Here is a 283,673-nt window from a genome sequence, read left to right on the forward strand (position 1 = left end):
ATCACACCTGCTCAGTGCTCTCTCTCTCTCTCTCTCTCTCTCTCTCTCTCTTTCTCAAATGATTTCATTTTATCTTTGGATTTATAATTCTTTTTCTTAAGGTAGATCTTGGAGCTTTAACTTTCAACCCATTTTCTAAAGTTAGGTTTTCCTTAAGCGGTGCTTTAGCTGCGTCTCATAGGTTTGATGTACACTGGTTTGTTTTTGTTTTTAACCAGTGTTAACTTGAAAATATTTCCATTGTGGGGGCTGGAGAGATGGCTCAGTGCCTGAGTTCAATTCCTAGCACCCACATGGTGGCTCACAACTGTAGTCCCATGGGATCCAGTGCTCTCTTCTTGTGTGCAGATGAACATGCAGATGAAACACCCATATACATAAAATACATGGTAAATCTTCTTAAATTTTTCCATTGTGATGTATTATTTATTGCCTCATTATAAATGTGGTGTTTCATTTCTAAGCATTTGTAGACTTTAATTAGTTTTTCTGTAATTTAGCTTTAGTTTAATTCAGAGAATAATCACTGTATGATTTAAACTCTGACATTTGCTGACACTTGCGTTAATTTCAGATGTTCTATTTTGATAAGTGTGTGTGTGTGTGTGTGTGTGTGTGTGTGTGTGTGTAGAATGTGTGTTTTATTTCGGGTTCAGTTAATCAGGTTAAGTTAGCAAATTCTGCTGCTGGAATTGTACAGTTGGATCCAAAGATGAAGGAGAAGTACAGTGTCTAGTAGATGCTGCCGACTTTCTTGGAAATCCAAATGGAAAAAGAGAGCTCTGACTCACTACCACACTGTTCACAATAATGTTTGCGATACATCATAGGCCTAGATATGAATCCTAAAAATAACTAAGCTTCTGAAAGAAATCGATAAGAGAGGCTGAGTGTGGTCACGGCACCTGTGATCCAGCACTCACTCCAGAGGCAACTTGTACGCTGGTACAGAGTTCCAGACCAGCCCCTCTCCTCCTTCCCTCTCCCTCCCTCCCTCCCTCTTCTTCTCTCCAAGGAAAATACCCTAATGAGAGATAACCAACTACAAAAATTATATATTGGACTTGATATAAATAACTCCAGCTCATTAGAAGCAAAGCCAGACTAGAGTGGGAGAGGGTGTTTTGCAGCATCTTCAACCAAACACAAATCCAAGTCTCCACCACACTCCAAAGGCTTCTATTAAGCCAAGAATCCAGAATCTATTTTTAAAGATTTGCTTATTTTTAATTTTGTTTTGTGTATGAATGTTTGCCTGCACGTATGTCTGTGCACCACATGCGTGCCTGCCGCCCTCGGAGGTCAGAAGAGGGCATGGGATCCCCTACAACTGGAAGAATCCAGAATCCATAAGGAACCTCTACAAGGCACTAAGGAAAAAGATAAGTCAGCCAATTCTAAAATGGAACTCGGTGCGCCCCAGTGGGTTGGTGTCAGGGCTGGATGTTCTTCGCGCTGCCTGTCGGGACAGCTCCAGCCTGGCTGCGTTCCCGGGCGCATCCCGAGAACTTGTGTTGGCCTTCCTTAAGCCGGGGAGGCGTTGGGCAGAGCTGGGCTGCGGCTCCACCCCCGGGGGTTGCCGTTTCCTTAGAAGGCGAAGCCCTAGGCTTGGCCGCTCGCCTGCGGGGAGTCCGCGCGGTACGCCTCCCGCAGCCCTCGAGACCAGGACTTCTGCGAGCGCGGGAAGACCCGCGGAGCCTGTGCTTCGGCTCGGGCGTGGACGGGGCGGGCGCCGGGGCGGGGCGCGCGCTCGCGGGTTTGAATGGAAGGGTCTCGACCGGCGGAGACAGCGGCAAGCGGGTCCTGAAACCAGAACTCCACAGCCGCCCCGCGCGCCATGCGGCCGGAGAGGTGAGTCGGGCGGGCGTGGCATCTGTCCCCTGGATGTAGCACCATGGGAACGGCGACACCGGGGACAAACACCCGCCCTGCGAGGTGCGCAGGTGCGTGGCTTCAGAGCCCAGGGATTGCCGCGCCGTTTGGAGCTTTCCTTGGGAGTTGATTTCCCGCCCGGGAGGAGCCCCCGGGGTCCTTTTTGTCGCCTGGTCGCAGCAGGCTGTTCTGCATCCTCCGTCGCCCCCAAACTGGTCCAAACAAGCCTGGGCACTGTGACCACAGAACCTATCGCCATTTTTCCCGCGGTGCTTCCAACCCTTGACCACTGCTGGGAACTGCGTGATTTAATTTAGAACCTAAAAGAACGTGACACTGTATTTTTTAAAGGCTTGGGGTGCAAAACGAGAGGCTATCCGAAACCGGCCCTTTTTGAGGGCGGTGCCCAGCCGACCTCCTCTGTGAGCTTTGGATCGGCGCTGGACCGGGGCGCACGCGGTGGGGACCGCTGTGCCTCGCGCCGCGCCTCCAGGTCTCCCCGCCTGGCGGGCGATCCTTCCCCACTTGGCTGGAGGCCGTCCGGCTGTGCTTTGTCTGTCGTAGGTGTGGTTCCGCTCGCCTGCGCTTCGGCCATGGAGGTGCTGCGGCGCTCTTCTGTCTTTGCTGCGGAGATCATGGACGCCTTTGATCGCTCGCCCACAGACAAGGAGCTGGTGGCCCAGGCCAAGGCGCTAGGCCGGGAGTACGTGCACGCGCGGCTTTTGCGCGCCGGCCTCTCCTGGAGCGCACCAGAGCGTGCTTCGCCTGCCCCTGGAGGACGCCTAGCGGAGGTGTGCACCGTGCTGCTGCGCTTGGGTGAGTGTGGGTCACCGGCAGCTACGATCCCAGTCCCCCCCCCCCCAGCTGGTTGATGGGCCTGTCCGCTGTGTTTCGGGGTGTGGGGTACAGCTGTTCTGCACCGACATTCCCTTCTCCAGACATGTTCAGCCCCTCTTTGGTTGCGCCTCACCCTCCCTCTGGGGTAAAGAGGAGGCGTGCGTGGGAGCCCAAATCTGTCTGGAATGGTGAGGGTGCAGGATAGGCCACCCAGGTTGGTGCTCCTCTGTTCTCTCCCAGGCTTGCCTGCTTTGCTGGCTCCTTTGCCAGGTCCCCCACCCCTAACGCCCCATGCCTGTTTAGCCCAGATCACAGACATTCTTGTCATAAACTACGGAAAGCTCTGGAAGCGTAATATTTTAGCAGCTAAACTTTATTGTGACCCTTGTACTCTGCTGGACTAAAAAATCCTTTGTGGGACCACGTGTCCCAATGTTTGTTTTGGAAAACAGGCCTTTCAGTTATTGGCTGAGATCAGACACCCCCTGCTGTTTCCCTTGATGGGAAGCCCCCCTCCCCCCCCCCCTGGGCCTTCTTGAAGGACATCTGGGACACTGTTTTGTGGGTCACACATAGCTCAGTGGCTCTCCTTAGCTCCTCTAAGGCCTGGACGCGTGAGGGGGAAGGATAGGCAAACGCTGATACTGGACAGTTCACCTCACCACAGCCAGACTGGGGTCTGGGGCTGTCCTGGGGCCGTGCAAGGGAATGGGGTGTGTGTGTGTGTGTGTGTGTGTGTGTGTGTGTGTGTGTGTGTGTGTGAATAGCAGAGATCAAACAAATAGGTGTGTGGGTGTGAGGGTGTGCTCTCTCCTGGTTGGAGGGGGCCCTGTAAGACCCGGCTTCCTGGGAGACGAGGTACGCACACATGCTATTTTAGATAGGTCCTGCATCTTTGTGCTGTGATAGCCGCAAGGAACACGGGCTGTGTAGACCTGGCAGGCCCAAGAGTGAGAGAGGCAGAGTCCCTCGGGCCGAGTTGGACTCCCAGGAGGGCTGTGCGGGGATGGAGGGGAGCTATCTCTAGGTGTGTGCAAAGGGTGAGTGAAGCTTAGGCTAGGTAAACTCATCGGAGAAGGAGACCAGTGCCTGTCGCTGGAGAAAAGACATGTTGGCCTCCTGAGAGCCCCTAGGGCACTGGAGTGGCAGGAAGTCTTGCCTTGGGGCTGACCCACTCAAACTCTGTCTTCTCAGTCCTTATGGCTGTGGCAGGTCCTCGGAGGCTTGACCACCGGCCTGTGGAAAGCAGCAGGTGCAAAGCCTTGTGCTCAGCAGTAGCCCTCTGAGGACTCAGTAATGTTAAGGCGTTTTTCCATCACGCAGTCCTGTTCCTACACTCGGGGGCTCAGACCCTTCTAGACAACTAAGGCGATTCCCAGAGGGGGAGTACTTGAATCCCAGTACTTTCTTGTTCGGGTTATATTTGGGGCTGTCATGAGTACTCAGGGTGAATTTTTCTAAGTAAGCTCAGTTATAGCTCCCTGACCCCCCAGCATGACCCCGGCCACAAACAGGAAGCAGCCCAGCTTGTATCCCTGAGCAGTCTCCTGGGGTCAGTCTCCAGAGGGCCCCCGGGGTTTTATCCTTGGCAACATCCAGGCCAGCCTTGGGAATTTCCATACCATCTCTTCATCCCCGGGCCCCTCCTGATTCTACCCGGTGGTTCCAGATCTTAATTAATTAGATAGAGCACAGCTGGCCTCAGGGATGACGTGGGCGCCCCTTATAGCTGGGACAGGACAGGCGGCAGCAGCATTTCCCTATTTGCTTTGGCTGGGGAAGTGGCTGGGCCGGGGACACCCAATCAGAGGCTGTGTGGGATTCCCGGCATCATCTTCCCCTCCTGTTGGTGCACGAGGCTGCCAAGGGCACCGCTGCCCAGGGGGCCAGGTGGGACTGGCAGGCATCCTCCTTGGCCCAGCCGTGGCTGGGCTGATGCACTACCATATAAAAACACACCCATTTGGCACCAGGAGCCCCTGTTGGCATGTGGGTGGTACCATTGTCCCAGGGCCTTGGTTCAGCCTAAGTCAGTTCACTGAGCCATTACCAACGATGCTGGTGCCTGGGCCACGAAGGCAGCGGCGGGGGACTACATAGCTGTGGTCTTCCAGCCAAGCCCCTCGCCATGCTGGGTCGTGCCTTCCTGCATGGTCCCTCCTCCTGCTCGGCCCATCCACTTGCTCATCGGCCTGTCTGCCCTGCACTGAGTCACTGAGCAGGCACTACCCATGCACCCCTGCAGTATTCCTGCCCCACTGGCCCAGCCAGCTTGCCTTAGGGGGCTGGAGGTTCCACAGCCTCCCGAGCCTCTTTGATCATGGGGCCAAGGTTGGGAGAGTCAAATGAAGTAAGAGAAGGTGAGGGGGTGGGGGTGGGGTCAAACAGGTTAAGTGGGGAATCGGGGCGGTGAAGGGGAAGGTGTTAGCTTGGAGGTCAAGTGAGGTCAGGTGGATCCAGTGCAGGATTGAGTCTTGGTCAGTGCTATGGTGTGAGAGGACCCGACCCACTGTGCCCATACAGGGGATGAACTGGAGCAGATTCGGCCCAGTGTATACCGAAATGTGGCCCGGCAGCTGCACATCTCTCTTCAGTCTGAGCCCGTGGTGACTGACGCCTTCCTTGTTGTGGCTGGCCACATCTTCTCGGCAGGTAGGTCTGGCCCGTTTTCTCAAGGCATCTCTGGGAGGGGGCTCAACATTTGTGGATCAGGCGGGCTTACAGGGATAGAAAATTCTTGGGGTCTTCTGACACAGCTCTGTGGGTTCCAAGTCACTGCCATCATACAAGCCTCTTGGCACTTTGGACTGTTCTGAACTGTGTGGCAGCCCAGCCCGGCCAAGAGCTGGTTCGCTGGTTCAGAAAGCAGTGCATGGTGCTGCCAGCCTTTTTTTTTTTTTTAATTAAATTTTGGTGTTTTAAGACAGGGTTTCTTTGTGTAGACCTTGCTGTCCTGGAACTCTGTAGACCAGGCTGGCCTCGAACTCAGAGATCCTCCTGCCTCTGCCTCCTGAGTGCTGGGATTAAAGGTGTGCACCACCACACTCAGCTGTTTTTTATTATGTTTTTATTTGGGGTGTGCGCGTGCACATGCGTCTGCGCATGCTCATGCACTGAACCACGGCACGCATGTCGCGGTCAGGGGACAACTTTTGGGAGTTGGCTCTCTTTAATAATGATATCGAATTCAAGTCTCAGGCCTGGCTCTAGGTGCCTTGACCTTCTGAGCCACCCCACTGGGTATACAACTGCTGTGGCTGCAGGAATACCCTGAAACCTGAGGGCCTAGTTGGGTGGTGTTGGGAGTTTTGTTGGTGGGCCTTTTAATAGAGGTAGGAGTTACATATGTAATAAGTTATTATGACGGAATTGAGGTGACAGCAGAATTTAATAATATAAGTGATTGGGTGGTTTATGAAAGTGATGTGATTGGACTAATGGGAGAAGGGAGTGCAGGCGTAACAGCGGTGTAGAGTTGTGCTGCTTGGTTAATGGGAGTGGCTGGGTGATCCTTGTTTGTGTGTATCTTTACTATTATCGAGGTTACTCAATAATTACTGCTGCTGGCCATTCTGAGGGCTGTTGACACAGGCCTGCCACTTGACACTGGTCCAGCATTGGCTGGGGCGGTGACTCTCTGCAGGACCGCAGCAGCATATCCTGGGCTTTGGTGACCATGGTCTTTGAATTTCCACAGCTGGATCCACATGGGACATTTCAAAAAAAAAAAAAAAAGCATCCCTAAACGTCTACGAGTGTGCCTGGTTGTGGGGAACTTTAGGAGATTAGGGACACACTTATCTGGGGCTCTCCCAGGGCCTTCCATCTCTGCTCCAGAAGTGAGTGTTAGGCAAGGCTTAACTCCTCTTAGCTCCTGCTGCCGCCTCCCTCTTTGCCTCAGGTTCCATTATTGCTGCTTGCCTTTTATACACTGCCCCAGGTTTGCAGGGGGCTGCAAAACACATCTCCCCAAATCCTCCTGTTCGAGGCTCTTTCCTTAGAACCCTGCTTGCTAGACACCTTGTTGTCCACATGTGTCACTCAGGCCAGATCCATGTGGTCTTTGCCTAGGAGTGGGGAGGCCCTGGCCAGCTTCAGGAGCATCAGATGACAGATGGGGTCAGCCAGTGTGGCTTCTGTACTGAAAAATGCAGGGCCAGGGGAATGGGCTGTGGGAAGTGAGTGAGTGGGTGGGTGGTGGAGTGGGAGAGGCAGAGAAGGGCTGTGGAATGGGGGTAGGAGAAGCTGTATTAGGAGTTAATGTGCAAGCTCCAGTCCCTTCCTTGAGGGTAACCTGCAGGCAGCTGGTGGGAGCCAGAAGCCAGCAGCCAGACGTTTTGGGTGGAGGACCACCCTTGACCTCTCTGGAGCTTTGCAGCTGACGCCAGCCATGGGTGGCCGCCAGGGTGTCTGTCTCCAAGCTGTCAAGCAGGCTGGTTTACGAGCCAGGGATGGCTGGATTTATAAGGAACTCCGCTGCTGAGGCTGCAGATCTAGTCTGCTGATGGGTTCAGTGAAGCCAGGAGAGGCTGGGCCTCCCTTAGGGGTAGGTGTGAGCCGGAGAAAGGGACTGGGGTCCTGGGTGGTCGTGAGTGTGAACTGGGGAGAGGTCAGAGTAACCTTACCCCCCTGTCCACCATCCCTGCCGGGTGCAAGCCCACCCTGAGCATGGAGGCAGACTAGAGAGGCACTGGTTCTAGGAGACCCTCTGGGGGAGACAGAGCCCTTCCCAGCTGACGCCAGCCATGGGTGGCCGCTTGAGTGTCTGTCTCCAGGCTGGGGGGTGGGGAGGAGGTGGGGGAAGAGAGGCCATGGGAATGCAGGGTGGCCACGTCTCACTGGAGGCCAGAAAGTCCCAGCTGACTTGACAAACACGCATATGAGATGATGAGCATCGACAGTCATCGCTGTGTGTGTCAGAAAGGCTTCATACTTACTAGGATGCCAGACAAGCACAGTGTTGATGAGGATGTGGAGAACTCAGCCTTTACCCACAGCTGGTGGGACACATGTGAAGTATGACCCACAGCCTGGCAGGTCCTCAAATGGTGAAGCATGGTGTTTCCATATGACTCACCAAATCTACGACTAGATGTATACCTAACAGAAATAAAACCCATGCCTACAGAGAAGCTTGCCAGTGTGTGTTCCCAGCAGCATTATTTACACAGCCCAAAGTAGCGACTATCCATTCTCCCATTAATTGACAAGTGGATGTGGAATATTGGTCAGCCATGAAGAGGAGTGCAGTTCAGATGAACCTTAAATGTGCCAGCCAGAAATTTCATCTGTGAGAAATGTGCAGAATTGTTAACTATAACAAAGCAGATGCGAAGTTGCCAGGGGGTTATGGGGAATCGGGGTATGATGGCCAGTGGCTATGGGGAAGCAGGGCCTGGCGGCCAGTGACTATGGGGTTTCTCCTGGAGGGACAAGATGTTCTGGAATTATAGGGGCTGGAGAGATGGTTCAGTAGTTAAGAGCACTTCTCCGGAGGAACCTAGTTCAATTCCCAGCAACCACAGGGCAGCTTACAGCCAGCTATAACTCTAGGCTATCTGAGCCCTCTTCTGGTCTCCTTGGGCATAGCATGTATGTGGTGCACAGACTTTACATTCAGACAAACAAAAAACAAAACAAAACAAAAATGAATCAGTCTGGGTGTGGTGGTGTATGCCTTTAATCCTAGCTCTCTGGAGGCAGAGGCAGGTGAATCTCTGAGTTTGAGGCCAGCCTGGTCTATAGCAAAAGTTCCAGGATAGCCAGAGGTATATAATAGAGAGACCTTGTCTCAAAAATCAAATAACCCCCCTGCCAAAAAAAATTAAATAAATGTTCCAGAATTAGATTGTGAATATATCAGAGCCCAAGGGAAGCAGGAGCTCCCAAGATGTGCCCCGACACATCTTCTCCAGCCACTTCTGCTGGGAATGTCATCACCCCACGGAGTACACTGTTTTTGTTTGATTGTTTGTTTGTTTTAATTTTTCAAGACAGGGGTTGCTCTGTGTAACCTTGGCCATCCTGGAACTTGCTTTGTAGGCCAGGCTGGCCTCAAACTCACAGAGATCCACCTGCCTCTGCCTCCCAAGTGCTGGGATTAAAGGCGTGCACCACCACCTGGTGGAGCACACTGTTTAACAGGACATTAAGGTCCTCAGTTCTTGTGACAGACTGGGGCACTCTGCGGGTGACACGTTAATTCTCCATCACATCAAGGGCACAGCTCACAGCAGAGCACCCTGTGATAATGTGACTGGCACCAAGGCGCTCAGCAGGCCGAGCACTAGGGCTGTGTCCGGCCGGTGACATGGGTGTCACTGATGCCAGAGTGGAGCTCAGCTGGGCTTTCAGACTCGGGTTTAGTCTGGAAGAGACAGCAAGTCACTCTTATGGGGGAGTTAGAAGCAGATGTGTGGCACTGGCTGATTTCAGGGGGTTGGGTTTTTTCCTCTCTCTCTCTCCCATTCCTTTTTCTTGAGGAAACATCTGTGTACTGTACATTTAGCAACATTAAATGTCAGATTTGGTGGCATTTAGCACATTCAGAATGCTGTTTGTCCTAATCTTGAGGACAGACTATCAGCAGTCACACTCTGTCCCTCGCCCCCAGACCCCTGTGAATCATTTTTTTTTTTGACTCTGTGGGTATGCCTGTTCTGTGTTTTCTATAGGTGGACTGGCACAGTATTTGTGCCCTTTTGTGTCTGGTTCCTTTCCCTTGCTGTGCGGGGGCAGTCATCAGAACCTCACTTTTGCTATTGGCTGTATAATAGTGCCATTGCAGGACCCCAGTAGTTCGCTAACGAGCATTTAGTTTTTCCTTTTTGGCTATTGTGAGTGGTACCGTGGTGAGCATCTGTGTGCTGACGCATGCATTGATAAGAGGTTATTCTGAGTGCTGTGTGAAAGTGGGTTGAGGGGAATTTCACAGTCTATACAGGCTACTCTTAGGTTAGCGTCTCACAGGGCCTGTGGCTAAGCTGTGTGTGCTTTTGGGTCTCGTCAAATGCTCTCCAACTGCCTTCCCCAGCAAAGCTGAGAACAGCAGTTACCTGAACCCTTACCTCGTCTTTCCCAGTGTGTGTATGTGTGCACAAGCATGTGGGTGCAGATGCTTGTGTGTGTAGGTCAGAGGTTAATGATGAGTATTTTCTTTAGTAGTTATCCTTTCAATTATTTTTTGAGACAGTCTCTCACTGAACTTGGAGGTCATAATGACTAGGCTGGCCGGCCAGTAAGCCTTAAGGATCCTCCTGTCTGCATCATCCCGGCCTCATCTCTTTGATGCCAGCACTGGGGTTACAGGCGCATGCCAGCATGCCTGTTTTTTTTTTTTTTTTGTTTTTTTTTTGTTTTGTTTTTTTTGTTTTTCGAGACAGGGTTTCTCTGTGTAGCTTTGCGCCTTTCCTGGAACTCACTTGGTAGCCCAGGCTGGCCTCGAACTCACAGAGATCCGCCTGGCTCTGCCTCCCGAGTGCTGGGATTAAAGGCGTGCGCCACCACCGCCCGGCTTTTTTTTTTTTTTTTTTTTTTTTTTGGTTGCATGCCTGGTTTTTTATACAGGTGCATAGCAAACACTTTACTGTCTCCTCAGCCCCTGAAGCTTTTTAACATAGTAGGACCACAACTACATCTTGTTCTAATGTATCCTCTTATGCTGTTAACAAGGGGAAATAGATTTTATTTCTTTAAATGCTTAATGTGTTATTTGTACTTTTTTGCCCCCCCCCCCACCTCCAATCTCAAGATCATCTGGCCTCAGCTTTCTGATACTGAGATTACAGTACAGGCCACGCTACCACACCTACCCCCGCTTTCTCAAAGATTTATTTGAATTTATTAACTCATTTATTTAGTTTGGTTTTTTTGAGACAGGGTTTCTCTGTGTAGTGCTGGCTGTCCTGGAACTCGCTCTGTAGATCGGCCTGCCTCTGCCTTCTGACTGCTGGAATTAAAGGCACACACACCATGCCCAGCTGATTTATTTTATTTTTGATATTTTAATAGCATTTAAAAATATTTATACTGCTAATTATATAATTATTTTAATATTTATAAATATTTTATATTTTAATGTTTAAATGTAAGTGATATATTTAAAATGTTTTTTCATTATGTGTATGTGTTTGTTCCTGTGTGTGGATATGTGCATGTGTGTTCAGGTCTGACTTGGAGGTCAGAGGCTTCCTCTCCCTGGAGATGGAGTCACAGGCAGTCGTGAGCCGCTTACTGTGGGTCCTGGGAACTGAACTTGGTTCTCTGGAAGAGCAATATGAGCTCTTTAACTACTGAGCCATATCTCCAGCTCTGCCTTTGGAGATAACTGTATGCAGCTGGGGACGACCTGGACTGAACTCGTTTCTGATCCTCCTGCCTCTGCCCCAAAGATGCTGCGGTCATGCCAGGACTTCCTGTATTTTTTCCATTTTCATGTGTGTACACACGTTTTGCATGTCTGTGGGCACATCTGCGTGCACATCCATATGGAGACTCAAGGTTGCCGCTGGGCATTATCCTCAGTAGTCTAATTTACTGAGGCAGGATTTCTCAGTCATATCCAGCGCTTGCTGATAGGGCGAGTCTTGCTAACCAGCTTGCTCTGGTCTTCCAAGGCCAGAACTGGGGAGGGTGGGCTGGCCCACCCACCCAGCATTTATATGTGTTATGGGGATCTGAACTCTGGGTCTCAGGCTTGCATAGCAAATACTTCAACTACTGGGCCATCTCCCCAGCCCTTGAATTCCTTTATGTTAAGGTGCTGCATGTAATCCCCCACGTGTTGCTCATCTATCTTACTTCAAAGTTTTAGTTGTGCCTCCCGGCAGGTCAGTGATCTAGGGAAGTCTTCCTGTGGGCTGTGGCTTTTTTATAAAGCAAGTATGGGGTAGGCTCTGATCTCCTGCCCTGGTATCAAGGTTCAGAGTAGCAGACAAAACAGAGTTGGACACACCCTTGAAGTTGCCCGCTGTTTTCCTCACCCAGTTCTGAGTCAGTGCAGCCTCACTGTGCTGAGTTGCACAGCTTTCCTGTGGACACCTTTCTCAGATGTGGGTAAGGCTGGTTTCATCCTAGGCTCCGGCAGGTATGCCCCAGAGGCTAGGAACCTCCATCTACTTGAGAACAGGCTAAGAGAGAAAATCTGACTTACTGGGGATGATGGTCAAGCCGCACCAGTACACCCGACCAAGTGGCCTGTGGTGGTGGTGGCCTGCAGGGAGAGTCCTGGCTCCATAGCCATTACTCGTCACCGGCTGATGGCGGGCAGGAAAGTAGCTTGGAGCAGCTCAGCTTTTCATGGTACCCTATGGGCTGGACACCAGTTTGGGTCTGATCAGCAACTATCTCCCTACAGGCATCACATGGGGCAAGGTAGTGTCCCTGTACTCGGTGGCTGCGGGGCTAGCAGTGGACTGTGTTCGGCAGGCTCAGCCTGCCATGGTTCATGCCCTGGTCGACTGCCTGGGGGAATTTGTGCGCAAGACCTTGGCGACCTGGCTTCGGAGGCGTGGCGGATGGGTGAGCCTTAGCATCAGCAGGGATGTGGGGTGGGGTGGCGGGAGGGGCGTGGTGTGGTAAGCACTGGAGTGTTAGTGGCAGGAACAGAAGGGTGGAGTGAGATGGAAGGTGGGGGCTGCGGGGAAGGGCTTCAGGACTCGGGGTTGCTCTGAGACGTAGGCAGGGGCTCTTCTGTGCCTGCACTAACAGGATCCCAGACCCAGAACTCTTGTCTCCCTGCTGCTCCCAGGAGGTGCCTGGCAGAAAGAGGCCAACAGTCTCTCAGAGACAGAACTCAGGTCCCCCTCACAGGGAGATTTCAGTACTGCCCTAAGCATTTCACTTTCCTCTTGGGAGCTCCACTTTTCTCCATTCTCAAGAAGCAAGACCTAGAAGGGTGGATGTCAGGACAGACCCTCCTAGTCTCCATGCCCGACTGCCTACATGGTTGACCAAACCAAAGACGCTTTTGAGAACTGGGCATGGAGGATGGGCTCCATCCAGAAGCCCGGTTTCACCAATAAAATGGGTAGGCAAGGACGCCTGATTCGAGACCTTCCCCCAACTCTTAGGTGTCCTGCTCAAGCTTTGGTCCAGATGGGCTACGGCCTCCTTTCTCAAACAGCTTTGTGATTTGATAAGACATTTTTCCAGAGCCAGGTACTAGGAACCTGGGGTTGACTGGCTTTGCTAACTGTCCCTTTTTCCTCCCAGACTGATGTCCTCAAGTGTGTGGTCAGCACAGACCCTGGCTTCCGCTCCCACTGGCTGGTGGCCACACTCTGCAGTTTGGGCCGCTTCCTGAAGGCTGCATTTTTCCTGCTGTTGCCAGAGAGATGAGCTGCCCACCAGGGCAGGGGCCACTCCTAGAGCCCCTGGGCCCAACCCAAGGGGCCCACAGCCTGCAAAGCACCTCCCTCACTCAGATTGGGAGCATCCAGTCCCTGGGGCCCTGTCCCAACCCCATTCCTTTGTGGACCCTGGCCTCCGGGAGGGTTGAGTGTAGAAGGCTGTCTCAGAGTCTGGAGCTGGCTTTAGTGTCTGCTGGAGCTCTTCTCTGGGAACTCCTACCAGAAAGCCAGGGTCAGTGCCCAGCCCTGGAGAAAGGGGCCGGGGAACACTTTCACTTGGTGTCCCAGGCCCGACCCCAGGAAGGGGACTTCCCAGGACACGAGCTGGCCTCAGTCCGTGTGGGAAGCGGGTCCTGTACATCTGACTCTGGCTAATGCAGGAGGAGCCAGGGATGCTTACTGTCCCTAAAGGCAGAGCAGAAGGCTCCTGTGCTGCTGCTTAGGCTATGGCTAGATGAAGAAGGTGTCCCTAACTCACAAGGGGTCCTCTGTGGCAGGGGCCAGGGGTGTAGGGATCCAGGCTAGTTCACCTGACCAATGAACAAGAGATCCTGTGATGAGGTGGTCTGCACAAGTTGGACCCCAATAAAGTTCTGCCCAGCAGAGTGTGAGACCCTAGTCTGATTTCTTTGCATCTGTCCTCATGGGACCGCTAAACATGGCCTGCTGGGACCTCCAAGAACTCAAGACTCGGGAAGCCCATGGTGTACCCAAAGTCTAACCTCCTCCTCTAACTGCTGTGTCCTGAGCGGCTTTGGACTTGACCTAACTAGAGGCTGTGAGGGAATGAAGAAGAAACACAGTCACACACAGAGAAAAGCTGGGAATGGGTAGGCTGTGCACACTCTGATGGAGCTGCGACAGCCCGGAACCTCAGCGTATTTATTATGCACAGCCCAGGGGAAGGGTTAGCTAGTCTTGGTAGGAGGTGTCTGGAGGTGCGGTCTTAAGCTGGAACATCCAGGAGGGGGAGGCTGCAGTTGCTAGTTTTTGTACACGCTGTCAATCATTCATAAACGCTCATACTTGCACATACTTTCAACATTCAGTCAGACCAAAGGAAGGTTTTCCCTTTCCATGGGTCTGAGCCCTTGACATGGCTCAGTGCCTCACGGCTGTGTCAAACAATACACATTCACTCAGGACTTCATCTTCTCCGCACATTCCCTTGGCTCCCCACATCCAGCCTTTCCTTGATGCTAGTTATCTAAATCAGGCCATGGGCGTGTTTTGGATCCCCCGCCAGACCTGTAGTGCTGGAGGTATGTGCTGGCTGAACATGCCCTGTCCCATGTCTCCTTGGGCCCATCCTTTGACTTGACCTAGCCTAGCAACCTGCCTCCCTGCCAGGCTCTGTGTGTTGGGGTGAGCTGTGTGTCAGGCCGAGGAAGGTCCTGTAGAAAGAAGCCCTGTAGCCACATGGGGTTCACATCCCCCTGGTGGGCAAAGAGGCAATAAACGATTGCTGTAGGTGAGTCACTGTAGGATGATGTTCTGTGGCCCACTTTAGTAATGGTTAGGGGTATGACAGGTTGGTCTGATGGTACAGGAGGGGAGGGTTCTGATGTTGGTTCTCCAGCCAAGGTTTAGAAGCGCTAATGCCTGCCTGACAGTAGAGAGCTCCGTGCTAGTCCAGAGTGGGACGTGGCAATAGAGATACTCAAAATACAGGGAAGGCCAGGTTCTGGTGACCTGGGCACACTCCAAGTGCAGTTCCATGCAAATAGTGGGGTACTCCTAATTATGCTGGACAAAATGGGGTAAAGAAAAGGATGAACACAGAGGCTTGAATTTCTCAGCTCTAGCATCCCACAGAAGCCTTCAAAGTTCTATCTGCTCTAATAGAGACTATCTTCTTCAGCCAGAGTGGAGGTTGCTGAGCATCCAGCCCAGTTTCTCCTCACCAGTGGCTGGATCATGGTATAGGTTGAACTGGTCTCACAGGGGTCTCCTGTTAAAGGGACAGCAGGAGATGAAGTTGTGTGGAAGGCCTTGAGGAAGCTGGGGACATTGGGTCTAATGAGTGGTCCTAGACAACAGAATCAGCTTCCCACGGCAGCAGGTTTCTTTTTCCCTCTGGGGACAGCAAGGTACACCAGCAGGAGATGACCACCCAGCATTTCTGAGGCATGGTGAGGGCCTGCCTCCTCGGGGTCCTCGGGACCACCACTGTGCTGTCTATGGACCTGTTAGCTGGACACTAGTCGAGACAAGTAGGCCTCAAGAGGGGAGAGACAGGACAGGGACAGGTGTATTGTCTAAAGAAACCTTACATTATTTGTGCAAAGTGAGGGGAAATGTGTAGAAATGGCTGTCAAGGGTGGAAGGAATGAATAGGATCAGGCTGAGCTATTGACAAGACTCACCAAACAGATGCTTTCAGTGTTAGAGCTGGGGGTGGGACAGGAACCGGAACTGTGGTTGGCTGGATGGTGAAGCCTACATAGGCCTGGTGGCCACTGTGAATTAGCTGGAGATTTTTAATTTTTTTGTCGTCGTTGTGTTTTTGAGACAAGAGTCTCTATTTCGACCTGGCTATCCTGGAGCTCAATATGTAGACTAGGCTAGCTTCAAACTCACAGCGATCCTCCTGCCTCAGCTTCCTGAGTGCCGGGATTAAAAAAGTGCACCACTCCACCCAGGTTAGCTAGGGACATAATGGAGAAGAGACCAAAAGGCCTGGAGAGTGTGAGGGTTAGCAGAGTTGTCTGGAGCACCCTGCTACCCACGCCCTTGCCAGACCACCCCACTACTGAGTCGGCTCCAGCACTCCAAGTCTTTAGGCTCCGGATGCATGTCTGCCTCCAGGCCAATCTCACCGGAGTGCAGGAGCCCCAGGAAGGACCCACTGCTTCCTGGGCAGGGCTATTCCCCAAGGCTCATTGACTCCTGCTCGGGCTTTAGGGCAGGGCTGGAAGGATACCCGGCCTCTCAGCCTTGGTTTTTCCGAGATCTACAATAAGGTTGGGACTGAGAACTGAAGTCTTCTAGCTGCCTGGCTTCCTGATGAGGCAAGAATTCCAGGGACCCCCAAGGTTTCAGCGTCAGAGGTCCTTCAGCCCCCCCATAGCTGTCCTCGCCTCATACTTGCCTGCCACCCACCTCTAGGCTCTGCTGCTCTCTTGGCTCTCATTCCTTCCTCTAAATTCCTACCTGCGTACCCCATGCTCCCAGCCCCCAGGAGGGTATCCTGGAGGCCTCCGGGTGGCCGCGTGAAGTCTGGCTTAGGGTGGAACCCTTGTATGTGACCATTGCGCAGTACTGCCTTGGCATTTGCTGCCTGGGGGAGAGCAGGTGGAAGGAAGTGGGGAGGGAAGAAAAGGGAAGAAAAAGCCATGTTGATGTGTGGGTGGTTTGCCTTTCCAGCCTTATGTCCTTGGACCAAATCCCTTGGTTTATTTCCAACACAAGAAAGTAAATGTTCAACACTAAGAACTCAGAAAAGCACGGGCTTCAAGTGGCTTGGAGATCAGTGTGCACATTTAGTTAAGAGGACACAATGGGGGTATGACACATCCCGACAGCAGAAAGATGAAAGTTGGAGACGGAAATGGAACAAGAGCTGTGAAAACCTATATGAGGCCAGCTCTAAAAACACCTTAAAGGCACAAGACAGAGCGGAGCGGACATAAAGGCCGGCGGAGAACCAGCTGACTGGCCAGCCCTCCAGGTGGGCACTCATAAACCAGATGTATTCCTTATAAAACAGGATGCTTCCTATCTTAATCAAAACAAGTTAATTATAGAATTCATGAAAGGGGGGCACACAAGAGCGGGGGAGCCAGCATGTGTCCCAGGAACCACTCCCACCCCCAGTGAAGGGAAATGGGAGAGACCTACTTGCCACACTCAACCTTGAGGCTCTAGCACAATCGGAAGCTGAAGGCCAGGGATGTGAATAACCCAGGGTCAGACTTCAATGTCTAGAAAGTTCAGTCTGATGGAAAAGTGTCTCCTCATGCCCGGAGAGCAACTTTGGCAGATCTGCATTGTGACCCCTGCACCAAGACCAAGGCGGCGGCCAGTAGAACAAAGGGCAGTGTGAAATGCGGGCAATACTAGAAAACGAAAAATTCTGTGCCTTCCTCTATAACTGAAGAATGAACAAAATTTTCCTACATCTGACTATAAACCTAAGACAAAATGCACACGGAACGTTCTCCAATGTGCTGGTACTGAGTGCCACTGGGTGGGAGGAACAGGGTGTGGTGGGTGTGGGCTTTCCCTGTGATCAAAGTTGGGTAAGTAGAGATGATGGCTGAACAGCAGGATTGCACTAAATTACACTGAGTTGGATGCTCTGTGGTGATTAAAATGTTCCGTTTTGTGTTGCACGTATTTTACCTGAATAAAAAAAAATTGTAATTTAAAAGCAAGGGGATTAGGATTAATATCCCTAATTCAAAGTTCGTAAACTCTGTGTCAAGAAAAAAACAAAATACAAGAGAAATACAAATCCAAACTACTCAACTTCGCACCTATCACTGGTCCAAAGCCACGTTCAATACCATTCCCTATTGTTCTTGGGGGTGGGCACCTTGCCCACGCACTAGGGTGTGGAACCCCGTGGTGGAAGGGCCACGTCTGAACAAGCCAGGTATCAGCCCTTTGAGTAGCAATCTCACTTCTAGAAATCAATCAGAAGAAACAAACTGGAAAAATTCCAAAATGACAGAAAAGTCTTCATACGCTACTATTTAATGAGCAAACGATTAAACGATCCTAATGCTGGCATTAGGGAGCGATGGTAGACGTACCCTATTCTAGACTTCTGACAACTAAACCACTCCAGTGATTTACATGAGCAAAATGAACTTCAGAGAACCACCAAATCCTAGAAACAAAACAACTGAACTTATATACCAAATTGGTGTCGTGGCACAGTCCGAAATTAATATAATATTTAAACTTTGTCTTTAATAGACTAGCAAAAATCAAAGTTGAATCAGCAGTCTTGTCATTAAAATTATTATAATTACATATATCCTATACAATTAAGTAACATTTTAATTTAAATTTTCAGCTTAGGAGAAACAGAATCAAAGAATATAAATTTTAAAAAATTATAATCTTAAACTTGAATTGGAAACTGGCCCTCTAGCTGCTTCCTCCCCGAGATCACCCCAGGCTCCTCTGCTGTCTCCTCCCCTGGGGAGAGCTGGAAAGATGGAGTGCTGTGACCTTGTTGCTGTCAGCTGAGTCCCCCCCCCCCCCTCCCCACCTCTTGCAGCTGCTGGCCTGCCCCTCTACCTTCCAGAGGTCCTTGAATTACAGTTGAAGTTTATCAGTGCCTTCCGGCTTTCCACCTCCCCAACCCCATCCTGCCCCACCCCCAAAGCCTGCAATGAGAGAGCCTCGCTTGTTCTTTGAATCTCAGGGAATTGACGGAATTTAAGGGTACCAGCACAATGGTGTAATTTTCCTAATCTTTGAAGCCCAGGGAACCCAGGGCTCTTTCCCTTCAGGAACCACGCCCCCACCCCCCCCACGCCCCCCACTGTACTGTGACAGCTCTCCTCACTGAAGCTTTTCCTCAGACTTGAAGGCTTGCTTTCCCCTCTGGCTGGGATGCTGTAGCTCTATCGGAGCTCATGTGAAGGTCATTTTTATTCATGTGCATGTGTGGATGCCCGAAAGGGCCAGAAGAGGGTGTCAGAACCCCTGGAGCTGGAGTCACAGGAGGTTGTAAGATGCTGGACGTGGCAGGAGCTGTGAATGCCCCATCTACAGAGCCGCCTCTCCGGCCACACAGTTTGGGTTCGTGTGCAAGGCCAAAGGACAACCAGCAAATACTCTTCAACTACAGAGCCATCTCTCCAGCCTCTCCATCTTGTATTTTGAGACACAGTTTCTTATTGGCCTGGAGCTTGCCAATTAGGGTAGGTCCAGATCTGCCTGTCTCGGTTGCTCGAGCGCTAGGATGACAGGCATTTCTACACCACAGCACACAATTTGTGTGTGTGTGTGTGTGTGTGTGTGTGTGTGTGTGAGTGTAGGCCAGAGGTTGATGCTGGGTGTCTTTGTTAACTGCTCCCTACCTTTCTCATTTTTGAGACAGAGTCTCTCTCTGTGGCTCCGGCTGTCCTGGAACTCCCTATGTAGAGCAGTCTGGCTTTGAACTCGGAAACCCACCTGCCTCTGCAGCAGGAGCTGGTATTAAAGGCAAGCACCACCATCCCAGATCCCACCTTATTTTTAAAACGTATTTATTATTTCTTTGTGTGTACACCTGTGGGGGCCAGGAGAGGGTGTTGAATCTCCTGGAGCTGGAGCTGCAGGCAATTGTGAGCTGCCCCCTGTGGGTGCTGGGATCTGAACTTGGGTCCTCTGGAACAGCAGCAAACTGCTTTTAGGCTCTGAGCCATCTAGTCCTCCACCTTACTGTTTTCCTCCACCTTGTTTTTTGAGACAAGATCTCTCACTGAATCTGAAGCATGTCCATTGGGCTGGACTGAATGGCCTGGCAGGCTCCAGTGATCTGTCTGTCTGGGATTATGGGCTATTGCTAAAACTCCTTCACATGGGAGACACAGGCAATCCCCTCTCCGAAGGTCCCCCAAGCAAACGTAGGCATGATTCTGCCAAAATTTACTCTGGTAAACCAATGAGTTTATTGGGCTTTCTTACGGAGCGTAGGTGAGCAGTTACTTTCAGGGTGTGGGTACTCCCGTACCCCAATAGACTGCACCGGGAAAGCCTTTACCCAGCAGGGGAGGGCTTTCCCACAGCACAAAGATAAAGGCCCACACCTCTGGTCTCCCCCAGCCTGTATACTCTAGCCCCTTCAGAGGTCATGTGCAACTAAGGAACAGCTGTATATAACAGGTGGTAGGGAATGGGTGGATACTCAGGTGAGGGTCTCCCCACCCTCCTCAACAAGCCCAGCTGGAATGCCCTTCTGCAAGCGGGCAGAGCTCGACTGCCTCAGGATGGCAGCTGTTTGGCTCAGAGGACAGTCACAGCACAGGAATATGCTGCCACACACATCTGTCGCATGGGTGCTGGGGAATGAATTCCAGTGCTGTTTATGTGGCAAGAGCATTATCGATGGAGCGAGCCAGCACCTCCCCAGTCCCTCATCTGTATTTTCAAATGTGCATGCCACAAGCTGATGTAGTCAGGAGAGCAGGGTTTTTACTCAGCAATCTTACCACTGTGACAGGATAGGTGGCATGATGCTAAGATAATTTTGCTCAAGGTTTCAGGTGTCAGTCCATCATGGCCAGAAGGGTTTGGTGAATCGACTCCCACCACAGTGGCCAGGAAGAGAGCAAAGGGGACACTGGGAAGAGCCAGGGCAAGACACAGGCCCCAAGGACACACCCTAACCTATTTTCCCCAGCTAGGCTCCACCGCCCACCTTTCACCACTTCCTAATGATGCCACCATATCATGATCCACCAAGTGACTAACCCCTTGATTAGGTCAGAGTCCTTCTGATCTAACAGTGTCTGCAGACTCTCTCAGACACACCCAGGGGTGTGCTTCTCTAATCCCTTAGGTGCTTTTCAACGCAGTCAAGCTAACATTTACCTGCCACGAGGAGGCCATGGACTGCAATGTCGCTTCACATGCTGTCTCGGAAAATGAGAGAAATGGAGTGGCTCAGTCGGTGAAGCGCTTGCCTAGTGTGCGTGAGGCTCTGGGTTTGATCTTCAGCTTCGTGACACACACTTGTAACACAAGCACTTGGGAGGCAGAGGCAGCAGGTCAGGAGTTCAAAGTCATTCTTGGCTACAGAAGTCAGCTTAGGCTACATGAGACCTTGTTTCCAAAACAAAAACCTCCTGGCTCTTGTGCATGGACAGACCCGGAAGTTGAGTAGCCCACATGAGGAGCCTGTGTATGTCTAGGCTTTCGTCTCTATTTTCCCCCACCAGAAAGCTCCAGGGCTCTAGAACCTGAGCAGACTTGGGTTTGAGGCAGGCAGCCCTAGCAGATTCCCGGATCAAAGACTCCTTGGGCCTCTAGGGGATAACTTGATGTCTGCCAAAGCAAAAACTGCACTTGACTGAAACTGCATGGAACTCACAAATAAACATTGGTGGCAGCAGGGTAAGGGCAGGTGGGTGGTGGGTGGGGTGAGGAATGCTATCTCCTGGGTGTCCACAGACACCGCGGGGTACCCTTACCCCAAAGCACAAACCCAAGGAGAAAGCGCTAAGTGCCAGCTTCATGGCCGGGGGGGCCCAGGGGCCAATTCAGCCAGCTCTGGAGGGAGCTTCTGAGCAATTCACAGCCATGACAACCAGAAGGAACAGAACAGGACAGAGGCTGCCGAGCTCACTGTGGAGAGTCCTGGATTCCACCTCCAGTACTTGGGGGGAAAGAAAGGAAAGGAAATCTTTGCGGAGGAGGGTTAGGGCTAGAGGGCATCGTAAGCACTATAGTCTTTGCCTAGCCGTGCAAAAAGCAGAAACAAAACCTGTAAAAAGTAGGTGAGGAGGGGAGGAAAGGAAAGAGGGGACATGTGATCCTTTCTCAGTATCTTAAAGACTGGAAAACAACTATCAGCAGCAGATAAAAAATGTACAGTCTACACAGTGATAATATTCAAAATCCTCAGCCATAAAAATAAAGGCCTTTTATTTGGTTTTCTGTGCCATTACAAGATCACCGGGACAACAGTTCTGTGTCAGCAGAGCCTGCGGCCACACCATGTCTGCTGTGTAGGATGTCTACTAAACTGGGGGGCTAGATGTAGGAGCCAGGCCCCTCCCCAGGCTCCGGGAGCTGCTCCAGGTTATGGGGTCACCTTCTTGTAGGTAACATGAAGATGCTGAGTCATTGGCTGCGTAGTGGTTGCCATAGAGACCGTCTGTTCAAGTTTGCCTTCAGAATTCAGTCTGAATTTTCGAGTAATCTGATGGAGAACAAAACAAAGCACTTAAGTTTACACCTTCAGAGTATCATCAAGAGCCGGGTGTGGCGGCGCATGCCTATCATCACAGCACTCAGCAGGCTGGGACAAGAGAACTAGCTCAAATTCTAGGTCAACGCGGCTATACGAGTTCCAAGCTAGCCTCGGTTTTGTTTTGGAAAAACAGAAACAAACACTGACCAAACACGGGAGTGTCCATTCACCTGTGTCCGTCACTGGTCACAGGTCTGTAAGCAGGAAAATACCCCCACCAAGGTTGAACCACCTTGGGACATACCAGCCACTTCTCCCAAGCAACAGGTAGACACAGGGTTGGTATGAGTTCGGCTTTCCAGAAGTGGCCTATTGTTTAGTCTGTTAATATTTGATGATGTTCTGCTGGCTATAATCTCCACTTCCATCTGAGCCTTAAACCATAACAAATGTGTTCTTGCGGGAGTTGGGGCCAGCACTAGGGACCACTGGTCTATTATATCATATGGCTCTTCCCACAAGAAGATGAAGAGATCCTAAGTCACGTCCTGAATCATAGCCCTCCTGTGTGGAATGCTTGTGGACACAGTGTGACCATAGGATAAATGAATGTCTAATCAACTCTCTAAGGGCCTAACACTTCAGAGTGCCAGGACCACGGGCTGCCTCTGCCACGCCCATTACTTGGACTCTCAACCCTTTTGCTGAGAAAAAGATAAAAATGTCAGTCACTACAAGTTTAGTTAGAGGGGCTGAAAAGATGGCCCAGTGGTTAAAAGCACTTATTGCTCTATCAGAGGACCAGACGTGTACACAGACACACACAAATAAATTTAAAAACAGAAAAACCAATCAAAAGTCTCTTTAGGGACTGAAGATGGAGTTCAATCGGTAGAGTGCTTGCTTTTATGCATGAAGCCCTGGGTTAGATCCCCAGCTTAAATAAACTGGATGTGGTGCTGCACACCTGTAATCCCCGTACCTGGGAGGTAGAGGTAGGAGTAACATGAGTTCAAGGCCAGTCTGGGACGCTTGAGACCCTGTCACAAAAAACCAGTTCTTTCAGGGTACCAGGAAGCACCATGGAAACAAGGAGGGAAGAGGCGGAGGTGGCACCCCACTTCCACGACTCCTGTTGGCCCAGGAAGGGCTCGAGGGCTTTCTTGGATTTGGAGCCTGTCTAGTTGAAAACATCACCTGGCTCCCCTGGCTCCCAGCCCAGCGCTGCACAAGAGCTGGGGGCAAGACCAAGCAGAAACAGACCGGGGGTCCAGCTCAAGAACTGCTCTGTGGTGAGGGGACCTTAAGCAAAGTCTCAACTTGTCTCTTTGTTTTTGTTTTCCCGAGACAGGGTCTCTCTCTCTAGCCCTGGCTGTCCTAGAACTTGCTCTGTAGACCAGGCTGGCCTCAAAATTCAGAGATCCACCTGCCTCTGCTGGGATTAAAGGCATGCACCACCACCACTTGGCCTAGAATTGAATCTTAAAAAACAAATACAAACACCTAAATAGACAATAATTGTAGGTGGAGTTTTCCTGTTCCACAGTCACTCTCAAATAAATACACTGAGGCTTATATTAATGATAAATGCTCAGCCAATAGCTCAGGCTTATTACTAACCAGCTATTACTTTTTTTTTTTTTTTTTTTTGGTTTTTCGAGACAGGGTTTCTCTGTGTAGCTTTGCGCCTTTCCTGGGACTCACTTGGTAGTCCAGGCTGGCCTCGAACTCACAGAGATCCGCCTGGCTCTGCCTCCCGAGTGCTGGGATTAAAGGCGTGCGCCACCACCGCCCGGCTCCAGCTATTACATTTTAAGTTAACCCATATTCCTTATTTACTCTCTGCCACATGGCAGTACCTTTACTAACATGGCATGTTCATCTCCTGTTCCCTCTGCGTCTGGCTGGCAACTGCTCTGACTCCGCCCTTCCTCATCCCATCACTCTCAGTTTGGCTTTCCCACCTAACTTCATCCTGTTCAGCTATTGGCCAGTCAACTTGTTTATTAAACCAATCATAGCGACATATATTCACACAGTGTACAGAAGTATTATTCTACAGCAAATAACAAAATCTATTAAGCCCAAATAATCAAGACATTATGATACCAGTTTGGAACCAATGTGAGGTCCACAGATTACTTTGAACTGAGAGAGAAAAAGGATGGTCAGGAGGCAAAGCTGGTACTGGGAGTAGCAGGGTGGGTATCTTTTCAGTAGGGGACAGGGTAGGTGGATGTCACCTGGGAGAGAAGATTATGACCCACTGCACACATAGTTCAGCCTCCATGGATCAATGACCCAAAGGAAAGACTTCATTTAAACTGTAAAACTTACAGAAAAATAGTTCACAGTTTTCTTGATTAGTACATAAAAACTATTCAATAAAGCATTCTAAGAATAGAACCTATGGCAGGATTTGGTGGCATAGTCCTGTAATTTTAGCTCTTCTAAGTTGGAAGCAGGAAGCCTTACATATGTCAGGTTATGTGAGACTGTCTCAAAAACAAACAAGCAAACAAACAAACAAAACAAAACTATCCCGACCAAATAAAAGGTAAAATACAAACTGAAAAGCTATTTGTGGCCCACAGCACTCATCACTCACAAAATGTATCTATCTAAATCATAAAAGGTATATATCCAAATTACAGAAAGAACTTCATGGCGTAAAAGAAGGCTCAGGAGGAATGGTCCATCTGTACAACTTCCCGAGGCTGCCCCCCTCTACTGGCAGGCCGAGGGACGCAGGCTAGAATACTGCTCCAGAGGGCGACCACTTGAGTACCTTCCAGGAGGCTGTCACACCAGGCCTCCGAACTCTTGTCAGTGTGGGCGGGCCTGGACCACTGTCTACAGCCACTCAAGCAGGACTGGATTTTCTTTTGGGACTACCTGGACCACCAGCCAGCAAATAATAACGTGAGACTTATTAACTATGAAAGCTTGGCCTAAGCTTCGGTTTTTCCCCAACTAGCTCTTATAACTTCAACTAACCTGTTTCTATTCATCTATGTTCTGCCACGTGGCTTGGTTACCTCTCCTCTGCACTGTATTCCAACTTCTTCAGTTTCTTGATGGCAGCTTCCATGTGCCTAAGATTCCTCCTCCCAGTTCCTCTGTCTGTCTGGAAGTCCTGCCTTTCCTCGCCTGCCTAGCGACTGGCGTCAGCTTTTTATTACAGCAATCACAGCAACCCATCTTTACACAGTGTGATTAAGTATCTCAATTAAGTTCAGCCTGCACAGTCCGACAAGAGCTGTCAGAGGTACCGTTGGTTGGGCCTGGGGAACAGCAGTAACTTTTGGGCTCCGTGGTGGTAGTGGTGGCGGGAGAGGTCTGCAGATGGGGGTAACGGAGCCAGCTTGTCAAAATGGTGAGTCCTAAGGTATTAGCGGGACAGATGTTAAACAATCCACCTTGTTCCTTACCCTACAAAGCTCTGGAAAGGAGTTCTGAGGGTTCTGAAAGTAGCTTCAAAAGCAGCCTCAGAAGACGAAGGTATGCTTAAAATGTGCATTAGGCAGATCAAAATTATTTCAAATAGCCCCAAGTTAGCAATACCCTGCGGTTCATCAATGATGAATGGATAAATAAGACTGAATCATCAGCTGAGCATAATGCCCTAGGCCTTTAATCCCAGCACTTGGGAGGCAGAGGCAGAGGCAGGTAGATCTCTGAGTTTGAGGGCAGCCTTGTCTACAAAGTGAGTTCAGGACAGCCAAGGCTACACAGAGAAACCTTGTCTTTTTTTTTTTTTTTTAAAGATTATTTATTACGTATATAACATTCTGCCTCCATGTATGCCTGCAGGCCAGAAGAGGGCACCAGATCTCATTATAGATGGCTGTGAGCCATCATGTGGTTGCTGGGAATTGAACTCAGGACCTCTGCAAGAACAGCCAGTGTTCTTAACCTCTGAGCCATCTCTCCAGCCCGAGAAACCCTGTCTTTAAAAAAAAAAAGAAAAGATTGAATTATCAATAGAAGGAACATTACTCGGCCATAGAGATCCCCAGGTCAGCCAGCTTCCCTGGCCACTCACCAATCACCCTTCCCACCATGTTGCTCTGGGACTGCTTTCTGTCTCTAGAGATCCAACCAGAACTTCAGCCAGTGCAGACGCTGCTCCCTGAAACCCAAGTGGCCCCAAGACTCAAAACCGAGCATCATTCAGCTGATCCACAACTTGACAGCAAACAAAGACCCAAACACACACCCAACAAAGGTGTGACCAGACAGATACCCACACCAAGAAACACCATGAGTGTACCCCAGATGCTTAGATCACATGCCCCAAACACAAACATTAACAACCAAGACAACATGCCTCCTCCAGAAACCAGCTCCCTACTGTAGTATCTCCCGAGAAAAGCAATATAGCTGAAGCACAAGACAGGACTTCAAACAGCACCCATGAATATATTCAAGGACCTTAAAAAGGATATGAATAGGGGCTGGAGAGATGGCTCAGCGTCTCAGAGCACTGGCTGCTCTTCCAGAGGACCTGGGTTCAACTCCCAGCATTCACATGGCGGTTCACACCTGTCTGTAACTCCAGTTCCAGGGGATCTGACACTCTCACACAGACACACATGCAGGTAAAACACCAATGGTCATAAAATAAAAATAAATAAATAAATGATATGAATAAATGTCTCAACAAAGACCAGAAAAACACATGCAACTAGTTGAATGAATAAAAACAATTCAAGACATGAAAATAGAATTTAACAAAGAAATAGAATCACTAAAGAAAAGCCAAACTGAAATAAAACTCATGATTAAAAACTTAAGAAGTCAAACAAAAAGCTGAGATAAAAGCCTCACCAACAGATCAAACCAAGTAGGAGACAGAATTCCACATCTGGAAGACAAGGGAAAAGAAACGGATAGCTCAGTCAAAGAAAACGTTAGATCTAAAAAACCCAGGCCCAAAACATGCAGAAAATCTGGGACACCATGAACAGACCAAACCTATAAATAACAGGTACAGATTCATCATTTTGCTTCCACCAATAAACAAACCTCACCATCAATGACAGATAGCACCTCAGAGTAAAGGGATGGAAAAAGGAAATCCAAGCAAATAGAACTAAGGCATAAGCAGGTATGTACCTATTTTAGTAACTGACAAAACAGATTTCAAACCAAAACTAATCAGAAGAGATAGGGAAGGTCACTACATATTCATTACGGGAAAATCCACCAAGAGGATGTTACAGTGCTAACCATCTCTACACCAAACACAAGGACAGAAGTTCATAAAAGAAGCACTACTACAACTAAAATTGACCCTCACACAGTGATACTGATGTCAAAATCCTACACTCACTCACCAATAGAGCGGTCACCCAGACAAAAACTAAAGAAGTACTGGAGCTAAGTAACATCATAAATCAAATGGATCTTATAGACAGTTAGAGGACATCTCACCTCAAACACTGAAGAATATACTTCCTTATCAGCAGTCCATAGAACTTTCTTTAAAATTAATCACATATTAGGACACAAAGCAAGTTTTAACAAATATAGTAAAACTGAAATACCATTCTGCATCCTATCTGACCACTGTGGATTAACTGGGTGTCAACAACAACCGAAGTTCAGACAGTACACAAACTTCACGAAGCTCAACAACTCACTACCAAATGAAAACTGGGTCAAGACAAATTCAACATTTTTTAGATTGAGTGAAAATGAAAATACAACATACCAAAATGAAGGCAGTTGTAAGAGGAAAGTTCATAGCATTAAGTACCTATATCAAAAAATTGGAGAGATCTTATATTAATAACTTAACACACTTGAAAGCTCTAGAAAAACAAGAAGAAATAACACTCAGACAGATTCGATGGGAAGAAATAAACTCATGGTTGAAATTAATGAAATAGAAACGAATGATAACAAAGGTCAATGACGAGTTGGTTCTTTGGAAAAAAAAAATATCAGTGAGATCAACGAACCTTTAGCTAAACCAACCAAAAGAAAAGGAGAGGACCCAAATCAATAAAATTAGAAATGAAAAGGGAGACACTGTAGACATCGAAGAAATGCAGGGAATCATATGGACAAACTTAAAAAAAAATCTGTATCCCATCAAATTGGGAAACCTCAAAGGAATGGAAATTTTTTTTGACACAAATGACCTACCAAAGATAAATCAAGATGACTGTAACCCATAGTGCAATAGAAGAGTAATTAAAAATCTCTCGAGTAAAAACAGCTCAGAGCCTGATGGATTCAGATCCTCAAAGAACTGACACCAACACACCTCAGACGGTTCTACCAAGTGGGGCATTTCCGAAGTGTAACATTACTACTGTTGCAGGATATGTGATCACACTGTGAAGCCGAGAGTGTGTTACTTACTGCAAAAACCTGCCTCTAGCTGTGGTGTGGCCCAGCCCTAGCACACACCCTTCATCTTAGAGCTTTCTGTTTATTGTAAATAGTATTAAACAAAATAGACCATAGGTCAAGAGGTAGGAGCAAGCAACAGTTGACAGGAAGTAGCCATAGAGAGTAAGAGGGAGTCAGGGAGAGGATAGAAAGGCACACAGGAAGTAGTAGTTTGGCGTCCCTTTTGGTTTGGAATGGTGGAAGAGAAGCTCTCTAGGACACTGGAGAAGGAGGAAGGTCATCTGGCTGCTTTCTCTGCCTCCCTGGGCTAGCAGGTTTTCACCCCAGCATCTGGCTCCCAAGTCTTTATTGGCAAAATAAAAGGCCAGAGACTTAGCTAAAACATTTGTCTCCCGATGTGGAGGCGGCTGAGTTGGTGGTGGTGGGATGTGAAGGCTCCCCCAGTTTGAGGCTGCGGCTGAGGAGACACAGTCAGCAGCTGGGGTAGGATTACCTGTAGCTGCTATGCCGCAGATATAAAAACAACACATTGCTATTGCAATTTCAAAACCACACAAAGACTGAACAACAACATAAATCCGTAAGAAAAAATGGCATGGTGGAACAGATATGCTGATCAATGGAACGGAAATGAAGAAAAGACCCACACATAACTCACATACCTACAGAAACCTTTTTTTTTTTTTTTTTTTTTTTTTTGACTTTCTGAGACAAGGTCTCATGATGTAGCTCTGGCTATCCTTAACTGTGTAGATCAGGCTGGCCTTGAACTCACAGAAACTCTGCCACCATGCCCAGCCTGATTTCTGACAAAGAAACAAAAAACATCCACTAGAGAAAAGACAGCATGTTTAACAACAAACCATGCTAGTCAAACTGGTAACTACAGCTAGAAGAATGAAAACAGAGTCACATCTCCTTCCCTGCACAACTCTAAATGGATTAAAGATCTCAACACAAGACCAGCACCTTCAATCTGATAGAAGAGAAAGTAGGGAATCTGCCTTAACTCATTGGCACAGGAAGGAACTTTCTGAACAGGATTCTAACAGCACAGCCATTATTTTATTATGGGACCTCATGAAGCTAAACTCTTCCGTATAGCAAAGGACATCAAGGAAACAAATAACTAGCCAGGCTGTGGTGGCACACACCTTTAATCCCAGCACTTGGGAGGCAGAGGCAAGTAGATCTCTGAGTTCAAGGCCAGCCTGGTCTACGGAGAGTGCCAGGGCTACACAGAGAAACCATGTCTCAAAAAACCAAGTGAATAAGCAGGTGGAAAGAAACAGACCATATGATCATATGAGCACGGTCTAAGAGATACACTGCACCTTATAAACCACATGAGGACTACAAGTCACTCAGCAGGCAAATGTCAGAATATACTGAATCACACAGAAAGGCAAATATGACAGATTAAAGGTCTAATGGAGAAAAGCAAAGCCACAAAAGCACAAGAAAATTAGGTATTATTATTATTATCATCATCATCATCATCATCATCATCATCATCATCATCACTATTTTGGAGTAGAAAACAAATTCCTAAGCAGGAATCTGAGTCCAGATGTGATAAAGGAAATACCTGGGACAGATGGTATTATAAATGAAGGCACTGACTGGGGCCATACTAGCCACAAAGGGAACAGACAACAGATAACAGCCACAGCATGTAAAAAAACCTCCTATAAGTCAATAACAGAATCACAACTTACAGAAAAACCAGCATAAATGGACTATACAAGGTAATATATATTCACCAATTAGACTGAAAACAAGAATGGGACTGAGCAGGAACCAGTGACTGTCAGGCAATGCGACTAGTTTCACTGTTAAACAATTTACCAGGATCTCCCATTCAAAATGTACCTACCCCTCTGGCTCAGTAATTTAGGAGAAATGTGTCCAGTAGATTTGGATCTATTTACAAAAGTGTAAAGCACACATAAAAGGATGTTTGTGATGGAAAACAACAAACCTGAAAGGTGCAGGGCCCAGCCATCACAGTGGCGATCACTTACACCACGGGAGGGGGTGGGATTGGAAACGCTAAGAGCTGGAGACAGCAGCATGGAACCCCTAAGTCTGTCAGATGGCGTGGTACCACTGCCAAGTGCAAATACTCTGGGAACATCCGAGAGGGAGGCTGGGCTCACCTGCTCCACATGGGGCTCCTTGGCAAAGGAGATCCTGGAGATGGAATGGGATGAGATACACAGCTCGTGCCCGTTCACTTCACCCTCCTCCACCTCCACAACACCTGCAAGGGAGGGGCAGTTAGTGTCGTTCCGAGCCACTCCCACCTTCAGAGCACTGTGGACAGTCGGGGAACCTGAACTTGGCTACCCTGCAGGTACAGCGTTTCTTCCTTCTCTGAAGTTACTCTTGCGATACCAAGGAAATGACTCACAATTCTCTCTCTCTCTATATATATCTGTCTCTGTGTTTGTGTATGTATTTACTTGTGGGGGGTCAGAGGTTGACTCTGAGTGTTTTCCTCTGTGGCTTTCTTTCTTACTTTTTTTGGAGTAGAAAGCCCCAGAGATCTGTCTGTCTCTGCACTCTCAATGCCGGGGTTACAGATGTGTAGCACTGTTACGTGGGTCCTGGGGATGTGGACTCAGGTCCTCATGCTTACAGTAAGCACTTTGCCCACCACGCTATCTCCCCAGCTCCCGTACTTGTTTTTCAGAAGGGGGTCTCATTATGTTGTTTAGGCTCGTCTGGAATTCACAGGGTAAAGATCCTCCTGCCTCACCCCTCTAAGTGACGGGGAGTATAAGGGCAAATGCTCAATTGAGGGTCCCCCTCTGCAGAGGTGCCTGAGCCCCAGCCCTACTACCTGCATTACTCAATCAGTAGGCAGAGTCCCACCCTCAGGTACAGTACTACCCTAGGCTGAAGAAGGAACCATAGATGACAGCCCTCTGGCTTTTGCGTACTTCCATGCCTCACTGTGCCCAGCGCTAGTATCATTCCAAGTTAGTTAATCCTGAACAGGAGTGAGACTGGACATGGTCAAAGGTACACAGGCTGTTGAGTGATTTCTGAGACATCAGATTGCCAGACTTCCAGACAAAGACCATGAGGCCAGTTGGCCTGTTCTTGCCAGGATCTATCCTTTGGGCATGTATTGTGTTAGCACAGGCAAAATACCACAACTAAGATTGTGCCAGGAGGAAGGCTCAAGTCTATGGAGAACTGTATCTTCATTGTCCCTACAATACATGACCATGAGCAGAAACATTTCAAAGTCACTGAGACAACTGCTGTCACACTGGCCAGCACCATACCTGTGTTCTGGGCACTGACAAAGGCCACCTTGTTGGTGTCGGGCTTGAGGCGGATGAAGCCACACTCTCTGTGCATTGGCTTGTGTGTGTCTGGGTGGAACGAGTTGAACCTGGATGGGAAACACAGAGGTAAAGCAGACAGCAGGCCCCCAAAGGGCAGTCCCACAGAGTATGCCGCGGCAAGGTTTCTCCTCTGGGCGTCACATGATCATCCCATGCCACCTTGGAGATCACCTCAGCCTCATAGTCATGGCAATGGAAGAAGCAAAACACAGTGACAGCTAGGCCTATGGGAACAGCGAAGGAGCTTTCTGTTTCTTAGACAGGGTCTCAATGGATAGCCCTGGCTGGCCTGTAACTCACAGCCTGTCTGTCTCCTAAGCACTGGGATTAAAGACATGTGTCACCACACCCAGCTAATAGTTTTAACACTCCTAGCAGAAGGGGAGATTCTAATCATTCTCTTCTGCCTCACCTCTAGCCGTAAGTGACTTTGGGAACTGCTGAGTATCCTGAGTAACTAAAAAGGGGGCCCCGTGAGGTCATCATCTCCATGAGATGGGACTTTGCAGCTACGTGAGGGTCACCTAGAGTTTTGTAGGAATTACAATGGGAAGGCTCATGTAGTTAGCATTCTCCATGCTAGTCTCTAATTTAGCAGGGAAATTAGACAAAAGAGGACGAATTCAAAGTTGCTGCCTCACCACTTCTTGCTGCTGGGAAGGGGGCAAAAGAGAAGAGTGCAGATTAGACCTGTGTTAAAGAGTCCCTCCTGGGATCAAACACCCTGAGTCCCCTGAAGAGTCAGACAGTGAAGAGGGAAAACACAGGTAAAAACGACAGAAGTTACCGCTCAGGTCCAACTTCTGACACACGGGAAGGAAAGTCTATGACTCAGCATGCAGACCAGGTGTATAGAAAAATCAAGAGTCAGAGGAATCCTCTGCCTTGGAACAGCTTGAGTTGGGAGGGACGTGCAAGAAGGAAGTGAAACGGGGCTGGAGAGAAAGCTCAGAGGTCTTCCAGAGGTCCTGAGTTCAAGTCCCAGTAACCACATGGTGGCTCACAACCTTCTATAATGAGATCTGCTGCCCTCTTCTGGAGTGCAGGCATACATGCAGGAAGAACACTGTATACATAATAAATAAATAAATCTGTTTAAAAAAAAAAAAGGAAGTGAAAGAACTCACAGCCTGGCTTGGCTTTTCAGCCTCTGGAACGATTAGTCTGTGTGCTGTGGAAGGAGAGTAACTGAGTAATGACCCATCCCTTCCTGGAACAAAGGCTGACAACCTGGTGGACTGGCTCATATATGCCATTAGGGACACTCGGTTATCAACATCGAGGTCCCCACGAATCAGGGTCTGAAAGAGAGGAGGGGCAGAAGCCACCGAGGAAAGGTAGAGAGAGGTGAGGCATGGTGCTCAGTTCACTCAGCAGGAAGGGACTGTTTTCTCTACTTAAATAAGAAGGTGACTCAGCAGAGACCCTGGGAATGGGAATGGAGCTGTAGCTGCTTAGCTGAGCCCCTTGCTGGGTGTGACCTTTACAAGGCAGAAGAGGTTTTGCTGAATCTGGGTGACTTAAAATGACATGTAATTGGGCCCTTAAAGTACTTCAGCAATCAAGAGGAAATGGAAAGATAAAGCAGATAAGAGAGTTTGTCCAGGTCACTGGAAGGCAAACATGACAAGATCTGTGTCAAACTGAAATTCCTAAGGGGGAAAATGGCAGAAAGACAGATGCTAATTCCAGTGAGCGTCACAAAAAACACAAAGTGATAAAACAGTACAGATGAAAACTAGGAAGCTTGTGGATGGTTTCCACCTCTGGCCCAAGTAAGCTGTGTGCATTTTTCCCTGCAGGAAATCGTGTTAGGGGTGGAAACTATTCACCTGGGCTGGAATTTTCATAGCAGCTTATGGAGGGACAGGCAATGGCAGTGATTACTTTCACAGAACCCGGAGTCTGGCTGGCAGACCCAGGGAGCCAACTCACATGGCAGGCGATGGAACAGTCCTGCTCCCCGTGGGCTCTTGCCTGTGCTCAACACTTGAGCTAGCCCACCAGGAGAGGATAAACGCTGATCAGCACCATGGCAACAGTGCCCAAGGATAAAGAGGCAAAATAGTTCATAGAGAATAACTAGGCCATAGAAAACTACATTAAGTAGTCCCTTCTATCCATGCCATTGTAGCCCGTGTGCTTGTTTGAGGACACAATTGAGACAAGTGATGGAACTGTTCTCATGGACCTCACTAACTTCTTTCTTTAGTATCCTCTTAACTGCTGACCCGAGATCAACTAAAACGTGCTTGGAATGGATGGTGGTGGCCTGAGAAGACCTGCCCACCCTCTATAAAAGGGCTTTCATTACAAAGGTGGTATAATGCTAACATGAGTGTCTTACAGATTTTGAGAAGCATCTGAAAAACAGTAAAACCAGCAGTAAAGAGTCTAAAGAGGGTGTCCTGCATGGAAGGGGAAAACATGCCAAAAGCTACGAGGTGTCAACTAAAACTTCCAGTGCCGGGGTGGGTTACTTCCCTAAAAGCTGTTTGTTGGGCAGGGTCCCCAAATCATAAAGACTACTGCCACTGCTGCTGGTTACATGTCAGAACCAGATGGTCGGGTCTTCCTGATGACGCACTACAGGCTTTGGTGCGGAACATGGAGAAGTCAAGCTGGAACCCAGCTGGAAGCTCCTGTGCTAGCTGGCTTTGCTGCTGGGGAAGAGCTGCCATGACCAATCCTACTGGCCTGCAGACCCCGAGAGCTGCACTATCGCAGGGCCAGGCGGGCTGTGCCCAGTGGCATGATAGCAGCAGTGACTATTCTGAGTGCAGCCAGCAACCTTCCAACTGGATTTCAGGCTTGCCCCACAGAAGAGGACTCACATCTGGTCATGTAAGTCAGGACAAAAACTTGTGGCTGGGAAGGCCACAGTCTGTGTGTGTGTGTGTGTGTGTGTGTGTGTGTGTGTGTGTGTCATTTTGTTGAATGGATGTGTATACCTATCAAATGACCTTCTAAACATTTGTGTTTATGCCCACAGTTTATTAATACTACTGGCCTTGGTTGTAGAGAGAAGACTTCTTACAATGGGTGGTGGTAAGGTGCAAAGATTCATAACTGGTTAAACTGCTGAGAATAATGCCTGGTAAGTGACATAGCAATGAAATGCTTTAAAAAGGAAAAATAAGGCTCACACACATGTCACCTGCCCAAGGCTAAAGGAATGTTGTAGAAGAGGGAATGAAAACAATGTAAGAGCCAGAGGCTAGGGTTTGATGTGCTGTGCTCTTCTCTCAGGCATTCCACAGTCCTCCTACTGCCATCCTGGAAAGGAGATTTCCTTGTCCCCGAAGCCATGGCAATATGGTGATGCTAGATCTGGGGTAATGGAGTAACAAAGGACCTTCAGCTGGGGTTCCACATTAATCCCTCCTGTCCACCCGACAGTTGTAAGTGACCTGGGAGACGCTAGAGTATATAGAAGTAGAAAGTTAACTAAAAGGGAACTCTGACGCAGCTTCTATGAGGCTGCTAAGCATGATGGGGTGTACTCTGTGGTAATGTGTGGGGACCACCTATGCTCCTATAAGTAACCTCTCACCCTTGCTCTATAAATATGCCCAACAAACTCATTGGGTCCCCACGTGAGACCCTGGTAGAACCCTTTGTTGTTGACGCCCTATCTGGGGTGAACAGTTCATGTTTCCCCAGGAAAAGGTCAGGCAGCAATGCAAAAAACCCTGGGGAAGAAACACGAGCTACGGTCTGAGGGACACAAGCTAATCTGCTCAGAAGTGGTTCCTCCAGACTCCATCCTCAGACTACCCACCGCCTCCATCACCACCCTTCCATTTCCGGCTCATTCTTCCTAGCTGACCAACTCTTAAAGACAGGAAATCGTGTGTGTGTGTGTGTGTGTGTGTGTGTGTGTGTGTGTGTGTGCGTGCGCGTGCGCGTGCGCGCGCGTGTGTGTGTGTGTGTGTGTGTGTGTGTGTGTGTGTGTGTGAATGTGTGTGCATGTGTGTCTGGGGTTGAACCCAGGACCTGAAACATGTACTTCCTAATAATGTGGAGTATCAGGCCTTTTCGGCTTGTACGTTTCAGTTTTCAGTCCTAGGTGCCACTGTAAACACTGTAGATAATTACAGCAGAATCCTACCTTATCAGCACTTTTCTCTTGGAACTTTTTTTTTTCCATTTCTTATTTTTTGAGACAGGGACTCATTGTGTATCCATGGCTCCCTGGAACTTACTATGTTGAACAGGATGACCTTGAACTTAAAGAGATCTGCCAGCCGCTGCCTCCACAATGCTAGGGTTAAATAGAATACTTATTTCTGTGTAAGAGTCCAACTACTCTTTATGGTAGAAATGGAACAGGAATTGAATTAGGGTTTCTAGTTAACCTTTATACAGATTCATACCGAACACAGAGCACATGTCTATAATCCCAGCACTCAGGAGGCAAAAGCAAGAGGCCAGCATGGTCTACACCATCATACCCTGACATGAAAGGGCTGGGCTCTGAACGTGGTACGGTGTAGAGACCCTGCGCTTGCACAAGGCCTAGTGGGGGAGAAGGAGAGAGAAAGGAGAGAGAAAGGAGGAAGGAAGGAAAGATGGAGGAAAGGAAGGAAGGAAGGGAGGAAGGAAGGAAGGGAGGGAGGGAGGAGTAAGTGAGGGAGGGAAGGGAGAAGGAAGGAGTGAGCCTGATTTATACTATCTGGGTCATTTATTTGCCTGTTTTTCAACAGTGCTGGAACTGAACCTCACACACGCTGGGCAAGTCCTTCTACCACTGAGCTATATCCTCGGCTCTCTTTTGAAATTTTATTGTTATCTTTTATTTTATGTGTATAGGTGTTTTACCTGCATGTATGTCTGCGTACCACATACATGCCTGGAGTCTTGCAAGGCCAGAAGAGGGCACTGGATCCCCTCAAACTGTAGTTACAGATGGTTGCTAGACACCTTGTAGGTGCTAGAAATCAAACCCAGGCCCTAGGTCCTCTAGAAAAACAGGGCTCTTAACTGCTGAACCATCTCTCCAGTCCACACCTAGCTCTCTTTACTTTTTTAATTTTGAGACAATCTTGCTACACATCCTTTGAACTTGTGATCCTCCTGCCTCTGTCTCCCAAGTGCTGGGAACACTCTAGGCATTATTTTACTTGGCTGTTCTAGACAATTTTGAGATTTATTTATTTTTTTAAAGATTATTTAATTTTTCCTCATGTGTATATGTGTGTGTAGGTACCTGTGGGTGCCTGACGTTGGAGATCCCCAGGAGCAGGAGTTATAGGTAGTTTAATTTTAAGCTGCTTGACATGAGTTCTAAGAATTGGACTTGAGTCTTTTGGAAGAGACTGGCAAGCCATCTCTCCAGCCTAAGGTTTATTTTTCATTTTATGTGTACAGGTGTTTGCCTGCATGGATGTCTGATTACCAGACATGTGCAGTGCACATGAGGCCAGAAAAGAGAAATAAACAGCTGCTAGCTGTCATGTGGGGGCCAGGAACTGACCCTCTGAGATGGACTGAACTCGGGTCATCAGGCCTGGAGGCTCAAGTCCTCACCACTGACATAGAACTGTGCAGTGGAGACTGACGCAGGAATGGAGTTCTGCTTTTTTATTTTATGTACTTATTTTCTTATGTGAGGCGCTGGGGAGTAAATCCAGGGCCTGCATATATGACAAAATCACTCCACCATTTAGATATGTCCCTACCCTATTTAAACTTGCTAAACACGTATGACTTTTGTAATTACATTTCAGTTACCCTTAAAAGCAACACTATTTCCTACTGAGAACCATAAACTTCCTTGAACACCTCACCTAGCACAGGGCGAAAGTAAAGAAAGCCACGTGCTCTCATTCAGTGACAGTGGAGTGACTGACTTCCACACGGGTCAGACTGACACTAGAGATTTAATTAAGCACATACCCATAGTTTTTCTGCTTGGATTAACAAACTTATAAACTTGTCGTCTGCCTAACATCTTAAAGAATATCGTGGAGCAAGAAAGTACCATTTTTACCAACCCTGTGCCTCAGCTGCCAGGCCTGGGAAAGAGAGCTTTTCTGAAGCAAATCTACAGTTGCTTTTGCGTCTTCCTGCCTGGCTTGTGTTTGATCTGTCTGGAGTTAGCTGAAGACCTAGGCAGGCCATGAGCCAGGTGGGGACTTACGAGAAGTTGAGCATAGGCTGGCCCACATGGGAGATGTGCACCTCCTCCAGGTATTGGAAGGGCTGCAGTGTCGGGAAGGTACCAACTCCCGGCGGGTCGGATAGCCAGGTACCCAGCATCCAGGACAGCGGCTCCACCACTGGGTTCATCTTGGGAGGCTCTGAAAATGAGAGGATGGAACAGTAAATGACTTGCTTCCTCCAGTGGTCTGCCAGGCTTTGGATGGAGACCCACATGCCACTGGAACGTACTTCGGTCAGAACAGCCACACAACCCTCCAATGCCCTGTGGAACCTCTGTAGTGCCCAGCATCTGGGTCGTGAGGGAATGAAAAAAAGAAAGCCAGAGTACCCTCGTCCAGCCCCTGGCGTCCTGGGATTGGAATGTAGTAGGTGGGCTACAGAATCAGCTGTGAAAAGCAGAGGGGCTGGGGGGGGGGGGGAGGTTGGAACTGGAGGCTGGCAACCTCCAGAAAATTTTACTCTTCCTTTGTTCAACTGTGCCTTCTTCATATCTACAGGGCTCAACTGTCTCCTAAGTGTGAAGGTGGCAAAGTCTGAGGAGCTGGAAGCAGGGATGAGGTAGATGTGAGGACAGGGGCTAAGTGCTGCTCAGCAGGTGCTGTCTGTGGTTAAGTCACGTGACCCTAAGATGTACTCTGCAGGAGGTTGTGTAGGGCCTGACAAAGACCCCCAGACCGATTCCCACACATGGCCAGGATACTTCTGGGACCTTTCTAGGACTTAAGTCTGAGTGCTGAATCTAGAGTTTGGAAAGCAACTCAAAGGAAGACAGAACTGGAGATGGACAAGCTCATCAGTCTACCAGGTGGGATTCTTCATCTACCAACTGACATATAGTCCCACTTCCGGAAATCAACAACTGACAACATGTTCCAAGACAGCCTTGGGGATGACTTGAGTTTCGAGATCACACAGCTCTGAACTGATAGAGTTGGGAAGACTATCCAGAAAGGGGAAGACCCTTAAAGGAAGAGAAGATGACTTATAGTTGTCTTCTACCATATGGGTGCCAGGAATCGAACTCAACTCAACAGACTTGGCAGCAAGTGTCTTTGCCCACTGCGCCAACTAGACAGTCCTTTAAAATGTCTTTATTGCGTTGGAGAAATGGCCTAGCTCTTAAAAGCACTTACGCTCTGGTGGAGGCCCAGAGCTCAATTCCTAGCACCACATGGCCATCCAAAATTCCATTTCTGGGAGATCTAATACTGTCTTCTGACCTCCTCGGGCAGCAAGAACATGCTTGGTGCACACACATACATGCAGTAAAACATTGTCACATAAAATAATATGTATAAATGCCACACAAACCTTTAATTTATTACTTTTATTTCCATATATCTGTGTGTCTATGGGAGTGTGGCAGGTCAAATTCTGGACCTCTTCGCTGGATCACAGGCAGGCCAAGCTCCCATCTACTCCCTACATTTAGGGTGCTGAGTTAGCCTCCACATCTCAGTTGAAGCCTCTACCCCAAGGGGCAGGGGTAAGTTGAAAAACACTCCAGGGAAGCTTTGTAACCTCAAGCTGTTCTGATACAGGGCATAGAGAACATAACACACAGGTGCCTTGCTCTGAGGGGGCCCTTTGCAGAAGTCAGATGAGCCTGGCAGCATCCAAACTACAGGGGACTGTGCATGGAGAAGCGTAGCTGGGTATGTGGCTGGCTTGAAGCCAGTCCTTAGGCCTTGGAGTGTCTCTGTGGGAAGCCATGATGGACATGTGACATCTTGTACACTGTGCTGAGGAAATACCAGTTCTCCTTACAGCTCTTCTCACAAACCTACTAGAAAGCACACATGAAAGCAAGTCCTGTCAGCTTATTGCCTATAAGTGCGCTTGTGTCTCTCATGCATGATTAGCATGTCTATGCTGTGAATATGTACGTGCTCCTATGAATATGTATGTGCCGTGAGCGCCTGTGCCCACAGTCAGCCGCCGTCTTTTCTCCATTCTCTTCCCCTTTATTTTGCTCCCCATTGAAAGCCTTGGTAGGATAGAGATGATCTGTGCTGCCCCCTAGGGTGGGAGGCTGGCAACAACAGGCAAAGCAGTCTCCTGCTAGAGCATATTCAAGACAGGCGAGGCTGTGTAGTAACCCACGGAAACACCTTGGCTTCCTCAGGAAGGGCTCACGTACCCTCTCAGGAGGCAGAGCTGCACTAATGTTCATGACCCACACCTGGTTCTAGTCACATGCTCCAGCTCCAGACCCAGATGCCCCTTCCCAGAACCAACTACGCCCGTTCCTATTCCCAGTGTCCTCTGCTGCCCCTCACCTCTGCCTGGCATTGCCTTTATTTTAGATTCCCCTGCTGTGGAATAATCCTCCTGTACACTGTAAATCATGCTGTGACTGGTTTAATAAAGAAGCTGGCTGGCCAATAGCTAGATGGGATGAAGTTAGGTGAGAAAACCAGACTAAGGACACTGGCAAGAAGGGTGGAGTCACAGGAGTTGTCAGCAAGACACGGAGGAAACAAGAGGTGCAAGATGAAAGAGAGGTAATGTCACGTGGCAGAATGTAGATTACTATAAATGGGTTAAGTTGTAAGAACTAGTTAGCAGTGAGCCTGAGCTATCAGCTGAGCATTTATAATTAGTGTTGAGTCTCCATGTCGGTTATTTTGGAACTGGTGGGTGGGAAAGTCCAACTATAGTCCCTGTTAGGAGTCACTCAGCTCCTCCCTCCTGGAGTTCTTCTGTCTCAGTCATTACTGGGTGACATGTTACTACAGCAGAAACAAGCTCAGACCCCCTTCACCCTGCTTCCAAGGGAGGATGGTCCTCAAATGTCAGGTGAGAGACACAGACCAGGAGAGGGAGGACAGGGAAAGACAGAAGAAAAAGGTAAGGCAGGAGAGAGCTGATCCTGCTGTTTCTTCCCTCCAATCTGTCTGGGATGCATAAAGTAAGTCAGCACCATCACTGCCTCTTCCAGGGACTAAAATAATTTAAAAGGGGAGGGTGCTCACTGCCAAGCAAGACAATCTGAGTTGGATCCCTAGAACCCACATAGTAGAAGGAAAGAACCAACTCCCCTAAGTGGGTGCTAGATCTGAACTCAGGTCCTCTGGAAGAGCAGTAAGCACTTCTAACCACTGAGCCATCTCCTCAGCCCCTTTGGGACAGGTCATACTATATGACTCAGGCTGACCACAGGTCCTTCTGTTCAGCTTCCAGAGTGCCCGAATCACAGGGATGAGCTACCAAGCCCGGCTACTATACTCTTAAAATCCTGAGTAAGGTGTTGCTTCTGTAAGACCATAAATTTACTCCATAAATCTAAAAGACCAAACGGCGAGATGAGTAAGTCTATTTCAGGGAAGCTGAAAGATGAAGCAAAACCACAGAGCAGTCTAGTTAGGAAATGTTCTTCATAATATTGGGCATTGAGCTCTTGGTCCCTGGTTGGTGGTGGTGCTGTTTGGGGAGGTTTAGGAGGTGTGGCCTTGCTGGAAGAAGTCTGTCACTGGGAGGCTTTGAGAGCTAAAACTAAGGCCACTTCCAGTATGCTCTGCTTTGTGCTTCTGGCTGAGGATGTGAACTCTCAGCTTCCTGCTCTGGCCACTGTGCCTGCCACCCTCTGCCATGAAAGACTGCTATCCCTCTGGAACCATAAGCCCAAATAAACTCTCTCTTCCATAAGCTGCTGTAGTCGTGGTGTTTTGTCACAGCAATGGGAAAATAACCAACATACCCAATCAGCAGCCAAAGTAGTGTAACAGTGGAGACATGGAAGCACAGGCAAATGGAGCAGAGCTCCTTCAAGGGAGACACGCTAGGGTTTCCCAGCACAGATGTGGGCAGAACGCTAGCCCCAACGAACAAGCAAAGTCCAAACTATGAGACACAATGACGTAGATAAAAAAAAATTAACTTTTTAAAAAAGGTGATAATGGAGCAGGATCCAACAACAGCTCTACCCCCAGTCACAGGTCCTACAGAAATTAAGAATCCACCAAAGTCAGACCTAACTATCTGCAGCAGCATTATTTACCATAGCCAAAAGTAGAACTCACATCCAATGCCTGCTGAGTGAGACGCGACACAGCATGTCCAGACAATGAACACTATTCAGTCATAAAAACAACTAGTTACCAACTGTACAACACAGGTAAGCCTGGGTGACAGCGGCAGCCTCAAGAGCAGGTTTTACCTGGTTCCACTCTTGTGAAATGTCCAGGGCTCCCACTACAGAGAGAAAGCAAGTCAGTGTTTCTCCATGGCAGAAGGTACAGGGCCAAGTGACAAGACCACAAGGAGAGAACATGGGTGGTAAGTTTCTTGTAGCTGGCCTTAGCTTCCAGTACCCATGCTTGCTGCAGACCTGAGGTGGCCAACTCCGTGGCACTAGAGATGTGGCTGCTCCAGACACATCCACAGGCTTCCCAAAACCCACTCCAGAAAAGTAATTTCAGTATTCCACAACTTTAAAACTACTGGCCACTTAGTGAAATGAGAGTGTTTTGGATAATGACATCAAAATAATTATTAAAATTAGTTATACTAGTTAAAGTGGTTATTAAGAAGTTTAAGTGCCAGGCGGTGGTGGCACAAGCCTGTAATTCCAGCACTTGGGAGGCAGAGGCAGGTAGATGTCTGTGAGTTTAAGACCAGCCTGGTCTACACAGTGAGTTCCAGGACAGCCAGGACTACACAGAGAAACCCTGTCTTGAAAAATAGAAAACAAAACCAAAACAAACCAGTTTAAGTTAGGGGCTGGAGAGATGGCTCAGTGGAGACCTGAATGACCTCACAGCCCAGAACAACTGCTGTCCTGCTGGGACACAGCTCCACTGTCGCAATATTGCTAACTTTAGCATGCCAGTAAATTCAGAAATATTGATTTTGAAGAAAAACAACTCACTTTCTAAAGACTTGTAAATGTAAACAACCGGTGAGTGACATGAGTCACATACTCTCATCCTGGCTGCCTGGCCCACTAGTTAGTCACAGCGTTGTTGGGTGTGCTGTCCTACAGCCTCCAAGGTTTCAAGGGCTGGGAGCTTTAGCTGCTCCATCTATGTATACTACTGTGCTCTCTCCCCTACTCCTCCCTCCTTTATCCTTGCCTCTTCTGGATAGGGACTGAAGAGCCCCTGGCTATTCTGGACCAATCAATCTACATAGCCCTCAGCTACACCTCGGAAGAGAGTTCATGCTGTTCAGAGTCATCAAGGGAACAGGTTCCCAAAGCAACACTGCTACAGGAACTACCCCACTGAGGAAGTATTCAGTTACTAGCTCAACAAAAGCAAGGGGAACCAGACAACAGATCCTGACATGAAATACCTGTGAGAGCTAAGAGGCACAGTAAAGCACCCATTAACCCAGGGCAGGAAATGTGCTTCTGCGAAGCTTGGCCAGGCTGAACCAAGCCCTCGGAGCTAGGTTTTCATGTAGAAGCCGGGGTGGCTCCTTGAGTGTCTGCTTACCCTCTCCAGATACTGCGTGGAGGAGCTGGAGAGATGGTTCAGTAGTTAAGAGCCTATTTTGACTGTTCTCCCAGAGGACCTAGGTTTGATTCCAGCACCTACATGGTAGTTCAGAACTGTCTGTAATTCTAGTCCCAGGGGATCTGATGCTCTTTTCTGGGCTCTGCAGGCACTGCATGCATGTGCTGTACACAAATACACATAGGCAAAACACTCATACCACATAAAAGAAAAAGAAAAACCAGGTGGAAACACTTATGGCAACATTCTGATTAAGTGGGAAAAAAGAAGGTTATCACAAAGGGACAGACAGGAAGAGGGCGGCTGTGGAGAAGCTGGACATTTGGAACGTCCTGAGCTATTAAGGAAGAAAAAGGAACAGGGATGCTGTGGGAGTCTTAGGAGCTGAATGGCTAAGACTAGGCAGTCTTAGCGGAGAGCAAGGCTGGCAGGGCACACTGCTTGGCCTTTGGGCCTGCGGGTCTGAGGGAGGGCTTGGATATGACTGCTGGCCTGGGGCGCAAGTGTGGGTTCAGTATGTCCTTTTCAAGGACACTGCAGTTTGTTCCTTCTGGGCTAAGGGGTCAGCATGGCCAGGTAAGGCAGAGGTCTTGTCTCATAGGAGCTCTGGAGGTCTGGACAGGCCATGATTAGAGAGGGATGAGGCAAATCAGCAAACTGCAAATCCAGGGCTGGCAGAACAGAATTATCAGAACCAGAGGTGGGAAAGGCATTGGGTACCACAAGGTAAGAAAGGGGAGGTGTCCCGAGAGGGTGGGGAGGACACAAGCAAAGGAAGGGGATGGGAAGGAGGGCAGAGTAAAGATGTGTAGGTCACAAGGGTCTCAGGCTGGCTAGAATCACCAGAGCGGCCTGTTCAGCAGACAGGCACCTTGGCATGGTTTGTGCGTCTACCTGAAAAGAAGGCAGGAGAGACTGCTTAGTGCTACAGCTTGCTGCCTTGCCCAAGGTCTGGCTAAAGCCCATTAAGCAGTGCCTGTCAATCAATGTGCCATGGAAAAAGGCACCTCAGGCTATTGCAGCCACTTTATAAACAGGAGTTCAGCAAGTCCTTCTGGAGGAAGAACTGTACCACCAATCCTGTGGCATGAAGGTTCATGAGTTGGTCTGTGACACTTGGCAAGTGAAAGGAAACACTGGATGAGGAGATTCTCTGACGATGAGTGGGAAATAAGTGACTGAAAATGAATGGCATACCATCTTATCTACACACCAGGATGCTCAGAGTGCCAAGGTGCATGACCCACGAGTTCGGTGTAGAAGAGACTGAAAAGTGGCATGTCACCACTGAGCCCTGGTCCTTTCAGCTCGCTGTCCTTAAAGAATGCCAATTTGGACAAGGGACAGCAGGTGGGCACTAAACAACCAAGGCTTCCATCCTGGCAATAAACTTGGACTACCCTGGATGGGCTGGCTCGCTCTCTCTGCTCCTCCACTACCCAGACCCTGCCTGGAAACTGCTGCCAGCCCTGGGCACTCTCCTTGCTTCACCGAAGTGTGGGGCGGGGGTGAAGACACTCAAACCATTCTATAACCCACACATCCAGTTCCAGAGCCCACATGTGTTGAAAGCCAACAAACTAGGGCCTCCAGAACTTTGTGTTTTACTGTATGTAAATTCAACTTCACTAGGAAAATAGAAACAAAACAAAAAGTCTAAGGATCCAGTCTATTTGTAGCTTTCAATCTCTTTTAAAAAAAAAACTAGACTAGCTTTTCTATGAACTTTCTTTTGATTTAATTTTTCTTTTACTAAAATCTTAAGCTACAAAAATAAAAACTTAAATTTTCTACAATAAGTGGCCTAAACATTGAAAGCAGGCTTACCCATCCCTAAGTTTTCTGAACTCCGACACACTCCGTCAAGGTTCCTCAAGGTTATTTTCTGCCAATTGACGGGAAATGTGTGCACCTGGCTGTTATGGCATTGCAGGAAATGAATGCCAATCCAAAGAGAGCACTCTGGGAATTGTAGTCTTCTATAAAAGACCGAGTCTCGGAAGAATGTGGAAGACAAAGAAAGCCTGGGAGATGGCAGAATTTTAGAGCTAAGGGAGCTCTGGAAAGTGTGCTGCATCTTGAGTCAGGATCAGGCCAGAGAGTTAGCTGGCCCATCCAGAGTAAGGAGTAAGGACCCCACCTCTGTTGTTCCCACTGGCTGGAGCTGAGGGAACCAACTCACTAATCGGAAAACATAGGAGGCAGGCACAGAACAGACGCGGTTTCTTCAGGAACATCTGCCAGGAGCTTAGCTTAGACATACTTTTCTGTCTTCAAGAATGCTGTTCTGCAGCCGGGCAGTGGTGGTGCACGCCTTTAATCCCAGCACTCGGGAGGCAGAGGCAAGGTGGATCTCTGTGAGTTTGAGGCCAGCCTGGGCTACAGAGTGAGTTCCAGGAAAGGCGCTAAGCTACACAGAGAAACCCTGTCTCAAAAAAACCAAAAAAAAAAGAAAAAAAGAAAAAGAAAAAAAAAAGAATGCTGTTCTGCTTAGCTTAGCTTTAAACATGGGGGTTTTCAGTCTAGCAAATGGGCCCTGGGGCCTGGTCACAGGACATGGTTAGATATACTTGCTGGGACCTGGGGACAAAATCCTTCATGGTTCTTACACTTACATCCCTGCTTTGTTAGCAATAAGTGTTTCCTGGTGTGGTGGCAAGCAGAGAAGATGACACTAATCATACGGTACTGCAAAGTTACAAAGGATCCAAACAACAAACAACCCAGCAGAGGCCCGCTCAGTGCACTGAACTGGGTGAAGAGAAGCATTCCAGCAGGAGGCGCAGGGTCTGGGTCCCACTAGCAGCAGGACAACAGCAAGGTCCAGTTGATCTCAACAGAACAGGGCACACACAGAAACAGGAAAACCGGAGAGGAGGAATGGGAAATAGAATACTGCTAGAGAACGCAACAAAACATATAAAATGGGCGCTAATATTATTCTCTGCAAAGAATATGTTTAATTATCTAGTTATTCCTCTGATATTCCTATTAGAATGAGAGACTCTGATAAATGGTTAAGTTTTCTGCTTTTGTTTTTTGTCAACCTGACACAAGCTAACGTTATCTGGGAAGAGGAACCTCAGGTGAGAAAATGCCATCAGAACGCCTGCAGGTAACTCTGTAGGGTATTCTGAAATAAACTCCTTTCTCTCCAAGTGGCTTTGGCCATGGTGCTTTATCACAGAAGTAGAAACCTAAGACAGCTAGTAAGCTATTAAAGTTAGTAGCTTGCTCACATATTAGCAATAACCAAATTTAACAATGATAACTTCTAGTCTCAACTCTAGAAGTAAATGGCTGTAGTATGGTGGTCTATCCCTGTCATCCCAACACTTGGAAGATAAAGGCAAGAAGACCGCCAGAGTCCAGTCTGAGCTACACCAGGAGCACCAGGACAGCCAGGATTACATTTCTATGTAGAAATGAGAGAGGGGAGGTGGGAGGTAGGCATGGTGGTGCATGCCTTTAGTCCCTGCACTCAGCAGGCAGGGGCAGGGGGGTGTCTGTGAGTTCAAGACCAGCCTGGTTTATGTATTGAGTTCCAGGATAGTCAGGGCTATGTAGAGAGACCATGTTTCAAAAACAAAACAAAACAAAAAAACGAAAAACCCACAAAACAAACAACAACAACCAAACTGAGAGACAGGGAGGGAGGGAGGGAGAGGGAGAGGGAGAGGGGAGAGAGAGGGAGAGGGAGAGGGAGAGGGAGAGGGAGAGGGAGAGGGAGAGGGAGAGGGAGAGGGAGAGGGAGAGGGAGGGGGGGGGAGAGAGAGAGAGAGAGAGAGAGAGAGAGAGAGGGGTAGAGGAGATGGAGAAATAGCGATCCTATCTCCATCTTACAAGAAATCAGGAACCAAGTCCACTGACAGTTCCCTAATATAGAATTACAGCCCAGATCAGTGTTCCTGGGTACAAACTACAGGGGAGCTAGGTGGTGGTGGAGCATGTCTTTAGTCTCAGCATTGGGAGGCAGAGGAGGAGCATCTCTGAGTTCGAAGCCAGCCTGGTCCACAGAGCGAGTTTTAGGATGGTCAGCTGTCTCAAAAACCCAGATAAATACAGAGAAAAGGAAACTAGAGGCGTTAACAGGTTAGCAGGAACTTCAACTGACCTGCATGATGTGGAAGGTAGAGAGAGGGGCAGGCCTGAACCTGCTAGGGGCTACAGTCCTGAGTCCCTAACCCATATTTTCAAGGAAGCCTACCTGTCTCCAGGAAAACCACTAAGTTCACACTATGAAAGGCAAGGGAAAATAAAAAATCACTTCATGTCTCTGATAGGGTGGCCATTATAAAAAGATTCCAGAGCTTTCTCCCCAAAGAGAGTTACAATGCAGACAGACTTTCTGGGCACTTTACCTAGGGAAGGACATTCCTTTCATGCTCCCAGGCCTTCCATCTCACCCAAGAGGTGTTGTAAAAAAGGTAAGAAATAGTCGCAAAGGTCATGACTCAGAAACACGGGTCACTAAGTCTGACGTCAACCTGTAATTACAGGTGGCTTCTCTCTCCACACCTCCTTCCCACCCACAGTGCTCACAGCAGAAAGAGTGTCGGGAGCAGTGGAGTGCTGGAGGTTTTGGAGAAACTAAAGACAAAGACAGGCATGTATGAGAACCTCCAGCCAGTGCAGAAATTAAGCACTGTCCATCTGTTAGGCACCCCAAGATGGTAAGTCATGCCTATCACTTCAGTTCCTGCCCTCTGAAACACTACACCACCTCTCAGAGGTAAGCAGATATTTCGGAGGACATTACTCAGCCATGTTCCTGCCCCAGCCCTGCTGACCAGGTCAAAACTCAAGAGTCACAATGCTGCCCTTCCAACGGTACGAATTAGAGTTCCTTTCACCCCATACCACGAGAGAAAGGGGCTACTTCCTTCTGGGAGCCCCCTTCACACTCAACACGTGACGTAGGGATGTGACAGCTTGTACAGGTGAGTCCACATACTGTAAGGACTCAGACCCCTTTCCCTCATTCCTTGTCCAGCCCCGGCCTTCTCCACAGGCTGAGTGGGAGGCAGCAAGCCCTGCGGCTGCCATATTTACACCTGCTATTCCCCTTCCTGACAGACTCCTTCAGGTAGCCAGGTCTCACTTCTCCAGCACAGCGAGTTGTTCCCCTTTCTCTAACAGCTCACTTGTGGCCCTACCAACTAGATGGGGTTAGCTATGGTGTGAAAGTACATTTTATCTGAGGACTGCAAGGCCATCTCTTCACTCGGGGATGGTTAGGAGTCGGTGTGGTGAAGCTGGGGCTCACCCCACCCCATGGGAAGAGGTCCAATACACTAAGGGGGCTTTCAGGGCAAACTGCCCCTCCAGGAGGAGTTAGGGTAGTCTGTGTCCTCTGGCTCCTCTGACCCACTTCCAGAACGTCATTTCAAAAACCAGCTAAGTTTGACCCTCAGACTCTCAGAAAGGAAAAACAAAACAAAACTAACCTTTCCTTCCTCTGTAACCAAATCTGGCCTTTAAATTCCCCCCAGACCAAGCCGGCTGTCCACTAATGGCACTGTAACTGTACTCTTCAACTGGGTCTCTTCTGCCATAGTGTAGGACGCAAGACTCTTTTTTTTTTTGGTTTTTCAAGACAGGGTTTCTTTGTGTAGCTTTTGCACCTTTTCTGGAACTCGCTTTGTAGCCCAGGCTGGCCTCGAACTCACAGAGATCCGCCTGCCTCTGCCTCCCGAGTGCTGGGATTAAAGGCAAGTGCCACCACTGCCTGGCGACTCAAGACTCTTTATATCCAAGCCTTCATGGCCTTGTTATAGGACCCTCAGATCTGAGAGGGATGTCATATGTGTCTCACCAGACAATTATTATTATTAATTTTTTTTTTTTTTTCCGAGACAGGGTTTCTCTGTGTAGCTTTGTGCCATTCCTGGAACTCACTTGGTAGCCCAGGCTGGCCTCGAACTCACAGAGATCCACCTGGCTCTGCCTCCCGAGTGCTGGGATTAAAGGCGTGCGCCACCACCGCCCGGCTTGACAATTATTATTATTGAGACAGGGTTTCTCTGTGTAACAGCCCTGGCTGTCCTTGAACTCATTTTGTAGAACAGGCTGGCCTCAAACTCAACAGAGATCCTCTGCCTCTCCAGTGCAGAGATTAATGGGCCACCACCCCCTGCTCACCAGTTTCTTTTACGTTAGCCCCTGCTCAATCTCTGGCTTATCAAACGGCAGCCACCCTTTGCCTTAATAACTCTGCTCCAGGACTCCAGGAAGCCCATGAGGTTTTTTACCATGAAAAGCCAAGAAAAAAAAATCCCACGTCTGATAGTGTGTCTGTCTCCCACTTATCTCTCTTCCTTCTTCCTTCTCTACCTCAGCAGAGCTCCCTCTGAACTCATAACCTGGATGACTATCTCACCAAATATTTTCTACCAACACCAATGAGCTCATTTCTTTAACCTTAGTCTATGTAACAAGCTTGACCCCTGACCTTTCTGGCGTCATATGGCCCCTCTCACTGTTTAAGTTAACCTGTGTCCCTGAGATTCTGCTAAGGGTACACTCTGACTAAATGCAGTCTCTCCTCCCTGCCCTTTCACCCCCACTCCCCCATTCCCCTTTTTTGGAAATAGGGTCTCATGCAGCCCAGGCTGACCTTGAACTCACTATGTGGATAACCTTGGACTTGTGATCCTCCTGCCTCCACTTCACAAGTGCTGGCACTACAGACCACGTGCCACCAGGACCTGACCCATTTATTCAGAGCTGGACACGGAACCCAGGCCTTTTGCATTCTAGACAAACTCCTCACTGGGCCACATCTGCAGCCTGTTCTGAGTTGCTCAGTGTCACAGCGCTTTCCTGTGACTGCCTTCCTGGTCCCACTCTTGCCTGAGTCTATCCCTTGGCGTTATTGTTTATTCTCCTTTAGATACATGTTATGTGATGTGTTTATAAGACAAAGTCCCCACAAAAGGACTGACTGCAAGCTGTCCTGTGAACAGAAAGAATACATATAAATTTAGTCCTAACTCCTTTTAATTTGTAAGGTGTTAAAAAAAACAAAACAAAACCAGGGCTGGAGAATTGATAAAATAGTTAAGAGCACTTGTTGCTCTTGTAGAGGACCCAGGTTTGGTTTCCAGCATCCACATGGTGTTTCACAACCATTAGTAACCCTAACCCCAGGGTATCCAACCCCCTCTTCTGACCTCTCAGAGTGGTAACCCCCTTTTCTGACTTCTGAGTCTGGTGAACATACATACATATAGGCAAAACCCATACACATGAAACAACTAAACCTAAAAAAAAGTTTTTAATCTAAAAAGTAGTTATTTTAAGTTTGTAAGAATAAAGGGTTAATTTAGCACTATAAAAACAATGCCAAGCCCGGCAGTGGTAGCACACACCTTTAATCCTGGCATGCAGGTGGATCTCAAGGAGGCAGATCTCTGTGAGTTCAAGGCCAGCCTGATCTACAGAACAAGTGTCAGGACAGCCAGGGCTGTTACAAAGAGAAACCCTGTCTCGAAAGAAAACCAAAGCAAACAAACAAGCCACCAGATAACTTTGGTTAGATATTAAAAATTTTAGCTAGTAACAGTTGTTTGTTTACTACTACCTTCTAGCAAGACCTTTTTCTGTAAAAACAAAAAGTAGCCCGTGTCCAGGCTTTTATTACTGCCAAAGAAGAGCCTACGTTCTGTCAGGGATTTTATAAACAAAAGTATGACAGAAAGAAACAAGGGTGGGAAAGAGATAGAAAAGGTTGGATGCTCAGAAACACCTTTCTGATAAAAAAGTTCATAGTTTTGAATAAAAAAAGATTTTGTGGGGCCATTGAGATGGTTCCGTGAGGCGAGGTGCTTGCTGCCAAGTCTGATGACCTGAGTTCAATCCCTGGGACCCACATGGTAAAAAAAGAGAACTGAATCCTACAAGTTGTCCTTAGAGCTCCACATGTGTGCTGTTGTGCATGTATGTGCATGCACACACAAGTACACAATTTAAAAATAAATGTAACAAAACAACTTTTAAAAGGGAGGACTTGTGATGTTTTATACAAACAATTAGCACCTCACTAGTGTCAGGAAGACAAGTGGTGGTGTAAGATTTCCTACCAACAAGACAACTCTCCTTTTACCTATTCAAATATGACCCCACACAAACAACCCTGGAGACTTCTCTAAAAGTAGCCATTTCCCTCAGGGAGCTATTCTTTGTTACAACAAAACAAAACAAAAAAACAAAAAAACAAAAAACAAAAAACAAAAAACCCCTACTTTTATCCCCATTCCTTGGGCTCATCATCTCTAGCACAACACCTAACATCACGAAACATTGAAACATTGAAACGAAACAAGGACTTCGGCAATGGGCCAGTAGGTAAAAGTGCCTGTTACCAAGCCTGACAACCGAGCTTGATCCCTGGGACCAAGGGTAAGCTGTCCTCTGACTTACTTCCACATGTGTGTGACATGCTACGTGTACACACACACAACATAAAAATAATTAAAATGCTTCTAATTCTGAAGCCAGTGAAATCGCTCTTCAGAGGCAAGAAAGAAAGAACTCTTTTTCAAGTAAAAATTGAGGAAATGTATTCCAAATAGACCTTAGGTCAGAAACTCAAATCCAAATTTAAAAAAAAAAAAAAAAAAAAAGAATCAAGAGTAATGGATGCAAGATAAAGTCTCTCTTCTCTTTTTGCCACACTTAGGGTCGAATCCTAATTAGGGCTCTGATTTTCTTAACCTTTTTTTTTCTTCTTCTTTTTTGAGATAAGGTCTTACTATGTAGTTCATATCGACTTTGAACTTGTATCTTTTTGTCTCATACTCCAGAGGCTCAGGCAGAAAGTCAAGCTCAAGGTTAATGTGACTGCATAGGAAAAGCAAGGAAAAGAGATATGTCATGCTAACGCTTAGAAGCTAAATGAGCTTCTTAAAAGGTGGTGATGGAGGAAGCCTTTAATCCTAGAGCTTAGGAGGCAGAGGCGCGGATCTCTGAGTTTGAGGCCAGCCTGGTCTACAGTGTAAGTTCTAGGACAGCCTGGTCTACAGAGGCATCAAGACTAAACTACCAGGCACAAGAGGGTATTCCATAAAAATAAGTCTCAACTGTCACAGAAGTGAAGGGACCAGACTTTGAGGTGAGTCCTTAACAGCAGAGCACTGAAATCAGGAGACAAACATGACAGGAATGTTGGAGAAGCCGACAGCAGTGACCTCTGCCAGAAACGGGCAGACCTAACAGGGGAAATAAACGTCAGTGATGCAGGGCCATAACTGACATCTTAAGACTGCTCTATCCAACAATGAACTGTATGTTATTCTCAAATTCACATAGAACAGTAGCCAAAAAAGGTAACCTCCTGGACCGTGAAACAACGGACATAAATATCAGCAAGGCTAGAGGTGGGTGCCCAGCCTCACTGGCCTGCTCAGCACCCACCTTCTTAGGACCTCCCATATTTGCCAGCCCAGCTCTGCGAACGTCTTCCAGGCCTCAGTACAGAGGCAGGGGTGATCAGATCATTGGTTGTTGGTGATTAACTCAGTCTCTGGCCCCGCCCTCACTTCCACCCCTCCAATCCCAGGTTGGTCCTGTGGTGACCTGCCTTGCCTGTCAAGGACAGACCACATTAGCACAAACTCAGGTGTGTCTGGCAGGCCTCAACAGAAGATGCTGCTCTCACCCCTAACACGCAGTCCACAGGAGCCCGTGCCAGGGTGTTCCTTACTGTATCGCAATGACACGTATGGGTGGGGGGAAGCCAGGAGCTTTCTCGCTAAGCTCAGGACCAACACAAAGATGCTGATATGGCCATTGCTTTTTAGCATCGTCCTGGAAGTCCCAGCTAGTGCGAGAGAAGAAAAGGAAATACACAGAGTAAGAAGGAGAAATAGAAACACAGACTGAGAAGCAAAAATGAAAGTGTCCTTGCCCATCAATTATCTGACTGTAGAAACTCAGGGAAGCTAGAAAAAACTTCTGGGAATAATGTGCAATCACATTATAGCAAGGATTTAGGACACAGTGTTACATACAAAAATTATTCACTTTCCTATGTGCTACCAATAAACAACTGGAATTTTATAGTTAAACCTAAAATAAAATTCACATTTGCATTAAAAAGGGAATATTAGGTATAATATTCTAATGAATTATTTATGCACACATTTTAAACATTTACTTATTTAGTGTCATATGTGCGTATGTCCGTGGGCACCTGTGTGCCACAGTGTGCAACTGGAAATCAGGGACTACTTATGGAAGTAGTGTGCAACTGGAAATCAGGGACTACTTATGGAAGTCTGTTTTCTCCTTTCCACCTCGTGGGGTCTAGGGATGAAACTCAAGTCATCAGCCTTGGCAGTAAGTACCTTCAGCCTTGGCAACAAGTACCTTTACCTGCCCAGCCATCTTAACTTTCATAAAATATGCATAGGTTTTGAGGGAAAATACCAAACTAGGTAAATAATAGCATAGAACCTAAATAATGAAGAGATATTATGGAGAACCATATGGTTAGTATGTCAGTTCTTCCCAACTTGATTTACAGATGCAGCCCTGGGCCTTGCAGAGTGCCACCAGATACTCTGGAGACAGTGACAGAATGGTCGTAAAGAACACGTGGGGAGGGTCAAGGGCATCTGAAATAGTTAACACCACACTAAAAGCAAAGCTAGCAAAGCATTCCACTTCCGGGTCTTACTACAATGCTACAGCAGTGATTATCTTGGACCACAGACCCAATGTAAAAATACAAAGCTGTAAAACTCCTGGAGGATAGAGAACATCTAGGTAACCTTGATTCAGCTAAGAGCTTTTACAAGTCATAACAAAAGCATGACCCACATAAGAAGAAATTGTTAAGAAAGAATGAGCAGGGCCCTGGCAGCCCACTCAGTTCAGATAAGGAAGAGCTCCTTTCTCAGGGAAAAATAGAAAATAACACAAACAGAAAGCTAAAATGAAACTAAATAAAAGCCAAAGTTGAGAACTTGTCCTTTTCATGGGGTATTCTAAATTCCCAGGCTGGCCTCAAACTCCAGGCAGCCCTCCAGCATTGCCTGGCCTCCTCCCACTATGCGGCACTTGGAGTCCTACCTTTGATGAGCCCTTTTAGATTGACAAAATCAGTACTTAACAGGCATGCAGTAGTACAGATCTTACCCTGATCTCCAAAGAACGGAGAAAACCGTCCCCGGCAAACACCTACCACAGTAATGGTCTGCAGGCAAGGAACCCTGCCAAGCTAGAAGGGTGGGATTTCTAGTCCACCATCTCATACACACTTCTGAGACAAAATGAAGGATGGGTGATAAGGAACATTTACCCTGTTTTCCGCAGGTCTGGATTTGTATAATAAACTCTCTTTAATCCCTGTTTCAGGGTGGGAAGGGGGTAGTGTTGAGCAGCAGAACATTCAGATTTCAAAAACAGACTGACTTCATTCAAACTGAAGCCTTGGGCTGGAGCTGGCCCAGTGGTTAAGAACACTGGCTGTCTTTCAGAAGACAGTTTAGCTCCTGGCACCACAATGGTGGCTCACAACTGTTTGTAACTCCAGTTCCAGAGATCCAATGCCCTCTTCTGGCCCTGGTGGGCACTAGGCATGCACAGACATACATGCAGGCAAAACACCATACATATAAAATAAAATGAATAAAAAATAAAACTGAAAACTTCCATGGCTGGGGACATTGCTGGGGGTAGCATGTGCGTGGCATACGCAAAGCCACTGGCACCTCAACCAACCAACCAAGAGACAAACTTCCGCTCTGCCAAAACCCATTGTTAAGAGAACAGACAGATCAGATCGGGAGAAACTGTATTTTTGCGAAATACCAACTCATGCAAGACATATCTGAACTACACAAAGAGCTTATACAGCTCAACAAAAGGGAGAGAACAACTTAATTACAGATGGGCCTGAGAGCTGGAGATTTATCAATCAGTAAAATGCTTGTCTTGAAAGGGAGAGCCACAGTTTGACTGCTAGAACCCACACTAAAAAAAAAAAAAAAGCAGTGTGTGGTGGCACAATTGTAATCCCAGTGGTCAGTTAGCCTAGCTTACTCTGTGTGTGTGTGTGTGTGTGTGTGTGTGTGTGTGTGTGTGTGTGCGTGCGCGCGCGCGCGCGCGCGCATGAGCGCACGGTGAGACATGGAGACAAGAAGCCCTTCAGTCAGCTGGCCTGGAGTATGCAGAATGGAAGAAACAAGAGAAACCCTGCCTTGAAAACTAGGTAGATGGAGAACTGACTCCTAAAAATTGTCTTCTGATTTCCACCCATGCACTGTGGTATGCCAACACACACACACACACACACACACACACACACACACACACACACACACACTCTCTCTCTCTCCCCCTCTCTCTCTAATAATAAAATGTAGAAAACCCGAACACTAATAACTGGAAGTAAGATGAGCAGTGGCAGTCAGGAGGGACAAGAAAACGTTACCCTAACAGGCTCCTGAAAACTACAGACATTTTCTGGGAACCAACTTGAAGTCAGGGTCTGAGAGGCTGGAGGATAAGCATCCTGTTCCAGGAGAATCTGCCATACTTTTGGAGGGCAGTCTGATCCAGCCTCAAGCCCACAGGCCCAGATGCTCCATTTGGCGTGAACTGTTCATGAGTAAAGGGCCTGGCTAAAAAAAACTATTGAACAAACTTATCAACAGCCCTCTTCACTTCAACCTAAGAAGGGACCAAGGCAATCAATCCTTCTCCAGAGAAGGAACCCATCTGAGCAGAGACTAGTCGAGCAAGAAACCAACAGCAAGTGTGCTGGCAGGCCGGGGACAGGGTGGGGGTCCTCTTTCACTTCCTGCCCAGAACCTCAGCCCGGGGACAGGGTGGGGGTCCTCTCCCCAGAACTTCCTGCTTTCCCGCAGACTCCCAGGCCTAGGAATAGAGACCCGGCCAGAGACTGCCTGACCCCTGTTCACCATCCCACTTCCAGGCTGCTGGGCTCTAAGTCTCACACCTCCCCAGGGCCTTCCTTGCAGGGGCCTCCCCACTGAAAAACAGGCCTCTCCCTAGGGTCATGGCCCTTTAGGCTACTGTCTACTTACTACTCTCCCCTCGAGGCTAACTGGTTTTTAAAAAAGCAACTGTCCCTGACCTTGTCAACGTTCACATCTCCTACACTACCCTGACCGGGCTCCACCCCCACAACCCCAGTGAGCCTGAAGACAAACAAGCACCTTTTCCACAGAGCCCAGAGACCCTTTCCCTCTTAACCCCTTCTGGAAATGGAGCCAGCTCAGACCCTCCCTCACCCAGTCCTTCACACACTCTCATCTCACACCTCAGTTTTAGGCTGGGTCCTGTTTGGAGCCCTGTGCCGGTACCTGAAAGCATCATAAGCCCAATTCCCCTCAGCAGCCTGTCCCAGGCCTTGGCTCCTGGGGGTGAGGAGGAGGGACCATCCTCCCCGACACTGCTTTCCTCCTCAGGCCCCTGCCAGTACCTCTGCCTGCTACTTCCTCTGTCTCCAGGCAGCTCTTGGCATCATCCCTACACAGCCGAGGGCAATCCCTACCTCACTGAGTAATGCTGCCTAAGACCAGACCAGCCCTTTCCAACACACAAGACAGAATGAGAAACAACAGAATTCCACATTTGAGAACCTGAGCTTTTAGGTCCAAGAACACACAAGAGTGACGAGATCCCCAGCAGGACCAACAGGCCACGTTCTAGACGCTCTAGGCCAAAAGAACTCTTACTACTCTGGAAGAGGGGCAAGTCGTGGCTAAAGCAACCAGAGTAGAACTGGTGTAAGAGGCAAGTACAGTGTCATTCCTTCAAATCAGACTAAAGAGCTGTGTTTAAACTCAAGGGAAAACAAAAACAAACCCTGTCAATCAAACTGGCCCTCTCTCAAAACTGCACTACAACATGAACTTAAAATAAATTACCAGATACTCGGCCTGATGGCGCACACTTTTAATCCCAGTACTCAGGAGGGCGGCAGGTGGATCTCTGTGAACTGGAGGCCAGACAACCTCTCTGTAACAAGTTCTAGACCAGGCAGTGAGAACCTTCTCAAAAACAAACAAAAAGGGCTAAAGATATGGATAGGTGACCAGGAGTACTTGCTTTTCTGGAGGACGCTGGTTCAAATCCCAGCACCCATGTCTGCATAGCTCACAACTGCATGCATCTAACTTCAGGGAACCCACTGTCCTCTTCTGGCCCCTGCTAATAAATTAAAAAACAAAACAAAAAACCAAAAACCTAAAACACAAAATCCTCTAAACCACTAGATAGTTCCAAAAAGGACAAACTTGGATACATAGACAGTGGTGAATAACGTAACCAGCAGAATATTAATTTTAACACTAAATATTTAATGGTTACTTGGAGAGGTAAAAATACAAGCGTACAAACCAAAACCCTACACTATCTGACCTGGGGAGGCTAATACATGGTAATTGATCAGCTCTATACAGTCACAGAAAGATGAATGCTACACATAAATGCATTCATATATGATACGATATTATATTATATTAATTTTGAGATGGGGTCTCATGTAACCCAGCATGGTCTTGAAATCTTGACTTCCTTGTCTTCCGTCCCGTCCTAAAGGCATGTGTGCTCCCACACCCAGTGTTACGTCTTTTTTTTAGACACTAACAGACTGGGCACGGTGGCTCATGCTTGCAATGCCAACACTATGGCCAAAGCAGGAGGACGGATGGGTTAAGGCTGCCGGGTTACACGGTTGTACTCCAAGCTAGCTAGAGCTGCGGTGTGAGACCATCTCCAAACCAAACATCAACAACAATAAAGGGAAAGGCTACCAATTAAAAAATAACATTTCCAACTTACTGATAATGAAAATCCTAAGTAGATCAAAGTACTTTATAAAACAACTCTTAAAGCCAATTAAAATTTATTTATAAAATAAAGTGACATGACAAGACAAGACTGAAATTAAGGGGATAGAAGTAATACGTGGGTGGGTGGGGTGGCCCACATCTATCTATACTCCCAGCACTTGGGAGGACAAGGCAGGAGGATCAGTAGTTCAAGGCTAGACTTAGCTACACTGTAAGAGAAGAGAAAGGAAGGGAGGAGGAGGAAGCCTTGGACTAGAAGCAATGATGTTAAATCTTGAGACTCCAACTACTCAGAGAACTGGAGGTTGAGGCAGAACAGAAAGTTGGAATGAAGCCTGAGAAACAAAGTGAGAAAAAAAAAAAAAAAAGAGGTCTTTCTATGAGAGAAAGGTTTTCTGTGCTTGTGATCATCAGGAAGACATACACATCTAACAAGGTTTGGAATCTAAAGCAACAGCTGACAGATACAGGCAAGTGTAGTGGTTCAGGTATGTAGTCAATCTTGGAAGTGGAGGCTGAAGGATAGCCTTACGTTCAAGGCCAGCCTGGGCTACATAGTGAGACCCTATTTCAAAAGACTAACCACAACCAGTAACTCGACAGATGCACAGGAAGACACAGGCACTCTGGAATGGCAGTAGGTGTTCAAGAGCGCCTCACCTTTCTAGAAGTCAGCTGACTTCGGACCTTCCCGAAGTCAGGCAAGAGCTCTTACTCACACCAGGCCCAAGGTCTCAGTCTCAGCCCCAAAGAGAACAATGGAACCAGCCAGAGGAGAGGACACTTTCTTCTGAACCCAAGTCAAAAGTAAAGACACTTGCTGACAAGTGTGACAACCTCAGTTTAAACACTGTGCCAGCCACAATGAAATCTCGACATTTTTCAAAAGCAGGCTTAAAGACAACATAGCATTAAATCTCATTATAAAACTGAAAATAACTCCAAAAAATATCTCCCCTCTACCAACCTATCTATACTTCAGGACCATCGCCAACATTTAAATAGCTCTAGGAGATGACAAAGTATTGGTGACGAATGAGTACAATGTAAAGCAAATCCAGAATGGGCCCACAGGTAGAAAAGACTCACAGCCTCAACCTCAGCTTCAGGTTAGGAAATTTTGTAGAAGCCAGACTAAGTAAAACCAAAACAAAGAGAAAGAAACAATATAATAATAACAAGGGAAACAATGTAGATAGAACCAGGGCTAATTGTTCAGAAAGGTCTGGGCTAGTGGTTACAGCAAAAGGGTACCAAAAGCAACATTCTGGGTGAGAATTTACAAAAGCAGTACACCCAGATCAGCTTGGGACTGGGGCTGCTCTTCCTAGCATGCACCTCAACTCTCACAGGCTTCGCTATCTCCAGAGGTTCAAAGCCCTGGAAGTTTTGCTCCAGCAGACAGGGCCATCATACCTGTACTGGCAAATGCTGATACAGACAAAGTGAATGGGTCAGAAAAGTTTTCCATATGCACTGAACACTATCCACACTGTCCTCACTCTGTAAGGAATACCTACAAATCAAAATACATTTTTTTTTTCTTTTTGGAGTCCCATTATACATCCCTGGCTGACATGGACCTATGTGGACCAGGCTGGCCTTGAACTCACAGATCCACTTGCCTCTACCTCCTGGGTTCTGGGGATTAAAGGTATGTGCCACCATGCCCAGCCTAGAAATCAATTTCTAAAAGTAAAATAAAGGGCCAGCTGAGACGGCTGAGGAAGTAAGGTACTTGCTGCCAAGTCTGATGACCTGAGTTCAATTCCTGGGACCATGTGGTAGGAGAAATCATGCCCCAAAATTGTCCTCAGATCTGCGTATGTGTGCCATAACACTCTCCTGACCCCCATATACACACAAAATAAATGCAATTTTAACAATTAAATTAAAAAAATAGTAAAACAGTGGGAGAACCAAAAACATAGCCAATTAATATTTAAAACTTACACACCAATTTTTAAAAATACCAACAAAGAATAAAATTTGGGAGGTATGTAAAAAGTTTTGTTTTGTTTTTTTTTTTTTGAACTCAGATAAATGGTAATCCTCCTGTCTCAGCCCCCCAAGTGCTTGAAGGACAGGCATGATAAACAGTTGGTTTATCTAGCATTTAATCTTTATAGAAGAGGGCCACCAAGATTGCTCAGCCAGTAAAGGCGCTTGCTGCCCGGCTGCCCCGGGTTCCATCTCTAGGACTACCACGGGAGAAGAGGAGAGCTGACTCCTGAAGGCTCTCTCTGACCTTCACTCACATCCCACGAGGTAGCTCAGGCTGGATTTCAAAACTCAGTCTTTAGCATTCAGTCCTGGGATTACAAGCATGAGAGACCACACTCAGCTTTCCTAAACACTTGAAAAGAGTTAGTTTAGCCAGAAGGTGGTGGAGCACTTTAATCCACCACTCCGGTGACAGAGGCAAGTGGATCTGTGAGTTCAAGGCCAGCCTGGTCTACACAGTGAGATGTGAATGAAGGTCAGAATAGAAGACAGCCAGAGCAAGATAGTGAGACCCTGATTCAAACCCTAGCCCAGCTCAAAAAAAAAGTATGTGTACATTTTATTTTCCTTAAGATCCTTCCCCCTTCAATGAAAAGCCTTTGAGCCAAGCATCTGAGACCTTGCCTGCTGATTTAATTTTTTATTTTTGTTTTGAGACAGGGCTTCTCTATGTCAGTGGCTATCAACCTGTGGGTCGTGACCCCTTTGGGGGTTGAAGGATTCTTTCACAGAGGCTGCCTAAAACCATCAGAAAACAGATATATGCAGGGCAGTAGTGGTAGACACCTTTAATCCCAGAGCTTGGGAGGCAAAGGCAGGTGGATCTCTGAGTTCAAGGCCAACCTGGTCTACAGAGAGAGAGTTCCAGGAGAGCCATGGCTACACAATGAAACCCTGTCTCAAAACACCAAGGAAGAGAAAAAGAAAAAAAGAATAGACAGATATTTACATTTTGATTCATAACAGTAGCAAAATGACAGTTATGAAGCAGCAATGGAAATAACTTCATGGTTGGGGTCACTACCTGAAGAACTAACTGTATTAAAGGGTCACAGCGTTAGTGGTTAACAACCACTGCTCCATGTAGTCCTGGCTAGCCCGGAGCTAACTACATAGAGCAGGCTGGTCTCGAACTCACAGATCCACCTACCCCAGCCTCCTGGGTACTGGGACTAAATAAAGGTGTGTGCCACCATGCCTGGCTACTTACAATGCTAAATCTTCATGTGCACAGGCCTCTCCTGTGACTAGGTCTCCTATATACCCTGGGCTCCCTGGCCAATGAGCACTCTCATGAGATCACAAGGGACGTGTAGCCCACAGAGACCCAGCACACAGCAGGAAAACCCTTGGGAGTCAGAGTACAGAAGGCAGGGGAGCACACCGGCTAAGTACTGACCGTGGCTGGGGGGCAGCAGGCCACTTAGGTAGGGGAGGTAGGGGAGACTGGCTCTCCTCAGCTCATCCAGCTTCTCCTGCAGCTTGCGAACCTGGCTGTCGGAGCGGCTGACCCTCTGTCGAAGGCTCTTGAGCTCTCCGTTCTTCTTCTCTACCTGCTCCCGCAGACAGCACACCTGGCTCTTGTTCTGCCGAGCCGAAAAGCAGTAGGAGTGCAGGGAGTCGATGAGCTTGCAGGCCCCCGAGGCCGACAGGATGACCTCGTTGATGGACATGGGATTGGCATCACTGTGCTCACTCTGCACAGCTTCTGCAGCTGGCTTTGGGGTTACATCAGTCGGAGGGGCGGAGGGGCTCTGGGAAGCCTTCTGAGGGGTTGCTGTAAGTGAGGAACTTGGGGGACTCTGGGCCACACTGTTCCCACTGCACCTTGGCTCCATATCTCTCTTCGGCCTCTTTCGGTCAATGGGCTCACGGGGTACAGATGGCCTCTCTCGAGTGTGCTTGGAGGAGAAACTATAAGAATGAAGTGAGCCAATGAACTTGCAAGCTCCAGACCCTGGGGGTGTGAAGTCGTCCATGGAGATGCCGCTCTTGTCTGCCCCGCCTGCGTCATCGGAGGAAGAGGCCTTCTGGTGGTCAGCCTCTGTAGCAGACACTTCTGCTTCTTCCCGGCTGCTGGCCAGTGGGGCGGCCAGTCCAGCTCCTGGAGTTCTTTCCAGGGACTGCCCCTGCTCCTGACTCACAGCACCTGGGGGGGCCTTGGGGCTTGCATCACTCTGTGAAGAAGCTCGCTTCAACTTTCGGGACTCAGGCTTGGCCATGGAGGTATCACTTGAGGGCAGTGAGGACGCAATGGTTCCTTTCCCTGTTGCTGCGCTTGTGTGGCCCCTCATGGTCCCTGTGGTCTTCCTCCTAGCATGGCCATGGCCTCCAGCCCCCCTCTTCTTCTCCGACAGGTGGAAAATAGAGGGAACAGCTGTGGGCTTCAGCAAGCGATGCTGGTCCTCCAGTCTCTTGGAGAAACTGTCTTTGGTAAAATGCTCACTACAGAGGAATGAATACTTAGTGGGGGTCCAATTATCCCTCTGAACGGCTTTTAACCACTGGATCAGTCGTTTGGAATCCTTTAGGGGGAACCTGCAGGACAAATAACAAAGTACTTAGAATTCCTGAGATGCCTTTCCCTAAAACTATCATCGATAAAAGCAAATCAAGTAGTTTTGCAAGCATCCAAACCCGTACCGACATCATCCACTTAAAAACTCAAGGATTTCAGGACCATCTTGCAGGTCATTACTGATCTTTCAGCTTTCACCCTCAATATCTGACTCCACGACTAATTAGGATCACACTTCAAGAAAGCCCTACTGTATATCTTTTAGGACCCTGAGTTTATAGGGTAGAGAGGAATGAAGGATACTCCTCCTAGGTGTGGCAAATCACCCTGGGCACAGAGGATGCTCAGAGACAGCAGGAAATAGCTTTCACAAGTGTAGTGCCACTGACCAAATCATCCAGTACCCAAAAAGCAGGGTAAAGAATGCTAAAACCCTAATGAGAAGCCAGGCGACAGAGCTGGGAACAAGAAACCAGGAAATATCTCGGAGGCCCAGCTAAACAACCACAGCTGAGGCTCAAGTAGCTGAGGGTATAGGGACCAGCTTCAGCATAAAGCCCCAAAGCTCCAGCCAGGCCTAATGGTGCAAGTCAGTGATCTTGGTAACTCTCAAGTAAGAGGATCACAAGTTCAACATGTGCCTGGGCTACACTAAGCTAAGTTCAAGGCCTACCTGGGTAACTTAGTGTCTCTTAAAAAAAAAAAAAAAAAAAAAAAACAAGAGCCAGGTGCTGTAGTGTCTACCTATAATTCCAGTACCCAGGAAGTGAGATGGATGAGAGACGTCAGTGTCATCTTTAGCTACATGGGGCCAGCCTCAGCTGAAATTTTGTCTCGAAAAAAAGAAAAAAGAAAGGAAAAGGAGCTGGGAGTATAGCTGGGAGTATAGCACTTGGGAGGCAGAGGCAGGTGGATCTCTGAGAGTTCAAGGCCAGCCTGGTCTACATAGTGAGTCCCAGAATAGCCAGGGCTATGTAGAAAGACCATCTCAAAAAAAGAGCAACAAGTTGTTAGTGGTAGTTCATGCCTATAATCCTATAAACAAGCACTTGGGAAGCAGAGGCAGGAGGATGGACACAAGTCCGAGGCCGGCATAGACTATAACAGAGAGTTGTAGGCCAACAAAGCTATATTCAATGAGACCTTGTCTCAAAACACCAAGAACAAACAACAGAAATCAAAACACCCCCAAAATAAAAATGGTAAGTTTATGTTGTATATTATGTAATAACAGGAAAATTTAAAAAAAAAATAGATGCTTAACAACATACTTAGTAATGTCTTCCCTCATCTAATGAAGCTATTTAAGGATCACTTACGAAGACAGGATCTGTAGGGTTGTTGGCCACGATCACCGGCCCGGAGCTCCACCTGAGGTCTTCCAGCCCTCAGGAGGCAGCTGTGGAGCAAGACTAGCCCTAACAGGATGACCTGGACATTCTAAGCAACGTGACCTTCTAACCTTATTTCTCAATGTTTTGTGAGCTTGATTCCTAAGAGTTTCCCCGCCCCCAATTCGGGCACTGTCTACCCCCATACCAGGTTAGAACATCGGAAATGCAAGCTGCAGTCCTTGCAACTCTGCCACATTTTTGAAAATCGTTAACAAAACTTCTGGGACATGTTTTAACCGAAATTGTTAAGGCTGTTTAACATTACTAGGTTTTGTTTTGAACCAGACCGCAAAGACCCAAGACTTATTGTAACCCTGTGAACTTTCAACAGGCACGTGCCATGCCCATCTTCAAATTTTAACACCAAGTACTAAGAGGTGGCACGATGTGCAAAGTGGCTTCCAAGGCAGAGCCCCTTCGCTCGCAGTTCACTCCTGTTGAAAATCACAGGAGAGGATCAACTGAAATCGGGGGGGGGGGGGGGGGGGAGTCTTGAAAGCCTTAGGAAGGCGCGGCCCGCCCCGGGGCCACCCGAGAACCGTCCCGAAAGCCCTTCCACGGTCCTCCCGCCAGCCTCAGCTGGAATGCAGGATGAGGGAGGTGTTCAGGGCCAGTGTCCTGGCCGCAGGACCCCCGTAGGAGAGCGAGGAGGGCTATGGATGCAGGAAGTAGAGCTGCGTGCGCCGGGCCGCACTCCTGCCACACACCTCCAGACGGGCTGCCCCGCCGAGGCAAGAGCGGAGAACTGCTCGAAACCTAAGAGCAGGATTAACCTGAGAAAGCGTCCTTGCAGGATGCTCCAGAAACTGGCAGCGCCAGCCCAAATCAGTGCGTCGCGGGTTAGTTGGAGGTGGCGGCGGCGGGGGCCTCCGTCCGCTTTACCCGAGGCATGGCCGCGCTGGTCCCCAAAGCCGGCGGTCCGGGCCAAGGTCACAAAGCTCCACGACCCGTCCACCTCCCTCAGTTAAGCTCGACTAGCCGGCCCCCGACTCCCGGTCCCCCGAACCCAGTCCACCGCGCGGCCTCAGTTTCCCCGCGGGCCCCGCCGGGGCGGGGGCGTGGCGGACCCGGAGGCGGGCCGCGTACCTGTGGAAGGAGACAGCGCGCTTCTCGCCTTTGCCCTGCCTGTTGGAGCAGTTCACCGCCGCGCAGCAGATCACCATTGCGGGCCTCGGTCGTGGGCGCCGCCAGGCTCCGGTCCTTGCCGCCCGCCCGCTGGTCCGACCCGCCCCGAGGGAGCGCGGCGACACAGCTCGGGACGTGGGCCGCGGCCGAGCCGTACGGCAAGATGGCTGCGCGCTGCCGCCCGCACCACGCTGCGCCCGGGCGGCCGGACCACGGCGCGAGCGTCGCGGCCGCAGCGGGCGGCGAGTCCGTACCGAGACATGCGCGGGGAGCGGTCTGTACGGAAAGATGGCTGCGCCGGACGGGCGCCGCTCGGGCCGGCTCAAGGGTGCTCCGAAGTGGCGGCGCGGGGCGGGGCGATTGGGTCCGGTCAGGAACCACATGCGTCGGGGCCCCGCCCACCCCTCCCCCCGCGTTCCCACCGCCGTACGGCGAGATGGCGACGCCCGCGCTTCCGCTGCGCCGCGCTTGGCTCCCGCGGCTTCCCGTCGCGGTGTCGCGCAGTCGTCCGTCGGAGCGACACTACGGTCAGTCGGCGACCGGACAGGGAAGATGGACGCAGGTGAGGAGGGCGGGCGCCTACCCTGTCGCGGGCGGGCTCCTGAGGCCGCCCGGTGGGGCGGAGGCCGGTGTGTTTAGCAGGGCGGGCCGCGCCTCCCCGCAGCGCTCCGCACCCGGTTCGCGGGGTCACCCGTCAACGCCGCGGCCTCCGGCGCCTCGGAGGCCCTTGGGGAGCGCCCCAGCCTGTGGGCTCCCGGCTCTGGGCGGGAGGGCTGCAAGCCTGAGGGACGATCAGGACGCGGGCACATTGGTGCCCGGGGCGGACCCGTACGCCGCGGAGCTAGGCCATAGCCTGCCCTAGTGAAGAAGCCGAGCTCTTTAACTTCTGTCAAGTTGGTGGCTGATGTCCCAGCATCCACGAGATGCACATCTTTTGTCTTTAAAGTTCAACAGCCTGTGTAGGTGACCCACGCTTCTGTTGCTGCGGCTGGAGACAGTGATTCAGTCGCATCATACTTTGACTTCTGATACTGGCTTAAGTGTGGGTGTTGTTTGTGAACTGGCTCTTGCTTCCGAAGCTCCAGAGAGAGAGTGCAGGTCTTTGTTTTTCCTGGCAAGCTGTCTTGGAGATGTAAATCTACCAACTACATCGTTTGCTAATAGACCTAAAAATACCCCCCCCCCAAAGATTCTCTTTCATCCCCCTCCCCCCAGCAGCATTAGCGTTTTCATTTTTTTTTTTAATTAATTTTTTAAAGAACAGCTTTGCCTTCAAAAATCCACTCCTTTGTGAAGGAATCCTGCCACCTGGTTTTAAGTGTCTTGAATGGCATTGCTCTTGTTTTTCTTCTACTAACAACTACACCATACATGAAGTTGGCTCTTGGGAGTGATGCTTCCACATTTCAGTAGTTTGCGGCATCTGTCTCTTCAGTATTTTAAAAGGCTGGAGGAAGCAGGGACCTTGACTTCCCAAGAAACATGAACCAGGTGTAAAAAAAAAAAAAAATATATATATATATATATATATATATATATATATATATATATATATATATATATATATATATATTATATATTTCCACAATGCTTGCTGGAGGTATGGAGTGAATAACACGTAAAATTATTTAATTAACCCTCCCCCTTTTTTTAAAAAGACAATGCCTCACCGTGTAGTCTTGGAACTGATAGATATGTAGACCATGCTGGCCTCAAACTCACAGAAATCTGCCTGCTTGTGCCTCCCCAGTGCTGGGATTAAAGACCAGGACCACCTCAACTCCACTTTCTTTTCAGATATTTTCTAGATACCTAAAGCTCTTAATATGAAATGTTTAAATTAAGATGGAACACGCAATTTAATAGTCAGTTGTATTACCTTTAATGTGTAAAACGGTCCAGATTAAGTATATAACTGTGTAGTCGCATATGTGATGTTTTTCTGTCGGCTTATTGGCTGCACATGAATCTACCGTTACATTGATTATTGTCTGTGGCCTCACAGCCCCTCAGCGCCCCACTGCGCACTCAGGTGGGACCTGGCTCTGCTGCAGCTGGGATAGTTAGGTTTCAATTAAGTCTCTTTCATTCTATTTATCAATACAACTCAGGAGTCAAAGGCTAGGGTAACACCTGCCAGCTCAGAGAGGCTAGGGAGCAGCTAGCTGACCTTGCTTTTTGTCCTGATACCCTGCTACAGACCCTCTCCCAGAACCAAGAGGAAGCTCAAACTCCAGTCTCCTGTGTGGCTTCTCTATCCAAATTGCTGGCTTCTCTATGGCTAATTCTGGTCAGCTAGTCACTGGTTCTACCCTCTGATTCAAGGTATAACTTTATTGGGCAGCCTCAGGAGTGTTAGAGTGCTATCAAAGTATCTCTCAACATATGGGACCTCAAGTGGGTATTGAATGCTGCCAGGAGATCAAACTCGAAAAGACATTTGTGTTTGAAGGCCTGTGTTAGTACTGATAAAAATATACAGTTTTTTTTTTTTTTTAAGGGTATGATGGGGCAGTTTTTCTCCTGATGTAACGCTGGATGGCCTTTTATAGTCTACCCTGTGATCCCTAGGGTCCTTGAAAATTCTGCCTTTCTCCACCATTGTAATATAGCAGTATGGCTTATGGTTGTTCCTGTAATTGTGTCTGTCTGTCTCTCTCTCTCTCTCTCTCTCTCTCTCTCTCTCTCTCTCTCTCTCTCTCTCTCTTTCAGCAGGGTCTCTCTACAAAACCCTAGCTGTCCTAGAATTCACAATGTAGACCAGGCTGGCCTTGAACTCACAGATCTGCCTGCCTCTGCCTTCTGAGTGCTGAGATTAAAGGTGTTCTACCTTACTTGTTCTTTCTATAAACTAATTTGTAAATTCCTTGAGTGTCAGGGACTAGAAAAATGGACCCAAAAAAATGCTATCTTGAGGTAGCTGACATTCTCTACAGGAGACCAGGAGTATGTAGAATTGGGTGGTGCTCATGAGAGAGTGATGTGGGCCAAATTATAGGGGATTGGAATTGTAGCAGGATGACCAAGAAAAATCTCACTTTGAAAGTATATTTTTAATTTTTTGAGATTATAGTTCATTATTTTCCCCTCTAAATCCTCTACTCCCTCTAAACCATCTTACATTTATCTACCTCTTGCTCTCTGAAAGTAGATTTTTTTTATTTTTTGAAACAGGGTTTCTCTGTGTAACAGTCCTAGCTGTTCTGGAACTCACTTTGTAGACCAGGCTGGTCTGGAACTCACAGAGATCTGCCTGCCCCTGCCTTCCAAGTGCAGGGATTAAAGGCGTACACCACCACCGCCCAGCCTGTTGTTGTTTTTTGAGACAGGGTTTCTCTGTGTAACAGCCCTGCCGTCCTGGAACTCACTTTGTAGACCAGGCTGGCCTCAGACTCAGATCTGCCTGCCTCTGTATCACTACTGCCCACCTGGTTATAGTTCTTTTTCTAGGGTTGGGGCTCCATGAGATTTCCCCCTTTGTAGCAAGCTTATTTGTTGGCTGCCAGCTCACAAATAGTGACATGGAGACTTAACTATGAAAGCTTTGCCTTTAGCTTAGGCTTATCTCAGCTAGCTCTTTTTTTTTTTCAGAGACAAGGTTTCTCTGTGTAGTTTTGATGCCTGTCCTGGATCTCTCTGTGTAGCCTAGGCTGGCCTTGAACTCACAGAGATCCGCCTGGCTCTGCCTCCCAGTGCTGGGATTAAAGGTGTGCACCACCACCGCCCAGTTCACCTAGCTCTTATAACTTAAATTAACCCATTTGTATTGCTCTAGTTTTGTCACGTGGCATTACCTCTCTTCCATCTCACACCTCCTGTTTCCTCTCCATGTCTGCTGATGACTCTGCCTCTCTTCTTCCCAGAGAGCTATTGGACGTCCCCCTTATTACACCAGTCACAGCACAGCAGTACATCTTCATACGGTGTCCAAATATCCCACCACATTTCCCTTTTCTTTCTTTTGTCTAAATAGGGAAGATTTTAACACAGTTAAATTATATACAATTAAAACAATTATCAGGTAAGAATTACATTCACAATGTCCAGTCCATTTGCATTTGGCAAATTCAGAGAAACTATTATCTATCTATCTTGGTGAGCCCAAAGTTGTGTACCTATACCTAATTCACTTTTTCTTTCTTTTTTTTTTGGTTTTTCAGGACAGGGTTTCTCTGTGTAGTTTTGCGCCTTTCCTAGAACTCGCTTTGGAGACCAGCCTGGCCTCGAACTCACTTTGTAGACCAGGCTGGCCTTGAACTCACAGAGATCCGCCTGGCTCTGCCTCCCGAGTGCTGAGATTAAAGGCATTAATTCACTTTCTATCCTAACTTGTATTACCAACCCAAAATTATCTTTTAGACCTCAAAACATTTTCTTAGACAATTTAAGCTTTTATGTCTCTCAACCTTTACACCTCTTTTGTGTTTCTTTTCTGAATGTAGTAACAAGGAAAACTGTAACTATAACTATCTAATCTTCAACCTCATCAGAGACCCAAGAAGGATATAATATTTATTACCTGAGTAAACAGGAAATGTGGAACAAACAACTTCCAAAACTATAGAAATGACAGAAACAGTTGACTGCCTGAACAGTCACCCAAGTTTCCTCTGCATCATTGGGGCATCTGCCTTTGACCTTTAGTCCTAGACTATCTGAAAACTTTTCTGTGAAGCAGGAATTTGAAGGACTGCCCCACCTTGTCTTGGCAAAGTTTGGCAGTTACTTTCTTTTGTGTCCTACATGTCCAGTTTGGACAGCACACTGTCAGCAGTCGAGACAAGGACAGTTTCTTGTCCAGTGGCTAACTTTGCCACAAGGAAAGCAATCTCCAGATGGAGGTTCTTTGATGCCCATCATCCTTTTTTGAAGGAAATTGGTGCTGCCAGGAGCAGACATGTCTCACTGTTGTTAAAAGACATGTTATTAAAATATTTTAAATGCTGTGTTCTCTGTAGGTCTCGGAAGTGTTTTAAGACCACTTGCCTATCTAAAATATATCTCTGTTTGACCTTGAAAACATACCTAACATGGCCACATTTGAATGTTATAGATGACTAACTGCTAACCTACATTTTTTTTAATGATCTTAAACAGTTTGTAATAATAACTTTTAAGGACTAGAACTTTACATTACACTTTATAATGAACTGCATAGGTACAATACCTTAAACAAGAGTAGAAACATATATACAGTATGTTAAAATAAAAATAACCTTAAATCTATCAATATATAAAAATATCTTCAGAGTAGAAACATATATACAGTATAACAAAAATACCTAAACAAGAGTGGAATGAATATATATATATATATATATATATATATATATATATATATATATATAGTAACAAAAATAACCTTAAATTTGTATCAATATACAAAAATCCATACCAATGTAAAATATTTAAGACTAGTAGTTGCTTTTTAGTTTAAAAGTAAATTTGATAATCTACCTATTTTTCTATCATTCCTATACCCCTTCTATTGGTGTCATCCTTGTTTAGGTCTTGTTTAGGTGGCTATGCTAATTAGACTCTATGAGTAGCTTCTGACATTTCTAAGAGATGTACTCTTACAGCAAACTTCCTGTTCTTTTGACTCTTAGAGTCTTTTGGCCCCCTCTTTCCCTACAATCCCTGAGCCTTAATTGCAGGATCATCTCAGCCAGCAGCCTTGAAGCTGTTCTGAATGCAGAACTCAGAGGAAACTGCAATAGAGGTGCTCTGAAATGGATCATCTGGGCCATCCATTCCCATCAGAGATTTTTCAGAAGGTCTTCCTTGATCAAACCTTATTTTTCTTAATTCAGAATGAATCCATAGCCTCTTATTTCCTGTCTGTCAGATATAGTAGGCCCATGGGCCAAAGATGGATGCCCCAACGTTAAGAGGAACTTTGGATGACTGTCCAGGCAGTGAAATGTCCCTGTCATTAGGTAACATTTTGCCCTTCTTGGGTCTTTAATGGAGTTGAAGACTAGATAGTCACAGTTATAGTTTTTCTCAGTTATGATAAAGGATAAATTAGATACAAAACTTTAGACTCACCAAGATAAGATAGATAATTATATTTTCTCTAATTTTGCCAGATGCAAATGGATTGGATATTGTTACTATAATTCTTACTTAATAACTTTTTGTTGTATGTAGTTTTACTATATTAAGGTTAAAACTTTCCTTTTTGTTAGACAAAAAGGGGGAAATGTTGTAGGATAATTCTTTTCTACATTATGAGTATGTATTACTTTCATTGGTTAATAAAAGGTTGATAGGCCAGTAGTTGGGCAGGAAGTTGGGTGGGAAAGCCAAACTGAGAATGATGGGAAGAAGGAGGGCGGAGTCAGGGGACACACCAACCAATCACCCAGGAAGCAAGACATATAGAGGGCAGGTATAGCCATGAGCCACATGGCAATATATAGATTAATAGAAATGGGTTAATTTAAATGTAAGAGTTAGCTAGTAACAAGCCTAAGCTATCATCCGAGCATTTATAGTTCATATTTAGCCTCTGAGTTGGTTATTTGGGACTGGGCACTTGGGACAGGAACTGTCTGTTTACAGTAAGGTCCCTGTTAGATGTCCAAGTAGTGTTAATGGGCCTTTGGTTACATAGGCTGGGAGCCCTATACTGAAGATGTACAGAAAGCTGTTATTGGATGAAATTGCCCAGGGTCTGCATGTAAATAGAAAATAAGAGAAGCCAGGGAGGGAGCCCAAGTCTGCTGGTATAGGAGGTGGAAGGCCCAAGTGATTTGGATGGTCTCTCTACCTATTTCCCAGAATTATGTAAACAAACATGTGTCACAAAGTGTCCTGGCACAGGTGTGTGGGTTGATGTGGGTCTGTGGAAAGAAGACTCAGAGGCACCTTAAAGATGAATTTAGCCTTTTGCGACTGCAGGGGGATCCAATCTTAAGGACTGAAACCTTTTCCCTTTGTCCAGGGCATTTTTATTTTTCTCTATATTTACAGTGTAGCCAGTTGATTTCCACGTTCAAAACAACCTGAAAGAAGCTCCCAATAATACAATGCCAAGTGCAAATTCCTTGATCCCTCATGTACCACAGTTTCCCAGGTTTCCTGAACCAAGTTTTGCATAGGCCTTTGTATCCTCGAGAGACTCTGAGACAAGATTCATATAGGGCAACAAGAGGAACAAAAAGTGTCTGCTAAACAAAAGATGAATTAGGGTTAGGTGCTACTCTCCGGCGCCCAGGCCAGGTAGCCCGGGGGAATGCAACCACAAACATGCTCTTGGTTCAAAGAAGTACTGGTGACCACGGGAGTGGATCGGTTGGTGTAGTGCTTGTTTAACAAGCATGAGGATCTGAGCTTTGGTCCTTAGCATCTACATAAAAGTGAAGTGCAGCAGTCTCTACACACGTGTATGCAGCCCCTCATACACCGCCACACACACACCGGAATAACTGACTGGTTGTGGTGGAGCATGCCTTTAATTGCAGCATTCAGGAGGCAGACGTAAGTAGAGCTCTGAGTTTGAGGGCAGCTTGTTCTACATAGTGAGTTCTGGGCCAGCTGTAGCTGTATAGTGAGGCTGTCTCTCGCCTTTAATCCCAGCACTCGGGAGGCAGAGCCAGGCGGATCTCTGTGAGTTCGAGGCCAGCCTGGGCTACCAAGTGAGTTCCAGGAAAGGCGCAAAGCTACACAGAGAAACCCTGTCTCAAAAAAACAAAAAAAATAAAAAAATAGAAAAAATAAAAAAATAAAAAAGAATAAAATAAAATCTAAAGAGCTGTTGAGAGGCAGCACCTAAGCAGCCATGCTGTCTGTTTCTTACAAACAGAACCAGCACCTAATGCTTGTGTCTCTAGTGCTGCACATGGTTGGTAGTCAGTGAAACAGAATTGGGATTATTTTTGTTTTGTTTTTTCGAGACAGGGTTTCTCTGTGTAGCTTTTGGAGCCTGTCCTGGATCACTCTATAGACCAGGCTGGTCTCGAACTCACAGAGATCCACTTGCCTCTGCGTCCTGACTGCTGGGATTAAAGACATGCGCCACTGCCCGGCCAGAATTGGGATTGTTGAATTGCCTATCTCTCTACTACAGACTGAGCATACCTAATCCAAATTCAATATCCAAAATAATAACTGCCAGCCTGATGGAAAAACTCCTTACCTGAGCTGGTATCAAAACATAGTCACACACTGGGGATGTAGCTCAGTGGTAGAGTACCTTCCTAGCATTCTCAATGCCTTGTTATCCCCAAAACCACATTATTATTATTATTATTATTATTATTATTATTATTATTATTATTTTATTTTTTTTAAGGAAGCAGGCAGGGGCTGTAGCTTAGCTGGTAGAGTATTTGGCTACCAGTCACAAAGCCCTCGGTTAACCCCTAGCATTTAGTGAAACCATGCATGGTGTCCTATACCTGTGATTCAGATACTTCCCTGGAGGTGAAGACAGGTGGATCAGAAGTTTAAGGTCATCCTTGACTACATAGGGAGTTCTAGACCAACCTCAAACGCATGAAACCCTTTCTACAAACAAATGAAAGACTTGAAATTCCCAGACTCTTTCTGCCAGGTGTGGTAGTGTGTGCCTGTAATCCCAGTATTCAAGAGCTGAGGCAGGAAGAGTATAAATTGAAGGCCAGCCTGGGGGTCCTACTGAGACCCTGGTGTGAAATACTATTTTAAGATGTGTTAGATTGTTTATGCTGTGGAACATTTATTTATTTAATGATGCAAAGGTGTGTTGCATTCTTTTGTGTTGCGTTTGTTTAACTCTGTGAAGCTGTGTTACTGTGCCTGTCTAAAACACCTGATTGGTCTAATAAAGAAATGAACTGTCAATAGTGAGGCAGGAGAAAGGATAGGCAGGGCTGGCAGGCAAAGAGAATAAATAGGAGGAGAAATCTGGGAGCAAGAGACATCAAGGATCCAGAAAAGAAGGGGCCAGCCACCCAGCTACACAGCCAGCTACAGAGTAAGAGTGAAAGTAAGATATACAGAAGTAAGAAAAGGAAAAGCCCAGAGGTAAAAGGTAGACAGGATAATTTAAGAAAAGCTGGCTAGAAACAAGCCAAGCTAAGGCCAAGCATTCATAATTAATAATAAGCCTCCATGTGTGATTTATTTGGGAAGTGGGTGGTCAGGCTCCCCAAAAGAGTAAAGAGTTAAAAAAACAACCAATAAGACCCTATTTTAAAAACTGGATATGGTGACTTATACCTATAATTTCTCATCTGAAGAGGTTGAGACAAAAGGATTTATGATAGTTTGAGGCCAGCCTGGGTTAGTTACATAGTTCCAGGTTAGTCTGAGTTACAGTGTGAGACCTTGTCTCAGCAAAAACAAAACCAACAGCATATCTAGTGCCTAAGCATGTGATCCTAGCTACTTAGGGGGCTAAGGCAGGAGGATCACAAGTTCAAGGCTAGCTTGGCCTATGGAGTCAGTTTAAGACTAGCCTGAGCTAACCATTTTTCAAAATAAAGAGTAAAATAAGAGGGATAGAGATGCAGTTCTATGGTAGAATGTCTGCCTAGCATGTGTGAGTCCCCAGCACTGTAAAAACAAACAGGAAAAAATAATTAGATTTTTAAAACCACCATCACATTAAAAGAATTTTATGAAATTACTTTTGGGGAGCTGGAGAGGTAGCTTAGCGGATAAAAGAACTTGATGCTCTGTGAGGGGGTCTGGAGTTCAGTTTCCAGCACCCAGCCTCTGTAAGCTTACAGCTTTCTGTAACTTTAGCTCCAGATCTGATGCACACTTCTGGCCTCCACAGGCATTGACACATGTACATGCATGTAGACATACACACACATTTTTAAAAATTGGCTTCAGGCTGTGTGAAAACCTAAATAAGTTTAATATTTTAATTTGGGTCATAGTGCTTTTTCTAATGAGATTCTTTTTTTTTTTTTTTTTTTTTTTTTTTTTTTTTTTTTTTTTTTTTTTAAGTTTTCCAAAACAGGGATTCTCTATAGCTTTAGCTGTCCTGGCACTTGCTCTGTAGACCAGGCTGGACTTGAACTCAGAGATTCTCCTGCTTCTGCCTCTCGAGTGCTGGGATTAAAGGCATATGCCACCACCCAGCTCTAATGAGACCTTAATTCTGTATATGCAAATGCTCCCAAAATTTAAAATGCTTCTGTCCCAGTTATTAGATGGTAACTTTGGACTTCTAATCCTTCTGCTTCCACCTCCCAAGTGTTCAGATTACAGACTAGGATTGTAAATGGTTCACCAACAAGCCCAGTTTGTGTGGTGCTGGAGAGCAAACCAAGGGCTTCTTGTAAACTGTGGAAGCATTCTACTAATTGAGCTATGTCCCCAGCCTGAGCAGTGGGTTTTGATGTAGACATTCTGTCTAGGATATATTAAAGCAGAGTTTCCTAGCTTTCTAAGAGCTAAATTTTTTTACTTTCTTCTACATGCAAACTATTATTTTAATCATAAGAATTTTTCAAAGGAAAGAAAGAACCCTTCTGAGGAATTTATACTATAAAGTGTAATCTTATTGGTTAAAAAAAAAATCACAAACTTTTGAGATAGGAACTTGTATATCTCAAGCTGGCCTCAAACTCAGATGATCCTCCTTCTCAGACTCCCAAGTGCTGAGCTATCATTCTTAGCTTCAAAATATAACAATGAGATTATTGTGGGACTTTCTTTGGACCTCCAGTTCCCAAACAATGACATGGAAACTTCTTATTAATTATGAAAGCTTGGCCTTAGCTAAGGGCTTGTTCCCAACTAGCTCTTATAACTTAAATTAACTCATTTATATTAATCCATGTTCTGCCATGTGGCTTGTTACCTCTCCTCCGTACTGTACATACAATTCCCTCCGAGTCTTGCTGGCTTAATCCACACACATCAGATTCTCCCTGAGTTCCTCTTTCTCCCTGGAAGTCCCGCCTATTCTCTCCTGCCTAGCTATTGGCCATTAAGTGCTTTATTAAACTGATCAGAAGGTGCACTAGGCAGAAGCACATCTTCAGTGTACAAAGGATTATTCCACAACATGAGATATATTGGAGTAGTCTCTAAGAGAGATCTACTGGCTTTATGTTTTTGTGATTCTCGCTGCTTGAATGACAGTGTAATTTGTGCTTCAGTAAAAAGGTTAGTTCCATTCATTGAGCACAAATCTCTTTTTTTTCTGGCTGTCACATAATAAATCATAGTACTTTTTCTAACTAAACTGTCCTATTATTAAAACACTTTACATTTTCTCTTTCAGTTGTGACCACAGAAGTCCCAAGAAGAGGGTGGGAAAGTCAGATACTAGTGTGCTTGAACAAATGGAAGGGCTCTTTCATAGGGCGGAGGATTCTTGAACACCTTACTTCCCCTGCTTGTTGTCTACTGACAAATTTAACTTACTGCTTGGGGTTTGGAAACTGTTTTCTCTCTGCCTGGGGGGGGGGGGCAGGCATTCATAATGCTTTGTAAGTGACATGATTTGGGGTATAAAGACATTGTAACAAGGGCAGTGCAGTTGAACTGAAGAACCTCTGTGGAGAAGTGTAGAGGCCAGTTGGTGTCCAGAGGGCAGAGTCTTTGTGCAGGTGGACACAGGTTAGTGGATGTGAGCTTAGGTTGTGCACTTGTCTGGGTTCTCATCCCCTTGGACAGAGCTAGTGGTGCCCATTTCTTGGGTGGGGTGATAGGAACTGAGAGAGAAGTGTATTGTGTGCTGTATGACTCCACATATGGGCTCTACCTCCAAAAGCAAGCCTCAGTCAGTTGTAATTAGAGCCTGAGTTTGAACACCTCCTTTTTTCACTTCATATACATCCAGAAGGTCAGGAATTTCTCTTTCCCGTCACTTTTCCCTCGATGATGATTTGTGAATTGCATCTCAGTTGTGTGTGTGTGTTCGCGCGTGTGTGTGTGTGTGTGTGTGTGTGTGTGTGTTTCAGTGGGCACTGTGGGTATGCCTGTGTGAGGTGGGGTATCCTGGGAATGGTGGCATGTGTTTTCCTCCTGTCTTCCAGACCAGTGGGATGCCTGTAACAACAAAAGGATGAGAGCCTTGATGTACCCTTCTAGTTGGAACCATTGAGGCCATGGAGCCTTAGGTGCTGATTTTCTAAGGTGATTTTCTAAGTCACCTGTGCTGGCCCTTGTAACATAGCTGCTTTCTGCTCTAAATGCAGTTACAAGACTCTGTGTGTGTGTGTGTGTGCATGTAAGTGTGCGTGTGAGTGTGTGTGAGTGTGTGTGTGCATGTGAGTGTGTGCGTGCGTGAGTGTGTGTGTGTGCATGTGAGTGTGTGCGTGCGTGTGCGTGCTTTCTTTTTTAGACAGTCTTACTGTGTGTGCCTGGCTGTCCTGGAACTCACAGATATCCACCTGTCTCTGCCTCCAGAGTGTTGAGATTAAAGCCATGTGCCACCACACCAGGACTACATGTCTTTCTTGAGGAAAGTTTGTTGGGTTAGAATCTGTTTTGGCAAAGACACAGATTTGATTTGAGTCTCCTGTACATTGTTACACTCCCATTTAGGAACAGAATGGATTTCTTTCCACAGTCAAAGTATTTCATCATTTCAAGGACTGGAGAAGGCTGGTCCTGTGAAAGTGTGCTTATGGCACTCCCGGTTGGTTCAGAGCTCTAGAATCCTTACTCCCCAGCCCAATGAGGAAAGTCCAACTGTTCCCACTTCACCAGTGAGAAAACAGAGACATAGAAAGGATTCTGATTTACGGGGATCACATGCTGGCTTTTGGTGGCCTCAGACCCCTGGTTCCACAGCTGGGCTCTTGACGACTACACAGGAATGAATGCCTTTGAGACTATGACAGACAGTAAACACTGTTCTGACTTGTGGAGGAGGCAGTACGGTGGGAAGAATGGGAGATTGGCACAGATGGCAGTCTGCAGCGAGGCCTGGGGAAAGGGGACACTCACCTGGTGGAGTGTGGGCTTCTGTTGGAGGGCTGGGCACTCCCTCCACAGACCGTTGGCATTACTCTTGCTTCTTGGCTGCTGTGAAGCTGGTGGGAGCTGTGACTGCCTCTTTGTAGTTTTGTTCCCTTCTGGTTTCTTCACCGCCAGCCTGGCTCTTGGTTTGTCAGGTTGCACAACCCATAATTTTCATAGTTACGCTAGTAGACTTGGGATACATTTGAACTTAATAGAGCCCCACTCACTGCTCTCACTTTGAAGCTGGCTTCCCTACCTGTAAAGGTTGCTAATAAACCTAAGAAATTTGCCTACTCTGCATTTTGCTGCTTGAGACATTAGGGACACGTGGTTTTTGGCTTCTTGAAAATACGAATGTTAATTTATCACAAGTTAGCCTTTAGCAACATGTACTGAAGTAACCATATGTAAAAGTGGGAGAAATTAAGTTGGTCTTAGGATCACCAAACAGTTTGTTGACATTGTCTTGAAAGTAGACAGCTAAAATACAGAAGAGCGGAGTTCCAGGACAAGGCCCACTGGCCCTGGCCCCTGCCCTGCTCAGAAATCCTCAACAGTGCTCTGTTGCTGAGGACTTGTCACTTTGGCTTGTATTTCTGGGGGCCACATTCCAGTATTTCCCAGCCTGTGACTGTACCCAGTGAAGCCCTCTGGGCATAGTAAAATGTGTGTGCTTTCATCTCTGTGTTCTGCATCCTTATCCTTTATATTGATGACAGCAGCTGATGGTGATGCCCTTCTGTCTGCCTGCCAGCACCTCATGGGAAATCTTTCATGAAGGCTTCATTGTTGTGTGGTGAAACAGCCCTGTTATTACCCCATTTTTATGGATGAGTGGTTGTTTATACTCAGAAGTTATATAAGTGGCCCAGGAACATATAGCTTATGAGTGCCCTCGCTAGATTTAGACCCTGGCTACCAGGGCTCAGAGATAATGCCCACCTTTGCCATGTTCTGTCCCCAGCAGAGAAGCTGAATACATGGGCATCCATGTCCACAGTGTATAGCAGGTGGTTAGGAGTGTCCTAGAGGGCACCTTCTTCTCGGGGATATAGCTCGGTTGGTGGAGTGATTGCCTAGAATGCATGAAGCCAGCATGAAGTTCAGTTCCCAGCACCATATCAGCTGGGCTGGTGATGCATGCCTGTAGTCCCAGCACTCAAGAGGTAGAGGCAGAAGGATCAGGAGTTTAAGGTCATTCTTGGCTACATTTCAAGTTCAAGGACTAGGATACATGAGACCCTGTCCTAAAAGATAAACCTGGATGCACACCTTTGATTTCAGCACTTGGGGAGCAGACACAGGTGGATCTCTGTGAGTGTTGTGGCCAGCCTGGTCTACATATCAAGTTCCAGGACAGTCAGAGCTATGAAGAGAGATGTCTCCAAAAAGAAAAAATAAAGAATGTTTTAAGTCTCACATAACCAAGAGCTTACTTTCTTCTTTCCTCCCTCCCTCCCTCCCTCCCTCCCTCCCTCCCTCCCTCCCTCCCTCCCTCCCTCCCTCCCTTGAGGGGGAATCTTTTTCCTAAAGTTTATCCCCACCATGTCAGCTGTCAGACGTTGACTTGGTGACTTAGATTCCGGAGAGCTTACCTGACTCCCCTTCCCAGGCTTCCCAGAGCAACTGTTCCACAGGCTGTCTGTCATGCTAGTATATCTGTTCATGTGGCTGCTAGGGAAGTGCAGAAATGATCTCAGTATGAAATCTGACAAATGTGTTTCTCTGGTTTCCACAGCCACCTTGACATATGATACTCTCCGGTTTGCCGAATTTGAAGATTTCCCCGAGACCTCAGAGCCTGTTTGGATTCTGGGCAGAAAATACAGCATTTTCACAGGTATTGTCCACTTGGCTCCGATGGCTTCTGCAGAAATCTTGAGCTGGTAATTGTGTGCTGACCCTCGCTTTCCTTGTCTTCCTCTTTGAAATGACTAGAAAAGGACGAAATCTTGTCTGATGTGGCATCCAGACTCTGGTTTACATACAGGAGGAACTTTCCAGCCATTGGTGAGTACCCTACTTTTTTTTTTTTTTCAAATCTTTAATCTTTCAAATGTTTTCATTCATTTGTTTTTAACCTCTGTGTCTGTCTGTGTCTTTGTGTATGGGAGTACAGACACATGTATGGAGGTCAAAGGACAACCTACAGTTTTGGTCCTTGCCTTCCACCTTGTTTGAGACAAGGTCTCTTGTTATTCCTCACTGTGTATGTCAATCTAGCTGGTCATTTCCAGGGGACTCCCCTGTCTCTGCTGCCCATCTTCCTGAGGAGCTCTGGGGTTCAGAAGTGTGCTGCTGCATTGAACTTTATGCAGGTTCTAGTCCTTGCATTGGCATGGCAAGCTCTTGACTCACTGAACTATCTCTCCAGCTTGAGTATCCCGCTTTTCTACAACCTTTGATGAAATACATATGCTTTTTCTCTCCTTGTCAGACAGCTGTCACTGGGAATGTAGTCAAGATAAAGGGTCATGACAATAATTTTGTTGTTGTTGTTGTTGGATTGCTTTTGACACTGGCTCTGTGATGGTTAGTTTAGTTTGTGTTTTTTGTTTATTTTGTTTTGTTTTTTTGTTTGCTTGTTTTGTTTTTGTTTTGAGACAGGGTTTCTTTGTGTAGCCCTGGCTGTCTTGGAACTGCTCTGAAGACCAGACTGGCCTTCAACTCACAAAGATCTACCTGCCTCTGCCTCTCAAGTGCTGGGATTAAAGGCATGCACTACTAGTGCCAGGCATTTTTTTTTTTTTTTTTTTTTTTCTAAACTTGACACAAGTTGGGATCTTCTGGGAAAAGGGAACCTCAATTGAGAAAATGTCTCCATCAAATTGGCCTGTAAGTATGAGCATTTTCTTGATTAATGGTTGATATAGGACGGTCCAGCCCACTGTGACTGGTACCACCCCTGAACAGTCTGTAGTTGGCATTTTCTTTGGGCTGCCAACCAGCTCCCAAATAAAGACAGAGACTTATTATTAATTATGAATGCTCAGTCTTAGCATAGGCTTGTCCCACTCGCTCTTTTAACTTAGTTTAACCTGTTTCTGTTCATCCACGTTTTGACTCAGGGCTTTTTACCTTTCTTTCATTCTGTATGTCCTACTTTACTGCTTCCTCTGTGTCTGTCTGGCCCCTGGTGTCTCCCCTTCATCTCTTTTTCTTTTTCTCTTGAGTCTAAATTCTCCTCCTACTTACTCTCTCTGCCCAGAAGTCCTGCCTATACCTCCTCCCTCGCTATTGGCCATTCAGCTTTTTATTAGACTAATCAGGTGCCTTAGGCAGGCAAGGTAAAATAGCAATACATCGTTACATAATTAAACAAATGCAGCACATCTTTCATAGTTAAACTAATATTGCACAACAGTAGTCCTGGGTTGTGTTTTAAAAAACAAAACAAAACAAGCTGAGGCTGGGCAGTAAAGGCACATACCTTTAATCCCAGCATTCAGGAGGCAGAGGCAGGTGGATCTCTGTGAGTTTGAGGCCAGCCTGGTCTACAGAGTGAGATCCAGGACAGCTAGGATTGTTGCACAGAGAAACCCTGTCTCAAAAAATGAAAAAAAGAAGTTGCCTTGGTCATGGTGTTTGATCACGACAGTAGAACACTAAGACACAAATCCATATTGAGAGTCTCTTCCCAGGTATCTTAGTGATTTTTCGATTGCCGTGACAAAACACCATTACTAAGGTAACTTAGAAAAGAATGTGGGGACCCAAACATCTTTGCACCCACAAAGCACTAGGGAAATCAGTAGTGTTAAACACACAGGGGCATCTCCTCAATGGAGGAAATAACATACCTGCATTCCCCGTGGAAAGTTAGGAGTGTTGTTTCTGTGGAGCCAGACCTCACCCCAGTCCCAGAATGTTTATCCCAGGCTCTCCCTCCCTAGACCTTTATCTTTAGCTCCCAGTCAATAGACTCCAACCTTAGGGGAGATGTCACACGTACTTTATGGCCTGCTGACCTCTATATGTCTAGGTCAGACACCACACCAGATCCCAAGTTTTCAAGTTATAGAACCCATCTTCACGGTCACACGTACTTTGCAAAGGTCTTTTTATTTAGTCACTCCTTAAGCTTTATTGTGCACCTGGAATTGGATGATGGTTGCTTAGAAACTTTTCCCCAAATGGTGCTGTGTTTAAATATGCTGGCAATAAACTGCCTGGCACGAGACTGGTGAAGTTTGATCCAGTCTGACTAAGACAGACTGAACTGAGTTTTCATTCTCACCTCTTTGCAGTTTGGTTCATTTCCCTGCCTGCCATGATGCTTGCAGGGACTCCCATAAAAGAAAGGATCTGATTTAGGGCCCATGGTTGCAGATATTGAGTCTATGACCATCATGGCAGAGAGCATCGTGGCAGGCAGGCATAGCACTGGAGCTGAGGGCTCATATCTGAGTTTAAATGTAGGAGACAGAAAGAGCTAACTGGGAATGGCATGGGCTTTTGAAATATCAAAGCCTGCCCACAGTGATGAGCCTCTTCCAAAAGGCTGCACTCCTAATCCTTCCCAAACAGTTTCATCAACTGGGGATCAAGTATTCAAACATATAAGCCTGTGGGGGCCATTCACTCAAACTACCATACCAGGTGATTGCAGATTGTGTCAAGTTGACAATTAAAACTAACAATTAGCTGGACAGTGGTGGCACATGCCTATAATCCCAGCACTTGGGAGGCAGAAGCAGGAGGATCCTTGAGTTCGAGGCCAGCCTGGTCTACAGAGTGAGTTCCAGGACAGGCTCCAAAGCTACAGAGAAACCCTGTCTCAAAAAACAACAACAACAACAACAAAAAGCAATTAAAGCAGCTCATCAGGATCCTAAGAACCAAGTGTGGCCTGCATATCCCTTGTGCCTTGTAGAGATGACTTGTGGGATGAGAGTGGTGACAGGGATAGAAATGGGGGGAAACCCACCCACTGACCTGAGTTCCTTGTTCCCAGTTCACATCACATCTCTGACTCTTACTGCTACATAGGCTGTTCCTCTTCCTCATCATGGTTGCACAGTGGCATTCCCCTGAATACCTGCTGAGAGCATTCTCCCCATTCCTGTCATGTTAAAAGTGATTCTACAGTTCTTGTCAGTCTTCCAAGCCCTAGTGAATGAACATTACGGGAGAGGCTCAAAACACAGGCTTGAAAGATGTAGAATTGCCATTACCGTTACTACTGACGGCCATGGCCCTGACTGTCAGCAAAACTGAGCATCATGTAGCTTTAGCATTTCTGCCTTTCTGGTAGTAGGAAATGATTCTCCTACTTGAACTCTGTATCTTCCAGACTAGTCATGCGGACTCTTGTTTGCGGGCCAGGTATTCTTATCACTGCACGACTGATTGTCCGCATTTTGCCCATCTTGGGGGGATTGTCAGGACGTTCTACTGTTGTGGAATATTTATTTAACTATGTAAAGATGTGTTAACATTTGTTTATGCTGCATTTGTTTAATGATGTAAAGATGTGTTGCTTTGCCTGTCTAAGGCACCTGATTGGTCTAATAAAAAGCTGAATGGTCTATAGCTAGGCAGTAGAGGGATAGGAGGGACTGGTGGACAGAGAGAATAAGTAGGAGGAGAGAACAACAGAGAGGAGAAAGAACCAGGGGGAAAGAGAAGATGATGCCCGGGGCCAGCCAGCACACCGCTACCAGCCAGCCAGACACAGAGTAGGATACACAGAATGAAAGAAAGGTAAAAAGCCCTGAAGCAAAACACTGATGAAGAGAAACAGGTTAAAAAAAGTTGCTGGGTGCCGGGCAGTGGTGGCGGCGGCGCACGCCTGTAATCCCAGTACTCGGGAGGCAGAGGCAGGTAGATCTCTGTGAGTTCGAGGCCAGCCTGGTCTACAAAGTGAGTTCCAGGACAGGCTCCAAAAGCTACAGAGAAACCCTGTCTCGAAAAACCAAAAAAAAAAAAAAGGAGTTGCTGGGCATTTGTGGTGCACGCCTTTAATCCCAGCACTCAGGAGGCAGAGGCAGGCGGATCTCTGTGAGTTTGAGGTCAGGACAGTCTCCAAAGCTACACAAAGAAACCCTGTCTCAAAAAACCAAAAAAGAAGAAGTTATAAGAGCTAATGAGACAAGCCTAAGCTAAGGCTGAGCATTCATAACTAATAAGGAGTCTCTGTGTCATGATTTGGGAGCTGGTTGGTGGCCGGAAGAAAAGCTGCTACATTCTACTCCCCAGCAGATATGGATCTTGCATTTCTGAGTACTCAGAGTTATGCTTTGAGATGTAGCAGATGTGTGAGGGGTCAGCGCCTGTAGTATGTGGCTGTCCAAATGACTCCTGTTGCTGGATTCTTGGTCTCTGTTGGACCCTCTGATTGTGACTGCTTCTTGTTCTGTCTTCCACACAGGGGGAACTGGTCCTACCTCAGACACAGGCTGGGGCTGCATGCTTCGGTGTGGACAGATGATCTTTGCTCAGGCCCTGGTATGCCGGCACTTAGGTCGAGGTGAGTCCAGGTGCTTAAATGGGGTCTGTGCAGTAAGGGATGTTTAAAGCACATCACAGAAGCTGGGCATAGTGGTTGGTGCACACCCTGGGGAGGCAGAAGCAAGTGGATTTCTATGAGTTGGAAGCCAGCCTGGTCTACATAAGAGGGTTCCAGGCCAACCAAGGCTACAAAGCAACCTTGTCTCACAAAAAGCAAAAAACAAAACAAAAAAAGCTTATCATAGGCAAAACACAGATTTATGGTGCTTGTCTAGCATGCTCAAGGCCCTAGGTTCAACCTCCAGTACCAACAAATGGTGTGTGCGTGTTTCTTCCCAGGGAAAACCATTGGTCCATACTCAGTGCTCATGCCATGGAAAGCCCATTCAAGAGTTGTCTTGCTCTCTGTAGGAAGCTTGCAGTGCTCAACACATTTTCAGCCCTCTTCTTATTTAATATTTTAATCCAGGAGCTCACTGTGTTGCCCAGGCAGGCCTGGAACTTGCAGTTCTCTTCTGTCTTAGTTGGGGTTTCTATTGCTGTGATAGAACACCATGACCAAAAGCAACTTGGGGAGGAAAGGATTTCTTTCCTCTTAGAACTGTCAGGTCATGCTCTGTCTCTTAAGAGAAGTCAGGGCAGTAATGCAAGGCATGAACCTAAAGGCAGGACAGAAGCAGAAGCCATGGAGGAGTGCTGCCTTCTTATGGCTTGTTATTATGCTTCTTACTGTTCTTTGTGGCTTGCTCAACCTGCTTTCTTAGACAATACAGGACTACCTGTCCAGAATTGGCATCACTCAGCTCTCCCACAGCAATCATTAATCAAGAAAATGCTCAAAAGATTTGCCTATAGGCCACTTTGTCTAGGCATTTTCTCAATTAAGAGTCCCTCTTTCCAAATGACTCTAGCCTGTGTCCAGTTGACATAAAACTAACCATGCATCTTGCTTTAGCCTCCCAAGGAGCTGGGATTATAGGCCTGAACCACCAGGCCTGTAATTTATATAACTATAAATGGTCATTTTTTTAGAAAGTATCTTTAAAGTACTGAAACAGTTTTCTGTTTTCAGCCTAGATTTGTTTTGATAAGATAATGTATGCATATTTGAGATCCTGGAGAATTTGACTTTTAACTTTAAAAAGGTTCAAAAAATAAAAGTTTTGTATACCATCTGGATATTGAGCACTGTGTAAAAGGAAGGCTTGTTACGTGTGTAGTGGTCAAACTGACATTCTGTGTTTTGTTTCTAATAGACTGGAGATGGACTCAACGGGAGAGACAGCCTGGCAGCTACTTCAGTGTCCTCAATGCTTTCCTCGACAGGAAGGACAGCTACTACTCCATCCACCAGATAGGTGGGGGTTAAGTGTGTCCTAGGCATGGCTCTTTACAGAAGACAGACTCCTTGGGACTCCCTTGGGAGCTTTCCAAATCGTGCAGAGTTGGAGAATGAGGCTCTAGATCACTCTCTAGCCTCTGACCCCTGTGAGCTGCTGTCAGCATTCCAGCACTCACTCAGACCCAAGCCTACCCTGCCCCTACCCCTGTATAGCCTTCAGTGACTGATTCCAGGCAGTCTGTGGGAGTTAGGATCCTCCTGAAGGTTTGCTTTCCTTAGGAGAGTAGATGTCCTGTCTAGACCTTTCTATGAAGTCATTCATTGATGTACCTAAAGTGAGGCCTGGTGTGTGTGTGTGGTGTGTGTAGACCTTTCTATGAAGCGTTTACTGATGTACCAAAAGTAAGGTGCTCTAGAACGGATGTGTTTGCTAACATGGGTCTGTTTCCTGCAGCGCAAATGGGAGTTGGCGAAGGCAAGTCTATAGGCCAGTGGTACGGGCCGAACACTGTTGCCCAGGTCCTCAAGTACGTAATGAGCCCAGCCCTTCTGCTTCTTGGGGTCAGCATGAGTTCTCCTTGGCATTTACCCACTCCTTGAGTACTTATTGCCACAGGAAATAAGGTATTCCGATTCTTTGCTTATAGACCCAGGGGAGTCCTCTGGGTGACTGTGCCTATTGTTCTGTGAATGGGATTCATGTTTAGGTCAGAGCCCTAGCATGGCCCTGTCCTCTGTCTTGGTGTACAGATCCATCTGGAACCATGGCAGTTCTGGTACTCTATCTGCAGGTGCTGTAGCCCTCTACCTCTGTGGATTTGTCAGAGATAAGCCTCTACATGTTGTTCCGAATCTGTTGGAGTTTGTTTCTCATAACTCCCTGCCTGTTCTTTCCTTCCCTTTCTGTGGCCCCAGAGTCTGGAGCTCATCAGCCTTACTTGTTCTGAGGGGCATTGGCTCCAAAATTTCCACTGAAATGGGTCTTTCTGCTGTTTTCAGGGATGTGCCACATGTCAGTGTATGACCCCTCAGTGGTTTTGTTTTGGAGATTATTTTTGTATGTATGGGTATTTTGCCTGCACGTATGTCTGTGCACATCATACATGCAAGGCTAGTAGGGGGCTGGAAGAGGTTGCTAGACCCCTGGAACTGGAGTTACAAATGGTTGTTAGATGCTGTGTGGGTGCTGGGAACTGAACACTGGATCCTCTGCAAGATCCACTGAGCCATCTCTGTGTTGCCCACACTCCCTCCCTGCCCTGTTTTTTGGCCTGATTCACTTTCCCTGTGGCTTACTATTCCAGTGCCTCTGGGAGGCTCTGGACCAGTGTCCAGGACTCACTCATGTAGGGCCCTTGTGCTGTTGGACTGAAAGCCAGTATCTCTCAGCTCTTTCTCTAGCTATAGTTTCTCCTGGCAGTTCCCTTGACACCCTATCCAGTGTCGGCAATGGCCATCTCCTACATGCTGCACCTGGACACTTCTTTTTTCCTGTATCCGATGCCCAGCCATCCCAGGCTGTGGCTGGCTGTGGCTCCTTGACTTGGCTTCTTTGTGGCATGCACACCCACTCCATCCCCTCTAGTGTCCTTTTCTAAGTCCTGCCTTGCCTTAGTGATTTTCTGTTGCCAAGACAGAACACTATGACCAAGGCAACTTATAAAAAATGAAACAACAACAACAACAACAAACCGTTTAATTTTGGGGGCTCACAGTTCCACAGGGCTAGAGTCCATGGCCATCACGGCAAGGAGCATGGCAACAGGCAGGCAGGCAGGCAGGCAGGCATGGCACTGGGCAGTAGCCAAGTGCTTACATCTGATGCGCCAGCACGAGACAGAGCAAGAGCTAATTGGGAATGACACCAGCTTTTGACTTCTCAAAGCCTATCCCAGTGACACACCTCTAACAAGGCCAGCCCTCCTAAACCTTTCCAAACAGTTCCACCAACTGGGGACTAAGCATTCGAATATATGAGGGGAGTGAGGGAGACAGTCCTAATTCCAGTTACCACACACCTCTTTGGCTTGGGATGTAATTTTCAGGGCCACCACATTACTGCTACCTTTCACTGCAGCTCTAACCAGCCTGACCAGTTCACCGTCAGTGCTTTGGTTATATCTGTTGCCTCACTTTTTCTCTATCTTCACTGGCAAACAGCAGCCCCTTAGTGTTACTATGTACATCTTTCTGGAATGTATGGCAAGTCAGGCTGCTTATCTCTGCTTACTATTCCTGTCCCTGGCCTCCTCTGCTTTTGTTGCTAGATGGCTTGTCCTCACCTGTGGCTATCTCTCTGTCCTACACACTGGGATAGGGTTACATCTTTGAACTCTGTTGCGTTTCTACCTGGAGGCTCATGAGGAATCTTAACTTCCAAAGTTAGAGCATTCTGCCAGCACTTGGCTGCATCAACCTCCCTTTCCCACAGGAGACTCTAGTAGGGTTTCTTCAACTGCCTAGGCCAAAATATGGACTGATGCTAGACTTCTCTGGCTCTTAGTTGAGCATGCTAACCTGTAGTAAGTGCTCATCCTTCCCTTTCCTACCCTGGTCCACATCTTGTCTCATGCATGCTTCATTGTTAATCCTCTTTCTCTCATCCTAGACTTTTTCAAATAATAACCAAAGTCGTTTCCATAAAATGCAACAGCCCTCTCTGAGGCTCTAGCTGGCCTCGCGTCTTAGCTGCTTGCCACATCATGACCCACCCTGTCCCCCTGAGCTTGCTCTGCCCTGACACACCCTTGGATGGCACATCTGTTACTCATACACTCCTACTTTAGGACCTTTGTGTAACTTATGGCCCCAGCCTTGTAGCCCCTTCCTCCCAGAGACCTCCCTAGCCTGCTTCCCTACCTCTGCTGACCATGGTCTACACAGTTTGCGCCTGCCCTAGCAACCTCTTCCCAGTCCCTGCTTTTGGGTTCTCTGTAGCATACACTGCCTGCCCTGCTTGCTTGCTTGCTTCCTTGCCCGGCCTCCCTTTAAAGACACGTCAGCACAGTAGAGTGCTGCTTTGACTCTCCTGGGTCTGTATCCTTACTGCTGTGGCAGGGCCTGATGAGCAGTGAGGAAGTACTGGCTCTACTGAGCCCCTTCCAAGTTTCCAGTTCCAGGGAGGGGCTATGTGTGGTTTCTCTAGTGCACTGGTTCACAACCTGGGTGTCACAACCCCTTTGGGGTCAAATGATCCTTTCATAGGGGTCTCATATCAGATATCCTGCATTTCAAATATTTACATTATGATTCATAAGAGAAGCAAAATTACAGTTATGAAGTAGCAATGAAAATAATTTTATGGTTGGGGTCATATAACACAAGGAACTATATTAAAGGGTCACAGCTTTAGGAAGGTTGAAAACCACTGCCCTAGTTAGTGCCTTCCAGGCATTGGCCTCTCATTGTGTTCCTAGACAAGGACCTTGCAGCTCAGGTCCTTGGTAATTGTCCCCATGGATAAAACATCCCTTCTTGCTTTCTGTTTCTCACTGATTAATGGGCCTTCTGTGTCATCCCCATTGCACCCAGTTTACATCCTGTTTCTGCAAAGTATGGTTGCAGTCTGCTCTTCTTTCAGAGCCATAAATCTGCCGCCATGCTTCTTCCCACTGGTGGTCACAGTGGTGCTGCTCATTAGATTTCTGGGGCTGTCAGTTCAGAGTGTGAGGTGCTGGAAGAGAATCTGCTCAACAGTGAGCTGGCCCTGCCTCCACGCAGGGGATCCCTGAGCTGCTGTGCCATGTAGGGCTCCTGTCCGTACTGAATTCTGGCAAAGGGCGGCTGGCATTTCCCCAGTGAGCACCACTCGGCTTTCTTCCTGTTTGAGTTATTGGACGAATCCTTGACTTCATCTTTGAAACCGCCTCATGGTTGTCACTGCGGTGTCCAGTGCTCGTGCTGTAGAAGGCTCATGGGAGAACTCTCTTGCTTTCTGTAGGAAGCTTGCTGTATTCGACACGTGGAGTTCCCTGGCTGTTCACATAGCAATGGACAACACTGTGGTGATGGAGGAAATCAGTAAGTGGCTCAGGGTTTGGGTCCCCCAGAGGGAGCCTCAACTAGAGAGTTGGAGTCTCAGCAGCACTGGCACTTCCCAACAGGTGGAAGCCTGGGGGAACATCTGTCCACCCCATTCTCTTACTGTGGTGTCTACTAGGCTAAGGGAGAGAAAGGCATTCTCTTCAGCATCAGGTTAGTTATTTGTGTGTGTGCTACAGATAACATGTTAAAGCTGAGTATAATGGTACAGGCCACATACAGATGGTTCCACATACAGTGCAAGAGAATCATTTCAGTTCATGAATTAAAGGCCAGGACAGCCTTGACATAAAGAAAAAACAATCTGTTAATGTATGCTTTTCACTGAATCAATGCACCACAGTGAAGGGCTTTTCAGCTGCCCCATCTCCAGCAAAGGACCTTAAGAAGGAGGTGCATGGTTCTAGAACGAAGGCCTGCCAGCAGCCTGAGGGAAACCAGACACCCAAACTGATTTCTTTTTTTTTTTTTTTTTTTTTTTTTTTTTTGGGTTTTTCGAGACAGGGTTTCTCTGTGTAGCTTTGCGCCTTTCCTGGAACTCATTTGGTAGCCCAGGCTGGCCTCGAACTCACAGAGATCCACCTGGCTCTGCCTCCCGAGTGCTGGGATTAAAGGCGTGCGCCACCACCGCCCAGCCCAAACTGATTTCTAAGGGGAAAGTGGTACATGCCTGTAATCCTAGTGCTTGGAAGATGGAGGTAGGAAGATCAGGAGTTCAAGGCCAGCCTGGGCTACATAAGACCCTAAATCAAAAACAAAAGTAGCTGGGTGTGGTAGAGTATACCTTTAATCCTAGTACTTTGGAGGTAGAGGTAGGTGGGTTACCATGAATTCAAGGCCAACCTGATCTACATAGTTCCAGGCTAGCCTAGGCTACTTAATAAGACACTCTCTCAAAAAAACAAACAAGCAAAGGGCCTATGGCTATAACTCAGTGGTGGATTTCCTAGGCTCCGTTCCTAGTATTGCTATACATTCATAGGACAGAAAACCACCAAAACCTTGTGTAGTGTCAAAACATTTTCCCCTGGTGTTTAAAACATGGTAGTACCTGGGGGGGGGGGTGCACCTGGGAGGCTGAGGCAGGTGGATCTCTGAGTTCAAGGCTAGGATGATACACAGAGCCAGTTCCAGGACAGCCAGCCCCACACAGAGAAACCCTGTCCTGAAAAACCAAAAAAAAAAAGGGGGGGCAGGGGGAAGAAAAATGAAACAAAATAATAGTACTAATAATAATAATAAGTAGAAAAAGGAAAGAAAACATAATAGCTTTAAAAAATGTTTTTTTTCTTTTTTAAGGGGCTGGAGAGGTGACTCAGCAGTTACCCTTCCAGAGGTTGCCCTTCCAGAGGAATAGGGTTCAATTCCCAGCACCTACATGGCAGCTCACAGCTGACAGTAACTCCAGTTACAGGGTATCCGACAAAATTAAATAAGTTATTTTAAAAAAAATTAAAAATTTATTCATTAAAGACTTGATACTGTAGAAATTTATGGAACTGTTCTTAAAGATTTTTGTATAGCTGGGCGGTGGTGGCGCACGCCTTTAATCCCAGCACTCGGGAGGCAGAGCCAGGCGGATCTCTGTGAGTTCGAGGCCAGCCTGGGCTACCAAGTGAGTTCCCGGAAAAGGCGCAAAACTACACAGAGAAACCCTGTCTCGAAAAACCAAAAACAAAAAAAAAAAAAAAAAAAGATTTTTGTATGTTCGTGCATGCGCAGAAGTTTTTGGAGGCCCGAAAAGGTCACTGGATCTGTAGATGGAGTTACAGTGGTTGTGAACAGTCAGATGTGGATGCTAGGGAATGAACTCAGATCAGCAAGTGCTCTTCTTAACAACTGAACCATGTCTGCAGCCCCCATAGTAACTTTTAAATAAAAAAAAAGTTTGTGTGTGTATGTGTGCCCCCGTGCAGATGCATGTATGTTATAGTGTGCATTTGCCATGTGAAGGTCAGAGGACAGTTTTTGGACGTTGGTTCTCTCCTTTGCCCGTGGCCTCTGGGGCTCTGGTCCTTGGGTTGCATGGCAAGTACTTTTTACCTGTTGCGCCATCTCCCCCCACCCCCCCAAACTGGTACATATGGCACTGTGGGAACCGTGCTGAGGCCTTGCCCTGAGGATGTGGATCAGAGCTGGAGAGGAGCCCGAGTCTGCATCTCTTAGAGCTCCTGGTGGGTGCTGAGGCTGCTTGCCTGTGACCGGGATCTGATCAGAAGGGATGTGCTCATCACATGACAAAACATCTGACTCTGGATTTAGGAAAAGCTACATCAGAACACGGTGAAAGAAGGACAGAGCTCGGCTAGAGGCTGGAGCCCCTGAGCATGGTGTAGTGTGGTAGGGTAGATAACAGTTCTCAGTTGCTTTGGGCTTTTGAGGGCTTCAGTGAAGGCAGGAAGCATGAGATGGCACTTCACCAAATCTGATGACCTGAGTTTCATTCCTATGACTCAGCATGGTGGAAAGCAAACCAGTTCTTCAATTTGGCCTCTGATCTTTACACATGTGCTGTTGCACACATGTTCACATGCAGACAGATAAATATAAATGTAGTTAAAACTTTTTAAAAGAAGCAAGCTGCCTTTTATCCTACTACTGAAGGTTGTCCATCGTAGCCCGGTTCCTAGAAATGGCAGCAGAGCAAAGGTAAGGGCACAGTGTAGTAGCAGCAGGTTCTTCTTCTGACTTCTTGAACTGCTTGTGAATGGAACAGTTAGGGAAGAAGTGACGTCCTTCACAAAGACTGCCAAAGCCTCCTTCATCCTGAGAGCTGGCCTATAGCAATCCCCACCCCCACACACCCACACACCCAGTCCTTCCATCTACTCAGCCAGCCTTTAGTGTTGATGGATTTATTTGGTTGTGGTGAGGGTTTTTGAGATGGCCTTATGCTATAGCTCAGGTTGTTCTTGAACTTGGAGCAATCCCTCTGCCTCAGTCCCCCTAGTGCTGGAATTACAGCTGTGAGATACTATACCTGCAATGTTGATGGGTTTGGACTAGGCCTTCATAATTGTACCAGGAAGTAGCAAGTCCCCAGATACAAGGAGAAAGTGTAGATTAGAAAAGATGTGTCAGCATTGAGGAAAGAAACTTAAACACCACTGCAAGAGCAGCTGACAGAGGAGGGGAGGGGAGGAGAGGGGAGGGGAGGGGAGAACCAAGACAGGTGAACTAAAGCTGCCAGGTGGCAGTTAGCTGAACAGAAGTGGCTTCAAGTCGGATGTTTGCAGTGAGAAGTTCCAAAGGAGTGAGAGAAAGAGCCTCTCACTTAGTCAGAGTTGCCTTTTTGTTTTTTTGTTTTTTTGTTTTTTAGGATTCATTATTTTTCTCACTCTCTTTGTGGGGGTGGGGTGCCCACAGAGAGCCAGGAAAAGGAGTTGTGGGCCACCCAATGTGGGTGCTGGTAACCAAACTTCAGTCTTTGAAAGAGCTCCAAACACTCCTAAGAGCTGAACCATTTCTTCAGCTCTTAGAGTTGAGTTCTTAGAGAGTTGTTTATTTTGTTTTTGTTGTTTTAAAATTTTGTTTTGCTGGGCGGTGGTGGCACATGCCTTTAATCCCAGCACTAGAGGCAGAGAATAGGTGCATCTCTGAGGCCAACCTGGTCTACAGAGCTAGTTCCAGGACAGCCTAGTCTACACAGAGAAACCCTGTTTTGAAAAAAATAATTAATGGATAAATAAATTCTACAGGTGGCTCTGGTAAACAGTAATGTGCTTAGAACTTAGAAAAGTTAAATAGTGGTCTCGGGGGTAGTCTACTGCCAAGGCTGACAACCTGAGTGTAGTCCCCGGAACCTGACTCCTGCCTTTGTCTGCTGACCCCACACATGAGCTTTGGCATGTGTGTGAGCACACATATTTACATGTACACACATCATCGGAAGTAATAACTTAAAAGCTGGCTGTGATGGCTCATGCCTTTAATCCCAGCACTTCAGCTGTGGGGCAGGCAGTTCCCTGTGAATTCAAGGCCAGTCTAGAGTTCCAGGCCAGCCAGGGCTACATAGTGAGACCCTGTATTAAAAAATATTAATAGCTGGGCGGTGGTGGTGCACACCTTTAATCCCAGCACTCAGGAGGTAGAGGCAGGCAGGTCTCTGTGAGTTTGAGAACAGCCTAGTCTGCAGAGCTAGTTCCAGAACAGGCTCCAAAAGTGCACAGAGAAACCCTGTCTCAAAAAAAAAAAAAAAAAAAAAAAAAAAAGTAATGATGATGATGATGAGGGGGCTCTGAGATGGCTTGGTGGTAAAAGAGCACTTGTTACTCTTGCAGAAGACCCAGGCTCATTTCCCGGCACCTTTCGTGGTTAACAACAATCTGTAACTCCATCTCCTCCAACACTCTCTTCTGATCTCCACGGGCATCAAACACGAATGTGGCACACATATACATAGGCAAAGCAGACATAAAGTAAACTGAATAAAAATTGTAAAAAAAGAAGACATCTTAAACAAGTCAAATAGCTAAAAGCGCAACACTAAATCTTCTCTACCCTGGCCGTTTCCTAGGAAGTTCAATCTTGAAGAACAGTGAATCACTGACACTTTTAGTCTCTTTAAAGTTTGTGTGTGTGTGTGTGAATTTATGATACCATGTGTGGGCAGGGGATCTCTTGGAACTGGTGTTTTTGTGAGCCTCCTTATGGATGCTGGGAAATCAAACCTGGGTCCTCTGCAGAAGCAGTAAATGCCCTTAACCACCCATCACATCATCTCAGACACCCTCTGTATTTTGATCTCTGATGGCATTAAAATTTTAAAGAATCTTGTTCAGTTAGTGGCCCACAAATGGGATTGTCTGTTTCCTCAGGGTTGTGGTTGAGTTAAATATTTTAACAAAGGCAAACATTTGGACAACCACCACCACCAGGTAGCACTCAGTGACCTCTCGGACCCATAGTGTTGGTGTGTTGTGATGCCACACACACCTGGAGAGGGTGATGTGTTTGTCTCAATGATGCCATTCCTTGAAATTAATGAAGATGATTTTTTTTTTAGAACTACTTTTTTAACATAAAAACAGGTTATAATTCAAAAGTCCAGAGTTATATGGAACTAGAAAATATTTTCTCTGTAGAAAATAGTAAAAATGATAACGTTTCCCAACAAGCCCTTTTAAGCCAAATAATAGCTGAATTATACATATAAATATTCATTAGATTCTTGAATACAGAAGAAACCTATCTTGTTCAGAGAGCTATGTTTTACTTAAGTTGTGTAAGTGAGATTCCTATTCAGAAGATGATTCTTAATATATGTTGATGTTCTTTGAGGCATTTTTTTTAATATGTGACTGAGCATAGTGATTTTCCTAAATTGTCCCTCTTTACATGTTTATTGACAGGCATTCTTGATAAGTATTTAATTCTCTTTTCCATTTTTAAATTTGAAAGACTCTGTCAATGTCTGGGGGTTCATGGATTCTTTTTACCTAGTGTGCTGCCTTTTTGATCCCATATTACCTTACATCTGGCCTGTAGCACCTCTTCAGGCTGGCTGTGTCTTGACTGGGCAGAAGCCCAACATGTTTTGTTACTGGGCATACCTTTTTTTTTTCTAGCTTTAGGGAAATGCTCTCAGCCCCTCCTGTGGGGTCATTCCCACAATGGGACTGCAGAATGTTGTGGGGTGTGTTCCACAATACTGGACTTGTCGGACCACCAGACCCTAATTAATAATTTATTGGAGGCTAGTCCAGTGCGTTTAGACAGGAGACATAGTGAAGGATGGAGAAGAGCTGTTTGTGGATGCTCTTCTTGCTGAGGAGGAGTCTGAGAGGGCTGGGTCTGCCCAGGCTGGAGAGACTACATGGCTGCTGCTGCTTTAATTGTTTTTAAGGTGCATGTGGGACCAGTGAGGTGGCTCAGTGGGTAAAGGCACTTGCCACACCAGCCTGGCAAACTGAGCCTGATCCCTTGAGACCATGTAAAGATGGAAGGGGGAACCAGCTCCACAGTGTGGTCCCCTGACCTCCACATGCACTGTGGGGCATATTTCTCTCCCACATTGTACGTACTTTGTTTGTTTGTTTGTTTGTTTGTTTGAGATATACAACAGGCTGGTCTTGAACTCACAGAGATCCCTCTGCCTCTGCCAAGTGCTAGGATTAAAACTATGCACCACTATGCTTGGTTTAATAATAATTAGAAATTTAAAAAAAATAAAGTGCAGGCTGAGGAGATGGTTCAACAGTTAAGAGCACTAGGCTACTCTCAGGACCCAGGTTCAGTTCCCAGCCCCCTCACAACCATCTCTAACTCCAGTACCGGGAGATCCAACACCCTCTTCTGTCCTTGAGGGCACTGCTTGCACATCATGCACAGACATACAGACAAAACAACCATATACATATTTTAAAAAATCTTTGTAGAAAATGTTTCCTTTTTTTTTTTTTTTAATGTGTATAAGTATTTTGCCTGTATGTGTGTATACTACATGCATTTCTAGTATGAGGGTAGGTCAGAAGAAGGCATTAGAACCCCTATGACTGGAATTAGGAGTGGTAGAAAATGTTTCTTTGGGAACATTTGTTCTCCAAGTTATTTATATTTAAGTCACTTGGGATTTTTGTTTTGTTGTGTTTGTTTTAAATTATTGTGTGTATATGAGTATCTTGCTTTCATGTATGTCTCTGCACTACTTGGGTGCCTTGTGCCTGCAGAGGTCATAAGAGGGTGTCACATCGCTAGAACTGGGGTTACAGACATTTGGGAGTTGCCATGTGCATGCTGGGAATCAAACTTGTGTCCTCTGAAAGCGTATTCATGTACTCTTAACCACTGAGCCATCTCTCCAGCCCCTAACTAAGTACTTGGCTTTCAAAACACTCTTTCTCCTTGAGGAGAACTTCTGTCTACCTCTGCTTAGCTCATGAAAAACACATCTTCCCTTCCAGGAAGGTTGTGCAGGGCCAGCCTTCCCTGTGCAGGGGCTGCTGCACTTCCTACAGATTCAGAGCGGCACTGTAATGGGTTCCCTGCTGGAGCTGAAGTCACCAACAGGCCATCGGCCTGGAGACCCCTAGTGCTTCTCATCCCTCTCCGCCTGGGACTTACAGACATCAATGAGGCCTATGTGGAGACGCTGAAGGTGAGTCTTCAGAGCAGCTCTTAACCTGGGCCCCGTGCTCCCAATTTTTCATCTATTTCAAAGTGTGGTCAACTAGCTGTACCTCTAGGAGAGAGGGGGTGAAGGCCTTAATCTTATAAGTGATGGTGAGAATTGAAATGTCTAGGGTGGTTTTTTTTCTCTGTGTAGCTTTTGGAGCCTGTCCTGGAACTCACTTTGTAGACCAGGCTGGCCTAGAATTCACAGAGATTCACCTGCCTCTGCCCCCTGAATGCTGGGATTAAAGGCGTGCAGTCTAGAGTTTTATAAAGGATCTTCAAGACCAGTCAGCCTGTTGCTGAGGCTAGCATCAGGGTCTTCTGTCTACCAGGTCTCTGCTGTGCCCCTCCTGGGTATCCTTTGAACCTCTACTTCTGACTGGATCAACGGTTCTCAACTCATGGGTCATAACCCCTTTCTGGGGGTTGAACAACCCTTTCTCACAGGGGTCCTATATCAAATATCCTGCATATCAGATATTTACATTATGATTTGTAACAGCAAAATTACAGTTATGAAGTAGCAATGAAATAATTTATGGTTGGGGGTCACAGCATGAGGAACTGTACTAAAGGGTCACAGCATCAGGGAGGTTGAGAACCACTGGTCTGGAGGGTGGGTAGGCCCATGAGGATGGGGACTGCAGACAGATTTGCTGAGAATCCATCCACCTACTTCTTTGATTTTCCCCACCCCTGTCAGAAGAACAAGAGGCAAAACCTCTTGAATTAGTTACCTCAGATTTTAAAGGAAGGAGTCACACTTGAGAGCAGGCAATACTTTTTGTTAAAATGTTTTACTTTTAATCACCGCTCAGTGTAAAACCAAGTATAAAATCTCTCCCTTATCTTGGTCTTACTTGACTTCCTGGCCACTCCCTCTGTCACTTGGGCTTCCCCTCACTGATTTCCCATTTTTCTCTGACCTGCCTCTTGTGGTCATCTCTTGTCCCATTGGGTCAGACTGATGTCTGGCCAGGCTATCTCTCCAGTGTGCTTGCTCACATTTCCCACGGAACACCTGCAGGTTAGTCTGCACCATGTTCCCCAATCCCATCACCTATCCAGGGTTTACCCAGGTAGAACCAGGAGCCTGTGGTGTGCTTGTGTACCGCCTGTACCAGAAGCTCTTTGGGTATGTCTTCCTATTGTTCTTGTGTCATTCAGGTGGGCTTCTGGAGGCCATGGCCTACCTGTGGTTATAGATGGTGAAACACATTCTCCTGACTGTGTACTGTGCTAGTGTGTGGGACTGTGTGGGAGCATGCTCTTGCATGCTCTTGTAAGGCCAGTGTGCTCAGTGGCCTTCCCTCTTCTCTCCTGCAGCACTGTTTCATGATGCCCCAGTCCCTGGGTGTTATCGGAGGGAAGCCCAACAGTGCCCACTACTTTATTGGCTACGTTGGTGAGTCTGATTTGCATGCTGTGGGTTCATAGGGATGATCTGTCTCCCTGAAGGAGTGGGTTTTTTCTGTGGAGTTGTGTTGTTAATTCACTTGCCTCTCCCTCGCTCACTGTGGTGGCATGCACCCCACTCCCCCTGACGTTTTGATTTCTACCTACCTTCTGTCTGCTGGCTCTGATATGGTGGGTCTGGATGTTGCTCTGGCCGGCTCCCTCCCTCTTGCCCAGCTCTAGCCAGCTGCGTCTGACTTCTTCATCATCTTGCCCAGGTGAGGAACTCATTTATCTGGACCCCCATACTACACAGCCTGCAGTGGAGCTGACTGACAGCTGCTTTATCCCAGATGAGAGCTTCCACTGCCAACACCCTCCCTGCAGGATGGGCATTGGAGAGCTTGACCCGTCCATTGCCGTGGTATGTTCCAGCCATGCAAACTCCTAGGCATTTGTGGAGACAGTCTGTACCATTTCTGCAGTGGAATATAAAGGAAAATGTCTACATCTTAATAGTTTTTCCAGCATTTTGGAGTGTTAGCGTTATATAATTAAGCATTCTCTTATCCTCCCCAGAGACTGTCTGCCTCCTGAGTGGCATTCACAACCATAATGTGTATGAGTGTTGCCTGTGATTGAGTGTATGTACCAAGTGTGAGGGTGTGTGTTTTTCCTAGTCTATAAAATACAAATGACAGCTTGTTAGAGTCACCTGTCTGTACCTCTTTTCCTCTTAGTTTTTTTCATCATCAAATTGTTGTTTGTTTATTTAAAGTATCTTGGAGACAATTCCCTTGAACGAGCTTCTCTGTCTCCCTTTTTGATGATATAGTAGGGATTTCTGATAATTTATATAAACCTGCCCACTCAAAATGTGTTTGGGAGAAAGAGGATGCAAAACCAAAAATGTCAAAACAATGCCATACTCGGGGAAATCACTGCCTAGTTAGGCTGCACATCATATTTTTTGTTGGCAAAGAGTGTGCCATATCTAGTACCAAAATGTAACAGTCACACAGACACAGCACCCAGGATACACTCTGTCATGTGTGCCCCTCCCAAGTTCTGTGGAGAGTAGACTGAGGCCCCCCTGGTAAATTCCTCAGCTAACTTGAGTGTGTGCACATTACAGTGAATGCATCTCAGCAGCTCAGTGATTGGAACTTGATGTTCTACCACCACCTAGACAGCCAGCCTTATAGAAGATGCTAGACACATGGGGCTAGCAGTGCAGGGAGCACCAAGGTTGAGCCTCACTCCTAGCTTTTGAGAGCCGAGATCAAAGGGACCACACGGAATTACTCTCCCTTGCACCATGGGATAGATCTTCCATCATTGAGCAGACTGTCTGTATGTGTGAACCAAAGCACGTGCGAAGCAGACAGCCTGGCATGTACTGGTAGGTGCATGCCAGGGTCTCTGAAGACTGGAGATCACAGCTTCATGCTCATATATATGTTGTCACTACTCTCACAATCGTTTTCATTTTAGGGATTTTTCTGTAAGACTGAGGAAGACTTTAACGATTGGTGTCAGCAAGTCAAAAAGGTCTGTAGCTGCCCCTCTCCAGAGCCAAGATGAAACTTCTGGGGACCCAGGCAATGAGGTGGCTGGGGTAAAGGGAGCCTCTTTGCATGGCCTAGCTAGGAACCTGTGTACTGGTTGCATGGGGAGTTTTGTTCCTGCCTCACACATGTGGGCAGGCTGAACGGGGCAGGGTGCCTCATATTGCTGGTTCTCTTGGCTATGTCTAGGCCATAATTGGCCGTCTTTTACCTACCTAAGTTCTGCACATTAACTTTATAGTAGGGTTCTGGCCTACTCACCTACCTGCCTCATGTTGTTATGGGATGGCAATAAATTGTGTGCCAAAGGCTGCCCCTGTGCCAGTTGCTTCCTGCTGTCTTCCCTGTGCCTTCTGTGATCATGGATGCCTGATGGGGTGACAGACCATTCCCAGTGGGCAGGCCTGTGCTGTGCTGACCACTGGTCTGTGCTGTAACCTTTAGTATGGATACCACTTCCATTTTCTTATCTGTGAAATTAGACCTCTGCAGGCTGGAGGCTGTCGTGACTGTCGAGGTGCATCTAACAGCTGTGTCTCACTGACAGCTATCCCTGCTTGGCGGTGCCCTGCCCATGTTTGAGCTGGTGGAACAGCAGCCTTCCCATCTGGCCTGCCAGGATGTCCTGAACCTGTCCCTAGGTGAGTGCTGAGGCTGTGGGGCCAAGTCTGGGTGGGCTAGTCCCCTGTCCCTACCTCTTAGTTCATACAGTCTGTGCTGCCGCAAGCCCTCAGGTCTTGGTCATTTTCCTTTTAACCATTAATGTTTATATGAGTCCCAGGTGCAAATAGTTGATAGGGCACTGTAGAGCACTCCACGCCTCAAACCCTGAGCTTGGCAGCAGCACAGTATGTCCATGTTCTGCGAGACATGTTCCCACCGGTTCCTTGGGCACTGTAGTGACAGGGCACAACAGGTTTTGCGATGATGAAGTCCAGTCTAACGGCCACTGTGGGTGAGCAGTCGTGGCTCCTTGACCTATGGCTAGTGTGCCTGTGGGGGGCATAGCCCAGGTCCTATGGCTCAGCACAGTAGAGTTCAAGGACTGGTCTTGGGAGACAGTGGATGGAAGCCTGGCCAGACCTGCTCATTCCTCAGCTGGTGCAAGGACTGGGTGCCCTCACCCTCCTGGGCTGCTGCCAGCCCCTATCACTTGTCTGCTGGCAGGAGTCAGATTCTGTTCTCTTCTCTCTGGCGGAGTTCCCATCCCTCTTTAGGGCCTTGTCACTTGCCCATGGGTCTGGACCCCTTTATACCTGTTAAGACTCTCCAGTCAGGAAGGGGCTTTCAGGGCCTAGCAGGCCTCTTCTAGTCTGTCCCCCTCTCCTAACATCTTCCCAACCAACCCACACCCATACCAGCTCCTGAGAGATGCCTAATGTTTTTCTTGTTCTTTCCAGATTCTTCGGATGTAGAGAGGCTGGAGAGGTTCTTTGACTCTGAAGATGAAGACTTTGAAATCTTATCCCTCTGAAGATCCTGGGGTTTGGGGATGGCCTCCATGGCCCTCGTTGGGGTGCTTTGAGAACCCAGACCTGCCTTGGGCACTCAGTGTCACCGCATTCCATCCACCCAGCCCACCCCTGCCGAGTGCTGTGCGCCTGTGCCACCTCTGTCCAGAGGGCCTGCTCTGCTCATGGACCAAGGACTGCGGGGCCTGGAGGCCTTACTGCTTGGAGTCAGACTGCCTAACCCCAAACACGCGAAGGGCCTGTCCACATGAGAAGTCGCCCGTCAGAAGGCCTAGTCAGGAAGAGCAGCAGGTCAGGAGCTTCCAGAGATCTCCACTTGACACTGCCAGCCCTGGTCAGCACATTAGCTTTGGTTCTGCTTTCTCCTGGGCACCTGGGTCTGTGGTTTATTTGGAATTAAAGCCCTGTTTGAAGTTGTTTAACAAAGACATGAGTTTCTAGGGCACTTCCCAGGTCAGTCTTAGAAGACCTGCAGGTTGACGTGTACAGAGTCTCAGCCACGTCATGGCCTCATACTGCTGGGCAGGGTGAGCTTTTGGGCTGTCTCCTCTGCCCAGTGTGATTTATCAAGGGCTACCTCAGTGGGAGAACATATGGAAAGATTACAGCAAGATTGCTACTTGCTTTGGAGAGAAAGTATTCTGGTGGGGCATTTTGAAAACCCAAAGATAACAGTGTACATGGGCCCAGTGTGGACACCTGAGCCATGGGGCAGCTGACAAGCTCCTAGGGCGTCAGGAGCCATGGTCCGGAGGCTCCCCATCAGGACCCCACTAGGGAAGAGATTTGTCTCCTATAAGGGGTTGACGCATTTCAAGACACACCGCCTGCTGCTGTTAGCTTGCCACCCAGCTTCCCTCTGGGAGGAAAGGGAGGGGAGCAGAGCTGCTCTTAGCTTGTGACACTGTGCCCGCTGGTGGTAGGGGACACATTGCTACTTGAGCCTTCTTCCGTGTTCTTGCCCTTCTCAGAAACCCTCCTGGGTCACAGAGAATTGTAGATGGTTTGGGGCCAAAGAGGTTAAGGAGCTCTGGCTTTTAGTGCACAGTGGACATTTAAACAGAGCAGGTAGCTCCAGGCACTAGCAGGCGAAGTGTCCAGCCCCTCCTTGGCACTCACTTTCATACCTGCCACCTTCTCACTCTGGCTTTCTGGGCCTTCAAGCTTTGATGCTCTAGGTCTGCTGTCTTAGAGAGCGGCCTCTCCTCCCCCTAGACTATATAAACAGGGTATGGCGGCCTGAGATGGCCCTTGTAGGAGCTTTTGCTAAAAGCCCTTCCACAGGACCCTGTAAATGGGTGAGGCTGGAGCTGCTCCTTGATGGCATATGCCAGATATGGCAGCTTTAAGTAGCCCACAGAGTAACAAGGGATACCCCTACCTACCAAGTGTTGATGACATAATTTATTTCCTCTTACTCTTTCTCCTGTATCGTGTCCCTTAGCCCCATTCCTCTGGGGCTCCACTTCCTGAATCCAGTAGCCATGTGCTGCTGTGGCCCGAGGTCTTGCTGCACCTCCTGCTGATGGTACTAAAGGTGGATGTGTGGAGCACTACAACCTGAGAAAAGCCTCCTGAGGTGGCTCATTCTTACTAGTACAGTTTGCAGTCCTTAACGATAAATAATAAGTTTCAGTAGAAACCAAGTGTGTGTGTGTGCTGATTTTTCCTTTAGTTATGGTTGGCTGCTTTTAGTGTTGACAGGTAAAGATTTCCCCGCGTTGAACAAGTGAATCTTGCCCGCCTCAGGCCTAGCTGTTAGCCAATGTCTGTTTTCCCTTTTATTGAATAGACATGTGGCCCTAAAAGGAAGAAGTGCAAGGAGAACATGATCTAAAAATGAGCAGGAGGCTGGAGGAATGACTCAACAGTTGTGAGCTCTGACTGTTCTTCCGGAGAGTTCAGTTCCCAGCACCTACCCCGTACAGTTCACAACTGTCTCTGACCCCAGCTCCAGATGACTTAACAGCCCTGACCTCTATGGACACATACACACAGAAATAGTGAAAATCTCGTTTAAGCCAGGCAGTGGTGGCTAGTACTGGGAGGGGCAGAGGCAAGGAGATCTCTGTGAGTTTGAGGTACGCCTGGTCTACAGAGTGAGTTTCAGGACAGCTAGAGCTGTTACATAGAGAACCCTGTCTCAAAAAAACAAACAAAAAAGTTTACTTAAAAAATGAAAGTGGTAAAAAGCACCCACTTAGAAGGCTTGCCTCAGGTTCTCACTAGACAGGGTCAGGCTATACCTGACCTTGGCCTGGGGGACTAGTAGGGATACAACCAGGGTACAAGTAGGAGACTGAGGATCATCTCATCCTGCCTGGTGAAATCTCAGTGGGACAATCCTGGATGAAGACTACCTGCTCTTGAGTCCAAATAAAGGAAAATTGCTGACCCAAATACAATGGCCCAAGGCAAGGCTTATCTTTCAGATTTGCTGTTGGCTTCCTATGACTGCTATGACTACATAGCACATGACCCACTGCTGGAACTTGTTACAGTTCTAGAGTGCAGAAATGCAGATTATGCTGTCAGTAGGGCTAACTTTCCAGCATCCAAAGGCTTCTGTATTCCTGCAAAGGCTCTGCATCTCCTGACCTTGGGCTGCTTGTTAAGGGGCCGATGATGGGGGCTGGAGAAATTGCTCAGTTAAGAGCACTGGCTGCTCTTCCAGAGGTCCTGAGTTCAGTTCCCAGCAACCACATGGTGGCTCACAGCCATCTATAATAAGATCTAGTGCCCTCTTCTGACCTGCAGGCAGGACACTACATATATAATAAATAAATCTTTAAAAAAAATAAAGAGGCCAATGATGACCTACCTGGCTAATCCTCTACCTTTATTTTCTTTTTGAGAGTGTCTCATTGTGTAGCCCTGGCTAGTCTGGAACTCAGAGATCCACCTGCCTCTGCCTCCTGAGTGCTGGGATTAAAAGTGTGCATTACCACACCAGGGTAGTACTCAGCATCAAGGTACCGTCCCATGCCATCTGCCTAGCCTGTATCCTTTTGATCCTGAGGAGGGTGCTTCACCTCACCTGCAACATACTCTACGAATATAGGATGTATTCTACCAGGAAATGTCAAATCATCCTGTTTTGGAGGGGATAGTGTGAGAAGCTTCAGCAGCACAAAGAAAAAACAACAAAGTTATTATCAGTGAGTCTAGAATGTTAAGCAGCATTGTGCCTCTTGATAAGCCTGGAGGCCTGAGAACACAGACTCAGAGCATGGGGCCTGGTAACACTGATCAAACCCACAGTGGAAATCCCATGAATAGTAGGCAGACCCATCTCTACAAATTCTTAGGGAAAGCCAGTGAGGTACATTTTCAGGTAGATTTTTATTAGTTTCTGTAAAAAATACGACTCCCAACTAACTGATGCTTTTTGTGACCTCAGTGAAACTGCCGAAAGTTACCACTAACGTTCAGTATGGAAATAACACCTTTAGGATCAAGGAATAGGCAAGGGAGATATTGCACAACTTGTCCATACCGCCAAAATCTCGGGTTATGAGTGGAAGCTTGTAGGTTTCTTCTGCCAAGGAATAGCTCCTGCTGAACAGTGTTGAGTGTGAGCTTCCCACCAGTCTCCTGAGGACCAGAGATTGGTATCTGCAGTAGACGCTCTGGGTTATTTCCACAGCTCCTCCAGTGGTCTCTGTGCAGCGCTGCGGATGGCGTCCTCAGAGAGGACACGGATTTCTTCATGGACATCCTCAATGCTTTTGGAAGCATCAACCACCTGTCGTCACAGGGAGACAGCAGAAAGGATCATTACACCACCTTTCCTCTATTCCCAGTGCATGTGGTGACCTCAGGGACCCTCCACCCACAGCTTTCTTTGAACCTGGTGTTCTTAGCACACAGCAGCCTGCATACCCACCACATCCCAGGCACAGGGGATGCAGGATGCATTAGCTGCCTGCCCATCTTGCTCCTAAGCAGGCTAAGCAACTATCCTCCAGTTGACTAGTAAAAACAGGCTCCATGCCGGGCACAGTGACCCACCCTTTATAGTTCCAGCACTCAGGTGGCAGAGGCAGATGGATCTCTGAATTCAAGGCCAGCCTGGACTACATAGTTCCAGGATGGCCAGGGCTACGTAGAGAAACCCTGTCTCAAAAAAAAAAAAACAAAAAAAAAAAAAACAAAAAAAAAAACCAAAAAACAACAAAACAGTTCCACCTTTCTTGAGGGCACTCCCAGGGTGTTTGGAAGATACACAGCAGGCCCCCATCAGCCTGGTTTGCTTCCTGTCCTCTTGGGAGATGAAAGCTGTCCTAATACAGCTGCTCTGTTCCTTGCAGGACAGGCAGATTAGGTGCAAACCAGGACAGAGAGTCAATAAATGTCAGCATCTCCAAGTCCCACCATCTAGAGGGGGTCTGGACAGGACCCTTGCTTCTGTAAGTCTGGCTAAGACCTTTGGCAGCAAATGTTTGAAAAGCTTCCAGGAGTGTAGAAGGTTATGGAAGGAATCCAACTATTTCACAAGGTATGACTATATGCAGGAAAACTCCACAGGGGGTCGCCTCCTAGAAGGTAGCCCAACAGCCCTACTGCAGCCACAGGACCCTGGCCCAGACTATTCAAGGTGGCGCTCTGGGCTGACAAGTAAAAAGGCATTATGTTCTAATGTAACAAGACGATGCAGAAACTTTGGACATGTAACAAACAAAGGGCAAGTAATGCAAGGGAAACGGCGCCTTAGTAAAAACTGGCCTGTCATGTCTGGCACTACTTAAGTGCCAGGCTTGAAGTCTGGGAACCTCAGGCAACAGTCTAACACTGGCCTGTGCGGGCAATGCCAGGCCCACCAGGACTATTCTAGAGTAGATGATGTGCGGAGGCAACTAGTCTGCAGGAAAGAAGGTGCAGTTAGGATCAGAGTTGGCTTCCATGCAAGGAACAAGATGGAAATTCAAGCTATTTCCTGAGACCAGTGTTGAAACCGAGTAGAGGAAAAAGGACCAGAGGGAAGCCTAGAATGGACAATTCCTGTGCCCCAGGAGATGGCCATGCATAGGCCTACAGGGCTCCAAAGAAATGGGCAGAGGGAAGTCCCAGGTTGTAGCTGTAGAGCAGGTGCCTATAGTATGACTGAGAGCCAACAGGAAGAAGTCACAGCATGAGCTAAAAGGAAAAGTAAGATACATCTCACCATGCAACTGGCCAACTCCACCTTGTGACAGTACTACCTAAGTATAATCCAATTATAGACAGTACACTGCAGAGCCATTCCTATGAGAAAGACCAGAGAATAAAGTGTGATGTAGCTTGCAAGACTATGTGCTGAATGGCCAGGTTACATAGCTAAAGGCTTGTACAGGGTAAGGTGCAGATATTTGCTGGGGTTCATCTTTGAGTCTAGTGGATACAGAGTATCTCATTCTTCATGAGGACTGTTTGTCTCAAACTCATCTGGTCCACCAGACAAAGCAGGAGTCTTAGGGTTTTGTAAAACAGATATGATTAGAATCTGCTGGCACGGGGCTGGACGGATGCTCAGTGGTAGGTGAGACCCTCGGTTCTGTAGCTAGTACCACTACTATCACCAAAAAGGCTGCTGGCAGAGAACCAGAATAGCTTCCCTGAGGTTTCACAGGTGGGCAGCCAAAACACTACACCAGCTGTGCTGATGTCAGCAGAGGGTAGGCTATCACACAGCTCCTCAGTGGCTGGCTGTAGCCAGGACTCACCTTCCAGTTCAGGTTTTTATCCTTCATGAGCTGCTGGAAACACAGCAGAACCTGCTCCTGGAAAGTCCCAGTCTCATAGCGCTCGAGACCAAACTCCCCCCGTGCGGCAGCGTCCAGCAGGTGTAACTGGAGGAACAGGACGAGGTCAGGTTTGGGAAGGCCCACGTCTGGCTGTTTGCACCAATCCAGGGAAAAATTCTGCCAACAGTTAGAGAAAGAGAACTGAGTGGGGTGTAATCTTTTGCTTCAAAGTGGGGTTGGGGGACCTGCTGTAAGTAAGAGTTAGCAGGATGGTATCACAGCTCTGTGCTCTGCCGTCTACTATGAACTTCATTACATCCCGGACCGTGTCTCGGAATAAGGCGTGGCATATGTAGATATCCTGGTGGTATAGTCAACCCAGAAAGGCTGAGGTGGGAAGTAGCTCATCCCAGAGACAGGAAGAGCAGAGCTCTGTGCTGTAAGCTTTCATCTGTATTCCTCCCGATAAACACCGAAGGAAACAAGCAATCCTGGAAGCCCACTGTATGCTTGCCTGCCTACTGGATCTCATGTACATATTCTCACGCATCTCATCAACTTGCTAAAAATGTCCTTTCCGGAAGAAAAGTAGGGCTACAGAGGCCATCCTATCGCCCCTAAACACTATAAGCTCAAGAAGTAACCCCAAAGACCCTCCCAACAGGGCCATAGCGTGCCAATCATCTGTCCTGGCTTCCTTATACAAACGAAATACTTCATTGGGGAAGGACTCTAACATATGTAAAAGAAACAACAGAATTTAAAAGGTTACTGTCGCTTGGCAATCTGTCATCCTCAAGGGCTATTATATGAAGACATTATCAGGCACCATCTGCTTCCTGAGAGGACCCAGCACTTTTAGAAGTTTACAGAAGGGCCGGGCGGTGGTGGCGCACGCCTTTAATCCCAGCACTCGGGAGGCAGAGCCAGGCGGATCTCTGTGAGTTCGAGGCCAGCCTGGTCTACCAAGTGAGTTCCAGGAGAGGCACAAAGCTACACAGAGAAACCCTGTCTCGAAAAACCAAAAAAAAAAAAAAAAAAAAAAGAAGTTTACAGAAGAACAAGGTAAAAGCACAAAGCCAGGCGTGGTGACAGCACTTGCAAAGGGGCAGCAAGAAGACAGTTCAAGTTCCTTCTCGACTACAGAGTTCCAAATCAAGCTGAGCTACAGAAGACCTGGTCTCAAAATCAAAACAAAACAAATGCAATTCCAGTACTTCGGAGCTAGAAGCAGGAGTTCGGTGTTATTACTGGCTATATAGTGGGTTCAAGGCCAGCCAAAAACTGTCTCAAAAAAACAAAACAGTAAGGTTTGGGGGGGGGGGGAGGATGCTGGGCTGTGGTGGCACCATTAGTCCCAGCACACAGGAGGCAGAAGCAGGGAGGTCTGAGTTCAAGGTCAACCTGGTCTACAGAGTGAGTTCCAGGACAGTCAGGGCTACACTGAGAAACTGTCTGAAAAACACAAAACAACAGCAGCAACAAAAAATAACAAAGATTTGGGGGAGCTGGGCGGGCACATGCTTTACCAGTTACACTCTCCTACATGGAGAGATTGCTTAGCTGCTAAGAGCACTTTCTGCTCTTCTAAAGGACCCACGTTCCCAGCATCCACGTGGTGGCTAACAATTCCCCGTAACTCCAGTCTCAGGGGATCTGACACCCTCTTCTGGCCTCTGTGGATGCAAGTGTATAGATGCAGGCAAAATGCTCATACGCATAAAGGAAAATGAATGCATCTTTTAAACAAAACAAAACGCAGAGTTACACCCTCAGCACTCAGAATATTTTAAACGAAATGCCAGAAAGAGATGTGGGAACTTACACATCAAAAGACTTAAAGGACTGGAAATACAGCTTAGTGGTAGAGCAATGGCTACCACGTGTGAGGAGGCCCTGGGTCCAAATTCCCAGCCGGAAAAAAAAACTCCAAAAAACCCACTTCGGCCAGTGAGATGGTTCAGCTTGTAAAGGCCTGCCCTTCCCACACAGCCTGATACCTGAGTTAAATCCCCAAAATTCAGTGTAACAAGAGAACCAGTTCTCCAAAGTGGGCCTCTGACCTCTACATGTTTGCCATGGCACACATGCCCTGGCCTCCATCCTTACAAACAAAAACAACAAATAAAAATAAGAGAGATGTAAGAGGCGCATGAAGCATCGACCTTAGTCAGATTCTGGTTTAATAAAAATACAAGGCAATCAGCCAGCTCTTGAGAGCTGGGAACCATGAACACTGCATGTCTAGTGGCCGAGATCTGTGTTTAGGCGAGACTGTCCTTACAATGTAACTGTCTTGGGCTAGGAGTGGTGCCTCTCTCCTGGAATCTCAGCACTCAGAAGGCTGAGACCGGAGGATTACAAGTCTGAGGCCATCACGATCTACCTAGTGAGTTCCTCTCAGTCTGGGCTACAAGAGACCCTGTCTCAAAAATAACAATCCCAGGTGCTGGAGAGATGCTCAGGAGTTAAGGCACTGCTCTTCCGGAGGACATGGGTTCAATTCCCAGCAACCACATGACAGCTCACAATGGTTTGTAATGCCAGTTCCAGGGGATCCAACACCCTCTTCTGGTCTCCATGAGCACCAGACATACATACAGATAAAATACCCATATAGATAAAATTAAAAAACCCAATCCTAGAGATAGGGAGGCAGAGACAGGCAGATAGGTGGATCTCTGTGAGTCTGAAGTCAGCCAGGTCTACATAGTGAATTCCAGACCTGCCCTGGCTACACAGTGAAACCCTGTCTCAAATGAACAATCCTCCCCTTCATACCCCCCCCCCCCACACACACACACGGTTACATCTTAGATGTATACCAAAACATTTATTAAGAACTGACAAAGCCGGGCTGGAGAGATGGCTCAGCGGTTAAGAGCACTGGCTGCTCTTCCAGAGGTCCTGAGTTCAATTCCCAGCAACCACATGGTGGCTCACCACCATCTGTAATGAGATTTGGTGTCCTCTTCTGGTGTGCATGAAGACAGGTCACTCATATACATAAAATAAATAAATATTTAAAAAAAAAAAAAAAAAAAAAAAGAACTGACAAACCGTCTGATAACAGAGCAGAGGATTTGAGTGTCCCTGAAGCTGATGGTACTATGGGAGGTTTTCTGTTGCCAAATAGCTGAGGTTTAAAAACTAAAAAGCACTGTCAGATGTGGTGGGGCAGGCCTTTAATCTAGCACTTGAGGCAGAGGCAGATGGCTGGCTGATTCATGGTGAGTCTGGTCGACACAGTGAGTTCCAGGCCAGCAAAGGCTACATAGTGAGACCTTGTCTGAAACAAACATAAATGGCAGGATTTTTTTTTAGAAATAAAGAAAAAAGGGCAGTGCAGCTACCACCATTACACATAGGAAGCGGTGGGGAGAGAGTAGAGGGGCCAGAGGAGGCGGCCCCAGTGTCCCAGCCATTCTCCATCTGGTCACAAAGCGAGGCAGTGCATGAGAGTCTCACACGATACTGTCTGTGAAAAACAACCTGCCAAGTGCATTTATTGATCAAAAAAAAAAAAAAAAAATCTCAATCTCGAGAAGGTTAAAGGGATGCCAGAGTCATCAGATTCCTCAGAGTAACTTGAACACATACTCACTGTGGTCGGTGACACTGAAAATGAAGACAAGCAGATCAGGGCCCACACCTGGCAACCCGAAACAGACCCACACACTACTCACCTCCTTGGCGCTAGTGAAGGCAACCCCGGAAAAGGCGTATCTGTCCAAGACAAGGGTCACGCCCTGGTTCAACTTGGCCTTAATTAGTGGCCTGAAAAACAGAATGCACTTGAGGGCTGGAACAGGTTTCCCAAACTACCCCAACTTGGAAATCCCATACAATTAAATTACAGCGCGGGGATTTATAAACTTATTTACAAAGCTGTACATCTTCTCTCTAGGTGATGCCAGTGGTCACTTCCACCCTGCCCTGCTGAGGAAAAGGAGAACCAGCAAAGAGCAAAGGTTGGCGGAGGGCACGGGGAGCCAGAAGGTGAGGCTGATACTTGTGCCCAAGTCTGAACTACAAGTGTAAGAGGAGACAAAATATCAAGGATGTTTTCCACCAAACGCCACAGGCTCACCATGATTGCCAGTGTGCCAAACCTTAGACGTGTGAAGAGGAAGAGGGCTTAGCATGAGCGAAAAAAGGCGTCACTGAAGACACGAAGGCAAAGTCAAGATTCATCCCACTTAGCACACCTCACAGGAGGCATTCAGGTTTTTGGGGTTTTTTTTTTGGGGGGGGGGGCGGAGAAGGCTGAAATAGGTCTCACTATGTAGCCCAGGCTGTTCTACAATCTGTTATGCAGCCTCGGCTGACCTCCAGCTCTTGATCTTTAGGGCATGATGGCACAAACCTGGAATCCCAACGCCTGTGAGACTAAAGCAGAGAACCCCAAGTTCCAAGCCAAACTAAACTATGTATACAGCAGGACCTTTAAGAGTTTTTGTTTAAGATTTGTTTGTTTTATGTGTGAGTGCTCTATCTGCATGTATGACTTTATGCCTGAGAGGGTATCAGATCCCACTAAAGATGGTTGTGAGCCACCCTGTAGTTGTGCTTGGAATTAAACTCAGGACCTCTGGAAAGAGCAGCCAGTGCTCTTAACCACTGGCTATCTCTCCAGCCCCAGAGTTTTTAATGTATGGAGCTAGAGTCAGTAATGTGAACATATAAAAGAAAAAAAGAAAAAAAATAAAAGAAAAAAAATAATTGAGCCGAGTAGTAGTGACACATGCCTTTAATCTCAGCATTTGGGAGGCAGAGGCAGGTGGATCTCTGTTTGAGGCCAGCGTGATTTACAAAGAGTATTCCAGGACAGCCAGGGCTACACAAAGAACCCCTGTCTTGAAAAACAAAACAAAACAAAAAGGAAAAGAAAATCTAAACCCACCAGATCTTATACCCTTCACAAATTAACATAGATAGACCCTAGACCTAAATATAAAACAGAAAACTTTAAAAAAAGAGAGAAGGGGGGCTGGAGAGATGGCTCAGAGGTTAAGAGCACTGACTGCTCTTCCAGAGGTCCTGAGTTCAATTCCCAGCAACCACATGGTGGCTCACAACCATCTGTAATGAGATCTGGTGCCCTCTTCTGGCCTGCAGGGATAACACTGTATATATAATAAATAAATACATCTTTTTAAAAAAAAAGAATAAAAAAAAAAAGAGAGAAGGGTGGCCTGGAGAGATGGTTCAGAGGTTAAGAGCACTGGCTGCTCTTCCAGAGAACCTGAGTTCAATTCCAAGCACCCACATGGTGGCACAACCATTTATGAGACCTGGTGCCCTCTTCTGGCCTGCAGGCAAACATGCAGGCAGAACACTGTATACATAATAAATAAATCTTTCTTAAAAAAAAAAAAGAGGGAGAGAAGCCAGGAGGTTATGGTGCACACCTTTAATCCCAGCACTTGGGAGGCAGAGGCAGGCGGATCTCTGTGAATTCGAGGCCAGCCTGGTCTACAGAGCAAGTTCTTGGACAGCCAGGGCTAGAGAAACCCTGTCTTGAAAAATCAAGAGAGAAAGCCTGGTTGCCCTTGGGTCGGACAACACCAGTGACCAAATCCATGCAAGGCCCGATATGCTAACCTCGTAAAATTAAGCTGTGCTGTGCAAGAGACTATTAAACAATACAATACAAGCCCCAGAATGGAAGAGAGAATGCATGAAAGGCATTTCTGACAAATGACTGACATGCTAAGGATGGGCCATTAAAGTGCAACCAAGAAAACAGCAGCCCTTAGGGGGCTGAGGTGGAAACGTCCTGGGCTGCAGAGCGAACCACTACCCCCAAAAGAAAAGAAAAAAGTTGGGGCCTGGGGAGATGACTCTGTGGATGAACTGTTTGCCGTGTAACCATGAGGACTTGAGTCCGGTCCAGAACCCCAAATTAGTGAGCTCAAGGTTCAGGAAGAAAACTTGTCTCAGGGGGGCGAGCGTGAGGACAAGTTCTGGGCTACAAGGCAAGTTCCAGGATAATAGGGCTGTTATACAGAGGAACTCTGTCTTGAAAAACCTTTTTAAAAAAAAAGGAAATCTTGTCTCAGGGCTGGAGAGAAGATGGCTCAGCAGTTAAACACTTGTTGCTCCTGCAGAGGATCCGGGTTTGGTTCCAGCATCCATATGGCAGCTCACAACTGCCTCTAACTCTAGATATAGGGATCTGGCCTCCGTGGGCTGCGGGCATGCATGAGGGGCACAAGCATCCATGTAGGCGTTTATACCACCCAAAAATGCACACATGTAAACCCGCACACGTGTTCACACACGTGTCTGCATGTGACAAGTGGGGAGCAGAGAGTCAGTATTTACACTTGTTCCCAGCGGTTTGCAGAAAAAAGCAGGTGCACTGCGTGATCCTCCAGTTCTGTTTTCTTTTCTAAGTAGGAATTCAGAAGCCTGCCGATTTCTGTGGATCTTTCTAGAAAGAGAAAATGACAAAGACTCCTTAAGTCAGGCTTTTCACCCAAATTATACTACAGTTTGCACTGAAGTTTTCGACTTGTACTCATATCTAGTTCTAAAACTTTATTAAACCTCCAGGCAGGTTTGGACCATCTGTGGAGAAGTCAGAGGAGTTTCCCTGAGAGAACACATTAATGTGCAGAGACCATGTAAAGTCTTGAATTCAAAAGTCCTCGTAAGACTTTTGACTGGTTGGCTTGAGTTATAACTTAAAAGTGGCGGGAAAGAGTCACACCCTACAACAGAGCACACATGGGAGATTTATTGAGGGCAGGGGAGGGAAGGGGGCAGAGACAGGGGAGGAGAGCGAAGGAAGAGAAAGAGAAAAAGACAGGAGGTGGGCAAGGCCCTCCTTTTACAAGGAAACTTAGCAAATGCACACACGGGGTGCACTGAGTGGCTGTAGCTGAAGATATATCCCGTCAGGACCTAAGGGCAGGCCAGTGCAGATGCCTAAATGCTAACAGCTTGAAGATTCAAATATCCAACAAAGCAGTTTTCCAATTCCCTACCTACTTAATTTGTAGGGTTAGGGTTGGTGGTCTAGTGCACAGGGGTGAAGCCCACAGGTTAACCTCATGTTCCTTTTTTCTTTTTCTTTTCTTTCTTTTTTTTTTTTTTTTTTTTTTTTGGTTTTTCGAGACAGAGTTTCTCTGTGTAGCTTTGTGCCTTTCCTGGATAATGTTCCTTTTCAAGAGCAATCTACCTTGTGTTTTTGGAGAGGGTCTTCACTGGGACCTGCCGTTCAATTTTGGCTAGACTGGCTGGCCAGCAGGCCTCAGGAACAAGGAACGAGCCTGTCTCCACCTCTCCAGCGCTGGGATTATAATCAACTATGCTGGCTTTTTACATGGAAGACTGAACTCTGTGTGCACTTTACCAACTAAGCCATCTCCACCAGCCCAGGGGTGGCACTGCCCACAGTGAGTTGGGCCCCTCCCACATCAATAGTCAATCAAGAAAAATGTCTCACAGGCTTACCTGCAGGCCAATCTGGTGGGGGCCATTTTCTCAATTGAGAGTCCCTCTTCCCAAATGACACTAGCTTGTGTCAAGGTGACATAAAACTAGCCAGCACACCCATGCACAGTAATAAACAAGTGTTCTACTAACGTTTTTAAAAAATACAAAAACAGATGCTCCCAAGAGTGAGAGAACTCTCAAGGCCCGCCCACTCTCCCGCCTGCGCACCGGGGAAACGCAGCATCTCGGCTTGGTGGCCCGAGTCGCACAGTGCGGTCACCAGCCTGAGGCCCTGCGTGGTCTTGCCAGCACGGTCCACGCCCTCCAGCACGATGAGCGCCCCCCGCCGCGACGCCATCGCCACCGCCAGGCCCGCACAGCTCCCGCCAAACTGTCAGGTTCCCGCCAATGTTAGATGCTGCAGGAGGCGGGAGCGCGCAGGTCCTCTGGCTGCACCGCCTCTTCCGGCTGGAAGCTGAATTCTGTAGCCTGCAGGGAACCGGTTCCGGACGTTGCGTAGCCCGTGGCCGGGTTCCCAGCCGCCTGGTGACCTCCCACTCGCGGAACTTCCGTTTGCAGCGCCCTGCGAGGGCCAGTCTTACGGAGTGGGATTGTGCACGCTCCGGTCACGTGGAAATCCTACAACAGTAACGGAATCAAATTTTCATGCCCCTGAGCGCGCAACTGCAGGGTTCTAAAAGTTTCTTATCACAAGGAAAGAGCCGTCTTATGTTTCCCGCTCTGAAACGAGTAAAGATACGAGCATCGGACTCCCCAGAGGTGCTGAGGCATCATCAACGCGCTCACGAATGTTTGTTGTCGTTTTAGTGTTACTGGGATTGTGTCAAAAACCCGAAGTTGGTGAAAGGAAATTGATTTATTTGCAGCGCTGGCCCGAACAGAAAAATTCCCACTTTTTTTGCTTTGCCCCTAGTAGTGTTTTTATAGAAAAGATTAAAGCCAGGAGGGATATATGTGCAGGAGGCAGGCAAAATTTCTGTGAGTTTGAGTCCAGCTTGATCTACATAGCAAGTTCCAGGACAGGCAAGGCTGCATTGTGAGGCCCAGTCGCAAATAAAACAAAACAATGGCATTCTAGAGGCTGAGGCAGAAGGGTTCCGAGTTAAAGGCTAGCCTGGACTACGTTTCAATAAGACTGATCAAGGAAGTACTCAGTTGGTAGAGTACTTACCTAGCATGAATGAAGCCCTGGATTCCACACCCAGCACGAATAAACTGGATATAATGAGTGATATATCTCATAATCCCGGGCACTTGGGAGGTAGGGGCAGGATCAGAAATTCAAGGTCTGTGCAAACATCTGAACTGACACCTAGTCAAAGAAGGTACTCAGGATGACAGATATGTAAACATGCTCAACATAAACATTATTAGGAATCATGAATTTAAAAGAAGATAATTTCGCACCTCTTCTAGAGTAGCCAAAACCTATAATTCTGACCATAGAACATGCTGGTAAGGATGTGGAGCAAAGGAAACTCCAGTGCTGATGAGAAAGCAAAAACAATGTGTGGCCGCTTTGGGAGACAGCTTGGCTGTTTCTCAGGAAACTACTCTTCTCTTACTATATGGCCAATAGTTACTCAAATGAGTTGGAAACTATGTCTACAGAAAATCCTGCACACAAATGGTTGTATCACTTCTATCCACACTTACCTAAATAGAGAAGCAACTAGGATGTTCTCCAGCAGATAAGCTAATAATTGTACAGTGGAATGCTTCTCAAATAAAAAAGGAATGAGCTATCAAGTCATAATAGGACATGGGAGAACCCAAAGTGCATAATGGTAAATGAAGCCAGCCTGAAAGGATCGTAAACCCATGGCACTCTTGGAAAAAAGCAAAGCTACAGAGATTCTAAAATGTTAATTGGTTACAAGAGTATGTGGGAGTTGTCCCATACTGTAGTAGACCAGAGGAATTTAAGGCAGTGAAATATTCTTCAGGATGCTGTAAGGGGAATACTTAATATGTATTTGCCAGAAATATTAGACCCCACCAAGAGTGAACTTTATCGTAAACTATGGATTTTAGTTAATAATGTATCAATATTGTTTCATTAACTATAACAAAGTTACCATAGGAATGCAAAAATGTCTACAACTGAGGAAATGGTTAGAGAGCCCTCTGAGGAATATATGCTCAATTTTTCAGGACACCCAAGACTACTTTAAAAAGGGTTACTAGTGTTTAAAATGAGCTCCAGAACAGAGACATTTAAACAAAAAAGCGGGTACGGTGATGTCCTGTTTATTCTCTCATTAGGCATTAAATGTGTCCAGGAACAGCACCTTCTTCAAAGTGAAGACCATTGGTTTAGTATTTGGAGAGAGTGGGAAACATTTTAAATTTCTGTATAGTTTGAATTTTTTTATAGAATAAATGCTTCTAACATTTGAACAATCCAATTAAAAAATGGGCTAAAGAGCTAAACAGAGATTTCTCAAAAGAAGAATCTCAAATAGCTGAAAGACATTTAAGGAAATGCTCATATCCCAGGCACTTGGGAGGTAGAGGCAGGATCAGAAATTCAAGGTCTTTTTTTTTTTTTAAAGGTTTACTTATTTATTTATTATGTATACAGTGTCCTGTTTACATGTATGCCTGCAGGCCAGAAGAGGGCGCCAGATCTCATTACAGATGGTTGTGAGCCACCATGTGGGTGCTGGGAATTGAACTCAGGTCCTTTGGAAGAGCAGCCAGTGCTCTTAACCTCTGAGCCATCTTGCCAGCCCGAAATTCAAGGTCTTAGTCATCAGAGACATGCAAATCAAAAGGAATCTGAGCCGAGCGGTGGTGGCGCACGCCTTTAATCCCAGCACTCGGGAGGCAGAGGCAGGCGGATCTTTGTGAGTTCGAGGCCAGCCTGGTCTCCAAAGCGAGTTCCAGGAAAGGCGCAAAGCTACACAGAGAAACCCTGTCTCGAAAAACCAAAAAAAAAAAAAAAAAGGAATCTGAGATACCATCTTATACTTGTCAGAATGGCTATGATCAAAAACACTGATGACAGTCTATCAGTCTATGTTGGAGAGGATGCAGAGCAAAGGGAACACTCCTCCACTGCTGGTGGGAGTGCAAACTTGTACAACCACTGTGGAAATCAGTATGGTGGTTTCTCAGAATTGGGAATCAATCTACCTCAAGACCCAGCCATACCACTCTTGGACATATACCCAAGGAATGCTCAATCATACCACAAAGATACATGCTCAACTATGTTCATAGCAGCATTATTCGTAATAGCCAGAACCTGGAAACAACCTAGATGCCCATCAACTGAAGAGTGGATTAAGAAAATGTGGTACATATACACAATGGAGTACTACTCAGCAGAGAAAAACAATGACATCATGAAATTTGCAGGCAAATGGATGGAACTAGAAAATATCATCCTGAGTGAGGTAACCCAAACCCAGAAGGACAAACATGGTATGTACTCACTCATAAGTGGATACTAGATATAAAGCAAAGAACAATCAGACTGCAACCCACAGAACCAAGGAGACTACCTAGCAGGGGGGAACCTAGGATGAATGTGGCTTATAATAAGTTTTGGTTTTGCCCAATCACTGGGCAAGCCTCAATGAAACATTTCACTATTAGGATAAGAATTTGTACTGTATCAAGCTGATAATAAAAAAAAATAAAAATAAAAAAAACAACAAAATAAATTTCTGTATAGTTTGAATTTTTTATAGAATAAATGCTTCTAAGGTTGGGAATATAATCACTTGGTAGAATGCTTACCAATGTTCGAGCCCAGACACCAAGTAAACTGGGCATGGTGGCACACCCCTGTAATATTAGTACTTGGAAGGTGGAGGCTGGGGGGGATCAGCTCAAGGTCATCTTCAGTCACATATGCAGATTGAGGGCAACCTGGGCTACATGTCCCCAAAAACTGCATTTTAAGTAATGAGGACTGTGGGCCAGGCAATGTGGTGGCACATGCCCTTAGTTCCAGCACTGGGGAGGCAGAGGCAACTAATCTCTGAGTTCAAGATCAGTTTAGTCTACTTAGCAAGCTTGAGGATAGCCAGAGCTACATAATAGGGAGACCCTGTCTCAGAAAACCCAAATGAAGAAAATAATAATAATAAAAACCCCTGCCAGGCGGTGGTGACACACACTTTTGAGCCTAGCACTCGGGAGGCAGAGCCAGGAGGATCTCTGTGAGTTTGAGGCCAGCCTGGTGTACAGAGTGAGATCCAGGAGAGCCACCAAAACTACACAGAGAAACTTTGTCTCGAAAGATCAAACCAAACCAAACCAAGCCAAACCAAAACCCAAAAAACCTGCTTTTGGGGGGCTGAAGAGATGGCTCAGAGTTTAAAAGCATTTGCTGCTCTTGGTTCAGTTCTTAGTACCCACATGGTGGCTCACAACTCTAGTTTCAGGGAATCTGATGCCCTTTTCAGGCTTTCCTGGGCACCAGGCTGGTATGTGATGCACATTTATGCGAGTATGAAAAACCCTCATACACGTTAAAAAAAAAAAATCTAAAAATGATACAACCAATCATCTCAGGGGTGGAAGATGTGAGGGGTTGTTCTGGCACTGTTTCTGTAGCCCAAGCTGTTTCTTGGTCCTGGAGCTTTTAGGACCGGAACCCCTTACTTCTGGCCTGTGTGAAGTGACAGAGTAGAAGCAGGATTGGCACATGGCACCTAAAATTTTGCCCATGGTAAGGTGACCTGCTGACGTCCCACGCAGCCTAAGTCAGAAGCTCATTTTTTAGTAAAAGGGGGACCTGTAGGGTCCTGGCCCCCGTTTTGGGTAACTGTTGCCTTGCTTGCTGACCTTGACCTTGATATCCTCCCTATGCTAATTCCCTGCCAGGTTCCACCCTCCTGAATGCTTAAGGGAAGTTCCTTATATGTGTATCCTGCATAATGGGTGTTAACAGCTTAGATGCAAGATTGTAAAACATCGTAGCAAACCTGCCCTCTGGGGTTCTCCCATTGTGCTGTAAGCCTGTATTTAAGACTTCTCCCCTCCTTCAATAAACGACATTCGGCATTAAAAAAACAATTTTGCCCATGAAACTTTGCTGGAGATATTTTCCTAATCTTAGTAGGTTCAGTGTAGCAGAGAGATCTGTGGTAACTGGGCTGCGTGTCCATGATAACACTGAATAAGGTTCAGACACAGAGGAAACACAATTCAATCCCACTGTTGTGCCCTGATCTCCAGGACCCCCGAAAGACCACTATGGAGGCTGAACCCCAAAAGTAAAAGCAAAGACCCTTTATTTCAGGCTCAGGATTGGCTAACACTTGAGGGTGTAGGTGGGTGCTGTGCTAGGAATGTTTGGAATGTCAGTTATTCCCCCTTAGATGCAGGCCCTCCCTGGGTGGGGTCAGCTCATGGTCTTTCCTGGATCCTGGAGTTGCCTGCCAGCAAGCCTGTCACAGAAGCTGTGTCTGCATCTCCAGGCCTGTCATGGCGGCTGTGTGGTCAAGCCACCCTGGGTCCCGCACATCCACCATCTGACATATTTAAGTAGCACAACTACACTTTTGTTTGTTTTTAGAGTCAGGGTTTCTCTGTGTAGCTGTGGTTGTCCTGGTGTTATGCCCAGATCGCAAGGACCCCCCCCCCCCCAAAGACCACCAGGGAGACCGAATCCCGCATGTAAAAGCAAAGAGCCTTTATTTCAAGTTCCAGAGCTTGGTCCCTCTGTCTGTCCCACATAGCGGTGAAAACAGAGAACCCTGAGCTCAGGTGGGGCAGAGTTTTTATGATAGCAGAGGTTGGGCTGAGGGGATTTCCAGGGTCCGGGACCCTGATTGGCTGACAGTTGTTTAGGGGTATCTGTAAAACAAAACTAGGTGTGTGCTAGACTCAAGGACATCTGGCCACCTTATCTAATGGTTGGAATGTTTGGGATGTCAGGTACTTCCTCACCCCTGGGTAGATCCCTGGGTGGTGTTAGCTTAAGGCTTTTCCTGGATCTGGGTGTTGCCTGCCAGTAAGCCTGTCCCAGAAGCTGTGTCTAGGCCCCTAAACCTGTCATGGCTGCTGTGTGGTCAAGCTATTTTTGGGCCCCTTCACGCTGGAACTCACCCTGTAGACCAGATTAGCTTCAAACTCAGAAATCTGCCCGCCTCTGCTGTGCTAGGATTAAGGCAGGAGCCACCACTAACCCGCTAACTTCCCCCCACCTTTTTTTTGAGGATGTCTCCCTAGTCTGGGTGGGCATGAAACTGGCTACATAGGGCAGGCCTTGAACTCATGGAGATACTTGCTTCTCCCTCTGAGTGTTGGGTTTAAAGGCACGTGCCACCACGCCCAGCTTTTCCAGGTTTTTTTTTTTTTTTTTTGCAGGCATCTAGATGTGCATGGCTTCATCAAGTGCGGGTCAAGACACGCAGGTCCGGTGTGGGCACGCCCCTTCGAGAGACTAGATAGCTACAAAGAGGATCAGTGTTAACCAAGGCCTGTGTGTGTGTGTGTGTGTGTGTGTGTGTGTGTGTGTGTGCGCGCGCGTGTGCGTGCGTGTTGGGGGGTGAGGAGGAAGAGGTCTCCTTCCTGGACGACCACACTGCCAGCTTCCAGAAACCACAGGCAGCTCGTGCCGGCTCTGGGCTCGGCCAGCCCCCAGGTCTGAACAAGGCCGGCACAGTGGCCGAGAGGCAGGCGCGGGCTGGAAGGTGAAGCGGGGAGCCAGCGCACGTGCAGCGGGGTCCCCCAGTCCAGCGCTCCCGACAGGGCACCGCCGAAGGCTTGCAACTCGGCGGGAGCAGCAGAAGCAGCTTCCGCCTTGCAAACCACGATCGGACTCCATCGCCCACCCGGCGTCCCTCAGGGAAAGCCCCACAGCGCCGCCTGGCGACCCGCAGCGGGCCGGAAGCATGGGGGTGGGCCCCGACGTGCCCCGCCCCTCCGCCGGCCAATCGGCGCGCGCGGCTCATGAATAGTGAGCGCGCGGCGCCGCCCCGCCCCGAGTCCGCGGCACCGCCCGCTCGCGCAGACCCCGAGCGTGGCCGCAGCGAAGATGGCGACTGCCATGTACTTGGAGCACTATCTGGACAGTAAGCACCCTGGCCGAGCCGCCGCCCTCGCGGGTCTGCGCCGCCGCCGCCCCTGGCCCGCCGCGACCCGTGCGGGGCCCCGGGGTGCGGTCGCGGACGGGGACTGGTCTTGGGGATAGTGGGGGCTCACGGCCGGCCTGGGGCGGGGCCGTGGATGGAGGGCGTGGGGCGCGGCGCGGGGTCCCGCCGCCTCCGCCGCGCCAATTCCAGGTGCGTCACGGAGGGGCGGGGCCGGCGGCTCAGCCCGCCCTCTCCGCTTCGGCCACACCCCCGACGCTGACCACGCCCCGGTCCCCTCCCCTCCAGTTCAGTCCTGCTTGGGGGAGGTCCGCCCCTTCCTAACCTGCTGCTTGTGTTTGCGTTTGGAATCGTAGTAGGGAGCTCTAGGCTAGTGGGGTGCGCTCTTTTCGCGGGAACTCATGCTGCCACAAGCCAGTCCGCCAAGGGAGGATGACCTGAATAACGGATTGATCTTTGACGTCCCAGGCATGTCTTCCTCCGTTTATTTGTAGAAGTTGAGATTGACTCCCGGTGGGAATGAAGAGGGGGATTGCTTTTCACTCTTTTTTTTTTTTTTTAATTATTTATTTATACTTTATGTGCGAATGCTCTACATGTATACCTGTACACTAGAAGAAGGTGCCAGATTCCTATTATTGATGGTTGTGAGCCACCATGTGGTTGCTGGGAATTGAACGCAGGACCTCTGGAAGATCAGCCAGTGCTCTTAACCTCTGAGCCATTTCTTCAGCCCTATTTTCTACTCTTTTTTTGGAGACAGGGTTTCTCTGTGTAGCTTTGCGCCTTTCCTGGAACTCACTTGGTAGTCCAGGCTGGCCTCGAACTCACAGAGATCCGCCTGCCTCTGCCTCCCGAGTGCTGGGATTAAAGGCCACCACCGCCGGGCTATTTTTTATTTTGTTCTTTTAGTTTTGCTGGATCTTTAGACATATTTCTGTAGAGACTATGTAACAAAGCAGCAATTTTGTTTGTTTGTTTTGTTTTCGTTTTTTCAAGACAGGATTTCCCTGAGTAGTTTTTGGTGCCTGTCCTGGATCTCGCTCTGTAGACCAGGCTGGCCTCGAACTCACAGAGATTCCCTGCCTCTGCCTCCCAAGTACTCCTAACAGCCGAGCCCTCTCTCCTTCCCTGGAGGCAGATTTTTGTCTACCGAGAAGTACATACTTTCATGTTTCTTTCAGGCATTGAGAACCTTCCCTGTGAACTTCAAAGGAACTTCCAGCTGATGCGAGAGCTTGACCAGAGAACAGAAGGTGGGTATAGCCTGAGCTGGGTTTTGACCATTGGTCAGAGAGAGAGTGTTAAAGGACGTGGGGTATCAGAGAGTCTGAAGGGACCTTGTATAGCACAGGGTTTGCATCGTACAGTGTCTTGGAGGGAGTGCTGGTACTTTGTTTTTTTGAGACAGGGTTTCTCTGTGTAGCCCTGACCGTCCTGGAACTCACTCTGTAGACCAGACTGGGCTTAAACTCACAGAGCTGCCTGCCTCTGCTTCCCAAGTGCTGGGATTAAAGATGGGTGCCACCGTCACCCGCATTTGTTTGTTTGTTGAGATAAGGTCTTGCTCTATAGCCTTGGCTGGACTGTAACTGGCTGTGTAGACCAGCCAATCCCAGACTCATAGAGATCCATCTCCTCTGCCTCCTGAATGCTGGGATTAAAGGTGTGTACCACCACGCCCATCTCAGATACTTATTTGTTTATTAATTTTGAGACAGCATCTTGTTCTGTGGCCTAGGGGAGTGTAGGGGTAGGGGAGAGTGCTGGTACTTTGAACTCAGCTGTAGTTTCTTATTCTTTTTTACTCTGTGTGTGTACGTATGTGATATGTGTGTATACATGTGTGGGGATATACACTTACCATGGCGTATGTGTAGGGGTCAGAGGACAGGACAGCCTTGGGGTTCAGACCTCACCTTCCACCTCCTTTGAGACAAGGTCTCTTTTCTTGTTCACTGCTGCATGTACCAGGCTAGTTGGAATTTTCCAGTCTCTGGCGCCCATCTCCCAGTAAGTGCGCTGGAATTACAGATGCACATGCTACCACACTTGGCTTTTAAGTGGGTTGTGGGGGATTTACCCACTAATAGGTAGCCATTTCCCTAGCTTATTTCCTGGCTCCCTACACGGATTCTTGCCATAGCTTTTCAACTATTGTCCTTTTCAGTTAGAATATCTGTTGCTTTTCTCCTTTAGAAATTTTCCTGTCTGCACTGTTTATAAGTTGAGTATTCCTTATTCAAAGTGCTTTCGGCCAGCAGCATTTTGGATTTTTATGTTTTTCAGTTTTGGAGTGTTTACACCTATAATGAACTATCTTGGGTGGAGGTGCAACTCAGGTCTTAAACAAAAGATTTGTGTGTGGAAGGCGATTTTATATGCCATTGCTATTGATTTTGTGTGTGAAATCGTTTGTTCTGAACTGCATGCTAACGGCTGTCACCTGAAGTCCCACTTCTCGGTTAGAGCAGAGTTGTGTGTGTGTCTCTGCCGTCGGTGTTAATGGAAGCATGCAGGGTGTTTCTACATGTTTTGCTCTGTTGTTCACTGTCAGCATCATTGGATTCAACCATAGGGTTGTGAGTCACTAGTTATTCCCTACGCTCTAGGTGGTATGTACGGATGGAGCATAGACCTTGCTTACTAGCCATTCTGTGGGTTGGATGTTTACATTGTGTCTTGCTTTTGGCTGCTGTGTGTGTTTTCCTATGTGTATTCTGGTACCTGTGTGCTTCTCCTCTGGGTATGTGACAAAGTTGTACACCAGGAGCTAGGCAAGATGACCACAAAGTTTACTGTTTAGGAGAGTCAGAGGGCAGTTTGACTTCTTGCTGGACAGTACTTGTGCTGGGTCTGTCCTGGGTAAGTTGCCGTACTAGAAAGTGCACGCTGACATGGCCAGCGAAGCTCCTGCCAGCATCCTGGATGCACGGCACTCTACCTCCTGCTTCCACTTCTGCTCTGTCCCGTTAGATAAGAAAGCAGAGATCGACATCCTGGCTGCAGAATACATTTCCACGGTGAAGACTCTGTCTTCAGAGCAGCGTGTGGCGCACCTGCAGAAGATCCAGAGCGCCTACAGCAAGTGCAAGGAGTACAGTGATGACAAGGTGCAGCTGGCCATGCAGACCTACGAGATGGTGAGCGAAGGGCTCAGCGTGCAGGCTCCCGCCCCTGCCTTCCATGCCACAGAAGGAAAAAGGTGTATGGAAACGTGTATCCAGGGTGGGGGTTTGGAGCACCCAGAGAGAAGACACATTGATGGTCTTCATCTGGGCCTGCTCCTACGATTTTGTTTTTTTGGGGTCCTGTTTTTCTTGCTTGTTGGTGAAATCATTTTTTGTTTGTGTTTTCTTGGGGTGCTGGGGAGATCTAATCCAGGGCCTTGTGCATTCCAGGCAAATGCTGAGCCACTGAGCTGCATCCAGCCTTTGTTTTTCTATGAAGTCACATTTTCAAGTGTCCTTTTACAGGTGGATAAACACATCCGAAGGCTTGATGCTGACCTGGCGCGCTTTGAGGCTGACCTGAAGGACAGAATGGACGGAAGTGACTTTGAAAGCACTGGATCACGAAGCTTGAAAAGCAAGTTGACCGATGTTCTGTCTATTAATGATTGCAGTTTTAAAGGCTTTGATCTAAATGTGTTAGGCACATGATGGTAAATGAATCTGGGTGACTCTTGCTCCACTTTGGTCTGTGCTGTGATAATAATGGGGGTCTTTGTCCTTCAGAAGGTCGGAGTCAGAAAGAAAAGAGAAGCTCTCGGGGCCGAGGCAGGAGGACATCAGAAGAGGACACTCCAAAGAAAAAGAAGCATAAAAGCGGGTAAGAGGTTTTCTGCCCCCTTTTCCCAATGGAACACCATCTTTCGAGCAACAGGGAGGATGTGCCTGGGGGAATCCCTCAGTACCAGTACCCCGGTACTTCACACATGCTGAGCCAGTCCAGGCACACAATGGTCCTTGGACAGTCTCTTCATATCCTGGGCTGTCAGAGTGACCAGGGGGGCTGCAGAGTCCGAGCGCCTATGTGCAGGAGGCCAGACCCCTCCTCCGAAGTCATGTGTGTACTACCCTTGGTGTCAGGAGAACGCTGCATACTTACTGACAGTGCTGTGCTGAAGCCACTTTTTCAGTAACTGAACTTACTGTTGATGGTTTTATACACTGCTGTGTGTTTCATACATACTTGCCGTTAAACTATGTGACTGCATTTACACACGTCATTTATCTTGAAATCCTTCAAGATAGTCTCCCACTGTTTCTTCCCGCAGAGGCATTGTGCTGTTTCACTGAAGGGGTGTTTGGACTAAAGGGAAAACGGTGAAGTCAGGTGACCCTGAGTGCTGGGGAAGGCTGGGGAAGCTGGTTCTCCTTGACAAAAGGGGGGAGGCAGGAAGCTCGGATCATTGAACCTCTTGGTGCATGGACACTTGAGCTATCACTAAGCTATACCCCAGTCCTCCCAGTGTGGTCATGGCTTTTATTTTATTTTATTTTTTTTGGTGTTTTGGAATAAGGCTCACTATATGGCCCAGGCTGCCCTTGAACTAATGACCTTCCTTCCTCAGCCCTCCTAAGCACTGGAGTGCAGGCGAGTGCTGTCATGGCTGGTTTATGCCACCAATGGGATCAGCCCCAAGGCTCTGTGCATTCTAGGAAGGTACTCTGCCAACTGAAGTAGGTCCCAGCCCATCTTTACCTCTTTTTCTTTGGTCGTTGTCCTTTAACTTTTTGACTACAGGGGCTTGCTAATTTTGGCTCGTGGGGTGGCAGCAGGATGTCTCAGCCCCTTCCTTCCCCGAAACCCAGAGGCCGGCCTTCTGGGTTTGCACAGACAGTTTGGATGACTACAGTGCCTCGCTAATTTGCACAGCCATGAGAGCGTGATTTCACATGAGTCTGTGGCATTCCTGAACTTCTTGCTCGTAGACTCTGGACTGGGGCTTCTTGAACTTGTCTACTTGTGACACACAGAAATATAAAACACACAGAAAAAATTGGTATATAAGAGAGCTGATAATACATCATACAGAAATTTATTTTAAAACAGTTCTTTGACATACATAAAATATATACATATATAATATATATTAATGTTTTTGTTTCTACATAAAGAATTGTCTTTGCTTGATATTTGGTACAATGAGGATATAGAACATCCTCATTGCTTCTCAGAGTTTCTTGCGGGCTGCAGGAATATATCGTAGAGATTCAGCTGTGTATTAAGCTGAATTTTGACCGGCCAAGGGTCTCTCAAAAGGCAAAGCCATTTATTTGAATATTTGGTGTTACCCAGCCTTTAATATTTCAGCTGTCTTCTGCTATAAAATCCGTGCGTGCCCAGACCAATTGGTAAACAGTTCAGCTCCCCAGACCTGCTGAACCTACTAAGTTACTAACTGCCCTGCTGAGCTTAGGAGACAAGCTGGTGGGCGAAGCCTAGCTTTGTTTCCTGTGCTAATGAAGCTCAGACCATCCCCTGGCCTTGAGGAGGCCTAGTGGTTCTCCAGAGCACTTTGAGAACAAAAGAGGTTTTTGCCTATCAGTTTGAGAGATAAAACAACATTCCTGAGGAGGCAGGGAACCACGTGCCCAGGGGAAGAAAAGGTAGGTATTTTCTGTAGAAGGGGAGAACAGGATGGAGAAGAGAAAAGAGAATGGAAGAACTAGATGGGTAAGAAATTGAGAGGAACAAACTGAGATGGGGAAGAACTAGATTGAAGGGCTAGAAGAGAGAACTAGAGGAATGAGATGGAAGATGAGGAAGAGTCAGATGGGGAAGTCCTAGCTGGGTAAGAACAAGATGAAAAGGACCTAGATGAGGCAGAGTTAAGACAAGAGAATTAAGATAGAACTTAGAGGGAGCAGTAGATAAATATAGAGAGAAATCAGCCAAGAAAGGAGCTAGGCATGAGGACAGAACTGAAGCTGGGTATAAAGGATGTTATGCCAGAGGAATTAAAGCAAGTGGACTATAGAGCTTGGTGTGCTGAGATTCTATTTCCCGAAAATAGTCCTCGCTGTTAGTAGTTCTCTCTCTTGAGCCCCTGGGATGTATAATATTAAGGCTGGTCCCGCTAATATTATACAAGAAGAGTTGATTGACATTTTGATGACTAGGGTTCGGTTATTGAATATTCTGAAACCTTATACTGTTGTCAGATTTTCTGAGACACCCCCACCCCCCATTCAGTAGTTTAGGGTTCGTGACCCACAGTTTAAGAAGCTGCGGTCTAAACAGTGCTGCTAAGTAGAATTCCGTTGTGGTCTTAGGGATTGTCTCATGTGCAGTGAGGCTGAATCTGTGTGGATCTGACTTCCACCAGTGGGCCATGCTGTCTGTGCAGCTATGGTTACAGGTGTCTGTCTGCTCACTGTGGGAGAGGATCGGACTGTAGATTAGCAACTTGTGTCGATATCACAGATGGTAGTTGTCAGTTCTGGAGCACCCATTTGAATTGATTCCCTTTTAAAAAATACAAATTTGAAGCCGGGCAGTGGTGGCGTACACCTTTAATCCCAGCACTCGGGAGGCAGAGGCATGCGGATCTTTGTGAGTTTGAGGCCAGCCTGGTCTACAGAGCGAGATCTAGGAAAGGTGCAAAGCTATACAGAGAAACCCTGTCTTGAACCCCCCCCCCAAAAATACAAATTTGACTCCTTTTTTGGAAAATGATCCATATTTCTATCCATTTACTCATAATCTCATAATTCTTTTAACTTTTTTTTTTTTTTTTTTTTTAATGAGATAAGGTCTTACTCTTTGGCCAAAAAGCAGTGGACCAGCCAGGCAGTGATGGCACATGCTTTTAATCCCAGCACTTGGGAGCCAGAGACAGGTAGATCTCTGTGAGTTCGAGGCCAGCCTGGTCTACAGTGCGAGTTCCAGGATAGCTCCAAAGCGACACAGAGAAACCCTGTCTCAAAAAAAAAAAAAAAAAAAAAAAAAAAAAAACCCCACCAGCAATGTACCCTGAATTCTAGCCTCCCAAGTGCTGAGTATTAACTTACTTATGATAGCTATTTAAAGTTCTTTTCTGTCAACCATAACATCTTGAAAGACTGTATCTGTTCTGTAAGTCAGCTTTATACTGCCCACTGCTTCTGGCTTGAGGAGAGACTGGCTGTGGAAACAAACCCTGGTCTCACAGACTCTAGAGCTGAGGGACTTGTCACTCTGCCTGTTGACATATGGCTCATTTTGTTCTCATATTCAGCACATAGCCTGGGTGTACGTGGCTACCACATGTAAGTCCTAAAGTGTTATGTTGATAGCTAGGCCACCCTTCCTGCCAAATCTAGCAGATGGACAGCACCTCTCCTGCTACAAATCACCCAGCTCTATCACTCCAGGGTCTTGCTGCCTATAGGGTTTTTGAGCTTTGCATGTCTGACTCATGGGATGGCAGCATGATGTCTGCTCCTTCCTTCTCCAAAACCCAGAGGCCGTGCTTTGGGGTTTGCACAGACGTTCTTGCTGGTGTCTTCTTCACTGAGTGTTTCACATAGTGTCCTCAGCATGAGGAGCCCAGTACAGGGATCTCGATGTGGGGGAAGCCAGCACCCACTGGCTGGAGCATCCCCCTAAGGCCTCAGGTGTGAGACAGGCATTGTAACTGCTCCTAAAAACTCACAGATGGGCAGGCTGTTCAGTTTCTCCCCTGACGGGAGCCATCATGTTATATCTGATGTTTAAGAGATAGTCACTGCTATCTGACCTGCGTGCTGGGCTCGCTGCAGTGGTGGTTGGGTGGTGGCAGTGGGTGGTGGTGGTGGCAGTGGGGCAGTGGCAGTGGTAGCGCACCTGTTCTGTGTTGGTGCGTTTCCTCTCTGGCTCCTGAATGGCAGTGCAGCCACGGTCCTGATTTGCACATGTTCAGACGGGAGAGACTGCTGGAAGAAGGGGTGTGCTCAGGCCTTGACATCTGGTGCACAGATCGACTTCCACGGAATGGGCATCCAGAGATAGCCCAAGGCCCTGAAATTCTGGGCTTGCTGTTTCAGGATGGGCACTTGGTGTGGCTTCAGGACCTGAAGCTTACACAGACGCCTGCCTGTTTCTGTCTGGAGTTCTGCACAGTTTTTGTCCCTAGCCTGTGGGTTTTCTTCATGACCTAGATGAGATGGACTAAATGTTTCAGTTATAGCTTGGTGGTAACCATCATTTTCCATAGGGGACTTGGAGCAGTGCTCTGTCAGGTTCCTGTGGCTCAGTGGCCACTTGACCAGAGGATGGATATCAAGGAGAGATACTTTTCTAAAACTGCCAGACCCCATCTCTTTCTCATGTAAGGTCCTATAAGCTAAGGTCGATGTTCAGCTCCTTGGCTGCCCCAGGGCCTGGTTTTCTGGCATGCCAAGGCATGCCTGTAGGACTGAAGGGGTCAGTTTCTTCTGCAGTCCTTATCCTAAAGTTTGGGTAAGCAGCTAAGTCCCTTCCGGATTACCTGGATTGTTAGGGAAGCCCATGGGCAGTCATGTCTGGAGGGAGCTTCCCTGGACACATCTGGGGAGGGGAGCTTTCCTAGCCAAAGGCCAGAGCAAGTCAACATGCCCGGGGACAGAGACTGCCTGTGGGGTACTGCTCACTAGGTGCTCTTCTCGACCTCTTCTACTCTCCCCTGTGTTTTGTTTCCTATTTCAGAGATAAGGTCCTAGTTTTATAGTTCAGGTTGTAAAGGCTTTGAATTCAGGATCCTCCTGCCTCAGCTTTCTAGGTGCTGCATTAAAGATGGGTGTCCCCATGCCTGACTGACTGAACCTGGGGATTCTGAGCTACAGGTCACATGAGAGCTGAATGGCTGGCTGTGGCTTCCTATGAGAGCTGAATGGTTGAGCTTCCTATGGGAAAGTTCCATATAGTCTCAGAGGGGACTGCATGGTGTCCATTGACAGTAGGCCACACAGAGACCATGGAGGCCAAGATGCCAGGCACAGTTTCCTACTTGAACCTCTTGGGAATTGCTTGAAAGCAGTATTGTAGAGCACTTGGACTTACATGTTTGTGTGACATTTCTGTGAAAGCATGGCTTACCTGCTAAGGAGAGGCCCCAGTTCCAGAGCCTCCAAGGTGCTGGACTAGAATGTAGTTTACACACCGACCTGTATATACAGCAACTGTAATGGCCTGGGGAAACACTTAGGAATTCAGAGGCTAGGAGCCCAGGCTTCTTCTGCAGACATAGCCCTCCTGGGAACTGGCCATATTTATTTATCACTCTATATTCCTAGTTTAGGGGTGGGTAGGGATAGTGGTGTTACAGGTTGTAACACCAATCATAATTGGTCCCGGAGCCAGATATCGGGGTAAATGCTGAAAGATCAGTAAAGGAGCCAGCTACTAGAGAGACTCTTTTTTTTATTTTTTAAGATAGGGTTCCTCGGCATGGCCTTGGCTGTCCTGGAATTAGCTCTGTAGACCAGGCTGGCCTTGAACTCATAGAGATCTGCCTGCCTTTGCTGGGGTGAAGGGTGTGTGCCACCACCGCCCAGTTAGAGATACTTCTTACCTCCAGGACTTCTCCACCCAGCCATGTTATTTCCTGTTTCCACCCCCCTAGTACTGGTATTAAAGGCATGAGATCCCAAGTGCTGGGATTAAAGGTGTGTGCCACCACTGCCTGGCTGTTTTTCTTTTCCACTAGATCAGTCTTGTGCAGCCCAGGGTGGCCTTAAACTCCTGATATTCCTGCTTCCTCCCAAGTGCTGGGATTAAAAGTGTGTGCTACCACTGCCTGGCCTCTATGGTTACCTAGTGGCTAGCTCTGCCCTCTGATCTTCAGGCAAACTTTGTTAAAGCACAAACAAAAGATCACAGCAGGTATAGGGATTATACTATCTAGATTGCCCTATAGTTGACATGATTATTTGAAAAATATAGGTAAAGAGTAAGTTCAATGTCCTGCTCTACAGTGAAGGGTGGGGCTGGGCTTTGTAGGCAGCAGTTTGTAGGGGGAGGCTGAAGGGGTAGGATTCTTGCTAGGTTGCTGTTCAGAGACCTAGAGGCGGTTTTGGATATTAGGAAGTGAGCAGGATAGTGTGTACCAGGCTGGCTCTTGCTAGCCTGGTGGGCAGATGGGTAAGGTTACTCGGTTGATACCTGGAACCCAAAGGAGGCTAAGAGGGGCTGCTAGTATATGGTTTGGGGTGAGGGTTCTGGGTAGTTGTAGAGGATACACTGTCTCTTCTCAAGGGAGGAGTGTGAGAGTCTGTGGGAGCCCAGCTCCAACCTGCTCCCACCTATCGAAGGGTTCCTGGGTGGAGGAGAGAGGAGTGAGGAAATATTAGGTAGAAAGATAGACCTAGATGACAAGGAGAAAGACAGAGACCCAGGATAGCTTCAGGAGGGCCCTGGGTCAATACCTAGCTGCCCAGAGCTTTATTCAAAAGGGCTTTTTATAATATGCCAAGGGGAGAGGCAAAAGACCTCCCCCTTGCAAGATCAAAGCACACTATACAGCCAAGTGTAGACCCTTCCAAATACTTGGTAACCACACCCCTGGCCAAATCATCCCATTATGCAGCCCTGCTGGGTAAAGCAAGCTCAGATTCTCTGACGCTGAGTAAGATCTCACTAGATAGCCTCTGTGGGCCTCCATAGAGCAGAGGATATCCATTGGTTATGGCAGAACTGGTGAGTGCCTCAACCATTAGGTCAGCCTTGGGTGAGACACAGATAGACTCTTCTCAGATGTTAGCTATCTGCTGGCAGGGGGGTCATGTTCTTGTCCCTACCAGGAGGTGGCAGCCAACACAGAAGGGAGGCCCAGAGAAAGCAGCAGCTTTATCTTGTTGGAGTGGATATTTGTCCCCAGTAGACAGCAATGGCTGGTGTTGGATTTAGTTGCTGGTGAGTGCTATTAGCAGTCTCACAGCCCGCTGCCTGCCTCTGGGGCCTCTGCTGGTATGAGGGTAGCGTGATTTCTGTTTGCCATCTGCTGCTGCCCCTAGGTTTATGGCTGGTAATAGTCCAAGGGAATCTTCTTCACCTGATAATTAGCACACCATATCATTCTCACTATAAATTCTTAGGAGAGATTTGGCTGGAAGGTTTTGAGGTTATCCTTGAGAATGTATTTCTGTGACAGGTATTAGGACTGTTCCCAGGTTCCGTTGACAAGAAATCAGAAGCAAGTTTATGAGTGATCCATCATTAGTTCTGAGTCATTGTGGATTCTTTCCTTGGAACCTCAGGCATCTCTGGTTCCGGTGTAGAGGAGCCCTGGGCCATTGGTGGAAAGGCTGCAATCTGCCCTCCTGCGTCTCCCGCCTTCCTCCTGTTGCCCTGATCAGCGGATCCTTTCTCTCCCCTCAGGTCTGAGTTTACTGACAGCATCCTGTCTGTGCACCCCTCTGATGTGCTGGACATGCCTGTGGATCCGAATGAGCCTACATACTGCCTGTGCCACCAGGTGTCCTACGGAGAGATGATCGGCTGTGACAATCCAGATGTGAGTGGATCTTAAAGGGTGCATGTCCCCAGGACAAACTGTGTAGAGATGGGTGGGGTTAGCCTTTCTGTGTCTAACATACCGAGTGCACGGGTGTGATGTGGGACAAACCGTGTAGAGACGGGTGGGGTTAGCCTTTCTGTGTCTAACATACCGAATGCACAGGTGTGACGTGGGACAAACCGTGTAGAGACGGGTGGGGTTAGCCTTTCTGTGTCTAACATACCGAATGCACAGGTGTGACGTGGGACAAACCGTGTAGAGACGGGTGGGGTTAGCCTTTCTGTGTCTAACATACGAGTGACGTGGGACAAACCGTGTAGAGACGGGTGGGGTTAGCCTTTCTGTGTCTAACATACCGAATGCACAGGTGTGACGTGGGACAAACCATGTAGAGATGGGTGGGGTTAGCCTTTCTGTGTCTAACATACCGAATGCACGGGTGTGACGTGGACTTTCCCCTTGCTTTGCAGTGCCCAATTGAGTGGTTTCACTTTGCCTGCGTGGATCTCACCACAAAGCCCAAAGGAAAGTGGTTAGTATGGGGGTGACTGCAGTCTTGGGCAAGCCTGTCTGTCTGGTGCTCTGGGTCCTGGTGTGTGTTTCCATATTTCTGCAGCGTTGGTCCTGGCTGGGGAGGGGGGTGGTGGCAGTGGTACACTTACAGAGGGAGATCTGCTGCTCAGCTTACCTGGGTGTATATAGTATTCACACTCCCGCCCTTTGAGGAAGGGCTCCCTGCCTCCACCCCAGTGTGCATCCAGTGTGTCAGGACAGTGCCGTGCCCTGAACTGTGTCCCCTTTGTCGTCTGGCTCCATGTTGGGTAGACGGTATTTTAAGTGAGGACAGAAGAGCAGGTTATTGTCTTCAGGGGAAAATGGGAATTATGAAGAACACGAGAAGTAGCTGTAGAATCTGTGTGCTCCCTTCCAGGGGGCTCCATCTAACAGAGCATAGGAGGCTTGTGTATTCTTGTTTCCATCCTACCTCTGGTAATACCTACTGTGCATGGCTCCTTACCTCATGTTATAAGAACCATATGGCAGGTGCCTTTGGCTGTGCCTGTGCCTTGTGGGAGTGGGCTGGGCTGCCCGGCAGTGGGCGTGTGAGAGCGGGTATGTGGCTGCCCCGGCAGTGGGCGTGTGAGAGCGGGTATGTGGCTGCCCCGGCAGTGGGCGTGTGAGAGCAGGTATGTGGCTGCCCCGGCAGTGACTGTGAGAGCGGGTATGTGGCTGCCCCGGCAGTGACTGTGAGAGTGGGTGTGTGGCTAGGCTGTGATGGATGGCGTGTACTCTGCTGAGGAAAGGGAAAAAAGCAGGCTCACGTGAGACCGTGGAATCTGACTTCCAGTTCAAGTTGGACGTGGCGTTGTTTGCAGGATTCCCAGGTGGGGAGGTCTGGCAGCTCTGGCCAAGCTGTTGTGGTGTTACATCAACCTTAGAGAGTACAAGCCTGGCAGCTGCCCGATGTGCTAGGCTCAAAGCCAGACAGAAGAACTAGGGCGTGGGGTTCCACTGTGTGTCTTCCTGTAGGTTACCAGAATGGGCTTCCTCAAAGGGACGCACAGCTTCTGACTGACCTGGTCACTGTGGCACACACAGGTTGGCGCTCAGAGAGAAAGTGACGTCAGATGTAACGTGTCAGAGAGCTGTCTGCCACATGGAAACCTCACTAGAATGTCCCTTTGGGTCATGAGTGGTTGCTCTGTTCTTGAGTGTCCATGAACATTGCCTGAGGCTCTGATATGTGCTTGACCCACAGCACTGGGACCTGTGTGACCCATACAGGCTCCAGCGCCCAGTGCAGTGTGGTGTCCACAGGCTTCTCAGGCCCATGTCTGCATGTAGGATCTTCAGCATGTCCAGTCTGCCAGCCAGCCTTTGGTGCCACCTCCATAGTGGGCACCTCATATTACGACCAGCCTTATCAACCTGATCACCAGGCTGTGCTGATACATATTGGTCCACTTCAGATGTGCACAAGTTAGCGTTTCAGACACCAGCTTTCCTCATGAAAGACTTGCCACTCTCACCTGGTGTAGCTGTCCTCTGGCACTGTCTTACCAGAGTCCAGCTACCCTGGGGGATGTAGAAAGTATATCCTTGGGTGTCCTGTGTGCCAGGAGAAACGATGCCGAAGGTTGATTCCCTGTGTCTTTCTCGTGACAGGTTCTGTCCACGATGTGTACAGGAAAAGAGGAAGAAGAAGTAACGGAGAGGCTGTGCCAGACTGCAGAGCAAGCTAATATATTTCTTCACTCATGTTGCAATATTATCTTTCATTTTAAAACTACCTTATTTCAACTGATATTTAATAATTCAGTGGCCAGTTATGATTTTGGATGTTTCCCAAACTAAGAGGCCACTGCACCGTTTGCACAGAACAGTCTCGCAGGGACTTGCCACAGTGACTTCACATGCAGGCTCCCCACTCCAGCCTCCCAGCACTGAGAATTTCGGAAACATTGCCTGTGGTGAGTGTCAGTCTGGGCTGTAGGCAAAGTGCTGCGTGGTGCAGGGTGGACACATTTTAACCTGGTGTCCTGCGCCGTTTGGGGACTAGAGGGTCAGCCTTGAGGGTCTATGTTTTCCTGGATTGTCTTGCGGCACACTGGAAGCACAGCTGTGGCTCTGTGAGCAAAGTATTGTCAGGCGCTGTCCCATGCTGTGCTCTGACCCTGACCGAAGACCAGGGACTCCTGGCCAACATACCTCTGATGTGTCTGGAAGGGACTGGGGCTCTTCCCTGGTGGAAGCGCCCTGTGTTTCATCGTGCACCACCTCTTCAGTGGGAACCTCCAGCCCTCCCTGGAGAGCAAGCTTCCATTAGCCTCGGACTGTCAGTTTTCACAACCAGCACCGCCCATCTGTGGATAAACAGCCAGGCTGAGCTTCCACCTCTCTGGGAATTCCTAACTTTTTTTTTTTTTTTTAACTGTGAAGATGAAATTATTGTAATAGCATGAAGGTCATGGGTCTGTGTGTCTATGAAGTGAGTCTGTCTACTGTGAGCTAATTTTAGAACTCTGCTATGTTGCATCCCACTAGACCAGCAGCTTACATTCAAGGGGACTACAATTATGTGACATGATTTGTGAATTTGTATGCCCAATAGCAGTTCTGGAATGAAGGTAGGGAACTAGAGTGTACTCTTCGTTTAACCAGTGTCCACAAAACCAGTGTTGAACTGTCCTTTGGAAATAGTTGGGGGTGGGGGGTGTATACACAGGGCCTGTGGAGACGCATCTGGGGTGGCTCCTTACGTGTGACGGGATCCTGAGAGCTTCCTTTGACTGAGAATTCCTCTGGCATGTTTGCCAGTGTCTCACTCAGGCTCTGAGAGGTCAGAGCCAGTCCCTGGCCTCACTCCAGAAAAAGACCCACAAGACAGAGCTGGGTTATGCAGTTTCCCGTGTAAGGAGAGGCCGGCTTTTTATCTGACGACAGGTGCATTGTTTTAAGATGGTCATGTCTAAATAGAGAGATTTCCCCTCCCACTTTATCCCGGGAGTGGAAACAAGGCAAGAAGGAGCTGTATCTGCCCCACATCATACCAGCACGGTCGTGTTCTACTGGACAGGGCGTCCCGCACAGCCTGTCCCAGCCAGAGAGGGAGACAGGAATGGTTTGTGTTTGTGCTACTGAGAAGTTGGTCCATGTGGACCCTTCCTAGGCAGCAGGTGCCATGCCAGGCAGGTGGCAGCAGCTGCTAGGCAACTGTCCAAGCTTGTCTCCAGGCTATGAAGAGCTTTGGAAATTTGGTTCCTGTGGCTTGAAGGGCTAGTTTTCTTCTTGGGGACCCCCTCTCAATCTCAGATTAGATAGACATTTTCATTTCTTTTTGTTGTTGTTTTTTGGTTTTGATTTTATTATTATTTTTTTCTTTGTTTTGTTTTATTTTTGTTTTGTTTTTGATTTTTCCAGACAGGGTTTCTCTGTGTAACCCTGGCTGTCCTGGAACTAGTTCTGTAGACCAGGCTGGCCTTGAACTCAGAGATTCGCCTGTCTCTGCCTCCGGAGTGCTCAGATTAAAGAGATGCATGTAACGCCACCACAGGTTAGACATTTCCATTTCTTAACTTAGACTTTTGTTGTACTAAAGGTTGTGAGGATAAGTTACAGAAAATTTTTTTCCTTTTCTCTTTTTATTTTAAAGACTGGGTATTATGTATCCTAGGCTAGCTTTGAACTCACAATGTAGCTGAAGATAACTGATCTTTTGATCTTCCTTCCTACACCTCCCAAATGCTAAGGTTACAGGTGTTCACCAAAAGGTCTGGTTTTGCAGTGTTAGGGACCAAACCCAGAACTTTTTTTTTTTTTTGAGACGGGGTTTCTCTGTGTAGTTCTGGGCTGTCCTGGAACTAGTTCTGTAGACCAGGCTGGCCTCGAACTCACAGAGATCTGCCTGCCTCTGCCTCTCCAGTGCTGGGATTAAAGGCGTGCGCCACCACAGTCCAAAGGTGTGCACTATACCCAGCTCCAACTCAGAGCTTTGCATGCTAGGCAAGCGTCCTGCAAATTGAGTTCCATCCCCAGCCCCTTTTTCTTCACTCTTATATCTTTTTTATTTCTTTCTTTCTTCAGTCCTAGGGGTCAGGCCTCGTAATCCTTTAATTTTATTTATTTATTTATTTATTTGGAGGCGGGGCCTAATTATGTAGCCCAGATTGGCTTTGAACTAGTAATCATCTTGCCTTAGCCATGAAATGTTGGGATTATGGGTGGGTGCCCCCTGTAATGTCTGGCCCTCTTATCTTTTCTGGAAGACAAGAAGTTTAAATTAGATCTTGTCTTGGAAGCTGATTTAATACCTGAGATTCAGCCTGAGGCAGAGGAGTGTTTCCTGGTGGAGGCACTAGAGGCTACTTAAACTCCATCTTCGGGCTTCCTGAGGTCATGCTGGCTTCTCCTGACTTCCACCTGGGGCCATCCTGTGTACTGGCTTTGGACTTTTACTTATTTTGCAAATTTCTATGATTATCTGCTTTTTTTTTTTTTTTTAAATTTACTCTTGACAGTTATAATAATGTCACCAAAATAAGATTCATATAGCTTGGAAGCAACAGAATTCATGGTTTGGGGATTTAACTCTGTGGTGGAATAACTTGCCTACCATGTGTGAAGCTCAGTGTGGTGTTGGTTGTATGGTGGTGAGCAAAGCTGCCTTCCAAAAATGATGGTCTAGGTTTGATCCCTGACAATGAAACAGAAAAAAGAAGCAGGAAGCAAAATCCTTTGGGTCACTGTCGGTACAGTGGAGTGTTTGTTCCATTGTTACTATCTGAGCAAGGAGGATATTCAAAGAAAAGTGTAACTCCAGCTCTGGCTAGGGTGCTGCAGAAACACAGAAGCATGCTGCTGCACCGCTGAGCACCATCCCAGCAGCCCCAGCTGTCTCCATCCTTGGACCAGACATTCTTTCATGCCTGCCCGTCTAGGCCTGGCGCTTGAGCTATCCCTGCCTCTTAGACAGTGGGTAGGGTGACCCCCACAGGTCACTTTGGCAGCCAAGGCTGGGTCTTCCTTCTGTCATTCCCCTTCCTTATAAGAACGTAAGTGTTTTGCTAAGAGGAGAGGAATCATCTTCCTTATTTTCTGTGCATATTATCAGTAGTTTGAATTTCTCCAGTTTCTTATAGAAGAAGCATGATGAATTAATAAACTGAGCCCCAAGATCTGTGAACATGCTAGTGGTGTGATGGTCCGAGCAGTACTGACCGTTCGCCTGTCCAGCGGGTGAGGTCGGTAAGAGTCAGGCCACCGGCTGTGTCTTCCGCTCCACAGTGAAGAGCCGTGTGGTGTGAGGGCTTGTGGATGGCTGGGGAAGTGGCCGCCTGTTTGCTCCTGTGTACACACACAGCATCTTGTCTTCTGCCCCTCACCTGTCCCCAGAAGGCCTTGGCAGGGATGCTTCAAGCAATAACACTGTCCAGAGATCAACTCCTCCATGTGATACAATGCCAGGGTTGGCCCTGTTATGAGGCTGGGAGGTTAGGTCTTCAGGGTTTGAGATCAAACAGTGAGGGACATTTATTTGAGGCTTTTGAAACCCTGTTTTCTATGAGCAGAGGTTGGTCTTCACTGCCTCTGCCGAGGAGCTTCAAAGCAGGGGAGGCCTAAGGAGCGTCTTTTCCCTCAGAATGTGCTGTGGTGTTCGTTCACCACACTCCATCCATCAGGATGATGCAGCTTTAACATGAATGTCACATTTTATTTTCAAGGAATTATTACCTATGTCCCCTTTGTAAAGGAGAGATACTATTGTAAATCTTTTTATTAAATAATGTAAAGATGTATATCTGTATTTTTGGATCATGGATTATGGATATATTGTTTAATAAATAAAAGTATTTTTGGGAAGAAACATTTGAAAGGTTCTTGGAAATCGTTTTGAAAACAGGCATGTAGCCTCCCTGTGCTGTGCCAGAAGTGAGTGTGTCTCACGTTCATTTACTCAGTCAAGGTTGCCACTGAAGGGCTGTGGACCTAGGATGCTGAACTTGGCTTTGGTTGGGCCCTCAGGGAGGTCAGTGGCCAGGGCTGGGTTTCCACACTTGCGTGGAAGACGTGTGCATGAATGGGAATGCTAGAGTCTGCTCTATAAGGTCTCACTGAGGGCCGGGGCTGTCTCCGTCTCTGTAGAACACCTGCCCGATGTGTGCTGCACCTCCCCTGGAGCGGGAACCTAGACCTGGGGAGTTCTTGGGGTTGTCGGCATCCATTTGAGAACTGCCCTAGTCTGGTGGGGCAGTTTCTACACACACACACAAAAAGACCCCAGACTGGGTGCTTAACAAAACTTACTCCCCACAGTTCTGGAGATTGAAATCAGGGTTGATATCTGCTGAGGGCAGCTGCCTTCCCACTACACTTACATGGCGAGGTGAATGGGGCTAGGTAGGAAGGGAGTTCTAGCATCGCTTCTAATTTCTTACTTATTTTTGAGACAGGGTCTCACTATGTAGCTCTGGCTGTACTGGAAATCCGTGGACCAGGCTGGGCTTGAACTCACAAGAGATCCACCTGCCTCTACCTCCCAAGTGCTGGGATTACTGCACTGCCAGGTATGGTGGCACATGCCCATAATCCCAGCACTTAGGAGTTCAGGCAGGCTGATCTCTCTGAGCTTGAGGTAGCCTGGTCTATATAGCTAATTCCAACCTGGCCTACATAGTGACATACAGGACCTTGAGCATACTAGGCTAGCGCTCTACCCACTAAACTACATTCTCAGTCCATAGTGTTGCTATATAACAAGTCCTGCAGGTCTCAACCATAAGTCCCTCTTAGCCTTAATTACATGCATGTAGGCGCTGTTCCCAGTCACATTAAGGATTAGGGCTTCCACATAGGACTCGGCTAATATATACATTACTGAGTTGACTTAGACATTCCCTTGGACAATGCTGAGTTTCTAGACACTGGTCAGCACGAGGACCAGCCTTTCACCCATCATGGGAAACATTTTGTCAGAGGCTGTGGTTTTGGGGGAAAGGCCCTGTGGCAACATGTTTTATGGTCCGTGTATACTCCATGGTATATCTGCAGTCACTTCCCAGCGTGACTGTTAACGGTTAAGGGAAAGTCCACTTCTTTGGGTGGTGAATAGGTGAGTGACTGACTGTCGATTTATATTTTGACTTTTCGCTGATTTTATTTGTTTGTTTGTTTTTTAAGACAGGGTTTCTCTGTGTAGCCTTGGCTGTCCTGGAACTCACTCTGTAGACCAGGCTGGGCTAGAATTTCACAGAGATCCGCCTGCCTCTGCCTCCTGAGTGCTAGGTGTGCACCACCTGACATATTTTCTTTCTTGAGAGAGTTTCTCTGTGTAGCTTTGGAGCCTGTCCTGGATCTCACTCTGTAGACCAGGCTGGGCTTGAACTCACAGAGATCAGCCTGGCTCTGCCTCCCAAGTGCCACCGCCCGGCCCTGACACATTTTCTTAAAGATGTATTTATTTTTATTTTACATATTTTTATTTTGCATGTATGAGTGTTATGCCTACATGTATGTCCACGTATGCTGGGACATCTGCGTGGAGTCGGATTCTGATCAAAGCAGAACAGTCTCCACAGGAGCTCACTGCCGGAGCACTGGGAGGGTGGAGTCAGGGCGGAAGGGCGGGGTCGGGGAGGGAGGGCCGACACACATGCGCAGTCGCTCGCTCCACCCCCTCTGGTCGAGGCCTACGGTGGTGCCGGGGGTGGGGGGGTGGGGACCTGGGTGCGGGAGAGGACGCATTTTTTTTAGCAGTCGGTCGGACGTTAGGGTGCGTAGTGGGCCGGCTGCAGTTCCAGGGCGGTGGGCGTTGGTGTCCGGGTCTATGCAGCCCGGGGCTGTGACCTGTCAAGTGATTGCACAGGTCGGGAGCGAGCCGGGAGTGCCGGCGGTGCGAGCCCACGTGCAGCGTTTCCACCCCCAACACTCCCAGGCCGTGGTGGCTGGAAGTGCAAATAGCTTGTCCTCCGGGACGTCACAGCACATGACGCATGCGCTTGCTCCGCGCATGCTGAGGTGTGTTTTTTCCGTCTCAGGTAAGGCGGAAGCGGCGGCCAAGTAGAACCTTCAGTTGGAAGGTGGCAGCTTGTGTGTGGATAGCGACCAGTGTGAGCGGCCTTACCCTAGCCGGTATGCACTGTTGCAGTTCATTTCCCTTCCCTCCAGGACATTTTTGTTCATTACCCGGGCTTTTTAAAACTTGTGGCAAAGTAGACGTAGAATGTGAAATGTGCCTTTCAACTCGTTTGGGTTCACGGTTCCGTGATACCTTCCCTTTCGGTGCCTTAAAACCTAGTTTTGTTTTAAAGGGGAAGGGCCTGGAAAAGCGGTCGCTGTTTGCAAACATTAAAATACAACGCCCGAGAGAGAATGCACCACCACCAAGTATACTACTCAGTGAATTCACTGGACAGTTATACTGGGCCAGTCGTTCAGAATCGAACCCTTCTACGTATCTCATCCTCTGTGTCCTGCAGCTTGATACTCCTTACCCCCATCTTTCTAGGGCGAAACCACCCTCTTCCTCTGCCTTAGTGGCTCTCAACCTTCCTCATGCTGCGACCCTTTAATACAGTTCCTCATGCTGTGGTGACCCCCAACCATAAAGTTATTTCGTTGCTACTTCATAACCGTAATTTTGCTACTGTTACGAATTGTAGTGTAAATACTGATATGCAGGATATCTGATACGCGACCCCAAAGAGGTCGTGACCTGCATGTTGAGAACTGCTTCTCTAGGCAATGTGTGTGTGACTTCAGATGTGGCACGGAGGCCATTGTGGGGCTTCCCCATTACTTCATTGCTCAGGAGTCGCAAGTTCAATTTATTTACTTGTTTGTTCGTTTGTTTATTAAGGCAGGAGCGATGGTGCTCCATTTGGTGCCCAGATGTTCTGCAAGGCTCTTCTGGGCGTCTCCAGGATGGAGGAGGACGTACACTCAGGGAGCCTCAGTGGGGCTGAAGTGGCTGGGTTGCCCTCGGGATACATACAGACCCTTGGCTTGCAGAGGGTACTCCTCGGTCCCTGGCAGCCCTGAGGTGATGCTAACCCCTGAGCGATACCCTGTGCAACGGCTGCCATTTTCTACTGTGTCTGAGGAGGACCTGGCTGCCTTTGAACGCATCATACCCGGCAGAGTTATCACAGATCCAGAGCAACTGGAAGCATGCAATGTGGACTGGCTGCGGGCCCTCCGGGGTGAGTCAGGACCTGGGCAGTGGGGAAAAAGATCGAAGGGCAGAGACCAGGAAGACAGTGTGGGTGGGGGAGTAGAGTTCACTGTGAGTATGCCTTCAACGCCTTGGAAGACACTGCCGAGGTCTTCAGAGAGTCAGATGGGCAGATTGAGAAGCGAAGCCGTCCGTGGCTGGAGTGAGGGCTTGAAACACTACTGCCTTCATCTGCACAGCTTCTCAGGCAGTTTTCACCAAAGGCATCCCTCTCAGTTCCAGAGGCCCAGGGTCCAAAATCAAGTGTGTTCTCTGCAGCCTCTGGGGGAGGGCCCTTCTGTCTCTCTGAGCTTCTGGTGACCCCAGGTGTTCCTGGGAGCATCCCTCTGGCTTCTCCTTCTGTTGCCTCAATCCTTTGTCCTCTTCTGTCTGTTTTTTAAAAAAGATTTATTAGCTGGGCAGTGGTGGCTCACACCTTTTTTTTTTTTAAGATTTTTATTTACTTATTATGTATACAGTGTTCTACCTGCATGCTGGAAGAGGGCGCCAGATCACATTACAGATGAGCCATCATGTGGTTGCTGGGAATTGAACTCAGGACTGCTCTTAACCACTGAGATATCTCTCCAGCCCGGCTCACACCTTTAATCCCAGCATAGAGGCAGAGGCAGGTGGATCTTGGAGTTCAAGGCCAGCCTGGTCTACAGAGTGAGTTCTGGGAGAGCCAGGGCTACACAGAGAAACGCTGTCCAGGTGTGGGTTCTGGGAACCAAATTCTAGTCTTCTGTACTGTTCTTAACTCCTCAGCCATCTCCAGCACTCAACGTTAGATCTTAATTATCCTGTCAAGAGCCTATTTCTGTATTGGCCTGGAGAGATGGCTCAGCAGTTAAGAGCACTGGCTGCTCTTGAGAGGACCGGGGTTCAATTTTCAGCACCCACATGGCAGCTTACAACGGTCTGTAACTCCAGTTGCAGAGGATCTGACACCTTCACACAGTCATACCGGCAGGCAAAACACCAACACACATGAAATAAAAATAAATACATTAAAAAAATTTTTTTAAAAGAGCTTGTTTCTCTATCAAGCCATTCGTATAGGGTTTAGGTTAAGAGTCCATCTTTGTGGGGATCCATGTGTCTCTATAGAGAGGGTGCTTGAATGGTGATCTTGCTGTTACCTGTTGCACAGTTGGTGCTATGAGCCTCCTCCTCCTGCACCTGTTTCCAGTGCTCAGTAGCCCAGGCCGAGCAGTAACTACATCTCATTTTCTCTTCTGAAGTGATTTTCATCCGACTTGAAAACACATCACGATATTCTTGCTCTAAAGAGAAGTACTCGGCAACCATATACAGAAAATAATGCATTTGACAGGAAATGGGGACACTTGGGTGCCAGGCATCCTGGCCCAATACTGCATGGATGGTCCTTTGCTGGAAAGACCTGATAAAAAGTGAGACATCACAGGTTCCAGGGGTTTGGAAAGAATTGTCTCTAGGTCTGTTGATGGGATAAAGAGGAACAACAGTACAGCTGTGTGGACATTGGAACCCTGGATCTCTGTTTCCTGGGTGGAAAGGAGCACAGGAGAGCCAGTCCTCTGGGAAAACGGAGTTTGGGTTTGTACAGATAGATGCAGCCATTGGGCTGAGTGACAGGCCAATCTGGAGTCCAGCGTTGGGGCCACTGGGTCCCAAGACTGTTAGTGGAGAAGAAGAGCCAGCTGAGGAGACTGAGAAACGAAGGGACAGCAGGGAGCCACAGGAGTGTGGTGCCGAGCCGGTGTGGAAAGGCTCAGTGAGGGGGCACAGATTGCTACGTGTGATTACTGATTGAGGTAGATGCCATCAGTGAACTTGACTCAGAGCTGTGGGCCCCATCAGGGACCTTGGTGGAAGACAAAAGCTGGAGCTGACATCAGGCTGGAGGCAGGAGGCAGTTCTCTTGGGTGTTTGCTGGAATGGTCACTATCATCCAGGGGTTGGGGAAGTGAGGGCATTTTATAGGAGCCCAGGCCGGAGGAGGTTTGTTTTCCTTTTTCTGTTGTAAGATGAGAGCATTTTAGCTGGTTTATAGAGCTGATGGGGATGATGGGGGAAGGTGGGTCGAAAGGCAGGAGAAGAAAGGCAGTGTGCAGCAGGGAGCAGGAGTGGTGAACCGTTCACGAGTGAGCTGCACTGGTGTGGGACTCCGTGTGGCAAGCGGGTTACCTGCCATGGATGGAGGAAGTGTCGTTGTTAGTGGGTGTAGAGGCAAGGTAAATAGAAGTGTGGAGGGGAGTTGGCAGCCATGGACATGCGTAAACTATGGACATGACTGTGTTTCTTCTTTATTAAAATAGGCAGCAAGTCAGATTTCGATCTGTTGAAGGGTTCTTAGGGGCGGGGGAGAGAGGAATGAGGAAGTATTAGATAGAAATAGACCTAGCCAATGAGAAAGACAGAGACACAGGATAGCTTCGGGAGGGCCCTGGGTCAATATCCAGCCACCTCGAGGTTTATTCTGATGGATTTTTTTATACATTGCCAAGGGGAGAGGCAAAAGACCTCCCCCTTTCAAGATCAAAGCACAACGTACAGCCAAGGGTAGACCCTTCAAAACACCTGGTAACCACACCTGTGGCCAAGTCATCCCATTATGCAGCCCTGTTGGGTAAAGCAAGCTCAGATTCTCTGATCTTGAGTAAGGTCTTACTAGGGAGCCTCTGTGGGCCACCATAGATTTGTTCCCAGTATGAGTGGATACTAAAGTCCTAATGAGCTCATCACCAGGAAAATGCTAGGGAGCAACAGGAGCATTGGGCAGCCAGGCTTGAGATGGGTGAGTGGTGAGATGGAATGGTCCTTTGGCGATGTCCTAGTTAGGGTTTCTATTGCTGCCATGAAACACCATGACCTAAGAAACTTGGGGAGGAAAGAGTTTGTTTGGCTTACACTTCCATATCACTGATCATCGTTGAAGGAAGTCAGGACAGGAACTCAACACAGGGCAGGAAACAAGGCAGGAGCTGATGCAGAGGCCATATAGAGGTGCTGCTTACTGGCTTACTTCCATGGCATGGCTCAGCCTGTTTTCTTATAGAACCCAGGGCCACCAGCCCAGGAATGGTACCACCCACCATGGGCTAGGCCTTCCCCCATCAATCACTAATTAAGAAAATGCCTTATAGCTAGATCTTATTATGGAGGCATTTTCTCAATTGAGGTTCCCTTCTTTCAAATGACTCTAGCTTGTGTCAAGTTAACATAAACTAGCAATTAGCCAGGACAGGTGGATTATCAGGGAGAGGACCTGGAGAGACTAGGGCAAGGAGGATACCTACACACTCTTTTTTTCTTTTCTTTTCTTCTTTATTTTTTCTTTTTTGAGACAAGTGTTTTTCTGTGTAGCCCTGGCTGAACTGGAACTCACTCTGTAGACCAGGGTGGCCTTGAACTCAGAGATCTACCTGCCTCTGCCTCCCGAGTGCTGGGATCAGAGGTCTGCATCACCTTCGCCTGTCAAAGGGAAGGATTGTGCCTGAGCCACATCCCTCCATGTGCTCTGACGAGTCTTATTCTTGTCACAGGCTGTAGTAAAGTGTTGCTGAGGCCCCAGACCTCCGAGGAAGTGTCCCGGATCCTCAGGTAAGAGGAAATATCCTGCATTCTTAGGTGAGGAGATGTCTTCAGTCAGTGCTTTACGACACCGTGGGCCACATTCATACCTGTCCAGTAGAAGATCCCTGTAGTTTGCTTTTTTTGGGGTTCACTGGGTGCTTATGGGCAAGGGAATCCCTTTCCCCAGATCCCTATCTGCAAGAGTACCGGCTGGAGGATGCCTCACAGGCACAGCCCAAGGGCTGGTGGGCCAGGCTCGGAACTCAGCCTACAGCAGTGGGATTAGAGGGGGCAAGGGTGGTAGAGGTACAGATGGTTTCACTGACTCTTACAAGCCATGAGAGGGCTCTGAAGGTGTTAGAATTAGGCCACATAGACCTCCTCCCCATGCCCCAGAGACCATGTCAGCCTCCTTTTCTCTGTCTACAACTTGGGGTGGGCTGTCCCTTAAATTCTTCACAGGGTATTGGGGGAAGAGGCCTGTAGCAGGAAGGCCCAGAAAGGAGATCAGGTTTGGGAGACAGGTGTCAGCTCGGTAGCCCGTCCTTTGGCGATGGGATGGCTGTATGGGCAAGGGGATGCTGGCTGGCTTGATGTATATACTGTGTGTGTCCCAGGCACTGCCATAAGAGGAACTTGGCTGTGAACCCACAGGGGGGGAACACTGGCATGGTGGGGGGCAGTGTCCCCGTCTTCGATGAAGTCATCCTGTCCACTGCCCTCATGAATCAGGTCATCAGCTTTCATGATGTATCTGGTAAGCTTGTGTGTCTGTGTGCCCCGAACTCCTCTGACCTTCCTAGTGCCTGATGAGGTTGTCTTTCCTCCTTAGGCTGGGACTGTGCTTAGGCTAGCAAATGTGTTGATCCGTGTGTGTGGTGTGTGTGTGTGTGTGGTGTGTGTGGTGTGTGTGGTGTGTGTGGTGTGTGTGGTGTGTGTGGTGTGTGTGTGGTGTATATGGTCTGTGTGTGTGTGTGTGTGTGTGTGGTGTTTATGGTGTGTGTGTGGTGTGTGTGTGGTGGGGGTGGGGGAGATGTGTGTGTGGTGTGTGTGTGTATGTGTGTGTGTGTGGTGCGTGATGTGTGTGTGGTGTGTATGTGTGTGTGTGTGGTGTGTGTGTGTGGTGTGTATGTGTGTGGTGTGCATGTGTGTATGTGGTGTGTGTGTGTATGTGTGTGTGTGTGTGGTGTGTATGGTGTGTGTGTGTGTGTGTGTGTAGTGCGTGATGTGTGTGTGGTGTGTGTGTGTGTGTGGTGTGTGTGTGTGGTGTGTGTATGTGTGGTGTATGTGTGGTGGGTATGTGTGTGGTGTGCATGTGTGTATGTGGTGTGTGTGTGTGAGGTCCTGGCTGGGACAGAACTGGCAGCTGCATCAGGGCCATCTTCTGTGTGCTGTAAGTCACTAGGTGGCTCACACTTGTGGACATGTCACACAAGTCCTATTTGTGACCAGACTTTGCCATGGCTGCTGGTGGTGGACAGGTGTGGCTGAGCAGTGATGTCTGTAAAGGGGCTTCATAGCCTTCTCCCACACTGAGGCTGGATTGTTGTTGGCCCCTGACAGCAGTGGTTTTCACCACCAAAAGTATTTAACAATGTAACTAGGGAGTCCAATGCTCCCCCAAGCTGAGGCCGCTGCTTGGTAACTATCTTTTCTTCCGCTCACTCCCCTTAGTTTTTGGCCTTTCTAATTTTTCTTGTTTGATATTGTAATTACAAAGGACCAAGTATTTTTTTTTTCCTGATTAGCAAGAAGACATCCATTCTCCTTGACTTCCGAGAACACTCCTTCTGGAAAGTTCTTACCTACAGAGGAATGTGGGGTTTCTCAGCAGTGAGCCTTTTCATACCCCTAGAAATGCAGACGTTGTTGGTAACTCAGTTGCTCTTTGTAGGAATTCTGGTCTGCCAGGCAGGCTGTGTGCTGGAGGAGCTGAGTCACTATGTGCAGGAGCGAGACTTCATCATGCCACTGGACTTGGGAGCGAAGGGCAGCTGCCACATTGGGGGCAACGTGGCAACCAATGCTGGGGGTCTGCGCTTTCTGCGATATGGCTCGCTTCGAGGGACTGTCCTGGGCCTGGAAGTGGTGAGCTGGGTTCAGACAGGGTGCAAGCCTGCCCTGGGCATGCCCTAGCTTCTGTCCGAGGCTGTTGTCTTGGCAGTGGTACAGGACATGGGGCTATGTTGGTGAGTGTGTATCTGTTCCAGGTTAGGGACCCTGCTGTAATGGTTACTGGCTCTAGGTGCCTCAGGGACATGTGGAGTCCAAATAAGGAGCCACCAGGGGACACTTCACTCAGGCAGCGACACTCTACTTGTGCCAGACTTCCAGGAATTGGAGAATGAGGAAGGTTAGCTAAGGCCAGCTTGGTATGGAAGTCACACCCCTGCCAGCTTAGCTCCCGGAGCCTTGAGGCTCCCTCCCTGAATCCTTGCTGTATTAGTTACTTTTTGTTGGGCTGGAATAAAGTAACTGACAACTAATGTAAGGGAGAGGGGTTTTGTTTTGACTCTCTTTGAGAGGATACAGTCGTATCACGGCCGGGAAAGGATGGCGGCAGGAACGTGAGGGAGTTTGTTACATTGTGTCAGGAAGCACAAAGCGATGAATTCTGGTGCTCTGCCCGTTTTAACCAAGCTGGGGGTGGTTGTTGCTGTCCCCATTCAAGGTGAGCTTTTCCACCTTAGTTAAATATTTCCGGAAACACCCACATAGACACCCACAGGTCCAGTGCTCCATGGTAATTTAAATTTAAAAATTGATCAACCTGTGTGTGTGTGTGGGGGGGGTGTGGGTGAGAGAGAGAGAGAGAGAGAGAGAGAGAGAGAGAGAGAGAGAGAGAGAGAGAGAGAGACCGAGACCTTGAATGTCTTCTATCCCTCTTCACCTTGTTTTCTGAGATAAAGTCTCTTAATGAACTTGGAGCTGGGATTATAGGCACAAATAAATGGTCATATGAGTCCAGCTCTCTCATTTGTTTGTTTGTTTATTGAGTCAGGATTTCTCTGTGTCGCCTTGGCTGGCCTGGAACTCACTTTGTAGACCAGGCTGACCTCGAACTCACAGAGATCCACCTGCTTCAGCCTCCTGAGTACTGGGATTAAAAACATGTGCCGCCATGCCTGGCTCTCCATATTTATTGTATATGTGCATGTGTGTCCATACCATGGCACATATGTGGAGGCCAGCTTGTGAGTTGCTTCTCTCTCTCTTTTTTTCTTTCTCTCTCTCTCTCTCTCTCTCTCTCTCTCTCTCTCTAATGCCGAATGCTGTTTATTGAAGGAGGGAGGAGGTCTTAAATACAGGCTTACAGCACAATGGGAGAACCCTGGAGGGCAGAAGTTCGCTACCGATGTTTTACAATCTTGCATCTAAGCTGTTAACGCCCATTATGCAGGATACACAGACAAGGAATTTCCCTTAAGCATTCTGGAGGGTGGAACCGGGAGGGAATTAGCATAGGGAGGATATCAAGGTCAAGGTAAGCAAGCAAGGCAACAGTTACCCAAAACAGGGGCCAGGGCCTACAGGTCCCCCTTTTACTAAAAAATGAGCTTCTGACTTAGGTTGCGTGCAACGTCAGCAGGTCACCTTACCCTTCATGGAGACACCTGCCCAGGCCACACAGGCGCTCTGTCTTAGGTTGGTGAGTGCTCCCAGGTATTACCCGTCTCTGAATACTCATTATCATACAGGCTCGATTGGGTGTGAGCTGCAGAGTTAACTGCTGCCAAAGATCTCAAAGTGGCGCTGGGCTTGCAATCTGTGTGTTCGACACAGAAAAGACCAACAGAAGTCCTAACCCACCCATATCCAGTAGGCTAAAGGGAACTGAGTCATTCCCTTCCTTAACGAGCCTTACTGCAAATTGGAGTCCTTGTAAGATGGTATCCCAAAAGCAAATGGAACTTGAGTTTATAAATTTATAATTTTCAAAGCCAATCGAAATGTATATAACTATTGTATTAAATTTATCATGCCCAATAGAATGAAACATTAACTAACTGTGGTAGCTACTTTTGCTGCCAGGGTCTCCACTGTGCTAGCTGTAGTAAGTGATTATGAAATGGTAATCCCAGAAACAGTAGCAGCGGTGGCTGCCTCTACTATAACAGCAACAATGGCAGCAACAATGTCAAATTCTCTACTAGAGTGTGTGGGCATCCACTGGCATGGATACAACTCCAGGAACACGTGGCTCTCTCTTTCTACCGTGTAGATTATGGGGATGGAACTGGGTTGCCAGGCTTAGTGGCAGGTGCCCTTACCCCCAACCCATCTCACAGGCTCTAGACCCAGCTTTTTACATGGGTGCTGAAAATTGGAACTCAGGTTCTCTGCTCGTGCAGCATTTTTACCCACCAAGTGATCCCCCCAGCTCCCGATTTTCTGTTGGTAAAGTGGACAATGAAGACTAACTTCCTTACCCACCTACTGGTGGGCCCTAAGGGCAGAGCTTCTGTCTTATTTACCCAGGTGTCGGGGCAACTATAAAACCATGCTTTCTCCAGTTAGTTCCAGTGTCCCAGTTGCTGTTTTCTGATTGGTTGCCGGCTACTACTACTACTGTTTTTCTGTACTTACTGTCGTGAAAGTTCAGTAAGCCTCTGGCTTGAAGTACTAGCCACCAAGTCTCAGGTAGAGCTGTACTATGGGAACCAGCAATGGATGTCTCTGTGACCTAGGGCCTCAGATGTGGGGGAACCTTCAGGCAGGGCTGTTCTCGGCTCTTCAGTCCTCCCAGCTGTGCTCCTCCTGTCTCCAGCTGTGCTCCTCCTATCTCCAGCTGTGCTCCTATCATTTCCAGCTGTGCTCCTCCTCCTGTCTCCAGCTGTGCTCCTCTTATCATCTCCAGCTGTACTCCTATCTCCAGCTGTGCTCCTCTTATCATCTCCAGCTGTGCTCCTCCTATCATCTCTAGCTGTGTTCCTCCTGTCGTCTCCAGCTGTGCTCCTCCTATCATCTCCAGCTGTGCTCCTCCTGTCTCCAGCTGTGCTCCTATCATCTCCAGCTGTGCTCCTTCTATCATCTCCAGCTGTGCTCCTCCTACTGTCTCCAGCTGTGCTCCTTCTATCATCTCCAGCTGTGCTCCTCCTACTGTCTCCAGCTGTGCTCCTCCTCCTATCTCCAACTATGCTCCTCCTCTTATCCCCAGCTGTGCTCCTCCTCCTATCTCCAGCTGTGCTTCTCCTATCTCCAGCTGTGCTCCTCCTATCTCCAGCTGTGCTCCTCCTCCTATCTCCAGCTGTGCTCCTCCTCCTATCTCCAGCTGTGCTCCTCCTATCTCCAGCTGTGCTCCTCCTATCCCCAGCTGTGCTCCTCCTATCTCCAGCTGTGCTCCTATCATCTCCAGCTGTACTCCTCCTCCTATCTCCAGCTGTGCTCTTATCTCCAGCTGTGCTCCTCCTATCTCCAGCTGTGCTTCTCCTCCTATCTCCAGCTGTGCTCCTCCTTCCCCTTTCCTGGGCTTCCTGCCTCTGAGGTGTGTTCCCCGCCCCCAGCTCTGGAGGTTTCTTGCCTCTCCCAGATGTGTTCCCTCCCTTTGCAGCCATGCTCCTGGCCCTCCTCATCTCTGTTCCCTAGCCGCGCCCCTCACTGGACCAGCTCTGCTTCCCCCTCTCCCTCCAGCTGTGATCCCTGCCCTCCGCAGATGTGTCCCCTGTGTATTCTTGACTTTCTTGGCTGACGATGAGGTTGGGAGCGTGTTGCTCTAACTGGGGAGAAAAGTCATCCCTTCAGTCTGATTAATCCACCGCAAGTTCTGTTCCTCCCCAGCCTTCATCCTGAAGTAAATGGGGGTGGGGTGGGTGGAGTGGCCGAGGGTTTATGGCTGGCTGCTTTTTTTTGGGGGGGGGCGGGTTGGAGTTGGGTCAGCGTCTCCAGAGAAGGGAAGGGTGGCTGATGCAGGAAGGCCTCTTTCTTCTTGCCAGGTGCTTGCTGATGGGACCATCCTGAACTGCCTGACCTCCCTGAGGAAGGACAACACGGGCTATGACCTGAAGCAGCTGTTCATTGGGTCAGAGGGCACCTTGGGAATCATCACTGCTGTGTCCATCTTGTGCCCACCCAGGCCTAAGGCTGTGAATGTGGCTTTCCTCGGTAGGTCCCCTCATCCTGCTTCTGAGCCCACCAGCGGAGAGTGGGCAGCCGCTCTGGACACGGTGGTGTGAACTTGGAATGAGAGGCGCCCGTTGCCCCTTGCCTCTCGGCTTCCTGTCTGGAGATCTGGGTCCTGGCCCTCCAGTTGTCCAGAGTGTAGCCTGAAACAGAAGTGATGACAACGTGTTTCTTGTCAGAACACACTTCACTCTAACAAAATGGAAGCTCTTTTCTTCTTTGTCCCACCATGCTTGGATTTAAGAAGTGTGTCATGTGATTCTGAGAGAAACGGGTATAGTGGAAATTGCTGTGGGGCCATTGGTCTCTCTCCCCCTCGCTGTAGCTCACCACAGTTGGCTATAGCATCTCCATACAAAGGGCTCTCACACCATTGGACTTCCTTTTCCCAGCTTCTGTCTAGGGCCTGCCTCTGCTGAGGGTGGTTCGTGTTTTTCTCCTTTACCCCTTTCGGATTTTTTTTTTTTTTTTGGTTTTTCGAGACAGGGTTTCTCTGTGTAGCTTTGCGCCTTTCCGGGGACTCACTTGGTAGCCGAGGCTGGCCTCGAACTCACAGAGATCTGCCTGGCTCTGCCTCCCGGTGCTGGGATTAAAGGCATGCGCCACCACAACCGGGGCCCTTTCGGATTGTTATCTAGCTTCTGTCTGCAGCTGACTCATTCAACTAAGCTGGAGTTCTGGAGGGCGATAGGCATGCTTGACTCACCAAATCCTGCCAGAGGAGGCTCTAGGTCTTTCTTGCGGTCTTTTCCCAGTTGTTTGTTCTTATTATGTCCTTTATCTATTTATTTAATTTGTGTGGATGTGTGTGCATATTCATGTGTGTGGGGCACACATTTCTGTGCATGCTTGTAGAGTCCAGAGGCCAACCTTGGGTGTTGTTCCACCTCTTTTTTTTTGAGACAAGATTTTTCATTGTCCTGATAATCACTGATTAGACTAAGCAGGCCGGCCAATGAGCCCCAGAGATCCATCTGTTTTCATTTGCTCAGTGCAGGAATTCCGTGTGTACGCCACCACGCCTGGCTTTTTTCTTTATTCCCTCCCTCCTCCCCCTTCCCTCCCTCCCTCCCTCCTCCCCCCTCCCCTCTCTCCCTTCCTCCCTCCTTCCCTCCCTCTCCCTTCCCCCCTCTTTCTCTCTCCCCCTTCTTCCTTCCTTCCTTCCTTCCTTCCTTCCTTCCTTCCTTCCTTTCTTTCTTTCTTTCTTTCTTTCTTTCTTTCTTTCACTTGTATGGTGTTTTAACTGCATGTATGTTGTTATGCCACCATGTGTGTTCAGTGCCAATGGAGGCCAGAAGAAGGAGTCAGATTTTCTGGAACTAGAGTTACAGATGCTTGTGAGCTACCGTGTGGGTGCTGGGAACCGAACCCAGGTCCTTTGGAAGAGCATCCAGTGCTCTTAACCTCTGAGCCATCTCTCTAGCCCCATGCTTGACTTTTCATGTGGGTGCTGAGGATGAGACTCAGGTCCTTCTGTTTGGACAGCCAGCACATTACCGAAGACTGGGTCATTTCCCCAGTGCCCAGGTAGTCTATCTTTTTAAAGTCTCTGTGACAACATTGTTGATGGGCCATTTCTTTAACTCTTCATCTGTCTGCTGCACCAGACATTTCTGTCTCTTGTTCTCTATAAATGCATCCAAGAGCATTTCTTGGATGCGGAGGACCTGGTTCCTCATAGCGTCTTGTCTGTGTGTTCTGAGCTACCATGGGTTGTAAGCACAGCCTTGTTTCTCAATTGTTTGGTTCCTAGAAGCCTAGGGTGAAGGTGGTTTCCTCTTGCAGGGTTTGTGTTGCTTTTGCTAGGTGGTCCTGGATCTTCTAAAGTACAGGAATTTCATCCCCTACTACATGGGTTCTGGACCATCTACCTGTGGATACAGTCCCTTGGTTCCTTTCTGCTTCCATACTTGGGGGCAGCTCCCCCGGGGCTGTGCTGTGGCCCCCCCAGCCCTGCAGAGATCTCAGGTGTCCATAGATGAGTGTTTGATGAACTTCCGAGACCAGCTTAGGCCTTCTTGCTGATGGGTGAGTGAAATGACCCACCTCTGATGGCTCTTGGCTCTGGACCCATGTTTACAGACTTTACCAGGATGTGCCTCTCTGATTCCTTTTGCCATTGTGAGTGCTCTGTGGCAGTTCTTAGGCATACTTTCAGATCTTGAGACCTTGAAGTGAACTTGTGGGCTGAACTGTGGAGTGTTCTCTAGAGCACCACACCCTTCATAGTCACTCCATTTGTCCACTTGTTGTGAGTTGGGTTGATGCTGCTGCTGAGAAGGGGGTGACCTGGCCAGGCGGTGGGTGAGGCCCCGGGTCCCGCTGTCCTTCCTTCTGTAGTGCCTGATGCACTGTGTCCTGTTGCAGGTTGCCCTGGGTTTGCTGAGGTTCTGCAGACGTTCAGCGCCTGCAAGGGGATGCTGGGTGAGATCCTGTCTGCATTTGAGTTCATGGATTCTGAATGCATGCAGTTGGTTGGACAGCACCTCCACCTGACCAACCCAGTACAAGGTACCGACCCCTGTGCAGTTGGGCAGTGCTGCCCTGCCGCTTTGACACCGTGGGGCATTTGGGGCAGTGGAATGTCCCAGGCGGGCAGGTGGGCAAGGAGCACTGTGTGGCCATGGTTCATTGTGCATAGGAAAGCTTTGCTGTCGTTAGCACTTGTATTCAGTCTGTAGAAGGATGAACTCGTTTTATCGTTCTGGAAGAAGCCTTAATGTTGTGTTTAAGGGGACAGTGCCCCTGAGTAAGTTAGTAATACACATTGAATTTTAAACAGCAAGTTCTTGTGGTGGAAATTATGGCCTTTAGCATGTAGTAGCCATGTCTAAGGCTATCATCTACCAACAGCTGGCCTTTCCCTGGGGTTCTGGAGTTTTATAAGTGTTACGATGGGATATTTGATCGCACTGTGAAACTCTGAGACTGTGTTAATAAAATTAACCTTGGATCAGTGGGTGGAGCCAGTGACTAGCTGACCAGAATTAGCCCTAGAGAGTATGGAGAACCCAGGAAGATGGATAGAGAGGCACAGGAAGGAACAGGGAGGGACTTATAGGCTCGTGGGCCTTTTTGATTTGGGATAGGTGGAGAGACACTCTCTTACTGGGTCTCCAGCCAATTAGGAAGGTTAGCTGGTGCTTCTTGCCATCTCTAATCTAGCAGGTTTTCACCCCAGCATCTGACTCCCGAGTCTTTATTGGTAAATAGAAGAACTTAGATAAAAACAACATGTAAGAGTAGACAAGCCAGTTCTTAGAGCCGACAGTTGCCTTGCTGTGCCGGCCCTGTCCCACCTCAGGCTCTTGGGAGGTACCCAGCTGGACCCAGCCATGAGGCGAGAATGATCAGGGTGGGGCGTCACGCAGAGGGTCACCTTCGGTCTGTTTTCTCTTCCAGCAGAAAACTTACATTTAAACCATGTGAAATTTAGCCTGCCCGAGTGCTTCCTGTCCATAGGCCACCTTTAGCATCTGGGAAGAGTTGTCTTTGCCACGTGACCTAGAGTGAAGTGGTTCTAACTCTGAACCTGGCAGGTGGGACCAAGGCTTACATTGCATCTCCTGCTCCCTTGCAGAGAGTCCATTCTATGTCCTTGTTGAGACGTCGGGCTCTAGTGCAGGACATGATGCTGAGAAGCTGACCAACGTCCTGGAGAAGGTGCTGAACTCTGGCCTGGTGAGCGACGGCACTATGGCCACCGACCAGAGGAAAGTCCAGGTGATGTAACACTGCTTTCCACCTTCCCTCCCTCCTAGTCACATAGCCAGGACCTTAGCTGTCCAGCAGCAATGTAATGGTGTAGTCAAGCTACAACTGGGTTCCAGGTATAGACAGAAAACCTCTTTGTAGTGAAAAATGTATTCCTGCTATCTAGATCATTGTCACTAACATAGCAAAATATCCCCACACATCTTCCCACCTACAGCCTGCAGGGTGAGTCGATCTACGTCACTGACTGTGTGCTGGCTGTAAGTTGGCTACAGCTCCTCACAGACTTGTCTAGAGTGTGGAGAGGCAGGAAGAACTGAAAGGGCCGTGGAAAGCAAGCCTGAAGGCCCAACAAGTCCTGGGGAATAGGGTGCCTAAGGAACAGGCCTTATGTAGGAGTAATTTTCCTGTCTCAACTGCTGGTTCCAAAATAAATGCACTGAGACTTAATATTAATATAAATGCTTGGCCAATAGCCCAGGCTTATTACTAACTCTTACTTTTTTTTTGATTTTTCAAGACAGGGTTTCTCTGTGAAATAGCCTTGGCTGTCCTGGATCTCGCTGTGTAAACCAGGCTGGCCTCGAACTCACAGAGATCTGCCTGCCTCTGCCTCCCAAGTGCTGGGATTTAAAGGCGTGTGCCACCACCACCCAGCTACTAACTCCTACATTTTAAATTAACCCATATTCCTTATTTATGCCCTGCCACCCAGCAGTACCTTTATTAGCATGGCATGTTCATCTCCTGATCCCTCTGTATCTGCTGGGAACTCCAGACTCTGCCCTTCTTCATCCCACCATTCTGTTTGGCTTTCCTGTCTAACTTTATCCTGTTCAGCTATTGGGCAGTCACCTTGTTTATTAAACCAGTCACAGCGACATATATTCACACAGTGTAAAGGAATATCCCACAGCAGCCTCACTATATTGTCAGGAAGCCATTTGGTCTCCTGGAGTGGGGACAAAGGAAGAGGAGGCATATCTGTTTGGGAGCTGCTCATCACCTAAACTGGGAGTTTTATTTTCCTGGTGTCTGGCTCTGGTCCTGCTGTCTGCAGTATGGTGAGTTGCCAGCAGAGGGCAGAGAGGCTGCAGGGAGCAGCCAGCGTTGGTCCTTGAAGAGAGAAAAAAGGAAGGCACCTAGGGAGTGTGACACCCCCCCCCCCCCAGTCCTTGAGCTTTGACCTCTAGGTTCAGCCTGTTATATATTCTATTGTATTTTTAAAGCTTCTTCTTTATAGTTATGCTTGTTTTGTTAGTTGGTTGGCTTTTAGATTTTGTTGTTGTTGTTGAGAAAGATTCTCATAGCTTCAGCTGGCCTTGAACTTGCTGTATAACTGAGGGTATCCTTGAACTTCTGATCCTCCATCCTCTACTCCACAAGTGCTTAGATGTGCTCTCCCATGCCTAGTTTAGGTGGTTCTGGTGACCCACCCTAAGGCTTCTTGTTGCTAGGTAAGAACCCTACGAGCTGAGCTACATACTAGCCCCACCATCCATGTTTCTTGAAGTGTAAGTGATTGCAGTACTTCATATCAAAGGTGTTGGGGGGTGGGGCTGTGGCAACCCTTGTGACCAATTTGATTCCATGAGGCCGCCTTTCTGCCACAGATTGATTTTTGGGCTGCTGGTGATGAAAATGGTACTTTCCACCCGATTTCGGCCTTAACTTCCTCCTTTATCCTGATGTGGTACTTTTATGTTCCTGATGGCAGAGCTGCTCACTCTTGAGTCCTCAAGGTTCCCATGTCCCCATCATGTCTCTGCTGGTCCCCTCCGGGGTTTCCTAGGAAAGGTCTGGGAGAGCCTGGGGTATCTCAGCATCCTGCTGTATACTGAACTGGTGTTGGACTTGGATTTGAGTTTAGAACGACCCTTTTCTGGAGTCTGATCCTTGAATGTCTTTATCTGGTGCAAGGATGGTTTTGAAGATGTTTCTGCTGATTTCTCATGTTGAATGAGGCCCTGGGGAGTCCTGAGTTGCCCTGCTCTCTGGTCCTTGTTTTTTTTCCTCCAGAAGCCCTGAGTTGTCTTTTTAAATTTATTATTGTGTGCGTGTGCATGTGTGTGTGCATGTGTGTACTCATGTTATGGCATGTGTATAGAGGTCAGGGGACAACTTTGTAGATTCATTTTTCTTCTTTCACCACGTGGATTCTGGGTATTGAACTCAGGTTGCCAAGCTTACACAGCAAATGCCTTTACCTGCTGAGCCATCTCTCTGGCCCTTTTTCCTTTTTAAAAAGTTATTATTGTGTGTGGGGGAGGTGGGGGGGTAATATGCTTCAGCAAACGTGTTGAGGTCAGGACAACTTTTGGGAGTTGGTTCTCTTCTCTTACCTTAGATTCTAAGGACTGAATGAGGCCATCAGACTTGCCACAGCAAATGCTTTAACCCACGGAGCTGGCCCAGCGGTGGGTTTCCTGACATGTCCTAAGAAGGTGGGCCCTGTGTGGATCCAGAGACATCCGGAGTGTCATGGTTTTGAGGAGGCTGTCACATGACTTTCCCAGGAAGACATAGACATGCATTTACTCCAGATAGGAGCCTAAAGGAAGAGTCAAGTCTAGCTGGCGACATAAAGGAATTTGTTAGGGTTATTTAGCGGCGCATGTCTGACTTGTGGGAAGCAAATGCCTCAGAAAGTCTGAACCTCTTGCCTAACTAAGCTTCTGCCTGCACAAGTCGAGTTCTGCCTAGTGTTGAAGGGTCAGGTGGCCATTAGCTCAGATAACCTTAGGACCAAAGAAGAGTCTGGGAAAGTTAAGATGATTCACGCCTTTGCTTTTCAAGATTTATTCTTTTGTATTTTACATGTAGGAGTGTTTCGCCTGCTTGTGTGTATGTGCACTGCACACCTTGTACCTGTAGAGGGTGCCAGATCTCCTGGAACCTACAGACAGTTGTGAGCCGCCCCCATGTGGGTGGTTGAAAAGAACCTGGGTCCTCCACGGGAGCACCAAGTGCTCTGAACCAGCACCAAGTGCTCTGAACCAGCACCAAGTGCTCTGAACCAGCGCCAAGTGCTCTGAACCAGCACTAAGTGCTCTGAACCAGCACCAAGTGCTCTGAACCACTGACTCATCTCTCCAGCCTCTGTCCTTGCTCTTATGAAAGATTGTATCGTTCTTCGTTGTGACATTGTTAGACATACAAACTGTGTCTGACGCATATCTCTTCCCTGCCACCAACCTCAGTACTTCCTTCCTTCTTCCCATGGGCCCCCTTGCTTGTCCCAAAGAGCTTCTCTTCTGCTTTCATGCCACATGCATATACAAGTGTGCATCCAGTTAAATACAGATGCTACATGTGAGAGAAACTGGCCTTTTAAAGGGCAGCCTGTTTACTGCAGCCTGGCACATAATAGCTAAATCATGGCTGTGGTAGGAGGGCTGATCTCACACTACAGAGGCCTCTGACTCCTTATACAGACTGTTCCAGTCCTCACCCTGCTGGAGGCTCACACCACATACCAGGCTCTGTGTATCCCTTAAGTCTCCCAACACATGTGGGATGTCTCTGTGACTTGTGAGAACTAGGTATTCCACTGGTTGGACTTCAGCAGTGACCTGGTGGCTGTGCCCAGCAAAGTTCACACCAGTGCAGTGACTGCCCAGTCAGCCCTGCCTTGAGCGGAGCCCTGGAGGGAGGCAGTTCACACCAGTGCAGAGACTGCCCAGTCAGCTCTGCCTTGAGCAGAGCCCTGGAGGGAGGCAGTTCACACCAGTGCAGAGACTGCCCAGTCAGCCCTGCCTTGAGCAGAGCCCTGGAGGGAGACAGTTCACACCAGTGCAGAGACTGCCCAGTCAGCTCTGCCTTGAGCGGAGCCCTGGAGGGAGGCAGCACAGGTGAGGGTAATAGCTGATGAGATGGGAAGGTAGGAAGATATCCCCCGGGGGCCATTTGTGGGAGAGGAGCAGAGTTAGGGCACAGGGACAGGCTAGGGACACCAGGCCTGGTGGCTGTCAGGACAAGCAGGAGGCACCACAGTACAGTGTCTACCATGTTCCTCCCAGAGCTGGATGTGCCTGTGGTGGGGATTGACGAGTAGGTCATATGGCAATCAGTGCAGAGTGACCTAGATGGCTGTAAAAGTTGAGAAAAACAAAGCAAAACAAACCAACCCATCAAACAAAGAGCTGGGCGGTGGTGGTGCACACGCCTTTAATCCCAGCACTTGGGAGGCAGAGGCCAGCGGATTTCTGAGTTTGAGATCCATCTGGTCTACAGAGCGAGTTTTAAGACACAGAAAGAAACCCCGTCTCTAAAAATCACCCCCCACACACACACACAGAGGCAAAAAAAAATTGAGAGAATTGGGGAGATTTGGGTTTTGACTGTAGCCTGAAGGGTGGTGAGGGGCTCTGGTTTATTGTTAGTCAGGGTTAAACGTGGCATGAGGTGACAGAGAGAGAAGGAGGGGCCATGGAGACAACTCAGTCAGCAGATGACTCCCCGTGCAGGTGTGATGACCGGAGTTTGATCTCTGGAACTCCTGTCAAAAGCTGGGCATGGTGGGATGTGCTTCTAATCAGAGTACCGGGGAGGTGGAGATTAGCCAATCCCGGTGGCTTATTGGCTAGCTAGCCTAGCCTGTTCCTTGAGTTCCAGGCTGTTCAGAGACCCCTGAGGAACATTTGAGGATGCTATCTGAGGAACAGTACTCAAGGTTATCCTCACACCTTCACATGTAGTATGTGTAAACACACACACACACACACACACACACACACACACACACACACACCCAGCATGTGGTAGGGGAAGTCCCTGTCTTTTAGATGTTTTACTTGGTATGTTCCCTGAAATGATGGGGTCTCTGCAGGGACTGGCACAGGGGTGGAGGTCCTGGTGTGACAGGGTGGTGGGCGGTGGCTGACTCTGCAGAGGGCAGATAGGTCTCTGTCCTTGTGGGCTTCAGTGTACGAAAGCCACGCAATGATGGAACAGTTCTGAACGAACAGCTTGCCCCAGGCTCCCTTCTGCTCTGCTTTGGTTTCCCCATTCTAGCTTCCACTAGTCCCTCCAAGAGCCCAGGCCTTTGCACGCCCAGGCCTTTGCACACCCAGCCCCTCTGCCTACATCTGTGAAGACCTGGATTGAAGCCACACCTTTTCAGTGACCCTGGCCCCGGAGCCCTGATGAGGTGTGCTCTGTTTCCTTTCATGGTCCTAGATGCTGTGGGCTCTTCGGGAGAGGATCACAGAGGCACTCAGTCATGACGGCTACGTGTTCAAGTATGACATATCCCTCCCCGTGGAGCGGCTCTATGACCTCGTGATCGACCTCCGCACCCGCCTCGGCACTCGTGCCAAGCATGTGGTGGGATACGGGCACTTGGGTGAGCAGTGTGGTCCTGGCCCTGTTAGCTGCACAGTCACACCATGGTGAACTGAGTTAAACATATTACACATAGTCTCACAGCCACTAAAATACGTTGCTGTCGCATTCAGGAAGGAGCTGAATGCTTGCCCTTGAATCAGTTCCACCAAGAACAAGCCCAAGTTTGAATTCTCTACCTCTCTTGTGTCTCGTCTGTGGTCTGTCTGTGGTGTGTTTACCTATGCCTGCCTGATGTCTGACTGTGAATTTGACTATGTTCCTATTGCTGTCTCTGTCTCTGTCTGTCTGTCTCTAACAAAGAACTTTATGTTTACTGAGCAGCCCAGTAAAGGTCACACGGGGAATGAATGAGGGATAATTTACAACAATCTTTAACAGAATTTCCCAATCGATTACGTTATTTACTCCAGCCTCCCCCAACTGGCCCCAGAGTACCCAGTCAAACAAACAGCATTGTGAACGTACACTATCAAGTTCTCTCCACGTTGCCTCCAACATTTATGCCAGAGATTTGTTATCTAGGGCTGTTTCTCAGCCTGTTGGCTGTTTTCAGCAAATGATTGCCATCACGTACATATATACAGATAACGTGTTACCCTCTGAGTCAGGGGCATGGAAGAGTAGTTTAAGATTATACCTATGCATTAGTTTAGGTTGTAAAAGCTGATTACATGGGGAAAGTCCAAGTCACCTAAGGCTGGTTGTTACATTGTTTTCTTAGGGGCAGGTTGGTTACACAAACAGGCTGAGTACTTGGCAGGGTATCAGGTCAATTGTGCCGTCTTATATTCACTCGGCTGTGAGACCCAGCAAAAGTTCCAGTTTCTTAGAATGTAAGAGAGATTTTTCTTAAACCAGTGTCACTCCAGTGACCTCCATAGCTGACTTGTCAGCTAGCTGAGTTCCGTGTTTGGTCCCAGCAAAGGGCGCAAGTCCTGGGTTGAGAAGATGCCATTGCTTTCTTTCTCTCTCTCTTTTCTTTGTTTTTGTTTTTGGTTCTTGAGACAAGGTATCACTCCGCAGCCCTGTCTGGCTTGGACTTCACTCTGTAGACCAACCAGGCTGGCCTCAAACTCACGGAGATCCACCTGTCTCTGCCTCCCGAGTGCTGGGATTGAGATGTGCACCTCCACACTCTGCATTTGTTTCTCTTATTCCAAGTGTTGTTTGAAAAGTCCTCTGCTGTGCAGCGGAGTGGTTCTCACCAGCCTGTCTCTTTAGTCCGAAGTCAGTTTGCCGTCATTTTGGGGAGGGTGGGAAAGTGATGCTTTAGGTCATGGTGTGGATTGACAGGAATGACTTGTTTATCCCTCCCAGTCTCTGACATCTTCAGTTTGTGGGAAATGTGCTGGGATTGGGGGGGGGGGGCGGGGGGAGCGGTGTGCCTGCGGACTTCCTGCTGCTTCCCACCTGGCTCTGAGCAGGGGCTCACTTGCCCCAAGTACTGTAAAATGGGGCTCAGCAGCTCCGATTCATAGTCACGGAGGGTTGACAGAATGGGCAAGGGTTGTGGCTCAGAACCAGGACGGGCAGGGTGCTGTCCCCTGGCCAGGGGGACAGTACATCTCGGGGGATGGGGGGTATTAGAAGTATGAGCTGACCTTTGGGGCAGCTTTCGGGGCCTGCCCAGCCTAACTGTTCCCGCGTTCCCCAGGGGATGGCAACCTTCACCTGAACGTGACGGCAGAGGCCTTCAGCCAGGAGCTGCTTGCCGCCCTGGAGCCCTATGTGTACGCCTGGACCGCGGAGCAGCGGGGCAGTGTCAGTGCCGAGCACGGCCTAGGCTTCAAGAAGAAGAACGTACTCGGCTACAGCAAGCCACCTGTGGCTGTGAAGCTTATGCAGCAGCTCAAGGCCCTGCTGGACCCCAAAGGCATCCTGAACCCCTATAAGACTCTGCCTGCTCAGGCCTAACTGGAGCTCTTCAACTTGTTGCTACAAGACCATGGGACCTTGGGCATGCAGGGTTGGGGGGGTCGTGAGGCCTCCCCTCTGATGACACCTGCAACAGACCAGGTTACTTACTGTCTCTCATTGGCTAGCCGGGAGCCAACTCTGAGGACCCTCTGGGCTGGGCTGCCTTTCTGTGGGGTGAGCAGAGCAGACAGAATTGTCTGACTCTTCTCTGGTCTCTTACCAGCTCACTGTGGACAGACTAAGTGGGGGGGGGGGTGGGGGGGTGGGCAGTTTTCCCACTCCCGAACAGGCCAAGTCTCAGCTGCTCCGTGGCGGCCGGTGGAGACCCACCCTGTTGCAACTCTGGGAAGAGTGCCATGTGATCTTGTTACCGGATGGATCTCTGTGTGGTGTGTGTCCTGGGAGGGCTACCGCAGAGTGGTCCAGCCCCAAACCAGTTACCACGATGACCCAGAGCACCACAACTTATTCACATGGGGCTGAGTGGAATCTGCTGCCACACCAAGCAGGTCTTGGATTGGTAACAGACCAGGACAGATCATCTTCCTTGCTTTTTTTTTTCTCTCCCTTTTTTTTTTGTTTTTTGTTTATTTGTTTGTTTAGCCCTGGCTGTCCTGAAACTTACTCTGTAGACCAGACTGACCTTTAACTCACAGACATCCCCCTGCCTGTGCCTCTGTCTCCTGAGTGCTATGAGGAAAGGCAAGTGCCACCACACCCAGCTTATGTTGTTCCTGAAGGCCTGTCTGGTTGGTAAGCAGGTGTGGTGGGCTGTGATTGTCTGCAGAGTTGACCTTTCTGGCTGTGGGACTGTTCCCAGACTCGAGTGAGAGAGGCAAGTTTCAGTCACGGGCATACCGTGTGGTCTACACACCGTCCTCTAGGACTCAGCCAGTCTTGTGACCTAGAGTCCAGGCTGCCTGGGAAGTTGAACACACCCATCTTCTTTTTTGCTGTTGTCAGATTCCAGAAAAGATTTAAATTATACCCTGCTGCTGCTGCTGCTAGAAAGTTCTTCACATAAAGTTCATTGTAAACTTCTGGCTCATCACATCCCTCCTATTTGGTGCTTCCTGCGTTCCCAGTATGTCTTCACATGGGAATTAGGAAGTAAATGTGGCAGTAGTAGGTCTTTGAAGAGGGAGAGGCTGTAGCCACCCTGCCCACTAGCATGGTCCAAATAGGTAGAGCGAATGTGGAGTCCCAAAGCAGGGGTATGTCAAGCCCTTCCGGTTAATGCCAACCTTACTCTTGCTCCCGCTGGGCATTTGTTTCTGGAGCTCCCAGGGTTAGGGGGTGGGCAAAGGGGCTGTGGTTTTCTCCTCTTGAATAGCTAGGGGATGCCCCCTTTGATTCATCCGTCCCTGGGGAAGAGTCACTTCTTAGAGATCCACTCACTATAGCTTTTCTTTTGCGCCTGAAGCTAGCACGTTTTGAAGTTAGTGGCATCTTAAGATCAGGGAATACAGCATGACCGGGATAGCAGTGTGTAGCTGGAAGACAAGCTATCCAGATTTGTGTTAGCGCTAACCACTAGAAGAAGGGAGCAGCGAATTCTACCTTTGTAGGAAAACTAGGTAGAAATAGCTGGAAAAGTGAAGTTGCTTCTGAGTCTGCAGACTGACCCAGACTACAGTCACGGAGGACAGGGAACATCCTGCACCTACCATGGACGCATAGGAGGCACACCCCAACCCATCATGGTTTGCTGGCCTGGTGTCCTTGGTCAGGTGCATGTCAGCGAGATTCCTGGAGAAACCTCAGGCCTCTGACCCAGCCATCCCCCTAATACCTGCAGTCTCACGCCTCAACACAGGTAAACGATAAACTTATCGTCAGAAGATGACAATCCCCCTGTGGCAGAGAGCTGGGTGTGGCGATGCTTGCTTGTAAATCCAGCATTCAGGGGGCAGAGGCAGGCTGATCTCTGAATTGGAGAGTTCCAAGCCAGCCAGGGCTCCATAGGGAGATCCTGACTTAAAAAGCAAGAACGGATGACCCCAGAGGCGGACTACTCCCATTCCACTGCACACAGGACGTCTCCAGTGTGCAAACTGGGAGGGGCAATTGTGTTTGGATTAGAAGTTTAGGATTCCACCACCAGACATCTAAAGTGTTGGAATATGAGACCTCGTTACCTAAGCAGGACGGTGGGAGGAGCACAGCCCGGGCCAGCAGCTGCTCAGAGAGCATGGCCCGGCAGTCTCAGCCCTAGGAAAGATGGCTGGGGCACGTGTAGATGTAACCAACCGTCTTATTAAATAAGAAACACAGAGCTGATTCAGAGAAGAAAGCCAAGAGGTCAGAACTAAGAGCCTTACCCTTCCTGCTTCAGCTATCCTGCTTCAGCCAAGAGAGCTCTCCGAAAAAGAGACCTACTTCCTGTGTGTATGTCTTTAAATAGTCTAGATGTTCTGCCTTCTCATTGGTTGTAAACTAAACACGTGACTGCCTTGTCATTGCCTGTATGTACCGCCCTCCAGGTCCTTAAAGGCGTGCGCCACCACCGCCACGCACTTGCTATGGCTCTATAACTCTGACCCCCAGGCAACTTTATTTATTAACATACAATTAAAATCACATTTCAGTACAAGTAAAATACCACCACAGGCACGGGCAGGCCCTGCCCAGGACTACAAGGGGCTATGTGGTCCTCCAGTGCAGTGTGCTTCACAGAAGTAGAAGGACAGCGGCCACATGAAGATGGTCAGGATCCAGGGCCTTGTTTGGCTGTGGGCGTGGAGCCCTCACCGGACGGGGTTGTGCTCACTGGGCCCAGCACACCTATCCAGTGCTGGTCTCCCTGAACCAGCCCCTGCCCCTGGACATGCGGGATGCCGAAGACCTGCTCTTGTTTTGGGTATTGTGGTTACAAGCTCCCATTGCTGACCATCTAGAATCGCAATGCCTGGGATGGTAGGTGACCCATAGGCGTTAGAAGAGAACCCATTGCCCTAGCGGGTCAGTGGGAGCACAGAGAGCAAGTGTAACTGGAATAGGCTATGGCTCTGGAGTCACAAACCTGTGCCCTGGTGGGGTCGTTCCTGGTGGAGTATGTCACCTCTCAGCCTGGTGTCATTTTTCTCTTCAAAACCTGCAAGCAGCCTGAGGTAACTATTTTTCCTCAGCATGGCCTTTTATCACTGGTTAGGGCCAGGGTCTGCCCCTGGAAAGTGCGTTTTGACATTTCTGCACATTCCCGCCTCAGGTCTAAGGACAGACTGGACCATGTCCTGCAAAGACTCAGAGCTTAAAGAGGCATAGGGTGGCTATGGCCTTACACTCATGGACACCTTTCTGCCGCCTCTAGAGCCAATGTCCTGAGGAGAGCACAGTGAGGAAAATGAGGCAGAGAAGCAGACAAACTGGATCTCAACAGGCTGCTTTATCAGGACAGTGAGGGGCCCCAACCTTTCCATGGGATGAAAGCTGAGTGTGCTTAGAGGGGGTGGGACTCACAAACACAGGGGAGGGGGGGAGGGAGGGGAGGGAGAAAGAGAAAGAGGCTGGAAATGGAGTGCTTTGTTTTTGATACCTGGGCATATTGTTTCTGCAGGTGGAGTGGAACTGCACACACACACACACACACACACACACACACACACACACATACACACGCACATGCACAGGCTGGAAATGGGGTGCTTTGTTTTTGATACCTAGGCATATTGTTTCTGCAGGTGGAGTGGAATTGTCAGGCTGGGGCTATATCTTTATGGCTAGGGGCTAATGCCCAGAACAACAGGCCTCAATTCCTCATGGCCAGAGGCTATTATCCAACAAGTACAAGACTATCTGTAAGGTTCCTAAGATAGCACTTATCAGGCAGGGTAGTAGATCAGGAGGGACTCCAAGACTTGGCTGACGCTTGGAGGATGCCTGAATGTGACCTGTCCTGGGTGGCCTGTTCTGCCCTGGAGCATATGGGCCACCCCTCGGTTGGGCTCCCTGGATCCTGTTTTGCTCTTAGCTACAGGACTGCAGTAGCCTTTCCCTATTGACCCTCATCCAGTAGGTATATAACCAGGTGTTCTTGGGACAGTGGCCTTGGGAGTTAGATTTTCTCTTTATCTATAGAATGTGTGACTGCCAGACAGATACCTCCTTAGTTTACAGACAGTGTAGTTGCCAGAGCTACAGTTTTGGTTATGTGGCCCTGGGGTCTTTTGGGAAGGTGGGGTACAGAGTGGCATGACACATTTAAGGTAACACATGGAATGTGTAACATCCATTTAGCTTGGGTGGGAAGATTTGCCTCTGACTCAAGTGGAAACCCAGCAGCAGCCAGATGGATCCTCCTATTGGTTCTCACTGAAGCCTGGACTGGAGTCCTTCCTACTTCAGGTCCCACTGACCTGGCCCATGGCTGCCATTGCCTTCTGTTTGGCAGGTAGTCTCTTTGTCCTCCAACCCTGGCCTGGGATCTGTAACCCAGACGTCAAGAACTGAGCCTTTGTTCTCTGGTCACTTCTGCCTGAGGCAGGGCTGGACTCGATGCCAGCCGGTCAGACAGCAACAACTGGAGAGGAAAGCTAGTAAGCTTGACCAGCCTTGGGTGGCACTCTTTCCCAGCGGTGGGTCTGGCTTAGAGGGGCCCCTTCCCGCCGGGCACAGACTTTGTGCCTAGCACATTAGCACAGCTGGACTGTGAGAAGGCAGAACCCTGGATAGATGAAACTATCCCCATACAATGCATCTGATGAGCCAGCATGGCCAGTTGGGAACTCCTGTGTCTTCTGGGTAGAGTCATGCTCCACTAGGCACACTAGTTTTGGGTGCTCTAAACTGCCATATTCCTGAGCCTTTCAGACCTTAGGGAGGGCCTAGAGGGCACAGACTCTGTCTCAGGCAGGCTCTAGATAGAGCCCCTTGGTCACAGGAGACTGCCCCTTCTGTGTGGCTGTCCACCCTCTCCAGATCCTCATTCTGAAGGAGCCTGTGTCTAGGGGCCACTGGTCCACACTATATCACAAAGTCCTGTCTATTCTCAGTGGCATGAAGGCAGATGGTTTCGTCTCCCTGCTCAGGCCCTGTAAGTCACTGAGAACCCAGGGTACTGGGACTCAAGCCTGGAAGAAGGGTGCTAATTTGGGGACCTGACTCCATGTGTCCTGGGCAACTTGCTGCCTTCTGGGCCACTGTCTGCCATTGTGGAGCAGCTAAAGTACCTGAGATGTTTTAGAGGCCCATGAAATCCGCTCTGGTCCATTATGTCTCTGGTTGAACCTGTGTAGCCCGGGCAGGAGGATCTGTGCGGACCTCTCATAAGGTGGAGCAACCCTTACCATTTGCAGAGTGGAATGTGGGGGAGGTGAGGTGCAGGGCAGAGAACAGCCTGGTAGAGCCAGTACCACTTATCTGTAGATTCACTCACTGTTAGCTTGGAGAGCTAATTGGCAGACTCCTGCACTTCAAGCTCTCGGATGTGTGCTGGCATTAGAGAATTATGCTTAGCACTTCCCCAGTGGGGAGGGTTTTTTTTTTAGTATAAAAAAATATTTATTTGTAACAAAGGAGTTTATGTACAGTGTTGAAAATCTACAACTCTTGTTAATTTCACATTTGCACTTCTTTTTAAACAAACGTTTATAATCATAACTTTATAAAGATATAGATATGTAAATATAACATTGAGTTCAGTGGTCCTTCAGCATTTTCCACTTAAATGTTTTTTTAACATAAAAACAGGTTATAATTCCTGAGTTATTTGAAACTGGAAAATATTTTCTCTGTAGAAAATAGTAAAAAAATGATAACATTTCCCAATAAGCCTTTTTAAGCCACATATTAGCTGAATTATACATATAAATATTGATTAGATTCTGGGATACAGAAGAGACCTATCTTCATCTGTTCAGAGAGCTATGTTTTACTTAAGTTGTGTAAGTGAGATTCCTATTCATCTTCTCCTTACTGCTTGATTTATGGCAGACATTTTTCTATAGGCTAATCCATAATCTAAAAAGATTTTAGCCTCCCCTCCTGAAAGCACAGCCAGCATTTTCTTTCATCAGCTTGATACGGTACAAATTCTTATCCTAATAGTGAAATGTTTCACTAAAGCTTGCCCAGTGATTGGGCAAAACCAAAACTTATTTTTAGCCGCAGTCATCCTAGGGTCCTCCTTGCTAGGTAGCCTCCCTGGATCTATGGGTTGCAGTCTGATTGTCCTTTGCTTTACATCTAGTATTCACTTGTGAGTGAGTACATACCATGTTTGTCCTTCTGGGTTTGGGTTACCTCACTCAGGATGATATTTTCTAGTTCCATCCATTTGCCTGCAAATTTCATGATGCCATTGTTTTTCTCTGCTGAATAGTACTCCATTGTGTATATGTACCACATTTTCTTTCTTTTTTTTTTGTTTGATTTATTTATTTATTTATTATGTATACAGTGTTATGTCTGCAGGCCAGAAGAGGGCACCAGATCTCATTACGAATGGTCGTGAGCCACCATGTGGTTGCTGGGAATTGAACTCAGGACCTCTGGAAGAGCAGTCAGTGCTCTTAACCTCTGAGCCATCTCTCCAGCCCCTGTACCACATTTTCTTAATCCATTCTTCAGTTGATGGGCTGTCACGGACTGGCCCATCGGGGGTACCACGACCGTAGGGGGACCAGAGCTTGAGTAGTCAGGAAGACAAGGATTCGGCGAATGACAGACTCAGAAGTGGTTTGAATCTGCTGTAATTTTACTTCTGCAAATCAGTAGTTTATATACAGAAAAGAAAACTATCAAGTCATACAAGGAACAACAAGAGCTTGGCAACAATTCAATTACATCATCTTTAAAAAACAGCAAGCACACAATTATTAATCGGTGCTAGACATATCCCTTCACCCATAAGAACTTTATGACCCAAAGAGCAGTCTGTGTTTTTTAAACTTAGTACAGTCCCTAGACTTGTGTAGGCTTCTTGCAGCTGTGTCCTTCATCTTTATCTCAGCCATTCACTAGTTTATTATGCATTTTTACTTTTTGGTTCTCATGACCCACTTAGCCAATTTGGATGCTGCAGATCCTCCCTAAGTCTTTCTTTAGTTTTTTTTTTCACGTATCTGTTTTAATATAAAACCTTTTTACCTGTTGGAATATGGACTCTTGTACTTTTACTCCTGTAAGGGGAAGGGGTTCTGCTGTACTCCTTAAGTTTCCCATGCTGAACATCCTCAACAGAGGGGCCGATTATCTGCCTCCTATGAGATAACGTTTTCTGCCATAAATCACTTTAGTTGGGATTCCTAAAGGATTTCTAGTGGGTGAGTGTTCATTCCCCAGAAGTGCCTGAACTATTATACTTTCTATTATCTAGCAGCTTGAGGTCTTTAAGGAATAGCTCATTCTGCTATATCTAAATAAGGTCCATGTCCAGCTTCCCCTTTCCTCCATAGTTCACAACCCAAGCATTCATTAATTTTGGCTGTGTTTTATAGATTAATTAGAACATTATCAGAAAAGCAGTTATACAGAACCCATAGCCCAGAGAGCTCATGATCTGTGAAGCACGTCTCCTTCAAGAAGGAGGCATAACACGGGCACTCTGCCAGGGACCTCCAGGGAGCTTAGTCCTGTGGGACACGTATCTCCCGTCTGCTATTATTGACATAATTGTTTATGTCACACGGACGACCCTGGAGTTGGTGTGGCAATGGGCATCTAGGTTGTTTCCAGGTTCTGGCTATTATGAATAATGCTGCTATGAACATAGTTGTGTATGTATCTTTGTGGTATGATTGAGCATTCCTTGGGTATATGCCCAAGAGTGGTATGGCTGGTTCTTGAAGTAGATCGATTTCCAATTTTCTGAGAAACCGCCATACTGATTTCCACAGTGGTTGTACAAGTTTACACTCCCACCAACAGTGGATGAGTGTTCCCCTTGCTCCGCATCCTCTCCAACATAGACTGTCATCAGTGTTTTTGATCATAGCAATTCTGACAGGTGTAAGATGGTGTCTCAGAGTTATTTTGATTTGCATTTCTCTGATGACTAAGAATGTTGAGCATTTCTTTAAATGTCTTTCAGCCATTTGAGATTCTTCTTTTGAGAATTCTTTGTTTAGCTCTGTAGCCCATTTTTTTTTTTTTTTTTTTTTGGTTTTTCGAGACAGGGTTTCTCTGTGTAGCTTTTGCGCCTTTCCTGGAACTCACTTGGTAGCCCAGGCTGGCCTCGAACTCACAGAGATCCGCCTGGCTCTGCCTCCCGAGTGCTGGGATTAAAGGCGTGCGCCACCACCGCCCGGCTAGCCCATTTTTTAATTAGATGGTTCAGTATTTTGATGTCTAGTTTCTTGAGTTCTTTATATACTTTGGAGATCAATCCTCTGTCAGATGTATGGTTGGTGAAGATCTTTTCCCATTCTGTAGGCTGTCTTTTTGTCTTATTGACCATGTCCTTTGCCCTACAAAAGCCTCTCAGTTTTAGGAGGTCCCTTTTATTAATTGTTGCTCTCAATGTCTGTGCTATTGGTGTTATATTTAGGGAGTGGTCTCCTGTGCCAATGTGTTCAAGAGTACTTCCTACTTTCTGTTCTATCAAGTTCAGTGTAACTGGATTTATGTTGAGGTTTTTGTTTTTGTTTTTTTTTTTTTTTGGTTTTTCGTTCGAGACAGGGTTTCTCTGTGTAGTTTTGTGCCTTTCCTGGAACTCACTTGGTAGCCCAGGCTGGCCTCGAACTCACAGAGATCCGCCTGGCTCTGCCTCCTGAGTGCTGGGATTAAAGGCATGCGCCACCACCGCCCGGCAGGTTGAGGTCTTTGATCTACTTGGACTTGAGTTTTGTGCATGGTGACAGATATGGATCTATTTGCAATCTTCTACATGTTGACATCCAGTTATGCCAGCACCACTTGTTGAGGATACTTTCTTTTTTCCATTGTACAGTTTTGGCTTCTTTGTCAAAAATCAGATGTACATATGTGTGTGGATTAATGTCAGGGTCTTCAGTTCGATTCCGTTGGTCCATATGTCAGTTTTTATGCCAGTACCAAGCTTTTCTTTCTTTTTTTTTTTATTACTATAGCTCTATAGTAGAGTTTGAGGTCAGGGATGGTGATGCCTCCAGAGGTTGCTTTATTGTACAGGATTCTTTTAGCTATCCTGGATTTTTTGTTTTCCATATGAAGTTGAGTATTTTTCTTTCCAAGTCTGTGAAGAATTGTGTTGGGATTTTGATGGAGATTGCATTAAATCTGTAGATTGCTTTTGGTAAGATTGCCATTTTTACTATATTAATCCTACCTATCCAAGAGCATGGGAGATCTATCCATTTTCTGATGTCTTCTTTAATTTTTTTCTTCAGAGATTTGAAGTTCTTATCATACAGGTCCTTCACTTGTTTAGTTAGTGTTACCCCAAGGTATTTTATATTATTTGTGGCTATTGTAAAGAGTGATGTTTCTCTGATTTCTTTCTCAGCCCTTTTATCATTCGTATATAGGAGGGCTACTGATTTTTTTGAGTTGATCTTGTATCCTGCCACTTTACTGAAGGAGTTTATCAGCTGTAGGAGTTCCCTGGTAGAATTTTTGGGGTCACTTATGTATACTATCATGTCTTCTGCAAATAATGAAAGTTTGACTTCTTCCTTTCCAATTTCTATCCCTTTGATCTCCTTTTGTTGTCTTATTGCTCTAGCTAGAACTTCAAGTACTATATTGAATAAATATGGGGAGAGTGGACAGCCTTGTCTTGTTCCTGATTTTAGTGGAATCGCTTTGAGTTTCTCTCCATTTAATTTGATTGTGGCTGTTGGCTGGCTGTAAATTGCCTTTATTATGTTTATGTATGTTCCTTGTATTCCTGATTTCTCCAAGACCTTTATCATGAATGGGTGTTGGATTTTGTCAAAGGCTTTTTCAGCATCTAATGAGATAATCATGTGTTTTTTTTCTTTCAGTTTGTTTATATGGTGTATTACATTGACAGATTTTCATATGTTGAACCATCCTTGCATCCCTGGGATGAAGCCTACTTGGTCATGGTGGATAATTTTTTTGATGTGTTCTTGGATTTGGTTTGCTAATATTTAGTTGAATATTTTTGCACCAATGTTCATGAGGGATATTGGTCTGTAATTCTCTTTCTTCGTTGCATCTTTGTGTGGTTTGGGTATCAGGGTAACTGTAGCCTCATAAAAAGAGTTTGGTAATGTTCCTTCGGGGAAGGTTTTTAAAGGACTGTGGTGATGGCTCCACCTGTTTTTTTTTTTTTTTTTTAGGAACCACCTAAGTTTTAGTATTTAATAATTAGGAGATAAAACTGGGAGGGGATGGGGATACACTAACATTATTAACTAACTGTATAAACTGATAATAATGCATTCTTTGCCAAAACATATGTACTTTCAAGTCCCTGTTTGGGTGCTACCGTTGCTGGGGTAGTGGTAGCACAGGCCGTTCACCCCAGCACTCGGGAGGCAGAGACAGACAGATCTCTGAGTTCGAGGCCAGCCTGGTCTACAGAGGGAGAGAGTTCTAGGACAGCTAGGGCTATATAGAGAAATCCTGTCTCTGAAAAAAATCCAATAAATAACTGCTATAGTTAGCTACAATAAGTACGTAACTACTATGTGCACCAAGTAGTTAAATGAATGAAGCCATTTGGTTTTCTCTTGGCTTGGAAAAATGATGTTCTGGGTTTTAGTGTAAATCAACTGCAGCTTCACTTCTTTGTGGCAAGTATCTTGTTTCTGCCCTCAAATTCTACCCCAGCCTGTGTCATGAAGACAGTGATGTTTTTCTCCAGATTGTCAATATGACTACTTATTTAATATCCATTCTAGTTGGGAATGGTCTGAAATTCATCTTGCTTCTGCTGCAAGTATGTCTCCACCACCAAGGCGATGTTCTGCGTGGTCTTGGGATCCATCTTAGCCAGCTCACTTGTTGCCCTCATTGGTGGTGACATCTCTTCCTTACCTATTGTCTTTGCCAGTGTTCTGTTGCTATGAAGAGATACCATGACCATAGAAACTCTTTTAAAGAAAAGTATTAATTGGGGCTGGCTTATAATTTCAGAGGTTTAGTCCATTACTGTTATAGTGGAAAGCATGGCAGTATGCAGGCAGACATGGTGCTGAAGAGGTAGCTGAGAGTTCTACATCAGATCAGCAGGCAGCAGGAAGAGAGAGTGACACTGGACCTGGCTTGAACATTTGAAACTCCAAAGCCCACCCCCATGACATACTTCCTCCAACAAGGTCACACCTCCTAATCTCTGTCTAGTAGCACTACTCCGTAATGATGAAGCATTCAGATATATGAGCCTCCACCACACCTATAATTCAGTTTCTCAGCCAAGATGCCCCTGGCCACTGTTTCTTGAGACAACACAATTTTGGGGTCCTCTAGCTGTTATTAACAATTGGATATACTGGTATGGGATGACTCATGTATGATGAACCAGTATAAACGATACTTTCTGAGAGCCAACCTGGGTCTACTTAAGGGCCTTAGCAACAGCAGCTGAGACATGATCTGGAGATGACCTGGACCAATGAGAAGCAGCCATATCACACAAGCAGCTGCATATTCATCAGCCCTTTCCCCAGGGTGGGTGGAGGGTATATAAGGCTTGCTTCTTCCTGAATAAACTGAGCTTGTTGTTTCCACATTCTCCCGGAGTATGTGTCATTGACTCTGCACCTACTTGGCCCCCTCCCCCCAAAGGGAACAATAGCACAGGACCCTGCCACACACTGGTGAGCTGAGAAGGAGCTGCTATGCAATGGACAAGACCCTCAGTGGAAAAGGCTAACAACTGCCTCCATTACAGTCTCTGATCTCTATGAATCTACTCAAGCATATGAGGCAGTTGGAATGAGAATGTACTCATGAGCTCATATATTTGAATGCCTGGTCCTCAGTTGATAGAACTGTTTGGTAAAGATGAGAAGTTGTGGCCTTGTTGGAGGAGGTGTGCCACTCAGGGTAGACTTTGAAGTTCAAAAGCCAATACCAAGCCCAGTCTCTTCCTTTCTCCCTCCCTCCCTCTCTTCCTCCCTCCCTCCTTACCTTCCTTCCCTCCTTCACTCTCCTTTCTCTGCCTCCATCTTGTGAATCAGATGTAATCTCACTGCCCCAGCACAGTGTCTAGTTGCCTATGGCCATGCTCCCCACCATGATGAACATGGACCAACCCTCTGAAAGTATAAGCAAGCCCCCAATTAACTGCTTCCTTTTTAAAAAAAATGATTTATTTATTTATTATGTATACAGAAGAGGGTACCATCTCATTACAGATGGTTGTGAGCCACCATATGGGTGCTGGGAATTGAACTCAGGACCTCTGGAAGAGCAGTCGGTGCTCTTAACCTCTGAGCCATCTCTCCAGCCCAACTGCTTTCTTTTATAAGTTGCCTTCATCATGTTGTCTATTCACAGCAATGGAACAGTAACGAAGACAGCATCTCCAGTGCTTATATCTTTCTTGCCCTCTGGGTGGTAAGAGGTCCCAAGATATTGTCCTCTGAGCACCCATCCTACCCTGGCCTACAGTAATCCCTGCATGTCACCGGCCAAAGCAAGGAGGCAAGGTGTCCAGTGTTCTGATGTCTAAAGGCACATAAGGAGGGCAGTGTTCAAGGCTTTCTCAAGGTTAAGAACCAGAGCTAGCTGTGAAGGATGCGGTCAGAGCCACTACCATGGATTGCTGTGTCTCTGTGGGACAGCTCTCACCATCCTATCAGTTTGTATAGGATGTTGTCTTGACGGACTTACCTCTTTTTTTTTTCAATTTTTTTTTTTTTTTCTGAGACAGGGTTTTTCTGTGTATCCCTTGGCCTGGAACTCACTCTGTAGACCAGGCTGGCCTTGAACTCACAGAAACCTGCCTGCCTCTGACTTCTGAGTGCTGGGATCAAAGGCATGTTAAAGGCATGTGTCACCACTACCTGGCTTGGACTTACCTTTTAAGTGTTAAATATGTTAAGCATTTCTCAGAATTTTAATTAATTAAGTTAGTAAGTAATTCTGATATATGGTCTTACTATATATGTAACCCTGACTGACCTGGAACTGACAGAGATCTACCTGCCTCTGTGCTCCACCCCTGTTTTTTGTTTTTTTTTTTTCTCTCTATGTAGTCTTGGCTGATCTCAAACTTTATATGAGGACTAGGCTGGCCTTGAACTCACATAGATCAGCCTGTCTCTGTCTCCTAAATGCTGGGATTAAAGGCCACCATACAGGAACTGCCTCTGCCTCTTGAGTGCTGGGATCAAAAGTTCTTTTTTTTTAAACTATATTTTCTTAGAAAAGAAATTTTCATGCAACAAAATCTATAAATAAATGTTTTTATTTCATACATCACTGTCCTCTTTCAAAGGTTCCTTTTTACCCCAAGATTAAAAAAAAAGTTTTTTTTCTCCCCTCAGTATAAAGAGAGCTTTGAAGAAGAAAATATTTCTGGCATTTGATTACCCATCTGCAGAACTATTGGCCCATTCCCAAATATCTACTACTCACAAAAATTAGGGAACATGTGTCTAGACACCCTCATAGGTCCATCGTCCCTGGGTCAGCTCCCTCTAAGACCACTCTGGGAGGACTAACATGGAAGGTGGGGAGGAAGGAGAAAATGTGAGCCTGAACAAGAAAATCCTCCTGGGTCAGACATCCCAGCTGTCAGGGCCCCACCTAGTGATACAGGAGGAGGAGGCCTAGTGAGCTTAGGGGAAGTCTGGTTCCTCGTTAGAATATAGCACTTAAGCCAGGTCACTGGGGGTGGGGTTGGGGGGTAGAGGGTGGGGCATGGGGCTTTACACCTGAGCCAGTAGGTGAGCTTGTTAGGGATTTAAGTTCAGTTTTCACTGAAGCTGTGCCCTTCCTGGCATGCTGAGAGCGGGCTGTCTCATACACAAGGCAGTCGGAACTCTAGACTGCTGCTTCCCTGCTCGTTTCTGTTGGAGGCTCTGAGCCAGGATGCTGTTTGTCCTGGGAGGCACACAAAGGTAAGATGGTATCGCTGTGGGTGGTCAGCATAGGGGGGTAACTTGCTTTCTTTCTAGAGTAGTTCAAGAAGCTGACAAAATATATTGATGGCTTTTTTGCCTTTAAAAGGAACTTGGCTTGGGTTTGGGGAAATCAGTGCTGAGACTTCCTTGAAATCAATCTTTTTAGATTTTGTTTCAACCTTTTAATTTCCCGTCAAGTTGTGGTTGAAGCAAGCACTCAGCCATAGAATTATACCCAGGCCCTGTTTCCCTTGGCACAGGAGAGCATTTTGTAGTTTGGGAAGCCCATGCATGAGAAAGCTGTACCCCAAGCACAGAGGTATTGAACTTACCTGGATTGCTTGAGCTGAAGATTTTGGTGGGGAGGCACTGGGGTCAGGGACTTACTGGTTTGCTTCAGTGACTTCTGTCCTGTCCCATGGCTGGGCCCCTGTTTTGTAAGAATGTCTCGACTGTGAGCCTCTGACAGTGTTACCCTAGTTCACAGTCGTAGGGAGAAGGTTGTTCTCTGCTCTGAATCTTGTAACCCTCCTTTACATGGATATTGCAGGCATATTGTAAAGAAGAGGTTTCCTAGTTACTGTGGGGTGCAGCATAAACCTCTGCAATATCAGGGTAACGTTTAGCTTAGGGGCATTCCAGGTACCTGTTGCCTCCTGGGACCCTAGTCTGATGGTGGAAGGCCTTGAAAACCTGTGCTCCTAGAGGGTTGAGTCCAGGGGAAGTCTCCTTCAGGGACAGAGCTGCCCAGGGTGGCCTGTGTGACCTTGTGAATGGTATGTATCTCCATGGGGGGTTGATTTGACCATGGAGTCTGTGTGTCCTTGTGGTCAGCTGTCACTCAAGACCGGCAATTGGATCCCAGTCTGGGGGCTGTCTTTGCAGAGGAGTGGGTAAAGTAAGGGAGATTGGCTACAATTTGCCACGTTGGGCCACGTGAGGGTGGGATGAGAAGTGAGGCTGAGTGTGGTGGCAGATGCCCGTTGGGTGACTAACTTCTCCTGGGGAGACACAATATACATGTTTACTCATTCTAGATATGGAGCCTACGCCAGACCAAAGTATGGACACCACCAAAGTTCAACTTGGTGAACCAATGAGTTTTATAGGGGTTACAGGAATTTATTACAGGAATATGGGTGAGAGTTTACTTATAGGAGCAGAAATGACCCAAAGACAACTCTATCACCAAAGCCCACCCCAGCATGGGTGGCAGCTCACAATGCTGGGGACCTGGAGCACACTGCACAGCCTGAAGGCAGCTCAACAGTTTGGAGCGTGTCCTTTCCAGGAATCATAGAAAAGCTTGGCTTGTGATTCACACAGCCCCTGGAGTTCAATGGCTAGTTCCCAAGTAGATTTTCTATGGTTTTGTTTGTGGAGGTCACCTGACATATTGTAGACCTGTGTCTGTAGAAGCTGGCTGGCTGAGAGCTAAATGACCTCTCCTCCAGGGCACAGCCAGGTCTGGGAGGCAGGGGAGACATGGAGAGGGTGTATGGGACCCATTGTGATCGGAGCGACAATCCTTGGCGTTCCCATGTCATTTGTGGAGCAACCACCCATTGCAAGAATTACAGGAAGAGGATTTCAGAGACTGTTAACTACTGTCCACAGATCTATCTGCCTACCTTTTAGAAGATGTTCGTGTGTGGCACATGCAACTCACTCGTCCAGGGATGCCCATCCTTCTGGGTCACTGTCCAGTGTGACACATGCTCTGGGTCTCCAGGTTGTCCTAGGTTGTCTACCTCCTATACTGGTGGGTATAGGTCAGGTTATCCATTGACTAGTATGGCAGGGTCCCCTGGGGCTGACAGTTCGTCTTTGATAGATTGAAGGTAGAGTAGAGGTGTCACAGTTGGGAAAAGCATAGGTCTGGGCATCTGGAAAGGTGTGTGGTGCACACATTTATCATCCTCATGCAGAGGAACTGGGCTAGGTTCTGGGTCTTGGACTATGGCCTTCTAGCCCCCAGCTCAGGCATGGAGGGTGTGTGGAAGGTTGTGGGCTGTGCTGAAGCAGGGACAGGTGGTGGACTTGGTGCCCTCTTCAGCTTGTGATTTGGGAGCCCCGGGCCTTGTGCTGTCCCCGTAAAGGCTCATTCCTGGCAAACCGTAAGACAGATGGTTAGAGGGTGCTGCAGTTTTATGAATCTGAGAGGAGGCCAGCACTGCCACATGTTCAAGGAAGAATTTCTGAGTGGAAGAACAAAGCAGTGGCAGGGAAGAGTAGAAGGTGAGCTCTTATCTGGCTGTGCTCCTCACTGTCCTTATCAGGTGGAGGTCACACTCTAACCACGTAAGGCTGTAAACTGTCAGACCCCATGCAGCCACCTTTCCAGGGAGTGCTAAGCACAATGACACAGGAAGCTGTTGACTTGAGGTGGTGCCTAGGTTGGTCTTGGGCAGACTCATTCCCTCTAACTCAGTGAGGAGTCTTCGGTGGAGACTCCACAACCTCACTGCTGCTTCCTGCTCGTCACCTGCTTCTGTGTCAACACTGCTCATCCGGGAGAGAGAGGACCCTGAAGCTGAGGCTCTCTGGCCATGTTGGTCCTCTGCAGCTGTGATGTCTGTTCAGTTCCTGCATCCCGTCGAGGCACCGAGGCACCTCCTCAGGGGAGCTCCCGAGCTCTTTGTCTGTACAGACTTCCTGGGAGTGTTGGGTGACACTGGGACATGGCTGACACACAGAGGTGACACGTCCCATCCTGGCTAGGGTAGAACTTGAAATGTCACAGTGAGGTGGCGGTGGGTAGTGGCGCCACACTGGGGTCCTAAGGGGGTTTTTGTGCTGTTTGGTACAGATACAGTAGATAATGTCATTATGGGATGCACACATCTGTCATAGCTTGTGTCTTTGGGAGCCACACTGTGGGTGTGGAAGACAGGAGACACATATGACTGGAAGACGCTCAGTTAATGGCTGTAGTCTCTTAGTTAGACGTGTAGGTGTAGCCTCAAGAGGGTTTCTGCTGTATATGGAGCCCCAGCTGTATGTATGCAGAAGGCCTGGAAGATCTGGATGATTTTCTAATACTCTACTGCAGGGGTGTCCTGGGCCAGAGTGGGTGTGCCTCATGTGGTGGCTCTGTGTCTTGGGTAGACACAGCCTATGAATTAGGACCCAGCAGAGGTCTGCCCTCCGGGCAGCTCTGGCACTAGCATTTCACTGTGGCTTGGCTTGAAGCAGAGCCAGGGGCAGAGCCGCAGCTAATCCTCTGAAATGCTTCTGCTTCCGCTTCAGCAGGTGGATTGCCAGCCCGCTCCCTCCCCGTCCCAAGATGTCCACTTGCCAGTCAGCTGCCTGATGTAGACCCTCCCACACGGGGAGGCCTAAGCAAGAGCAGTCCTTTTGGTGCTTTGGAAGCTAGAGACTGTGAGAGGAAGTGTGTGTGTGTGTGTGTGTGTGTGTGTGTGTGTGTGTGTGTGTGTGTGTTCCTGGGGAAGGATCTCTCCTGGGCTTGAAGACAGCAACTCTTTGTGTGTGTGTGTGTGTGTGTGTGTGTGTGTGTGTGTGTGTGTGTGTGTTTTCCTGGGGAAGGATCTCTCCTGGGCTTGAAGACAGCAACTCTCTTTGTCCTCACAGGATAGGGTTCGGTGAGGAGAGAGGAAGCAAACTCTGTACCTGTCTTATCAGGACACTAATTCCAATCTTCCCATTAGTGTTGGTAATAGTGTTCTTAACTATTACTTTCCAATGCCCATCTCAAACTGCTTTTCTATTGGGGCTGGGGCCTTAGCATGGGGCTCAGTCCATGCACCTACCCTACAACCTCCCCTTTGCAGCTCAGGGGCTGGGGAGGGCCTGTAAGCCCCCAGCTGTAGGTGCTCCAGGTTCTAACATGAACAGGCCTGTGTACCCTGCTCCGGGCTTGCAGGTTGTTACAGGGCTCCTGGTTGAGCCGTGGGTGGGGCTGTGTATCCAGTTGGCACTAAGCTGGTACTGCCCACAGGTTCTTCCAGGTGCTACTCTTGTTGCTGTTGCTGGTTGTGTTCCTGATGCTTGGCTTCCTGCATGTGGACTTCAGACTGCTCACACCGTAAGTCCTGCGCAGGTGCCGCATGCACTGGGATGCGGCTCTCGTCCCCCTGTGACCCCAAGAGCAGTGCCGAGACCCCACCCTGCCTAAGAGCACCAGCACTCACTTCCCCACTGAGTGTCAGTGCCCTCTCTGGGAGAAAGTGGTGAGCTATGCTTGTCCTGGGCCTGTCTCCTGTGATGACAAGCCCACTGGGAAAGCTTCTGAGGAAGCTCTGGGGAGCAGGCCTGGCCTGGCCAGCCTGGACTGGGAAGAGGACTGAGCAGGGTTGGGTTTGTAGGAGGAGCCTTGGGAAGGCTACCTTCTGGCCTACAGAAATGGCCTGGCTTCTAGCCACCACCCTGGCTTCTGGGTGGTGAAGTCAGGATTCAATTCCTTTGTCACTAGGCCCCAAAGCACGCTTTCTGCTGCCTGCCAGGACTACATCATCCAGAGAGTTTACATCTATGTCCACTTGTACAACCAATTGCCTCCCAGGCCAAGGATTCCCCAGGGTTCTGGGAGGGTCTTATTTTCCTGTCCTTCATGCATCCTCTGGTTGGATCTGTATGACGGGGAGGAGTAAATTGTCCTCTGAAAAAACACACTGTCCCGAGGTCCACTGGATCCTGCCTTGTCAATCTTATTGGCCTACATTAACACAAAAAGGTGCAGCCTGGAGAGATGGCTCAAAGAGCACTGACTGCTCTTCCAGAGGACCAGGGTTCAAATCCCAGCACCCACATAGCAGCTCACAGCTGTTTGTAACTCAAGTGCCAGTGGATCTGACTTCTCCACACAGACGTACATGCAAACCAAACACCATTGCACATTAAAAAGAAAGAAAGAAGGAAGAAAAGAAAGAAAGAAAGAAAAAAAGAAAGAAAGAAAGAAAAGATGCCCTGTGACCCAGGCCATCTGAGTGCATCCCAGCATTTGTTAGGCCGGCTGACCTTGTCTGAGGTCACTGGGCCACTGCCACACCTGGGAGACAGAGAGCAGGTTTTGGGGGCTAGGGGAATGCTTGGGGTCTGGGGTTGAGTCTATGGCTTACATGAGAACAGAAAGTGCAGCTGTTGACATCTTGCTGCAAGGGGAAAATCATACCTGTCACAGAAAATCCTCCTGGATCGCAGGATTGCCGAGTGGTGGAGCTGGTGTGGGGACACAGCACCGGCAGATAGTGAGAGGAGATGGTAGAGGGACCCCAGGTTGAGGGGTGCTACTTGGGGGATGCTGTTGGGGGTGTGTGGCCCCTTTATTGATGGCGACCTGCACTGTCTCTCCTAGTCTGCTCAGGGACGAGGCCCAGGAACCACCAGTCACCAACATCATGTTCCTCAAGACGCATAAGACAGCCAGCAGTACAATACTCAATCTCCTCTACCGCTTTTCAGAATCTCACAACCTGTCTGTAGCGCTGCCCAAGGGCTCTAGCTTCCATCTGGGTTACCCCTGGCTTTTTGTGACTCGGTATGTGGAGGGCATGGAGCAGGACGGCCACCTGAATCATCACTTCAACATCATGTGCAACCACCTGAGGTTCAACTTTCCTGAGGTGTGAAAGATGGAGGTGGGGAAATGGGTGGTCGTTTGTAAATATGGTGCTTACAGGGGTGCCGTGGGGTGGGGTGGGGTGGGGTGGGGTGGGGTGTAGAGTCAGTGGAGGAGTGGTTTGAAGTTGTAGTGTTGGAGAGGCCTGCCTGTAGACCCTGCCAGGCCGCTCTCTTCAAGTCACCAGGGTGTAAGACGAATTGCTAAATGGTTTTATTAATAAAAAACCTGGAGCCAGATATTAGGGTGAGAACTGAGAGATCAGAGGACTAGAACAAGCCACAGCCAACCTCACCTTACCAACTCCTCGGCCTCCACAGAGAGCTACTTCCTGTATACTCAGGCCTATACACCTTTCTGTGTCCTGCCATCTTACTTCCTCTCTCTGCCCAGCTTCATCACTTCCTCTTTCTGCCAACCTCTATCACTTCCTGTCTGTATAAACCTCCAGACCTCTGTAGTTAACTAGTGCTGGGCTTAAAGGCGTGTGCCACCAGCCTGGCTTTGTACTCAGTGTGGCCTTGAACTCACAGAGATTTGGATGAATCTCTGCCTCCTGAATGCTAGAATTAAAGGTGTGTGCTACAACTGCCTAACCTCTATGTTTAATATAGTGGCTGGCTTTTTCCTTGATCCCCAGATAAGCTTTATTGGGGTGCACAAATAAAATATCACATTTTCCCTTTTTTGTCTAAAATAAAAAAGTTATAACTAATATAAGAAAAACTATATACAATAAGTACTATAACTATATACAATATATACAGGCAATAAATACATCAACAATGTCTAGTCCATTTGCATTTGACAAATTCAGAGAAAATATTCCATTATCAATTCTATCTTTGTGAATCCAAAGGGTTGTATCTGATTTACCTTCTATCCTTATTTGCTTTACCAAAACTATCTTTTGATGTCTTTCAAACTTATACACTTTACACCTCTTTAGTGAGTTTCTTTTCTGAAATTGTTAACAAGGAAAACTATAACTATCTAATCTTCAACTCCTTCAAAGACCTGAGAAGGAATAATATTCCCTAGTTAAACAGGAAGTGCAAACAAGTGACTTCCAAAAAAATGTGAGTTATGACAGAAACAGCCAGCTGCCTGGACAGTCACCCGAGGTTTCTCTGCAATGTTGGGGCACCCATCTTTGGCTCAGAGGCTTAGCATATCTGACAGACTCATCTGTGAAGCAGGATTTTCTAAAGAGCCTTCCTACCTTGGCAAGGACTGGCAGTCCTTTCTTTTGTGTCCTGCTTGTCTATTTTGGACAGCATACTGTCAGCAGTCCATGTGAGGGCACTTTCTTGCCCAGTGGCTAACTTTTGCCACAAAGAAAGTAAACTCCATATGGAATTTCTTCAATGCCCACCATCTTCTCTAAAGTAGATTGGTGCTACCATGAGCAGACATATCTCATAGTCATGAAAAAACAAGAAAAAAAACTATGTTATTAAAACATCTTAAATGCCATATTCTGTTGATCTCTGAAGTGTTTGAAGATAACCTGTCTATCTAAAATATATCTCTACTTGACCTTGAAAACATACCTAATATGACTACAAGTTTGGTTGTAATGACTACTAACTTTCATTTCTTTATATCCTAATTAGTTGGTAATAATAACTTTCAAGGACTAGCTATTTGCACTACATTGTTAAATGAACTGTATAAGTACAATACCTTGAACAAGATTAGAAGTATATGTACAGTATTTTCTAACAAAATCAATCTCAAATTTGTATCAGTATACAAAATTTGTATACAATATACAAAAAGCCAATTCAATGTAAAATATTTAAAACTAGTAGTTGCTTTCTAAAAGTAGATTCAATAATCTACCTTTTTTATCTTATCACATCATATTCTCTCTTTTTTCTTTTCAGAATATACCCTTTATTCTATCATTTATGTGTCCTTTTTTTCAGACTAGATTCAATAATCTACCTCTTATCTATATCCTCTTTTTTTTTTTTTTCAGACGAGAACCTTGAATCTAATTTCCTTTGTTTAACTTTTTTCCTGACTGTTAACACCAAAGGCCTGTAATTGCTCTTGGCATGAGACTCGTAGCCCCAATGTCTTCTTGAAGGCATCCCAACCCTCTCTCACATCCCGGCGTTTCTGGTTCTGGAAGAACATACTGAGCCTTTGTTGCCCCGGAACCTTTGCGCTCGCTCCTGTGGTGTCCCACAGGTGGGAGGTGGGGGCTCTGTGGGCAGCTGCATAGTCCATCTAACACGGGACTCTCAATGTCCCACCTGCTCCTTCTCCAAATAGGTGCAGAAAGTCATGCCCAATGACACTTTCTACTTTTCCATCCTACGGAACCCCGTTTCCCAGCTGGAGTCTGCCTTCATCTACTACAAGGACTATGCGCCTGCCTTCCAGAGAGTCAAGAGCCTGGACCAATTCCTGGCAGATCCGTGGAGGTACTACAATGTCAGCGAGGGCCTGAGCAATGTCTATGCGAGAAACAACATGTGGTTTGACTTCGGCTTCGACAACAACGCGAGGGCTGAAGGGGACTATGTCCGCACGTGCCTCGCAGAAGCGGAGCGCCGGTTCCACCTGGTGCTCATTGCGGACCACTTTGATGAGTCCATGGTGCTGCTGCGCAGGCAGCTGGGCTGGCAGCTGGATGACGTGGTATCCTTCAAGCTGAATGCGCGCAGCCAGCGTACCGTCTCGCGCTTGACGCAGGAGAGCCAGGAGCGTGCCAAGCACTGGTGTGAGCTGGACTGGCAGCTCTACCAGCACTTCAACCGCACATTTTGGGCCCATCTGCACGCCGAGGTGAGCCCGCGCCAGCTCAGGGAAGAGCTGGAGCAGCTGCGGGCGAGGCGTCGTGAGCTCACCAACCTGTGTCTTCAGGACCCCGAGCCCAAGAACAAGACACAGATAAAAGACCGGAATCTGCGCCCCTACCAGTCTGGAAATGCTGAAATTCTGGGCTACAGCCTTAGGCATGATCTGGACAACACTACACTGCGCATCTGTCAGAGGATGGTGATGCCAGAGCTCCAGTACATGGCCCACTTGTACTCGCTACAGTTTCCCAACGAGCCTCCCAAGAACATCCCATTCCAGAAATAGTAGAGGTTCAGCTAAGTGACCCTTTCTCCCCAGGCTTCCCTGTGAGCCCTGGACTTTGCCAACCTACCTTTCCAAAGTGAAAAACAGAGTGAAACCTGTGTATAGAGACCCACCCACCCCCAGCTCTGGGAGGAGGGCCCTACACTTGAGACAACAGGCACCGCTGGACCATAGCTGAACCCACCCGTTGTAGAGACATGTCTTGGACAGGCGAGAATGCTAGGACCGACCCTTTAATTATCTGTCCACAAGGAGTCACTCTAAACAGCCCATCAGGTGACCACCAGCCTTGGAGAGCACAGGGACTTAGGCAGGTGGGCCTGGCCATCCATGAAGAGACTCAGAACAGCTCCCAGGGGTTTTCCAGCCTCATGGATTCAGCACTGGTCCCAGAGGAGCCATGCCCGTACAGGGTACACAGTTCCAAGTGGGGCCCAGGGGAGATGGGGTGAATAGGCAGCCTCCCATCTTTGGCTTTATGAAGTACGGTGTAGACTGAGAGTTTGGAAAGTTGCTGGTTGGACTGAACACGGCTGGGTCCACTTTATAGCTTCCCAGGGAACAATCCTGAGGGAGAAAGTGCCTGATTTGACAAAAGTGCTCAGAAGGTCTCAGATCTCTTTAGTTGCCTTGGAAACCATGTTGTATATAGTCTTTGGGATTTTTTTTTTTTTTTTTTTGTGCCTCTCTTTTCCATTCATGGGAAGATACTGAGCCCCCAGCCCCCAGTTCTGGCAGGACGAGGAACTTGGTTACTTGGGAATCTTAACATCAGGTAGCCTGGGAAAAGCAAGGTGTCTGGGGTCTGGAAAAGTTACCGCTGTCACATACATACTCAGCCCAGAGCCTCAGTGTGAGCCACGTCTGTTGAGCATGAGTGGAGGCTTTTCCTCTGTGTCAGAACCCCCAGCTGTGCGCAAGAGGGCCCATGCTCCTCTGGACAGCAATTTCATACGGGCACTTTAGGAAAAGTAATTGTCAGTGAGTTTAGAGATGGTACAATGAATGAGCTTATCAACCCAAAAAGAAGAGTGTGAATTGAAGAACAGCTTTCCCAAAATGAACAGAGCTAGTCAAGAATGCCAGACGTGATGGCACAGGCCTTTAATCCCAGCACTGGGGAGGCAGAGGCAAGCAGATCTCTGAGTTCAAGGCCAGCCTGTTCTACATAGTGAGTGCCAGGACATGCAGGGCTACAAAACAAGATCCTGTCTCAAAATAAAACAAAACAGAAAACCACAGACAAACAAAAATACCCTACCAAACAAACAAAACCAAAAGCAAACCTCTGAATTTAGATGAAATTACTCTTAATAACTTGGCTCTGGAAGAGTAGGAAGTGCTCTTCTTTGCCTCTGAGCCATCCCTCTGGCTCCTCAATTAGAGCTTTCCATTATTAGTGGACTTCATTCTTTTTCTTTTTGTCAGTTGTGGAGATTGATTCCAGGACCTCAAGTGAGCTGGGTAAGTGCTCTAACACTGAGCCATGTCCGTAACCCTGAAACCTTAAGTTCTAGGAATTACTCAGAAAGAAAGCAACATTCAGTTGTTTCTTTCTTTCATATAGAAAGAAACAGTTGAATGTATATATGACATATATGTATATGTGACAATTGAATATATGTACGTGTGTGAGCAATTCATGTAAATGTTTTGTTTATTGAAACACATGCTTTCTCTCAGGAAAAAAAATGTTCTTTATGTAGAATAGGATATATTTGTTGGTAGACACACACATACACATACAGTACTTAGAATATAAGAAGCCAAGAGTACTTGAATTACAGTCAGCAATGGATCATTTTAATGTACTTAGGAATGACTCATGAGTTTCTACGACTTAATAAAAATTTCATAAACATGGATCCCATTTCATTCATACATTATTTTTTACAACCATACCTAGATTACACATGAAAATAAAGTTACTAGACAAGCAAAATAATAATTTATTTCTTATTAAAGACCCTACCCAAGGTCTAATCATTGTTCTAATATACAAGACGCAATAATGGGCACCCCCTGCACTTTATTCTATATTCCATTCGCACAAAAACACAGTTCTCACCTCAAGGGGATAAGAAATAGTTTATTTTGGAGCCAAAATGTGAGTGATCGTGGCCCAGGACACCAATTTAGATTACCTTGAATCCCTGCTCCTACGTAACAGTTTGATCAAATTTTCACAGTAGCGTAACAAAGAAAGTCATAAATGAAGGCACTTTAAAAGTACATCAGTGGGAGTACTAGGAAGACAGGTTCCAGAAAAGCGAGGTAATCCCTGCTCTAGCCTCAGATGATGTCAGATGACATTCTGAGCCTTTGTAGTGAGGAAGCCAGGGGTCTGTTTTAGCACATCCCTACAGGTTTTACCTCTTAGTCACGAGGATGTTAGATCAGATACAGAGGTGGGCAAGAAGTGGATAATTGGCCTGCCTGTGCTGGCCAGTTTTATGTCAGCTTGACACAAGCTAGAGTCATCTGAGAGGAGAGAACCTCAACTGAGAAAATGACTCCATAAGATCAGGGTGTAGGGAAGCCTGTAGGGCATTTTCTTAATTAGTGATTGATGAGGGAGGGCCCAGTCCATGGGGGGTGGTGCCATCCCTGGTCTGGAGGCCCTGGATTCTATATAAAGCAGGCTGAGCAAGTCACGGGGAGCAAGTCAGTAAGCAGCACTCCTCCATGGCCTCTGCATCAGCTCCTGGTCCAGCTTCTCATCCCGTTTGAGTTCTTGCCTTGGCTTCCCTGAATGGACTGCAATTCAAGATGTGCAAGCCAGATAAACCATTTCCTCCCCAGCTCTTTTTGGGTCACAGTGTTTCATCACAGCAGCAGCAACCCTAATTATTACAGGGGATGAAGATAGCTCAGGATAAGTTGCAGCATCCCAACCTCTCCGCAACAGATTCTAACCAGTTAATCGGACTTGGATACGGTTCTCTCCAGAAACTCGTTTACAAGTCCCTCTCTTTGCCAACCATCACATTTTGCATGTCTAGGGGCCACATAGCTTTGATGTCTCCCACCCCTAGGATCTGACGTAGAGGAAGCTGAGTGGTAGACAGGAGGGCAGGCGTCAGGAGAGAGGAATAGCAGGGAAAGCCACTAAGCAAGAACTGGAGTATAGCATTAGAACCTACTAGTTATTTTGACCCAGTTCTGGTTTTAAAAAAACATCTATTTGTCTGGCCTAATGTGTGAAATATAATAAGAATAACATAACAAAAGTTAAAATAATCAGGAACACTGCCTGGCTTAATGGAGTGAAGGTAGCAGATAAGGGAAATAGGCATTTTAAACAACCAAAATTTACATATTTTAAAACTAGATTAATGAGAGACTTTGAAGACCTCTGTGACAACCCCAAACCCGCCCCAAAAATCCAGAGAAGAAGTTACTGAAGAGAGTCCTTTAAAAACTGTGATAAAGATGCTGAGGGGTGGCCCTTCACAGTTGGTGGCTTCCGGCAGACAGTGGGGAAGGACCCCGTTTTCTTTAAGGGCTTGGACCCTGGGAGTTTGACCATGCTCCAGTGACTATATGAGCAATACAAATTGGACTCGGTGTTTTGGTTTTTTTTGGGGGGGCGGTGCTCAAGGGTGGTAAGATGTACCCGGCAGAAAGGGAATCAGGTGAGATCAGGTGCGTTGTATGAAATTCCCAAATTATTAATAAAAATATTATGTTTGGAAAAAACTCTAGATTGAGTATGTGTTTCCTCCTGTATTTACAATTATTTATACTCTACAAACCATTTATATTTAGAGTATTAAAAAATGCCCCGCCTGCAGGGCTTCAACGGGTTCTCGACCACCCTAAGGACGGAATGATAGGGACAGGAGATACAAGGAAACACACCAAGTCTGGATTCTGATCAAGGTGCAACTTTATTTTTCTCCAAGAGGGTTTATATAGTTTCTGCAGGGTGGGGGGAGCAAGAAGCTGTCATCTGCATAAGGTGGGGCAAGCTAAGGATATTTGCATAGGATGTTTACAGGGTGAAAGTGTCAAGGGCTCTGCCTCAATGTCCTGTTGCTAGGCAACCTGACTGTAAGATGATCTAGTTCCCTGTCTTATGGGGGGTCTGTATTTTTCCACTAACTAGAGATTCTATCCTTGTCCCTGACATCTCCCCCTTTTTAGTAATAAATCTAAGGGCCAACATAAACCAGGTTCGAATGGTCTAAAAGGAGGACTCTGAAAGAGGCTTTGCATGGAGGATTACAGAGGCCCTATCCCTCTAAAGGTTGTGAAAAAAGGTCCGAGAGGGAATGTCTCTCCAGACTCAAGCACCACAGGCGTCCCCATAGTGCAGGAATCAATGGACCGTGCAGTTTTTTGAGGGAGCGGAAATGGGTAAGCGCAAGGCTGTTACTGCACAACCGCTATGCAACAGGGCATATAATCCAGGCTCTCGGGATTTTGGGGTACCATGGTCCCCAGCCTGTGCAGTCCCAGCTGCACTCCAATCATGCCTTGAGCGAGCCTTTTTCCCACACACAGGTGCAGCCTCCCCCGAGTGAAGGGGTCTGTGTGGGGCATCTCTCATCAGGGGAAATTTCAACCCTGGAGTCCTGCATATCAAAGCAGTGGTAATGAACCTGGATCTGCCTGGCTGGCAGGTCTGTTATTTGGCTTCGGATGAACGGAGTGAGCCAGGAAAGTGCCCATGGCCCAAAGGCAAGGACCAGGAGCAGGCCTACAACAGGTCCTAGGAGGGAGGGAAAGAGGGTTGTTAGCTAAAGGAAGTTGGAAAAACAATTCTAGAACCACCCAAGCTCTTATTCTCCTTTTCTCTCTCTCTCTCTTTTTTTTTTTTTCTAGTCCTTTTCTAACCTTCCATACTGTCCCTGACTATCTTGGTGTGGTCTGTAAAGAAGCAACATTCCTCTTTGAGCCCAGTACAAAGACCACCCTGTTGTAGAAAGAGGAGATCCAGGCCTCTCCTGTTCTATAAAACTACCTCAGCTAGGGAGGAAAGGGATGACTGGAGGGCTGAAATTCCCTGTTCAAATTGAGCAATATCCTCGTCTATGGACAGTCAAAGCTCAGATTAATGTTGGTTGGACAGGACCAGAGAGGCAATTCCTGTGCCTGTTCCCGTTGCTCCAACCCCCAGAAGGACTGCTAAGGTGATAGCAGTAACAGGCTCCCGTCAAGGCAGTCGTCTCAGTGCGGCTTCTCTTCCTAGAGATCTAGGAATTGATCTGAGGAATAAAAGGTTAGTCTAGGTGGAAGGGACCTAAGTGCCCTGAGTGGCATCTCTGGTGCTACCCTGTTTGTTGTGCTACCTGCCAGCCATAGGCTGTGTCAAGCTGGCTCAACACGGCTATGACCACCCTGTGACACCAAGGCCAGCAGGTCCGACAAGTCTTTCTGACACCTTGGATGAAAATTCAGCACTGCTCTTGGAAACATGACCCCTGCTGTCAGACTGGATTTGTGACAAGCAGTGTCACAGCCCAGAACATGATTGACTATGGGACTTGTATACTGTGTGAAAGGTCTCAAACACAATTTGCTGTAAAGTTCCCACTGTCCCCCCCCCCCCACAGGAACTCTGAGCAGAGTGATAACAGAGCTAAAGGGCTGGTGGGGGTTGCTGTGGGTGAGGACAATAGCCTGGAGGGCTTGCTGGAGGGACAGCATTTGAAACAGAAGAAGTTTCCTCAGGAGAGGGGCTATCTGTCCTGGGCAGATCAGGTATATTTACAGCTCTAACCAGGCATTCTGCATCTGGGAGCAGAGTGTATCCTGTCAAGAATGCAGGCCGAACCTCGTCCCCAAATAAGGACCAGGTCGGGGCCCTTCCAACGCCCCATGAGGGGATCTCGCCACATGGCTAGTGGCCGGGTGGCATCTGGAGAAGGGTGCCAGTGCCTGTCAGCGGCAGAGTGCCCTGCAGCATCTAAGGTGAGACTAATTAAAGGATTATTAGACTGCCCGATTCCTTTTAAATCGGTGAAGGATGGAACCAGTGGCCAAGCAGATGGCCAGTGAGACTGTGAAATGACTGTGGTGTTTGTCCCTGTATCCAAGATACCCTGAAACTTCTTTCCCTCTATAGTAAGGGTGAGAGTAGGGCGATCCTGAGTAACAGGCTGGACCCAGTAGGCATCTGAGGAGCCCAATCCAGCTGACCCCCGAGGGGTGTTTGTAATTGAGGGATTATCACAGACAGAGGAGGGTAGAGGAACTAGCTGTGCCAGGCGCGTACCTTGAGGAATCGTGACCATGCCGTTTACAGCAGAGGCCAGAATCTTAATTTCACCTGTGAAATCACTATCTATTATGCCAGGGTAGACCTGGACCCCTCGGAGGGCCGCAGAAGCACGGCCAAGGACAAGCGCACAAACATTAGGAGGTAGGGGCCCTGTTACCCCTGTAGGGATGACCTGAGCCCCTTCAAGGGAGTTTAATACTGTTTCGGTGGCGGCACACAAGTCCAATCCGGCACTGCCTGGAGTTGCTCTCCGGAGGGAGGAGAATGGAAATGGGGCGGGAGAATTTGTTGAGGCTGGGGAGTTAGGGGGTGAGCGGACCTCAAGGCCCCAGGGTGCATTCTTGGAGGCATTGGGGCCAGGGGCTGGCCCCTTTGGAAGTTTCCCGGCACCCTCGGAGGAAGGGGCTGACCGAGATAATTGACTTTTGACCTGCATTCTGTAGCCCAATGACGGCCCTTGTTGCAGCGAGGGCAGAGAGTGGAAGGCAGGGGCCTCATAGAGGCGGCCTCCTGAGCCGGCTGGGCTAAGGGCGGGAGGCTGTGACCTTTCTGGGGACATTCCCTAGCGAAATGTCCGGGTTGTTTACAGAAGTAACAGGTGTGGGATCCAGGCTGTTGTGAAGCCCTGAGGGCAGCACCTATAGCTAATCCCATGGCATGGGCGGCGCCAACACCTGAACAGAGTCTCATACATTCAGAGAGGTCCGCTCTGTTTTTATGAGGGCAGAGGACTTCCTGGCAGGCAGGGTTTGCATTTTCAAAGGCCAAGTGTTTAACAAAGGTGCTTTCATGTTCGTTCGGCCCAAAAAGTCTCTCAGCTGCATCATTTAAGCGAGAGACAAAATCGCTAAAAGGCTCATCAGGGCCCTGACGAATCTTTGCTAATGAGGTGGTAGCCGAGCCCTTTTGGGGCAGGCGTTTCCAGGCCCGGACCCCCGCATTTTGAATCTGGGCCAGGAGGCCAGGAGGGAATTTTGCCTGTGCTGCATTTGTATCGTAAGGGGGGTTGCCAAGGAGTTTCTTTAATGTCCAAGTTTTTGAGGACGGCTGTTCAGTATTTTTTTGAGCAACTTCCCGACAATTTTCTGTAAATTCTGTTTTCCAGAGGACAAAGTCACCCCCAGAAAGAGCCGCACGGGCAAGAAAATACCAGTCATTAGGGGTCAACCAATGTTCGCTCTGGTTTTCCACCAAGGCTAATGTAAAAGGAGCCGTAGGACCATACTGAGCACAGGCAGATTTCAGCTTTTCAACTAGGCGGAAATTTAATTTGTGATAAGTCTGACCTGGCGGGGGGTCCTCTGGTGATGGCTCTTCCTCCTCCTCCTCCTCCCCCTCAGTTTGATCTTCCAAACCCCCTGAGGGGCCGCTCTGGGCGGCCGCCTCGGATGAGTCGCCAGAGGTCTGGCTCCTGGTAACAGGAAATGCCAGGACAGGCTGAGGCTTACTCTTTGATTTACTAGATTTTTGAGATGGTTTTAGCGGACCGGGAGCCACCACTTCAAGGGCAAGATCTTTAAGTTCTTTGTCAAGAGTTTTCAATTCCCTTAAAAGCTCAACATGTTCCCTGCGAGCCTGGAGGGCCCGTCTCAGTGAGCCGAGATCTGGGACAGGGGGAGCCAACTCATCAAGAATAGGCCCGCAAAAATGGGAAGACGGAGAAATATAGGGAGGGGGCATTGCGGAAGGGGGAACTGCCGGAGATTTTTGAGGTGGTATAAAAGGGCCCAAGGACTCCTGTGTTAAGGGGAGATTTTTGCAGGGGGGCCAGTCTGGATTATGGTAGCGGGCCGCCCCTTTCTCTAGGGAAGCCTCCTCGGTGGGGTCTAGAGGGGAGTTAGAGGTCAAATTATTAACAGAGGCATGAGGATGGGCAAAAGCAGACTCCTGGGGATTCCTAGGTTTAAAAGTTGTGAGCATCCCCTCTTCCATAGAGCGCAGGTCGTGAACCGAGGGACAGACTGAAGGCGGACCAGAAAGCGCTCGGGGGGCCTTAGGGCAGGTAGAGGGGGAGCGAAAGGCTTCTTTGAAGATTTTTTCTCCTATATTAATAAGCTCTTGTATGTCAGGGGAATATGTATAGACCCTAAAAATGTCATAAATAAGCTTCCAATAAGAAAATGTGGTGACGGGAACCTTCTCTAGTCCAAAAGTCCTGTAGTAATCATCTAAACAATCCCCGAGACGTGCCCAACTTTTTTCATCTATGGTTCCTTCTTGGGGGAACCAAGGACATGTGTCTATAATATAATCAAAAAAGGCTTTAAGATCTTTTTTCTTTACCCTAGTTCCTCGTATCTTGAGGGCCTCTTTTAGGCCAGAAATAAATAAATCCTGTGACGATGTTGCCTGTCCCATGGCTCGTCACTTTCTTACCTGCGTCGTCTCCACCCTCCTCCGGGATCGCGTCCTGAACCGGGCGATTTCAGGGGGATCCAACAACTTCACCAAGGCCTTGGTCTTCCTCCGGGAGACGACGTTCCGAATCCTCAAGAGGTGGTTTCATCCACGTTGGGCGCCAGTTTGCCCCGCCTGCAGGGCTTCAACGGGTTCTTGACCACCCTAAGGACGGAATGATAGGGACAGGAGATACAAGGAAACACACCAAGTCTGGATTCTGATCAAGGTGCAACTTTATTTTTCTCCAAGAGGGTTTATATAGTTTCTGCAGGGTGGGGGGAGCAAGAAGCTGTCATCTGCATAAGGTGGGGCAAGCTAAGGATATTTGCATAGGATGTTTACAGGGTGAAAGTGTCAAGGGCTCTGCCTCAATGTCCTGTTGCTAGGCAACCTGACTGTAAGATGATCTAGTTCCCTGTCTTATGGGGGGTCTGTATTTTTCCACTAACTAGAGATTCTATCCTTGTCCCTGACAAAAAAATACCTTTTAATTTTAGTTTTTCTTTTGACTGGTTTGATCTAGTTATAACTTCATTGAAGTGGCTTCCTCTAATTCTTTTTTCCTTTCTTTTCTTTTTTCTTTTTTTTTTTTTTAAGAGGAGGGCACTGTCTCACTGTGTATCCCTGGCTGGCCTAGAACTCACTGTGTGGACCAGACTGGCCTCAAACTCACCTAGATCCACATGTCTCTGCCTTCCAGGTGCTGAGGAAAAGGTGTGTGCCGCCACACCTGGCTTAAACTTAAATTCTTAAGAAAGATTAATCTTTAGTATCTAAGTTATCAAAATTCTTATTTGTGGACTGACTTGATAAGACTTTATTTTAAAACTTAGTATTGTACAAGGTTTCAATTTGGGAAAGTAAGTGAAAAAAAAGTCACAGAAGAAATTAGAGAATATAGTGTTCTTTTAAAAAAATTCTAGCAAGATTGTCTTTTCCTGTGCACTTTTGTTATTACTAAGAACAGTGATAGAAAAAGAGATCAGCCCTGCTATAAATCAGAATTTTATAGGCCTTGTAGACATAATCTTTTTTGTTTGTTTCTTGAGACAGGGTTTCTTTGTGTAGCCCTGGCTGTTCTGAAACTTGCTCTATAGACCAGGCTGGCATTGAACTCACAGAGACCCACCTGTCTATGCCTCTTGAATGCTGGGAAAGACATGCACCACCACCATCTGGCTCATAACCAAATCTTATTGATTATTTTAATAATTATAAAATGAAATGAGACTCTATTAGGAATCAGCATAGTATTCATTTCCTTTTTACTAGGAGAATACAATTATATTTTAATGATTTTTTAATCCAACTAATTGTGCTATAGGATACCTTAAATATTCATTTAATCAAGAAACATCTGCCTTTGATGGTATAAAATATCACGAGTGTTGTTAATTTTGGAAACTGACATCTTTTGTATAATTCGGATAAGAAGAATTAACTTACATTTTTAGATTTGTGTATTAGTTGGCTTTGTTGTTGTTGTTGCTGCTGCTTTGATAAAACACTGACCCAAACCAATCTCTTGGAGGAAGGGTTTATTTGGCTGGTGCTTCTATGTCACAGTCCATCATCGAGGGACACCAAGGCAGGAGCTTGAAGCACAAACCATGGAGGAATGCTGCTTTGGGGCTTGATTTTGCTTGCCCTGGCTTGCTGTATTACCTTTCTTATACTGGCAAACTCACCTTCCTAAGGATGGTACCTCCACAGTGAGCTAGGCCCTTCTATGTCAACCAGCGATCATGAAGGTTGTCTTATGTTGTTGAGAAATAACCAAATGAATCAGTCATTCATCTATGAAATGAAAGGCTAATGTCAAAGCATTTACTAATGTGGACAAACCTCATTGGAAGAACCTATCATTTGGTAACCTACAACACACACTCACGTACGTGTGTGTGTGTGTGTGTGTGTGTGTGTGTGTGTGTGTGTATAAATTCTAATCACAAAGCTTTCTTACTGCTTTTCAGAATGCTTTCCTGAAGTCACTGACATGCTAGTTTGAAGGAAAATACGTTTGAAAAGTGGTTTTGGGTTGCCCTTAAGGGCAAAGATGTAAGAGGAAGTGGAGGATGGAAGGAACCAGGAAGAAAGATTGCTTTTCATTTTATAATCTCCTAGGGTATGCTGTGGAATAATCCTTCTCTACACCGTGAAGATGTGTTGCCCTCATTGCTAATAAAGAACTGACTGTCCAATAGCTAGACAGGATTTTGGGGGCAGAGAGAACACTGGGAAGAGGAAGGGTGGAGTTAAGGGAGTCACAGAGAGATGCCATGAGATGCAGAGCAAGCTGCATGGGCAGTATGTGGATGAGGTAAGTGAGCCTCACAGCAGCACATAAGTTAATAGAAATGGGCTAAGTTATGAGCTAGTTAGTAAGAAGCCTAAGCTATCAGTTGAGCATTTGTAATTAAAAATACATCTCATTGTGGTTATTTGGGAGTGACTGGCAGGACAGAGCTGACTGACTTTCATGATGAAAAACTCTGCCTATAAATGGTGTTCCAATGTGGGGCACCTACATCCACGTAAGACCTGAGAAAGCTTAAAAAAAGTTCTAAACACACAAAATGGAGCCAAATGTAGCTTCTTAGTCTTGTGTTTCTCATGCCAGCTGCAGTACAGAGATGCGTCTCCCAGCAGCTGCCTGTGGGATGGAGCCAGCTTCCAGCTGCTATTTGTTAGCACCATTCACTAAGCTGAGCAGTATTGGTGTCTGACATAACAATTTAAGATTTGTCTCATATGATAAAAAAAAATATAGATGCTCAGTAAATACAGATCCAGATGGAAAGAACCTCTAAATCGGCTACAGTGTGTTTAAAAATATGCACAGCCTTGGGAAAGAAAAGAAAAAAGAGTTATACAGTCATCGATTTAAAAAATAGTTTAAAAATAATAAAGTCCTTAAAAAAGAATAAAGTAATAAAAAAATAAGCTACATAAAGAAGGAAAATACACAGAGAGTCTGAATCCTGTGTGTTATTGTGTTGTCTTTGAATTTTTGACTGCTTATGAAGGATCAATAGCTGCTGAGAGACATTGGATTATGAAAGCTGCTAGATTAAACCAGCCTATATATTTTAAAAATATCTTGACTTCAAAAATGGAAGTCAAAAGGTGTGTTGCTTTGGGGAAGAGGTTATGCTTTTATTTCCACAGGAAATAAGAGGCTGTGAATTCATTCCAGGTTGATATGGATCAGGTTTAATTGAGGAAGATCCCCTGAAAATCCTAGCTACCGACATAAAAAAATAAACCTAGGAAAACTGCAAAACATGTGACGTATATTTTACCTGCTCAAACATAAAACAGAAAATCATCTTTGGCTAACTTGTGTATAACACATATTCCATACTTGTGTTAATGCAGATATGTATGTTACCTTTAAAAGTTTATTTTCAGAACAAGAGGACCAGATACCAATGAAAATGAATGGCCCAGGTGATCCAGCATCTCAAAATGTCTGTTACAGCTTCTTCAGAGTTTTGTATCCAGAATAGCTTCAAGGCTGCTCACTGGGATGATCCAGCCTCACAGACTACCCCAGGCAAGACTTAATCATTATCTTGATTTTCTCAAGGTTCCCCAAAAGATTCTAACACCCACAGACAACAGGAAACAGTCTAGAGAAAACAGTGCCCACATTCCCAAAAGATGGGTTATGGATATTTGTTATCATTTAAAGTGGGTTGGTTACAAGTTGTTAATGGTCATAGTCAGGAAAAAAGTTAAACAAAAGAGTTAAATTCAAAGATCTCTTTCTAAAGAAAAAAATGGAGATATGAAAGGAATGTTAGGAAAAAAGGGTAGATTATTGAATCTACTTTAATAAAAAAAACAGCTATTAATCTTAAAGTATTTTATAATTGTATGGATTTTGGGACAAACCAGGGCAAAAGCTGTCTGCCTAGTGAAAAAGAGCCTGAGCCAGATCCTCCTGGCAAAACAAAGCTCTACCTAAATAATTTGAATTCCCAGGCAAGGTTTGTGTGATTTTCTTTGGTCTTGGGAAACAGATAAAATACTAAAGCCTGAGAAGATGGTTCCTATTGTCAGACTTTCTTTTTGACCACCAGCCCCCAAATAATGACATGAGATTTATTGTTAATTATGAAAGCTTGGCCTTTAGCTTTGGCTTGTTTCCAACTAGCTCGTATAACTTAACCTGTTTCTATTAATTTACATCCTGTTACATAGCTCTTTATCTCTCCTCCACTCTGTACGTCTGACTCCCTTTCCGTCTCACTGGCAAAACCCCCTCCCCACTCCTGCCAGATTCTAACACAGAGTTCCTATCTTTGCCCAGAAGTCCTGCCTATTCTCTCCTGCCTAGCTATTGGCTGTTCAGCTCTTTATTAAACCAATCAGAAGGCACCCCAGGCAGATAAGGCGAAACAGAGACACATATTCACAGTGTACAAAAAGATTATCCCACAACAGGTCCCCTTCCCAGGGCTTCTGTTGGATGTGTTATGGTCCCTTTGTTAGCAATGGTAAAGTAGGAGACACAGCCCATAGTTTTCTCCAGCAGAATTCTGAGTTCTTTTACTCTTCAAGGAGTTCCACTCAGGTAAAGCAGAACTGTTGATGTCCCTGAAGAAAAACCCTTCATGAGGAGCCAGTTTGAAGGAGAACTGGAGTTTATAAGGAAGAAAGTTTAGTGCAGTGTTGTGGATTATTAGTTTAAGATACAAAGATGTGTTGCATTCTTTTATGTCGCATTTGTTTAATTCTGTAAAGCTGTGTTACTTTGCCTGCCTAAAACATCTGATTGATCTAATAAGAGTTGAGAGGCCAATAGCTAAGTAGGAGAAGGATAGGTGGGACTGGCAGGCAGAAAGAACAAATAGGAGGAGAAATCTAGACTTGAAAGAAAATAGGGAGGAGTGAGAAAAGGAGAAGGAGAGGAGGGTCCAGCCACCCAGCCAGCCACAGTGTAAGAAGGAAAGCAAGATATATAGAATAAAGAGATGTAAAATCTCAGAGGCAAAATGTAGTTAAATGGGATAATTTAAGTTAGAAAAGCCAGCTAGAAACAAGCCAAGCTAAGGCTGGACATTCATAAGTAAGAATAAGACTCTGTGTATTTATTTGTGAGCTAGATGGTGGGTCCCAAAGAGTAAAGTAAAAAAAAAAAAAATCAAATCAAAACAAACAAACAACCCCCCCCCCGGAATAGTATGAATGTAAGTTCCACAAGAAAGAAGAAAGTGTCTACATCCTCTGTTGCATCTTCTACAAAGCTGATGAACAGATTAGGATCATCGACTGTGGGGAGGTTTGAATGTTGTGGCTTCAGAGCCTAGTCACACTTTATCTTGGCCCGTCTTTAGCTTCCTTATGCTCATCTCTGTCTAATCTAATATCCTGTGACTAACAGGTAAGACCCTTTGGAATGTTTTTCTTTTCTTTTTTTTTTTTTTTTTTGGTTTTTCGAGACAGGGTTTCTCTGTGTAGCTTTGCGCCTTTCCTGGAACTCACTCTGTAGCCCAGGCTGGCCTCGAACTCACAGAGATCCACCCACCTCTGCCTCCCGAGTGCTGGGATTAAAGACGTGTGCCACCACTGCCCGGCTCCTTTGGAATCTTTTAACAGACCACTGGCTTTTACCAACACACAGGCGCAGAGTGTCATCAGATAGCCTTTTAAGCCTATAGAGGAGATTTCCTCACTTTGCTCTAACTTGCTTACCTAATGTTTCTATCAATGTATTTGAAAAGTGCCATAATATTGCTGCCTGGAGGGCCAGCCTCTGGCAGCCCAGGGTATGCAAAAAAAAAAAAAAAAAAAAACAAAAAACAAACAAACAAAAAAAACCACAAATGTGACAAGGGCTAGACTTTTTCTATCTGAGGGATAATAAAGAAACACATGCTTTCTGATGGTAAGTTTCTCTTTTATTTCATCTTAAAAAATCTCTTTCTGAAAAATCTCTCTCTCTCCACACAGCTACACATCTCTCCACACAGCTACATCTCTCTTCTCCACAGCTTTCCTACACAGTTCTCCTCTACATAGCTATACATCTCTCTTCTACACCACTACACATCTCTCTTCTACACATCTCTACCCAGCTCTCTCTCAGAAAAAAACTCTGAACAGATATATGAATTACATTTTCAGGGCCACATAGCATTTCTTGAGTAAACAATAAGAAACAGAGCCATTCTGGTAACACATGAGAAACCCACACAGTTTCTCTCAAGCTAGAGATGTCATACTGACCAGGAATAGTAAGTAACATGGCAACTCTTGGCTATCAACCAAGTTCCTTGATATGCAGTCTGTGAAGCAAGCACATATCTCTGAGTGGTCAGTGTTCCCTGACAGTGACATTGAAATTCAGGACCTAAACAAATAAACAAACAATTAGTTGCCTGAACCTTGAGCCTTGTATCATAAAAGTGAGATTAGAAGTTCATGCATAGAGTCAATCGCTGCAAGGAGTTTTTCTACTAAAGTTGCTTCATGGCTGACTTTGGTTCAATAAACAGACACTTGTGAAGAGAGAGCTGCTGTGTAGAGAAGACTGTGTGGGGAGATGTGTAGCTGTGTAAAAGAGAGCTGTGTAGAAGAGAGATGTGTAGCTGTGTAGGAGAGATGTGTGGAGAGAGATGTAGCTGTGTGGAAAGATGTGTAGCTGTGTAAGAGAGAGCTGTGTAGAGAGAACTGCTGTGTAGAGAGAGCTGTGTAGAGAGAGATATGTAGCTGTGTAGAGACAGATTTTCAGAGAGAGATTTTCAGAAAGAGATTTTCAAGATGAAGTAAAAGAGTAAATTACTATCAGAAAGCGTGTGTTTCTTTACCCCTCAGATAGAAAAAATTTAGATCTCATCACATTTGTGGATTTTTTTTTTTTTTTTTGCATACCCTGGGTGCTGCTGGAGGTTGGTTCTCCAGGCATCAATATCTGGCTGTGTCGACCTGTTGAATATTAGTTGTCATCTGCTGTATATTCTTAGTTGCTTCTGGCAACATAATTTATGACTTTTTTTTTTGTACTGTCACTCTAAAAGTTTTATCAAACTATTATCACATTGTAATATGCAGTTTGGGGTACCCTAAATCTGTGTTTCAGGCATGGTCACTCATATTTGTCTTCAAGATAAACTAAGTCCTCTTCAAAAGTTTTTTATTTTATGTATAAGTGTTTTGCCTGCCTGCATGTCTGTGCATACACTTGTCTGCCTGGTGTCTGAGGAGGTCAGAAGAGGGTGTGGAATCCCATTGGACTGGAGTTATAGATGGTTGTGAGCTGCCATGTGGGTGCCCTCAGGGTTCTCTGGGAGAGCAGCCAGTACTATTAACTGCTAATTCATCTTTCCAGCCCCGAACTATGTCATTCAAGGTGAAAAGTGTGAGTTTTGTATTGACGATTATTAAGCCTGAAGAATTATCCACTTTGCCCCTGAAGGATCACCTGGATGAGAGCGAGGTACTGGCAACATGGATCACTCAGGTGGATTTTGGTGAGTTCTTTCTGTGACTCGGGGCTCTCTCGATCCATTTGTCGGTTGTTCTGAGCTGGTTGTTTAGGATCTTTTTTGGAAAATACCTTCTTTTTTTCTTTCAAAACATTTGGTTTACATTCTCTGTGGTGGTTTGAATGAGAATGGCTCGTATATTTGAATATTTGGTTATTTGAATATTAGGTGCTTTTTGCCCAAAAGAAGGCAGGGAGGTTTTATGGGTTGTAGGTGAGGGGTGATGACGTGTCCACCACAAGCTGGGTTTATGCTCAAGTGTGGTCGAAAGCTGAGTGCTTAAGTGGGGACTTGGGCGATTGGCAACTCCAGGGGAGGAAGCTGCAGTAGCTGCCAAGATTGCACAACTGGGCCTTTTGGCACCTTCCCTTTGTTGTGAGACTCTGAGTGGGCGGGGGCGGGGGATGGGGGGGATGGGATTTCTGAATCGTGCAGGGGAGATCTGGAGTTTCCAACTGAACATCATGTCACTCAGGGTGGGCTTTGAGGTTTCCAAAGCCCATGCCGAGACCAGTCTCCCCTCTCCTCCTCTCCTCTCTTCCTCCCCTCCCTCTCTCTTCCTCCCCTCCCTCTCTCTGCCTCCATCTTGTGAATCAGATGTAAGCGCTCAGGTACTGCTGCAGCAGCCAGGCTCCCATCATGATGATCATGGACTAACATGAAACTGTAAGCATGCCCACAATCAAACGCTTTAAAAAGAAAGTTTCCTTGGTCATGGTGTCTTTTCACAGCAATAGAACAGTAACTAAGACGTTATCTATTTTATTTATTTTCTTTGCAAGTGTTTTTTATTTCAGATAATTCAGTTTGTTCTTTGTTTGGTTATAGACTTTAGTAAATATGTGGTTTGTACTTGTGCTATCAGTACCTCCATACCCACCCCCCCATCTTTCTAAAGAAAGAGAAAATGTGTGGAGAAAAACAGATTATTTGGTATTCCAGTCAGTTTTTTTTTTTTTTTTTTTTTTTTAGATAGGGTTTCTCTGTGTAGCAGTCCTGGCTGTCCTGGAACTCACTCTGTAGACCAAGCTGGTCTTGAGCTCACTGAGATCCACCTGCCTCTGCCTCCCAAATGCTGGGATTAAAGGTGTGCGCCACCACTGCCTGGCTTCCAGCTAGTTTTATGTTAGATTCCTATGTGTGTCAACTCACAAATATTTTAAAAAATGAAAAAAAAAATCTAATAAGATCCACAGTTTCTGAATTGACTGATTTTGTGTGCTTAACAAAACAGAAGTCTAGACATCCTGGGCGATCATAAATGTGTAGCCTACTTGAATTAAGATTTAAAATCACGACCGGATGCTCCAGAAAGTCGTTTCTGGATGGATTGTTTTGGGGTCAGGCTCCTTGCTTGTTGCAGCCGCCTGCACCCAGCAGCCTTCTCGCCAGAGTTCTCAAGTTCACGTTCTGTGTTGTAGCCTCTGCATTGGATCGCTGGTGCATCCCCCCCCCCCCCCATCCGCCCAAGTCAGACTACGGACACCAGCTCTGAGGTAAGCTCATGGACACCAAGGACTTGTGGGAGCGGCAGAGAAGAGATGGCCCTGCCAATAGGATGCTAATGAGTAAAATGGGGGAGCAGGAGGCTGACCGTGAGGCAGAGGAAGAAGAGGAAGAGGGTGGTGGTGGTGGGAAGAGGAGGACAGTGTTGGTGAAACAGGACGCCCAGGAAGCCGAGGAAGCTGTGGGCTAGTGGCGGCTGAAGGTGACCAAGAAGCAAAAGACCTATGAGGGTGACTAGACAGCAAAAAAGGAAATGTTAGATTTAAAAGGCCACACTGTGACCTAGTCAACCCTCCATTGCTGGTCTCAGAACCTAGATGTGGTCACCTTTGATTAGAGGGGCAGAGCCAGCTGCCTGCCTGTAGGGGGCAGTGCTGCCCACAGGTGACCAGACTCTGAACTTGCAACAGGGAGGAAAAAAGAACCAAAACTTCCAAAGACCTGATATTTTTTTTCTTCTACAAATGTTTTTTAAAAAAGGGGGATGGAGAGATGGCTCAGAGGTTAAGAGCACTTGTTACTCTTGCAGAAGACCCAGTTTTAGGGTACCTAGTACTCACATGGCTCACAAACATCTGTAACTCCAGTGCCAGGGGATCTGACACCCTCTTCTGGACTCAGTCAGCACCAGGCGTACACATGGTGCACATACATGCAGTCAAAACACGTATACACATAAATAAAAATAAAGACACCTTTAAAAAGGTATTTTAAAGGGAAATTTTGTAAATTTTTTATCTACATTTTATATTTTTGTACATATTGTCAGGCACCAGCCACTTTTAATGATAATAGGTAACCAACCTAGCCTTAGGAGCATTCTAAGTCTTCCCCCTTTTTCCCTTGGCTTTCTGAGACATGGTCTCTCTACACAGCACTGGTTGTTCTGGAACTCACACTGCAGACCAGGTTGGCCTTGAACTCACAGAGGTCTGCCTGCCTCTGCTTCCAAGTGCTGGGACTAAGTGCATGCGCCACCATGCCCAGCTCTGAGCCCTACTTTTGATGTTACTTGTGGTGTAACCATGCTTGTTATAATCTCAAAGGAGAAAAAAAAAATCTCGAAGAAAAGAAAGCAAACCAGCAACAACAGAATCATATTCTGAGCATTCCAGTAACCTTTTTTGGCTCACGTACTGTAATATAAGTAGCTGTAATGTAAGTGTGAAATAGTGAGAAAAGTCAAACACTAGCTATACTATAAGTGGTTGGTTTGTGGTGATATTTTGTTTGTTATCTAACAAATAAAGCTTCCTGAAGATCAGGAAGCCACCAGTTAGCCACAGAAGCCAGGCAGTGGTGGCACACACCTTTAATCCCAGTACTTAGAAGACAGAGGCAGATGGATCTCTGTGAGTTCAAGGCCACCCTGGGCTACACGAGATTAATCCAGTGTAAAAGAGAAACAGAGCCAGGTGGTGGTGGCACACACCTTCAATCCCAGTACTTGGCAGTCACACACCTTTAATCCTAGCTCTAGGAAGGTGACGACAGGAAGGGATATGGCTGGACAGAGAGAGGAATATAAGGCAGGAGGAGACAGGAACTCATTGAATTCAGTCTGAGGATTTGTAGAGACAGAAGCTCAGCCCTCTTTCAGGCTGAGGATTTTGTAGCGGTAAGAACTAGTGGCTGGCTGCTCTGCTTCTCTGATCTTTCAGCATTTACCCCTATATCTAACTCTGGGTTTTTACTAATAAGACTAATTAGAATTCGTGCTATCTTGGTTTATATAAAATGGTGGAAAAGACAAACATGAAAGCTTAATTTTTGTATATTGTTACTGTTATTTAATTTTTAGTCTGATGTGTATTTGAGACAATCTCAGATAATAAACTAAAAGTATTCTTTCTTTTAAAAATATTTGTTTATTTTTATTTACGTGTATTAGTATTTTACATATGTGTGCACGCACGTGCGAGCGTGTGTTTGTGTGTACTACTATGTGGGAGCTTGGTGCCCAAAGAGGCTAGAAGAGGGTGCTGAATGGCCTAGGCATGGAGTTATAGACGGCTATAAACTGACATATGGGTGCTGGGAACTGAACCAGGGTCCTCTGCAAGAGCAGTAAGTGAATTTAACCCCTGATCTAGCTTTCCAGCTTCAATAAACTAGACTTTTGTTTTGGTGGGAAAAAAAGAAAACCTCCCAAATGATAAAACTGGTAATTTACAAGAGTTAATAAGAGCTTTAAAAACTACATCTAAGTTAGGAGACATTGAAAAGAAATAAAAATTTAATAAAATATTAGAAAGTATCTAGAGGCTATGTCAGAACTAAAGATAACTTCTGATCACATTCCCTCCTTTCTTTTCTTTAACTTTGCTTCTTAGCTCTTAATCTTTAGGAAATACATTCTCTATATAAAAGTTATTACAGTTTGTTTTAAATAAAAATGCTAAAGAAAAAGTATTTTGTGCTATATCAAAAATTCCTGGGCTGGAGAGATGGTTTAGCAATTAAGGGCACTGACTGCTCTTCCAGAGGACCCAGGTTTTATTCCCAGCACCCACATGGCAGCTCATAACTGTTTGCAAATCCAGTTCCAGGGGATCCGGCAGCCTCTCAGATATGCATGCAGGCAAAACACCAATGCACACAAAGTAAAAATAAAGTATAAAAATTTTCCCATTTGTAAAGCTACTTTAGTTTTGGAAGCTGTACTCACTCTTCTTGAGTGGTTCTCTTTCTCTAAACCCTGGTGCTTAAGTCTGTGCTAAAAATATCTTCATTATACCAGCTAGTCCTAAAATTCCTGTCAGTGTGAAAGCCCAAATTCCAGTTTGGCCTCCATGTTGAGGTCCCTAAAAGCATAGGAGAACTCCTCAGGTTGCTAAAGATGATAACGTACAGCTATGTCTTGGTTCCCATGCTGATAACATTTCTGGGGATTCTTGCCAGGATCCATCTTGAAGCATCGTTGATGAATTTGCCTGACTGCTGCTCGGCTGATCAGCCCTGCTGCGCATGGCCTGAGTGTTACCTTGAGTTCCTTTTGCCAGAGGCCATCAGAATATGCAGCAGATGACAACCGATATTCATAAGGTCAACCAACCAGATGAATAATTCTCTGATAGAGGAACCTCATCAAGCAAGGCTTACCGGGCCCACAGACTGTGAATGCTGTCTGCTTCTGTCTGTAACTTTCTTGTGTGCTACCACAATTCTCCCTTAAAACAGCTATGGGCTTCTTCCCACAGCTTATTGGTAGCGTGTTCTCTACTTGTCGGGCACATTTATTCCTGTGGATCGACAGAAAAATGATTCCTTCTTACACTGTGTAATTTTGGTAAATAAAATATACTTTCATAGCCAGGCCTTTGTTCCACGGAAACTGTGAGAAACTTAGAAATCTGTTTTATGTCCTTAGCTCAGGCTGACAAGACAATTACATACAATTAGCTGATTTAAAACCTTAGAGCAAATTCAGACTAGACCAAATGCCTCTACAAATGGATTGTAAGTTAAACTTTCACAGATAATGCACAAGGACAGAGTGACCAGATATCCGATTTGTTGAACCAAGGTTATTAGGCACAAAGCAACCTAAATTACTATGCCAGTCTCTCTTGCCAAGTCTGGCTGATAACACAGACTAATGATTAACTCCCTACACAAATTCCTTATTATAAGGCTTTGTTTCAGCTAATGATGCACACCAAAACCCATGACCTCATCTTTCAGCATTAAGATGAAAGGGATCTGAGTCAGCTTTGAACTTCAATTTCCACCAGCTACTCCTCTGACATGGCCACTGGCATCCACACATAAAAAAAAAAAATAGAAATAAATCTTTAAAAACCTGACAAATTATAAATATAAATGAAATATATAAATATATAGTTTAAAAATCTATATTTATGTATGATTATATATGTATTGTCACTCATGCGCATATACCCACACATAAGCATACACATATACATAATTAAAAATAAATCTTAAAAAGTTAGTAACCTCTCTTGGTGTCTTAGGGTTTCTATTGCTGTGAGGAGACACCATGACTATGGAAACTCTTAAAAAGGAAAACACTTTATTGAGGTGGTGGCTTGCAGTTTCAGAGGTTTAGTCCATTATCATCATGGCGGGGAGCATGGTGGCTGGGAGTATGAGAGCATACAGGCAGACATGGTGCTGGAGAATTCTACATCTTTTTTTTTTTTTTTTTTTTTGGTTTTTCGAGACAGGGTTTCTCTGTGTAGCTTTGCGCCTTTCCTGGAACTCACTTGGTAGACCAGGCTGGCCTCGAACTCACAGAGATCCGCCTGGCTCTGCCTCCCGAGTGCTGGGATTAAAGGCGTGCGCCACCACCGCCCGGCGAATTCTACATCTTGATCCAAAGGCAACAGGAAGTGAACTCAAACACTGGGCGGTATCTTGAGCATATATGAGACCTCAAAGCCCGCCTCCACAGTGACACACTTCCTCCAACAAGACCACACCCACTCCACAAGGCCACGCCTTCTAATAGTGCCACTCCCTTTGGGGGTCATTTTATTTCAAACCACCACAGTTGGTAATAATTGACCTTCTAGCTATTTTCAATGATGTTTTTATTCTTAGCCTGTTTTGTTGTTTTCTTTCCTGAAATGAGGGGTGGACCTGCTTCTAGAGCCAGTTTCTCAGTGAGCTCAAACAGCCAATCACAGTTTACTAATGTAAGTACATCACAAGGAACATCCTTAAGGTATCTTCACGATTGTCATGTTACTGGGAAAACTGGGATGTCTTTGTTGAACTCTTAGTTTCATTAAAAGAATTTATGAAATCATTTTAAATTAAATTAATTAGTTTAATTTAATTTCATTAAAAGAATTTATAAAACTCTTAAATTAATTAACTAAATTGAATTAAAATTTCATAAAAGAATTTAATAATGGACTTAGAGGGAAGCTCTAAGAAAATTTTTTTTAGCATTTGAGAGAAAATTTCTGTTTTCTGGTGGTTTCTAATTGTCCATCTTGCATTTACCAGTTACATTGATTATTTTTGCCATCCTCTTTTGGGGATGGATGTCTTTCTATGTTTCCTAGGCTGGCTCTGAACTCCTAGGCTCAGGAAATCCTCTTTGTTGCTGGAATCCTAAATGGTCTTATAGTAAAAACCCAGAGCCAGATATTGGAGTGGAGTCAGATATTGGAGTAAATGCTGAAAGATCAGAGAGACGAAGGAACAAAGCCACAGCCTCTTCTCACCTCGCCAACTCCTCAGCCCACCTTGTCTCCAGGAATCCTCAGATTGAACACTCCTGAGTCCTCAGCCAAAAAGCCAAAAGTCCTCACGCCTTATATGCCTTTCTCCACCCAGCCATTTCGCTTCCTATCTCAACTTTCCTAGTGCTGGGATTAAAGGTGTGTGTGTGTTTGCCAAATACTGATAACAAAGGCATAAAATCTCAAGTGCTGGGATTAAACGTGTGTGTCACCACGGCCAGGCTCTGTTTCTTGTAATCTCTTGTAGTCTAGGGTGACCTTGAATTTGGTGATATCCAGACAGATCTCTGCCTCTGCCTCCTGAGTGCTAGGATTAAAGGTGTGTGCCACCACTGCCTGACCTCTGTGGCTAAATCTGTGGCTAGCTCTGTGCTCTGATATTTAGGCAAGCTTTATTTCTGAGGTTAGAAGTATTACCACACCTCTTGGCTCCATCTTCCATGGGACAACAGGTGTGTGCCACCATCCCTGTGTAAAAGACCTAAGTTATTTATAGATACACATCACCAAATCAAAGTGAAACAAAAAAAGGTAATCATTAAAAAAAATTAAGATTAAATATCCTAAAAAGGGACTCTGATTTCCCTGGTATCAAGCCACAAATCGAAACTTGGGGTGGCCTGTGAAGGTATGAGGCAAAGATGTGGGCTGGCTTTGGTGCTCTGGGGTAGCAGCTTGCCCAGGTCAAGTTATAACAGGAAGTCTGCAGCCATCTCAGCCAGAGCTGAGGGCTTCAATTTCCTGTCTGTGATTCTTCACCGGAGAAAGACTTTGTTTGGGATGGCACGTGTCTGTGCTGAAACACAGCTTTCCTGGACAATCCCTGGAACTTACTGAATGGGCCACATGGGCAGCTGGTGTGGGGGAGGTCTGGCTTCTGCTTTTCAACTGAGGTGTTCCTGGGACTGTGAGCCTCCATGGAAACCCAGAGCTGGCTCAGGAAAGGGTGCCTCTAATGGATGATGGCCTTGTCTTCTTTGTAAGCCTCAGTTTCCCTTAGGTACAATGGGAGTGACCTGATGGTCTTCGGAGCCTCTCTGGGTCCTGTCGTGTTTATAGGCTGTGGAATGGGTCCAGGCTCCCAGCTTCTGCAGGCTGTATTCACAGTTCCTGTGGTCCTAGGCTTTGGGAAGCCATCCAAATATAGAGAAAATGTCTCTCTTGTGCCTGTTCAGCCTGAAAGGACACGTGGCTCCTTGCACCTGCTTCTACTTGGGCACAATCGCCCTTTGAGTGCAGAGCTGGGGGGCTTCCAGGAGACGGGAAGCTGCTCAGTAGCCCCAGAGTTAGTAGTGGGTGAGCAGAACAGTGTGCATCACGGAGCTTGTGGCCCGGACTGTGCTTGGTAGACTCAGAGGACCTCAGGCGTGGAGCTAGTGGTGGTCAGCACAGCCCTCCGTGGTCTGTGGAACCTGCTGTTGCTTTATGTGAGTGACGGTCCTCTACTTCTCTATCCTGTGAAGTCATGCTAAGTCCCTCCTGAGGCTTGAGCTTTGTCCAGGGGCCATGCTAGCATTCTGCTCTCTTTACTTCCCCTCAGTGCTCTGTGTTAGTTACTTCTGTATGGCTTATAGTAGGCTGGTCAGGAGTGGCTGGTGTGGGCTATGTGTGTGTCTGGCTCTAGTCTGGACTACGGTGCCTGGCTGTGAGCTGTTTGGCTGGTGGTGGTAGTCTGGCCTAGATGGCTGTGGGCTCTGACTGTTCATGTCCTGCAGGTAATGAATCCCCGGCCCTGCCTTCCCATCGACCCCCACATCAGCTATATACACTTACCTTCTGGTCTGCCATTGCGCAATATGGATAGTGAGTGGTCCCTGGCAGGCCCAGTTCATGCCCTCAACCTATCCCTCATTTGGTCTTTCTTTGAGAGGCTAAGTGGGAAGAAACATGCTCTGGGACTACCTGGCCACTCTCCTGTGGCTTCGGTTCCATGGAAGTGTTTCTCCCAGCTGTCTCTCAGTCCAGGGCCCCAAAGATGAGGATGCAGAGGTGGAGGTCCAGACAAAAAGGGGTAAGCTGTTCATAGGCAGTGCTGATCACACAGAGACTGTAAGCTGCCTGATCCTTGGCTTGTGGGTGAGGTTAAGAAGTGATCGCAGGGGCAGAGTATCGAGTGGGAGACAGGACAGTGGATGACCACGAGGAGAGGCCTTTGTCTGTCCTTGTTCCGTACATCCTCCTGGCTCTGGAATGCTGTCCACCTGCTCCCCCACTTCTCAGCCTCACGTTGACCCTGCTCTGACAGGGAGGAACCAATTTAATCAAGCCAGGACCTCTCCGGGCTCTTGGCTGTCCCTTTGCCGCCTTTGATCAGCCCTGAGCCTGGCTCTCTCTGGTGCATGTGAGAGCCACTTGGTACCTATGCTGCAGGTGAAGACAGCTTTGCTGTTCTTCTCCAAACCACGGGGCAGCCCAGGGGTCCAGTGGGTTCATCCCCTGTGTCTGAAGCTATTTTCTGTGGAGACTTCTGGACCTGCCTTCTGCTTCCGTGTGGGTAGGTTCCAGTGTTCCTCTGCTGTGTGGTGTGCCTTCTCTGGTCTCACACACCGTATTTGTGGACAATGAGCCCCCTCCCCCACCTTTTTTGCCTGTACTCTTATTGGGTGAGTTCTGTGGTGATATGCATCCAAGAGACACCAGCTGGCAGGATGTGGGGTCTCTCTGCCCAGCTCCCCAGCATCTCAGCACCAGCTAGCCTGGCAAAGGAGCAGCTTGGAGAGGACAGAGGGGGCAGTTCTACAGAGATTTAGGGTGCAGTGGCTGTGAGGGGCCTGCTGATGGGTTGTGAGACAACTGAGGTGAGGGAGATGGAAAGTGTCATTGAGACGGGCAGGTGGGTGTTGTGGGGTTGGCTTTTGGCCATGTAAACTTGTGGAGCTTCCTCCCCAACAGACTTCAGGTGCCCTGCTCCTACCTGAAGGGCATGGGGGCCCCGCGTGTTCCCAGAAGGACCGTGCTCTTCCAGCAGGAGCGGACAGGCCTGACCTACCGTGTGCCTGCGCTGCTCTGTGTGCCTCCCCGGCCTACCCTGCTGGCCTTCGCTGAACAGCGACTTAGCCCTGATGACTCCCATGCCCACCGCCTGGTGCTCCGGAGGGGCACACTGGCTCGGGGCTCAGTGCGGGTGAGTGCTAGTCGCAGAGTGGAAACTCAAGGGCAGCTCTGCTGATCCCCCGGGAGACTGAGGTCAGGCTCCGGATGTCTTGACCAGCTGCCTCTTTTCCCTCAGTGGGGCACCCTGAGTGTACTGGAGACTGCGGTGCTGGAGGAGCACAGGTCTATGAACCCTTGCCCGGTGCTGGACGAACACTCTGGTACCATCTTCCTCTTCTTCATTGCGGTGCTGGGCCACACACCCGAGGCCGTGCAGATCGCCACTGGCAAGAACGCTGCTCGGCTCTGTTGTGTGACCAGCTGTGACGCGGGCCTTACCTGGGGCAGTGTGCGAGACCTGACTGAGGAGGCCATTGGTACAGCATTGCAGGGTAGGTGACGCCTGCCTGGTGTGGGATGGGCTGGTGGTGTGGGGTGGAGGAATAGAGTGGGTAGGGACAGGACAGGGCAAGAGGGGCGTGGACTCAACTGGGATTGGGCTCGTCCCTCACATAGGTCCAGCAATCGCTTGGAAATCTTCATTCCGCCTTTCCTATCCCCAGCTTCTTGCCCCACATCGTCCACAAGCAGTGACTTCCTAACACTGTCTTCAGGACTGTCTGGCATTTCCCAAACACCTTCAGTGCCAGGCCCATAGGTGCTGGTAGGGCTGGTGACTTAAGCCCACCAGGGGCTGTCCTTGTCTTGGTCCGTAGAGAAGAGGGTTAAGTCTCTTGTTCCCATACCCAAGCTCTTATCACTTCCTTTCCCTTTTGGCCTCCTCCTCCTCCAGCCCTGGTCTCTGGGTCTCACTCTTTTTTTTCCCTCTCACCTCTGCAGTCCCCACTCCACAGGGGCTGACCTACGGATCTACTGCTCTCTCACAACCCTGACCCTTGCTGATAGGCAGTGGCCCTAGGGGCTACAGGACCCGGCCCATGAGTGCTCCATAGAGGGATGTGGCGGTTTCTGGGAGGTGGACAAAAAACAGGGCTCATCCTAAAACCTCATCCAAGGTCCCCTCCCTCCACTGCTCCTCTGTAGCACGCGCCCCAGAGGTTGAGAGCTCTGTTGGAGATCATTAAACCTCTGTTGGCCAATGGCTGGGGAGTGGCTCAATGGTAGACCACTTATTTGGCCTGGTTTCTGTGCTTTGCACCCCACGACAAACAGCAAAACCCGTGACCAAGGGGCTGGAGAGATGACTCAGAGGTTAAGACACACGTGACCAAGGGGCTGGAGAGATGACTCAGAGGTTAAGACTTACAGCTCTTGAGGAGAACTGGAGTTCAGTTCCCTGCAGCTGCATTGGGTGGCTCACAACCGCCTGTAACTCCAGCTCCAGGGTATCTGCCCCCTCTAGCCTCTCTCAGCACCTGCCCTCACGTGCATATCCTCCATGTGCACGTAATTAAAAAATAAGTCTTTTTAAAAACCGTTAAGAAAGCACTTGACTAAGCAGGCTTCTAGGATTCTGAGGACAGCCTTGGCAGGCTCCTCCAGTCCGGGTGCATTCGGGGTCCAGTATAGGGAGGCAGTCAGCTGAGCTAACCTAAGGTTCTGGCTGCCTCTGTCTCTAGACTGGGCCACCTTTGCTGTGGGTCCAGGCCATGGAGTTCAGCTACGCTCAGGTCGCCTGCTTGTTCCTGCTTACACCTATCATGTGGACCGTCGGGAGTGTTTTGGCAGGATCTGCTGGACCAGTCCCCACTCCTTGGCTTTCTATAGTGATGACCATGGAATCTCCTGGCACTGTGGAGGCCTTGTGCCCAACCTGCGCTCTGGAGAGTGCCAACTGGCTGCAGTGGACGGAGACTTCCTCTACTGCAATGCCCGGAGCCCTCTGGGCAATCGTGTGCAGGCCCTGAGTGCTGACGAGGGCACCTCCTTCCTACCAGGGGAGCTGGTGCCTACACTGGCTGAAACTGCCCGTGGCTGCCAGGGTAGCATTGTGGGCTTCCCAGCTCCACCCTCCAGCAGGCCTCAGGATGACCGGTGGCCAATGGTTCTTGGGAATACCCCACATAACCCATGCTTCTATCTCAGAGTACAGGAGTCTTCAGGGCAAGGTGCTAGGGGTCCCATTGAAGGTTGGGCTTCCAGAGGGTCATTCTGCTCCCCACAGTCCTGGGGTCCAGAGAATTATGGCCTAGAACCTGGGACAGGTGGAGAGAAGACAGCCCGGACCCCAGGACTCCCTATGTCCTCTGCTTCCCTGCTTCAGAGTTCCACTTGGCTGTTGTATTCCCACCCATCAGGGCGTAGAGCTCGGCTCCACATGGGAATCTACCTGAGCCGGTCCCCCTTGGACCCCCACAGCTGGACAGAGCCCTGGGTGATCTATGAGGGTCCCAGTGGCTACTCCGACCTAGCGTTCCTTGGGCCTGTGCCCGGGGCATCCCTGGCCTTTGCCTGTCTGTTTGAGAGCGGGACCAGGGCCTCCTATGAAGACATCTCCTTTTGCTTGTTCTCATTGGGTGATGTCCTGGAGAATGTGCCCACTGGCCTAGAGATCCGCAGTCTCAGGGACAAGCCTCAGGGGCATTGCTGGCCCTCTTGATGGCCCGATCCTCTGGCAGGCACCTGGGAAGGAAGGGTAGAGTGTATAGAGGAGGCTAGGGGCAGGTCAGTGTGACCCTGGGATGGACAGAGTCTCCTCACTGCTTCTGGAGGATGAGTCACTGGAGGGCCTGGCTGCTTTCTGAGTATGAGTGAGAAATAAAGGGATTGCGCTGTGTCTGTTTCTTCCCACATCAAAGCCTTGGGTCCTAGCGCTCTAGTTCACTGCTCTGATTAGCACACACGTTTCCCACCTTCACCCTGCACAGTTCCCACATCCCAGGGGTGGCTGGCAGGGGTGAAGGCAACAGGAACAGTGGACATCATAGTCCCTCTTTCCACTACCTGCTGTGTGCCAAGTCCAATCAATCTGAAGTTTGCTGATGACTAAAGTCTGGTCACTTTCTGAACTTCCAGCAGGAGAAGCAGGTTGGGGAGCCAGCCTCCCCAGGTAGTGGGGACAGAGCTTGATTTGAGGAAGGATTACTTCCTAGGTCTGCTCCAAGTGCCCGCTTCTTCACACTTCTCTGGAGAGGGCTCTTGCTCTATCAGAGCTGCTCCCTCAGGGAAGCCAGTTTGTACTTCCTCTCTCTCTCTCTCTCTCTCTCTCTCTCTCTCTCTCTCTCTCTCTCTCTCTCTCTCTCTCTCTCTCTCTCTCTCCCTCTCTCCTTCTCTCTCCCCTCCCTCCATCCCTTCCTTCTTTCCTTCCTTTCTTTTTCTTTTCTTTTTTTCCCCCTTGAAACAGGGTCTCTCTACATAGCCCTGGCTATCCTGGAACTCGCTCTGTAGACCAGGATGGCCTCGAACTCAGAGATCTGCCTGCCTCTGCCCCCCTCGCGCTGGAATTAAAGGCATGAGCCATTACCTGGTACCCTTTTGTATTTCTTATTAAAGTCCTAATTTCTAATCATAAAAACAGTCTGTGGGGGCTGGAAAGACGGCTCATTCAATAAAGCATTTGCCAATGAATCATGGGTATCTATGTTTCATCTTTAGCATCATGTAAAAAGCTTGGTTTCGTGGCACACTTGTAATCTTAGTACTGGAGAGGCAGAGATCAGTAAATCCCAAGACTCCCTGGACAGACTGCTTAATCTAACTGGCATACTCCAGGTCTCAGTGAGAGCCCCTGTCTTAAAATACAAAGTGATGGCTTCTGAAGAATGACTCAAAGTTGATCTCTGACCTCTAGAGGTATATAAGACACATCCATGCATGCACACTTCCCTACAAAAATTAAAAAAACAAAACAAACTAACAGGTATATGGCCATTTCAGACAATTGGAAAATAGAGAAAAGCAGTACATTTTTATTTTGTTTTTCAAGACAGGGTTTCTCTGTGTGGCACCCCAGAGGTAGGGAGCAAGGATGTGCTGAGAGTGTCTAGGCTTAGGGCAGGGTCCTGTTTTAGTTCGTGCTCACTGTTAGTAGCACTGTGCCATGTGCCACAGGCTGGGCAAGCTTTAAAGGAAGAAGAGTGGTACTGGCCCACAGTTCTAGGGGTCATGGTTGAGCAGCCAGATCTGATGGTGGCTGTCTTGATGGCAGATCCCGAGGTAGTTGAAGGTATGGCATGGTGAGAGACAGTGTGCGTGTGCGTGTGCGTGTGCGTGTGCGTGTGTGTGTGTGTGTGTGTTGTGGTCCCTGGTCTTATTTATTTACTTAGAGGCTGGAGAAATGGCTTAGCTATTGAGAGCACTTATTGCTCTTGTAGAGTCCTGGGTTTGGGTCTCAGCACCCACATGGCAGCTCACAAGCACCCATAAGTCCAGTTTCAGGGGATCCAACTTCCTCTTCTGGCTTCCATGGGTACTACATCCAAGTGGTAAAAGACACACACGCAAGCAAGACAGCCATACTCATAAAAAAGTCTTTAAAATTTATTATTATTATTATAATGATGATGATGATGATGATGATGTGTTGGGGGTAGCATGTGCACACGTGCACACCCCAGAATGCATGTAGGGCCATAGGATAATTTTTGTGGCCACTTTTATGTGGGTTCCAGGAACTGAACTCAGACTGCCAAGTCTGTGTCACCTGCTGAGCCTTCTCACAGTCTTACCAGCCCCCTCTCTCTATTCTGATAAAGCCGCCAGGTCTCAGCCCTGGGGAGGGGGGTTATGCTGGGGGGCGTTGTTATGCTTTAAAGACTATCTAGTTCCCATCACCTCCCGTTGGGCTTTCTGAGCCCCACAGCAGACTATGCTTCCACTCTTTGAGTCCCTTACAGTGTGGAGAGGATACACCTGTTCCTACAGAAGGCCTCTCGTCCTGCCTTCCCACCTACCCCAACTCTGGCCCATCACCACGGCTCAGGGCATTTGATGGCTCTTGTATGGGGCAAGCTATGCCTTGGGATAGTGCTTCCTCTCCTCAGCCCAGGCTTCCCTGGCGCTGCATGTTCTGTGAGTGTCCCGGGTGATATGTAGTTTTCTAGCTCCTGGGATCATCAGCTCCAGTGTGACATAGACATGATGTCTAGGTAGGTAGAATAATGTCCCCCCTGAAGACAGCCTGCCCTGACCCCAGAACCTGTGAAATGTGATCTTAAAGACCAAACGATTTTCAGAAAGCTGAAGGGAAGATGAGGATCATGTTGGCGATCTAAATGGATCCAGAGTCATCACAGGGCTCTAATAAAAGGGGCAGGCGGACAAAGAACAGGGAACTTGGAGCTGGGTTTGAAGATAGGGGAGGAGCTGAGTGCTAGCCCCGCCCCCACCCCCAAGTCTGCGGAAGGAGCCATCCCTGTTGATACCTTAGTGTTAGCCCATGGGACCCGTGTCAGACTTCCGGTGTTCAACATGTGGAGTAAGTCTGTTGTTTGGAACACAACTGTGTTTCTGACTTGTGAAGCAGTGGCCATGAGACATGCTTTTTCTGTTGGGCCAGCAACTGACTCCTAAATCATGACACGAGACGTCTTACTAGTTGTGGATGCTTGGCCTTATCTTAGCTCTTATTTTAATCTGTTTCTTCTCATCTATGTTTTGCCTTGGGGCTTTTTACCTTTCTTTCTATATATCTTACTTCTTTGCTGTCTCTATGTCTGGCTGGCGGCTGCCTGCCTTCTGGCCCTGGGCATGTCCCTCTCTTTCTCCTCTTTCTCTTCTTTCTTTTCTTCTCTCCCAAGCCTAGATTTTTCCTCCTACTTATTCTCTCTGCCTGACAGCCCTGCCTACCCCTAACCTGCCTAGCTATTGGTTGTTCAGTTTTTTATTAGACCAATCCAGTGCCTTAGGCAGGCAAGGTGAAACAGCAACACATCTTTACACAGTTAAACACATGCAGCAAAAACAAATGCAACATATCTTTGCATCATTAACAAAGGCGGCAGAAACAAATGTAATACACTTTTACACAGTTAAAGTAATGATCTGCAGCATGAACAAATGTAACACACCTTTACATGGTTAAAATAATATTCCACAACATATAGTTGCAGGTAGACAGAAATAAATCATCACTGTCTGTTTTCAGCACAAGGTGCATTTAGACCTCCTCATGAATCACAGATGAGGAGGCACTATTCCCATGTCTTCCCTAGCTAGAAGCTGGTGCCTGTTTGCCTGGGCGCTGTTTAGTTTATCTTGGGTTAAAAAGTTATGGACAGTCTGCCCATGTGTCAGGAAAGGGGAGGGGCTTTGGAGCCTCAGAAGGATGGAGAATTTAGGGTAGGGACTATGCTAGACAAGCAGAAAAGATTGTATCTCTTTGAAGAACTTAGCAATGAGAAATTCAATGGGCACGGAAATGCTGTTTGAGAAATATGAAACAATACCACTGTTTTGTGCCAAATCAGCATGTGAGCCGTTTCTTTTTTTATAGCCTCCCGACTTATCAAGATTGTAAAATTAACTGCTTCACTTTCACTACTGAGTCTCCAGTAGTGTTGTTATAAAGTGAGGATTATTGGTTCTCACACCAGCCCCCAGCCCTGCTCCTGTCTCTGGGTCTCCGCCGTCTCCCTGGATGAGTCTCATCTCTCTCTGACTGTCGTTTCACACCTCTGTGCTTCAAGCAGGTCGGTTTCTCTGGTTGGCTGGGATGGTCCCTGCTCCTTGGGTCCCTCCCCATCCTTTTATCTGTCTGTATCTCTGTGTCTCCATCTTTCTATATATCTTTTTTTTGCTTCTGTATTTCTCTTTTTTTGACATGTCTGGATAGTTCTGTTTTGTTATTTTGCTTATTTCTGGGGTAAGATCTGTCTGGAGGCTTCCCATGTGCTGTGCCTGACATGTTTCATTACATTTAATAAACAAGAAAGCCCTGGTAAGTGGGTATCATTTCCATTTTCTCATAGTGTTTATGAAGACAGAGTTTCAGGCTTTTTTTTTTTTTTTTTTTTCTGAGACAGGGTTCCTCTGTGTAGCCCTGGCTGCCCTGGAACTCACTCATGCTGGTCTTGAACTCAGAGACTGAACTGCCTCTGTCTCCCAAGTGCTGGGATTAAAGGTGTGTGCCACCACTGCCTGGCTGACTTTGAGTTGTTTAGACCGGACATTCTGGGGATGATCAGTGAGAGATGGCTACCCTGCAGATTTTCCTCAAAATTAGTAAGACACACACAAAAATTTGTGCAAATGGGCTGCATGTTGCTGAGCTGTGCACTGAAAATGGCCGCCAGTCCCCTTCATTACTGTCACAAAATGTAAGAGAAAGTCCGCTCAAAGGGGAAGATTCGTGTTGAACCACGGTTTCACGCTTTGGCCCAAAGGCAGCTGGCTCCATTGTCTTTAGGCTTGTGGCAAGGCAAAGCATTATGGTGGGAGGGATGGCAGAGGAAAGCTGTGCACACGATGGCAGCCACCAAGGAGAGAGACGGTAGACCGCGGCCTTGTAGGGTACACCCCCATGACCCACGTCTTCCGACTATGTCCGCCTCCTGCTTTCTACCATGTCCCAGCAATTAGATTATCAATCCATTGATAAGGCCAGGTCCCCAAGATCCAATCACTTCCCAGAGTCCATCTCTAAACATTGCAATGGGCATGTTGTTAGGCACATCAGTGCGGGGAACATTTTATATGCAAACCATGGCAGATTTTGGCGGTAAACTTTATGTGTATCTTACCACAATAAAAAATTATGGGAGGGGCTGGAGAGATGGCTCAGAGGTTAAGAGCACTGACTGCTCTTCTAGAGGTCCTAAGTTCAATTCCCAGCAACCACATGGTGGCTCTCAATCATCTGTAATGAGATCTGGTGCCCTCTTCTGGACTGCAGAATACATGCTGTATAATCAATCAATCAATCAATCAATCAATCAATCAATCAATCTTTAAAAAAATTATGGGAGAGCTTGCACAGTATAGTGTTCTATAGTATACATTCTATATACACTACATTCTATAGTATAGACATACTGTAATCGTTCAGCATGTCCTCATCCTCATTCAAGGGTGTTCAGAATGTTTTTAGTGTTTCTTCTTAAAAACGTCCCTGGAACTTGGAGCCTTACAAATAGACGTCCATTTCTGTAGGTCAGATTCCCAAATGTGGGATTAGCTAAATTCTCTAGAATTTTAACTGGTAGTTCTTTCTTGAAAGGAATAGCCAGACACAGCTTCTGAAGAGTGGGTGAGAAGATTTATGTTACGTGACTTTTTCTGGGAGATGTGAAAAGTCTCTATTTGCCCCAGTGAGGGCACCAGGGACAGACCGCAGAAATGTTCCTATTCCAGCATATCTTGTTGAACAAACTATATTTTTGTCATTACTTACTGGTACATAGATGAGGAGTGGCTTATAGACACCTTGGTGAATCAAAGGCAGTGGCATCATTGAGAAGCCTACTCCAGGGGCTGGAGAGATTGCCCAGTGGTTAAGAACACTGGCTGCTCTTTTAGAGGACCCTGGTTTGATTCCCAAAAACTCACAGAGGCTGACAACAATCTAACTCCAGTTCTCTAGGGTCCTCTGGCATTCTCAGGCACTGCACGAATATGGCGCACAGACACATGCACAGTCCAAAATGAGTTTAAGAAAAGAAAGAAAAGAAAAGCTTACCCCAGTATGGGTGACAACTCATGAAAGCTGCATGAGACCCCTGAGATCCCTGCATGGCTTAGCTCAGAGAGTCTTCGTTACTGCTCATATAACCTTGGTAAGGGGCTTTGCAGGGTCTCTCTGTGAACCTGTAGCTAGCCTGGCTGGCCAGCGAGTCCCTAGGATCTTCTGGTCTGTATTTCCCCAGCGCTGGGGTTACACATGCGTACCCCTGTTCTGGCTTTTGTGTGGATGCTGGAAGCACAAACCCTTTGCCCCATGTTTACGCAGCAAACAAGAACTTCACCTCTTGAGAGATTTCTCTAGCCCCAAGGCTTGTGCGTTGTTTTGAATTCAGGTAGATCTGCCTGCCTCTGTATCAAAAGAGCTGGGACTGAAGGCATGTGCCACCACACACTGCACTTCTACGGGGTAACGGTTTCATTCAGAGCAAATACCTACACAGCAATTTGCTTAATCCAACACATGTCCATGCCAAACACCTCTCATGGTTTCTCTCGGTGCTGTATGCAGACTCCTGAGAAAATGAGAGAGCACTTCATAGCTCTTTCAGTTGCTTGTCTTGTTGCTGTGACAAGAATACCCCGGCAAAAGCCAATTAAGGGTTTTATTTTGATTTACAGTTTGAGGACACACAACATCGTGGAGGGGCAGTCACGGCCGCAGGACCATGAAGCAACTGATCACATTGCATCAGCACTAGAGAGCCGAGGGAACACATGCTTGTTCTCAGCTTGCTTCATCCTTTTCACTCAGTCCAGGACTGAAGCCCATGGGTTGATGCTGCCCACAGTTAAGGTGGGTCTTCCCACTTCAATTAACCCAGTCTAGATAATGGCTCACAGATGTGGCCAGAGGCTCATCGCCTGGGTGATTCTGGATCCTGTCAGGTTGACAGTAATGATCACAAAAGCAGCAGACATCACAAAACAGTGATCTTAACTGTCCTTCCATCCCTGCTACGTCTTCCTTGCTGGAAGACCCAATTCTGTTAGGCTCCACACAGTGGAAATGTTCCTGTACTGTGGGTTTGGGGGTGTCCTTACTAGGTGGTGCCTCAAATTTTTTTTAAAAAAGTCTCTGTGAGTTTGAGGCCAGCCTGGTCTACAGAGTGAATTCCAGGACAGCCACGACTGTTTCACAGAGAAACTCTGTCTCAAAAAAAAAAAAAAAAAGTAAAGAAGAAAAAAAGAAAATCTGAATAAGGACAAAAATTTAGATGAATGAGAGAAGAGGGGTTCTCTTCATTTTGCTTCAAACTTGGAGTCATTGTCGAAAATCGTGTGGAGGCCAGCCAGGGTGGAGAGAGGAGGTCCTGCAGGACAGAGTCCAGGCAGAGGGGCGTAGGAGGGACTGGTAGGTCTCTTCTAGGATGTCTAGGAAGAACAGGGGTCTTCACTGTATTGATGAAAAGCAGAAAGGGCTTTGACCTGAGGATAGAAGTGCCAGGTACAAAGCCCAAGATGACCCGGTAGGAAAGCCTCGCAGGATGACCATGTAACTTCACAGAACCGGTCCCCTGGTCTAGGATGGTGGCTGGAGCAAAAGGCAAGAGCTTTCATTGAGGGGTAGATGGCTTGATCCCCCAGGCCCCACCGTCTTCTTTGGGTGTGGTTAAGGGAGTGGCTGTGGTCACTTGATGTCGCCTGTGACTTTGAGTCGAATAGACCAAAAGAAAAACCACAGCTGATCACATTGTATTAAACCACGAGAACCCAAAACGCTGGGAAGTCTGAAAGTCAACCAGGGAGCTAAATCATGAGAAAAAAGCCACAAAGAGGCCATTTAGAGACTGTGGAAAGAAAATAACCATCAACTTGAGAGCCATGAAAAAATACCCTTCAAGAACAAAGGCAAAAGCCCATGCCTGTAAGCCTAGAACTCATGGAGGTTGAAGTAAGAGGATCCAAGGGTCAAGGATAGCCTAGCTACATAGTCAACATCTATCTTAAAAATAAATCAAGAGCACTCGGGAAGCAGAGACAGGCGGATCTCTGTGAGTTCGAGGCCAGCCTGGTCTACAGAGCAAGATCTAGGACAGGCACCAAAACTACACAGAGAAACCCTGTCTCGAAAAACCAAATAAAATAAAATAAAAATTAAAAAAAATCAAGAAAAAAAGAGTTATATTTTCAAGTAAACAAAAAATGGACTGGAATTTTAGAAATCAATCAAAACAAAGAGCCGTGAGGTGGAGTGGGCACCAAACAGAAGGCAGGTGTCTTCAGGGCTTCCTATGTCCAAAAAAGCTGACAGCTCTAATGTGTATAAGCTATTGATGTGACTTATTATGTTAGCTAGAGCATACGCCGAGGAAGGGTGCTTGATCCCCATACTGACAGGTGACAATTGGAAAGAAAAAAAGATCAGCTTAAAACATACAAGGAGTGGGAAGTTACATTACAGGACGAGGAAGGCAAAAAAGGAAAGTAGAGACAGAAGGCAAAAACATCAGTTCCGGCCCAAACCTCTCCAAATGACGCTACACACAGACCGACCAACATTCTAACGAAAAGACAAATTGGCTATGCTGGCAAAACCAGAAGCAGACACCAAAGACCTGAACAGCCACATGCCATCGACAGTGGAGGTAGACAGACACACGGAACAAGAGAGGCTGGCAGAGGGGAGGGAGCTATGAGAGGCACTTGGACACTTTCATAAGAGTGGGTGTGCAGGAAGAGACCTCTACCAGTGGAAAAGGAAGCATTCAAAAGACAGTCACGGCAGCTGTCAATTTGTATTCTGTTAGTGTTGGGCTCCGAAAGTGTACCAGTTCACAGGAACAAACAGGCAGATAGATTCTCGGTTGTCACTGACAGGGCAAGCAGACCAGAGGAAAGTCAGTTAAGAAGGGTGCATAGCCATGCCAAATCAAGTAAGCAAGCACAACCAGTGGGCTTTATTCCTTGTGCGAAGGGGTCTTGTGTCTCTCTCTGAGTGGTCAGAGCTTAGGTCTCACATTCTTTTTTAAATTTGTTTTTTTTGTTTTTTGAGACAGGGTCTCTCTGTGTAACAGCTCTGGCGCTCCTGGATCTCGCTCTGTAGACCAGGTTGGCCTCAAATTCACAGAGATCCACCTGCCTCTGCCTCTGGAGTGCAGGGATTAAAGGCTTGGTGGGCCTCACATTCTTAGGCAAGTGGTGTAGTTGATAAGCAGAATGCGACCTTGAGCATGTATTTTGATTTTAAAGAAAATGCTGACTTGGGAAGAGTTTTTGTCAAACGGTGTTTTTTACAATTTCCTTTTAAAATGGTGCTTTTCTTGTCTTATTTACCCTTTGATAGAAAAGACATTGTATTTCTGTTACATTTCTCACAGGAATGAGAGAGGACTTGCCAGAGATCTGTAGACTGCTGAAGATTATATATATATATTTGTATATACTACGAGCAACTTTATACAATAAACTTGATAATTCATATAAAAATAGATAATATTTGAAAAGTAGTGACTTTTTAAAACTGGAACAAGATGAAGTAGAGGCTGGATGTGGTGGTATACACCCATAATCCCAACACCTGGGAGATTTGAGGCCGTGAGATTACAGATTGAAGGCCAACTACCTGCTTAGACTTGCTACGATACTGTCTTAGTTAGGGTTTCTATTGCTGTGAAGAGACACTGTGACCATGGCAACTCTTATAAGAAAAACATTTAATTGGAGTGGCTCGCTTAACGGTTTCAGAGGTTCAGTCCATCATCATCATGGCGGGGAGCATGGCAGCATGCAAACAGACATGGCGCTGCCTACATCTTGATTAGAAGGCAACAGGAAGTGGACTGTGACACAGGGGAGTATCCTGAGTATAGGAAACCTCAAAGTCCGCCCCCACAGTGACACACTTCCTCCATCGAGGCCACACCCACTCCAACAAAGCCACACCTCCTAATAGTGCCACTCCCTATGAGACTGTGGGGGCCAATTACGTTCAAACTACCACAGATACAGAACACTGACCCAGAAGAAACCTGTGTGCTGCAGGGTACTCCTCTCTGGACCCTGGATTAGGCACAGATCACACCCAAACACCAATCTCCAAGCACAGACCAAATATAGAGATCCTTTATTAAGCAAGGCAATTGAATTGGGCAGAAACAGCGGCAAACTGTAAGTGTAAGTGTTAATTTTAAGAGGAAAAAAAGGGAGGTCTGTAATGAGTCCTTCTCTGTCCTGTCACCCAGCTCCCAATAATGACACGGCGAATTCTTATTAATTATGAAAGCTCGGCCTTAGCTTAAGCTTGTCTTACTAGCTCTTATAACTTAAATTAACTCATATTTTTTTTTTTATTAATCTACATTCTACCACATGGCTTTTACCTCTCTCCCATTTTGTGTGTCCATCTTGTTCCTCCATGGCATCTTTCATGCCTAGATTCTCCTCCTACTTCCTCTTTCTGTGCCCAGAAGTCCCACCTAACCTCTTCCTGCCTAGCTATTGCTGTTTAGCTCTTTATTAAACCAATCACAGCAATATATCTTTACACAATGCACAAATATCCCATAACAGAGGTCTGTGTTAGAATGAGCTAGGATGTGTCGATAAGTTCTGATTGTATATTTTAATTAGGACAGTCATCAAAACAATGAATTTTGGTTGCTGAACTTTGATGTCTTGATAGTTGGACCTTGGTGATCAGTCTAAGGAATGAGTCAGTGGCCAAATAAAGGAATAGACCTTGGTGGATAGCTTCAGGAATGTAATCTAAGAGTTTAGCAAGAGGGAGAAAGGTAAAATGCGAAACCTGCTGGTGCCATATGCCATGCCATGGCCTGCTAGAGTCCTTCAGACCTCACCGGATTTCAGAGGATGCGAGCCTTGGGAACTCTTTGTCATATCTAGAAGGAGTGTGGAGTCACGTGGGAAGAGATCCTACAGTTTCTTAGAAAAAAACATTCTTTTGTCATATAATCCAGCCATTATGCTCCTCCGTATCTTCCTAAAGTTGTTGAAAACTTGTGTCCACACCAAAACCTAAACATGGTGTTAATAGCAGCTTTATACACAATTGATGAAACTTGGAGGCAACTGCTAACCCTAACCTAAACACTAAAAGGAAGAGCATTATTTCAGTTGTCCTCCAGGCCAGACGCAGCCAGTGGCCACTTGAGCGCCCCGTGGATGTGACTACCTGTGTGAGGTCTCCGAAGATTGGGCCCTTGGGTATTCCTTCATCGAAGAGAGGAAGGGGATACAAGGCCCTGCCCCTTCCTGAGAATATACACTCAACAGCTTCTGGGGAGAGAGAATTAGAAGGTAGTTTTTTCTCTGAAAATATATCAGCAGTTAACTGTTTCTGGGCCCTGGCCCTCTCTGGGGAGATTATCTGTCTGTCTGTCTGTCTGTCCGTCCGTCCATCCATCCATCCATCCATCCATCCATCCATCCATCCATCCATGTATGTATGTATGTATGTATGTATGTATGTATCTATCTATCTATCTATCTATCTATTTATCTATCTATGTATCTATGTGTCTATCTATCTATCTATCATCTATTAATCAATCTATCTCTCTGCAAATATACATATTATAATGCAGTTAATGATTGATGGGGGAGTGGCTTATGCAACCATACTCCTCCCTGAGGCTATATAAACCACTAACTTGCTGAGAAAGACATTTTATTCAGTGGTATAGTTGTTTATAAGTTTCCCATGCTCTTGTAAATAAAGCTCTCATCCATTCTGTAAGAACTTTAAAGTCAGCCGGGCGGTGGTGGCACACGCTTTTAATCCCAGCATTCAGAAAGCTGAGGCAGTTGAAGCAGGTGAGATTGAGGCTAGCCTGGTCTACAGAGCAAGTTCTAGGATAGCCAGGGCTACACAGAGAGACCCTGTCTCGAAAAACAAATGAACAAACAAATAAACAAACAAAACCACTACAGTCATTGGTTCACCAAACTAGACTTGAGGGAAATAGTTTTCTCTGTTGTTGGGCCCCTATCCGGGGTGAGAAGATACTTGTTTGTTTTCCCAGGAAAAGTTCACAGAGTAGCTATCAAGCTGTGAAAAGGCAGTGAAGAAATTCAAATGCTCATTGCTAGGAGAGACCATATGAAAAGTCTCTTACTGTGTGATTGCAACCACGGGGCTTTCTGGAGAAGGCAAAGCCAAGGAGTGCAGAGGTCAGGGCTTGAGTGAAGGAGTGTGTGTGTGTGTGTGTGTGTGTGTGTGTGTGTGTGTGTGTGTGGTGTGTGCATATGCAGAACTCAGAATGTGACTGCGGAAAATCTTGGATGTCTTCTACGATCTGATCTCCAGGTTCTTTGTGTCTTGAACAAAGAACTGAATAAGACACAGAAATGCAGTAGCTAAAATACAGTTATTTTTTTAATAGAGAAGGAAGTATAGGTATCTTCCACAGAGTGGGAATGGGCTTGAGCAAGCCAGAGACTCAAGAACTGTTTTCAGGTCCAGGTGTGTGGATTATTTGTGTTAGTGATTAACTCCAAGTCACCAATAACGCATTGGTGTCATATTAAGGAAAGAAATTGGAGCACTTCCCCTTGGAGTCATTTAACCAAGACAGAGTCCAGATTAGAATTCTCTACTTTATGTTCCTTGTGTTTTCCATCCTTTGTGTGTCTGTTGTGTGATCTGAACCTGTGCCTGCCTAGAGGCTGTCTTGTGACTCTGTCCCTGTGTCTGTGTTTTCTGTTCCGTGTGTGTCATGGCTGTCTGTGTCTGTGAGTGGTGTCTGTCTGTTATATGAGCTCTCTCTCTCTCTCTCTCTCTCTCTCTCTCTCTCTCTCTCTCTCTCTCTCTCTCTCTGTGTGTGTCTATCTGTCTGTCTGTCCCTAACAAAGGACTTTGCACTGTCTTTATTGAACAGCATAAAAAGCATCATACAGCGGAGAGAATGGAATACTTGACAGCAATCTTTAACAGAGTTTTACAAGGGATTAAGACACTGACTCTAACTGATCTCAATCGACCCAGATAACAAGCACTATTATCAAACAAAACCCATAAATGAGTGCTTTCAACCTTTGTGATAGATCTCAGACTATTGCTGTACTTGCTGTTTCCAGCAAATGATACACATGCATTACCTGGGTCAGGGTCATGGAAGAATAACTTAAGATTTGGGCTATGCCTTGCTTAAGCTATAAAAGTTGATCACACGGAAAATCCAAGGCATGTAAGGTTGATTGCTACATTATTCTCTTAAAGGCAAGTCAAGCAAACAGGCTGAGCACACAGTAGGATAGCAGTCTTGAGTCTTAAGTACTTCAAGGTGTATTAACTCTGGCCATGAGGTCCAGCGACAGTTCCAGTCTCTTAGAATGTCAGAGATATTTTTAGAATATTGCATTACCACATCCAGGGGTTTTATTTATTTATTTTTTTAAAAGATTTATTTGTTATGTATACAGTGTTCTGTTTGTAAGTCTGCCTGCAAGCCAGAAGAGGGCACCTGATCTCATTATGGATGGCTGTGAACCACCATATGGTTGCTGGGAATTGAACTCAGGACCTCTGAAAGAGCAGCCAGTGCTCTTAACCACTGAGCCATCTCTCCAGCCTGCGTTTTATATTTTAGTTTTGGAACAGAACAAAAAGGAGGGGATCCCTTAAAGTGGTGATTTTTAAAAAATTATTTTATTTTTATTTTTGATTTGTGTTTTTTTGGTAGGTTGTAGGTGACTGATCTTTCTTGTTGTGAGGATTTTGCACACTCCCTGGGGAGGTGGGAGCTCTGGGACAGTCCAAGGGGTGGTCTTTCTTGGTTGCTGAATCTTGGAGTTAATCTTCTTATGACCCACAGGTGTGTGCATCGACCTTGCCTTCCTGCTTCAAGAGGACTTTTAGGGTAGTGAAAATACTTGGTAGGGCTCTGTAAAGGCAGGACATGTCACTACACACCTGCCAAAGCCCACTGCAGTGCCACCAACAAGGGAACCCCCACGTAAGCTGCGCTCTGTAAGACCGTGTGTGAGTGTGGATTTGCAGCAGCAGCAAAAGCAGCTGTCCCTAAATCTGTTAAATGTAGGGACTCTGTACTTAGCTGTCCGGGCTGGGAGGAGGAATACATAGGAGCTTTCCACTTTCTGCACACTCAAAACAATTTTAAAAAATGAAGTCTTTCCATTAAGAACGTGTAACAAGAAAGCTGTAAAATTAAGAAAAGAAAGTAGATGATTTTTTGCATGTCCTTGAGCATATTTGCATAATCTTGAGTCATCCCCATGGCTCACAAACTTGAAAATGTGAACAGCCATAGGGCTGCCTCGGCTCTCGGGGAGGTGGGGGTGGGCGTGTGCCTGCCCTATGGCTCCTGTCTGACCTTCAAGAGCCTGTCAATAATAGGAAGAGCTCAGGACCTGATCCCCGTCCATCTAGTTTACTTGGGACTTGACCAGGTTAGGTGGTTATGTGGTCAGGGTGTGGTACCCAGCTGTGGGTCACTGGGTCACACACAGCCCAGGCGCTGCTGGGAAGGTGTTTTGTTTTGCTTTTTTTAACACATAGACACACATGCACATGCACACAGAGAGAGAGAGAGAGAGAGAGAGAGAGAGAGAGAGAGAGAGAGAGAGAGAGAGAGAGAGAAAGAGAGAGAGAGAAGAGGTGGGAGAGAAGGAAGATTGGAGGTACCTGCAGAAGCTAGAGGCTTTAGATCCTGCTGGAGTTTTAGCTATGGACAGTCATGAGCTGCCTGATGTGGGTGCTGGGAACCAAATTTAGGTCCATCTGAAAGAGTAGTACCTGCTTTTAACCATTCAGCTGTCACTCCGACTCATTTTCAGATGAGATTAATGACTACAGTGGCAGACTGAGAGACACTGTGGACAGTGTAGTGTGTGAACTTTGTTGCAACTGTACAAGTCTTGAGTGGAGGAGCTTCCCTCCAGAAGGGATACATTCTGAGCACTGGCTTCACCTTGTCCCCACATCTGGTGGCCTGCTGCCTGTCCTGGTCACAAGAGCCCTAAAAGTCTCTCCTTCTAGATCCTGTAGATCCTGTTACCCTGGCAAGCTCTGACTACTAAGGATGACCCTCTTGGGGCTCCAGTTTCCCCCTACTTCGTTGAGGGGTGCCAATCCTCATATGCTCACGGATGGGGAATCCTTCCCTTCCGCTTAGCTCAGGCAGCTTCTGGGATTAGGCAGAAGGCCACATCTTCCTGCCAGCACTTTGGGCTCAGGAACTGCCCTTCCAGACAAGAAAAAGATCCTTGTTATAATAAACGAATTCTGTCCTCATTAAGTACGAACTTGTCATCTCCCCCCAGGTCCTGGTAGCCACTGTTTGACTTGCCATCTCCGACTTTCACTCCTCCTGTGAGCAGAGTCACAGTTTGCTGTTTCAAGCAGACAGCTTGCTTCCCTGAGTACACTGTCGTTATGATTCATTCATGGTGTAGCGCATGTCAGAGTTTCCTTCTCTCTCAAGGCTAATGTTCCATTGTACGGGTGGACCATATCTGGTTCATTCACTTCTTCCCTGACGGACATACGGGCTGCTTCTACCTCTTCACTCTCATGAATGAAGCTCCTGTGAATGTGGAACACAAGCATTCTTTTTTTTTTTTTTTTTTTTTTTTTTTTTATGGCCGAAGAACATTCTGCCCATGTAATGATTTGGTTCTGGAGTTTCGAGATTACAAAAAACCTCAAAACAGCTATAGATTGTAGGACCATGTGGTGGGCAGGTCAGCAGTGTACTAATGTCTACCAGGTGTCCTGGGTGCTTGCTACCTGGTAGCAGTCCCCTCTGGCCACACCCTGGGGTCAGGTTTCTGGAGGTTGGACAAATGCAGGGGATCCTGTTAGTGAGAAGGGGAGCCTGACCAGGTCAGAGACCCTAAGGTCTATCCAAAGGCTGGAGAGATGGCTCAGCAGTTAATGATGTTCAGGGCTCTTGCAGAGGACCAAGGTTCAGTTCCTAGCCCTTACACCAGGTGGCTCACATCTGCCTGAAACTCTAGTTCAAGGGATCAAACGTTCTCTATCCTCCAGACACTTACCTATAAATGATGCCCATAATCTGTGGAAACACACACACACACACACACACACACACACACACGAACACACACTTTTACAAAATATTAAGTACTAAGTGTGGTGGTGCACATCTTTAATCCCAGGACTCTGGAAGCAGAGGTAGCCAGATCTCTGAGTGTCAGGCCACCCAGGGCTAGTGAGACCCTGTCTCAAATAAAACAAACTTTAAATTTATTCAAGAAGGGAAGCAAGGGGTGCCCTGAGTGGCCCCAGTGATTGGGACTGATGTCCTGTTGTCACTGAGCCTTGATGGATTGATTGTCCCCGAAGGAATTCCACATCTTGAATCCTTAAAAAAATCCAGAGCTCCCCTAACGCAAAGGGGCCCCACCCACACCGGTCCAGTCCACTGACCTTGTATGGCTGAGACCACCAGGGCTCAGCCTCTAGTCCTCACACGGGTCTAGGGGCCAGTCCTGCCTTCTAGAGGCTAGGCTTCTGGCAGATTCCTGTTGATTCTGCCTCCTCCATCCAATAGGGCCGACCCTAATTGTCTGAATCAGCAGCCTCTGTCCACCTCTGCCACTAGTTAGGGAGGGCATCAGCACCTGAGAGGAGGGGAGGGGACAGAAAAGCGAAGAAACCCTTTGGGTGGGGCTCAGCGTGGGTAGGTAGCTTGGACACCTGGGTCCTGCTCCCCCGGGGTCAACTCTGATTTGTGGTGGAGAAGCCAGCCACATCAAGAGCCCGCTTGAGGCTGCAGCCTCGGTGAGAGGTTAGGGACAGCAAGCACAGTGGGAGGCGGTAGGCGCAGGGTCTCAGCCAGGCGGTGACACATGTGCCTGGGGCCGAGCGAGGAGACGGAAAAAATGAGTGCGGGGAGGTGCAGCGGCTGCTTTCCGGGAAAGCGGATGTGAAGTGCTGACAGGTCCCTGCTGTTCTCAGTTCTTATCTGAACCGGGGCTGCCACCACCGGATGGCCTGGCCCAGAAGCGCCTTGCAGCCCAGAGCCAGGCGGGAGGTTCAGAGAACCGTTGAGTGAACGACCACTTCCTCCCGCCCGCTGTGCCTCCTCCTCCTCCTCTTCTCCCTCCCTCCCTCCCTCCCTCCCTCCTTTTTTTTTTTTTTTTTTGAGTACTCCTTCATACTCTCCATCCTTTCTATATTCTTTTTAACTCATAACGATGTTCTTCTTTTAACTCGTAACGATGTTCTTGTAACAACATATTCAAGGTGTATTTATCAGATTTCAGTTCTGGTCTTTTTTGCTGCCCACCTGGCTCCCTTGTCTTTTAGCACAACTCTAACTTGGTTGTCTGCAGACACAGTGAGTTGCTGGTCATCCCTATTGCACTTTGTGCTGAGCCTGATCAAATTGTTGAGCCTGCTGATGGGGACCAGAGGACACGGGCCAGTTCAGATCCCTGTGGCTGGTTTGTGTGGCTTTGGCTCAGCACTGACAGCCCTGTGCCCCCCTTTCTCACAGGGAGCAGACGGACAAAGGTGAATGCTGTAAGCTTGGGGGGATGATGAGTAAAATTTAATGCTCTTTCAGTGTTTAAGGTGTGTGTGGGTGGGTGTGTGTACACATGCATGTACGAAACATGCATATGAACATGTGACCTGCATATGGCAAACACATTCATGCACAACTGTACACACATGTGCATAAACAGATGATATACACACAACACATGCATGGACATGCACATTGTATGTGCATACATGTATAAGCAGGCAAAGATTGAATGTGCACCACACATTTTGGTGAACTGATGACTACGTCTCCTGCCAACTTTTCCATGACAGTCTGGGTTTTCTCCTCCTCAGACTTCCAGATCTCCATTTATCTTGTATTTGGATCTTTGTGTGATGGTACGAAAGTTTTACCGTACCAGTTTGCGTATGTTGTTTCTCACCACCTCGAGGCTTTTGCCTTCCACTTTGGGAGCCCGATGTGTCCATCTTAATTTGAATTGTTGTTCCTTGACTGTAGCTCTTTCATAGCTAGGGTGTGCCCTGCATCCCTGCTGTTTGGGAACATGCCCTCACCTACTTGACTTTCTTGCAAGTACTTACTGTCCATGTGGTCTGCTGGGTTTGGGACTGTGCAAGTGTGTGGTCTGTGGTGGGAATCTGAATACCACGCCAGGGGGATGCCAGCACCTAATAGGTTCAGGGACTTCAGGCTGCTCCTTGCTGGTCCCCGCACGAGCAGTGGGGCCTGCTTTCATCCTTCCTGTATGATTATGTTGCCTGAGATGTTGAATTTATAGATCAAGTAGGAAGAGCTACCATGTCTGTGGCATGGAGCCATTGTAAGCAGAGCCCTGTGCCCTGTGGGGAGGCACGTCTGTGCCCTGGCTTCTTCTGCAGCCATCTCGTATACGGCTAAGCCAGCAGTTCTCAACCTGTGGGCCACGACCCCCGCAGGGGTCGTATATCAGATATTTACATTATGATTCACAACAGTAGCAAAATTGCAGTTATAAAGTAGCAACGGAATAATTCTATGGTTGGGGGTCACCACAACCTGAGGGATTATATTAAAGGGTCCCAGCGCTAGGGAGGTGGAGAACCCCTGCTCTAAGTAAAGCCTCATTTGTAGCTATGATAGAGGGAGCAGGCCATCACTCAACTGTCCGCTACCCAAGAGGGCTTCTTGAACAGTGGAGAGCTGCTTAATGTTCACCTTCTTCAGCGGGGTGACCAGGTTTCTTTCTGTAGCACTGATGAGTTTTTCTAGAACCCTGGCTTACTCTTGGCATCTCTCCTTTGACACTTCCTGTTGAGGACATGGCATCTCCTTCTCCCTTGCTCAATGGCAATGAGCTCAGGAGGGACTCGAAGGGCTAGGGAGTGTGCGGGTTGCTGCAGCACCCAAAGGCAGCTAGCTGTCTGGTCTTCAGAGAGAGGCTGGGGAGGGCTGCCCACCTTCCTCTGTGGTCAAAAGTCAAGATCCCAAGCTAGTGATGTGTTGGGGACAAATTTATCCTTTTTAAAACGTCCTATCCTGTGCCCTGGGGAGGGGCCCACAGGTACCTCTTTCATAACCAGTTATACTTCACCCACCCTACTGAGATGACTCCCAGCACATGGCACCAACCCTGCCCGGAAGGACTCACAGAGGAGGGCATGGGGGGCACAGGCAAAGCAGCCCAGGGCACCTTCCCGCTGGGCTGAGGCTTGGGGTCTGTAGCTGTGGGACCCTTGGAAGCCCTGGTGTGGGGAGCATGCCTCTTCCTCAACCTCTGCACTTGAGGGCTTTCATAGCTGGGTGTTGACATGTAAATGTGAGGATGGGGAATGGAGATGGGGCTGGGGAGTGACTGTATTTCAGTAACGGCAAGGGCTGACTCAGGCTGGGCATGAAGACGGTGGTGACCTGCCCTACTTCATCTGGAGCCTCGGCATGGCCCCACAGCTCTTCCTTTACCGCCCCAGTCCCAACACCGCCAGAAGTAGAACAGAACTTGAAGCTTTTTGACCATTTAATTATAGTAGGCTAGAACCAGAGGAAAGGGACTCCTGAGCCCTGGCCAGATGGGTGCCCACCAGACAGCTAGGCTCTTGCTACCTTGCTTGTCTGAGGTGCCAAGGGGACCCTTAAAACCCTTTGTCTACTTCATGGCCACAGTGCGAATGGGAGCCAGAACTAGACTCCAGGAGAGGATGAATGGAGGGACCCCAACACCTAAATCGCTGCCCAAGATGGCCACAGTTGGTATAAGTCAAAATTGTGCCTCCCTTTCCCTTTCCCTGCTGCTGACATGGGACCTGTCCTTTGGGTCCCTAGGGGAGAGTAGGGAGAGGCAAGTGCCTCACTGGAGGTGTGGGTAGGTCTCTAGCTCTGTCGGTTCCTTTCATTGCCTCAGTTTCCCAGCTGTAGAAAGAGCTGAGGTACCTGTGCGCGCAGAAGGACAGCAGCGACGCTCACAGAGCCTTTGCCCAGTGAGTGCTCATGCTTCTCCGACCCCCTGAAGCTAGGGACGTTTCTGGTCTTCAGCAGAACCTCTCCAGTTCTTGGGATTAGTTCAGGGTCCCTGGGTCCCCCAGCCTCTCAAGGGCAGCTTTAGGTGCTGTGTCTACTGTGTACCTGAAGTTCCTTGGTGTGGGGTGCCTCACAGGCAGTCTCTAATCAGGGTTCCCCCATTTCCAGGTACAGGATCCCCAGAGGCCATAGGCTACAGTGACTCAAGCCCCTGGCAGTATCCAGCAGCAGGGTTCAGGAGACCTAGGTTCAGGCCAGCTCTGCACTTTGTGACAAGAGGGAACAGGCATGCCTGCTGCTCCCAGCTTGTGGTAAACATTAAGAGAACTGTCACTCAACAACGCATGTGTTGGAATTGGTACAAGTGCTAGGCTGTCACTCCAGATAGCTCAGACCCTGGGAGCCTTTGCTGCACGGTAGCCTCCACATTCCTCTTGAAGGAGGAATGGACCGATGCTCTCTGTGGAGAGTCTACAGGATGCTGATGGCTGAAGCATCTGGTCAAAGGGGCCAAGAGTAGTGTCCATCTTCATGCCTTGGAGGCTGGGGGCCCTGAGGACCATCAGCTGAGCCCCTACGTCCTAAGGATGAGGCCCCCAGCCCTTCAGTGAAGACAATGGTGGCATATTCTGTGTGTACACAGGGGGTGGGGAGCTCTGGAGTCTTCTCTCGTCCCTGGAAGTCCAGCTCCTCGTAGGCCACACTGAAGACAGGTGCTGCTGAAGGGTCCTGCTTCTTCAAGGGAGGAAGAAGAAGCAAGAGTCATCTGTGTAGTCCGTTGGGGGTGGTGTGCACATCACATAATCCAACCATCCCCTACGCCGCGTTAGCCTATCACTGGATTTGAGGTTCTTCTTAGAGACCTCAGTCACTGAAGCTGGAGCTGGGCCCTAACACCTGTCTCTTCTCCCCAGTGCTCTCTCTGAGATCCAGGATGCAGCCCCTTTGTTTCCAGCTCAGTTTCTACCTCTAAATGGTTCCTGGCCTTCTTGAAGGTCTAGGCTTCCAAAATGTGGCATTTACACTCGTCTCTGCTCAGAATAGATTAAGCGGTGACCATGCTGGACATGACAAGGCTACGCACTCTGGGGTCAGCGGGTGGGTAGAGCAGCAGGATATGGCTCTAGAGTTCTAGTAGGAAGTGTGAGCTTAGTTCTCCAGGCTGCAGCTCCTAGCCTCCATGGTCTCTCTGCCTGTACCAACCATGTCCTGGGGGTAGACTGTGACGGACCAATCAACAAAGGGGACCCAGACTCACCAGAGACTGTTCCTTGCTTCCAGCTCTTCCGGCCTCTGTTGAGAAAGATATTCTGAATTAGAGGGCCGCTGCTGAGCCATCTTCCCTGGTGGAGGGGAATGTCTTGGCAGCGTGTGTGTGTGTGTGTGTGTGTGTGTGTGTGTGTGTGTGTGCGCACACACGCACGCGCGTGCGCGTGTGCTTGGAGTAGGAGTCTCAGGCCCTGAAGAGTTCTAGACCATGGGCAGGCATCAGGCTTTCTATTCACACTCATGCCCTTCCCATTCAGTAATTGGGAGTTCCCACTTGGGCCATGAGTTGTGGAATATGGGCCTGCCACAGGGAAGGATGCGTGTCTGCACCCGCTTCCCTGGTGCACATAGCACACGGCCGGCATGCAGCAGATATTCTGTGTGGCTTCTTAGCTGCCTGATGACCAGACTTAGCTAGGGGGCTCCTGGAGATGGCACTGAAGGAATGGTCCATCTGTGACAGGGCCTGAAGGCTGACTTAGACCTTCTTCTAGCCACACAAAATGCCAACTCTCACTAGTTGTTAGTAAAACCAGCAGCCTGGGGCTAGCTATGGGTGGGGTGGCCACAGGCTCTTGTAGTGGTTAGAGTGTGTGTGAAGTGTGGTGACACAGACCCTTCTGGTGACCACAGGCCCTTCCGATGGTCAAAGTATGTGTGAGGTATGGTGACTACAAGGCGCCATGACAGTCAGGAGCCCTGAGGAATGTTGAAGGTAGAGTGTTGGAAGGAGGCATAGTGGGTGGAGAATGGCCAGCCCAGATATTTGCAAGGCCTGAGGCTTTGATTTTGGTAGGACAGGGGCAGGGGTATGACGAGCCTTACCTGACGTCCCTGTTGAGCAGAAGGCAGCTAGGACCCAGGCCAGCAGCAGCAACACAGGGACACCCACCAGGACGCTCATGAGCCCAATGACCAAGCCTTGAAACTGGCCCGCTGGCCTGGGCGAGGGACTGGGGTATCTTGTCGAGGTCTCCAGGATTCTTTCTACAGGATCACAAAGGATAGAGTTGTAGGACACCAATAGTGTATTCTTTTTAGGGGCACCCATCCTGCCCGCTCCAAGTCCTAAGGGCTGTCCACTTTGGATGGGCAGTGATTGGCCACCCAACCTACTTCCATAGGCTCCACCATCCTTTAAAGATAAATGGGCATCTGAGGATTTCCAGAGAGAGAGAGAGAGGGACAGGGCCCTCAAGGTGCTGGGCGGAGCTATGGATGGGAACCTAGCAGGTCCCTAGGCAGGAGGGGGTCTCCTGCTCAGGCTTTTCTAGCCGCACCTGTTACCACAAGCTCTGCTCCGGGGCTCTCCTTGATTTGTGTATTGGGGGGCAGGGAGATGGCCCCACAGAGGTAGATGCCACTGTCATTGCGCCGCGTGCCGAGGATGTTCATGTGGAAGTCATGCCCGTTGGGCAGCTGTGTGATCTGGAAGCGGTTGTCCTGGACGGGCTGGCTGAATCCATTGCAGAAGGCGGCCTGTTTTTGAGTCTGATTGCTGGGGCTCAGGCGGTACCAGTTCAGCATAAGGTCCTTGGACCAGTTGGAGAAACTGCAGGTGAAGGTGGCATTTGCTCCCTCTGACACTGTGAGCCAGGCTGGAGAGAAGGTGAGGGGCCTCCAGGGCCCGTTGGGGACCTCTGAGATGGATGAGAATAAAGATCTGTGAGGAAGGGGTGTGTGCACCCTCTCTGACCATTTTCTGAAAACCCTGGGGAGAGGAACGGTTCTCTCAGACGCATCTCGGGTCAGAATCTCCTAAGCAGTCCCCCTGCCAAGGAGCTTGTAGTTTTTTGCAGGTTGTGGATGTGATTCTCCACCCCCAACAAGCAGGGCTCTTCCTTCAGCATAACTGAACCTAGAGGCTGGAGGTGTCTATCTGGCATGCATATTTCTGTCCTTTGAGAATTTGGGATTTTCCCCCCAGATGTCTTTACTTTCCCACTCCTGTGAAGGTGCCCCAGGTCTGACCTGCATGTTTCAGCCCTAGCCTTCTGGTTGACTGGTCTAGCTCTGTTTGAAGGGTCAGTGGGATGCTGGTGTGGGAGTGTGAGGACTTCCATAAAACCCCAGACTTTCGAGGCAGTGTATTCTTGAGTAAACTTGGGGTCCAGGCTTTGTCCTGGACCAGGGAGACCATCTAGCATGACAGAGCTGCCCTGGGTAGCAGAAGGTATAGGGCAGCCATGTCTTCTAGCCATATCAGAGGTCACAGCCAGGAGCCTCCAAAGATCAGCTGTGTCACTGTCCCTCAAGAGGACAGGAGGAGAGGTTCCCATGGTGCAGGACTCCCCGAAACAAAGATGATCTGAATGGTATGGCTACCAGGGCTTTGTCAGGGATGCTCCACACATCATGCAGGTCCTTGGGGCTCTTCTCAGGAAGTGCCTATCTCACTGACAGGCTTCTTGCCACATACATTTCACACTTACATATATAACCTCCCCCTGGTACTCTGAAACACCCCCTCCTGGGATCCACGTGACGCCAGCCGCTGAACCTACAGTCAAGTACATAGGTACAGTCAGAAGCCCAGGGTCAAGGGAACCCAGACTTGCTGAGCACACACTTGCTGGGAGGACTGATATGCACACAGGAAACAGCCACAGAGGCATTCTTGAATATGCTCTGGCCTCAACCCTGCCTTTGCTGCCAGCTCTCTCTGCCTTTGGCCACTGCAGTCATTTGGCAACTGGGACTTGTAGAGAAAGAGCCATTGCAAAACAGAGATTGTCCCCAGCTGACCCCTTTCCAGCCCCCTGCCCCCTCTTCTCACAGATTGCGTCATATAGTGAGGGATTTCTACCCAATTATGTGGCCCAGGGCACTGTACCTCAAACACACTTCCAATGCGAGGCGTTTGACTATACTTACTGGGCATGGTTCCCTCCCAGGGTGGCAAAGAGTGAGGCTGTGTTACCACAGCTCAGGTTCAGCCTCAGAAGACACAGAGAGAGCAGGAGTCGGAGGCAAAGAAGAGAGGCCGGATAGGGAGAGAAATGAATGGGAGGAGAACCGAGGGCCCGAACACCCGGCCAACAAGGTGTATGCAATCAGCCTCCTCTAGCTCAGAAAGGAAGCCAGGGATATTTGATGGAGTTATCTGCAGTGATCGAGAAGATTTCAGCAGAGGGAGGCCCTGAGACATTCCCAGCATGCAGCCTTGCCTAGAAATGGTCTCCATAGCCACCTGGGATAGAAGCAGGACTACCATTTCCTCTCTTCGATGTTCTTAGCCACCCATGGATGATGGATGAACAACGCCACGCCCTGCTAATGATCTAGTGCCACGTGGACCTGAGGGTGGGTGTGGTCTATGCACCAGGCCTGGAGTTCCTCAGGGGTCAGGGTCCCTGGATCCCATGCAGTTGGTAAAGTCTAAGCCACGTGGTTCTGGGCAGTGGTCCATGTAGGTTTGTGTGGGCCAGGAGGACCAGCAGTGTCATGGATCCTTGGAGGGGCCAGGCCCAGGCTGGGGGTGGCCAGGGTGAGATCTACCCATCTTAGCGAAGGTTCTGTCCCTTCTCAGAGGCAATACAAACACCGTGGGGCTACAGTATACTCTTTCTTTGGCTTGTGATGGTCTGTCCAAACCACACACAGCTAGTATGTCACAACACAGTAGTGTCAATGGATCTCTTCTTTAAACCGTCACTCAAGAAACATACAAGCCTTTTTTTCAAGAACACTTCCAGCAACCATAGGAAGGTTGGACACAGATTTGGCAAAGCAAACATGTCTTTCCCACCTTCACCCTTCTAGGCTCCATCACTGTGGTCTGGTCTATGGTCTCCCTACTTGGAACTAGAAACCTTGTGTCCCCTTTACAAGCACTCCAGGTAACCTCCAGTCTACACAGCATTACCCTGACCCCCTAAATCCACCACCACAACCACACTTAACCACCGATCTCCAAACAGATTCTCAAGACTTTCCAGGGTCATGAGGACCAGAAAAACCCCTAGAGAACCAAAAGGCACAGTTCCCCTTGTGTATTCTGGGCAGGATTGTCACACCTGTCCCAGGGCAGCTGTGACCTGTGAACACACCAGGCACCTCTGTCCAGTTCTCACTTCCTGTCCTCTGATGGGATCTATCCACTAGGCTTTGGGACTGTGACGTGTCCTCAGGGAATCACCTGCCATCCTCTCTCTCAAAGTTGGCCTCTAGGTTGCCCCAGATGAGTTCGTGGGTGGACACTGGAGTCCAGAACCTCATCAACTGTTTGCTTCCAGGTTTCTCCTGGTCCTGTGCTTAAATGTATGACAGTATGAGTCACTTGTCTCCTCATTGACTCTGCTATTTTTCCTCCGGTGGCAGGGCCATTGACTTCCCAGGTCTCTGTCCTCTTGTGGGTCTCTGCCTATGTCTATCCCAGGGCTTTGCCTGGCTCTGTCCAGGTCCTGGTGGCCCCCGTGTCCCTGCTCCCTCTGTGCCCCATAGCCTCTTTGCTCCTCTTAGCCATCTTCCTGGGGAATTCTTTTCTTGAACTGGCATGTGCCTCCCTCAGTGTGCCTGTGGTGGACCCAGGGAAGACAGGGGTGGAGACTTCCTGCTATAGGGATGTACAGGAGGGATTGGGCTTAGGTAAGAGAGTGTCTGCCTTTGGAGGTCACAAGTAGTAATACCATATGGAGGACATCCCCAGGCACTCAGTTCATCCAAAGGAGTAAAGTGCCACCCAGGAAAGAATAGGCCCCTGAGAGAGCTGCTAGGAAGTGGGCTGGGAGCACCTTGTTGCCATGATGATGGCTAGGTGGGCCTAGCATCAAGACTTTCCAGCAGTCCTGAGAAAGTGAGACAGATACTTCAGTGGCTGAGGCCCTAGACCGTACTTCTGAGTCTCCCTTTCATGCTGTGGCTGCCTGGGAGAGCATACAGGTAGATGAAAGTGAAGTGTCACTGTGGTTAAAACACATTAACGGTGGCTTCTCTTTTAAAGACAGGAACTGGCTAAACAGCCGAGCCTTGCCTTGAACTCACAATTCTCCTTCTGCTTCCTAGGTGCTGATTACAGGCAAGAGCTGTATAAAGCTGCTGTGATAAAGACAGACACTTCTGATTCATCCAAAAGTGGCGAGTGGAGAGGAGCTGTGGCCGAGCTGACTTCTGGGAACAGTGGATGAGGTTTCCCTGTGTCCCTGCGCTGGGAGTTCCATGAAACTGGTTTTTTTTTTTTTTTGGGTTTTTCGAGACAGGGTTTCTCTGTGTAGCTTTGCGCCTTTCCTGGATCTCGCTCTGTAGCCCAGGCTGGCCTCGAACTCACAGAGATCCGCCTGCCTCTGCCTCCCAAGTGCTGGGATTAAAGGCGTGCGCCACCACCGCCCGGCTTCCATAAAACTGTTTTGATGCTGTCTGCACAATTGGAAATTTCACAGGAGGGAGAAAGGAGAGCTGGGGAGATGGCCCAGGGGGTAAGGACACTTGAGGATGGGAGTTTGGATCCTCAGCACCCGTGTGAAAGATGGCTGTCGCAGTACGTGCTTGTGATGTCAGCCTCACGGGAGGCAGAGACAGGAGGATCCTTGGAGACTGATGGCCAGTTAGCTTGGCTGAAAAACACAAGCTCCGGTTCTAGTGGAAGATACTGTCTCAAGGGAGTTACGTGTGAGGCAATGTAATATTTTGAAAATCTCTCTTACATTTTAAGAGACTGGAATTTTTGTTGGGCCTCACAGCCAGAGTTAAAAATACACCTTGGTGTCACCTAAGATTTAAGACTGCTGTCCTACTGTGCACTCAGCCCATTTGTTTAACCTGCCTTTAAAATGTTTTTCTTTTGTTTTTTTATGACAAGGTTTCTCTGTGTAGCCCTGGCTGTCCTGGAACTCATTCTGTCTGTAGAGCAGGCTGGCCTCGAACTCAAGAGATCTGTCAGCCTCTGCCTCTCGAGTGCTGGGATTAAAGCCTTGTGCCTCCAAGCCTTACTTGAACCTTTAAGAGAACAATGTAACAATCAACCTTACATGCCTTGGATTTTCCGTGTGATCAACTTTTAGAACTTAAGCAAGGCATAGCAGAAATCTTAAGTTACATACTCTTCCATGCCCCTGACCCAGATAATACATGTGTATAATTTGCTGGAAGCAACAAGTACAGAGGTTGAAACCAATATTCTGAAATCTATCACAAAGGTTGAAAGCATCCATTTATGGGTATTGCTTGACAATGGTGCTTGTCATCTGGGTCAGTTGAGGTCAATTAGAGCCAGTGACTTCATCCCTTGTAAAACTCTGTTAAAGATTTCTGTCAAGTACCCCATTCTCTCTGCTGTATGAGCTTTTTATGCTGTTGAATAGAGACAGTGCCAAGTCCTTTGTTAGGGACAGACAGACAGATAGACACACACACCTGCACAACTCATGAAGCAGACAGACACCACTGACAGATACAGACAGCTATAACGGACGGACAGGCAGAGACAGACACACACACACACACACAGAGCTCATACAACAGCAGACACCACTCATAGATACAGACAGCTACAATGGACGGATGGACAGACAGACAGACACACACACACACACACACAGAGCTCATACAACAGCAGACACCACTCATAGATACAGACAGCTACAATGGACGGACGGACAGACAGACAGACAGACAGACACACACACAGAGCTCATACAACAGCAGACACCACTCACAGCCACAACGCACACTGAACAGAAGACACAGACATAGGAACAGATTCACAACACAGCCTCTAGACAGGCACAGGTTCAGATCACATGATAGAGAGACGGAGAAAGACATGTGGAGCACAAAGTAGAGAGTTCTAATCTGGACTGTCTCCTGGTTAAATGACTCACAAGGGGAAGGGCTTCAATTCCTTTCCTTAACGTGACACCGATGCCTTATTGGTGACTCGGAGTTAACCACTAATGGGTATAATCTGCACAAAAGTAGGAGCAATCAGGCAGGATAGCTTCCTCTGGCTCTCACACACACGTGCACATAGGTGTGCGCACCCATGGACACCCACATCGACACACCGTAAGTTTCCCAGGGCTCTGGTGTTGGCTCAGTTGCTAAAGTGTTTGCCGAGCAAATGTGAGGAGATAGATTTCCAGTATCGAACAAGTCCAGGGTGGCAGTGCATGCCTATAGTCCTGGGAATGGGAAGGCAGGGACAGGAAGACAGGGACCCCTGGGGCTTGTGGGCAAGCTGACTTGGCTGAAGCAGTGAACTTCAGGTTCAGAGAGAGATCCTGTCTCAAAAATTAAGGTGGAGAGCGATTGAGGAAGATACCTGATGTTGACCTCTGGTCTCCACGTACACGTTCACACACGTTTGCATGTACAATGATGCACACACATGCTGCTTGTATTTGTGAAAATCAACAGAGGAGCCTGCCTTTCACTTGGCGGTGTGCATGCCAATGAGGAGATCTGACCCCTTTCCGTGTTTAGGTCACTTTGTCTCACACCTTGTGGGCCTCTAACCAGGATCTGGGAACCTAGGACTGGCTGGAACCCCTTTTGGGGATGCACCCAGAGCCAGCTTAGTTGAACTCACCCCTTGTCCCCCAACATGGTGAGGTGTGAGTACCAGAACGTAATGTAAAGGGCCCCTTTCCCCTGCCCAAACTGTCCTAGGACTCCTGCCTCTGGAGGCCCGGTGTGGAGGTGCCAATGGTGGTAACTTAGCCTTCTGCTCTTCAGCTCCACCCCTGTCCAACTTACTTGGGAGTTTTCACCCTGCAATCATGCCATCGGTGGATGTCTGACCCCTGAACACTAACCCCAAAGTCATGCACTAGTGACACTGGGAAGGGAGAGCCCTGGAGTTAACTGGGTGTCCACTCAACAGACTGTTGAATTGTATGCTGTGGAGAGAGAGGCTGGGCTGTAAGACTGAGCGCTTGCTCTATCCTCCTCTAGGATTCCTGGAACCACTTTGGGAATCCACAGTCTCCCCACTTGCAAGAAGGACTCACTGGAGACCACCCCTTGACCTCAGACTCCCAGCTCCTAGAACCCTGAGATGATTAAACACTGTCCTTCATAAATCACCCACCCTGTGGTGTTCTGTTAGAACAACAGAAAAGGGACTAAGCTAGGCTATCTCCCCCAGGGAGCCTTCCTGGCCTCCTTAGCCTGTGCAAAGTTCTGTATACAAGGTATAATTCAGAGGTGACGGGGTCTTCTTGATTTCCCTGGGCTTGTTCTTGAACTCATGTACAGAGGCGAGTGGATGGGTGAGTGGCATGTCCCGGTTAGCACAGGGAGGTTGAGAGGGAGAGTCCTTTCAGTCAGAGCTTGAGCCTGAGCCTGGAGGGCCACACGACAAGCTCACTGCAGACCACAGGCTCCTGTGGGCTGAGGCCAAATCATAACCACACAGAAGCATACAATACCTTATTTAGGCAAGACTCATCTGGGATGACGAAAGCATGGTCAGGTGGGTGACAGGGGTCTCCTTACTCATTACAAATGGATTGTATCCCCCATGTCCACCTGGATAAATGTCCCCAGTGTGAGGATCCCAGAAGGGCACCTACAAAGACGATCAGGACCGTAGTTTCAAGTAGATGTGAGATGCCCCAGATGACACACCACGTTTCTTGCCTAGTCTGCTAAGGGCACAAGCTAACCCAGCCGAAATGGAGGCAGAGGACCTGTAGACACTCAGCCCAAATCATGTCACCCTCAAGGGTTCCAGCCAGCGAGAAGCAAGCCAGCCGAAGTACGATGTCAGAGCTCTAGCTGCATCTAGGTGGGGATGTGTCTCCACGGGATAAGGTGTGAAGGGTTTTCTAACATCTGCCATTGATGCTTAGTGATGCAGAACATCACAGTGATGTGAGGAGACGGGAGATGGGGCCTGAATTGTTCCTAAACTCATAATGGAATCTTTACTCCAGCACCTTGGGATAGAACTTTGCTAGTAGTGGGAGCTAGCTATGGGATTAATTAAGATAAGGTCACCTTGGAGTAGGGTAGGGTCTCAGCTAGTGGGGCTAGTGTCGATGTAGAAAGGGAATTATGGACACTGACTGATGCATGAGGCAGAGGTGGGGGAATGTGTCTAGGTACCAAGGAACCCAAAGACTGCTAGAAAATTCAGAGGCAGAAGGGAGATCTGGAACATATTGGCCCATGGACACTGAGGATCCCCCATCTTGAGTTCTAATTTAAGAACCCCAAGCCCGAGACATTCTTCCTAAACCCCCTCTCCACTAGCTGTGGTACTTGGTGAAAGTGGTCCAGCCAAGCCCACGAAGTACCAATAAGCTAGGTGAGATCATGTGTGCTGGTGATCTCAGCACTTGGGAAATTGGTGCTGGGCAACATTGAGTTTTAGACTGGCCTGGACAAGCTGATGAGAACATTGCCTCAAAAGAGGTCAGTTTTCTAAACTAATAAAACACACACATACACACACAGTTCTATCTATCTATCTATCTATCTATCTATCTATCTATCTATCTATCATCTATCATTTATCTATAACTGTTTTCTAAATACCTATCCTTATATCCACAAATTATAGAAGGGGATATCCTTATACCCCCTCATCAAAGAAGATTCTTTTTGCAACATAAGGAGGCAATTACAGAGACAATCAACTGCTCAAATTGCAGAGGGTAAGTGGCTGTAGATTGCACAACCCCAACTGGTATATTTGGAATGCAAACCCTAAACCTAAGACTTCAATCACAGAAATCAGGGAAATCACAGAAGAGATCGTGGAAAGCTTTGGAGGAGCCAGGACACCTGTTGATAGAGAGTTCCCTAGACACTACAGGGAAAATGCATCCACAAACTCTCAACCATGGCAGACTGAACACAAAACCAGCAGAATGAAAACACCACTTGCCACACTGATGTGAACAGAGGAAATTCCACACGGTCCTAGCCCCATAGGAAGAGCTATGGGAGGTTAATGGCTAAAGAGAGAGGGAGAATCAGTGGTCCCAAAGACAAATTCCCACATAGGTTGTCCAGTGTCAAGTGGTCAATATGAACATGTGCACATACGAGCAAAGCTTAATGGACTTAATAAGTTATAAACATGCAGACGTGTATGTATATATATATATATATATATATATATACATATTCGTATTTTTCAAAATTAGAGATTAAAAAAGGAAGTGTGACTTTAAGAAATGTGTCTTAGGCCGGGCGGTGGTGGCGCACGCCTTTAATCCCAGCACTCGGGAGGCAGAGCCAGGCGGATCTCTGTGAGTTCGAGGCCAGCCTGGGCTACCAAGTGAGTTCCAGGAAAGGCGCAAAGCTACACAGAGAAACCCTGTCTCGAAAAACCAAAAAAAAAAAAAAAAAAAAAAAAAAAAAAGAAATGTGTCTTAGGATGTGCTTGGCGGTTTTCATAAATGGTCTGAGTAAATCTCATGACCCACGAGGCAATAATTGTTTTCCCCAAATTGTAGGTGAGAGGTTGGAGAAATGCCTCAGAGGTTTAGAGCTGTGGCTGTTCTTCCAGAGGACCCAGATTTAATTCCCAGCACCCACACGGTTATATAAGGTCACAACCTTATATAACCCCAGCTCCAGGGAAGCCAGTGCCTTCTCCCAGCCTCTACAGACATTAGGCACGCACATAATGCACAGACATGCAGGCAAAGCGCCCATACACAAAAGATAAAATAATGAAATGGAAAATTTAAAGAAGAAAAGAAAAAAATTGTAGGTGAGAAAACAGTAAAGACAGAGTGGCTCACAAAGGTCACCGTGCTCACCAACAGCTTTATGGACTAACTTACAGTGTTTTCCGAAGGGGTCTGTCAGCAAGGCAGCCCAGCCTGGCTTTGAACTTCTGACCAGCATGCTCCACTATGCCTGCCTTTAGTCTGAATACAAGATGGTCTATTTCCAAGCCTGAATTTTCCTTACCTAGGCAGTCATTGTTGAGGCTGGGAGACATGTATAACTAGAGAGGGGCTGTCTATGGGAACAGCTGGCAGGGCACTGGCCATGGAAAGAGCTCGGTGCAAAGCTTTTCAGATGGGGAAAGAGGCACGCCAGCTTCCAGACATCTGTCAGACACCACCTAAAGCAAGCCTGTACAGATACACCCATCTTTCCATACTTTGTCACGAAGTTGCGTTTGGGGACATGCCCAGCGTGCCAGGTCACCAGAGTGAGTCACAGCCCCCTTTCTGTCTCAGGTCCTTCTCTCCGATGACACATGGTCCTTATCCCTTCGTTCTCTGTCCTTAGATTCCCCCGAGGGACATCTTTTATCCATAGGGTCTCGGACCATCTATGATGTTCAGGTCTATTTCCTCATCAGTCCTGACAGCAACCCAGAGGCTCTCCGAACAGAGGCCAGCAAGGAGGGAAGGCATCCCCAGCCTCCCAAGCCGTGGCCTGCAACCTGGAGAGGGTCTATGGTGATGAGCACCCAGCTCCCAGTCCCACCCAGCTCTCATGATACTGAAGAGGCTGGGGTGAATGTGACTGAGGCTTTATATGAGCAAGGGGATGTCACTGCAGGCAAAACACGTTCTAGAGCAGCGCAGGGTGTAAACTTGGTTGGGTCACTCTTCCATGCTCCACAGGAGTAGCCCTGGCTCGGGAGCTAGGTGACTTTCCCCCTAGTCCCGGGTTCCCAGTGAAGTCTGGAGAGTAGAGGGCAGAGGTCAAGGGGGATGGGGGAGTGAGGAGTACAGGAAGTCAAGTTTTCGCTAGGAGGAATTTGACCAGGATTACCCCTCCATTTCACCCTCCCCAGTGCTGACCACGGATGCTCTGAGCCCAGGAATGTGCAGTCTGGAGCCCTCCAGAAACGGCAGCACAGGAAGCCGTGCCGACGAGGGTACAGAGCTGATTATCCCCTTGGAAAGAAATGGCCAGTCATCTATCTAGCGTGTAGGGCAGGCCTCATGTAGGGATGTCCCCGACTCTAGGAAAAACAGGGGAAGGCGGAGGACACCAGGGCCTGGCAGGATCCTGAAGCAGGGCCACAGTGGCCAAGGCCAGGGCTCTGGCTAGACCCACCATTGCCCCACAGAGAGGGACATAAAGGATCAGCTGAGATTGGACAAATGTTCAGTCTGCCTGAGAGAAAGTGGGGCGTGGATTCTGAGCCCCGAGAGACACTCCACCTGTAAAACCCGCCGAGGGCTGAAAGAGGGGCCAGTCGGAGCAACCAGGGGCACAGGTGTCCCCGTATTCGGTGCTCCTCTCCTTCAGTGACAGGGACTTAGGGTGCCGGTTTCTTCAAGCCCTGACCCAGCCACCCACCCTGATCCCACGTCCCTAGGAGAACCACGTACCTAGAAGCCACCCTGCTTGCCAGCTCAGCTGCAGCACAGCCCAAGTGAGTGGCCAGGGCACTTGCTGGACCCACATGCCCAGAGCCCCTGGCTGTGCCTCCTTCAAGGGCGCCGCTGTCTCCTCCTCCTCCTCCTCCTCCTTCTCAGCTGCTCAGGCAGAGTTGTCTGTAGCGGAAAGGAAACTGTCCTGGGTTATGTTGGAGGGAGGAGACCCGCTCTTGGCTCCCGCCCCCTCTTCCTCCACCTCCACAGAGGTGGGAGAACAGGCAAAGGGGGTGGGGGAGGGGCATGCAAGGGGGAGGGGAGCGGGAGGGAAAGATGCCTAGGAGGAGCAGGTAGGGACTTGTGAGAGACGGGAGAGTTGGGCCACAGAGAGGGGGGAGAGAAGACCAGCTGCTCTTGCCTCCTGCCCCACGATGGGGTCTTCTCCTTTTCAGACCCCTTTTGTGGGCAGTTTCGGTCCTTTCCGATCCCTACATCCTTGATCCTTAGTTCCTGAGGTTTGGGGGAGCTTGAGATGAGGGCCAGACTCTTGTCCCTTCTGAGGATGGGTGTCCTCCCTGGCTACCGTGAGGATGAGCTGGACCTTCCCCTACCTTGTCTGGCATGTGTGGCCTCGAGTCCTCTGAGCTATGGCTTAGTCCTTTACTTTTGGGGAGCAAGAGCCCACACCCCCCACTTGCTCTGCCTGATGGGTCAGAGGAGGCCTGGAAAGGTTATAGTGAACCTCTCCTAGCACCCTGAGAAGATGCCTCTCTCCCCAGCCACACCCTCAGACCCAGAAAGCCCCTGGGCCTGGTTTGGCTTTCCCTCGTGGCTTTTCTTCCCTTCGGGACACTGGGCCCATCTGCCTGGATCACTGACTTCTCTGCTTCCTCAGTGTCCTAGGTTTGCTGGTCCTGCTTCCCTGGGTCTTGCTCTTTGCCTGACAGACCCTAACACCAGGCTGGGGTGGTCACTGTTTTTAGGTCTTTCCCAGTCCATCTTCCTCAGTCCCTAGGTGGTGGGGTCCCACCCCACCCTCTGCCTGTCTTGTCCCTGTCTCCCTGGGGGGGTTGGGGGGGGGATGGGCAGACCTGTGTGCACAGCCCCAGCTGGTTGGTCATTTGTGGGGAATCTCTGATTACTTAACAGTTCTGCTCTAAGCATTTTATCACAGTGAATGGGAAATAGGAAAAAAACGAAACTGCTGACATTAGCAATGAGATGAGTAGGTCTCGCAAGCCTAAAATAACCAGCCCGGCTGGAAACCATCTGGCAGCTGCGGCAGCCACCCTGGTTCAGAGGCACCAGCTTAGCGGGGAAGGAAACATTACTTTGTACAGCGCAGAGATGGAAAAAGAGTATGAGGCACAGGCTGGCCGCCCCCAGTCGCAGTATGGGGCCTGTGGGCAGAAGCAAGGGGGATCCCCTCCCCAGGCCTGGCTGTTACAGAGCCTCCTGACACCCTCTCAGACATGCTCAGGCCAGCAAGTCCCCCAACAAGGCTGGCTGAATAGGTAACGGCTACAGGCCTAGGGCGGATGCTGGACAGATCGCACGCAGCCTTCCTTGTTCTGATGTTCTATCTAGACTCTTCGTAGACTCTGAGACTTTGTGCCCTATAGTGTAGAGCAGCAGTTCATGAGGACTGGAGAGGAGCAGGAGTCTGAGCAGCAAGCTGTCATCCCATCCCTGGAGGTTTACTCAACATCCCAGGCCAGGAAGTAGTGGGACATCTCGTGGAGAGCAAGGGAGCCCTGCCTGTCTCTCTCCCTCCCTCTGCTGCTGTACCTTCCTCCTTCCCTTTATCTCCAGGCCTCATTTTTCTCTTCTTTCCTTTCTTCTCCCTAGCAGTGGGGTGAGGAACAGGGCTGGGCCTGGGGTAGCCTTATTTGGCTCCCCTGTACCAATAGCCATAGCAACCCCCTCGGAGAGGAATGTTTTCCTGAGAGGGTCTGGGGGCTGAGCCTTGTGGGTCCCAGGGCCTGCAAGGAGGCAGATAGTAGGAGGGAAAGGGAAGTCCTGGGTGTGGAACATCAGGATCCGAGGACCAGGCCTAGAGAGGGATTGCTGGGTCACACCTCAAGCCGTACTACTGACTTCTTATCATATCATCACTACAAAAGTCACACTCCTCAGCATGCATACTATTCCCCCAAACCCACAATCCAAAATACACATGCTATCCCCAAACACACATATTGTATAAAGTACATACTATGCCCCAATTCTCATGTGATCTCCAAATACACATTTAATCCCCAAGACACATGCGGTCCTCCGATCCTTCTAATCCCAAACTTGCACATTATGTTGCATGACATTCGATCTCTAACACAATACTATCCTGCAATACATATAAAATCCCTAACACACTCTCTTCCCCAGTAAAGTCATCCCCAGCGTAATACTACCTCTTCATACACATGCAATCCCCAACACACATGATATAACCCATACAGTCTCAAACACATATACTATCTTGCAACACACACACACACACACACACACACACACACACACACACACACAATCCTTAAGACTCGCTTTCTCCTCTAATACATATGCTACCTTCTAATACACATGCTATGTCCCAATATACACTTTATTTCCAACACACATACTACCTCCCAATACACACACAATCCGCAACACACATGCTATCCCACTGTGCTGGTTACCTGCACAGTGTGTACAGGAGGTGTCTGTTGCTCTAGATTTCTATGGGGCATCATTCCCTCCAGTTACATGTCGGCTTTTTAGTCCCTTTGAGTACTGAGCTGGGGTTGGAAGTATGATCTGTTTCCAACAGAGGCAGTTGTAGGAAGACCCCAGTTGGTGGTGATTGTGGACAGGAACTATTAGGGACACTCTTGTGTGGATCTGGGTATGGCTACCAGTTATCATTTCATGAGGGCAATCATTGGATGTGAGGTTGTCATGGTAACATGAATTAGAGAGCCTACATCCACATGTTTCTTACTGGATTCACTAGGAAAATGCTCAGTGAGCAAGGTGGGAAGAATCGACCCAAGGCTGGGCTCAGTGGTCACCAGCCGAGCTTCCCTGTACGAAGTCCTCAGAAGTCTCCCCCGCCTCTGAGGGGGCCTCCCCTCCTTCTGGACAGGGCAGAGAAGCATGAGTTTCCAGGGTGCTGACCTCAAGACTATGACACAAAGGAGCACAGATGGAAAGTTAGGGAGAGGGGATCCCCACACGCTGGAGGTAACGGGAAGTTTCCATCCAGGTGGGGAGAGGGGACAGAAAGTCGAGAAAACAGAAGGGTCATTTTGAAACAGCTGCAGGGGAAACAGGAGGCAGGGGGTGGGCCAGAATCCAGACCGACCCAAAACCCGTGTGGCCCACAGTGAGGTCTTATGGGGGCTCAGGGCCCTGCAGCCCAGGTGACGGGCTGATTCAAAGGTACTTCTGAGGTTGGAACAGGAAATGGTTAATAGTGTTTGCAAATAAAAACTCTCTGTTCTACCCTGTTTTGAAACATTTCCCAGAAGCTAAAGGAAGAGCCGCTAATTTATCTGCCCAATTTACAGTCCACACACACACACACACACACACACACACACTTAACACACACACACACATACAACACACACATACATATACACACCACACCATACATACACACACACACTCACACATACACACACACACACCACATTTAACACACACACATATACAACACACATATACATATACACACCGCACCATACACACACACACACACACACACACATACACACACACCACACTTCACACTTAATCGGGTACTTGTACTTGTTCCTTAAAACGTGTGATTTCTAGCTCCCCCTTTCTCTGAACTTTAGAGTGTAGTTAGTGGTTTAAATGTGCATCTGCATTTTAAATTTCTAGTGTGCATTTCCAAGTGTTTGCTGCATATGTGTGTGCAGTGCACATGAGCTCCCTGTGTGTCTGTACTGTGTGTGGGAACACCATCCAGGCTTGTCACACCACCACAGAGGGCTTCATCTGGGCCTTGTTGATTACCCAGACAACTGCAGAATAGCCCCCACTAAACCCCTGAAGCCGGGATGGGCTGGGCTGGACACCCAGCGAGCACAGTGCCCTCTGGGAAAGCTTGTAAAGCCGATAGCCCCTGAGCTGCAGAGGGCTGAAGAGACAGCTCACCTGCCTGGGTGGTTGTGCTGGCTAGTTTTATGTCAACTTGACACAAGCTAGAGCCATCTGAAAGGAAGGAGCCTCGACTGAGAAAATGCCTCCAGAAGATCAGGCTGTAGGGCATTTTCTTAATTAGTGATGGATAGGGGGAGGGCCCAGTCCATGGTGGGTGGTGCCAACTATGGGCTGGTGGTCCTGGGTTCTATATGAAAGCGTGCTGAGAAAGCCATGAGGAGCAAGCCAGTAAGCAGCTCCACTCCAGGGCCTCTGCATCAGCTCCTGCCTCCAGGTTCCTGCCTTGTTTGAGGTCCTGTCCTGACTTCCTTCAGTGATGGGCTATAGTGTCGAAGTATAAGTCAAATAAACCCTTTCCTCCCAGCTCACTTTTTGGTCATGTGTTTCATCCTAGCAGTAGAAACCCTAAGACACTGGTCCGCTCTCAGATGTTGTCCTGAGCTTGCTCTTGGGCTGCCATGCTGTCAGCTGTCCCAGCCCTTGTTAGAGCTGAGCTTAGAAGCTGAGCCACAGGGTGAGTGTGAGCAGGGCCATGAGCAAGAGCAGGGGGAGGACTTGGGCATCTTACTAGGTGGCTGATAGTGCTGAAGTTGATCTGGTTTCATTCCTGTGCTCTCCCCTGTCCCTCTTCCAGCCCATTGAGAGCTTTTTCTGGGGAGGATTCTCAGTTCTTAGGACAGGATTCTCATCTATAACCTGCTCCTAAAGCTTGTCCTCGGAGGCCAACATCCCTACAGTCTGCTGAGGATGGCTCCCCACACCTGTCCTGATGTGTATACATCAGCACAGCTGGATCCAGGCTTGAGATTTACCTCATAGGGGGCACAGTTTTTAATTCACTGTCCCCCCCCCGCCCCCCCCATAGATGAAGAGAATGCATAGGGTTGATTGACCTGTGAGTGAAATAATACATGTGAGAAAGTTACATATCCTCACACTTACTAAGCCAATTAAGAGCATGAAGAGTCTTTTATCTTGGCTGGTGACCAAGAGTGGGATAGCACCTCAGAAATATTCTTCTACTGAAGCTCAGGGGGTACAGTGTTTTTAAAGGTTAAGAAAAACCCACAGTGATATCAGTGTGAGATGGGGGTCAGGATAACTTTGCAACATTTGTGTTGGCAGACCATGGTAGTTATTCCAGTCACAGCCTAACGACTTATTTTGATTTACACCTTCATGAGTTACTTTAGTTTGTAAAAACATTAGTTATTCTGTTTAATACATTGGAATCATGGTCAGGGTCATGAGAGATCCCAAGTGCTGCCAAGGCAGACATGGTTGTTGGGGGGTGTTGGGAGCCAGCCCAGGCCAAGACTTTCTCAGAAGCCCCAATGAAAGGACAAAGGGAACATTAGTTCTGTGTCCTTGTCCAGGAGAGGACTTGGAAAGGTCCAATCTGAGGCTGGAGCCTGGGCCTCTAAGGCATTAAGGCTTCTGCTCCTGGGAACCCTAGCTTTCTCCCCTGAAGGGCTGTGGTTAGCAGCCCTATGGCAACTGTGTCTGAAATGTCCTGTGTTCTCTTTGCCTACATTGTCTGATTCAGCTCTCTGAGGATCTCGGTCCATTTTCTCCCTGCAAATAGTATATAGGACGCTGTACTTTTCAATAAACCTGCTTGGCGTAAGTCACCAGCTTATGTGAGACCTTCTGACCCCATCCCAGCTATTGCTTTCGTCCTTATTTCTCCTCCCTGGTCCCCCCACTTGACACTTGGCCATTTGAGACCTCATTCTTGTGGGTTGGAATCAGGGGAACTGGGGGCCAGAACAGGGTGTTGGATTGATTGGAACTGGAGTTATAGATGGTTACGAGCTTGGGAACTGAATCTGGGTTATCTGCAAGATTAGCAAGTACTCTCAACCATTCAGTCATCTCTCCAGCCCCACAAACTGTGCACTTATGACTTAAGTATTTTAAAGCAAATGTTTAGTTGTTTTTTTTTTTTTTCAGTTTTTTGAGACAGGGTTTCTCTGTGTAGTTTTGGTGCCTATCTTGGATCTCGCTCTGTAGACCAGGCTGGCCTCAAACTCACAGAGATCTGCCTGGCTCTGCCTCCTGAGTGCTGGGATTAAAGGCGTGTGCTACTACCACCCAGCTAGTATATATCAATAAAGAGTTCAAAGATGTGGGATGATGCTGGATGTTAATGCGCATGTGTGGTGCTGCTGGTTGGTGATCTCCGGTGGGATATCACTTCAATCTTTTCTGCTTTTCTGGTTCTCTGATGCATATTAGTTGCCATGGAGATGACGCTGTTGTGAAAACAGCTAATTGGCTGGCATTTAAGATATGAGGTGCTTGTTTGGTATCTGAGTGTATGCAGCACTGAGAGCCCAATAGCAACATGGACAGGCCTGAGGCAGATGTATGGGCAGGTAACTTTGCTCAGCTAATGGAGGAGAGGAAGCCCCATATCATCTGGGTTCTGCATCCCCAGGAAAGCCAGGTTTAGGGGCATCTGGACAGTGCCTGTCTCCAGTAACACCTGAAGATGCTTTCATGGTGTGGAGAGGGTTGGGAGGCCTCCTGTTGGGTTCTGGAAGATGAAGGAGCTGAAAGCGCCTTGTTGTTGGCCTTGGTTGACTTGGCCCCAAGGCCAAGCTCATTGTAGTAGCGAGTAGATGCTGTTGGGTTGGAATTGGGGCTTGATTAATCTTGTCTCAAACCCGTGGGTGTGGCTAGGTATAAGCCATCTTTACTGAGAAATTGAGGTTTCCATGGGCTGCCTAGGTGGGATGATTGTGGTGGTTTTTATTTATTTATTTATTTATCTATCTGTTTACCTATTTATTTATTTGTTTGGCTCACTTGAGAGCTGCCCTGGGTAGATGGGTCATCTCCATATCCACAATGTTGCCATGGCATCTCAGGTGTAATTGCTGATAAGCAGGAGCCAGAAAGTAGAGGCACTCCTCATTGTAGATGGCCCAAGAGACAGAGCCTTGCCTCAAGCGGAAGCTGAAGGGTTCATGGGGCCAGGATGCTTGGCCTAAGGAATAGGAGAGCTGCTCCAGGCTGTTAGTTGGCGTTAGAGGGGTGGAGCAGAGCTTGGGGTGGTTAGAGTAACTATTATCATGATGATAGCTACCATTAATGACTGACTCAAAGACACAACTGATTCCTCTGGCTTTTACACCCAGAGGCAGCTCTTGCTCTGTAGAGAGATGGAATGGAACAGGCATAGAGCAAAACCAAAGGTCTTGTAGGGCAGAAAGACAGAGGGCTAGCCAGTTTGTCAGTATGAAAGGGACACTGGGCAGTGGGGGTGGGCAGTAATATGCCCTTTGATGTGAATGCCATGACTCTAAGGATCTGAAACCCCTGGGGCCAGTAGAGTTGGAGTTGGAGCTTTTCAGGTTCTGGGAAAGTAATAGGCATCTGAAAGGCCCACAAAGCATCTTGAAGCACATTCTTTTTTTTTTTTTTTTCAGAGCTGAGGACAGAACCCAGGGCCTTGCGCTTGCTAGGCAAGCGCTCTACCACTGAGCTAAATCCCCAACCCCTTGAAGCACAGTCTTATTCCTTAAGCCACAGAAGAGAGCTGGTTTAGTGGGCAAGCAGAGATAGGACATATATTTGTGCTATATGGGGTTGTACAGGTGGGGCCCAAGCAGGAACAGGAATTTAAGACCTCAACCAGAGTGCCAGTGCTTTGTCATTGTCTCCTTTAAAAAAAAAATAATTTATTTATTTATTTTTATTTTATGTGCATTGGTGTTTTTCCTGCATGTATGTCTGTGTGAGGGTGTCAGGTCCCCTAGAACTGAAGTTACAGACAGTTGAAAGTCACCATATAGGTGCTGGGAATTGAACCTGGGTCCTCAGGAAGAGTAGTCAGTGCTCTTAACTGCTGAGTCATCTCTCTAGCCCTTGTCAGTGCTTCTGAGTGACGGTGAACCCAACCAATTTAATCAAGCTTGACCTGTCACTCCTCAGGCACTGTGGTAGAGGACCATCAGTTTTAAAAACAGGATTCCGCCGGGCGGTGGTGGCGCACGCCTTTAATCCCAGCACTCAGGAGGCAGAGCCAGGCGGATCTCTGTGAGTTCGAGGCCAGCCTGGGCTACCAAGTGAGTTCCAGGAAAAGGCGCAAAGCTACACAGAGAAAGCCTGTCTCGAAAAAACCAAAAAAAAAAAAAAAAAAAAAAAAAAAACCAAAAACAAACAAAACAGGATTCCTTTGTGTTTACCGATGACCTTGTTCAACCTCGCTTAGCACAGATAGGAGTGTTTGCAGAGACAGCCTGTTTCCCAAGATAATCGGTCTTACCTGAAGTAAACACTTCCCAGAAAGAGAGAACACAGACCTGCATGTAGCCCCCACAGTTGCATCAATTTCCACAATTCCAAGCCTCCATAAAGGGCCCCAGCTAGCTTTTCCCTTTGCAGACCACCTCCATCTCTTCAGGAGAAGACTGCCCCTCACTGTGTGTGCTAATAAACACAGTCTCATGTGTTCCGGTCAGACACTGGCCTCCTTCTGCCTTCTGCTCTTTATGCTGCCTTGGAAATCTAACATTTGGTGCTGAAACACAGGAAGACATTTGGAGTCCACAGGCCGCTTTGAGCTCTCTGCTGGACCTCCCTTGTTCTCATCTGCTCTCCGGCACTGGTACGCCTGGTAGGGCCATCCAGCTCCCCAAGAGGGCCATTTCTTTCACCTCTTGTCTCTACCCATTGCTCCTCTCACTCTTGGTTTGCTCTGTTGAGTTCGACCTCTAGATAAGAGGCTGCTCTCGGGCTGGAGAGATGGCTCAGTGGTTAAGAGCACCGACTGCTCTTCCAGAGGTCCTGAGTTCAATTCCCAGCAACCACATGGTGGCTCACGACCACTTGTAATGAGATCTGGTGCCCTCTTCTGGCCTGCAAGGACACATGCAGGCAGAATACTGTATACATAATAAATAAATAAATATTTAAACAACAACAAAAAAGAGGCTGCTCTCCGTTTGATCAGATCACACATTCAACACAGTCAAATGTCAGGACAAGGTAACGCATGGGACCTCACTTGGTGGCATATGGCTAGGTCTTAGGGGCTCATGGGGGCCCCTCTCAGTCTTGTCTTGAGATGTGTTCGGTTGAGAGTTCCAAGAACTCTCCACAGGCCCTCGTGATCTCTTCACTGCTGGAAGGTATGAGTCTGAAGATGTCCCCCAACTTCCCAGTCACATTTGGTCAATCTGAAATGTGGGGGATGCAAATGGGCAGCTGGATCTGATTTCCACTTTTAGCTTGATCCCACATCTGCTATGGGGTCCAAATTATCAGCACCAAAGGACACATCCTAAGCCTGTCTGGGGGCTAATCTTAAAAAGCTTCATTTGGGAGACCCCAGAACAACCACACTTATTTAACTCTTAGTTCAAATCTAGCCTCAATATACATTGGAAAACGGCCACTGCTGGCCCAAATCTGAAACTGCTGATATTAATATATAAGTTGATTTAGATAACTTTAAAAAAAAGATTTATTTATTTATTATATATACAGTATTCTGTTTGCATGTATGCCTGCATGCCTGAAGAGAGTACCAGATCTCATTATAGATGGTTGTGAGCCACCATGTGGTTGCTGGGAATTGAACTCAGGATCTCTGGAAGAGCAGCCAGTGCTCTTAACCTCTGAGCCATCTCTTCAGCCCCTGATTTAGATAACTTTTTAAGATGGAATGGAGAATTGTCCAAAGCACCCCCCCCCATATAATCACCTAGCTCATCTCAATTCTTCTTTGCTGTGGAATAATCCTTCTGTACACTGTGAAAATGTGTTGCTCTCATTGTTAATAATAAGCTGATTGGTCAATAGTTAGGCAGGATTTTTGGGCAGAGAAAATGCTAAGAAGGGCAGAATCTGAGGAGTTGAGAGTCAGATGTGGAAGAAGCAACATGGAAAGTTCATAGATGAGGTAAATGAGCCTCAAGGCAGCACACAGATGAATAGAAATGGGTTAATTTAAGTTGTAAGAGCTGGCTGGAGATAAGCCTAAGCTATTGGTCAAGCATTTATAATTAATAATAAGTCTCTGTGTGGGTATTTGGGAACTGGCTGGTGGGACAGAAAAGTATGCCTATACTTCTTGTCCCTGCCAATCAGTTCCCACTCACAACCTGGCCAAGAGCCTGATCTTATCAACTCCTGTCTCCCTTCTCCCAAGGGGCTCACTCAGCCCCCTAGGAAATGAGCCATGAAGTCTTGCTAGCTAAGCCCTGCAGAATAAGGTCCCCTCCAGCTTAGGGTAAGGATTCCAGTCCAGATTAGGAGTTAGTGTTAGGGTTTGCTTTAGGGTTAGCAACAGGGTTAGGAGTTAAGGTTATGGTTTGGATTAGGGTTAAGGTCAGGGTCAGGATGAGGGGTAGAGGACTAGGGTTTGTTGTGTTACAGTTTCCTCCAAGATTGAAACATTCTGTCTTTCAGGGAAGCTCCTTAAGCAGGAAGGTAAACAAGATAGCTTTAGGAAGTTCCTGAAATCAACCAGATTCACTAGATCGCTCCCTGCCGGAATAAACAAGCCAAGCTGCAAAGAAGACTCTGAGACCAGACCAGCAGCCTGGAAGAGGTTTAGGATGACTGAGTTACTTAGAAAGGACACTCTCAGACCTACTGAGCTGCCAGCAGGCTGTGCAGGGTGCTCCAGCTGCTGTGAGGGTGGGCTTTGGTGACGCAACTGTCTTTGCATCATTTCTGTTCCTGTAAGTAACCCCTCATCCATATTCCTGTAAGCAATCCCAATAAAACTCATTGGTGTTCCAAACTGGATTGTGGTGGTAACTGTACTTTGGTCTGTTGTGGGATCCCTATCTGGGGTGAGTAGATGTGTATGTAGCATCTCTCTAGGAAAAGTTTTGCCACACAACGTAATTGGCATCTGGACAGGGACATCAAAGAACCAATGATGAGTTGGGGAGGAGGGAGTGCATGGTTGTGGCTATGGGTAGCAAGGCATGTGACTGAGGCTGAGCAGCCTAAGCAGGGAGCACCTATGGATGAAATTCCTATACAGTTGCCCTTTCCTGTGTGCCTTTGCACTATGAGAGCAGTTGCATGGTTTTTGCTGTAGTTAGTGAGCTGTGCAACTAAGGCTGAGCCATCGGGATTGGGAGTGTCTGTGGGAAGAATCTCAGGATAACAGTCTTTGCCTGCATGGTATAGTGTGGCAGGCCTACTTGATGAGAGAGGTTTACTGCACGAATGTGGAGATGCTCTGAAGATACTTAAAGGGTTAGAGGAAAGTTTGCAGTCTTTGAGATTAGCATTCAGGGGTTGAGATTGTTAGCAGCCACAGCAGAGATTGCCTGGCCTCTGTTGAGTGCAGATAGAAATGTAACTGAGGCCGAGACGCTAGCTAAGCAGGAACTTATTTGTATAAAGGAGCAATTGTAACAAGACAGGGAGATTCGGCAGCATCCTCCACGTTAGCCTCTCGTTTGGCAAATAAATTAGATGAAAAAGAGGATGAGATGGAGGTGTTGGCTTGCTGCTTTCCCCAGGGAAAACCGAGCACAAGTTAGATCTATGCTCAAAAGCCCTTCCTGGGATCTAAGAACTTGGAAGCCATGGGAAGATTCAGAGAGTACGGAGGAGGAGAACATGGTAAAAGCAGTAGTAGATATCCTGAGGGTCCGACATTAAGTAGAAAAACGGAAAAATCTATAATCCAGCATGTAGCTGTGGGCATCAACAGCAGTCCTGTATACAAATAAACTAGTGTTATCAGGGAATGTTCTTCAGTACCTGAGCTTCTGGAATTGGGGAAGACTTTTAAACAAGCAATGGAAGAGTGTGTTGAAGCCTGGCTTGTGAGGCTGTGGGACATGGGAGCAGATGGGATGAGGCTGTCTGTTGTGGAGACAGAAGAAAACCTGAGCAATGTAACTTCCCATCCCTCCTTGAGGCAAAGGCTGTACAACCTGAAACAGTATGAGGGAAGCCAGTCCCTAATGGACTAGATTCCAAAGCCATCAGGAACACTTGGGAATTGAAAACAGTATAGGGACAGGCATAAGAGAAGCTGTACACGGCCCTCAGTGCACTGGGCCTGACAGAACTATGATGACAGAAGAATTAAGGAAAAAGTTGATCCAGCTGGGTGGTGGTGGCACACGCCTTTAATCCCAGCACTTGAGAGGCAGAGCCAAGGCGGATCTCTGTGAGTTCGAGGCCAGCCTGGGCTACCAAGTGAGTTCCAGGAAAAGGCGCAAAGCTACACAGAGAAAGCCTGTCTCGAAAAAACCAAAAAAAAAAAAAAAAAAAAAAAAAAAAAAAAAAAAACCAAAAAAAAAAAAAAAACCAAAAACAAACAAAACAGGATTCCTTTGTGTTTACCGATGACCTTGTTCAACCTCGCTTAGCACAGATAGGAGTGTTTGCAGAGACAGCCTGTTTCCCAAGATAATCGGTCTTACCTGAAGTAAACACTTCCCAGAAAGAGAGAACACAGACCTGCATGTAGCCCCCACAGTTGCATCAATTTCCACAATTCCAAGCCTCCATAAAGGGCCCCAGCTAGCTTTTCCTTTTGCAGACCACCTCCATCTCTTCAGGAGAAGACTGCCCCTCACTGTGTGTGCTAATAAACACAGTCTCATCTTTTCTGGTCAGACACTGGCCTCCTTCTGCCTTCTGCTCTTTATGCTGCCTTGGAAATCTAACATTTGGTGCTGAAACACAGGAAGACATTTGGAGTCCACAGGCCGCTTTGAGCTCTCTGCTGGACCTCCCTTGTTCTCATCTGCTCTCCGGCACTGGTACGCCTGGTAGGGCCATCCATCTCCCCAAGAGAGCCATTTCTTTCACCTCTTGTCTCTACCCATTGCTCCTCTCACTCTTGGTTTGCTCTGTTGAGTTCGACCTCTAGATAAGAGGCTGCTCTCGGGCTGGAGAGATGGCTCAGTGGTTAAGAGCACCGACTGCTCTTCCAGAGGTCCTGAGTTCAATTCCCAGCAACCACATGGTGGCTCACGACCACTTGTAATGAGATCTGGTGCCCTCTTCTGGCCTGCAAGGACACATGCAGGCAGAATACTGTATACATAATAAATAAATAAATATTTAAACAACAACAAAAAAGAGGCTGCTCTCCATTTGATCAGATCACACATTCAACACAGTCAAATGTCAGGACAAGGTAACGCATGGGACCTCACTTGGTGGCATATGGCTAGGTCTTAGGGGCTCATGGGGGCCCCTCTCAGTCTTGTCTTGAGATGTGTTCGGTTGAGAGTTCCAAGAACTCTCCACAGGCCCTCGTGATCTCTTCACTGCTGGAAGGTATGAGTCTGAGGATGTCCCCCAACTTCCCAGTCACATTTGGTCAATCTGAAATGTGGGGGATGCAAATGGGCAGCTGGATCTGATTTCCACTTTTAGCTTGATCCCACATCTGCTATGGGGTCCAAATTATCAGCACCAAAGGACACATCCTAAGCCTGTCTGGGGGCTAATCTTAAAAAGCTTCATTTGGGAGACCCCAGAACAACCACACTTATTTAACTCTTAGTTCAAATCTAGCCTCAATATACATTGGAAAACGGCCACTGCTGGCCCAAATCTGAAACTGCTGATATTAATATATAAGTTGATTTAGATAACTTTAAAAAAAAGATTTATTTATTTATTATATATACAGTATTCTGTTTGCATGTATGCCTGCATGCCTGAAGAGAGTACCAGATCTCATTATAGATGGTTGTGAGCCACCATGTGGTTGCTGGGAATTGAACTCAGGATCTCTGGAAGAGCAGCCAGTGCTCTTAACCTCTGAGCCATCTCTTCAGCCCCTGATTTAGATAACTTTTTAAGATGGAATGGAGAATTGTCCAAAGCACCCCCCCCCATATAATCACCTAGCTCATCTCAATTCTTCTTTGCTGTGGAATAATCCTTCTGTACACTGTGAAAATGTGTTGCTCTCATTGTTAATAATAAGCTGATTGGTCAATAGTTAGGCAGGATTTTTGGGCAGAGAAAATGCTAAGAAGGGCAGAATCTGAGGAGTTGAGAGTCAGATGTGGAAGAAGCAACATGGAAAGTTCATAGATGAGGTAAATGAGCCTCAAGGCAGCACACAGATGAATAGAAATGGGTTAATTTAAGTTGTAAGAGCTGGCTGGAGATAAGCCTAAGCTATTGGTCAAGCATTTATAATTAATAATAAGTCTCTGTGTGGGTATTTGGGAACTGGCTGGTGGGACAGAAAAGTATGCCTATACTTCTTGTCCCTGCCAATCAGTTCCCACTCACAACCTGGCCAAGAGCCTGATCTTATCAACTCCTGTCTCCCTTCTCCCAAGGGGCTCACTCAGCCCCCTAGGAAATGAGCCATGAAGTCTTGCTAGCTAAGCCCTGCAGAATAAGGTCCCCTCCAGCTTAGGGTAAGGATTCCAGTCCAGATTAGGAGTTAGTGTTAGGGTTTGCTTTAGGGTTAGCAACAGGGTTAGGAGTTAAGGTTATGGTTTGGATTAGGGTTAAGGTCAGGGTCAGGATGAGGGGTAGAGGACTAGGGTTTGTTGTGTTACAGTTTCCTCCAAGATTGAAACATTCTGTCTTTCAGGGAAGCTCCTTAAGCAGGAAGGTAAACAAGATAGCTTTAGGAAGTTCCTGAAATCAACCAGATTCACTAGATCGCTCCCTGCCGGAATAAACAAGCCAAGCTGCAAAGAAGACTCTGAGACCAGACCAGCAGCCTGGAAGAGGTTTAGGATGACTGAGTTACTTAGAAAGGACACTCTCAGACCTACTGAGCTGCCAGCAGGCTGTGCAGGGTGCTCCAGCTGCTGTGAGGGTGGGCTTTGGTGACGCAACTGTCTTTGCATCATTTCTGTTCCTGTAAGTAACCCCTCATCCATATTCCTGTAAGCAATCCCAATAAAACTCATTGGTGTTCCAAACTGGATTGTGGTGGTAACTGTACTTTGGTCTGTTGTGGGATCCCTATCTGGGGTGAGTAGATGTGTATGTAGCATCTCTCTAGGAAAAGTTTTGCCACACAACGTAATTGGCATCTGGACAGGGACATCAAAGAACCAATGATGAGTTGGGGAGGAGGGAGTGCATGGTTGTGGCTATGGGTAGCAAGGCATGTGACTGAGGCTGAGCAGCCTAAGCAGGGAGCACCTATGGATGAAATTCCTATACAGTTGCCCTTTCCTGTGTGCCTTTGCACTATGAGAGCAGTTGCATGGTTTTTGCTGTAGTTAGTGAGCTGTGCAACTAAGGCTGAGCCATCGGGATTGGGAGTGTCTGTGGGAAGAATCTCAGGATAACAGTCTTTGCCTGCATGGTATAGTGTGGCAGGCCTACTTGATGAGAGAGGTTTACTGCACGAATGTGGAGATGCTCTGAAGATACTTAAAGGGTTAGAGGAAAGTTTGCAGTCTTTGAGATTAGCATTCAGGGGTTGAGATTGTTAGCAGCCACAGCAGAGATTGCCTGGCCTCTGTTGAGTGCAGATAGAAATGTAACTGAGGCCGAGACGCTAGCTAAGCAGGAACTTATTTGTATAAAGGAGCAATTGTAACAAGACAGGGAGATTCGGCAGCATCCTCCACGTTAGCCTCTCGTTTGGCAAATAAATTAGATGAAAAAGAGGATGAGATGGAGGTGTTGGCTTGCTGCTTTCCCCAGGGAAAACCGAGCACAAGTTAGATCTATGCTCAAAAGCCCTTCCTGGGATCTAAGAACTTGGAAGCCATGGGAAGATTCAGAGAGTACGGAGGAGGAGAACATGGTAAAAGCAGTAGTAGATATCCTGAGGGTCCGACATTAAGTAGAAAAACGGAAAAATCTATAATCCAGCATGTAGCTGTGGGCATCAACAGCAGTCCTGTATACAAATAAACTAGTGTTATCAGGGAATGTTCTTCAGTACCTGAGCTTCTGGAATTGGGGAAGACTTTTAAACAAGCAATGGAAGAGTGTGTTGAAGCCTGGCTTGTGAGGCTGTGGGACATGGGAGCAGATGGGATGAGGCTGTCTGTTGTGGAGACAGAAGAAAACCTGAGCAATGTAACTTCCCATCCCTCCTTGAGGCAAAGGCTGTACAACCTGAAACAGTATGAGGGAAGCCAGTCCCTAATGGACTAGATTCCAAAGCCATCAGGAACACTTGGGAATTGAAAACAGTATAGGGACAGGCATAAGAGAAGCTGTACACGGCCCTCAGTGCACTGGGCCTGACAGAACTATGATGACAGAAGAATTAAGGAAAAAGTTGATCCAGCTGGGTGGTGGTGGCACACGCCTTTAATCCCAGCACTTGAGAGGCAGAGCCAAGGCGGATCTCTGTGAGTTCGAGGCCAGCCTGGGCTACCAAGTGAGTTCCAGGAAAAGGCGCAAAGCTACACAGAGAAAGCCTGTCTCGAAAAAACCAAAAAAAAAAAAAAAAAAAAAAAAAAAAAAAAAACCAAAAAAAAAAAAAACCAAAAACAAACAAAACAGGATTCCTTTGTGTTTACCGATGACCTTGTTCAACCTCGCTTAGCACAGATAGGAGTGTTTGCAGAGACAGCCTGTTTCCCAAGATAATCGGTCTTACCTGAAGTAAACACTTCCCAGAAAGAGAGAACACAGACCTGCATGTAGCCCCCACAGTTGCATCAATTTCCACAATTCCAAGCCTCCATAAAGGGCCCCAGCTAGCTTTTCCCTTTGCAGACCACCTCCATCTCTTCAGGAGAAGACTGCCCCTCACTGTGTGTGCTAATAAACACAGTCTCATCTGGTTCCGGTCAGACACTGGCCTCCTTCTGCCTTCTGCTCTTTATGCTGCCTTGGAAATCTAACATTTGGTGCTGAAACACAGGAAGACATTTGGAGTCCACAGGCCGCTTTGAGCTCTCTGCTGGACCTCCCTTGTTCTCATCTGCTCTCCGGCACTGGTACGCCTGGTAGGGCCATCCAGCTCCCCAAGAGGGCCATTTCTTTCACCTCTTGTCTCTACCCATTGCTCCTCTCACTCTTGGTTTGCTCTGTTGAGTTCGACCTCTAGATAAGAGGCTGCTCTCGGGCTGGAGAGATGGCTCAGTGGTTAAGAGCACCGACTGCTCTTCCAGAGGTCCTGAGTTCAATTCCCAGCAACCACATGGTGGCTCACGACCACTTGTAATGAGATCTGGTGCCCTCTTCTGGCCTGCAAGGACACATGCAGGCAGAATACTGTATACATAATAAATAAATAAATAAATAAATGTTTAAACAACAACAAAAAAGAGGCTGCTCTCCGTTTGATCAGATCACACATTCAACACAGTCAAATGTCAGGACAAGGTAACGCATGGGACCTCACTTGGTGGCATATGGCTAGGTCTTAGGGGCTCATGGGGGCCCCTCTCAGTCTTGTCTTGAGATGTGTTCGGTTGAGAGTTCCAAGAACTCTCCACAGGCCCTCGTGATCTCTTCACTGCTGGAAGGTATGAGTCTGAGGATGTCCCCCAACTTCCCAGTCACATTTGGTCAATCTGAAATGTGGGGGATGCAAATGGGCAGCTGGATCTGATTTCCACTTTTAGCTTGATCCCACATCTGCTATGGGGTCCAAATTATTAGCACCAAAGGACACATCCTAAGCCTGTCTGGGGGCTAATCTTAAAAAGCTTCATTTGGGAGACCCCAGAACAACCACACTTATTTAACTCTTAGTCCAAATCTAGCCTCAATATACATTGGAAAACAGCCACTGCTGGCCCAAATCTGAAACTTCTGATATTAATATATAAATTGATTTAGATAACTTTAAAAAAAGATTTATTTATTTATTATATATACAGTATTCTGTTTGCATGTATGCCTGCATGCCTGAAGAGAGTACCAGATCTCATTATAGATGGTTGAGAGCCACCATGTGGTTGCTGGGAATTGAACTCAGGATCTCTGGAAGAGCATCCAGTGCTCTTAACCTCTGAGCCATCTATTCAGTCCCTGATTTAGATAACTTCGTAGGATGGAATGGAGAATTGTCCAAAGCACCCCCCCCCCCCCATATAATCACCTAGCTCATCTCAACTCTTCTTTGCTGTGGAATAATCCTTCTGTACACTGTGAAAATGTGTTGCTCTCATTGTTAATAATAAGCTGATTGGTCAATAGTTAGGCAGGATTTTTGGGGCAGAGTAAATGCTAAGAAGGGCAGAATCTGAGGAGTTGAGAGTCAGATGTGGAAGAAGCAACATGGAAAGTTCATAGATGAGGTAAATGAGCCTCAAGGCAGCACACAGATTTATAGAAATGGGTTAATTTAAGTTGTAAGAGCTGGCTGGAGATAAGCCTAAGCTATTGGCCAAGCATTTATAATTAATAATAAGTCTCTGTGTGGGTATTTGGGAATTGGCTGGTGGGACAGAAAAGTATGCCTATACTTCTTGTCCCTGCCAATCAGTTCCCACTCACAACCTGGCCAAGAGCCTGATCTTATCAACTCCTGTCTCCTTTCTCCCAAGGGGCTCACTCAGCCCCCTAGGAAATGAGCCATGAAGTCTTGCTAGCTAAGCCCTGCAGAATAAGGTCCCCTCCAGCTTAGGGTAAGGATTCCAGTCCAGATTAGGAGTTAGTGTTAGGGTTTGCTTTAGGGTTAGCAACAGGGTTAGGAGTTAAGGTTATGGTTTGGATTAGGGTTAAGGTCAGGGTCAGGATGAGGGGTAGAGGACTAGGGTTTGTTGTGTTACAGTTTCCTCCAAGATTGAAACATTCTGTCTTTCAGGGAAGCTCCTTAAGCAGGAAGGTAAACAAGATAGCTTTAGGAAGTTCCTGAAATCAACCAGATTCACTAGATCGCTCCCTGCCAGAATAAACAAGCCAAGCTGCAAAGAAGACTCTGAGACCAGACCAGCTGCCTGGAAGAGGTTTAGGATGACTGAGTTACTTAGAAAGGACACTCTCTGACCTACTGAGCTGCCAGCAGGCTGTGCAGGGTGCTCCAGCTGCTGTGAGCTGCCACCCATACAGGGGTGGGCTTTGGTGACGCAACTGTCTTTGCATCATTTCTGTTCCTGTAAGTAACCCCTCATCCATATTCCTGTAAGCAATCCCAATAAAACTCATTGGTTTTCCAAATTGGATTGTGGTGGTATCTGTACTTTGGTCTGTTGTGGGATCCCTATCTGGGGTGAGTAGATGCGTATGTGGCATCTCTCCAGGAAAAGTTTTGTCACACAACATAATTGGCATCTGAACAGAAACATCAAAGAACCAATGATGAGTTGGGGAGGAGGGAGTGCATGGTCATGGCTATGGGCAGCAATGCATGCGACTGAGGCTGAGCAGCCTAAGCAGGGAGCACCTATGGATGAAATTCCTATACAGTTGCCCTTTTCTGTGTGGTCTGTACCATGCCTTTGCACTATGAGAGTTGCATGGTTCTTGCTATAGTTAGTGAGCTGTGCAACTAAGGCTGAGCCATCGGGATTGGGAGTGTCTTGGGAAGAATTTCTTTGCCTGCATGGTATAGTGTGGCATGCCTACTTGATGAGAGAGGTTTACTGCACGAATATGGAGATGCTCTGAAGATACTTAAAGGGTTAGAGGAAAGTTTGCAGTCTTTGAGATTAGCATTCAGGGGTTGAGATTGTTAGCAGCCACAGCAGAGATTGCCTGGCCTCTGTTGAGTGCAGATAGAAATGTAACTGAGGCCGAGATGCTAGCTAAGCAGGAACTTATTTGTATAATGGAGCAATTGTAACAAGACAGGGAGATTCAGCAGCATCCTCTATGTTAGCCTCTCATTTGGCAAATAAATTAGATGAAAAAAAGGATGAGATGGAGGTGTTGGCTTGCTGCTTCCCCCAGGGAAAATCGAGCACAAGTTAGATCTATGCTCAAAAGCCCTTCCTGGGATCTAAGAACTTGGAAGCCATGGGAAGATTCAGAGAGTACGGAGGAGGAGAACACGGTAAAAGCAGTAGTAGATATCCTGAGGGTCCAACATTAAGTAGAAAAAAAGGGAAAAATCTATAATCCAGCATGTAGCTGTGGGCATCAACAGCAGTCCTGCACACAAATAAACTAGTGTTATCAGGGAATGTTCATTCAGTAGCTGAGCTTCTGGAATTGGGGAAGACTTATAAACAAGCAATGGAAGAGTGAGTCGAAGCCTGGCTTGTGAGGCTGTGGGACATGGGAGCAGATGGGACGAGGCTGTCTGTTGTGGAGACAGAAGAAAACCTGAGCAATGTAACTTCCCATCCCTCCTTGAGGCAAAGGCTGTACAACCTGAAACAGTATGAGGGAGGCCAGTCCCTAATGGACTAGATTCCAAAGCCATCAGGAACACTTGGGAATTGAAAACAGTATAGGGACAGGCACAAGAGAAGCTGTGCATGGCCCTCAGTGCATTGGGCCTGACAGAACTATGATGACAGAAGAATTAAGGAAAAAGTTGATCCAATAGGGACCTAGAGATGGGCATGGGCCCCGCCCCCGGGGTGGGGTGGGATCTTGAGGAGGTAGGAAAGGCTTTGGCAGACCTGAGTGATCTAGACCTGTCATGTGGATTGGGTTTGTAAGGTGCCAAAGCACATGGGAGTGGGTGAGGAGAAGGATAAACAGGCAGTGGGGTCCTGTCTGAGGCACTTGAAAGCAAATGTGGCTAGACTTGTGTTAAGTTGGAGTTCCAAGGGAAGATATCGATAGTGAGATAATTCACGTGAGGTAATTATTGACAACCACGCCAATTAAGTCAATTAAAAAATTCGAGTCCATTTTTATTGATGGCTAAAAACAGAGTGAGATCATGCCCCTGAAGTCTCTTGGTGCCCAGCTCAGGGGTACAGTATTTTAAAGACAAACACATACTTACATCAGTGCTGGGGGGTGAGTACATTAGTGAGGGATTTAGAGTTGTCTAGTAATGTCTGCTTTCTTTGCAGGGCTCAGTGGTTTTTTCCAGACACTGCATAACATGTTTGGACCATGGTAAGGTCATGGTCAGTCCCTAAAGCCCTGCCAAGGTACAGGCCACTGTTGTTGTTATTGGAAGGCTAAAAAGTAACCAGGCAGTCATAAAATAAAGTTTGGACAGGACGGTGTTACCTGAAGGGACATTAGCCTACTGTACCATGTGGCTCTGGCTTCCTCCCCCGACCCTCCATCTTGCTAGAAAGCATTAGATTATGTTCCTAAAGCTAGTCACCAAAGTCCACTCCTTTATTTGGCCACTTCTTCTTCCCGAGGCTGACTACCAAGGTCCAGCTATCAATGTATTGAAGACCAGCAATCAGACGCTCCCTTTGGTTCATCTAATTAACATGCCCAACTGTGGTGATATTTTGTTTGTGATCTAACAATCAAGCTTGTCTGAAGATCAGAGAAGTCAAACAGACTTCTTACCTCTACCGAATTCTCAGCCTGAAAGGCCCCTGAGGTTCGGTCTCCTCCTATCTTACATTCCTCTCTTCTGCCCAGCCATATCACTTCCTGTCTCCACCTCCCTAGTGCTGGGATTAAAGGCATGAGATTCCAAGTGCTGGGATCAAAGGTGTGTGCCACCACTGCCTGACTCCGCTTCTCTTTTAGACTGGATCCATCTTGTGTAGCCCAGGGTGGCCTTGAACTCACAGAGATCCGTCTGCCTCTGCCTCCTGAGAGTTCCGGGATCAAAGGTGTGCGCCACCGCTGCCTGGCCTCTGTGGCTTAGCTCTGCACTCGGATCTTCAGGCAAGCTTTATTTGTGAGAGCACAAACAAAAGATCACCACACACAATTAAAATTGAACACCTCATCCTATCATAGGGTTTCCTCCTTTCCCTTTATAAACCACCATTTGCCCATGTGCCACGTCTGCCTCCTCTCTATCCAGAGGCTGTCCTTTGTCTCCCCAGGACAAACACCCCTGCCCCCTTTCCCTTGTCCCCTTCCCCTTCTCCCTCATCCCCTGTCTCCTTTGCCATCACATCCCAGCCCATTCTAACACAGACCTCCCCTTCTTCTCCTCTTAACAATCACACCTGCAAAGTCATTGGCTGCTGTTTCCTGCCTGGGTCAGAAAGCAGCCACTTTAACTTCTCTTTCCCGATTATAAAGGATCTCTGTGAAAACAGGTGTTTGGGTGTGGTTTGCGCCTCATCTGGGGTCCCGGAGGAAGGCCCTGCTGTGTGGGGTCCCCTTCATTGCCTTAGTCATTTCATTTGCCCATTTCTTTAGTTACTGCCACACATTTCATCCTGGCTAAGGGGCAAATATTGGCTCCTGAGGATCCTTAGCTGGGCTGAGGCAATTCTTTGTCTGATGAACTTTAAAAGGCAATTTACTATGCAAGGCCCCACAGCACATCCTGAATTATTAATACCATCCAAGGCCCCACAGCACATCCTGTACAAAGGAGGAGCAAGGGGCCATCCAGGCCAGTGAGGAGAGCTGTGAACCGTGGATTTCAAACACTTTATGGTACCAGGAATTATTTGACTCACATGCCTGTTGTCTCTTATCTAAAGTCTCTCTAACCTTTTGTAAAAAAAAAAAAAAAAATTCTTTTCCATAATTCCTGATTTGTTTGCATGAAAGCAACCAGCCCCTCCTAGTATCACACAAAGTCCTCCCTGGACATGAGAACAGTCTAAGCCTCGCTGGTTTGGGAGGACAACTTCTACCAGTGACTCCGCCTGGGCATGGGGCGTACTGAGAGAACAGGTGTCTGATGTCTGTGTCTATCTGATGACTTGTCTGCTGTGGGCCTGTTTCTCCTCTGATTAGGGCCGTAGTGATCAAGGCGGCAGTCCCTGCCACCCCCATTCCCATCATCACTGGGATGAGGAGTGGGGCAGCCCTACTGTACCCCTGGTGGGGCAGCCCAGAGGAGAATCAGAGGCGGTCTTCCTCTGGTCTCGAATAAGCATACACTTGGGGGAGTGCCTGTACAACCGTACATGAAACTGGATTATTATACAGACGTCCGGAGGTCATACAGAGGGGGTGATGGTGTACAGACAAACCAGGTGCCTGGGGAGTGAAATGAGCTTCTGAGATACAAGTTACCCCGAGACTGCTGCTACAGAGGCAGAAAGAGGGGACCAGCAGGGGGTATTGTGCAGTGATAAGATGTGAGGTGTTTAGTCACATCTCCTGACGTAGTGGCAGTTTCTGGGAGGGGACAGATAGGTTGGAGGACAGTTACTGGAATTTAGCTCTTCACGAACACAGTAAGGAGGGCAGGCTTTTAAATGGACCCAGCAGTCTTGTACCAGCTCAGGCTGGGTGCAATTTAGAAGGTGGTTTGTCCTGGCTGGTTTTATGTCAGCTTAACCAAAGCTAGAGTCATCAGAGAGGTGGGAGCCTCAGTTGAGAAAATGCTTCCAGAAGGCCTGGCTGTAAGGCATTTTCTTGATTAGTGATTGATGAGGGAGTGCCCATTGTGGGTGGTGCCATCCCTGGGCTGGTGGTCCTGGGTTCTATAAGAAAGCAGGCTGAGCAAGCTGTGGGGAGTAAGCCAGTAAGCAGCTCCCCTCCATGGCCTCTGCATCAGCTCCTGCCTCCAGGTTCCAGCCCTGCTTCAGTTCCTTCCTGACTTCCTTCAATGATGGACTACGATATAGAAGAATAAACCAAATAAACCTTTTCGGACCCCAACTTGCTTTTGGTCATGGTGTTTCATCAGAGCAACAGTAACCCTAACTAGGACAATGGGGCATTCCCTGAAACAATGGAAAGGTCAGGTGAGGCAGGGACCCCCTTAGGAGTGGAGTCAATTGACACAGCCCTGGAGGTTGATAAATATGGGCCAGAAACCACAGGAGCTTTTGGATTTGGTTTACCAGGAGGAGGAGATGGAGGAGGAGGAGGAGGAGGAGGAGGAGGAGGAGGAGGAGGAGGAGGAGGAGGAGGAGGAGGAGGAGGAAGGCAATCAGAAGTTTATCTAACTGGGCTATTGGGTCAATGGGCCAGAGGGGTGTCTGCTTTGCATGGTAAACAGAGTCCCCCATTCATGCCCAGTTGAATATGATCTTATTCCTTAGGAGGATCCAGCAACCCAAGAAAAATATAGGAGGGTTGTTTACTTATAAATACACAGGATTACTAGTTGTATGGTTGGGACCATAGCTGTCCTCAATACAGACAGAAAAGTAGTATCCTGTTGTGGAGTGTCATTCCATGTGCTGGGAATATGTGTTGCTCTGATTGGCTGATAAATAAAATGCTGATTGGCCAGTAGCTAGGCAGGAAGTATAGGCAGGATAAGCAGACAAGGAGAATTCTGGGAAGAGGAAGGCTGAGTCAGGAGTCACCAGCCAGACACAGAGGAAGCAAGATGACAAGGCAGAACTGAGAAAATGTAGCAAGCCACATGGCTAAACATAAATAAGAATTATGGGTTAAATTAAGTGTAAGAGCTAGTCAGTAATAAGTCTGAGCTAATGGCCAAGCAGTTATAATTAATATAAACCTCTGTGTGTTTACTTGGGGGACGTTGAGTGGAAGAGATTTGTCCCAACCACCGGCAGGCTGGCACACAGGAAGACTTTTAACTACAGTGCCCACTCCCCATAGCTGGCTCATTGGCACCAAAGGAATGGCAAAGAAAGCATCCTTAAGAACCAGGACTGGGGGTTGGGGACTTAGTTCAGTGGTAGAGCGCAAGGCCTGGGTTCGGTCCTCAGCTCCAGAAAAAAAAAAAAAAAAAGAAGCAGGACTGTATAGACCTAGCGGTCTAGAGGGAGGAGACTAAGCAAAGTGTATGGATTTGGAACCATAGGATGAATGATTTTAGTCCATTTACCTCCCAGAGATCCTGAACTGGCCAATAGCCTGAGGTCCCTCCCTGGTTAATGGACTGGCAGGAAGGGCATATTCTAAACTGACTGGCATGGGGTGAGCATGTTAGCTTCCAACAGCCTCTTGCTATGGGGAGCAATTCCCAGTCTAGACTTTGGTTTGTGGGATATTGCCAGACCCTTATGGGTGTGGCTGTAGCCAAGAGACTTACTATGACTGGTGAGTGGTAGGCTGCCAAGCCTGGAGAATATGTCTCAGCACACACCTTAGGTAACTATTGATGCGAGTCCTGGAGCAGGGTCCTTGGGCCTAGATTCGTTGAGTCTGGAAGAGCTAGAAGGTATTTTGCAGGCGGAAGAGCAGTCAAGCTAAGGTGGGGGTGCAAAGGAAGTTTTCGCCTCTCGAGGAGTAAAGGTGATGGTGGTGCCTAATTTTCAAAGCTCTCTGCCCAGAATGGGGTAAGGGCAGCCTGGGACTACCATGAAGGAGTGAGTCACCTGCTTGTCACCAAGACTAACTGTTTTCTTGGGTGTGAGGTGATTGTCCTTAGTTGTACTTGTGGTTTCCGGTACCGGCATCTTTTCATTAGTAACTGGCCCCCTCTGCCACAGCGTCTACCAGAAACTTAACTGAGTGGTTTCCCACAGCTGCAGTGACCGAGGGCTTGCGGAGGCCTGCCCTAGTTAGTGTTTCTGTTGCTGTGATCAAACATCGTGACCGAAAGCAAGGCGGGAGGAAAGGCTCATTTGGCTTCCACTTTCACATCGTCATCCATCATTAAAGGAAGTCAGGACAGGAACTCAAACAGGGCAGGAACCTGGAGGCTGAGCTGATGCAGAGGCCATGGAGGGGTGCTGCTTACTGGCTTGTTCCCCACAGCTTGCTCAGCCTGCTTTCTTACAGAACCCAGGACCACCAGCCCAGGGATGGCTCCACCCGTCATGGGCTGGCCCCTCCCCCATTGATCATTAATTAAGAAAATGCCCTACAGCTGGACCTCATGGAGGCATTTTCTCAATTGAGTTTCCCCCTTTCAAAAGACTACTTGTGTCAAGTTGGCATAAAACTAGCCAGCACAATTGACCCATTGCCAACTTGACACATAAACATATCACTGTTAAGCCATAACCTTTCCTTTCTTGTTCTTCCCCAAGATCATGCATTAATATCAATATTACAATGAAACATTCCAAATTTTAAAAGTACTTTTGAGTTTAAAAACTCAAACACTTAAAAAGTCAGTCTCTCTAAGATAGCCAATCTTGCCGGGTGGTGGAGGCGCATGCACTCAGGAGGTGGAGGCAGGTGGATCTCTGTGTTTGAGGCCAGCACAGTCTGAAGAGTGAGTTCCAGGACAGCTAGGGATACACAGAGAAACCCTGTCTTGAAAACGACAACAACAAACAAACAAAAACAACCAAAACCCTAAGACCCCAAAACCCAAAACCAAACAGCAGCAACTGGGGTCTCTTCTCCAGCTTTGCCCTCTGCGGCACGCACAGCTTGTGTTCTAGGCTCAGGCTGGCTCCACTCCACTGTTGCTGCTGTTCATGATGGTCACCCCATAGCACTGGCATCTTCAAAATGCTGGGCTCTTCTGCTGCAAATGGGCTGCACTTTCACCAAGAGCCTCTCCTGGGCTCTCTTCAGGGACTCCAGCCCCGCCACGCAGTGCCAAGCGTCAGCTTGCTCTCCATGACCCCTTCACACCTTCAAAAACAGCACCACTCCGGTGACTCTTACACTACCAAGTTCAGCTGCCAGCGCAAGGTGCAACTTTGGCCACCTCTGGAACACCTGGAACACAGCTGCTGAGTGCTGACTCTCAGGAAACGCTTCCCAGAAGATTCCATCTCAGTGATGCTGGTCTCTTCTCAATCACAGCTGAGTCTTCAGCCCCAGCTGACCAGCATCCATTTTTCCAGCAAAACAAAGATATACTCTAGTCTTTGTCTCTTGTTAATCACAGCCGATTGATTCTTCAGCCCCAGCTGAGCAGACACCACAGATTCTTCACACAAATGGAGTGAGTTGACTGGAAAGCAGCCAGCCCAATCTTCGCGCATGTGGCTGGGTCAGCAGCCAAGATCGCTTGCTTTGGCATTTTAGTGTCTGAGTTATTATAAACCTTTTGGGCCACTCTGATGAGCTGGACGTTATACATCTCTGTAAAGCGCTGTAGCTTTTGGAGTTTTGGCTATCTGGAGCTGACTGAATGACAAAAACCAAATTTAATGCCTTATTTTCCAGAGCCAGTGGATCAAAAAGGTATGAATTCTGAAAACTTCTTGTTATCACTCCAAGAAATGTCCTGGGAGACTCTTCCGGGCCCTGAAGAACCTGAGTAGTCGTAGACAATTAGTAGGGTTCGAGCTGCACCCCAAATTCCAGTCATAAGGCATTGGTGAAAAGTGTTCAGAGCCTGAGAACCTCCTTACTATTGAGATTCTAACCAGGGCACTTAAATGGGAAAGCCGCCTCAAAAATAGCTTGGGGCTTATTGGAAATAAAGAACAGAAGTAGATAGAGAAAGGACCATAGATCAGGAAAGGCAACGCTGTTCCTCTAAGTAGTTGCCTCAAGGGGCAGCTTTGTCAGCCTTCTCTTTGAGAACACACCCCTGTGGCCTTCCCCAAACTCTCGGGATATTTTTTTTTTTTTTTTTTTTTTTTGAGACAGGGTTCCTCTATGTAGCTTTGGAGCCTGTCCTGGAATTCACTCTGTAGCCCAGGCTGGCCTGGAACTCACAGAGATCCTCCTGCCTCTGCCTGCCGAGTGCTGGGATTAAAGATGTGTGCCACCATCGCCCGGCGGGATAAATTTGATAGCACACATTGAAGGGGGTGAGTTTAGAGTATGTGGTCCCCATGTTAGGAGAAAATTTAGGAGACTTGATGAAGTAGAACATTAATATGACCACCCCAGCAGCACCCACAATGAAGAGAAGATGACCCCACCTAAGACCCGCCACAGAGCCCCTGTTGTGACAGAGAGAGAGAATAAGGGTCTTGGGGGCGGAGTGACTTCCAGGTCGGTACGACTGGAAATTTCCGGTCCTGGAGAGGCAAGGAGACATTATTTAATACCAAAGGGCCAAACGAAGAGGAAACCGCATACAGACGGTGCCATCCAGTGGCTGAAACCGGAGAAACCGACAGACTCTCCCAGAGACGAAAAGACAAACCAAATAGAGCTTACAACGGCATGCAGAGGCTGCCACCTAGTGGCCGACTCCAGAACAACCGGCGGAATCCCCGTCGGAGGGTGAGATTGGGGTTAAGTAGAGGTTTATGTTAGGGTTAGAGTTAGATATTTAGGTTAGGGCGCATGTCAGTGTTAGGTAGGGTTTGGTCAGGGATAGGTTTTGGGTTAGTGTTGGGGTAGAGTTTGGTTTACACATTTTTTTCGAAGCTTATATAGAAAGTCTATAGACAACTGTGCCCAGGGCTGTGCCTATGTAAGAATAGAGCATAAGCCTGCGTTTAGGGGTGTAACTAAGCGGAAAGGTGCAGAAACTTGTTTTGGGGGTGCTTACACGCTGGGACAGCGCAGAAACCTCCTCTCAGGCACAGCTAATCAGGTAGAGTACAGACTGCTGTGCTCAGCTACCCAGTAAACAAAAAGCGCTGACACCTGTGCACATCTGTGTCCAGGGACCCAGCTACTGTCTAAAACGGAAACTCCTGGGTCCGCTGGCGCAGCTTGTCATGAAGAGCGCAGTTGTAATCCCAGAAATCTGGGGGTTGATACAGGAGGATTTCTATGAAGCATAGCGGGGTCTGTTTACAAAAGTGCCACCCAGAGGAGCCGAACGGTTAGGGTTGGGGTGGCGGTCAAGTCCTGAATACTCTGGCTTGCACCTGGCCCGAGGCTCGCATGCATTTTGGGTCATGCAACCGATTCTGCTTGCGCATCTCTTATTAAGGAGCCTGGGCGCCCTGGTATATTCTGAATTTTGCGGCGTTTTGGTGCTCACAGCTTTACGGAGGTTTCTGTTTAGTCACCGCTGGCGCTGGGCAGTGTGGCCTCTGGCACCCCGCGACTGGCAGGGACTCTGCGTGGATGTGGGAGAGCCAGAAACGCGGATGGTCTCAAGGTCTAAATTACACCTCGGATCAGCGTCGTGGGATCGAGGACAAGTCCAGGCGAGGACGGAACCTGCTTGTGTTCTCTGCACTTCTGAGTTTGTTATTATCTAGCTGGCTTTTCTGCGACCCCCCAGAGGGTTCTCACAGGCTCGGGGATATTAACCAAACTCTCCGGAAGACTGAGCTTTCTGGGTATTGTAGTCCTGAGTCACCGCAAGGTGGCGGTGTGGGCCCTAAGCCTTCTGGGTATTGTAGTTCCAAGTCTCCAGAAGGCGGCACTTGTGGACCCTAACCATTCTGGGTATTGTGGTCCAAACTTCTGGAGTTGGCACCTGTGGAGGAGCCTTTTGAGTTTTTTTGGTCCGTCATTTCTCCACAGCCGTCATCACGGCGGCTCCAGAGAGCTCTGAAGTCTCTGTAGATGGACGTACGGAGCCGACAGCGCCCGACCTCCGCTCGTTTACAGCCGAGTGCTCCCGGGAACGACCGAGCGTGTACGAGAGGCGGCGGAAAGGACCGAGATTGGCTGGCAGCGCCGAGCGTTGACGAAGACATCCGAAGGTCCTTGGGCAGACGCCGAGGGCTCGGAGGACGGCCGGAAAGAGCCGATGTGTAGTTGGGAGCAGCCGAGCGGCCCGTGGGCGGAGCGTGAAGGAACGGAATCAGCGCGTCGGGGCGGGGGCTGGACGACGTGATGACGTCAGGAGCATGGGAAGGGGCTCTGGGAACTGGAGAAGAGGCGGTGCTGATGGCATGGGGGCGGGGCCATAGGGTGGGCGGGCCTAAGGCTGGGGCGGGCCGCTACTCCTGGAACCTGACACATGGGCTGTGAGGTTGACCTGGATTCCCTTGGTAGGGATGCAGGATGCTATCGCTGAGGGTGAACTGCTGTGAGAATGACTTTCGAACCAGCTACACGCGGCCGCTGCATGATACTACATCTGCAGGGTCGGAGTCAGGGCTTGACCGCTGCAAATACAGCAGGGTCAGAGTCCAATCAAGGTCGCGGTCAGAATCCTCTGCGGCTTGGCTTCCCCGGCTAGCACAGGGCATCCGTTATACAGAAACAACCACATCACTGTACTCAACTGCCCTGTTCACCTCAGCAGTATCAGCCGCTGGCTTCAGGGCCCAAAGACTGCGGGGTTCCAGCCACAGCATATGTTCTCCACAGCGGCTCTCGGAGGTGACCGCTGCAGCCTGCACACACACACACACACACACACACACACACACACACACACACACACACCACCCCCCAATTCTCCCACTCCCCCCTCAATCAAGTGCAGCTACCGATTAGCCCTGTGACTTCACCCAGGAGCCAGGATCTTAGCCGGAGGGAATGCCCCCCTAAGGAGAGGAGGAGGGACTGCTTGTCAGGGATGAGTCTGGCTCCAGCCTGTCCTCTGCCAGTCCTGGGGAACCCGCCTTTTGTGTCCCCTAGATCCCCCCCCCCCCCCCCCCCCCGTGCTGACTAGTTTTATGTCAGCTTGACAGCAACTAAAGTCATCTGAGAGGAGGGGAATGCCTTCATGAGATCAGGCTGTAGGCAAGAGGGTAGAGCATTTTCTTAATTCATGATTGATAGGAGAGGGCCCAGGCCATTGTGGGTGGGGCCAACCCTGGCCTGGTGGTCCTGGGTTCTATAATAAAGCAGGTTCTATAATAAAGGCCCCTCCTTGGCCTCTGCATTACCTCCTGCCCTGACTTTCTTCATGCTTCATGGACTATAATGTGGTAGTGTAGGTCAAATAACTCCTTTCCTCCCTAACTGGCTTTTGTTCATGGTGTGTTGCCGGGGTCCAGCCTCGGCTAGGGTTCAGGTCTCACTAGGAAGCCTCTGTGGGCCACCACAGTTCCCCCTTCTTAATAATATAAAGCTCAAATGAGGGTACAGAGCTTAACTCTATGCAGCTCTGAATCAGCTTTCCACTTAGAGCTTGCGAGTAGCTGGAATAATCATAGCAATACACCTGCTCGTTCTGGCTGCTATGCCTCCTAGTGAAGGAGCAGAGGGTGAAAAAGATGGAATGGTCTTTTTGAATCGGTCTAAGATGACTACAACAGTCTTAGCTGCACCAAGCCCTTTTTTAAATCAGTAAACTCCTGATGCAACCGCATCAAATCTAAAGACTCCTTAGCATCACCATTAACATTAACAGGCTAACATCATAATTCTAGAATAAAGATTACTATACATAATTACAATTCTTACAAGCTTTCATCCAAAAGCAAACTCTCAATATAGACCTATTGAGAGTAAGGGCCACCACAGGGGAAGAGATGTAGGTGCAAGAAAAACTTCTGACCACCAAGTGGGTTGCACTCAAATGACCTGGAATAGCTCAGGTCATCTTTATTTAAACTTAAACAGAGTTTTTCTTACTGAGGTACATGAACAACTTTATCATTGGCTTCCATTTTTGACTTTAATAAATATATCACAACTTAAGGAATACATTGTGATCATTATAAAAGCCCCCATTGTTCCCCTTTATGCTTCCCCAAATACACCTTCCTGCCCCTTGCATAACCTTATTTCTAGACATAGAGTTCAGCATTTTTGCAGGCTTAGGTAGATATGGAGCCAGACACATCCAGCTCTCGCAGCCCATATGTCAGTTGGCAGCTACTTGTGGTTACAAAGTTAAAAAGTAATAGACGTGGGTACAATGTTCTAAGTCAACAATATTCAAAACCAGACAATTATTTCATGTCTACAAGATATATTTTTATACAGTTCCCTTTTGTACAAGAGGGTCCTAAGTCTCAATCTCTCTGTAAAAGGCAGACTTCGACAAAGCACTCTCTTCCCATCTCATTATTACCATACCTCCTCCACCAATATAAGTTTCTATGTATGGTAAAGGTGGATCCATCCATCCCATATTTTACATTGCATTATTCCCATCAGAATATACTAGATCTTATCATTGATTCTATATGATTGATGCCCAGGGACCTTACTCTCAACAGCTGACACTATGTGTACTCCTGAGGCCTTTTCCCTATTCTGTGTATGCATGCCTTACTCTCCTTTCCAGAACTGTGAGACATGGTTAATGTTCCAAGTGTTGTTTTCTCATATGCACCTAACTACCTCTATTGAGTCAGAAAAGTTCCCAGAGTTGGGAGTTGAAGTTAGTAATTACAGATAAGAGATTTAAGAAGCAATAACCCTTTGCTGAATCTTAGGGGAAAATATTTGAGAAGGAACAGAATTTCCAGGGGGAAATTACAGCTGTTGCATGTGTGACTGACAAAGTAAAACTAAAAACCGCCCAAAGAATCACCAATACAATGAGAGAGAAAAGAGTCTGCAGGCTGCATGAATTTTGCAAATTCCTACAATGTCCTATGGACTACTGGTACTTGCCAAGGTGTTTCCTTAGATGTCTTGCTCCAAGGAAACCTGTTGGACAGGTAGTTATATGCTGAGACTAGGCTGCATGGCTCCCGATAATGTTTCATCATAGCAGTAGTAGCCCTAAGACACCCCCCCCCTCCCGTAGGGTCCTGGCCCCCATTTTGGGTAGCTGTTGCCTTGCTTGCTGACCTTGACCTTAATGTCCTCCCTATGCTAATCCCCTGCCGGTTTCCACCCTCCTGAATGCTTACAGGAAGTTCCTTGTCTGTGTATCCTGCATATTGGGCGTTAACAGCTTAGATGAGGTGGTGGCACATGCCTTTAATCCTATCACTCGGGAGGCAGAGCCAGGTGATCTCTGTGAGTTCGAGGCCAGCCTGGGCTACCGAGTGAGTTCCAGGAAAGGTGCAAAGCTACACAGAGAAACCCTGTCTCGAAAAACAAAAAACAAAAAAAACAAAAAGAATATAGAACATCAGTAGCGAACTTCTGCCCTCCAGGATTCTCCTATTGTGCTATAAGCTTATATTTAAGGCCTCCTCCTTCCTTCAATAAACGGCATTTGGCATTCTGCTGGGGTGAATGACCCACTGTCTTTTGTCTCTGTTTTTTGATCCACAGCCCCTTACTGGGACATGGTGAATGGGTGGTGGTAGCGTGGGCACTACCGCTACCCTCTCCCCCCCAGTTTGCTTCCTCAGGAATGACAGAACACCCACCCCTGACAATTTGCAAACACCTGTCTTGTCATGTTTAATATTAATTTACATATTTGTTGCAGGATATTTGATCACACTGTGGGAAGATGTGTCTCTGTTCTTCCTTGCCTGCCTGCCTAAGGCACCTGCTGATTGGATTAATAAAGAGCTGAGCGGACAGTAGCTAGGCAGGAGAGGATAGACGGGACTTCTGGGCAGATAGGAACTCTGGGAGGAATCTGAGAGGCTGGGGATTTGCCAGAGAGATGTGGAGGAAGTTGGACATACATTGTGGAGGAGAGGAAATTGAACCACATGGCAGATCATAGATTAATATAAATGGGTTAGTTTAAGTTATAAGAGCTAGTCAGGAACAAGCCTAAGCTAACGCCACGCTTTCATAATTAGTAAGAAGTCCCTGTGTCATTATTTGGGAATTGGTGGTCCAAAGAAAATCCGACTACACATATTATTTTGGTATGTTGTGGCAGGCCTCCCTGTGTAGCCCAACCTCAAGTCTCCAGTGCTGAGGGAGAAGGCCCACCAAACTAAGCCTTGCTTATGTTGATCCCTGGTTTTTGTTTTGTTTTGGGGAGTGTTTGTTTTTATTTTTAGTGTGGTGTGCATTTGTGGTATGTGAACACTCGTGTAGGTGAGAGTGCACATGCATGCAGCAGCCAGAGGATGATGTCTTGTGTCTCCCTTATCATGCTCCACTTTACTCACTGAGCCAGGGTTTCACTCTGAATCTGAGGTCCTCCTGTCTTCATCCCGGGTGCTGGGGTTCAGTGGAGTCCCCAGGGAGTAGGGCTGGAGAGGGAAGACAAGTTACCTGGTACAGGGTTGGGATCAGACTGTGCAATTTGCCATGGGGGACTGGAAGGAAAGCGACAGTCACTTACCTGACAGAGGATGCAGGTTTGATTCCCAGTGCCCACATGATGGCTCACAGCTGTCTATAATTCCAGTTTTAGGGATTTAATACTTTCTAGTTTCTGTGGGTACTGACTGCATGTGGCTCACGGACACACATGCAGGCAAAATCCCAATACACATAAAAATGATAAATAAATATTTTTTTTGTTTGTTTTTTGAGACAGGGTTTCTCTGTGTAGCTTTGGAGCCTGTCCTGGAACTCGCTCTGTAGCCCAGGCTGGCCTTGAACTCAGATTGCCTGCCTCTGCCTCCTGAGTGCTGGGATTAAAGGTGTGTGCCACCACCACCACCACCACCACCACCACCACCACCACCACCACCACCTCCTCCTCCTCCTCCTGGCAAAAATAGACCAATGAGAACAATACATATTCACAGTGTACAAAAGGATTATTCTACAGTGCTTATTAAACCAATGAGACCAATACATATTCACAGTGTACAAAAGGATTATTCTACAGTGCTTATTTCCACCATGTATGTTTTGGAGATGGAATTTAGGTTGTTAGGGTTGGCAGCAAGCACCTTTACCCACTGTGACATCTCACTGACCCAAGACATGTATTCTTTACAATAATAATGGACCAGAGATAAGTGAAAAGATATTAATCTTGGCATTACAAAGCAGTGGTGGCTTTATATTGAACATCTAAGACCTACATCAATGAAGGAATTTTTCCTCTTTCTTCTGCTCTCAGCAGCTGAAACATCCCTGAAGCAATGTGGCAATGGAATGTGGTGAACTAGAGAGGGCAGCAGCAGATGGGATGGGATGCAAGGAGAATAGGGATCGATGCTTAGTGTTATATGCTGACAACTTGGTTGGACTGAGAGATACCTAGGGGATTTGCCAAAGTACTGGGTGTGTCTGTCAAGGCTTATTGGGAGGCAATAAAATCACCAGGGTATTATGGGGAGGTGGTGACAGGCGAGAGGTGACTTCAATGGGAGAAGCAGGCCCCTCATATTCCTTGGGGCTGTTACTTTCCCGGTATCCCCCTGTATCCCCTTCTTATTTCCTAGTTGTCATGACATAAAGTGCTCTATTCAGTTCTCCCATGGTTGTTGTGGGGTGTTTGTACACTGTGTGAAGATATGCTGCTGTGATTGGTGTGATAAAAGCTGAATGGCCAATAGTTAGGCAGAAGAGAATAGGCAGGACTTTTGGGCAGAGAGACAACGTCAGAGGGATGAATCTAGGTGAGGGGGAGATGCCAGCAGGACTTTGAACAAGTCAGACATACGGGAAAGAGGAAAGGTAACAAAGCCATGTAATAGAATGTAGATTAATAGAAACAGTTAACTAAGTTATTAGAGCTAGTTAAAAAAAAAGCCTAGGCCGGGCGGTGGTGGCGCACGCCTTTAATCCCAGCACTCGGGAGGCAGAGCCAGGCGGATCTCTGTGAGTTCGAGGCCAGCCTGGGCTACCAAGTGAGTTCCAGGAAAGGCGCAAAGCTACACAGAGAAACCCTGTCTCGAAAAGCCAAAAAAAAAAAAAAAAAAAAAAAGCCTAAGCTAAGGCCAAGTTTTCACAATTAATAATATGTCTCCATGTCCTTATTTGGGGGCTGGCAGTCCAACAAGAAAGCTTACTACACATGGTAGACAGTCACTTCTGAAACCG

The 283,673-nt window shown here is 47.7% G+C and overlaps 9 protein-coding genes across 11 annotated transcripts; 6 read left to right on the forward strand and 3 right to left on the reverse strand.

Moving 5' to 3' along the window:
* The first annotated feature begins 1,625 nt into the window (after positions 1 to 1,625).
* Bok (BCL2 family apoptosis regulator BOK) lies at positions 1,626 to 13,669 on the forward strand. Its single transcript, XM_059278503.1, has 5 exons — positions 1,626 to 1,851; positions 2,437 to 2,688; positions 5,233 to 5,361; positions 12,065 to 12,228; positions 12,922 to 13,669. The coding sequence occupies exons 2-5, from the start codon at positions 2,466 to 2,468 to the stop codon at positions 13,045 to 13,047; spliced, it is 642 nt and encodes a 213-aa protein (XP_059134486.1). The 5' UTR covers positions 1,626 to 1,851; positions 2,437 to 2,465; the 3' UTR covers positions 13,048 to 13,669.
* A 7,936-nt stretch (positions 13,670 to 21,605) lies between these two features.
* On the reverse strand, positions 21,606 to 65,303 carry Thap4 (THAP domain containing 4). 2 transcript variants are annotated; one of them, XM_059278614.1, is made up of 6 exons: positions 65,086 to 65,303; positions 61,487 to 62,625; positions 37,777 to 37,936; positions 31,572 to 31,681; positions 30,435 to 30,538; positions 21,606 to 21,921 (listed from the first exon to the last, which is right to left on the reverse strand). In XM_059278614.1, the coding sequence occupies exons 1-6, from the start codon at positions 65,160 to 65,162 to the stop codon at positions 21,802 to 21,804; spliced, it is 1,710 nt and encodes a 569-aa protein (XP_059134597.1). In that variant the 5' UTR covers positions 65,163 to 65,303; the 3' UTR covers positions 21,606 to 21,801. The 2 variants fall into 2 exon arrangements, with proteins under 2 accessions (XP_059134597.1, XP_059134598.1); XM_059278615.1 differs by lacking the exon at positions 65,086 to 65,303 and adding an exon at positions 64,773 to 64,868.
* A 237-nt stretch (positions 65,304 to 65,540) lies between these two features.
* Atg4b (autophagy related 4B cysteine peptidase) lies at positions 65,541 to 101,849 on the forward strand. Its single transcript, XM_059278616.1, has 13 exons — positions 65,541 to 65,686; positions 79,781 to 79,882; positions 79,981 to 80,052; positions 84,413 to 84,511; positions 85,749 to 85,850; positions 86,289 to 86,361; positions 89,775 to 89,854; positions 96,778 to 96,971; positions 98,315 to 98,393; positions 98,662 to 98,807; positions 99,878 to 99,934; positions 100,499 to 100,592; positions 101,352 to 101,849. The coding sequence occupies exons 1-13, from the start codon at positions 65,677 to 65,679 to the stop codon at positions 101,423 to 101,425; spliced, it is 1,182 nt and encodes a 393-aa protein (XP_059134599.1). The 5' UTR covers positions 65,541 to 65,676; the 3' UTR covers positions 101,426 to 101,849.
* Positions 101,850 to 104,746: 2,897 nt separating this feature from the next.
* Dtymk (deoxythymidylate kinase) lies at positions 104,747 to 115,166 on the reverse strand. The gene is made up of 5 exons (XM_059278466.1): positions 114,818 to 115,166; positions 113,474 to 113,582; positions 110,833 to 110,923; positions 107,126 to 107,323; positions 104,747 to 105,168 (listed from the first exon to the last, which is right to left on the reverse strand). The coding sequence occupies exons 1-5, from the start codon at positions 114,945 to 114,947 to the stop codon at positions 105,058 to 105,060; spliced, it is 639 nt and encodes a 212-aa protein (XP_059134449.1). The 5' UTR covers positions 114,948 to 115,166; the 3' UTR covers positions 104,747 to 105,057.
* A 6,392-nt stretch (positions 115,167 to 121,558) lies between these two features.
* On the forward strand, positions 121,559 to 137,430 carry Ing5 (inhibitor of growth family member 5). Its single transcript, XM_059278361.1, has 8 exons — positions 121,559 to 121,644; positions 122,847 to 122,918; positions 124,639 to 124,805; positions 125,139 to 125,250; positions 125,400 to 125,493; positions 132,985 to 133,120; positions 133,594 to 133,655; positions 135,290 to 137,430. Exons 1-8 carry the CDS (start codon positions 121,608 to 121,610, stop codon positions 135,330 to 135,332), a joined length of 723 nt encoding a protein of 240 aa, XP_059134344.1. The 5' UTR covers positions 121,559 to 121,607; the 3' UTR covers positions 135,333 to 137,430.
* A 4,050-nt stretch (positions 137,431 to 141,480) lies between these two features.
* On the forward strand, positions 141,481 to 163,544 carry D2hgdh (D-2-hydroxyglutarate dehydrogenase). Of its 2 annotated transcripts, XM_059278430.1 has the most exons (10): positions 141,481 to 141,751; positions 142,479 to 142,821; positions 146,363 to 146,420; positions 147,011 to 147,150; positions 148,288 to 148,481; positions 152,327 to 152,495; positions 154,881 to 155,024; positions 156,094 to 156,236; positions 161,406 to 161,571; positions 163,228 to 163,544. In XM_059278430.1, the coding sequence occupies exons 2-10, from the start codon at positions 142,488 to 142,490 to the stop codon at positions 163,485 to 163,487; spliced, it is 1,608 nt and encodes a 535-aa protein (XP_059134413.1). In that variant the 5' UTR covers positions 141,481 to 141,751; positions 142,479 to 142,487; the 3' UTR covers positions 163,488 to 163,544. The 2 variants fall into 2 exon arrangements, with proteins under 2 accessions (XP_059134413.1, XP_059134414.1); XM_059278431.1 differs by lacking the exons at positions 141,481 to 141,751; positions 142,479 to 142,821; positions 146,363 to 146,420; positions 147,011 to 147,150 and adding an exon at positions 147,934 to 148,034.
* Positions 163,545 to 177,416: 13,872 nt separating this feature from the next.
* On the forward strand, positions 177,417 to 186,125 carry Gal3st2 (galactose-3-O-sulfotransferase 2). The gene is made up of 4 exons (XM_059278741.1): positions 177,417 to 177,445; positions 181,407 to 181,493; positions 182,763 to 183,030; positions 185,310 to 186,125. The coding sequence occupies exons 1-4, from the start codon at positions 177,417 to 177,419 to the stop codon at positions 186,123 to 186,125; spliced, it is 1,200 nt and encodes a 399-aa protein (XP_059134724.1).
* A 25,743-nt stretch (positions 186,126 to 211,868) lies between these two features.
* On the forward strand, positions 211,869 to 214,616 carry Neu4 (neuraminidase 4). The gene is made up of 3 exons (XM_059278763.1): positions 211,869 to 212,087; positions 212,193 to 212,448; positions 213,637 to 214,616. Exons 1-3 carry the CDS (start codon positions 211,887 to 211,889, stop codon positions 214,614 to 214,616), a joined length of 1,437 nt encoding a protein of 478 aa, XP_059134746.1. The 5' UTR covers positions 211,869 to 211,886.
* A 19,502-nt stretch (positions 214,617 to 234,118) lies between these two features.
* On the reverse strand, positions 234,119 to 239,795 carry Pdcd1 (programmed cell death 1). The gene is made up of 5 exons (XM_059278742.1): positions 239,717 to 239,795; positions 237,132 to 237,491; positions 236,677 to 236,838; positions 235,841 to 235,875; positions 234,119 to 235,317 (listed from the first exon to the last, which is right to left on the reverse strand). Exons 1-5 carry the CDS (start codon positions 239,793 to 239,795, stop codon positions 235,084 to 235,086), a joined length of 870 nt encoding a protein of 289 aa, XP_059134725.1. The 3' UTR covers positions 234,119 to 235,083.
* Between the last annotated feature and the right edge of the window lie 43,878 nt (positions 239,796 to 283,673).

This window comes from Peromyscus eremicus, chromosome 13 (genome assembly GCF_949786415.1).
Source record: "Peromyscus eremicus chromosome 13, PerEre_H2_v1, whole genome shotgun sequence".
Classification (NCBI taxonomy): domain Eukaryota; kingdom Metazoa; phylum Chordata; class Mammalia; order Rodentia; family Cricetidae; genus Peromyscus; species Peromyscus eremicus.

Coding starts and splice junctions, on each gene's coding strand:
- Bok (XM_059278503.1), top strand. CDS start 2,466: ATGGAGGTGCTGCGGCGCTCTTCTGTCTTTGCTGCGGAGATCATGGAC. Junction 2,689..5,232: donor CACCGTGCTGCTGCGCTTGG/GTGAGTGTGGGT, acceptor GTGCCCATACAG/GGGATGAACTGGAGCAGATT. Junction 5,362..12,064: donor TGGCCACATCTTCTCGGCAG/GTAGGTCTGGCC, acceptor ATCTCCCTACAG/GCATCACATGGGGCAAGGTA.
- Thap4 (XM_059278614.1), bottom strand. CDS start 65,162: ATGGTGATCTGCTGCGCGGCGGTGAACTGCTCCAACAGGCAGGGCAAA. Junction 30,539..31,571: donor TGTCAGTGCCCAGAACACAG/GTATGGTGCTGG, acceptor CCTCCCTTGCAG/GTGTTGTGGAGGTGGAGGAG. Junction 21,922..30,434: donor AGGAGCCCCATGTGGAGCAG/GTGAGCCCAGCC, acceptor GTTCTCCATCAG/ATTACTCGAAAATTCAGACT.
- Atg4b (XM_059278616.1), top strand. Junction 86,362..89,774: donor ACTGTTGCCCAGGTCCTCAA/GTACGTAATGAG, acceptor TGCTTTCTGTAG/GAAGCTTGCTGTATTCGACA. Junction 100,593..101,351: donor TGTCCTGAACCTGTCCCTAG/GTGAGTGCTGAG, acceptor TGTTCTTTCCAG/ATTCTTCGGATGTAGAGAGG.
- Dtymk (XM_059278466.1), bottom strand. CDS start 114,947: ATGGCGTCGCGGCGGGGGGCGCTCATCGTGCTGGAGGGCGTGGACCGT. Junction 113,583..114,817: donor CGAGATGCTGCGTTTCCCCG/GTGCGCAGGCGG, acceptor TTCTCTTTCTAG/AAAGATCCACAGAAATCGGC. Junction 105,169..107,125: donor ATAAAAACCTGAACTGGAAG/GTGAGTCCTGGC, acceptor CTGTGACGACAG/GTGGTTGATGCTTCCAAAAG.
- Ing5 (XM_059278361.1), top strand. CDS start 121,608: ATGGCGACTGCCATGTACTTGGAGCACTATCTGGACA. Junction 122,919..124,638: donor GCTTGACCAGAGAACAGAAG/GTGGGTATAGCC, acceptor CTGTCCCGTTAG/ATAAGAAAGCAGAGATCGAC. Junction 124,806..125,138: donor CCATGCAGACCTACGAGATG/GTGAGCGAAGGG, acceptor GTCCTTTTACAG/GTGGATAAACACATCCGAAG.
- D2hgdh (XM_059278430.1), top strand. CDS start 142,488: ATGGTGCTCCATTTGGTGCCCAGATGTTCTGCAAGGCTCTTCTGGGCG. Junction 146,421..147,010: donor GAAGTGTCCCGGATCCTCAG/GTAAGAGGAAAT, acceptor TGTGTGTCCCAG/GCACTGCCATAAGAGGAACT. Junction 148,482..152,326: donor CTGTCCTGGGCCTGGAAGTG/GTGAGCTGGGTT, acceptor TCTTCTTGCCAG/GTGCTTGCTGATGGGACCAT.
- Gal3st2 (XM_059278741.1), top strand. CDS start 177,417: ATGCTGTTTGTCCTGGGAGGCACACAAAG. Junction 177,446..181,406: donor GTCCTGGGAGGCACACAAAG/GTAAGATGGTAT, acceptor TACTGCCCACAG/GTTCTTCCAGGTGCTACTCT. Junction 183,031..185,309: donor TGAGGTTCAACTTTCCTGAG/GTGTGAAAGATG, acceptor TTCTCCAAATAG/GTGCAGAAAGTCATGCCCAA.
- Neu4 (XM_059278763.1), top strand. CDS start 211,887: ATGGGGGCCCCGCGTGTTCCCAGAAGGACCGTGCTCTTCCAGCAGGAG. Junction 212,088..212,192: donor TGGCTCGGGGCTCAGTGCGG/GTGAGTGCTAGT, acceptor CTTTTCCCTCAG/TGGGGCACCCTGAGTGTACT. Junction 212,449..213,636: donor CATTGGTACAGCATTGCAGG/GTAGGTGACGCC, acceptor CTCTGTCTCTAG/ACTGGGCCACCTTTGCTGTG.
- Pdcd1 (XM_059278742.1), bottom strand. CDS start 239,795: ATGACCCTGGAAAGTCTTGAGAATCTGTTTGGAGATCGGTGGTTAAGT. Junction 236,839..237,131: donor AGCAGAGCTTGTGGTAACAG/GTGCGGCTAGAA, acceptor GTGATCCTGTAG/AAAGAATCCTGGAGACCTCG. Junction 235,876..236,676: donor CTGCTCAACAGGGACGTCAG/GTAAGGCTCGTC, acceptor CTTTCTCAACAG/AGGCCGGAAGAGCTGGAAGC.